Here is a 288,358-nt window from a genome sequence, read left to right on the forward strand (position 1 = left end):
AAGAGTAGAAGCATAGAGAGTAAAGTGTGAGCTTGCCAAGGCTGGAATGTTGAAAAGAATTCTGATTGTATTAGTCCTAAGTTTTATATTCTGCAGTCCAAGGCATTTTGACTACTAACTCCATTATTTCACTTTTCACATTATGTCACTAGCAGTACAGTCCTAACCTTGATAACTTGCAAGTAATTCCTATTTAAGTTTTATTCTACATAGGATTGAAGCATGTAGTAGTTATTCTCAGACATGTGCTGGTGTCACGTTGCCCAAAACAAACAAGTATTTAGAAGCAGAGCTTGATCCTTGCCTATAAAAGGAAAACTTTCAGATGGCAGTCGGCACAATAGTATTAGCATGTTGACTTAGCAGAGTAATAGAGCTACTTAGAAACCAATAGGTCAGTGTTAGGAAAGAGCTTTATGGTCTCCATTTACGGGATACATCCATGTGACTTGATTTGAAGTTCGTTCTTTTCCCCAAGAAGCCCTCTACGTGTTGAGTGAAATTTCTCAAGCCTCCCTTCCTCTGAAAGTAGTTTTAAGGTTGCACAATGAGCAGAAAAAAGTGGAAGAGCACTCCTTTTGTGACGTTTTGCTAAACACTCACTGAGTGGCCTCATTGTGGTAGTGCATTCCTAATTCCGGTCAGGATTATCAGAGCTGAAATGAAGTTTCAACGTGTGCGTGTGTGCTTCTTTTAATTCATACCTCTTCTATACACAGTCCAAGATGGCATTTGTTGTTGTTTAGTCATTTAGTTGTGTCCGACTCTTCGTGACCCCATGGACCAGAGCACGCCAGGCACTCCTGTCTCCCACTGCCTCCCGCAGTTTGGTCAAAATCATGCTGGTAGCTTCGAGAACACTATCCAGCCATCTCATCCTCCATCGTCCCCTTCTCCTTGTGCCCTCCATCTTTCCCAACATCAGGGTCTTTTCCAGGGAGTCTTCTCATGAGGTGGCCAAAGTATTGGAGTCTCAGCTTCAGGCCTGTTGTCTTTGCCCATGGAGTTTTCTTGGCAGGGATACTGGAGTAGCTTGCCGGTTCCTGCTCCAGGTGGATCACATTTGGTCAAAACTCTCCACTATGACCTGTCCATCTTGGGTGGCCCTGCACGGCATAGCTCATAGCTTCTCTGAGTTATTCAAGCCCCTTCGCCATGGCGAGGCAGTGATCCATGAAGGGGTAGATGACATTTAAACATTCGTAAATCTAGAAAATAAATGATCCGTGTAGTGTTTTGGACATGCAATAGTGTGGAATTAACACAACCAGCCAAATCATTCCAAATTCAAATATGGGTGGCAGAGGCAAAAGGAAGGAAAGAAGTGTCCCTTTTTCCTTAGGTGCAGTCGCAAGAAAAGCCCGCTGGATCAGGCCAGTGGCCCATCTGGTCCAGCATCTTGTTCTCACAATGGTCTGTGGGAAACCTGCAAGCAGGAACTGAGTGCAAGAGCTCTCTCCCTGCTTGTAGTTTCCAGCAACTGGTATTTAGAAGAATACAGCCTCCAACCACAGGAGTCCTTTTTACCCAGACATAACCTCATTAGGAATTGCAGAAGAGCACTTTAGTTTTCCAGCTACCCTAGGCTAAAGCAATTGAGACATTTTGGCTGCATCCACTGAGTGTGCCTCCACTGATATTAAGGCTCTTTGATGCAGCAGCGCCTTGTCAGTGGAATAGGTATTGAGGTGATATTCCTATATCATGTGTCATGCTGCTCTGAAGGGTTGGGCAGATTTATAAAGATGGCAAAATCATTTAAAACCACATTGATCTGTTCTGGTGATGCAAAACTTAACTGGATATTTATATTGCCTTTCAGGGCCATGAAACACCTTGAGGGGTGTCTGACATCACGGTAGGGCTGTGGTTCAGTTGCAGAGCACCTATTCCTGACATCTCCAGGTGGGGCTGGGAAAGACCTGTCTGAAATCCTGGAGAGGTGCTGCATATCATTAGAAAATACTGAGCTAGATTGATTTGTAAAAACCTGTTGCCTTTGTTCTATCTACTGGAGCACAGGGACAGATTTGGAAGCCTTTTAGCTATTCGTCCAAACACAGCTCCAACCTAGTTAAGAGGCAGAAGGAACACCAGTAAATATAAACTTTACAAAACTAGTAAGGGTCTTAGGTGGCGATTTTCAGATGGTGTTGCTTGCTTTTCTATCTATATGCCAGTATCAAGCACGTCTGCTCACTTTTTAAACTTTAAAAACAAGGTTTGATATTTAATTTTGATTCTCCCCTCTACTAAAAAAAGAACATTATTACCCCTATTTTCTGTTTCCTTGTTCCCTGAACACATTCTACTTCACTATTTCCTCTGATGTATGCATTCAATACTTTGTTGGTACAGTTCATTCTTTTATCTCCAGGAATTCCAGAAAACAAATGTATCTAAAATGTGCAAAAGGCAAAAGCACATTTCTTCATTTTATTTATTTACTTTAAAGTGAAATGTTACTGTGATAAAATCTTCCCCTCTCTGAGTATGTGTCACAGGAAAGATTTTTTTTTAAAAAAAGAAAGGCTTCTCTATAATACACACAGAACATGTTTCTGAGCACATCAAATATTTGATTCAATTGTATCATCACAGTATTGCATTAAAATAAATTTTTGCATGCGGTACTGCTGTTAGAAATAAACATTGTTGTCCTGATTTCCTAATAGCAGAACTTAAAATTTAAAAATATTCTCAAAAAATATGGCTACTTAATTTACATTAAATTTGAGTTTACTATAAAGTTTTAGAGAATTCTGTAAAAAAGAAAAATGGAGTACTCTTGCGTACTCTTTTGTCTTGCAATGTTTGAAAATGGGGTTGACACAAAATATCCTATAAATCCAGTGTAATCTAATTACTTAGCCCAATAAACTGACACTGGCACACCTAGAAATACAATATGCTATTTAGACTATAGTGTAAGCTGCACACTCTTATGGTGAAACTGAGACACAGTATTGCTGTTGGGGTGTGTCTAAGCAAGAGGATTTTGTATCTTCTGCTACAGGAAATCAGATAAGGAAGTGGCGTTCATTTGTACAAAAGCTTGTACCTCCTCAGTAAAACCCTTTGCACAATTGGACTGGACAGAAGTGTGTCTCTGCAGTTGTTTCTCTTTCATTCATTACACAAACCTTTTTTTAAAAATTGCTTAATTCAGAACATTATGCTAACACCAAACTAATTTCTTTTGTAGAAGCTAAACTTGGCTTTGCTATCTCAGAATCTACCTATTTGACAATTGTTTCTCAATATCCCATCTGTAGTTTTTCAGTGTACCATCATAAATATTTAGGATATGTTGCTGAAATTCTATTTTTTTAATAGAAGAAAAGTTAAAGCCCAAATTTGATGGATTGGTTCATATATGTGGGAACTGCTCATGCTGCAATGTGTATCTCTACAGTGCAGAACAAAGCTGGGATGCAACAAGAATATATATAATAAAGTGGAAATGACATTGAAAGGTTTACCGATGATAAAGTGTAGCTTCTTTCTTCCTGAATAAGGTAAGACCCATCCCAGAGCATCAATTCATTCACACACTCTTATTAACTTCTGTACAATCTTGCAGCTGGGACAACAGGAAATAGCTATTTTTCATTTAGTACACACCCTTCCCCAGCACTGCCCTATTGTTCATATTCTGCACTAATGAAATCAGGATACTTGTCATTGTTTGGTTCTGCAATAAAAGTAACATAATAGAGAAATCTAAAAACTAAATTTCTGCATGTGCAGAGGGAAAATCTATACTTGATATACTAATCTCCTAAAACTCACATCAAGTTAGAAAAGGCTCCTGTTCAAAATGAAAACCAGTCCGAAACCTTAGTTTTACACTAAAGGCATCACGTCTCCTCACGTGATGTTCTGGGCTGGACTCATTGCATAATATACATATTACTTTGCCCTATTGTATATTCCAGTGCTTATTTTCAAGAGATCCTGCACGGTAACCTGCCTGGTTGCCCTATGACCAGGTTGGCAGCAAGAGCCATGGGAGTAGCTGGAGGGTAAAGCTGCCCCTACATCAAATAAATAAAAATAAATAAAAATTGAAATAATATTTGAAATGAAAATGCTCATTGTGGTCACTTGTACCACAGAGCAGTCATTCTTGCAGAGTAAAGACCTGGCTACTGTTGAAGATGACTGGAGCATCTCAATCGGCTATGCTTACTGAGCGTGCACAGAAAAACTATGGCGGGGAAAGGAGGAATTTGAGAAGTGCTGAAAAGGTTTTCAGCAAATCCAAGAAAGCTTGTTTTAGTTTACAGATTTAAAAATAAAATGGAAAAAGGCATGTTCTTTGTAATTTTGCAAAATACACTCGTTAACCTCATGAAAGGTTCTCCCTGATGCAGTTTTTTTATTTAACTTCCTAGTTTGCAAACGACTGAAGATTTGGACAGATTTTCCTGAGCGCTTGGGGTCAAAAGAAAGTAATTGAAAAGAGCTGTTGTGGAGACATTTCATTCCAAATCTTGCTAGACAGAGCCAGACAGAGGAGGATGACAGGTGGATGTCCCAACATAAATCCCTGGATACGCCCATGACGTTAGCCCCCTTAAACAGCGTTGAGAGAAATGCACTCGGCACATGCTTAGAGACACTACCTGCGTGCGACTGCATTGTGCCCAGGGGTGCCAACTTGAATAATATATTCTGGGGGCGGGGGGAGGCCCAGGTAAGCCTGCATAATCGATCACATGATGGGGCGCACCCACAACATTTTAATAATAATAATAATAATAATAATATTTATACCCCGCCCATCCGGCTGAGTTTCCCCAGCCACTTTGGGCCGCAATGCCCATCAAACCTTTTTAGGGGAGGGGGCAGACCCCCTCAAATATTTTATTTTTTTGTAGCGGGGGGGGGGGCGAAGGGACCTCGACCCCCTAGGAGTTAGCTCCTATGCCTGTGCCTTAGCGTAGGCGTCAATATATATATATTCCAAAGCGGGGATGGCAGCATCTCTCCCGTCGACCAGGCCCTGCATATTCTGAGGCAGAAAGGCAGACCAGCCGGCCTGCTGCTTCCCTCACGGCCGGCCGGGCTACGAATCCGGGAGAGAGCCCTCGCGTCTGGAGAAGACCCGAGCCAGCCCTCCTCCCCGCCCGGCCTCCGCCCTCTCAGTCCGCCTGGCAACGGCTGGAACCGAGCCGGGCTTCGCGGCCGACGCAGAAGGGCGGAGCAGGCCGAGCCGAGCCGTGTGGGCCGCGGCTATGAGAGAGGGGCGTGCCTGAGGAGGTAGGCCTCGCCTGGGCGTGGCGGCCCGCGGAAGCGGCGCGTTGCTTTGGGGGGGAGGGGGGTTCAGCTGTGAGGGGAGAGGTGCTTGGGTGTGGGTGTCAAAGCAGAGGGCCCAGAGGACGACGCTTGAGGGAGGGAGGGGGCCTTTTAGCATGGGCATAGCCAGGATTTTTGTTAAGGAGGGGACAGGCTTTTGTTACGGGGGGCGGGGGGGGGGAGAACCTCATGTATTGATTTTGATTGATTTGGGGGGCAGCTGCCCCCTTGGCTACACCCAGGATGGAAGTGTCACAGTCAGGGCAGGGGGGTGGTGTATTGTACTGGGTCAGGGTTGCCAACTGCTCAGGCCCTCCCAAGAGTCCCCATTTCCCAGGGACAGACAGACACACACACACACACACACACACACACACACACACACACACAGAGAGAGAGATTCTCTCTATATTTTTAATGGGGGGGGGGAATCTCAAAGCAGTTTATAACCTATATTAAAACATCAAATAAAACAACCCAAACATTACAAAACCAAGTCAACTATAAAGCACACGCACTTAGCCGGAAACTGAAATATTAAATGCAGTCTCTTGAAAAGTTAGAGAATCACAGAATTGTTGAGTTGGAAGGGACCCCGAGGGTCATTTAGTCCAACCCCCTTTATTTTTTCAATAATTTTTTATTAGATTTTTCCACAATGATAACACAAACCACAAAGCAAAATGATACACAAAAACTGGCTACACCCAGGATGGAAGTGTCACAGTCAGGGCAGGGGGGGGGGGAGGGTGGAAGGAACAATAAACAGAGAAACAATAACAACAAACTTAATTCTTCACAAATCTAACCTTTTAAACATCTTGGTTGACTTGGTTAACATTCTAAATCCCATTTATTTAATTATAACTTAGTTTAATCCTAGGCCTATTGGTTTCTTTCAAGTAATTTCTAATTTTCTATATTACAATATTTATTCAAATAGTCCTTAAATTTCCTCTAGTCCTCTTGTGCAATGCAGGAATCTCAACAAAAAGCAGCATTGTTGAGGGCCCCATCTCTGCGGTCGGTCCACCGCTAACACATCTGCCCCCGCCTCCTGGCCCTATTCCTCCTCACTGTCACATCCTGCTCTCCTGTCCCCATTGAGCATACAAGAGAGAAGACAGAGCAGCTTCCTTCACCTGCCTTGTGCCTTCCCTCTGGGGCAGCAGTTCTCAACCTGTGGGTCCCCAGATGTTGTTGGACTACAACTCCCATCATCCCTGAGCTCTGGCCTTGCTAGCTAGGGGTGATGGGAGTTGTAGTCCAATGACATCTGGAGACCCACAGGTTGAGAAAGGCTGCTCTGGGGGAACAAGAGTGAGAAGTCAGCAGAGGGGTGAAGGAAGGAGGAGGTAAATTCACTCTGAAAAGGGACCCATTTGGTGCCTCTTGCCCAAGTAGCCCCTGAAGCTGGTCCTGTCATGTGTTTGTAAGTGTATAGCAATGACAGCTGATTTGCTCAGAATAAAATAGCAAGGGGTCTGGGTAACTGCACACTGTCAAATTTATATAGGCACAAAATTATATTTTATAGGATAGATGATGAAGAGGTTTGCTAAGCAGCTTCATTGTTCTGTCAGAACCTTCTTCAAAGAACTGTGGCTGGTCTATATAATTGTCTTCTTTTTGCTAACAGTAAAAATAAATAAATAAATACTTGGGGAAGGGTGATTGGGAATGACAGCCCATTATTTCTACTGTATTGAGCATGACGAGTAGTTACTGTTTTTAAGGTTATGTTCATATGATGACTTCTATGGCTTTTAATTGCCAAGATGTCCTGAGCTCTGATAGCAGGAAGGGCAAGGGAAACATGTATTAAATAAGCAAACAAACAATAAATTCTAGAAAATTGTTTCAGGAAACAAGCTCTGAAAAATTAGTTGAAGCTAGTGTGCCTTAAGAAGTGCTCCCATGACACCCAGTCTGGAACCCTTAGCTTTATGCATGCAAGGTGGCTTTTGGAATATGTGTGTAAAATAGCAGCTTTTCTTCCCCACCCAAGTCATGTAGCAATTTATTTTTGAAACTGAGAGAACTTTTGAAAGAAGTTTGGGATATGTTAAGATGTCAATGGTTTTTTCCTTCTTTTTTTCCTTTAAACTTCCACTGGGCAGGCCCAAGCTCTTGAACAGACCTAAAGTAATCTTTTGGTGTTTCCTGGAGTTTTTAATGGCACCTACAACAGACTCAGGTAAAATACAAATCAGAATAGAATTTATTATTTGTTGTGGCCATCCTGGTCATTTGGGATCATCATGGTCAAACCGTCACTACAAATAAATACAGTGGTACCTTGGTTTACGAACTTAATCAGTTCCGGAAGTCTGTTCTTAAACCAAAGCATTCTTAAACCAAGGCGTGCTTTCCCATAGCAGTGAGGGACTCAATTTACAAATAGAACACACTCAACAGGAAGCGAAACATGTTCTGCTTCCAAGGCAAAGTTCACAATCCAAAACACCTACTTCCAGGTTTGCAGCATTCTTAATCCAAGTGGTTCATAAACTAAGCTGTTCTTAAACCAAACCTGGGTACATGGGATGCGGGTGGCGCTGTGGTTTAAACTACAGAGCCTAGGGCTTGCTGATCAGAAGGTCGGCGGTTAGAATCCCCGTGACGGGGTGAGCTCCCATTGCTCGGTCCCTGCTCCTGCCAACCTAGCAGTTTGAAAGCAGGTCAAAGTGCAAGTAGGTACTGCTCCGGTGAGAAGGTAAATGGTGTTTCCGGGCGCTGCTCTAGTTCGCCAGAAGCAGCTTAGTCATGCTGGCCACATGACCCGGAAGCTGTCTGCAGACAAACGCCTGCTCCCTCGGCCTATAGAGCAAGATGAGCGCCGCAACCCCAGAGTCATCCGCGACTGGACCTAACAGTCAGGGGTACCTTTACCTTTTTTACCACTGTATACATCCTATCCATGCTATACGGTATGTGCCTAGATACACCATTAAAAGTCAGTATTAGCCAATTGATACATATACCTGTATATCTTAAAATCCAAACCAAAGCACACGTTTCCATATTTCAGATCTTTGCAGTCCACCATATTATCCTTGATGAACATTCTTCTTAGTTTTTGGGTAGCAACTGCAAATCTTGCCATGTTGTTTGTCACAAACTTATCAAGTCAGACAACAAATAAGTGATCTTCACTCAGTAGTCTGCTTCAGTCATCTTACATAACAATTCAAGAATATACTTAGCTCTCAGTTCAGAATACAAAGGACAATATAGTACATAATGGTATAGATCTTCAACTGCCACATATACAAAGCCGCTTTTCTACTGGGATTTTCCTATAGCATCCCTCTAAATATTCTGAGGGCATAGTCTGAAAACGCAGAGCCAGAAATGCCTACCTAAATGAGCAAATTGGTAAATCATACAGATAGTTCTCAAAGCCATGTGTGTCTTGCTGTTCTCATTAGGGAAGATTCAGGGTCTGGGACTTCTTCTCTAACTCCACCTCTCCCCTCCTCCTGCCCCAAACACTCGCATGTCAGAAGAGGAAGATAAGAACATACCACAACATCCTGTACTGATGGCACTGCTGATCATTAATATGTGATTTTAAAAGGCCATTCATGATAGAATGGGTTTCCTGTGCTGTTTAATGTTTCTCAGATGTTCAGAATGGGCTGTGGTTGAAGACAGAGTGACAAGTTTAATAAACCACTGCTTCGATTTCATTAGGACAGACGTCATGAATTGTAACTGGATTTAAGAACCACCTAGATCTTGTTACAATGTGGGTTTCAGACTGATGTAAATGTGGCTGGATTTTTTTTTGTGTGTGTGTGAAAGTTGGGATGTAGTGACCCAGTGAACATTGTATGGAACTAGGCTGACGACTGAGTTTGTAGCAAGCCTTTCACATGCTTGTCTTGTCCAAAAGCAGAAGCTGATTGTGAAATGATGGTTGGGTATGGAAATAGGACAGGAATGAGGAAGCTGAATGTTGCATATGTAGGATTTGATGGTTGCTGAGTAAGCAGCAAGCTGCAAAATATGGCTGGTGGGTGGCTAGTTACTAATCGTGAAAGGAATAATAGGAGCTTGTGAGGAGTGATGGAAGAAAGGGAACAGTTTAAAATAAAAAAAATGTGTGCATGTGAAATGCAGATGTTGTAACACTTTTCGTCTTTCTCTTTCATTAGATGAAGGTTATTAAACATTCTGAGGAGGTGCTGAAGGCAGCCCTGGTTTCCAAGGACACACAGCTTGCAAAACTTTATGAGAAGCTTAACCCTAAGGAGAAGTGTTTCCTAAATGAAGCATTTCGGCCAGGCAGTGTTCTTTTCAAGCCCATCACGCTTCATTCTGAGTCGGATTGGATCTCCTCACACCCAGAACCCACCCAGGATTTTGCACAGTTTTATCATGACCCTTGCAGAAAGACACCAACTCCCCAGAAAAATCGGATTTATGTTCAGCCCATTGGTAATGCTGCCTACAGAACCTTATGGCCAATAAAGCATGCTAACCAAGCTAGGCAGGTTCTTTAATGAGTCATTAAATAGGAACTAATTAAGCTGGGGTTTTTCAAGCTTTTCACCTTCAGGGAAGCCTTTTCACTTTGAACAGTCTGTGCCCATCTACCACAGAGCCCTTAGACATTGCAGCAGATATCACTCATATTTTGGGGTGCACTTGGTTGGCAAAGGACACCTGTGAAGCCTCACCATGTGCCTTATTGTATATCCAGTCCTTTGAAGTCTAGAAAGTGTTTCATGACACATAGGAATTGGTAGATTGGGATGAGGTACATGAGAAGCGTAGAAACCTAATTTTATATTGCATTTTATAAACCTTCACACACTTAGTTTTCATCAATACAATAGTCCTCTATCATTTACAGAACTTCTTGAAATCACACTAGCGTTATTTGCTCATCACATACACATTTCAGATAAAACAAAATAAAAGAAAAAAAATTCCTTCCAGTAGCACATTTCAGATAGTCTGAAAATTTTCCCCAGTCTTCAATGAACTTTTGATCTTGTATATATCTGATCTTTCCTGTTAGTTTGTCCAGTTCAGCATACTCCATCAATTTCATTCTCAATTCTTCGAGCGTCGGCAGTTGTTCCTGTTTCCATCTTTGGGCCAATAATATTCTCGCTGCTGTTACTGCATATTGGAAAAGTTTACAGTCCATTCTATTTATTTCATTTCCTACTATTCCTAAAAGAAAAGCCTCTGGTTTCTTAACAAACGTATATTTCAACATCTTTTTCATCTCATTATATATCATTTCCCAGAAGCCCTTCACCTTCTTACAATCCCACCACATATGATAAAATGTTCCTTCTTTTTCTTTACATTTCCAACTTATTACATGTTTTATACATTTTTGCCAGTTTCACAGGTGTGATGTACCATCTATAAATCATTTTCATAACATTTTCCTTTAACGCAGTACATGCCGTAAATTTTATATTTTCATTCCACAGTTTTATCCAATCATTAAACTGTATATTATAACCCAAATCTCTGGCCCAGTGTATCATAACCGATTTAACTTCCTCATATTTTGTATACCATTCTAGCAAGATTTTATACATCTTGGACAAAATTTTATCTTCATTGTTTATTATTTCTATTTGAAATTTTAAAAAAATAATAATTAGGAAATGCGTATTTAAAAATTTGAATAATGGATGATTGTCAGAGAGGTTGAAGGAAGTCTAAAAAAAAGAGAGAGAGAGAAGCATAGAAACCTGCTTTACATAGAGTCCTGGGGAACGTCTTGCTCAGAAGTGGGCAGAAAGTAGATCAGGATCTGCTGGTAGATCTCTGGGTGGTTTGCAAGTTATGCCTAGCTGGGGAGTCTGACTTTCAGTTGTCTAGCAGTAGCAACAACATAGCGGTTTCTTATACCTAAATTAGACTGCTGAAATAAAGAAAGCTAAACAGGAGTGGGCATTTGTGACGCGGGTGGGTGGCGCTATGGTCTAAACCACTGAGCCTGGGGTTTGCTGATTGGAAGGTTGGCGGTTCAAATCCCCGCGACGGGGTGAGCTCCCGTTGCTCGGTCCCAGCACCTGCCAACCTAGCAGTTCAAAAGCACGTCAAAGTGCAAGTAGATAAATAGGTACCGCTCCGGTGGGAAGGTAAACGGCGTTTCCGTGTGCTGCTCTGGTTTCACCAGAAGCGGCTTAGTCATACTGTCCACATGACCTGGAAAAACTGTCTGCAGACAAACGTCGGCTCCCTTGGCCAGTAAAGCAAGATGAGCGCTGCAACCCCAGAGTTGTTCGCGACTGGACTTAACTGTCAGGGGTCCTTTACCTTTTTAAACAGGAGTGGTCATTTGTGTGAAAGGACTGTGAGCAAAATTGAGTTCTAGAATTGAAAACAAATTCCTAAGCTCAGAGTTTGCTTATAGTCACCCTCATTTATTCAAACTAATGTATATATTTTGCACATGGCTTTGGTTCTTCATGTTCTAGTAAAAAACAAGGTGGGCCACAAGCCTAAAGTCTTCTGACCTCTAGTTTGCACTGAGTGGTAGCAGTTCCCCAAGATTTCAGAGAGGAGTATGTACTCTACTGCTGAGCAAAAGAACTTTAAAAAGGGTGTCCTAGTTATATAAGTGTAAACAAAAGTAAACTTTTGTTTACTTTGTTTAAAAGTCCCACTGATATCAACAGACTTAAGTGTACAGGTATATCCCATTGCAATAAATTGAATTTAAGCATGTCTGCTGTGTTCTTGCATCATATATACAACCATAATTTTAACCTTCGCTACTTTTTGAGTGCTTGCCTTTGTAGAGTTTTTTGCTTTTTGTATGCCATTAAAAAGGGAAAATCTAAATTTGACCCTCAGATAATGTTTCCTGGCTTTGATAGCCAGTTGTGACTGTGCTGGATAGTTTTGCCAACACACCCCTTTTCACTTTTATCTCAGCCCCCCACCCCGGCTTACTATTTGGAATGGCAGCCAAGACAATGTGGCTCTCCCTACCAAAATATGCAGGAGATAAATATTGTGCCCAGTGGAATATAAACAGACAGATAAAGTAAAGCCAAACCGTGTACATGTGTACTCAGAAGTAAGTAATTAAATTCAGTGGGGCTTGCTGCCCAATAAGTAAGTGTACATTTCTCTGCATTGTGAACCTTCTGCCCTATGACTTATTAAATGAGAGATAGCCAACATGGTGTCATCCAAATGTTAGACTACAACTTCCATTATCTCTGGCCTTTTGCCATACTTACTTGGGCTTATGGGAGTTGTAGTCCAACAAAATCTAGAGGGCACCATGTTGGCCATTCCTGCATTAGATGGTCTTTGGCAAATCATTATCTCTCTGCCTTTGTTCCTCATTTTTAAAACAAGACTAATGGTGCACATCTCAGAGTCTTATTCTAAAGCCAGACAAGATAAATACTACAAATCATGGGATGTATTCAACTAAATTAATGTAGTAACTGAAGCCAGCACAATGATTCTCGCTAGCACAACATGACTCTTCCCCCCCCCCCCGTGCCCTCCCCAAATCTGCTCAAAAGCGTTGCAGTAACTTCCAAGACAGCACATCGGGGAGGGAGGAGAGGGAAGATTGTTCTTTTGCAAGCCGAAATGTTTGTACTGATGGAATGATTTCTTTAGCACTATACTGAATGCAAACCCATATCTCATATTTTAAAACAGTACTATGTATACAATAGCTCTTCATGTAGTTTGAGATGGGAGGGGGGCAGAACTATACAACTGAAGCTAAAACATGCTGCTTTTCTTCACTGTTTTTTGGTAGGTTCTTTTGGAGATTCCAGAGTTAGCACAGATGTCTACATGAAATGGCTGAAGGATTACTGTGAAGCCTTTTACTACGGCTTGATTGTAAGAATCCTAGGACCAGTGCCAGTTTCACACACAGGTTGCCCTTTTCGGATCAATGAAAACACACACAATCTGCAGATTCATGCAGGTATGAGCAGTGCTTTTTTTTCTTTAAAAAACTGTTTAGGGGTACTCTCATATTCCTACTCATACTGAAATACTGCCCCTCAATGAGGCCAAACTTAGATTCACAAAATGTTTAGGGGTATGCGTACCCCTGCGTCCCTGCCCCCCAGGTAAAAAGGAATGGGTATGAGGAACAGATGGAACACTTTTGGATTGGGACTTTCTCATGGCGTTAAATCAATTTTGCCAGTTCTCATCCTGAAGCAAAGTTCTTAACCTGAAGCAATATTTCTGGGTTAGCGGAGTGTGTAACCTGAAGCGTATGTAACCTGAAGCGTATGTAACCCGAGGTACCACTGTACATGCATACTCAAGAATAAGCCATACTGAGTTAACTGACTTTATAGGTTTGCTGCCTTAAAGCAGGAAAACAACACTGGAGGTTGAGAGGGTTTAATACCCTCTCTCCAAGAGCCACCCCATCTTGCTGTAGCTGCTTTCAACTCGAAAAATAAAGCGTGGAAGATAAGCTGACAGGCCCCTCAGCACCTCTTCCAGCTTGGTCAACAGAATGCTTGTTTCAGTTAACCATAGCTAAGGCAAACCACAGTTTGTCTCAGTTCTGACATAACAGTAAACTCTACTTTGTTACAAGCAGAAGCAAAAACTTCCCAATATTCTCCATGCCACATAAGGAGATGAAATGAAGAAGGGTGCACAGTTCTGTGACTCTCCCTGGCTTATTCACATAACAACAAACCATTACTTATTGTTACAGGGACTGTATTTGGCTGGATCTTATTCACATTAACTATAACTGTCTTAAAATCTGTTGTGTAGACTCTTGATAGTAGGCAAGAGTTATGACGGCTAGATTCCTTTTCAACTGAAAATTATTTATATTTGGAGGGAAATTCTGGCTGTGTCCTTCCCCTGGCGCTATAGATAGAGGCCTGTGCGGAAACAAAATGGGAGAGTACAAAACTGCAGTTTCATTTGCTTAGTGGTAAACCAAGTAGTAGATTCGTTGGTTTTGCTGCTTTTCTCTGTGGAGAATGCTTAACTCAGTGGTAGGTAAAGGAGATAGGTATCTGATATTCCTTTTGTATAGCATGGCTTAGCATTAAGACCATCTAAAGCTGCTGGAAAATAGTGGGTTTGGGAACATCCCTCCCCTCCACCAAAAGCAGTCTGTGGGCAATGTGTGTACAGGGCAATGTGTAGGCACAGGCCTTTTGTAGTGGAAAGCAAGTGTGTAGGCATAAGCTCTCAGCTGGCTGGTGCTCGAAGTGGGTGGCTGAAAGGAAACCATGACACTCACTTCTTGCTTCCCTCCAGCCCAGCCCAAGCCCAAGGAGGAGGCAGGCTCATCCTGTTGCCCTTCAGCCCTGAACGTTTCATGGAGCCTGGGCTGGAACCCAAGACAAATTTGCACGATGACTTCAGCACTTCCAAAGGGATGAGCAGAATTTGCCTCCCCTGGGTCAGAAGCATTCTAAATGCGGTAGGCTCAGTGGTTAGAGCGTGGTGTTGCTAACACCAGGGTCGCAGGCTCCATCCCCATATGGGACAGCTGCCTATTCCTGCACTGCAGGGGGGTTGGACTAGATGATCCTCAGGTTCCCTTCCAACTCTACAGCCCTATGATTGTAAGCCATCACAGGGACTTGAGAGCTTTCAGATCCTGGGCCGTCTTCCATCAAGCCAAAAAAAAACTTCCAAAAGCGAGGAGACATACTGGAGGACACAATAAAGGAAATCTCTTTGCCCTGCTCTCTCCCATAGTTTCCCCCCGTATGTTGTTCTTGTTGTTGTTGTTGTTGTTGTTGTTGTTGTTGTTGTCGTCTAGTCATTTAGTCGTGTCCAACTCTTCATGACTCCATGGACCAGAGCATGCCAGGCACTCCTGTCTTCCACTGCCTCCCGCAGTTTGGTCAAACTCATGCTGGTAGCTTCGAGAACACTGTCCAACCATCTCGTCCTCTTTCATCCCCTTCTCCTTGTGCCCTCCATCTTTTCCAACATCAGGGTCTTTTCCAGGGAGTCTTCTCTTCTCATGAGGTGGCCAAAGTATTGGAGCCTCAGCTTCACGATCTGTCCTTCCAGTGAGCACTCAGGACTGATTTCCTTAAGAATGGAGAGGTTTGATCTTCTTGCAGTCCATGGAACTCTCAAGAGTCTCCTCCAACACCAAAATTTCAAAAGCATCAATTCTTTGGCGATCAGCCTTCTTTATGGTCCAGCTCTCACTTCCATACATCACTACTGGGAAAAACCATAGCTTTAACTGTACGGACCTTTGTTGGCAAGGTGATGTCATCTCTACTTATTATCATTGCAAATGTCACATTAATTTTAATAGAAATTGATAGCTCCAAAAGCCGTCTGGGTTATGCTATCACTGTGTTAGGGCATTTACAATCTCCTGTCCTTTTGCGTCTGCTGAGAGAGACCTACGTCTGTTGTTCATACAGGTCACCTCTTGAGTTACCTAAAGAAAAAAAAGCCAAAGGATGCTTTTTGTATTGTGGGAGTAACCATGATAGATCTTTACCCAAAGGACTCCTGGAATTTCGTCTTTGGCCAAGCCTCCTTGACTGAAGGTATATACATTGTTTATTGTTATATTAAGTCATCAAGACTATATATGACTTTAATTTGATAATGAGCTTCTTCTATCTTTGCACAAAACATCAATACAGTGGTACCTCGGGTTACAAACACTTCGGGTTACAGACTCCGCTAACCCAGAAGTGGTACCTTGGGTTAAAAACTTTACCTCAGGATGAGAATAGAAATTGTGCCGTGGCAGCAGGAGGCCCCATTAGCTAAAGTGGTACCTCAGATTAAGAACGGTTTCATGTTAAGAACAGACCTCCGGAACGAATTAAGTTCGTAACCAGAGGTACCACTGTAAGACTGAATACAAGCCAACTATTTTTTGAGCAGTGCACTTTTTATTTTGGTATATGTATTTATATATTAAAATACAACACACATTGAGGAGAAAGCATTTCTTATTTATCAGTGCACATGATGCGGAAGAAAGAAAGCTTTGAAAATTGAGGCTGCTTCTGAGGGAGCTGTGCTGCACATCCTGTTCCGCTGCCAACCCTGTGTAGTCAGTGTTAAACTTTGCCACAGATGGAATTCAGATTGGCATCTTTCCTTCTGGCAAGCTGAAGTCCAACTCTGAAGCTGCAGGCATCCCACTTGAGGACAGGGTGTGATGCATGACTGCATGGCCATGATAGCAGAGCTCAGCTTGTGAGAATGAAGCATGTCCTCCACACAGCACAGAGCCTTCTGGAATAGATTAATGGCATTATTTACTCACACAGGATCCTAGAAGCCTTTGTGCAGATCCAGCATGGCTCTGACTATGTAGATGAGGGGTCAGAAACCTGTGGCTCTCCAGCCATCATCCCTGACCATTGGCCTTCTTGGCTGGGGCTGTTGGGGGTTAAGTTTCTCCACTCCTGGTGTACATCGTTCCCTACCTTCCCAGCCTTTGAATGGCGGAGCCAGCATCTTCACATTTAAGGCACTGGCAGTAACTATAAGTAAGCTGAACAGAAACTTTTAAGGCCCCATGCTAGTATGAACCTGCAATGAATATGGCTGTGCAGATTGTTGTGAAATTCCTGCTGAGATGGAACATGGTTTGTGCCTGCACTAGAGCAACTGGGCTTTTCCTTCCTACCCCATCCGGACAGTGGATTTCAAACCGGAGATGATAGATGTTTCTGCAGAATTTCCAGCTTGGTGTTGTGAAAATGAATTATTCTTTTGAAAAGGTTCTGCTGGGTTCTTTCGATTCAATAAAGGTCCAATAAACAGGGCAGAGGGAGGGAGGATTTGCAAGAGGGTTGCAGTACACCTCTTGACCACAGAGGGGTGGCAATAGCACATACAAAACAGTTTTATAATGAAGTCTCCTGTGCTGTCTAGGACAGTAGGGCATTCTGGACCATGAGGATAAAACTAGACGAGATTGGGTCTCTTCTCATTTTTGCAAAAAGCAACTCGGGGGACAACAACACTCAGATATAGGTATAGATGTCAGGGATATCCATTTCCTCCTGTATCATTTTCATGATAAAACCTACCACCCCCTTCCTGAAACGCTGACCTTTGCAACACACCACCTTGAGGTGTGCTAACGAACAACAGTGCTTACCAAGTTCAGAGGAGGGCCATACAAATCTATGCAAAATACAAATTTCCTTTGAGTGCGATGAAGTAGTTTTAGTTTTGAGCAAGTCATTTCCCTAAGGTAAGAGGAGAGTGGCCAGATTCAGAAGAGGGCTGGACTCCTGCAACTTTATTAGTCACACATGAGAGACCATTTCAGTAGGAAATTCAGTAATGCAAGTACACTTGCTAAAACTCCCATCTCTACACAAACTATTAAAAGTGCAGGAGGCCTGTCCTCCCTTCACCTGACTCCCTTAACTCTTACAGGACAGTAATGAGCTCCTTAGAGGAAAGGTAGGGGTAGGATTCAAATGGGACGCGGGTGGCGCTGTGGGTAAAAGCCTCAGTGCCTAGGACTTGCCGATCGCATGGTCGGCAGTTCGAATCCCCGCGGTGGGGTGCGCTCCCGTCGTTCGGTCCCAGCGCCTGCCAACCTAGCAGTTCGAAAGCACCCTCGGGTGCAAGTAGATAAATAGGGACCGCTTACCAGTGGGAAGGTAAACGGCGTTCCGTCTGCTGCGCTGGCTCGCCAGATGCAGCTTGTCACACTGGCCACGTGACCTGGAAGTGTCTGCGGACAGCGCTGGCTCCCGGCCTATAGAGTGAGATGAGCGCACAACCCTAGAATCTGGCAAGACTGGCCCGTACGGGCAGGGGTACCTTTACCTTTATCTTTAGGATTCAAATGTAAAAATAAAATGAAAATGCTATCCATCAACTTGCTTGAAGCAAGTTGCAGCTAAAGGTGGGTGCTGCAGTGGGGCTGCAGTTCTGTGGTTACTCCCAGCCCCACCCATGCTTTCTCAGCCTGACATTAGTCGTACATGTTCCATTCCCACAGCAAACTTGGAATTCTTTTTAGAGATGACGGCTGTGAAGCCACAGCTGGCCCCAGGAGTTCTAGGGAGACCTTGGGACCTTATGAAGCTCATGTATCTGAGCAAGAACATTTTTGTAGCTGGACTGATCTCAACAGGGGCTTATGGGTAAGTTTCCCCCATGTCACTTCTAGGTGGAAGAGGGGAGGAAGCCTCATTTCCGACTTTCTAGAAGTATTGTATTTGCTTTTCCAGTAGTATGTTCAGCATTTTGGTGCTATTATCCTGTCACCACAGCCCTCTGCCCTTCGTGGGAACCTTAATTTGATTTCCTCTTTGCATTGTTAAGGAATGGGGATCTTCAGCTTTGCCAGGTATGACAGCAACTTTTACAGTGCAAACTACAAAGGCACACTGAAGACTACAAAGAAGCTTCCTCCATCTGACTATTCTGTGTTTGATGGCTACTATACCCCTGAGATCACAAGCAAGCTGCTTCTGAGGTCCTGCAAAGTGGGTGTGCTTTAGATTCCTAGCACTACATTTCCACATCTAAATGAAATTGTGTTTTAGTCACATTTCCTTTAATTCTTTAATTAATTTCCTTTAATACTTTAATTCCGTTAAAGTAAGTGGACTTAACACTGTTTATTTATTTTACTTCTTTAAGGCCATTTCTATACTCCATATATATATATATATATATATATATATATATATATATATATATATGGCATACGACCACAAAAAAAACCCCACAATACTTTGTTGCTGGCAGTAAACCAAAATGATGATATACAGTAATCCCAGTTTTGTCACGTCACTGTGGCTTGACGGCCTAGCCCTAGCAAGGGAGTATTTGGATCTAGAATAACAAACTGGATGTTTAGCAGAGCTCCAGAAAAATACATGATTTATTTATTTAGTCTTATTAGGAGTTCAACATTTTTGTCTTGTGTGTGGTGTTTGGGAGGCTCATGTTGCTTGGATGTGCTGCTTTACTTTGGCTACACGAAACCTCTCACAATAGGCCGCTCAATTCACCTCCCTCTTAAGGCAATGAGGCTCATCCACCCTGCTTTCCCTCAGGAAAACCCATTGTTTACCACTGAATTGGAACAAATGTCAATTGGACTTTTCCCCCTGCAGATTGGTGTTTGTTCCGATTCAGCAGTAAACTGTGGGTTTTCTCGGGGAAAGCGGTAGGGCAAATGAAGAACTGCTTGGACCCATGCCTAGAAATTGTGGGATAAGCAAAAGCACGGACGAACCTGTAGTCAGCTCACAGTTAACCGTTTTGGTTTAACTGGGAAGCAGATGTGGCTGGAGCTCTGCATAAGCAAGCCTTTCCTGTGGAAGCTACTGTGCACAGAATACATAAACAGCTAGTTTTTGTTGGGGAAGTGAAAATATCAAGTTTTGTTTTGGGAGGGTTTATTGCGTAATGCTCTGCGTAACAGCAAGTTCAAGTTCCCTGAAAGAGCAAGAATTTTATCACCGTGAAGTGTATACCTTGTCTTGGAAAAGAGCTAACAATACAGTACTTATTATTGATTGATTGATTGTGCCTCTCCCACCTGACTGGGTCGCCCCAGCCACTCTGGGCAGCTTCCAATATATATATAGAAACATCATACATTAAAAAGCTTCCCTATATGTAGTGCCATGGGGAATGTCAGGTCCTTAGAACACATGCTCCAATTGTTCTTTGTTTCATTTGGTCCTGCGTTTCAGACCCTGACTCACGAGATTGGGCACATCTTTGGGCTGCATCACTGCCAGTGGTTAGAATGCGTCATGCAAGGTTCCAACCATTTGGAGGAATCGGACCGACGCCCATTGGATCTTTGCCCCATTTGTCTGCGCAAGCTACAGTCCGCCCTTGGCTTCAACATTCTGGAAAGATACAAGGTACAAAAAAGATTGCCATTCAGGTTGGAGGCATCCATCCTTTTTGCCTCTTACTCTAAAACTAAACATGGACAAGTGTTACCCCAGCAGTGTAGGAACTACTGCAGGCTGCTTTCAATTTATGGGTTTTTTAGGAGGGTGCATTAATGTAGCTTTTGATTTTACGTCTCATTTTGTATTTAACAGATAAGAGTATTTTTTGCTTATTTATTGTACGCCACACAGAGAACTTTGTTATGGGACAGCATAACAATGTTGAAAATGAAATAACTTAAGAGACGAGTTATCACTTTCTCCTCTGTGACCTCCATCCCACATTGCCTCCTTGTACAAACAACCGTGTACACATTGTGAGATTAGATTGTTGAGGATTCTCAGTCCTCAGCCCAAATCCACCCTAGATTTTGAGAGGTGAATGTCAATAAGCCACTGAACTGCTTAAGAACTGGTTATATTTTAACACACTATTTTCTTTATGAGGAGATAAATCCACAGATCTGCCAGACACAGCCTGAAGAAATATTTATTTGTGTTTCTTCTGCTACGGTTTGTTTCTTTGCTTCTCTTTGTCTCCTTATCTTCAACAAATAAAGGCACAAATAAACTGAAAGGCCCTGGAGAAAGCTGTGGTCTAAAAAAATGCACAAAAGAAGTCATTGTTGGTGCATAATCATGGTTCCATGCCAAACCAATTGGTTTATCTTAACTGTTTATTTTATTTGACACGACCATTTTATATAAGACTTTGGATTTAGTGTTTGGATTTCTCCTAGGCACTGCAGAAGTGGATGGAGGAAGAAGCTACTGGAACAGAAGAAGGGCTTAGCAGTGAAGCAAGGCCAAGCTTGGAGAAACCTTTGGAAGCATTTAAAGAAAGCTATGACTGGATTTCCAAATGCCTAGAAGTTCTACAGAAGTAAAATCCTTTGGGGTGTAGGTAATGTTAAAGTGAACACTCTTATTTCAGTGGTGGGCAGCTGCTAAAATGTGAGATGATGATGAACGAATGAATGATTTGTTTAGTTCTTTCGTTAGAAACTAAACAACTTGTCCTTAAAAGTTTAGTGAGTTTATTTTGTGAGCAAGGTTTCCCCTTGCTACTTACTTTAATTCTTTGTTCTGAGCTATCAGAGAAAACTCTATAAAACATTTCAAAATACTTCAGCTACGTTGAAATCCAAAGAACACCAGAGATTCATACTTGTCCCCCTTTTGATTGGCAATCTTACCAATATCTACCTGCAGGACAGTTGTGTAACATTTACATACCTTGAAAACCTGGAATTCTAAAACAAGCAATGGCTCTTTGGCTCAGAGTGATGTACACAACTTTTTTTTAATTAGAGAACATTCATACAATATAGATGGATCAAGTAAACCTTAGCTTTTCATTGCCTCAATTCTGTGAGTTACCTATTATAAAGCTAAAAGTCAGTGAGGTTTCAGCAGCAATATCCATTGAAATCAGCATTTAGTTTCAAATGAATGTTTATGAGGATTGATGTGTCCTTTATCTGAAGGTAGTGGGAATTTTCCTTAAGATGAGCAGACTGAACAGACAACACTGCCTGTCTTGAATCCGTTAAACTAAAACATACAGGTACATAGTGTTTAGCTATGCAATCAGTTTAAATTCTCTAATAGTTGGAGTTGTTCAGAGAGTTAAGGATTATTTTTACTTATATGAAAGATTCATAGTCCACCCTTCATTGTTAATATTATTTATTTGTTTGTTTATTTGTTTATTTATTTTACCCCGCCCATCTGGCTGGGTTTCCACAGCTACTCTGGGTGGCTTCCAACAAAATATTAAAAATACATTAAAACATCAGTCATTAAAAACTTCCCTAAACAGGGCTGCCTTCAGATATCTTCTAAATGTCAGAGAGTTGTCTATTTCTTTGACATCTGATCAGAGGGCGTTCCACAGGGCGGGTGCCACTACAGACAAGGCCCTCTGCCTGGTTCCCTGTTTGATTTGTGCTCTATAATACAAACTCTATAAAAATTCTTTTTAAAAAAGCATTAAACCATTTCTATTAATTTTACAAATAGTATTCCATAATTAGATTGGGTCACAATTCAGGGAAAGCCTTCTTGAACAAAAAGATCCTCAACAGCTGCATAAGTATCAAGACACTGCATCTGTCTGATCTCAGCTGGTAACCAATTCCAAAGGGCTGGAGCAGCAACACTAAAAGCCCTACTTCTAGTACAAAGTAGCACACTTCTGGGGCATGTGGTGCTCTCTGCAGTGGCTTATCTGAGCAGCACCCAGCAGGGATATACAGTGGTACCTCGGGTTAAGAACTTAATTCATTCCGGAGGTCCGTTCTTAACATGAAACTGTTCTTAACCTGGGGTACCACTTTAGCTAATGGGGTCTCCTGCTGCCGCCGCGCGATTTCTGTTCTCATCCTGAAGCAAAGTTCTTAACCCAAGGTACTATTTCTGGGTTAGCGGAGTCTGTAACCTGAAGCGTCTGTAACCCGGGGTACCACTGTATGGGCAAGATAGGGTTCAGCTATAACAGATCAAAAAAGGGATGCGGGTGACGCTGTGGGTTAAACCACAGAGCCTAGGACTTGCCAATCAGAAGGTCAGCGGTTCGAATCCCCGCGATGGGGTGAGCTCGTTTTTCAGTCCCAGCTCATGTCAACCTAGCAGTTCGAAAGCACGTCAGAGTGCAAGTAGATAAATAGGTACCACTCTGGCGGGAAGGTAAACGGCGTTTCCGTGCGCTGCTCTGGTTCACCAGAAGCGGCTTAGTCATGCTGGCCACATGACCCGGAAGATGTACGCCGGCTCCCTCAGCCAATAAAGCAAGATGAGCGTCGCAACCCCAGAGTCGGCCACGACTGGACCTAATGGTCAGGGGTCCCTTTACCTTTATAACAGATCGAAGTGTCTCTGCCTGCACTACTTTGATCAATGATCAATAGAGTAAGTTGCACTTACGCTATCCTAGGACGCACTGGTTATTTGGTAACAGTGTACAGCCCAATCGTATGCATGCTTGTAGGGATGTAAACTCCTGTCAATGACTTACTCCTGGGTAAACGTGCACAGGATCGTGCCACAGTTTGCAAAACAAACAAGAGGCGCGCTGGAAGCAGGTGGTGCGTATTAAAGTGCGGGTGGGCGTGGCTGCCTTCTCTGCACTGCGCCGCAAGTGGCTGATCCAGGAAGTGCCCGCTGCACGTGCGCTGAGGCACTCGGATCTCGCCCCGGCTGCAGCCTGGCGCAGCAAATAGGTACGCGGACAGCCGGTCGAAGTGCCCCGCTCAGCTTTCGTGCCGGAAGCAAGATCCTGGAGCATGAGGGCAGCGGCGTTGCGCAGGCCGCGGCTTTAGGAGATCTCTCCTGCAAAGCTCCCACGACCACTTGCAACTCGCCTTGCCCAAAGGCGTTGCGTTACGCGGAGCGATGCGGATTTGCCGAGCTCGGGAGTTTAGAGGGAAGGTCCCCATTGGTCCAGGATCGGGGAAAGGGGCGGCGCAAAGCCCGCGCTCACACGGGCCGCGAACCGTGCAACGTGCGAGTGAGCGGCGCCAGCAGCAGCAGCGGTGGGGTAACTCAGCGACGCAGACCTGTGAGTGAATTGCCCCTTTGGGGCAGGCTGTCTTTGCTGGGGGTGCGAGCGGGGATTTGCAGATTTTGCAGGGGACAAGCCGGGTGATGGGTGGGACCGATCCTGAGTGGCACGAGCAATTTAGCAGCCGCCAGCCTTTTCCGAGGGAGAGGGCGGTTTTGGAAGTGACTCGCAAACAATCGGGGAGGGATGCAGAAGGAAGGGTCCGGTCACCGGATGCAAAAGAGGCCGGGGGCTCCCGCACCTTTGCTTGGGTGCAGGGGAAGGGAATTTCAGCTAGCGTTGCCGTGTGCTGCAGGCTACACCTGCTCCTATTCCCTCCTCTGCACGCAGCTGTTGAAGGAGTCGGTGCCCTGGCCTCTTTAGTATGGGGCCAGCCTGAGGAAGGGATGCATCGAGATATCTACCCCCAAACAAAGCTCTTGGGTTTTTGTGGCAATCCAGGGGATCATGATGTTCTGGGGATCATGATGTTCTGGTGGGGGGGTTCAATAGGATTGGGGTGGCAATGTGTAGCCAGATCTCCTGCTTACTCTTAAGCAAGCTTCGCCAACTCCAACTGGGGGGCGTGGAGGTTTCGTGTCCGCAATCGCTTCAAAATCGTCGCTGGGGATGGGAGCCAATGGAAGGCGGAGTGCGGCGCTTCCGGTGCAGGGCGGCGCACTGGAAATTTCCGCCGCTGCGCAGCCTGCCTGGGAAGCCATGCTTCTCTCTGCCCGCCCAGCTGGCCCCGATGCCCGGCGCGTGGAGGGCGGGGCGCAGCTCGTGGTACGTAGCGCGCTGGCGTAACAGGAGGGTTCCCTTACCGCCCCCTACTTTCCCCGCGTGGTTTTAGGGGGTGTTTCCTCTCCCGTCCGCCTCTGACAAGGAAAAACAGAAAACGTCACGTTGAAGCGTCCTGTTGTCGTGCTCAGGTTGGAGCAGAGTCAAGTCAGCCCCAAATATACTCTCTGCCGACTGATGCATTAAGCTGGTTTTCTTTCTTTTTACATACATAGATCTGGATACAGTGGTACCTCGGGTTAAGAACTTAATTCGTTTTGGAGGCCCGTTCTTAACCTGAAACTGTTCTTAACCTGAGGTACCACTTTAGCTAATGGGGCCTGCTGCACGATTTCTGTTCTCATCCTGAAGCAAAGTTCTTAACCTGAGGAACTGTTTCTAGGTTAGCGAAGTCTGTAACCTGAAGCGTCTGCAACCTGAAGCGTCTTTAACCTAAGGTACCACTGTAGATAGATATGGTAGGGCTGTGGGTCAGTTACAGAGCAACTGCTTTGCGAGCAGCAAGTCAAAGTTTTAGTCGTGTGGAAGCCACAATCTAGTGCCACTCGCCTTCCATTCTGCACCATAGCTGTGGCGCAGCGCCCCACAAGGATACACGCCCGGTGCGACCGAACCGGTTGCATTCCCCTAAATCTGCTCCTAGGAACAGGGCCGGCCCACCCACGATGCAAGGTGAAAGGACCACCTTGGATGGCGAGATCTACAAGGGCAGCAGACCCGGCCTCCAAGGAACACATCACCTGCTTCTGCAGCTGTGGGGCACACCGCTGCCACCTCCTCAACAACCCCCCCCCAAATGCCTCTACAGTGACCTCTTGGAGAACAGGAGATGCTGCTGGTGTCCTCCCACCTGAAACCTCACTCCCTAATATTCAGGTTCTGCGCTAGTATATATATATACACATGAACATACTAAAATGGTAAGGAACTATGGTGTAACTGATCTCTGTCTGAGATCAATATTTGGTAACTTCTTTTCTACATTGCAACCAGGAAGTGAAAAGTGACAGCTGACAGGGCCAGTTTAATTGGTTTGTACAAAGAAAGCATTCATCTGTATATTTAACTCAGCCCAGGGCTGTTTCGTTTGAGGGACCCGTGAAATTTAGGCTTTTCCTGCCTAATTCCTGGCATGAGCTAGTATGCACTGCTCGTTATGGCCTTCCACAATGTATTGTATTGTCATTATAGCCTACACTATGGACTAACGTGTTGCTGAATTGGATGAAGTGTTTCCCCCCAAAAACCTAGCTCTGTTTTTATTCAGCTGCAAATGCTTGCCAGGCTTGTTCCTGAAGAAAAGGTGAATTCAAGAGGAAAATGTTAAAACGAAGTATTGCTTGCCACAAAGGAAAAACAAAAGCAACATTGGATTTTATTGAGACCTGCCAATATGGCCAGATCCTGGGAAACCCCACGAAACTAACAAAAAAAGCAGGTTTTAAAGTAATCCAGCAGGGTTTGGGCTTCACTTCTGTCTTGGTGGGCTTGCTTGGCATTGGGGGAAGATTCTGTATCTCAGTAGCGGAGCACGTACGTTGCATGTAGATCAGTGGCATCTCTAGTTTAAAAGGACCAGGTAGTAGATGATATAAAAATACCCTTGCCAGAGCCCCTGGTGGTCTGGGCTCAGAGCTGGTTTTAGGGTAACGTGACTGGTACAGCTTGATTGCCGCACTGCAGGGGTGCCACAACAATGCAGTAGAATGGAGTGGGGGGGGGTTTACAAAATTTTAGCGTCGCTGCTGAAATTTGAGAGCCGAAGGTTTGCCACTACTGGCATAATGGGGCAAATAGCCTGGTCTGCTACAAGGCAGCATGTAATGTGAAGGTGTGTTATTGAACCCTCTGGTTGCGGAGTGTGGCTTTTTGAGGCCAGCCATAGCTCATGGGTCTACCGGTCTTGATCTGCTAGATGTGGGGAGGGATCTCTGGAGGGACCAGTGAAGTCAGTAAAACTTAGTTTGGAGTGAATTGGCAGCCAGTCCCCCAAGAAAAACTCTGAAAGCTTGATGGGATAGATGAACTTAGATGTGATAGTCAACCAAGTTTTATTCAGAGTAGACCTGTTTAAATTAATGGATCAAACTCTGAGTAAAAGTTAAATTCCACCAAGGGTGTGTATGTAACTTCTTACAGCCTAAAGAATATTCTTTGTATTTGTGGTGCCCGCAACATGTATTAATATAAGTAAATATTTTCTAGAACAGCACACTAGAGGGAACTCTCTAGCCTCTTTAAAGCAAAGCCTGCTCTCTCTAGCCTTACACCCTATGTGTATTTAATGAAAATTTCTGCAAAGCAAATACGTTTGAAAATCTTTTTGTAATTAATGTTCTTTTCCCCTTCCTTCCTAAAATTCACACCTGCATACTAAAATCTGCCGCACATTTAAAGTTTTAAAAAGAATGCTTCAAGTGAAATGAATATTTTGTTAAGGCTTTAAAGGAACAACCTTTTATGGAATCAAAGAATTGGACAGGATACATTTTTCTTGTTTTAGAGATGTGAATAAGCACTGAACGTTCCTTAAAGGTAAAGGTAAAGGTACCCCTGCCCGTACGGGCCAGTCTTGACAGACTCTGGGGTTGTGCACCCATCTCACTTAAGAGGCCAGGGGCCAGCGCTGTCCGGAGACACTTCCGGGTCACGTGGCCAGCGTGACATCGCTGCTCTGGCGAGCCAGAGCCGCACACGGAAACGCCGTTTACCTTCCCGCTGGTAAGCGGTCCCTATTTATCTACTTGCACCCGAGGGTGCTTTCGAACTGCTAGGTTGGCAGGCGCTGGGACCGAGCAGCGGGAGCGCACCCCGCCGCAGGGATTCGAACCGCCGACCTTTCGATCGGCAAGCCCTAGGCGCTGAGGCTTTAACCCACAGCGCCACCTGCGTCCCCTTACAGTTATGTAAATACAGCAATTTGGTTATGTAAATACAGCAATTTGGTCTTGGGATGGGAGCGCCACTAGACAGATAAAGCTACCCATCAACCAAGTTTGCACATCTGTTCCCCCTCCCCCATAATATAGATTTGTTCCCTCCTTTTTGAATGAATGAGAACATCCTCCAATCTGTGTGTATGTGAAAGCCCCTCAAAGCCTGGAAAAATGCTCCTCCTCATTTTCAGACCTCTACATCTCCATGATACCATTGAGCATATGGGGACTGTGAATTGGTCTGCTGTAACTAATAAGACGCAGGTGGCGCTGTGGGTAAAAGCCTCAGCGCCTAGGGCTTACCGATCGAAAGGTCGGCGGTTCGAATCCCTGCGGCGGGGTGCGCTCCCGTCGTTCGGTCCCAGCGCCTGCCAACCTAGCAGTTCGAAAGCACCCTCGGGTGCAAGTAGATAAATAGGGACCGCTTACTAGCGGGAAGGTAAACGGCGTTTCCGTGTGCGGCTCTGGCTCTGGCTCTGGCTCTGGCCAGAGCAGCGATGTCACGCTGGCCACGTGACCCGGAAGTGTCTCCGGACAGCGCTGGCCCCTGGCCTCTTAAGTGAGATGGGCGCACAACCCCAGAGTCTGTCAAGACTGGCCCGTACGGGCAGGGGTACCTTTACCTTTACCTTTAACTAATAAGAATGCAGACAGTTTAATAAGGACTTCTCTGTATTAATAAAGACCATCACACTTGATTATGTAGTGCTTCTAACATAGAAGCCATGGTGCAGTAATCCTCTTCATCATCACAATTCAGTGAAGCAGGTCCTTTGGAAGGAAGGGAAGGAAAGAAATATTACCAATAATGAAGATAGCAATCATTCTTACTATAAAGATAAGAAACTGAAGGTGGCAGCTTGTGACTTGCTGAAGATGAGCTAGCGAGGCCATCAAAAGCGGGTGCTTCAATCAAGTGGCTAGCAATAGGTGATCAACAAAAGGATGCTTGGAAAACAAATCTTTTCCCCCAAAGGATATTGAGGGTTGGGGGAGAAGCATTTTGTTTAGTGGCCAAACATTTGGCAGTCCCATGCATATGCTGTACACCTATTTTACTCCAACCAGAAAGTGCTTCTACTTTGTAATGCCGTTATTAGTGTTACAGCTTTATAGTATGGGGGAAAGAAGTTTGATGCTTGTACAACCAATCTAGAGTTTCATGTTGTTAACGGGCATGCAGCACTCATGCACAAGTGGATTTCCCCATTCACTTAAACTCTGCCTGTGCAGAGTTGTCCACTTAAGTGAAGTGAATGCGAGTGTCTTTGTGGGTGGGAGAGGGGTGTGCGTCTGCTAGAAGTTCTGTACTCTGGCGGGGCCATTGGATTCACTTTTGGCCAGAAAAAGTAGCCGAGCTGTTCCCCTGCTTGGAGTGACCCCTCCTGTGACAGGTGGTTGTGACAGCTGCGCCTGATAGCTGGCTGATACTTGGCGGAGACCAAGGTGTGGGATGGTGAGAATAGAAGTCGTCTCATTGTGGTAGAAACTTCAGCTTAACTTTGTTAGATGAGGCGGTTTTAGGCAACTTCCCCTGCCAACATACACATGTTGAAAGAATGTGTTTGTGGGGGGTTTCTCCAGCTGCACACCCTTTTGGAGTCAAGTCTAAGAACCACACTGCCTACATATTCATAGTGTGTCAGAGGCATGCGTTACAGTGTACATGGATCCTTTTCCATGTGAGGAAGGATCCCGAACCAATCCGTAACCTGCCTCATGTAGAGATGCTCTGCATGCGTATCTATTTCTTCCAGTACAATACTTTTTGACCGGATGATGCATGACAGATGGCCATCTAACCTTTGCTTAAAAACCTCCAAGGAAGAAGAGTCCACCAACTTTCATGGGAGTCTGTTCCACTGTTGAACAGTTCTTACTGTCAGAAAGTTCTTCCTGGTGTTTAGATGCAATCTCTTGTAACTTGAATCCATTCGTTTGGGTCCCAGCGTCTGGAGGAGAAAGCAAGATTGCTCCATCCTCCATGTGACAGCCCTTGTGATATTTGAAGATGGCTATCATATCTCCCCTCAGTCCCCTCTTATCCAGGCTAAACATACCCAACAGCCATGCCTTGTAAATCTTGGTTTCCACCATTTATCATCTTGGTCTCCCTCAGTTTAGATACTATGTTGTGTTCACGGCAGATCAGATTTCCAGAGCTACCAGAGCTCGGGCCATTTGTGTGTTTTAGTGTTTGTGAGATTGCCGTAGGTTTTTAATGAATAAAACTTGCTTGGCTGAAAGGCACATGGGAAGACGGAGGAGTAAAGAGGAATTATTAAACTGAAACATGAAGGTTGATTTCTTAAAAAAAAAAAGTTTATTGCAAAATTCAGTGTTTGGTAGCACTTCCAGAGTTCACTAATTACAGTACAGAACAAACCAGCAATCCATGTTATATTCTGATTTTGGATCTTTTGTGCACACAAATATGCTCTTAGTCATGCTAATATAGTATGTACTTGGAACAATAACTTACGATGTGGTCTGTTATACACATATTATTTAGTAATGGAAATCCTTGTATAAAGAAGAAGATACAGTAGAACCTTGTTAAACTGCAGGACCAGCTAGGTTTTCCCCACAAACACAGAATGTGCTCCTTAACTGTTTTATCTTCAGCAAAGTTGTAACAGCAAAAAGTACTGTACTGAGGTCTTTTATTACGGAGATGTCATTAATTCAGCCAATTAATTTAGTACAGTATGTTAACTTTTCTAGAGGTATAGTGACAAATAATTCATAAGGTAAGCTTGCTAAATAAATAAATAAATAACACATTTTTGCAAACATAAGTTTCATGTTTCATGTTCATTTACTTGCTAGTTCCAGAAAAGTGACCCACCTCCCCATTGGGGATGGTGCATGTCTCCCACTTGCGGCTGCAATTTATCAAGGTTCTGCTGTACATTATAAAGTGCTGAAGTTATTCAAAGCACACTAAACTGCAGTTGTTTTCATGCAGTTTTCATGCAGTGAGGGAGGAGGGTGGATTGCAAAAGCCACTTGTAATGATAGAGCACCCTTCCCCGTGTTTTTTTTTTTTTGGGGGGGTGGGGTGGGGAGCAGCTTAACATCCTGAATTGAAATGACTCAAGTGGAACATACTTCCAAATAAGTATGCTTAGGTTTCAGACTGGTACAGTGGTACCTCCGGTTGCAGATGGGATCTGTTCTGGAGGTCCGGTCGGATCCCAAGGTTTCCACAACCTGAGGACCCCTTCTGCGCATGCGGCGAAACCTGGTAAAATACTTCCGGGTTTGCCGCATGTGCATCCCGAAGTTTACGTAACCAGACGGTTACGTAAAGGGAGGTACGACTGTATTTCAATGTTAAGGACACTTAGTTTGCAAGTATGTTCCACTCTAAAGATCAACCAGCATCTTCGTAAATGGGTTTGAACCTTAAACACATTGAAAGTACAAGGACCTCAAAAAATGTATTCGGGTGCCAGTGGTTGCTCTCTTTTAAAATCGGATTGTCCCTCATTTCTATGGCTGACAATGCATAAGCATCTTAGCAGAGCAGTCAGCATACAATGCCACTTCTACTGAAATACTGAAACGCATTTGAATCTGTACTGTGTGTATCCAGGACCAAAAGAAACATTTTTATTTTCTCATTTTGTCCCCCTGAGTTGTCTCATTGACAAAAAAAATTGCGTAAAAGTGGGACAAGCAAGCTTGTGTTACCACTGATAGTTATCTATTGAGTGTAAGTGAATAGCTGACATGTTGCCTTGTTTAATCATTCCCTTTCTTTACACATAATTGACTGTTAATGGGAAGCAAACCCAACTCTGCAGCCAATTGAGCATCCAGGGTGGTGGCATAATCATTTTTAGGACCAGTTATTTGATGCCTGTGGCAGCTGTTGAGTACACTTGTTAATAAGAATTACACTGCAAGTTTCTTTTTGCTTTAGGTTCTCTCTAGTGATCCGTGTGCAGAATTTAGCTGTTGTGAACATTCACAAACACATGAGACGCCAAGGCCCAGCTCATAACGTTTGGCTCCACGTGATCCCCGGTTTGCCTGCTTAGGGGCTCATAGCCCAGTGTGAGTTGCATGATTGCCATGTGTGTGCTCATGACTGCTCAATACAGGGACAGCTTTCAGTCTCGCAAATGGCAGCACTTTGGCCTGTATGACACACACACACACAGTCAGTGCTTCCATGCAGTTCAAGGCCCCATACAAGGCAGTGTCTGTAGGCTTGAGCATGTCTTGCACCACCTGAGAATGTGAAACCTATATACTTTGGTGCAAGCCTGGCTCAAGCCTACAGGTGTAGGGAGACTCACTGTGAGAGCTGAAGGCCTGCTTCACAACATACAAAAGAAAAGGAAAGGAAAAACAACCAACATACAGTAAAAAGAAGGTATTGTCTTGAAAATTCTCTCACTAGATTCAGCAAATTGTTTAACCACTGGGTTCAGTTTTACTCAACAGCTGGAACTATGATTCCTGTTCAGGACTGAATTCAAGAACAGCATGTTTGCGTGCCTTGTGTTTTAAAATAGTTTGTCTCGAAAAGAACAGATAACACTGCTACCTACACCTTTAAAAAACCCATATCAATAAAGTTTTACAAAATATCAATGCATTTAAAATACCTGTGAAAAGTGTTAACCCCCTACCTCCCCACACTTGCCCATACAGACATTGTCTAATAGTCTTAAAATAAATAGGTAATTTTATTTTATATTTTTTAAAAATGCAATCAAGTTGGTTTATCTAACTACCAAAAGAGAACATGACTTCAGCAGTGCTCAGAGGGAATCCCCACTAAATTTCAATGAGATGGGAAATCTTAATGAGGGACCAGGAAGGGCTGGAGCAGTAGTCTTTTGCCCTGCCAGTTTGGGGGTAGAAGAAGAGGACCATGGAGTATGCAAACTCCAGAGGGGTCTAGCTCAAGTCCCTCTCTGCAAAACAGGCCAATTTAGAATCCAGTAGATCCATGTCTGGCCCAGTTCTACCCCATAGGGATCCTGTCCAAACTATAAATGAGCACAGGATTCCAGCCCTAAGGTTGCAGTTTGTATGCCCACTTATAAATATGCCCTATTGAAAGCACTGAAAAGTTCTGAATAAACATACATAGGGTTGGACTGTATCAGCGTTAAATCTGGAAAGATAATGGTCCCATGAAATATCCACAATAACTGGCCATAAAAATAGAATAGTAACCTCCAACTTCCCAACCTACATGAAGTTCAAACAAGTTTTAAAAACAAAACCCTGTTAATTCTCTTCGATATATCATTTAGCTCAACCCCCTTTACCCTCTCTGAAATTAGTATCTACTAATTAAAACAACTAAAAAGTTCAAAATAACTTGTTTTGTTACAAGACACATCCTTGCTCTTTGTCTAATGCAATAGTTGGTTTCTTCCCCGTGATTTTGGAATTGGGAATACGATAGCTTGAACCACAACTTCATGCTAGATAGGAGTGCGCTTAATGGAGGTCAATGGTGGGGGGCATCAGAATTTGTGGTGTTTATACAAAAAAACTATCTTAACAATAAATCTTTCTGAAAGGGTTGATAGCATCTGTTCACATTTATGATTTTGCATTCCCTTTAAAGTGTAGATTTGAGAAGGTGGATCAGGGCTGACGTGCTTTGCCCCCCCAATCTAAACTGTGTGTGTGTGTGTGTGTGTAAAAAAATATTCAGGCCACGCTATCACTGCTTCTTGAAGAATCCTCGTTTCTTCCAAGATCAGGCTCTATAAAGTCTTCTGGTACATCCTGCAAAGGCTTTGACACATTCTCTTCTACTGGGTCCTTCTTCCTTTGACGTACCTTCTTGCAAGGCCTCACCAAAGAAAGGAACACGGCAGCCAGCAGCATCCCAGCAGCACAAGAATAGAATGCAGAGCTATAGTTCTTTGTGGTATCCACTAACATACCTATAAGGGTGAGAGGGGAAAATATATATATTGCAACATCATGTCAAAAGCTGCGTTTTGTACAAGCCTATAAAAATCTCTTTGTACAAGTTCATTTTAAAATTTTGCAAAGTAGTCCAGAGCTGTAGCTATGGAATGCCCAAATGATGTTTGAGGATTTTATGCAAGAGCAATTTAACGGAAGATACTAGATATTATTATTTACTATACTAGATAATTTAAAGGAAGATACTAGAGGAAAACACTGAGGGAGAAGTGCCACTTGTGCATAAACATCTCCCTCCCCCCTTCCACATAGCATTAACAATAATGATAATAATAATAATAAATAAATGTACCCCGCCCATCTGACTCTGGGCAGCATCCAACATATCCAAAAGCATCTTAAAACTTTACACTTCCCTCATGCCATATCCCTTCATTTGCAGGGTTAGAGTTGCTGGGGGCGGTTCTGTGGGAGTAATTTCTGAAGCTACAAAAGATGTTTATTGCAGCCACTACCTTCCCCAAATTACTTAGAAGATGGGCTTGCAAAAATCATTGGAAAGAATGACCCTTTTGACTAAAGTACTTCCCAGTAAGTGTACTCTGGATTTCTGCCCATGATTTCCTATGACTTCATGCTTGTAAACAGTTTTCGGAATGTTGTTGCAGTTCCTGAACTGCAGTTCTCAAGCGAGCCTTTTGCGAGGAAGGTAATTAAAAGTCATTCTTAAAAAGAGTATTACCCCCCAGTGAGAGGCTTTCCATGCATGTTGTGGTAGCTATTAACAACCACATAGAATCACGGCTGTCTAGGATAGACAAGTTTTCTTAAGGAAGAAGAAACTACTAAAGGAAGAGGACCCCCCCCCCTTATTTAATGTCTACTTGGAATAAGTAAAACGACACATTGTTTATAGCATCTGTGTCTTTCAATCAAATGTGTTAGCTGATGCCCTTCTCATAAGCCTTGTGCATCATTTAGACCTTTCCCCTTCAAAGAGATTGAAGGGCCCCCCATGACCTATCCCCTCTTTGTTCTTTGCTTACTTGCACTTGAATTGAAAACAAGAATGGCCTTGGGCAGTCACCTTCTCACCTGATTGTCAATTCCCACCATAATTCTTCTGAGGAGTAACACACAATAGAGATTCTGAAGCACATTGTAAATTAAAAGTACTATACAATCATACCTCTTGTTACATTTGCTTCAGGTTACGTGTTTTCATGTTGCGTCCCGTGGCAACCCGGAAGTACCAGAAAGGGTTACTTCCAGGTTTTGCTGCATGCGCAGATGTGCAAAATGACGTCCCGCGCATACACAGAAGTGGTGAATTGCGACGCACGCGTGCGCGGGTTGTGTTCCTTTCATGATGCGAACGGGCCTCCGGAACGGATCCCGTTCGCAGCCAGAGGTACCACTGTACTAACAACAGTGCCAGCAGTCAAGTTGTCTTTTTGTCTATCCTTGGAGATGGCTGAAATGTGTTGCGGGGAAGGTTTTTCTTTTCGCTTAGGTGTGAGCTACTTAGTCTCCAGCGAAAGGTAACCTGGATGGCAGTAATCAGGCTAATTTATTTAAGGGTGCTGATGGTAACTTGGTTTTCTGGAAAATGTGCATGTGCTGTTGTGTAGTGTCTTCTTCCAGGATGCAGCCATTTCCAATTGCTAACCTGCTAGTCACTGTTTTCCATGAATGCTCCCACATCTTTCTATTGATCTCACCCTTAGCTCACCTCTAGTTGTTTGAAAGCATTTGTTCCCTTTCCCAGTTGTTACCTAGCTAGAACAGAAGTTAAGAACAGTTGGGTGCATCTCATTTTTACCTGCAAGGGGTGGTCCAGCCAACCCTGATAAACTTTGAATAAATACGTAAACTCCCGCAGCAGAGGACATCTTCTCTATGCCGACGACGTCATCTTCAGCCAACATAGGGATGTGTGTGCCTGCCACTGTCCCAAGCATGAACCCGAAGTAAATGCTACATATCATTAGTCCCCAAAAATTGTATGCAAAAGGGAAGGCAAAGAGGGCAATATCCAGCAGAATGACACAGATGAGTTCAATGTAAATTTTTCGGATAGGCTTTTTGTTGAGGACCCAGCCGGCGCTGATTCTGCCAAAGACCTCGGCAATTGCCATCGCTGAGAGTATGTATGCAGAGTGGTCCTTGTTTATTCCAAGGCTCCTGCTAAGTGGAATGATGTATAGGGAAGGAGCAAAGAATCCCAGAGTAGCAAATAAACCAAAAAGTGCATAACAAATAAAGCCATGGTCTTTCATCACAGAGAAGTCTAGGAGTTGAGGTTTTGGTTCCTTGGCAGGGATGCTACTAGCTTCTATGAGCACCTCTGTGATTTCCTTTGGTGGTCCCTCGCTTTTCAGTTCTGATTTGGCATCTCCAGGCGTGTTGCGAAGTGAGGTAGTTACTTCTACTCCTGAGTCAATGGAATCTATGGAGGTGCGTGTCTGTTCATTTTCAAGCATGTATTTTGTCTGACTCTGCTCTTCTGCTGCCGACACACTCACTTCTTCCTGCACTTTGATTATGATGGGCCGCAGCAAGAATCCACAGGCCACAATTCCAAGCTGCAGTAGGCCAACAAACAGGAGGCTATGCCTCCAGCCAATGTGCTCCTTCAAAGCAGTGATAGCTACAGATAAGAAAAAGTAAAACACATCTTTCACTGATGGAACAGGAAGCTCTGATTTACAAAGGTAACACTGAGGCTCAAGTTTTTAGGGTCAAGTTATGCCCAAACTTGTTCATAGTGTCTCCTACACACTTGACTCAAACATTTGGGACCAGCTTTGGCAGTATATGAAGCAGGATCTAAGATATAAGAAGATGTTAACAAGGAACGAGGTTTCATGCACCGCCTGGCCTCCATATAACAAGCCATTTCTCACATATGCTATGCAGGAAAGCAGGGATGGCAACAGTACATATCAGGTCAAACTAGGCACAGACATTGTCTGCTTGTTAGGGGGTAATCTAGTGCAGAGGTCTTACTTTCCCAGGTATGTTAACCTACACCCTCTGGAGAAAGAGATAGGGAAGGTATCTTTCTCAACCGCATCAAGACAGAAGGCAGGCTCTCCCTTATTCTACAACACAGCTGGAGATGACGCAGTTTAAAGGCAAAAGGGAGTTTTTAGAATGGCAAAAGGACTAGGAGAAAGCACAACTTATCTTAGCACGTTTGAGAAGGCTTGATGTAATCCAGCTTTTTGAGATCTCAGGTTTGGGATTTCTCAAGTGAGAAATCCTCTGGTTTCCATATCAAATAACGTTTCATATAGGCTCTGCGTTATTCCAATGTAGCTGGGGTTAGCGCTTAGCGCTAATTTTAGCTTGGAAAAAACTACTGGGAACCCACCAGATTGTATGTCATCGGGTTGCTATGCCCTTTAAAGTTTATAAAAATAGTGCTAGGCTGAGAGTGGGGGCATGGGTTTGCCAGTGGTGGTGGGGGGAATAGTCTGAATTCAAATCTAACAACCAGCAGGATAGAACATAATTACAAAGATGGGAACTTTGCATTTTCTCTTCTGCATGCTTTCAAGATATAAAGGTGTTGTGGTTATATTTATCCCCCATTCTCTGTTCCCAACAATGTATTTTTGCACCTCCACACCTGTGACTTTCCAACTGACTGTTCCTGGGAGTCCACATAAGAGTGGAAAGATGATTTGGCTCTAGCAAAGGACCATGCCTGACATATATCTTCTCTTGACCGATTTCCTCCCAAAGATGTAACAGTTCTTTAATGGAGGTACAAGGATATTAATGATCTGTGCTTTGGTGACTTGATATTCTGAGACTGACTGCAGAAGGCATTTTGGCTTCAGATAAGAGTTCTCTGGATTCCTGGCAAGGAGCAAAATGACCCACTGAACCATTATAATCTGAACTTTGGGGAGCCTCCACAACCAGCTCAGAATTTGTGTGCTGGAACTAGCTGAAGGGGTCCAATTTCCTCTACACCACCATGCCCAATCCCTGGATTAGATGGCCCTTAATCAAACATTTGGTGGGAGTAAGGTCACACCATTAAGCCAACTGAGCTGTTTTAACATGTATTTAAAATTCAAGTTAACATTGTGATCATGGGAAAATCTCAGAAGGGTATTTCAGTACCTGGTGCAAAAGAGAAGACAGCAAAGCATTCTCCTGTGGAAGCTACCGCTGTGACTAATGAACGCTTCTTGTCAAAGTACTGTGACAGAATGGTGACTGTAGGCAGAAAAGCAAGGCAGTATCCTAAGCCTATAAATAAAAGCCAAACAAATGCTATTAGTGCATGACAATAGCGGAATTGCAGACATTGGATGAAACCATTTCATTAGTGTGTGGTTTTTAAAAACCACTCACTCTAGACCAGGGGTCAGCAACCTAAGGCCTATGGGCCACAAGCAGCCCACAGGGGTCATTTAACCGGCCCACGAGCCACCCTGAACCAAGCTGCCTGGTCAGTGAGTCCCTGCGCTGTGCTAAACCGTGCAGGGACTCGCTTCCGCAGCGCCAGAAATAGTGTCTGTGAATGTGCAGACACCAAAAATCGCGTCTGCGCAGACGCAGACCCCAGAAATCGCATCTGCGCACACGTGATCTGGCCCATGGAGGTATCTCCGCTGGACTGAACCGGCCCAGGCGAGGTAAACCTTGCCAACCCCTGCTCTAGACATACCACCCACAATTAGTGATGTGGCTTGCTAAATATTTGCAAAGTTGGCCATTTCTTATTAACAGCAAGCGTAATTTTTCAAGCTATTTGAATGCATCATACCAGGCTTCTGAGTGAGGTTATCTGTTTAGTTCTACCCATCTATGAAGTTTCCATAAAGCCCAATAACTCCACAAACCCAAGACCCACCAAGAATTAGTATTAGGAGGTGGTTGTTTTTGCAAGATTTCTTGGCCATTATGAACCTGGAGGACTTCCAGCCCTGAATATAAAACATTTTTCTTGGGGGGGGGGGGAGAGATAACTGGCAATTTCACTAGACGATGGACCATGTTAACTTACCTGAGACTATGCCAATGGAGATGTACATTTCGACAACTGTGCGTGCAAAGCAGCCTGTGACCATCCCAGTACTGATCAGTAAACCTCCAATCACCACCACCAGGCGATGACCAAAACGATTAGTCAGTACTGTAGAAAGAGGAGCTGCAAAAGAGGGAAACAATTTTTTTCCAACATGTACCTCTTTCAAATTACAACAGCGACTCCCATCATATGCAATAATAAGCTTTGCTGGCTTTTTATTATATTACAAGTGGCACTGTAGTATTTATCTTGCATAAACCATGGGTTGGTGTTAATTTAAAAACAAAGGGCCTAGCTGCTATTTCCTTTGTAAAAAAAAATGCTTTAGTTTTAGGCAAATTCCAGGTTGGCAGAGCCCCAATTAACCCCCCGGCAGACCTTTGTATTAAGTATGAAATAGCTGACACCATGTAGGTCAATGTTCCAGTGATTCAATTTCAGTTCCATATTTGCTTTTCTTTGCTTTTCCAGAGGACCAGTAGACAAGGGGCTCAAGTGAAATTTGCCTTCTGTCAGTAAACTTGAATTAAACTACCATACAGAGCAGATGCTAACACACATAAATGGAAGGGAGACTGTTTCCCAGAAGGTTAACCAATGTGATTTAATTAACTCGAAAAAACAACTGTTAATGTCAGAAACAAGCCTTCATTGTTCTGGTCCCTTTTTTCAGACTTATCTTCCCCTAACCAAAGAACTGGTTTGATTGAGTTGCCTTCTTGGGATAAACACTAAGGAGCAGTGTCTGCTGGGAGGAGATTCCTCTGTTCTAGCCACACTGAAACCAGCTTTGTCCTTCACTTTAACTCTCCATGCATTACAATAGTGGAGGTGGAGCAAAAGTATATTGTGCCCAACTCTTAACACTACTTTCTACATCTTCTCTCAGATTATCTTGCCCTCTTGGTCCCTTCACTCTCTTTAACATTTCTTTCCTTTTCTGTTCTTACAGAAGGACTTCTAAATCCTTGGAAGTGTCACAACTGACCTTGAAAATTAAGCAAAGTTGTGTTCTTATGCATCAGCTTTAGTTGTTAAGCCAGCCCTATAAATGAGGGGAGTCTGAGAAACGGAGGTTTTTAAAAGTACTCTCAATCTGTGTGTGTAAACAGGGTGTCCAGTGAACCTCTGTGTGCATTTTGCTTGTCAGTGTCTGCCAACAATTAACATAGTACGTGGATACCATACATACAGTTTCTTGGTACTTATGTAGGACTGCGATATATGTGCAAAATTACAGCCCTACAACCACACGATCCTAAGAGCCCAGACTTCTACAGAGTGAAAAGGGATAGCTCAGTCGGTAGAGCATGAGATTCTTAATCTCAGGGTTGTGAGCCCCAGGTTGGGTGAAAGATTCCTGCATTGCAGGGGGTTGGAGTAGATAACCCTCATGGTCCCTTTTGCTCTACAATTCTGTGCTTCTATGAAATAATAGGTAGGCATGCTTCTCTTTGCATAGGGACCGGGCTCTCAGTTTAAACACAAGAGGTGCTGCATGCTCACCTGTAAATGTTAGTACAAAAACACATATTGAGATAATCCATGATATCCTACTGTTGCTTTCATCAAAACTTTCCATTAGGTCTATAAAGAAGACTCCAAAAGACTTGATAATGCCGTATGTCAGGGCTTCCACAAAGAAGAAAGCAAAAGCCACAATCCAGCCCCATCCTCCATCAGGCACTTTAGTATAAACATTGGGAGCAAGGCATGACATTCTTGTTGCTTTGACAGTCATTTTTAACCTGGAATGACAGGGAGAGACAGAAACAGAGCGAGATCAGCACATTTTCTAAGAACATCTCATATGTCTGCTTGGAAGTAGGCTTACTCAATTCAGTGGGGCTTACTTCCTCCTAAGCAGGCTTGGGATCACAGACCTTGTTACAAAAGGTAACTTGTCTTTTCCATCTCACACAGATTTTCTGCTGCTTCGGGACCGTATCCTAATGGAAGCATTTCCCTTTTAGGATAAGATCGAACTAGTTGAATCAAGAATCAGAAAAATATGTTTCATCGTAAGGACCAGCTGGTTCCATTTAAGAACAAGCAATTAAGAAGCAGTCATCTGACTTAAATACAGTGGAAAGGAGGTAATTTAGTGAAAAACCCATGACAGACCCAAAGGCCCTGTGAAATTTCACAAATGCTGTGAAAGGGTTCTCCCAAACTTGCAGTTTTGCATTGCATAAGCAGACAGATGGCAACCCCTAGAAGGGACTCTGCCTTCCTTCCATCCTTCCTTCCAGACTTGAGTTCTGTCGCAGCCCAAGCCTATCTATGATTCTAGTCAGCAGTTGCACATGCTAAGGTTTCTGGGTGATGTTGATAAAGGACCTACATTGAGCTGCTTGGTGTTGACTCCAAGACAACAAAATCAAGCCAACTTGTTTCTTGTGCAGCTGCTTTATATAACCCAGGTTTATTTGGATCCAGCTAGGGACTTCCTCATAGCCATTTAGGTTTTCTACATACTGCTAAAACTTTTGAGGTAACTTTTTTTAAAAAACCAAAAATAACTATGCCACTATTGTGCATCACATGCATCCACAAGCTAGGGAATTCAGACACACTTGGCAAATCTCCTTAGTTCATGTTAGAAACTCAGATATATGAGTAAATCTCCAAAGGGCACCTTAAACCTAGGTTGCGGTCGCCACAACAGAATGTCTAGGCTCCATTTTCCTCCAATGGTGTTCTTAATTATTAATAATAATTTCATTTCTATATGACTTTATATTTTAAAGAAATAATCTCAAAGCAGTTAAGAGAAGAATCTTAAGTGGCACTTTGCTTTCCCCCATATTTATTTACCTTCTTAATTTATATAGCTGCCCCATAGCAGAAGTACTCTAGGAAGCCAGTGTGCTATAGTGGTTAGAGTGTCCGACTAGGACCTGGGAGATCAGTTTTCAAATCCCCACTCAGTCATGAAGCTCAGTGGGTGATTCTGGGCCAGTTTTGTGATCATCTTGCTCCCAGGATACAATGCAACCAAATTTGTTTTCAGGGTAGTAAATAATTTTCAGAATGCTCTGCAGAGACACTCGCTATAGAACAAACAACCCTACAATTAACTTTCTGCATCTGACCAGGTAGTCATAATTGAAGGGGGGGGGGACTGGTTCACTGTTTTGGGATTCTTCAGTAATTTACCTTTCCTCTGAATGTCCTTAAGCCGTAGTTTCCTAGAGGTAAGGACTGGTTTGTGTTATGAAATATTGGGGAGGGTGGAAGATGTCCTTCGGCAAACCTTCATCTTGCCTCACCTCAACAGCTAGCATTTTTGTTCTTATCAGTTTTACTCATTTTAATTACTTAGAAAAGTCTGTACATGAGTTTTGAAAACAATATCCAAATGCTCCCATTGTGTGGCAAGTTCTGCTACACAATTATAACTGTTTCAAGTTTAACTGTATATAATATGTAATTGTTTATATATAATATATATTTTATCTTCTAGTTCGTCTAATTGTAATGTATGCAGAGTACGGTGTGTCTAAACCATTGAGAGTATCTTCAGTGGGTTTAGTTAGACATACCTTCATTTGCCTAGGATTGGGCTCTGTTGATTCTTTTAGTGGTAGTACTGAAATATCTAGTAGGTTATTTTCAGAATTGCTTATGGAGAGAATTTTAAATGCATTAAAACATGGTCAGCAACTATCTGAAAGGTTATTTTCTAATAACTTAAGAATGAATAATATTAGCCTTTAAATGAATCCCATTGCATTGTACTTCTTTCACCTGGAGACTATAACTGGGCTGTAGATTGGAGGCAGTTTTTGAACTTGAGTTTGCAAGAACCAAATTAAAGGAAGATTATCTTTTATCCATTCATCAAATCTGAATATATATCAATGCCACCCTGTAGTACATCATTAGATGCAAGGCCAGTAAATGTATAGAATGCTTAGTAATATGCAAAGAATTAACTAGCTAGGAACAGCAGTTGCTATCTCTAGTAATGCCTGCAGTGCGCAGGTGCTTATGAAATCACAGGACAGGACAGTCTATTCCCCAATGATCTCGTGTTTGAAGGAATCTGAAGCCTATTTTTTCAACCACTCTGTGTAAAATAAGAGCAAGAACTCTTTTCAAATTGCAGTCTTGATGCAAACTGGCTAAAAATATCAGTCCGATAAACCATATCAAGTCATGTTAGCATTGCAACAAATCCTCTGAAATACTGACTTGCAGATGAATTTTTCATCATGTGGGGCAGAAGGAAAAATACATTCATGGACTGCATTTTCGCTGTGACTGTGTAACGTGCTTGGCTATACAGAAGTTAAAGGCAATACACTCCGGTGCATCTGCAAGGCAGGTCTGGTTTTGAGAAAATACACTCTCTCATCTCTGCCGTGCAGGACAGGCTTAGATACCAGTTTGATCCGCTTCTGATGAGTACCGTACTGTGAGTCCCATTGAGGGCATTCCAGCCTCCTGCTGCTGCTCAAGCAAAGACCCGACTACAGCCTGGGTAACAGAACTTAAGCAGCATGCCAGGCTGAATCAGGATAGGATGATGCCTGCAGAATTTGCAGTCAGAGAGAGAAGCGAGGGAGACACTTTTGGCGCCCACATTGCGCCATGCGGTTATCCTTAATCCGGTTCAAAGCGCCTTGATACCTTGTTGGAATGCAGAGATGTCCAGGTCTATAGCGTCGCATAAACAACCCCAAGCTAAGTTTCTTTAAGGAGGGGTGGTCAATGACGAGAGACCATACTATTGTGTGCAAAGAGGTTCCTCTGGGAGTGGGGAAAATGCCTTCTTCTGAAGGGGAGAAAAAACCCCAGCCCCCTCCAACCTGAAGGGATATGGATGAGAAAAGAGCCCATCTACTTTACTTGTGATGCAGGAAGGCTAAGCCCTCCATATGTCTGCATCACTTTGCACATCACAATTTAGCCGGCTCCTCCAGAATGGGCCACTTAGTCCCCCCCCTTAAAAAAAAAGAGTATGTTCAGCAAATAACGTGTTTTTTTTTTAAAAAAAAAAAAGCTACAGCAGCAAGACAACCAAACTTCAGTGTCCAGAAGAAAAGCCACTTACCGAGTCGGTAGATGCTGCAGCTGCAACTTGGGCAGAGGAAACGGAGGAAGGAAAAAAAAAAACGATTCCTCCCCGAGCTGCAGAGAAGTGCAGCTTTGGCCTATGACCCGGTCAGTAACATGCTGAGGTGGCCTGGGAACACGCCTCAGCTTCGAGACCCCTTTTGGAGAGGGTGGAGCCTGTGCCTCAGACAGACCCCTTCGCTTCGGCGGGGAAGAGAGGAGCAGGTCGCTGCTCCCCCACCCCCCGTTACCCGACGCAAGGCTCTCTCCGCCGGTGCCAAGGCTGCCCCATGCCCAGCGGGGTGCACCGTGGGGCGCCGCTCCTCGCCTGCCTGCCTGCCTGCCTGCCTGCCAGCTAGCCAGGCGGGCTCCCTCTTCGCACCCCCACCTGACTCTCCTCCGCCCGGTCCCTCTCGCAACTGCGGCAGTGCTGCCGCTGTGCTCGAGCTCAAGCTTTTTATACCGGCTCGAGCCGGTCTCCGCCGGCAGACCCGGCGCGCGCGGCAGCAGCAGCAGCAGCAGCTCAGCAGCGCCATGTGCGCGCCGGGCCCGGCTTTGCAATTGCAGCGGAGGAGGGGCGGGCTGCTGCTCCCGCGTGCTCTGAGGGGAAGGCGGGGCGGCGCAGAGGCAGGGGCGCGCGCCGGGCGGCGGCATGGGGGTGAGGGCGAGAGGCGCTTCAGATAGCGCGCGGGCCTCTGCCACGTCCGCTTTCATGTCGCGCCGCTTTCCCTCAGCCCTTGCCGAATAATTTGCGCCGCGGGCGTTTGAGGCGCCTGTTCCAAGTAGCCCCTCTCCACGAAGCAATGCCGCTGCCTCTATTTCCCCTTCCCCCAAAAGTGGGGACATGATAGTCGACCGCCTCTTCGGCCGAGTTTGGGGCAACGGTTGGAGAGCTCGCCTAGCCAGAGTCCCTCACTAGAGCCACTGGGCATCCCTTCCACCCTGTGGGGAATGGACATCATGTGTCACCTCCTCTCTCGCCCATAATACGGACTAGCATTCGCCCCCTTTGCTGTGCCCTGTAAAGGATGCTTTCCTCTTAACGTTGGTTTTTCCTCCTTTCTTGGAGCCTTTGAGGGGGAAAGAGGGGAATCCGCTCCCTAACTTCGCCCTGCTGGGTCTCTGGAGTGAGGTGTCCAGTTCGAGTATTGCAGGGATCGGTGTGCTTAAGGCAGGAGGAGAGCCACTCCTTCAGCCAAGAGGAGCGCGCCCAGTTGGCCAAGTCTGCGCTGTAAGGTCCCTTAAGGTGAACTGCGCCGCAGGCACGCAAGGCAAGCAGCTTTCTGCTCGCTGCAAGCCGCCTGGAATCGTCTTCTTCCCCGTTATCTGCACGGATTTCTTGCTCTCTCTCCCCCCCCCCACCTTGTGTTCTGCATTTCCCTAAGAATGTGCGCGCGTGTACATCTTGTATCGGGACTTGGGAGCCGCTCCGTGCGCTCCTTATTGGCACTAGGGAGAGCAATGATGGGCTTCATGTTTATTCCTATGCTTCCCTATTGAGAGCAAGCCCTGGATGAGAGTTAGATCCGCCAAGCATCCTCGACGGATGCTGCCCGTGCCGGAGCCCCGACGTGAGCGCTTCCCTAAGGAATTAATGCGGAGTCGCTCGCTGCTTAAGTGACAACAAAACGCAGTTCTGATCCCCCGCAGTTTCAAATCTATGGGGAGAATTTCATAATGGGCTTTCTTGCAGCTCCGCAAGACGTTTCCGACTCCAGTGCCGAGCAAGTCCTGTATAAAGGAATTGCAAACCCACAGCTTCCTTGGGGTGGGGCTTCAAAGGAAACCAAGTGCTAGATTGCTACCCTAAGGGGCTCCAGGACTTATAATGAACTTTTTGTGTACGCGCGCCCCTCTTTCTCTCCCAGCAATTTTTTGTTTTTGTTTTTTTAAATTCTGCCCCCATCAATGACAATTGTATTACGCGCGGGACCCGGCGAGCGCCTCCTAGCGGCTGCATTGCCCGGCGGCGCTGTGTCGGGCGCGGGCGCCCTGCTTGGCGGCGGCGGCGGCGCGAGCGCGTTCCACTTTCCCAGGTTCGAGCTCGTGCCGCTGCAGCTGCTGCTGCTCGAGCCGATCCGGGCAGAACAGGTTTCTGCCAGTTTGGGTGTGTGTCTGGCTGTTGCTGTGTGTGCACACACTAGAGACTCGTAATCTCCCGGAAGCTGAGCTCTCCTTGTTGTATTGGGGGAATGCTGGTGACTCAGTTGGGCTGGCTGGCAGTGCTTTGCAAAGCGCTCTGGGCAATGCCGGGGGGGGGGGGCATCCTTGCATCCTTCCTGGCACAGTGTCCTTTGCTTGTGTGCGCCTACCCCCTTGGAGTCAGCAGTTTGCAGTCTTCACTTTGAACCTTCGGGTCTGCCAGCAAAGTCTTTTGAATGTAGGAAGGTTTTTGTTTTGTTTTTAATTCATTTTCTTTTATGGCTCTGGAACAAATAAAGCTTTAGCAGGGTTTTCAGAAATGTTTGCCATCTCTGCTCATGAATGACCCCTGTGAGGTTTTTGTGGGGTTTTTTAAATGAAGTTAAATTCCTAATACAAGCTCCTAACTTACTTGTCTTTACTGTGGAAGGGGTTAAGATGTAAGTCAAAACTAGACTAACGGCCCAGATTAATCACAGTATTGATTTTTCTTATTTTTGTAATGTAATGTATTTTTTTCTTAGTTTTGGATGTAGAACTGCAGCAGGAGAGGGTTAACTTTTCTTTAGCGTTATGTTAAATACAGTTGAAAATTAGCCCCTTTTTAAAAAGCAGTGTGCAGGTAAACCTGCCTTTGTTTAAAATAATTTCAGGGGTTTCTTTAGAGCAAAAAACATTCAAATGATTAGTGTGGTTTTTTTCAATGGCCCATAGATCTCAGCTCTATTTTTAAAAAGTGACATTTTTTCAGTGGATTTTAAAAAGATGATTGCTGGAGTGATTTTTGTTAAGGTTTTACCCCACCCCACCCCACCCTAGTTTGGTTTATACTGAATTAACTTTTTTACCCCAGTGTGTAAAATCTCATACAGAAAACAGCAATATTCATAATGACTTTCTGTTAGCTGCACGTTAAAAAACAAATGTAGCATAGTTCTATGAAATGAGCTCTGATATGTTTGTTCAAAGGGCCTTTGGAAGCAAATCCTTCTTATATCAAAGGGGCTTACTTGTAGTGAAAAACATAAGGCTAAAGGTCTGTGAAATATTCCATTGAAATCAATATTTACACTCTACCTATTGGGATGTTAAACAGCAAACCAGTATTTTCATTGCAATTCCTGCTGTAGCAAAACATAAGGCTGCAGTTATATTTCCAGACTGGAGTAACTCAGTAGGGCTTGCAATAGGATGTGAGTAGGGGTCATAGCTCTGGAGGATTAGCTTGTTTTCGGTGTTAAAACTATATTTCCAATTGTTACAAATGCCTTTTAACTATTCAGTAATTGAAAGGAATTAATACCATTCTGGACCATCCTTAGCTTAAAAAAGCAAGGTGGTCAACCAGAATATCTCTGCTCTGTTCTCGCACAGCTGAAAACCTTACCAATAACCAAAGCAAAACAAACTTAACAATAAATAGGCATTGCCCTTCCAGAGTTGCTTATAAATATGCTAAAAGAATACAACTATCAGTATAATATACAGTAAAAACACATCAGGGCAGCAGCAGTTACCATAAAAACAAAGTGATTAAAAATTATAAAATGCCCACAAACTTGGCTTCAGGCAAGCCTCCATGGGTGTGGGAGGTGTGTTTTTGTGTGTGTTTTTTAGTGGGTGTGCCACCATTACTAAAAAGGCTTTCTTTGGTCACTGCTTGCCTGTCTACTACTCAGATGTAGAGGACAATATAGAGTAGGGACCTCTGAAGACGATTAACTTAGACCTTGAGTCGATTAAATTGTTGCACTAGCGGGAGCCAACACATGTCCCACTAGTGCACAATTAATCAGTTAAATTGCACTCCTAATTAAAAATCCTGGTGGGGAAAAAATGTTTTGACCTGGCTCCTGAGAGATGCTGATATTGGTACTTGCCTACCTTGCCTGCAGCCTCACTGAGAAATAGTGTTGTGAGTAATCTGCGTCTGCAAGATGCACGCTTTTGAATGGCTGTGACCTGTCACAATGGAGACTCTGGCTGTACAGAAAATTGATTTCATTTCCTCAACTCCTGGCTCTCTCAGGGCTACATAAAAAAAAAATCCAAAGGCTGATTTCTGATGTTTATTCAGCCTCTGGAAGAGAACACCTTTTGGCCTGATAAGTTATTTACATTTCAAACAAAAAGGATGACGCTGTATGTGTTTTTTTGTTCCTGCATTCACTGAATTTCTTAATGTCCTTCTCTGAAACATGTGCAACTGGGCTGCTTGAAGAGCAAGCTCTGGTCAGGCTTGTTTTTATTTTACCAGTTTCTGCTCTCCCCTTACACAAACACACGCAAATGTACATGCTCATATGCGTGAACATAATCCCATTGCCATTTAAAGCACTGGATTTCTGAGCCCTGTAGTTTTTATCATTGCTGCTTTTTTGTATTTGAACTCTTGACTTCGTGCCCTCCTGTAGTAAGGGATAATAACTTCATTCATCCTTGAATGGTAAAATTAAACCCTATTGGTGGAAACTTGGTGGAAACTTGACACGCTGCCATGCTGATCAAACACATTGCAAAGCAAATTTTTGCTTTGCTTAATCAAGGGAGAACTTAAAAAATTTTTTTTTGTAAGGACGCCTTTGACGAGGAAACTTCTGCAGCCCAGAAAATTTCATTCTCACCAAGTTTGCTAAGAGCAGAATAAATTGTGCAAATATCACACAAGCAATACTGTGGACTAGATGATCCTCTTGGTCTCTTCTAACTCTACTAGTCTATGATTCTGCTATGTTACTTGAAGAACTGCCTGCATCCTTACTAATCTGTCTGTACTTTAAGATCTGTCCCTGAAGCCCTACTAAGGTGTAGGAATTATGATTTCACAGGACACGCCTACTACTAATTTCACCTTGCAAGAAACTCCATTTGACTTTGGTTGGTAGCCTGACCCAAGGGTCTGAGGTTCCCCACCCCAGCTATAGAGAACTTTAAGAGTTACATGGGCATCAGGGAGTACCCCAAAATGGCCCAAGTAATCCCTTCTCGTAGCAATGTAGGTGAGACTTCCTGGTTCATTTTGAAGCTGTATTTTGGTCTTACTTCATTTGTCTTTGGCCTCTACCTCTCAAATATTGGCACAGCAGTCTGTTGGGAAGGATAGCACTTCACTACTTATTTCAACTCTCAACAGGAAGGCTGGTGTAGGGAGCTTGGAGTGTTCCTCAGTCCTCAATCCCTTCCAACTCGGCTAAGTTTTGTTATTTGATCCAGCTGCTCACAGGGATTCCCAGCACCAAAGTTGAGAGAGGAGCGGGGAGGTAGAATGCAGCCATCCCTCTCTTACTTCCTCAGTTATCTCAGAATCTTGACGCACCAAACGTTATCACAATCCCAACTCCCATCAGCCCCCAGCCGACATGGCCAGCGGTCAGAGTTGAAGTTGAATCATATATGGAGGGCTTTAAAGGTCAGTACCAACACTTTGAAATGTGTTCGGAAATGTACTGGGAGCCAGTGAAGATCCTTTAGGACTGGTGTTATATGGTCTTTGCGGCTGCTCCCATTCACCAGTCTAGCTGCCACATTTTGGATTAGTTGTAGTTTCTGAGTCACCTTCAAAGGTAGCCCCACCTAGAGCGCATTGCAGTAATCCAAGTGGGAGATAACTAGAGCATGCACCACTCTGGCGAGACCAAAAGTGCATTGTTTGCCACTGAAATTTCCTCAAAGAAGAACTGGAACAACAGTTGAATTCTCCCAGTGCTATAACTCCCTTTTGTAGATACGAATCCTAAAATTGCCACCTTATCTCCATATATTTCTCTGTGCACAGATAGGTACCTGCTGTTGTTCTTCTAATGGAAGCTGAGCTTCTTGGGTCTCTTGTTTTAAAACAGATCCGACCAGAATCCAAGGAGCATCATGCAGAACTTCACTCTGGGAGACACGTCCTCCTTGAAATACTCTGTACAAACCAGATTTCTCCCTTGGCTTTAAAATGAAAAGCAAAATGAGAGTAGACTTACCCCGGTGCCAGTGTTGTAGAAACCGCTGTCCTCAGGGCTGGAGGACCAGCTAAATGCCTCTACAGAGACAGTGGATAGCTCTTCGGCTCCACAGTTTCAAGGAGGGTGATGAGGGGAGAACAAGGAAGATGCCTCTATACCCAACTCTTTTTAAGCAAATAAGCTTGGATATTTATAAGGGCTTAAACTCCTCCTCCAGAGGAACAACTTTGGAGAAGTTGCTCATCCCCCCTGCTAAGGTGCTGTCTTATATTTTTCCAGCATAAGCTAATAACTAACTTTACCAAGCTGCAGTATATAACCTTAGATTTCACCGGCCATTGAGGCTAAGTAGGGAAACGCTCTGGTTTCCAAAAAGATCCGGGCTGCTTCCTTCAAGCTATGTAAAAATGTCTTGGTGGAACAGCTGCTGCCCAAATTCTTGGAGGGGAAGCCCAGAAGCAGCTTGGCGGTTCATTGGGTGATACCCCTTGCATTCCTGGGGATATAATGTGGGGCCCTTGGTCTCTCATTGGCTGCCCACCCAGGGCATAGGCATAGTTGCAAAGTCCAGGATGAAAATAATATCAGAACCAGCAGGCGGAAGGAAGTATTCCAGGCAATTGTGAACGTTTAATGTGCCTTTGTTGTATAGTTCAGGGCAGGGTGAGAAACTGGGGGCAGCAGAAATTTTTGGTTTTCCTTGGGTGGCAAATCTTTCTCAATCTTGATCCCATGGAATAAAAATGTAGTGTAAAATACAATAATTGTACGGGATGAAAAGTACTGCTTAAGCATAGCGTGCCTTCTTTCTGATGATACACAGGGGGCAAATAATTAGGAAGTAATTGTAAAACAAGAAAAGCTGTTAGGCACATTTCCTTTGCTGTTCTTGTAATTAGGCCATTAACTATTTATATTTGAAAGGTTTTTTTTAAAAAAATGTAGTCTTATCCATATAATTATAATTTTTCTCTTGGCTATTATCTTTATATCTGCATCCAGAAAAGGAGGATCCAGACATAGACCTGCCTTATAGCCCAGGCAGAGGTTTTTTTTGGGGGGGGGGTTGGGTTTGGGGTCTCTTGGGCAAAAGAGTCATTTGGGGCCCCTTAAATGTATGGAAGCACATACAATTTCACTTAATTCTGTACATAAAGCTGCAATGAATGTGTGAATAAATGCATCATTGCTGTCAGTGTTTATTACAACTGGAGCAGAGAGTATTACTTAATACACATTATCAACGCCACACTGTAAATACATGAATACAGATCATAGCAGAAGGAAAAAAGGCATTGTCTTCATATGTGTTGCTCTTATGTAAATAGAAACAGAAAAGAAGAAACCCTCCTTAAAAAGCATATTGTATGACATATGGTAAATTGGTGACAGTCAGTTTACTGATGAATAACATTACAGTCAAGAGTCCATCCTATTCAATGAAATAAACTTTCTTCCTGGAAGTAAAGTCCTCAACCAAGTCACTGTAATTGAGGCTTCTCCCAATTTTATGTTCAGTTGAATTCGGTTCTAGTGCTGCCTTGGATATTTATAAGAGCATCAAAGATTTTAAATACCGTATTCTTTCTGTGTACAAGACAATGAATTCCCCCCATTTTTTTAGTCAAAGATTGGAGGTTGTCTTATACACAGATTTATATGGTAAGTATTGGGTGAGTTGGCAAGGCACTCAGGGCCGGGAGATGGCTGGCGAGGCAAGGCTGTGCTGAGACGTGGGGAATCGAGCAGGGGATTGCCACCATAAAGCTCAACAACAATAACAATTTCTAAATTTTGGGCTCCCAAAAGTAGGCGTCATACATGGGGACGTGTTATACGCAGAGAAATATGGTATCTCTGCAGCTGGCTGTCAACTTTCACAAGGCTGTTATCCTCCCCTATAAATAATAATGTTAAAAAAGCACAATTCTATAAAAAGCCATTTTATTGCCCTTCGTGTCTGTTTTCTAGTGTTCAGTTTGCCCTTGTAATGGATTAAAGGTTAGGAAATTGAATTTTAGTCTTTTGTTTTGTTTAACTAAAGATGTTCCCTGCTGGTTAATGTTCAGCAAGTCCATATATCACCACTTTCTTCCAGACAACAGGGCAGTTCCAACATTATCTCCTTGCAGTTCAGTTCTGCAGAAAGTGACAGCGTGCGTGATGTTGCAACATTTGCAATACAGTGGTACCTCGGGTTACAGACGCTTCAGGTTACAGACTCTGCTAACCCAGAAATAGTACCTTGGGTTAAGAACTTTACCTCATGATGAGAACAGAAATAGTGCCACGACAGCAGCGGGAGGCCCCATTAGCTAAAGTGGTATCTCAGGTTAAGAACAGTTTCAGGTTAAGATCGGACCTCGGGAACAAATTAAGTTCTTAATCTGAGGTACCACTGTACAGTGGACGCTCGGGTTGCGAATGTGATCCATGCGGGATCCACGTTGGCAATCCGCAGTGGCACGTCTGCGCACGCGCAGGTTGAGATTCAGTGCTTCTGTGCATGCACAAAGCGTGATTTAGCACTGCTGCGCATGCGCAACCCCTGAAACTGGAAGTAACCTGTTCCAGTATTTCCGGCTTTTGGCGGGTCCATAACCTGAAAAAACGCAATCTGAAGTGTCTGTAACCTGAGGTATGATTGTACGTAGTTGATTTACAATATAATTTCCAGTCTTCTGTGCTAGAATTTCCTAAGAAGTGGCACCGTGTAAGACTGGCCATTGATACAGTTGGCTAGGAATTAAAGTTTATGTGCAAGTCCTTGTGAGTTCTCCGTGAATTGCAGAGAACAAGTCTGGCAGTTGGCAGGTCTGTCTCTAGACCCTCCTCCAAAGATGACCTGAGGCACATTGTTCCTAAGCACTTCAGAGGGAGGGTGTGAGTGTCTGTAAGAGGCACAAATCAAGTGTATCAGAAGATAACGTAGCAGTGTTACATGTGTGTTTTAGTGTTGCGATTCCAAGAAATCCATACACGTAGCTATACCAAGCAAATTGGATTACATGATGACTCAGCGCTTACTCAGCAAGTTAAGGTTTGCATCCATGCCTGGGAACTAGTTTGGAAAAGAGAGAGTATCTGTCCCCTTCGTGAGTCATGAAAGTAGCTTTCACCCACGGAAGCTCATGGAAAAGAAGATGATAAACTTATCACCACCTCTACAGTGCTGAGCTAATTTCCATTCTTTACTGTTTATTTTCCTTGGGCAACTGATTCACAACTTCTTAATGAATCAACCCACCCATTCATACACTCTTAAGAGAGACACTTGCCAGTGCTGTGGACAGGACCATATATACTGCGTCAAGGCTGGAAAGCAAACTCCTACACAAAAGAAACACAAATCGCTCTGAATAGTGGAATTCTGTGACCTGTAAACACTCTGCTACTGTTCTCTGCTTCCGCTGAAGCCCTTTCCCTGATTACAGGAAACTGCTCATGCTCCTCGTTTCCCCCCAACTACTGAGCATTTGATATTTTACCAAGCATTTCCCACATACTCTTTAAGTCTTCGCTGCCTTTCTTTCCCTTTCATTAAAGGTAAAGGGACCCCTGACCATTAGGTCCAGTCGTGGTTGCGGCGCTCATCTCGCTTTATTGGCCAATGGAGCCGGCGTACAGCTTCTGGGTCATGTGGCCAGCATGACTAAGCAGCTTCTGGCGAACCAGAGCAGCACACGGAAACGCCGTTTACCTTCCCACCAGAGCGGTACCTATTTATCTACTTGCACTTTGACGTGCTTTCAGACTGCTAGGTTGGCAGGAGCAGGGACCGAGCAATGGGAGTTCACCCCATCTCGGGGATTCGAACCGCCGACCTTCTGATCGACAAGTCCCAGGCTCTGTGGTTTAACCCACAGCGCCACCCGTGATCCATTCCCTTTTATTACTTTATTTTATTTCAATATTCAAAGTTACACTATGCCACTCAGTGGTTATAATCCTATTCTACAATGCTAATGACTCACCCACACTCAATGTTTATAATCGCAGTTGTATTTTAAGAATTCCATCCTATCCGGTTTCATTCTTTTTAGCAGATTTCTTACTATGTTCCGCTATTTTTCTTCTTAGACTTCAAGCCCTGCTGTGAACTTAGCCTATGGAAAGTTACCAGAAGAGTTTTCCAGTCCTCCTTGAAAGATTCTAAACTTGTGTCTCTTATCAGTGCCGCCAGTTTTGCTATCTCTGCGTCTTCCATGATTTCCATCAGCCAGTCTTCCTTTGAAGGTAATGCCGTAAGCATACTTCTCTTAACACAGCAGTATTCTAATCCTTTTTATTTTTTTATTGGGTTTTATAAACAAGAGTAATGTTGTACAAATAAGTATACCACGTCTAATCCTGGTTATAACCAGGTATTGCTGTCGGTATTGAAGAGGTTGATTTAGGATGCCATATAGCCCACTAGGGGCAGCAATGTTGTTTAGTCGTGTCTGACTCTTCGTGACCCCATGGACCAGAGCACGCCAGGCACTCCTGTCTTCCACTGCCTCCTGCAGTTTGGTCAGACTCATGCTGGTAGCTTCTAGAACACTGTCCAACCATCTCGTCCTCTGTCATCCCCTTCTCCTTGTGCCCTCAATCTTTCCCAACATCAGGGTCTTTTCCAGGGAGTCTTCTCTTCTCATGAGGTGGCCAAAGTATTGGAGCCTCAGCTTTAGGATCTGTCCTTCCAGTGAGCACTCAGGGCTGATTTCCTTTGGTTTGATCTTCTTGCAGTCCATGGAACTCTCAAGAGTCTTCTCCAGCACCATAATTCAAAAGCATCAATTCTTAGGCAATCAGCCTTCTTTATGGTCCAGCTCTCACTTCCATACATCACTACTGGGGATCTGGGAATGAATTCATCATATGTTACCTGCACAGTGGATAACCCCTTAGAATAAGCACAGATTTGAGAAAGTGAAATGCAAGCAAGCACACTGTATTTCTCAATAAATGATTCTGAATGAGTACTGTAACATCTATAATCCTAAATGTTTTATTGTGGCAACAGTTTGCTTCCACTGGATACATCAGGTATCCTGGTAAGGTGGCCAGTACACATTAATATAGATTTAAAGCCTAATAAAACAGGATGTGAGATTACAGCATGTACCCCTGATTAAAATAACTCTCAGATTGAAAGATGGTGAAGAACGACGGATGTTCATGCAATTCGTGAATGGACACTGAGAAGATTCCAGTGAGCACCCATGGCTGATTCCCTTAAGAATGGATAGCTTTGATCCAGTGTCCTTCCAGTGAGCACTCAGGGCTGATTTCCTTCGGTTTGATCTTCTTGCAGTCCATGGGACTCTCAAGAGTCTCCTCCAGCACCATAATTCAAAAGCATCAATTCTTCGGCAATCAACCTTCTTTATGGTCCAGCTCTCACTTCCATACACCACTACTGGGAAAACCATAGCTTTAACTATACGGACCTTTGTTGGCAAGGTGATGTCTCTGCTTCTTTTTAAGATGCTGTCTAGGGCAGCAATGATTGGGATACAATTGTAGGCCGGACACTGGATCTTTTTTCCAACTAGAATTTGTAAATTGGTAAGACACAGCGTGGGTTTTTTTGTTTTTTTTTAAGCCAAAGACATGAAGGAAAATAGAAGAAGAGAAAGGATTGGTGAAAAGGAGGTCAAGCTGTTCAGTTGACAGGGGAATGTACTCCGTTGGAAGGTAGTGGTCTCTCCTTCACTGGAAATGTTTAAGCAAAGGTTGGGTGGCCATCTGTCATGGATGCTTTAGCTGAAACTTTCATTGCAGGGAGTTGGACTAGATCGGTCCCTTCTAACTCCACAATTCAATGATTCCTGGACAGGATGGGAGGAGAGGAAGACTTTTAAAGCATGGGTAGGCAAACTAAGGCCCGGTGGCCGGATTCGGCCCAATTGCCTTCTAACTTCGGTCCAGGAATCAGCGTGTTTTTACCTGAGTAGAATGTGTCCTTTTATTTAAAATGCATCTCTGGGTTATTTGTGGGGCCTAGGAATTCATTCTTCTTCTTTTTTTCAAAATATAGTCCAGCCCCCCACAAGGTCTGAGGGACAGTGGACCGGCCCCCTGCTGAAAAAGTTTGCCGACCCCTGCTTTAAAGTAATCATTTCTGACGCAGATAGGGCTCTCAGGCTACCTGTTCCAAGGTACTTCCAAAGACGTCACAACCTTTGTTTTAGTTTTCTCAAACATTAAACCAGAAGTTCAGGCCAGGCGTCTCTCTTGCCCTTTAAAATAGGTAGAGCACAGTGTCCCCTTCAAAAAGAGAGAGAAGTGTTTGCTGTTTTGCAAGCCACATGAGAAATGCTTGCTTTCTAAGAGTAAACAGAGCCCTTTGCCAGAAGTTCAGACTGACTTAGGCTCATCAGTCAAAGAGAGGAGAGCCTGCCAAGCAATCTGTTTCGGGGGCCTTTTGATAACGCTGAGGATGTGTCAGAAGGAAAATGAACTGACATTGCTTGATATATCTATATATGTGTGTGTAACTTGGTATTAATGTAGCGTTTTTATATGCAACTGTGTATTTTTGTAATATTTTGTTTAAGTTGTCTGTTGTTGCTTCAGTTTTCCATACACTGCTTGGAGATATGTTAACCATTATTAAATTGAATAACCAGTTATTGTGTTTTACTAAAATATTGAATGACAGGGGGGATCTCATGTACAGATGCCCTTTCTGTCTTTCATTTAACCACAGTTGTTATCTCCAATCGTTACACACACACATTCATTCATTAAGTTTGGCCTTTGACAGTGAACTTGAGTCTCTGAGGTTTGAGAACAGTCCGCCTCTGAATTCTTGGCTTGCAGCGGGTGCTTATTGGGTTTTCTTCCTTTCCCTCCCTTGCTATCACAGGGCTTTGTTTTGTTTTGTTTATTCAAGTATTTACTCATGCCCCTCATTTAACTAGGTCACTCTTTTTCTGCCCCCCCACCCCTTGGTCGCATGGAATGACCTACCAATTTTGTATCTTCAGCTGCACATTCTTTCCCCAAGGTCATTGATACACAACTGGAAACATCTGTCATAATACTGGTCTTAGCAGGACTCAACCAGCCCATTCCACCCACCTCTAGTGACTGCTTATACTGACAGTGTCTCGTACTCCTTGCTATTCAAGCTGGTTCTTTCTGCTTTTCAAGTGCCCTCCCCTGATAACATTCATTCTGCCATTTCAGATTAGTCTGGTGCTGATGACTGCGAACAACTAGCTTTTAGCCCTGGAAACTGAGTCAGTTTTGTCCAGTTTCTCAGAAGGTTGGCATCTTGTAAAATGTCAGCTCTGACTTTGTAGTCGTCAGCTTTTTCATGCCCGTGTGTATGCTCATTAGTTATAAAACTGGCTGATCTGCCGGTCCCAATATAATTTCCCACATTACAGAGGGTTGGACTGGATGACCTTTCAGGACCCTTCCAGCTCTACAATTCTATGAGTCTATGATTGCACCCTGGGGATACAATTTACTGTTCCATGGTTTCGATAGGGTGGCAGAACCCTTTTGTGACAAAAGCCAAAAGGTCCAGGGGTGCAAGTAACATACTTCTTGGCACAGGTAGGTAGCTGTGTTGGTCTGCCATAGTTAAAACAAACAAACAAACAAACAAACAAACAAACAAACAAATTCCTTCCAGTAGCACCTTAGAGACCAACTAAGTTTGTTATTGGTATGAGCTTTTGTGTGTATGCACACTTCATTTTTATTTTGTTTTGTTTATACTTCTTGGCAGTTCTAACTGTGGGTACTGTTTTTGATCTGTGTTATAAGAAAAACTACTCCTTTTCCCTTATGGGATATTCCAGAGCCTGTATAGAGTCCTATCGGTAGGAGAAAATAACAGAGGCCAACCAGAGTACAGTGATACCTCTGGAAGTGAACGGGATCCGTTCCAGAGCCCTGTTTGCATCCTGAAGCAAACGCAACCCGTGTCTGCGTGGGTTGCGATTTACCGCTTCCGCGCATGTGTGTGACGTCATTTTGAGCATCTGCGAGAGCGGCGAAACCTGGAAGTAACGTGCTCCGTTACTTCCAGATCACTGCGGAGCGTAACCTGAAAATGCTCAACCTGAAGCACATTTAACCCGAGGTATGACTGTAAATTGAGAAGCAAAGCGGCTCGTAAGCCTGATCTTTATTAAAGGAACTGTTGCAACAGGGTCCCCACTCACCACACTCAGGAGGGAGAACCCTAAACGATGGTGTGCAAGCCCTTTCATAGACTTTTGAAATTGCCCACCCTGTAGCCCAAGACCACCACCTCAAAACATACATACATACATCACAGAAGAAGGCAGTCTACAGCAGAAATCCTGCCTGCCAGGATACCTGACGGTGGTCACTGATTGCATTACCTGGGCAGTCTGGCCATTCTTTTGTAATGGTTAATACTTTAGTTCCTGAATCCAGGTCACGGGCTTGCCCTATTCATACACAAATACGCCCTTAAGACAGGTTTTGCAGCAAAAAGACAATGGGAAGGCTTTCCCCGTTTGCCTCCCTTACTGCAGAGGAATATTTGAGTTCATTGGGAGAGTCAAAATGGCTTCAGGATTGCTCTCCCGTACTATTTCAGACATGTGGTTCATATATTTAGATGTTTGTGCATTTATGAATATTTATTCTACACTTGAGACCTTAAAATTCTTAAAACAGTCTGCAAGCTCTTTTTCAGCTCATACTGCACAGAAGCTGCATTCAGATGCTCGGTTTATTAAACGAGTTTTACAGGTTACAATCGAAGCACTTCTGTCCCGATTTCTAACACTCTTTTTTTCACTGCAGTACACACACACACAAACACAAATACATATACATATACATATACATATGAAACAGACATTACAACAAATAAGGCACAGAGGAGAAAAAGAAAGACTGTCCATATCCAAAAAACATTCCCCGAGTTTCACAATACATTTATGTGACAAATGAAAGCTGAACATCATTTGCTGAGCTATCACAGGACAAGAGAAAAGAAGATCATGACAAAAAAATAATCATATTTTTTGTTCAAGTTAGCAAAATTAGAAGAAAGTAGCCTGAACAATGCTCACCAGCATAGAATTAGCATGAAATAGAAAGTCTTACATGGTGGGAAGGAGAGGATAGGTTAGGTTTTTGTTTATTAACACATACAGTAAAATCATACTGCTCCCCGATAAAGTAATCTTTTTTGAATGCGCTTGTGTGCCTTTCTTTTGTAGTTGACCTTCTCTGCAAAGGCCAGCTACCATACCTTATGGCACCAGTAATATACTGCAGCTCACTTCAGAGCCTGCCCAAATCGAGTGATGGTTAAGTTGGGACGCCATAAGCAAGCAGGAGCAAGCTACTCTTTGCAGCAAAGGCCCTTAATATGTCCTTGTACATTTAATACTCTTAAATCCTTGTGCTTGCCGCCTTCTGCACTTGTCTGCACAGAGAACCCTGACTCCTTTATGACCTGTCCTTTGCATGTCCTATCTTGATCATATGGCAGATCTAGACAAAATTGCTTTTCTGGTAACCTTCAAAACCTCGTAAGGCATGAATGTGTTTTTACAGTAAGGATTTCTACGTGTGGGTGGCAAATTAGGATTTTGTTTTTGTATTTTTTTCTCTTCTACAGCATCACCCACCCATATATGTGGGGGTTACCTTCTGAGGCACTGTGTGCATAGGTGAAATTGTGTATAATTGAAGCACCTATTGGAAAAGCCTGCAGACTAAAACCTCAAAACCTCTAAACCTCTGGGAACCCCAGAAAAAAAATACCCTTTTTAAAAACCAGGAACCCTAACAGGCGGGTAGGAATGGTGGCAATGGAGGCACTCAGTCTTCCTCCGTGCTGAAGGACAATTTGCAAACAATGGCAAGCAGGGTAGACCGGTACCCCCAAAGTGCTTGGCTGTGGGTGAGACTCGCTTGGTGGAGCTGATGGTGTCTTGAGGAGGAACATGATGGTGGGCAGCTGGTGCTTCTGTCTCTTCATTTGGCCGGGACATTTTTGGGCAGCCTTATGGTCCATGGATGCAGCTTCAACACAGGTGCCGATCTTCTTCAAATTGAAGCATTGTTTGAAGCAGATCAGCCAGCCAGAACCTACTCAGAACTCTTTCTCAGGCTGCTAGAAGGGCACATACAGCCTGAGAATCTTCTTGCGCAAGGTGCTGCCATCAACAGCGGTTCATGTCTTCTAGCCATTGGTTCAGTGCCTCACGTGCCTTCACCAGGGCCTCATCCTGCAAGTGGCTGGGTACCTTGGCAGTTGTGGGTGTACAGGCACTCGCTGCCTCCGATGCCCGGATTTTCATCTCATGTGCCTTAACGGCACGTATGCTGGACTCATTCCTGTCAGGATAATAATAATAATAATAATAATAATAATAATAGTAACATTTTTATTTATACCCCACCCTCCCCAGCCAAGACCGGGCTCAGGGCGGCTAACAACCAATAATAAAAACAAGTTGATTAAAATACAATTTAAAAAAGATTAAAATACAACATTAAAACATTAGGATGTAGCCTCTTCACCGGAGGAGAAAGGAAAAAGAAAGAGGGGGAGGGAATCAAATTGGCTCCAAGCCAAAGGCCAGGTGGAACAACTCTGTCTTACAGGCCCTGCAGAAAGAATTCAGATCCTGCAGGGCCCTGGTCTCATGAGGCAGAGCGTTCCACCAGGCTGGAGCCAATGTTGAGAAGGTCCTGGCTCTATTTGAGGCTAATCTGACTTCCTTAGGGCCTGGGACCTCTAGGGTGTTGCTATTTATGGACCTTAAGGTCCTCCGTGGGCATACCAGAAGAGGTGGTCCTGTAGGTACGAGGATACGCCGGGGGGGGGCATGCAGCCCCCGAGATGTGACTAAACCTCTCTGGGCGTCTTCCTGGTGTTGCACAGCTCTGGGGTATCCATAAATCAACAGTCCTGGGATGCTCCAGCGTCACATAGCAGATGCCTATGCGCGCGCACACTCAGCAGAGATCAGCAGAAACGAATTGGAGAATTGTGTGCTCATTCTAAGCTTTTATTCAGCAATATTTACAGGACAAACGATCATGGCGTCCTCTCACTTCAGCTTCGAGAGAGAACAGAAAGTAAAAAGTACAAAAACACAACAGAGCGGAAGAGATAAGGCTACCTTCCGTTCTTAGGCTTTTCCAAGCCTAGAAAGTAAACATGGGCGTGTGATGTAACCATCACACAAGCAGCAACGGAGGACTGATCTACCAACAATTCCTGCCAAACTTGTGTGCCATAGCACACACGCTCAAGCCATCCTGTCAGCAGTCTAGCACTTCCAATTCCTCCTCCAGCGTGGGTACCACTCGCTGCCTGTTGGGTTTGTCATCACTTGAGAAAGGTGAAGAGGCTGTGTATTTAGGTGCCATCTCAAAGAACGACTCAAAAAACACCTCCAAAACCTCCAAACTCCAGCACAATTCCTCTCTTTCAAACTCCTCCTTCAAACTCCAACTCTCCACAGGTCTCAATGGTTGGTGCAAGGGCTCTTGGGATTGCAATTGTGAAGGCCTGTGGGATTGCAAAGTTCTGTTTTTGCGCCTTTTCTGACAGCTTCACACCTCTTCTGGGGCTGTTTTAGCGATTCTTAATTCACTTCCAGGTTTGGCACGATGCATATATACACAGTTGCGTACATACTGAATGCATAAATGAGGGGTGTCTGTATACTGGAAATTAATAAAACTATTTTTATTTTTAAAAGATCTATGCATGGTGGTGGTTAGGAAGAACAGATGCTGCTCTTCTTGTGTTTTTGTTTCTGTGTGCAAGCATAGTGTTGTCTTCTTTTAACCTTGCCTTACATATGTGTGAAAACACTCATAAATTTAACTCAGCTGTGCATTTGAAAATGGCAATTCTGATTTCTGCCAAAGCAAAAATGCGTCCTCCACACCACACCCCCGCTACAATGAAATTTTTGTTTTTATTTATTTTTGTATTCTGGTATAGGCAAACTAGGTATGTCAGAAGTTCTCTCTTCTCCAGATCAAATTCAGAAGTCATCTAATGCGGGTTGAGATACACAGAAGAAGAAAAGCAGACATCAACTTAAGATACCAAGGTGAGAATTTTGTGGATTTAAAGCAGGCATAGGCAAACTCGGCCCTCCAGATGTTTTGGGGCTACAACTCCCATCATCCCTAGCTAACAGGACCAGTGGTCAGGGATGATGGGAATTGTAGTCTCAAAACATCTGGAGGGCAGAGTTTGCCTATGCCTGATTTCCTGATTTAAAGGGATATCACTGGAGGTTTGGAGTGACAGAAAGAATAACCATCAGGGTATTTATACTAAACCAGAAGTACCTGGGCTGAAGGACCCCATCGTGCCAGCGTCTCCCCACCACCACCACCTCCTTCAGAATTGACGACTGATGTAGCAAGCTGGGCTCCTTTTAAACAAGGAGGCTTAGCTCAAGGAAAGCCGAGCTAGCTACTCAGATGGAGATGCAACTTCTGGTTAAGGCTCAGTGTGAGGATGATTATGCCTGAAGCAAAATTTGAGATCTGCTCTTGTGGTGGAGGCCTGAACTCTGCATGAAGCTGTCAAGAGTGCCAATGATGCCCCTCGCCTCACCCAAACCTGAACCCTCATCTACATCGGGGGGGGGGGGGAATAAGTAGGTGAATAATGTTTTGGCAGCTGGGTCTGTTCTAGAGACAGTTGTACTTCAGTTGTGTGGAATCTAGGGACCTTCAGAGTGCTATCCTGAACACTTGCTTCTGAACATGCCCCTTGAACACAGAGACTTTTCTTCAAGGAAGTATTCATATAAGAAGTGAACTTGTTAGTTGTGTGACCAACCTACCCGTTGATTTCAATATGGCTTAAGTACTGTATTTTTCTGTGTAGAAGACGCCCCCATATATAAGACAACCCCTATTTTTGAGCCCCAAATTAAGAAATAAATATTTTAAACATTCCGTGTATAAGACGACCCCCTTACACTTTTCCCCTTGGGGGAAAGTATAGTTTTATACATGGAAAAATACAGCATGTCCTAACTTTTTTCTGGGGTTGGACTTCAGTGTCCAAAGACACTTCTCTCTACCTTGCAAAGATGGTTGAAGCAGGCTTGCTGTAGAATTGTCTGAAAACTGGAGTCTGTTAATGAATTTGGGATTCTGCTTCCCATAGATGTGGAGCTGGACTTTCCTGGAAGTTTAGCAAAATTCTGGTGGGTTCCAGCAACTTCCCCTCCATGTTGTCAGAGGTTTCCACCGTCATCAAGTCAGGCCATCACCTAGAGGCTTGGTATAGGCTGAGGCCCACTCCATATAAATATTATGTGTGCTGCTATTGCCTCTGGGTTTTCCTCCCTCTCATCTTTATTTATAATTTCCTATTTTTTTTTTGCAGATGGTGCATATGTTTCTAATGATGTGAATTCTTACATTGCCTGTGAAGAAAGCACGAAAGGAGTTATAAGAGCATATTTTTAGCTAACTTGCTAGCATCCATGAGATGTTTCCTAGTGGAACATTTCTGATACAATGGAGATTTTGCTTCTGAAGGGACTACTCTTGGTGCTGGCCAGCTGCTTCATAGGGCTCTTATGCTATCAACACCCACTTGTCTCTGTGAGTGGGAAAAGATCAGGCTACAAAAAACCCAATTTCATAGTAATTTTGGCAGATGATATTGGATGGGGAGATCTTGGGGCCAACTGGAACCTGAGAAAAGACACGCCTCACTTGGATAAGATAGCAATGGAAGGCATGAGGTAAGCTTCAAACCAACGCTTAGCGTCCACTATTGTTGCTGTTCGTAAAAAGGGTGGAAGCTACCCCAGGCACTGCACAAAGATTAAAAAGTCACGCAGACCCTGTCCTTTTAAAAATGTGCACTTTTAAAAATGTGATGGAAAAGGGATGGTGAGGGAAGAGGACAACAAGCCAATTCAGATATCAACACAATCAAATTACCACATTTTTCATGTATAAGATGCCACCATGTATAAGACAACCCCTATTTTTTTTAACCCAACATTAAGAAATCCGGCCAGAACCAAACCCGAGCCTGGGCTGCCCACACCAGAGCCCCAACCCCTGTGCATTCACCATCTGTGTATAAGATGACCCCCAATTTTCGACTTTTCTTTTCCAAAAAACACTGTGGATATATACGGTACATAAAGTAGAACGGAGCAACCAGTTTTGTTGGGGCAGGTTGTGCTATTCACTATTAACATTTCTGTTTATTTCCGTGAGGCCAGCCAGCATAATCACCATCATTTTCCAGTCCATCTGTACGGTGGATGACTTTCAACATTGTATTAGCTTCCCCAGCCCCCCAGAACCCTCCGTTATCAACGCTGTTGTCTATGTAAACTAGCAGTCTATATGGCATCGTGGTTTGAGTGTCAGACTAGGATTTGGGAGACCAGAGTTCAAATCCCCACTGAGCCATGAAGCTCAGCCAGTGACTTTGGGCCCAGTCACTGCCTCTCAGCCTAACGTACCTCACAGGGTTGTTGTGGGGATTAAATGACAAGGGGGAAGAACCATGTATACCACCTTGAGCTCCTTGGAGGAATGTCCTTGTGATATTAACGCTAATCGCAGAAAGCTTTCCAAAACCCAGAGAACCCACTTTTCATTTCTACCTTTCCCTGTCACATTTTCAAAATGTGCCTCTGTAACCTCAGGGCATGTAAAACAAAGATTAGTTCAAAGATTCTCCCTGATAATGAAAGGTTGCGTCTTCTTCCAGATGGGCAAAGTTCATAAAAACTTCCTCAACAGCACTTCCTCAGCACTGACTTATAAAACCTGCCCAGGCAAATTGTCAGTCCAGGGAGCTAAGATAACAAAAGTGATTAGAACCTCTGTTTGCTGTTCCGTTTTTATACCACGGCGTCCATCTTGGAGGTGATTGATTCATACCACTCTTGTTCTGTTTGGGTTTTTAAAACGCCACACCAGCTGATTAATTGTGAACACAACACAAAATTTTAAGGTGTTGCCAAAGACTTGCCTGCCCATGAGTTGATTCTAGCCTCCAGGAACATCAGGCCTATGTTTTGATCCTTTTAGACTCCTCAGGCCTCTAACTCTGTCAAATTCTTCAAAAGCTGGTATCAATTACCCCTTAGCTCAGGGGTAGGCAACCTAAGGCCTGTGAGCCGGATGAGGCCCAATTGCCTTCTCAATCTGGCTCGCGGACGGTCCAGGAATCAGCGTGTTTTTACATAAGTAGAATGTGTCCTTTTATTTAAAATGCATCTCTGGGTTATTTGTGGTGCTTAGGAATTCGTTCATTTTGCCCCCCACATGGTCTGAGGGACGGTGGACCGGCCCACGGCTGAAAAAGGTTGCTGACCCCTGCCTTAGCTGGATTAAAAGCCACATCTCCAATCCTAAACCCCCATGACATGTATGCTGGTTTTTGGACAGTACGCATCTCAGTCCATAGTTAAGAACATGATGTTCCGAAAGAAAAGCAACTACATTTTGATCCAGCCTGCTTAGGGAATGATGTTCCTGGGAGAGGTTAGATAACTCCAGCCTGGCTGGAGATGTCAGAGCGTTGGGACAATTTTATAGATCTCTTCTTTTGTGATAGCATCAGCATTCGTATCATCAACGAATTCTGTTTGCTCTCTAGTGTCCTCCCTGCCAAGTTAGTAGTTTTGCTAATTCTGTGGGCACAAATACTTTCATGCGTGTATAACAACTGCTGGACCTTTTCCTTACCCACCTATAGAGGACACCCAAGATGGGGTTCAGAGCTGAGCTTGTTGCTTCTAGGCAGTCAGAAATGCTTTATTTTCCCCACAATGTAACCATGGCAAAGGATGTGGGGATAAAGACCAGACTTCTAACAATGGACTTGGAGGTGCAGAGACCTGAACCTCTAACCAGAGTAGCCAGGGAGAGAGGCATTGCTTTCCACCAGAAAGAACACTTTTACTAGAATTTGCTGTGTCACCATTTGCTGTGTCACAAATGGATCTGAGAGTTCAAAGTGTTTTATAAAGAGGAAAGCGGACCAAGAAGGGGGTGGGGGACGCACAGAGATTAGGATTGCAGTGTCGTTGAGGCCACCATTAAGAAAACCTGCATTAAACTTGACTCGATCAGAGTGAATTCTTTCAAGAAAAAGGAAGCACAATAAATGGTAAATAATAGTTGGAACCTCTCTTCTTTTTTTGCCTCCTCTAGATTTATTGATTTCCATTCAGCGGCATCCACCTGTTCCCCATCACGAGCTTCTCTGCTTACAGGCCGCCTTGGCCTCCGCAATGGAGTGACCCACAATTTTGCTGTCACCTCGGTGGCCGGCCTCCCGTTGAACGAGACAACCTTGGGAGATGTTCTGAAGGAAGCTGGCTACCTCACTGCTGCGATAGGTAATTTAACCGACCTCCAATAGAAAATTAACCTGGTTTTGTATAAAGGGTTGTTGTTTTTATACGTATCTACATATCTGTGTATCTATACCTATATTTCTGCTAAATTATATTATAAATAGCACAACTCTGCATATTTCCCCATGCTTTTTGAGTGTTCATAGTCCTTCCCACAAAAAATCATGTAAAGAGATTAGCAGAAGTACATGTACAAAAATCATGTAAAGAGATTAGCAGAAGTACATCCATAATGTAGATGTGAGACCCAGGCAGAGAGAGAGAGAGAGAGTTGTCCAAAGCTACCTCTGAAGTTCATGGCAGCGGTGAGATGTGAACCAGGGATTTCCTTGCTCACAGTCTGTTGGCCACATCAATTCCACATTAGGCTGATACTAAACACCATTGGCGTAGTATCTTGCATTGTCAATAAAAGCAGCATTTCTGGTTACATTGTTAGGGTTCACCATGGGCGAAATTGTGATCTTCAGAGGCTGTTCTTTGGGTTCTCCCACCTTTTGCCAGAAAGAGGGCCTTTTCTGCCGGGACACCCAACCTATGGAACTATCTAAAAACGTTTGCTTGTTAAAAATGTTTGCCTGGTAAATCTCTATTGCCTTTTGAGCGTGTCAGCCAAACCCCATCTGTTCTCTATTTTAATGGGTATTTTAAAAGCCACATAATGGGTTTTATTTAAAGTAGCGTAAAGTAGTTTATTGTGTGGGTGGAACAACTTCGACTTGCACAATGGGACTCCCCACGCCCTAAATCTGGGCCCCCCCCAATCCTTCAGATTTTGGGGGTCGGCACACATGGTGGGAAAGACATGGGAAAGTCCTGTTGCCCATGTGCAAGACATTTGGCTCACACATTTATTTAGTTGAATACCCACACAGTGCTGTTTTTTTTTCTGCTTTTAATCTTTGTGTTTTATTGCTGGTTTGAGGGTTGTTTTTTTTTTACTTCTATTACGTTGCATTTGTTTTGATGATTGTGGTAAGCTGCGCTGAGGCCCTTTGCAAGAGAAGGTGAAATATAAACTCCACGAACAAATAATGGCATGTGAATTTCAGGCACCCCTTGCGTGAGACTGTAGCGGAGCATCTGGGATGCTGCTGCTGTCATATTAATCATGCATCACTGGTGGAAGAGAAACATACATTTTGCTTTCCACGCTGCCGTGAAAGGGAGGCATAATAATCACAGATCTGGGTCATACACTGGCAACTGAATGTGCAGGAAATTCCCCTCTACCTCTTTGGCATGCAAGAATGATGGCCGGAAATTTCCTGACTAGATCCTTCTGTCCTCTCCCTTGAGGGATGCTATCACTTGGCCAGAAAGAAATAACTTAACTTTTAAGAGCTTACTGTGTCCGCTAAGGATGGGTTGTTTTGCATCTTTTAAGATATTGATGTTCATAGAAGCTGCTACCTGAAGGCTTCTCGAGTTTGATGGCCTAATCCCACTGGTCACCTCTTTGCACAGCCCTGTTCACCACACCTCAGATAGAAAGCAATAAGTACTCTCCCCAGGGACTGGTACATATGATTTGCTAATATTGCTCTTCGGCAATTGCTTCCTTGCAGGAAAATGGCACTTGGGACACAACGGCCCTTATCATCCCAACTTTCGTGGTAAGAATACCATGCTATATTTCCCCCCCCCCCCATCTTGAAATCTGAACATCCACTGCAGATTTAGGCCTGGTTCTTGCTCAAGACTTGAAACTTTAGATGTGAGCTCACATGCTTGGGTGTTTCTTTGTACCAGTGCATGCCCTCAGTGTCAAGCCCTCCTAAATTATTAAATTTCATCCAGCCCAGACACTGAGGTCCAGCGCCAAGGGCCTTCTGGTGGCTTCCTCACTGCGAGAAGTGAGGTTACAGGGAACCAGGCAGAGGGCCTTCTCAGTAGTGGTGCCTGCCCTGTGGAACGCCCTCCGATCAGATGTCAAAGAAATAGACAACTCTCTGACATTTAGAAGACATCTGAAGGCAGCCCTGTTTAGGGAAGTTTTTAATGTCTGACACTGTATTGTTTTTAATATTCGGTTGGAAGCCGCCCAGAGTGGCTGGGGAAACCCAGCCAGATGGGCGGGGTATAAATAATAAACTATTCTTATTATTATATAACGTGTCAAGATGAAAACTCTCTTCTTGAAATGCTAGTTTTCTATGGCTAGGGCGAGGTTTTGTATAGAGAATCATTTGATTAGGTCAGCCCCTGCCCTTAAATCGTTACTCAGATTTACTGCCTCAGTAAGAACAAACCCTTGGAGTCTAATCTCCCAATCACAGTGAAGACATCAAGACTAGGTTACATGATCCCTTCCTGGAGCAAACTCCCTTCTCTGTACTGATGCTATCTGCAGTTAAGGCTTAATAGGTCCCTTCCTTCTTTTTAAATTCCTTTTTCTTTTCGCTCCAGAGCTTTCGCTGTGAAAACCTGCTCTTTAAAGCTCATTTGGAGCAAACGCCAATCCATGGAAAACTCGAATTGATATTTGTTCCGATTCGGCTTTAAAGAGTGGATTTTTGCAGAGAAAGTTCAGATATTTGCCTGCATGGATTGAATTGTCAGCAGCGGAACTTGGGACAGCTGTTCTGCCTGGTAGCAACGCTTCTTGTGTCTGCAGTTGTTGCAGGTGGACTTTATACAACCAACAGTATAAACCTGTTTCCTTAGAAACAACCCAAAATTGTTTTCTGGGCACAACAAGTGGCCTTGCATATTCTAATACTGTGACTTTAATTCCAGGTTTTGATTACTACCTGGGGATACCCTATAGCCATGATATGGGCTGCACTGACACACCGGGCTATAACCTCCCTCCTTGCCCAGCTTGCCCCCGGCACTCTGCAGCAATGAGGTATGATTCCTGGTGTCCTTGCAGACACGCTTCCGGAGCTCAGTAGGAGCCAGATTCTGCTGGAAAATTCACAACCAGGGCATGATAGAGAGAGCCATCCCCTCTTGTTTGTCCCCCATGTTAGGTAATCAGAGGTGCCTGCAACAAAATGTTGCAGTGTGTAGCGTTCTTGTTCATGGTTACAGCTGGCCAGGCATGCTTCCTTTCAGGATACTCCATTCCATCCCCCCACCCCAATTTTCTGTTCTCCTTCAGCAGACACTCAGCATTCCTCCTGCTCCTCCAAAGGCTCTTGTAAATCTGCCTTTTGTGTACGGACAGGGTCATTTTGGCCAAATCATGTCATGAAATTCTACTCAATATTGATCTGGAGCAGAACTCCAACGTATAGTTAGCAGAGTAAAAACTTATACACGTTGCGGGATTCCCAGAGGCAATTGTATTTCATCCAGCAGAGCTTTACTGCTGCTGAAGCAAAATGAGCATAATGGTCACAAATCCAATGCATTCAGGATTGGCCCTGTCCATAAGAAATCCAGTTGCAGCAGACTTAACTTAAACGTACAATAACTTATAATACTAAACTTTAACACTAAGCATGCAGAACACCACACCAAAACAAAGAGATAGAAAAAGAAAGTGAAAACCAGGCTCCTTCTGGACTATTATTATAGACTCAAAACATATACAATACCTTGTTACGCAGATGCAATAGTTACAACGTATAGAGCGCAACAGGCTGAATGGTAATGTTTGAAAGAAATTTCTTTACTGGTTACATCCTAACATGCGAATCAAGTCTAGGATGTACACCATATACGATCCTTAAGGTATATAACCTATTTAATTAAATCCAATGCAGATATATTTTTTCCTTCTTAATACATTCTTGTGTTACACAGTCCTCGAATGATTAAGGAAAGGTCCCCGGAATGTCATGTTGTAACTATTATTATAGGCAGCATGACCTTGACAGAAAGAGATAACAGAACCAGTTTAAAACCAGCTGTACTCAGCTTCTCTGAAGGAATAATCCAAACATCAGGAACCTTCTGCTTGTTTCTTTCACACAGAGAAGCTTCCAGAACCTTCTTGAATTAATTAGAATAGGAAATATCTCTAGATATCAGATCTAAGTACTAAGAAATGCAAACTGACATGTAAGAACCCACATTGGAAGAATGAGTTTGCTGTCGGATATGTAAGCAGCTTTCCCCAAGCTGGTGACCGCCACATTTTTTGATAGTCTACAACTCCCATCAACCCTGTCCATTTGCCATGATGGGTGGGGCTGATGGGAGTTGTAGTCCAACGACGTTTGCAGAGTACCCGCTAAGGCAGCAACCTTCACGACATCATGTGACAGTGATTTTCATATATTAATTATTTGCTGAGTGAACAAGAACTTCTATTTTCCTGCCCTGAATTTTCTGCCACTAAGCTTTGTTGAATGACCCTGAGTTCTAGTAGTATCTGTGGGTGGGTGAGAGAGAGAATTCTCTTTATTTACTCTTCATAATTTTATAAACTTCTGTTTCATAATAGATATCAATGAAAGAAAAACTAACTAGATTTTAAAAATAGATTCTCTTGTAGCCTATCGTTGCTTAGCCACACCTTTCCAAAAATAATAATAATAAAAAATCTTTCCCCACCCAGGAAACATCAGAAAGACTGTTATCCTGAAATAGCACTACCTCTTTTTGAAAACCTCACAATTGTCCAACAGCCCGTGGACCTAACCAGCCTGGCTGCAAAGTACAGAGAGAAGGCGATTCAGTTCATTCACTACGCAAGGTGAGGACATCTCAGTAGTCAATTATCTTATTTGGATGTAACACTAAACTATGACTTAGCTGCATTAGATGAACGGGCCTGCCTAACCCTAAGGCTTGCACACTTTCTTCTCCTCGTGCAGTACAGCAGTGAGGAGAGGATTGGGAGCTTTTGCTAACTGCAGTTTTGCATTATGCCTCATTATGACTGACTGAAACAAGCCTTCCAGCCACGGTTAATGCTGTCTAATTTCACTAACTTAACAACTCTGTAGTTTACAAAAAAAATCATTAACAGTAATGTATGACATTTCAACAATTTCTAATTCATGAAATTTTAATTAATATATATAATGCGAAAATAATAATGACATGTGCAACTCAAAGCCAAACAGCCCAAATATTCCTGAAATATGTCCATGAGAACAACTTTCTATTTGTGTACTTGTGCTGGTGCAATCCCAACAGAGCTCTGACAACAAGGTACACGGATTTCAGTCTCTGTTTTGTGAATCTTCTTCTGGTCTGCCCGAAAAGCAATTCAATGCTCCACTAAATAAATCAGCTCCAACCTTAGAATGACACATTGCTCTTTTTTTGAAAAGGCTAATCAGCTGACCTGAAGAAATTGCATCTCTCCAGCCATGCCCTGAAAAGGACATCTGTTGCTGGGGGAAATTCTCGTTGCTAAGCAGATGTTTTAGGCATGCCTCAAAGATGTGCTTCAAGACTTGTTCCAAGTTTATGTTGGCAATACACCAACATAGGGCGCTACTGAAATTTGAGGTGCCATGGTCCACCACTGCTTTGGTAGTACAGCCAGGTTTGTTCTAAGTAACGTTGCTCAGAGTTGAACATCTCAACAGCTCAGCGTTGTCATCTTGTGCAGTGGTACCTCAGGTTACAGACACTTTAGGTTACAGATGCTTCAGGTTACAGACTCTGCTAACCCAGAAATAGTACCTTGGGTTAAGAACTTTACCTCAGGAGGAGAATAGAAATCGTGTGGTGGCAGCGGGAGGCCCCATTAGATAAAGTGCTACCTCAGATTAAGAACACTTTCAGGTTAAGAACGGACCTCCAGAATGAATTAAGTTCTTAACCTGAGGTACCACTGTACTATAAAAATCTCTCTGAACTGAGACCTGCGAGTATAGGGCAGTATAGAAATTCAATAAATAGATGACTTTCTTTGTTCACAAGCTGACTGAGCAGCTGGAGACTTTTCAGGTGAGGTGTATTAAAACGAGGCAGCTAGAGGACATAAAAACATCGTCCTGTTCTTCCCATGGCTGACCAGATGCCTCTGGAAAGCCTGTAAGGGGAACCTGAATATAACAGGTTTCTCCTTATTTGTGATTCCCCAGCAACTGGTGTTCGGAAGGATACTACCTCTGAAACCATATAAAATCGCCATCATGGATAATAGTTATTGGCAGCCTTCTCCTCCTTAAAAATCCCATTCTTAAGCCATCCAAACTGGTGACCCTCACTACGCCCTGTGGGAACAAATTCTATAGTTTAATTCTGCACTTTGTGAAGGAGGACATCCTTTTTGTCTGTCCTGAACATTCACCTTCATTAGATGCAGCTTCCTTCTCTGATTTTAGAATGTTTTATCATTTTACTGTTGTTAGCCGCTCTGAGCCCGGCTTTGGCTGGGGAGGGCGGGATATAAATAAAAAAATATTATTATTATTATTATTATTATTATTGACTTTCTCCACCCCTTGCATTTTATATATTTATATATATATGTGTGTGTGTGAGAGAGAGAGAGAGAGAGAGAGAAATCATTTCCTTCTTCCTCTCTTGTTTATTTCTAAACCAAAAAGCCCCAAGTGTTGTGTAAAGAGAGTTCTGTTCTACTTTTCTGATGGTTCTTCATCTCTACAGTATCCTTTTTGCGGCAAGGTGGCTCAAACTGTTCATAGCATTTTGAGTGCAGGTGCACCGTAGCGTAACAGGAAACAAAAGGCATAGCAGGAAAGAAAAGCCTTCCTGCACCAAAGGGAAAGGATGATAATTGAAATGAAACGAGTCTTTAAATTAATCAGAGTCTGAAAATGTGTGGGTGGGTGGGTGGTTGGGGGGCAGGGAGAAGCTAATGGTTCTGTTGTGGTTCTGTGATTTTGTGGTATTATTTCAATAAAGTTATTTAGCTGTGTTTCTCAAGAAAAGAGAGCTTCAGCGTTTTGTTGGGGTTTTTTGTTGGTTTTTAAGGAAACCAGCACAGCTGTTTTATTTTTGACATTTCTATTCTTCCCCTCACTCAAGTCCTGTGGGCAGTTCAATGACTTTTTTTAAAAAAAACAACATTTTAAAAAACAATTCCTAATACTTAAGGTGCCCAGAAACACCCAGGAAGCTGTATCTATGTAGTAGTGTGCATGATACAATGGGGAACAACAAAATGGACCTGAATAATTTTATAAATCAAAGTAGCTTAGTAAATCGCAAATCCTCATGGGAAGAGAAAGTTAGAATGCTGGGATATAAGAAGAGCCTAGAAGTCTGTGGGCTCTTCCAGATCTCTGTATTGGGCATTCATCATGATTTCACAAAGTTTGTGTAATTGATCATGCATTATTATTTGTTTGCAAGGAGGTTCTGTAATGTTGTGTTACTGTCCCACAATATCTAATGCTTTTTCTGGATACTTTTCTTACTACAAAAATACTGGTCCTGCCCCACTCCACCACCAGCGTGTTGGTTGCACATGAGTGCCAAATCTACTTTAATTGTCGAACCTGAATTTGCCAGTAGATAATTGAATCCTGCCCACAAAGCAGTAAAAGTCTGGAAGTGTTTGTTCCTCCTCGTTTACTGTTGTGTTTTGAAGTGGACAGGATCTTAATTTTGGGAACACTGTATCTTTCTATCTTTAGTTCCTGAATAATAAATTTACCTTAAAAGAGATTCAGCAGTCTGTGAAGTCTGGGTCCTGCTTCCAGGAGGGTGATAATTAAGTTTTACTGAGAAGCACAAGGGTTTGCTTATTTTTTCCTGCAACAATTAGGATCAGGATGTTAATTATTCCTACCAGATCACATCTGAGATAGGAGCTTGTACCAGGGTCACAGATAATTCATAATATTTTATATTAACCTTACGGCAGCCGCAGTGATGCCATCATCCATAGAAATAAACCATGCAAGAAGTACAGATTAGCATCCAGCATTACAGGATATGTTCCACAATTAATTACAGTATGATAATGTGAGATAAGTCAAGAACAATATAGGGTATATATATTAGGCACTAATAGATGGGCTTTTTAAAGTTCATTGTTGACAAGAACAATAGAACAAAGCCCTTGTATCCACAAAGTATGGCCAAGCATTACACAATGATCTATAAGTACTAGGGAAAGGGAAAGGACCCCTGGACGTTAAGTCCAGTAAAAGGCGACTCTGGGGTTGTGGGGCTCATCTCGCTTTCAGGCCAAGGGAGCCGGCGTTTGGCCACAGATAGTTTTCCGGGTTATGTGGCCAGCATAACTAAACCGCTTCTGGTGCAATGGAACACTTTGATGGAAGCCAGAGCACACAGAAACGCTGTTTACCTTCCCACCGCAGTGGTACCTATTTATCTGCTCTCACTGGCATGCTTTCAAACTGCTAGGTTGGCAGGAGCTGGGACAGAGCAACGGGAACTCACCCTGTCGTGGGGATTCGAACCACCGACCTTTGTCTCTCTGTAAGCGCTAACTGATAATTCGCCAGTTGAATAATCAGCTGGGACAGTAAAGGAGGACTGATATAATTGCCTTAATGTGCATATTAAATGCTAGTTTCTGCTTATTTTTTCACTATTCCTTTAATTCTGTAGAATTAAGCACCTCTGATTGACTTCTGTTAATTATCACTTTGGGCAAATAGCCCAGTCCTTATCTCTTAATAGTGTCTTGTATATCACCTTCTTCAGATGCAAGCATAGCTCACCCACATTCTAATGTAATCCTTTATGATTTTGCGTTTGTGGAAAGAGTAGCATGAACAAAGTGAGGTCTCTTCCAGTTCCCTGGATGTACTATGTAAACAGAACCAATGAAGGCTGAACCAGTGTTGGTGGCATTGAGCCTTCCTATATCCATGCCATCAATTTCAAATCAGCAGATTTTGCCATTGACTTTACACTGTTACTTTGTAGAAATGAAGGCGTGTGATACTGGGGCAGGCAAATTATAAGGTTTAGCTGTAACCTTATGTAACTGGATCAGTTGCAAGTTTTATTTTTGCAAGCTGTAAAAGATTCACAGTGACTTCTGAAGGGGAAGCAATTGCTTTGATTTTGTCCTAAGCTTGATAAACGTTTAATTAGATTTTAAAAAAATAATGTATACTTGGTGCACTCTGTTGTCTTCTTTAGATGTTCCTCCCCTCATTGTATGGAATCAGATATTTTGATTTTTGGAATGTGAAATTCTGGGCTGTGAATATGCTTAAGACTCAGCTACCTGGGTACAAGTCCCACTGAGTTCATTTTGGTTTACTTCTGAGTAGGCACACAGATATTTCAAAGTAGCCTTGTAAAACTCTTACCTGCCTGGGGGCGGGGGCGGGGTTGTTGATGTGATTGACAAAGTTCTGCATCTGGATTGTCACAAGAAGCAAAAGCCAAGCCACACAAATAAACCTATGCTTGAACTGGATCTAACTAGTTTTTTTTTTATCATAACATTCTTACATGGTTTTGAGCACTGGGATAAATGTTTGTGACCTGAAGTGATATAGCTGATTTTACTGTTACTATTTCAGAACTACTTGTACCCAAGTTAGATCAAGGTACAAGCTACTGGGTGTTGGGTTAATGAAAAAGCTTTTTAACTAATTGCAGGGATTCTCTTTAATTGGGTATCAAGAACTGGATTGATCCGGTTAATCTCTTACATAAGTCAGTGAAGCTGATCCAGGAAACAGTTCTCTTGGGCCTTTTGCTGTCTTGATGAGTTAATAATAATTAATATTATTAAATATTAATTTTCAGCTTGCCTGATCTGGTTTTGTTCTTCAGACTCCCAAGTAAAAACTGGGTTAATTGACCCCGTGTGCTTTATAATTAAATAAGTTGATGACTACCTCATGATAAATAGCAAGTCTAATCCTCAGGAGAACGGACAGTTCTGGGACGGAGACAGCAAGAAGGTGAAGCCGGCTATCATGAGTGCCCCACGCTGGAATTATTTACTAAATCTTCAAAATTAATGGAATTGCCTGCCTCCTTTTTCCCTGTGTGCTGTTCCTTCAAGGAATCGGGAGGGCTCAGGGCTGGACGGAACTGAAACAAATCCTGTCAGGGTTTCACTCCACCTAGGAGAAACTTTGTCCTTACTGCATGGTAAATAAATGGGCCAAACCCTTATGACTGTCCTTTCACAAATATTCCAAACAAAGCTGCTGTTCGCTTGCTCTCATGTTCTGCTTGAGGGTTTCCAACAGGCATCTGGTTGGGCATTGTGAGAAAAAAAACGCTGCAGTAGATGGACCACTGCCCTGATTCAGCAAGCTCTTCTTAAGTTCTTACACTCTGAAGAAAATTTAAACCGAATTGATATGTCTAAAACTGCTTGCTGGTTCTTGAATGTCTCAGGAACCTCAGGTGCTAGCCCTGCTTAGTATAGAGCCATTTAAATTAATAGTCTTTAGTTGACCCTGGTCTTTAATTTCAGTGGGTTTACTTTGAGTAGGACTAGCGTTGCATACAGCCCTCGGGATACTTGGCAGTCACCGGGCTGCTAATCTTGCCCATGTTTGTGCATGAACTTGATGATTATAGTACAGTAACTGGTTTTCTGATCCAAGTTAGCTTATTGAGTAGATTCTGAGCCCAGCCCAGTGAAAAAAGAAGACACGAGTCTCCTGATGTCTAAATGCTGAAGACCTGCCCATAGCTACTCCATAGTTCAGTTTCTCTTCTTGCAGTGAGCCAATATGATCACAGGCCTCATTGTGCAGGGCTCTGTAATTGTTGCCCCAGTGAAGTCTCCTCCCAACCTATTGGCCTTCCAGATGTTTTTGGATTATAGCTCCCATTGGCCTTGAGTCTTGCTTGGGCTGATGGGAGGTGAAGTCCAATAACATCAGGAGCACAACTGTTTGGGGAAAGCGACCTTGGCTGTGTCAGAGACATTGTTCTGTGAACAGCTGATGTACACTTAAAGTGCTATGATGCCACTTCAAACTGTCATGGCTTTCCCTAAGGAATTCTGGGAGCTGTAGTTTGTTAAAAGGCGCTGAGAGCTATTGGGAGGCCTCACCGAGCTCTAAATTCCCAGAATTCCCCTTGAAGAGGGATTGATTGTTAAAAAAATCCAGGCTATAAATGGTCCAGCAATACGGGCAGGGACCAGTTTCTGCAGTTCCTAACAACAGGTGAGCCTGTTGATTTGTATGCCACACCAGGCAGCTGCTTAGTCTGTTTGTATAGGAGAGCCAACCTTGGTTTTTGTGATCATTGGCGCTGTGGTCTAAACCTAGGGCTTGCCCATCAGAAGGTTGGCGGTTCAGATCCCCACAACAGGGTGAGCTCCTGTAGTTCGGTCCCAGCTCCTGCCCACATAACAGTTCGAAAGCACATCAAAGTGCAAGTAGATAAATAGGTACCGCTCCGGTGGGAAGGTAAACGGCGTTTCTGTGCGCTGCTCTGGTTCACCAGAAGTGGTTTAGTCATGCTGGCCACATGACCCAGAAGCTGTCTGTGGACAAACGCCGGCTCCTTCGGCCTATAGAGCGAGATGAGTGCCGCAACCCCAGAGTCATCCGCAACTGAACCTAACGGTTGCGGTACCTTTACCTTTACCTATTTTGTTCGAAGTATTGCAAAGGATCCCTTTCTCCCTCTCTGTTGTAATTAGGCAGGAAAGAAGCAATCTGTTGTAGCAGTAGAATGAGTTAGAGTTAGTGTGTGGTAACCACAACAGTTTCCGTAGTTTGAAAATGTGTCTGTATCGCCTCAAAGTTTGGGAACTCATATAGTAAAATAGTCCAGCTTTCTTTCCCCCTTCCTTTTTCTTTCTTTTATTTTTAAAAAATTGTTTTATTCCAGTCCTACTAACAGTTTTAACTGTTAACAATAGTTTCTAAGGTAAATTATAAATTTTCCCCATTCCTTATTAAAATTCTGGTATTCCTGATTTCTGATTCTTCCGGTCATTGTACCCAATTCGGCATAATCCATCAACTTAATCTGCCATTCTTCTCTTGTAGGGACTTTATCTTCTTTCCATCTCTGGACCAGTAACATCCGCGCATCCGTGCTCGCATACATAAATAGTCTTTCCCCTTCATTTTTCAGGTCATTGTGATTGAAGAGAGGAACTTGCAGTTTGTTTATTCATTGTTCTTTTTAAAGTGGGGTCCCTTTGAATGAAAAATGAATTATTTTTTAAGGAAAGGGTAATAGGCTGTTTATGAACGTTGACTTTTCAGGGGTAATATTAGTGTTTCTTTTTAAGTTACACATTGGGGGAATATGGAAACAAAGCGAAGTCTGTGGATCTCTCATGGCTGGCAGCTTGTCTCCCTTGTTCATGAAATCAGGGAAATAATGTAGGTAGTGCTAGGAACAACTAGGTTTTGAATTTGTGTATAGGAAATGGAAGGAAATTCAGGCTACAGGGTGTAAACGACTCTGCTTGGAAATGGCCAATTTATTTATTTTTTAATTGTAATATGTGCCGTGACTTGTAAATATTCAAATATGTATTTGTCATATATGCGGTGGAAGACTTGATACAATTCAAGATGGAAATGATGGTAAAGATATATTTCATGCAGGGCACCGTGAGTCCGTTTGGGAACTGTGAGTTTGTTTGTTCCCAACATCCAAGAGTTTATACACACACAAATACGCAAATGCACACGCACTTGCTGTAATCTTGTTCCTTTTCACCATTTGTCATCCCGCCCTTTTCCCTTCAGAGGGTCCTGAGGAAGAGCAGGCCTTGTTAGAAGAGACAAATATAGCTGTAAACAAGAAAACAGGACATGTTCTCTGGCAATTTAAAAATAACCTAGCCTAGGTTATAATTGCCTAGGCTTCCCCCAAATTCTGCGTGGGAATGTTGAAGCCACCTGGCATTTGCAAAGCGATTTCCTTTTATGTAGTTAAAGCTGCAATCCTATACACACTTGCCTGGAAGTGCATGGCATGGAACGCCGTGGATCCAGCATCCATGCATACCCAGAATCGTCCCCCCCACAGCTCACCAAAGCGGGGTTTTGGGGTTTTTTTTGCAAAAACAAGTTTCAAATATCAACATATCAGATAGAATTTGTTGTTGTTGTTTAGTCGTTTAGTCGTGTCTGACTCTTCGTGACCCCATGGACCAGAGCACGCCAGGCACTCCAGTCTTCCACTGCCTCCCGCAGCTTGGTCAAACTCATGCTGGTAGCTTCGAGAACACTGTCCAACCATCTCGTCCTCTGTCGTCTCCTTCTCCTTGTGCCCTCCATCTTTCCCAACATCAGGGTCTTTTCCAGGGAGTCTTCTCTTCTCATGAGGTGGCCAAAGTATTGGAGCCTCAGCTTCATGATCTGTCCTTCCAATGAGCAGTGAGCAGATCCTTCATGGATCACTGCCTTGCCGTGGCGAAGGGGCTTGAATAACTCAGAGAAGCTATGAGCTATGCCGTGCAGGGTCACCCAAGATGGACAGGTCATAGTGGAGAGTTTTGACCAAACGTGATCCACCTGCCAAGAAAACTCCATGGACAAAGACAACAGGCATCAGATAGAATAATCAATACAAATTAAGATGACATAAAAAGAGTAAAAACGACTTCTCTCCACCCCTATGTGACTTTTCCTTTTAAATTTTACTTCTCTCGTTGTGTTCTTATACAGTGGTATTTTATTTTGAGTCCGGGATCCGTTCCGGAGCCCCGGACGCTTGAAAAAATGCTGCTTTGTGCATGTGCGTGAACTGTTTTGCGCTACTGTGCATGCGCCAAGTGTGATTTAGCGCTTTTGCGTGTGCGCAAGCGGCAAACGCAGAAGTAACCCATTCTGGTACTTCCGGGTTTGTTGTGGAAGTTCCACGAAATGGGCACTAAACAGGGCGTACTCAAAATGAGGTACTACTGTACCATCTTATACCACTGTTTCTGTCATGCCTGTCATTACTCTGTCGCTTGTCCCTCTGTCCTTGCGATATCTTAGACTTCATATCAATATTTCAATACCAAAACAATGTTTTTCCATATATTCCTTTACTCAACTCCATTATTTCTTTATTGTTTGGTTTGATTTTCCTCTTATAATTGCGGTCAATTTTGCCATATTTATAAATTCACAAAATTTGCTCTGCCAGTCCCTTATTGTTGGGGCTTGTTCCCCTTTCCAGTTTTTTTTGCAGTCAAGATCCTGGCAGCTGCTGTTGCGTAAAGGAATATATTTTTCATACTTTTGGGGATGATATCCTCACTGAAGCGGATTTTGAGGGAGCTTGGATGGTGCGGTTAGAAAGCAAAGTCCCATTATGCAAGCATAAGCCTGTTCCATTTGTGCAATGGTAACCCTGGGATGCAGCTCAGTAAGCGGGGCTTGCTTTTGAACAGACGCGTAGGATTGCATTCAAGTCCGTGCCATTTCCTTTCGGAGTGAATAACAGCTATTTGGGCTGCATTCTGGCAATGACAAGTATTAGAGAGCCAGTGTGGTGTAGTGGTTAAGAGCGGTAGTCTCCTAATCTGGGGAACCGGGTTCGCGTCTCCGCTCCTCCACATGCAGCTGCTGGGTGACCTTGGGCCAGTCACACTTCTTTGAAGTCTCTCAGCCCCACTCACCTCACAGAGTGTTTGTTGTGGGGGAGGAAGGGAAAGGAGAATGTTAGCCGCTTTGAGACTCCTTAAAGGGAGTGAAAGGCGGGATATCAAATCCAAACTCTTCTTCTTCTTCTATTAAGGCTGCTCTGCAGATGGTCGTGCAGTTGTCTCCATCAATGGTCAAATGCAAATGCAGGTGGGATTTCAGATCTCAGGCTTCACATGTCCAAGATCCCTGGTCCAGTCTCAGGTAGCAGACCTGGGAAAGTCTTGTAAGCTGCTGTCTGTTTGAGTGAGATAGCCTATAGTTTGATAGCCTATGGTCTCTCCCTTGGTAGAATGTGGGTTCTTGCCCCTCTGCAGCCAGGCTAACTTGTGTACAGAAGAGATCATAGAATTATGGAGTTGGAAAGGACCACAAAAATAATCTAGTCGAACCACCTGCAATGCAGGGATCTTCTGCCTAATGTGGGGCAGAAACCCTGAGGTTAAGAGTCTCATGCTCTACTAACTGAGCTTGATCTAGCCAGCAACAGGTGTTAACATTTTGTCTTGGCAGGGCTGCAGTTTTTAACCTTTCATCACAACTGAACTTACAAAGCACTTGCTTAGGAAAGTGTGCTATTACACGTGTGCAGAGTGCCATTATCTCCTCTTTATAAACAAACAAACAACCCACAGCAATGGACAGGGAAGGAGCTTCCATGTAAGAGGGCCCAATTGTGATTTCCAGACAGGGTGGATTTGATTTAAATCACTAGTCAGTAAGATTTAAATCACAATTTAAATCACTAGTCAGTAAGACTTGATTTGAATGACCAGTCAGTAAGACTTGATTTAATTTTTTTTTTTAACAGAAAGACTCATTCTTGCTGGTATTATCTTAATATTTACAACCAGAGGAATAATTTTGGAATAATAAATTTTCAGATTAGTTTTTACAGTTATATCAAAAATTACTGATTTGGTTGTACTATTAGAAATACATAGACAGATAATTATGAAATTATTGTGAGGTTTAATAAGTTTACTTATTTTTCTCCTTCCAATAAAGTACAGCAGAAAAGTTGTCCAAATACTGTTTATATTTGGACAACTTTTATGCTGTTCTTTGTTGGAAGGAGAAAAATAATCATTTCCTTAATAACAATTTAAACATTTTATTTAACTAAAGCAATAACATTATAGCATATGTATCCATGTTTGTTAACTGATGTGGTTAAACTTAAAAAAAACCCTTAGACTGAGTTTTAGCACATATGAAAAACTTAAAACAAATCCTTATTTCCTGATGAATAGCCTTTGGACTATAATGTAACTTAAATAGAAAACTATCTTTAGAAAGAATTTCCCTCCAAAAACATTTTATTTTAAAAATCTTATTTAAATAAAAAAAATCCGATTTAAATTTTTAAAAATCTGATTATTATTTTTTAAATTGATTTTTATCCACCCTGTTTCCAGACAAGATTGACTCCATACATCTTACTTAGGAGGGAAAAAAAGCCATACGACATGACATAAGTTTGAACTCATCTATTGTTTACACCTACACAATAATTGCCCCCCCCCCAAAAAAAACCCCACACTAAACACACTTCAGTTATTTGGAAGACCCAACATAACACTTTGGAAAAAGAGAGAGATTTGCACCTGCGAAGATGCATGTATGGGTTTAAAAATATCGACTATACTTTAAATGGCATGAACAGGTTTGTTGAGAAGTAATGTGCGAAGAAGTTCATTAGCAAAGCAGCGTTGGGGTCAAGGCCGTTTTGAGAAGGAAATTGCAACGGAAGGCGGATAGCGCCCAAGCTCTGCTTCATCCTGTTGCAACAAAACAGTTGGCGGTATCGAGAGAAGCCGTTGTCTGCATATCACTTCAGGGAAATAAAAAGCTAATACAATTAGGAACTAGGTTGTGGGAGAGGAAATGACTGCTGTCAGCTTTTTTTGAGCCAGTCATTCAGGGCGGAGCCTTGTGCTGTGCACATAGGCCTCAAATCTCCAAAGAGGCACTTAGCAACAGGGGAGAAAAAAGTAAACAGAAGAAACCTAGGACATGTCAACAGAAAATTTGATTATCTGCGCATAACAGGAAAGAGCAACGCCACTGCCAAAGCCTGGGGTTCTTCCCCCTACCCCAATTTTCTGCAGATTCTAGAATCGAAGTGCAGTGGTTGGGCTGGTCAGAGCCACCTTTTGAGTAAATTCACTGGCTGCTTTGCATCCCATATCTTAGTCTGCAAATGCAGAAGCCAACAATACATTTGTTGTGCTCTTCAGAAATTCATACTGAAATGGTGGGTGAGGCTGCTGCTTAAAGAAACTGGAGGTTTTGAGAATGGACAATTAGGTGAGAGATTGGGGTGGGAGTTGGTCACATTGATGTGGTGCTTGGGAATCACTGAGTTCAATTTTTTTCCCCTCATGTGACTGGCTTAGATCGAGACATTTTACTGCCCTCTCTCCGCCATCTCCATTACCCAAATACAGGCCATTTTAAACCATTAAGACTTCCTCGCAGGGTGTCGCCTGCACTAATAAGAGCAAGGTTCTGAAAGGACTGCTACACTGACGGCCTTTTGGTTCCAGCAGGAAGAAGGGCTAATGATCATTTTATATTTTTCTATCCTAAATTGATGCGTTGCAAAAATGGTTTGCAGCACAGAATGTGCAGGCCAGTTGTTTTCCTGGTTCACATCCAGGGTGCACCTGCCTTGTGGACTGCACTAATACGCCACAGAACCATTCTTAAGGTACTAAAGTGAAAGACAGCTTTGCTTCTACAGATAGCTCCAAAGGTCAGTACTTGAGGCAGGTACAGCGATTCTTCCAGAGATTACCTTGCCGTTAAGTACCTTTTCTTAGGAGCTGAGAGCTGGCGCACTTAGATTTTTGCTCCTTTGGACGCATCTACTGCTCACTGAGTCTCGATTTGGACTCTTTGAACCCTCTCTTTGAACCCATTGTACCTTATCCTTATCACATAGTTTCAACCGACTGGCATCTTTATTGATGTTTAAACTTGCTTGATTAGCTGCCCTGGGTGTGTTTATGAGGCTGTTGAACTAAGGGGATCAAACATCTCCTGTGATATATGAAACGTGCCTTAAAGAATGGCTCCTGGACCAGAGGGAAAGGGAGAAGCCAAGGATATGTAACCCTCTTCAGATGTTCCGTAAGTGTGTTAACTAAACATCCATGATCTGCTCTTTGTTCTCATCACCCTCTGTTAAGTTGGAGGGCGACTTTCTGAAATGGGGAGTCTTCTGAGCTCCTGGAGAACGATGAAGGCTGTGGAGCTAGAACCTTATCAGGGTTCTAGAGCTTTTGTCAAGGTTCTAAAATGCGCAGGGAGGCACATGAGTTTGGAGGCTCCCTACTTCTGACGGTCACCCTCCAACTTGCCAAGGGCGATAAGTGTGATGTATTTTATAGCATGCTTGCAGAACACCTGGAGAGGGCTTGCGTGTCATGCAACTCAAATTTTTGTTTGCCTGTTTAACCTGTGATACACCTCTCACCTTTCTACTCAGAAGTATACTCAAGGGAGCTACAGAAAGAAGTTGCTACCTTGCATGAGTAGGGCTGGGTGCTATCTGGTTTTCAACATTGTGATATATCACCAGCTAAACATCACATTATATCACAATGTCTGAAATTCATGGCCTAGGACCCTCCTACCTACAGGACCGTTTCTCCCGGTATGCCCCACGGAGGATCTTAAGGTACATAAATAGCAACACCCTAGAGGTCCCAGGCCCTAAGGAAGTCAGATTAGCCTTAACCAGAGCCAGGGCTTTTTCAACACTGGCTCCGGCCTGCTGGAACACTCATGAGACCAGGGCCCTGCAGGATCTGATTTCTTTCCACAGGGCCTGTAAGACAGAGTTGTTCCACCTGGCCTTTGGCTTGGAATCAATTTGATTCCCTCCCCCCTCTTTATTTTTCCTTTCCTCTCCTGTGATGGAACTCCTATTTGGGGACTTCCCTGGCTTTTTTATGGCCCATGTAGGACCAGTCTGGATAGTTAGCCTTGGTGAAGACTTGATGTTTTCATCCCCCAAAAAATTTTTGATTTGAGTTTCCATTGAAATGAGGCTGTATTTTAATGTTTTAATGTTGTATTTAAATCTTGTTTTTAAAGTTGTAGTTCAATCAATTTGTTTTTATATTGGTTGTTAGCCACCCAGAGCCTGATCTTGGCTGGGGAGGGCGGGGTATAAATAAAATTTATTATTTATTATTATTTATTAAATAAGCTATGTAGAGTCATCGGCTGGCTTCACTTTTGTTCCCACATTGTGATTTTTGCATAGCACACACACATCATGATTTGCAGTATATTACCAGGTCAGAAGCTATGAAACCGATATTGTATCATGATATGAACTTCAAACTGGTTTTGGACGATATATTGATATATCGTCCAGCCCTAGGCATGAGCCTTGGTTGCATCTGTGAAACACAGGGGAACCTCTTTTGCCTGTAGTATCTATGACTGTTCAGTGCAGTTTGGTTTCTTTGCAGCATGAAGGTTGGACCTGGGTTGGTCTGCAAAGAATCACTTTCCCATGTTCTCCTTTCACCCACAAAAGTAAGCATTTAAACCAAAGTTGCACGAAGTCAAGTCTTAATACAACGTGATTTGTCCTCTTATGGAATTACTATTCTTCTGCTCCAGGTTTACCCCTTGCACAATGATGCTTCCAGGCTAATTTTCTGGTTGCGGGGTGTGTCTTCTCTTCATCTCCCCCACTCCCAGGTCCATCAGTTTATTTCCGGTGGTGGAAGATAGCAGACTCCAGTTCCTGATGTAATTTCTCCTCCTTTCACCTTAATCTCCTTCCTCCTGTACTTCTTGCTAGGAATAACTACTATCCCTTCTTCCCTTGCTAAGGATATATGCCGTGCTGTGCTTGATAAAGGGGCAGTCAGCAACTGTTTCTGTGGGTGAAAACAGACATTGTTATTCTCAACCATGGAGCCATCTGCAACTGTCATTCCCAAACTGAGTACACTTGCCAGGGTATGGGTGGGTGGGGGAGAGAGAGAGAGAGAGAATCACCAGAGTGTCATGCAGAATTACCTAATAGAACAAAGGATCCCAAGAGGCTCTGGGAGTGCCTCCTTTCATTTAACCTCTGCTGCTAGGCAGTTCTGTTCCTTGGCACTGGGAGTGATTGACGGCATCGTACGTGATGCCTAAATGACCTGTCCTTAAAGGAGGTCGTCCATTGCATCCCTGCCTGAGTCCCTGCTCTGAGTGTGCCTACTTCCAGAGCTTTAATTTCATTGTACACAGGTTGTATAATGACAATAAAGGTGTTGTTGTTGTTAGAGAGTGAATTGTGCGTCCTGTTTTAATTTAAAGGGGAGGGGGTGGGTAGTTTTCTTCAGTGGCCAGGCTTTTTGGCAACACCAACCTATGCCAGTTTAAGGGAGCCCCAGTCTCTGGACGAACCCCTTCCCAGGGACTTTGCAGGCACTGGAGGTTCAATCCACCCAGTGCTTCTTTCACTGCATCCTACCCACTGAGAGTATAAGTTCTCCAACCCAGTGCCTGTGTCCACATGGTGCCAGGCCTGTAATTCTTCTTCTTTTAATGAAAAGGATGCCTGCATGATTTGCCTGAGAGCGCCATGTGTTGATGTCAGACCTGTCCTTGGGGCATCTTCCTGTTAAATCTGATTTAGCAAAATAAAAATAAAAATCTCCGTATGGGAAATAGGAAGGAAGGAATACTTTTCGTTTCCAGATTTGCAGCTGTATACTGAATGTACATCCAAGAATTCGCACTATATAGGTTGCAGTCGTCTTCATTATACAGTAGTACCTTGGTTTAAGAACAGCTTAGTTTATGAACAACTTGGATTAAGAACACTGCAAACCCGGAAGTAGGTGTTTTGGTTTGTGAACTTTGCCTTGGAAACAGAACATGTTCTGCTTCCTCTTGAATGTGTTCCATTTGTAATTTGAGTCCCTCGCTGCTATGGGAAAGCACACCTTGGTTTAAGAACATTTTGGTTTAAGAAAGGACTTCTGGAACGGATTAAGTTCGTAAACCAAGGTATCACTGTACTGACACCACCTGAATCAATGTTTGTGTTGTTACTGAAGCCGCGTTGTTGCATGAATCTCTGGTGTTTTGTGATTCCTGAATCAAGGGATACACTGCCCACTCCTCCCCTTCTATTGCCCGACAACAGTGCAGGCGTGGCCTAAATTGGTGATTTTCAAACTTGTGGTTTGGGTTCCTCAGAAGTATGCCTCGGTGAGAATATCAGTAGTGGCTGACAAGTTTTCCTGACCAGCACTTCCCTTGCAATGCACAGTTACAGATAAGGATTGGTTACATTCTGAACAGCACTCTTAGTTTACTTGGGGACAATGGTGAGGCTCAACAGGCCCAGCTAATGTTCTGCATGAACTGACAGTGGTTCTTAGAACGTGGCTTAGCTTCCTCTGCAACAAGCAGTCTGGGGACATCTATGGTGGACATGATGAGGTCCCCTGTTTGGTTTGAAAAACACAGACTTAAATAAGCAGAACCACTGCAATTTTGGAGAAAGAATCTCTTACAATTTCAGGCCAGCTGAGTGGAAAGATGTTATATTATCATGGCCGTAGTAATAGACTGTTGGGCAGCCGTGCAGCCTCCATTCTGACCAAATCATGCCTTCCTCCATTTAATTAACCAGTGTGCCTTTCTTTGTTTTCTCTCTAGCCGGAGTGGACACCCATTTTTCCTATATATCGCCCTGGCTCATATGCATGTGCCTTTGACGTTGGCTCAGCCAACATGGGACCTGCCTGGACAAGATCCATACGGAGCAAACCTGAGGGAGATGGATGCCCTGGTGGGACGAATAAAAGACAAAGTTGACAGCACCGCGAAGGAAAACACGCTCCTCTGGTTCACAGGTGAAGCAGTACAACCTCAGTCACTGTAACGAAGATAGCTTAGGCGGCTGGTTTTAGGGGGAATGTTATGAGGCTTTCTTTGGCTTCAGCTGCGCTAACACAAAGCAGCCTGAATAACTTAATAAATACGAATGTACAACACAGTGCCTTGTTCCAGCAGAATGTCAAATGGCTTAGTTGTGGCGTGTTGGCCTTGGATTCAAATCCTCCCTCAGCCATTAAGCTCAAAGGGGACCTTGAGCTAGTTATTATCCCTGAACCTTATTTACCTCACACAGTAGTCTTACGGAAAACTAGGGGGAGGGGAAAGAATCTGATAAAAAATAATAATAAAAAAGAAGAAAAAGAACATTTGGATAGGGCAGATTTCAGTAAGGGTGCCATGGCAGTTCTCGCAACCCAGGAAAAGAACTTCAGGGTCTCGTAAAAAGAGGGGCAAACTTTTAAATACAGTAGTACCTCAGGTTAAGTACTTCATTCGTTCCGGAGGTCCGTACTTAACCTGAAACTGTTCTTAACCTGAAGCACCACTTTAGCTAATGGGGCCTCCCGCTGCTGCCGCGTTGCCGCCGCACGATTTCTGTTCTCAACCTGAAGCAAAGTTCTTAACCTGAAGCACTATTTCTGGGTTAGCGGAGTCTGTAACCTGAAGTGTATGTAACCTGAAGCGTATGTAACCCGAGGTACCACTGTATTCGCCCCCTCCACCCTGCGACAAGTTCTACTGCACAGAGCTTCTGCCCAAATTGAAATCGGAGTGGATGAAGATTTGCTGTCTTCCCTGACTGGCAAAGGCTTGGCATTACCCTGAGTAAAGACTTTGTCAGCCAGGGATTTTGAAGGGTTTTTTTGGCAGCTGCAGACAATATTGTTTCTGTTGCCAAAACCCCCCACAAGCTTCTTTAAAATTGACCCAGAGCAACGTAAAGAAGCTACGTCACACACCGCTGTGTTGCATAGGCCTGGTTTCAAGAGGTGTGGGGGCAAAACTGGAGGCTGATTGGAAAATCTGTTCTTTCAGGAGGACCCTTTGTCCCCTTGCGCCCCCCCTCCATCCATCCATCCGCCAATGGCTGCCATTCATTTCTGTAGGGGAAGAAAAAGGATCCTTCAGTTGGTTTAAAAATAAATAACTACCTGACATCTTCAAATCTCTCTCCCTATCCCCTGCTAAGAACCTGGGTAATTTCCAAGTTGATCTGAGGGGAGCTTTGAAAAACTTGAATAAACAGTGTTCTCTTGTATGGTCTTTAGAAACTGTGTAATACGCCATCAGCGGCTGCCACTTTTTTGGGGCCCATAAGCCTATTTGTAAACCAGATTGAACCCTATAATCTGTTGCCTGTAATGGAATGCTTCTTTCAAGCCTAATTTCATCGGTGGGGTAAGGAGGGGACCTTTCAGGCAATAGGGAAGGCCCACTTTTCCTGCCTTGCAGGGCTTTGGACTACCTGACCCTTGGAGACCCTTCCAGCTCACATCAGGCTTGACCAACCTGGTACCCTCTAGATGTTTTGACCCACAACTCCAGTCAGCCCCAGCTAGCCTCAGGTTGCAGAGAAGGGACTGTCAGTGACTTTCAGTTTGATTAATTGGTCGGAATATCCTGCCTCTGCACATTACATTCTGTTCTTGAAAATATTTCTTCATGTGCTGTGTCTCATTCTTGTGTGAAGCTACCCATGGTCTCCCATGCAAGGATCTGGCCAGGTCTGCAGCTGCTTAGCTTCAGTAACGCTGGAGGAACACGTAGCTCTGCACACACTCTACTGCACCCTGCACATGACAGTCTTTTGAGGGAGCTTCCGCTTGCCCTCAAGCTGGACTGAACCCAAATCTATTTGTTTGACCCATAATGGGATGTGTGCCTCAAAGTGATCTATAGATTCATGCAGCTGAGAGCTTAGTGCACTGAAATCTGCTCTTCTCTGAGGCAGCTGAAAGCCTGTCACCCAAGCCCCTGTTTTCTTGAACTTGTGCAATAGCAGAGTTAACTCGACAGACCCTCCAAGTGTCCCTATTTTCCAGGGATGTCCCTGATTTAGAGAAGCTGTCCTGGTTTCTGATTTGATCCCAGAATGTCCCACTTTTCCTTTGTTGTTGTTGTTGTTGTTTAGTCATGTCCAACTCTTCGTGACCCCATGGACCAGAGCACTCCAGGCACTCCTGTCTTCCACTGCCTCCCGCAGTTTGGTCAAACTCAGGCTGGTAGCTTCGAGAACACTGTCCAACCATCTTGTCCTCTGTCGTCCCCTTCTCCTTGTGCCCTCCATCTTTCCCAATATCAGGGTCTTTTCTAGGGAGTCTTCTCTTCTCATGAGGTGGCCAGAGTATTGGAGCCTCAGCTTTTCCTTAGGATATTCCTATTTTCATTGGAGAAACGTTGGAGGGTAAGGTTGGATATTCCTATTTTCACTGAAGAAATGTTGAAGGGTATGGAGTTATCTGACCCCCCCCCCTCAAGCCATCTGAAGGCAATCTTGTATAGGGAAGTTTTTTTTAAAAAAAATGTGTAATGTTTTATTATGTTTTTATACATGTTGGAAACTGCCTAGAGTGGCTGGGGCAACCCAGTAAGATATGTGTGGGGTATAAATAGTAAAAAATATCATTATGGAATGGGACATCCCTGTTTTCATCAGAGAAACGTTGGAGGGTATGACTCGATATGCTTAGCCTCCGAGCTAAGACTCATTCCATCTCTCAGTGCTTCATTCAGGACTCTTTCTATTTCACATTCCCAGACTGTGAAACTTGGGAACACGTCCATTATTGTTGGGTTATCTTCATTTGACTCTGTCATTTCAGTCAAAAGGACGAACCTTGTCATCCACGTCTAAAAATTAAAGCACAAATCCCCACTTAATTGAAATGGAATTTCCAGTCCCTAAATCCATTTTTAATGAGATCACATTTGGCTCATTAAGATCCAAGCCTGATTCATTTCCTTTCCTTATGTTTGCAACCCATAGACTGGAAGGTTGGTTTTCTTCCTCAATAAATATATATATGGTACTCTTATGTCTTGAGTTTCTTCTGGTTCCTGGAGAGAGTAGTGACTCAGGTCGGATCCACAGCATACATTTAAAACACTCTTAACTACAGTGGTACCTCAGGTTACATATGCTTCAGGTTACATACGCTTCAGGTTACAGACTCCGCTAATCCAGAAATAGTACCTCGGGTTAAGAACTTTGCTTCAGGATGAGAACAGAAATCGTGCTGCGGCAGCAGCAGGAGGCCCTATTAGCTAAAGTGGTACCCCAGGTTAAAAACAGTTTCAGGTTAAGAACGGACCTCTGGAACGAATTAAGTACCACTGTACTTTAGCAATCATGCCCCCCCCCCCCGAATGCTGGGAACTGTAGTATGCTAAAGGTGACGGGAATTGTAGCTCTGTGGGTCGTAAACTACAGTTCCCAGCATTGTTTTGGGGAAGCTATGACTGCTAAAATGGTATAAATGTGCTTTATGTGTCTGATTGGGGTGTGATAGATGCCTTTGAGTGGCCTCACTGATGCTCAGACCTGGCTCTTTTGAAAAGCTTGACATGACTGAAGGAGCACTTGGTCCCTGTCCTACAACCAGGCATCTGGTTCCTGGACCATCCCCATCACAGGACTTGGCCACTACCTTCTACTCAGTTTCTCTCAGGCCGCAAGGCAGCTTAACTGATAGGGTGGCATTTGTGTCATTGAATTCATTAAAACAACAACAACCTATAATTAGTTATTCTAGGTAGCATATTTATCCCCTGCTTGTTAACTTCAATAGCACCCATCCATTCTAGCAAGCATCTTTCCTGGGTTTCTTCCACACTAACCCTTTTGTTCAAAATTGCCATCCTTTGTATCCCTTAATTTTTTTTAAAATATTTATATAATTTTCATTTATATACTTTACAACAATTATTTAACAAAGTTTTAACATTTTTGACTCCCTTCCGCCTCTTTCTGCGGTTCCTTGCATTTATTTTTGTCCTTTCCTGCATACTCTAAATTGCCTTAACTTATTCTTTTAATCGTCTATGCTCATATATATTTTTTAAAACTGCAGGTTTTTACAGTAATCCTGCCATTGTCTTGATTTGTTTACAGTTTGTAAATACTCAATAAACCACTTCCATTCCTTTCTAAAAAGTCTGTTGTCTTTCAAATAATTATCTTTATATAGATTTATATTCTTTGCTGTTAACCATATACCTAACCTTCTTTTCAATCTGTAGCCCTGATCTATTTTATAATTTATTTTTACTATCATCATTCATGTTCTTTACCAGGAGCTTGGTATTATCTTTATTAATTTTAAAACCTGCTATTTCTCCAGAAAAATTGATCTCTTCTAATGCTTTCGGAATTAACTCTGTTGGTTCTTCTACCGATATCACCACACCATATGCAAATGCTTTTAATTTGTATTGTCTCTTTCCCACCCTTATTCCTTTAATTTATTCTTATTCTTTGTGCCAAAACTTCTAAAACTAATATAAGGGTGACAGTGTACAACCTTGTCTAGTGCCTTTAGTTATCTTACAATTCTCAGTTGACAAGTTATTTACTATCAATTTTGCTGATTGTTCTGCATCCTTTGTAACCTTTTAATAAAGAATCCAGAGGCCCGCTGCCGCTACACGGGAGATGGATTAAAGAAAAGAAAATACAAAATTAGTCCTACCCTGTAGCTTGACCAGTGGCAGCTAGGAACAGCTAGGAGCTAGGTGGAGTCATTGATCTCAAAAAAACGTAGACTCGTACAAGCAGGCCAGCTTCTGTTTTGACTTAAATGTTTGTTTTGGACTCCTTGGAAGTATGTAAAGGCATGGAGTGCGGGGGACGACACCGGCCCACAATGGTACCCGCCTGAGAGGTGCCGTAAAGTGCTCTGACTGAAAAAAAAGGACAGGGTACCAGCCCATTTAGAAGCAAACAAACAAGCCATTTGCCTGCAAATAAAGCCTCCCTTGAACTCTGGTGTTTCCTGAATGTTCTTGTGACTCTTGCTTTTTAAATTATTTTTTAGCTCGGTATAAGCCATTATATTGGTAACAATATTAAAAGGAAGCTTTTTGTACTGCCCATAATCATTCTTTGGAAGTACAGTGGTACCTCTGGTTAAGTACTTAATTTGTTCTGGAGGTCCGTTCTTAACCTGAAACTGTTCTTAACCTGAAGCACCACTTTAGCTAATGGGGCCTCCTGCTGCTGCCGCGCCGCCAGAGCACAATTTCTGTTCTCATCCTGAAGCAAAGTTCTAAACCTGAAGCACTATATCTGGGTTAGCGGAGTCTGTAACCTGAAGCGTATGTAACCTGAGGTACCACTGTAGCTTTCTTAACGTATTAAGGTTCATTTGAAGGGGTTTGATGGGGAACAGAAGCATGCTCTATTAACTTTCTTGCTAGTTCTCCTTGTTTTGGATTAAAAGGACTTTCCCATTCTGTTTTCAACAAGGAGTTTTCTTTCCCTCCTAGGAGATAACGGGCCTTGGGCTGAGAAGTGTGACTATGCGGGCAGTGTTGGTCCCTACACGGGGAGATGGCAAACAAGAAGAGGTAACTGCTGGCACTCATTCGTTTCTAAGGCTTGTTCGGCTCTTTCGCAGCACGTGTGCAGAAATCAGGATCTTGTTTTCTATAAGCTCCCTTATCAAAATTCAGGCAAAAAGCTGGAAGGGAAGTTAGGATGTATCCTTTGTTTCAATCCAATAGCACTGACCTCTTCCTCCTTCACTGGTTGTAGCACCCTTGCCATGGAAGGCCCAACATTTTGGGGTTGGGGCATTTTTGGGTTGGAAAAATAAAGTACCCATTTCACAGAATACAAACTGGTGCATGCCCTCCGACATTTATCTGATGAAAATACAGACGTCCTACCTGCCAACCTAGCAGTTCGAAAGCTTGCCAAAGTGCAAGTAGATAAATAGGTACCGCTCCGATGGGAAAGTAAACGCCGTTTCCGTGTGCTGCTCTGGTTCGCCAGAAGCAGCTTAGTCATGCTGGCCACATGACCCGGAAGCTGTACGCCAGCTCCCTCAGCCAATAAAGAGAGATGAGCACCGCAACGCCTGAGTCGGTCATGACTGGACCTAATGGTCAGGGGTCCCATTACCTTTACCTTACTCAATAGTAGTAGTAGTGATGATGGTGATGGTGATGGTGATGGTGATATTATCATCTGGCTGGGTTGCCCCAGCCACTCTGGGAGGCTTCCGACATATATGAAAACATAATAAAACATTATACATTTATAAACTTCCCTTTACAGGACTGCCTTCAGATGTCTTCTAAAGGGTGTATAGTTATTTATCTCCTTGACCCGGGGTCAGCAAAGTTTTTCAGCCATGGGCCGGTCCCTCAAACCTTGTGGGGGGCTGGACTATATTTTGAAAAAAATAATAATGAATGAATTCCTATGCCCCACAAATAATCCAGAGATGCATTTTAAATAAAAGGACACATTCTCCTCATGTAAAAACACTCTGATTCCTGGACCATCCGCAGGCCGGATTTAGAAGGCGATTGGGCAGGATCTGGCCCCTGGGCCTTAGTTTGCCTACCCATATCCTTGGCTCTAGGGTCGCATAACTCCATACCCTCCAACATTTCCCCGATGAAAATAGAGATGTCCTAAGGAAAAGCAGGACATTGTGGGATCAAATCAGAAACTGGGATGGCATCTGTAAATTCAGGACTGTCTCTGGAAAATAGGGACACTTGGAGGGTCTGCTGATGATGCTCAAATAGCAAAATGTACACACCCAAAGCCAAACAAAACGAAGAGCTCCTCCACCCTAAACAACCAACTGGAACATCAGAAAGTGTCTTATGCTTATATGCGTGTTTTAGCTGTCTTGGACTTTCAGATTTGCTCATACAACATTGAACACAGTTTTTCAAGTGCTTTCAAGTTTTTCAAGGAAATTTTCTTGTATTCTCACTGTCGCTGTGGTTACTGGGGGTAGTTCCCACTTGAGAGGGAGTCCTTGGACTCGATAATAATTTCAGTGTTCCCAGTTTAAACTTTGATGTACTAGCCAAAGTTCAAATTTTGATGGGCAGTGCCCTCTTAGCGGGGATTATCTTAAAAATAGCACCACATGTTTACAGAGAGATAATACCCAAAGAGAGATACTGACAGACTGTCTCTCATTCCCCGCAAAGTGCTGGAGTTGTGATCTGGATTATTTTGAAGTGGCCTGATTTTTCTCATGAGCTCAAAGTTTGTTAATGCATTGTGGAGCTTGGTTTCCTTCCTTCTTTCCTTACCCCTTTGATGCTGTGTAGTGAGCAGATATTGGGACCTCCTTGTTATATGTAAGAAACGCTGATGAAAAGCGATCTCCTGCCATCGTTTTGATTTCATCAGGAGAATAGGATCCAAGTCTTGCTTTGCCCTGAAATGATGCAGTGCCATGGCCTTTTCTGCCGGGGAGGAGATTTCAATGAGTCAGTCCTGAATGAGGCACATACAAGATACCTCTGTACTGTGTCACCCATATTGGAAACATCTGGGAATCAGTGTAGGCATCTTGTTCCTATTCTGGAAATTATGAGACCGGTTGGAAGAGGAGAGCACACACAAATTGGATTTCTACAAATTGGAATTCAGTGTCGCGCTGAGCAGATCACTCCGTCAGCATAAGCATTTCTGCTTGTCTACTGGAGTGATGGGACGCGGGTGACGCTGTGGGTTAAACCACAGAGCCTAGGGCTTGCCAATCAGAAAGTCGGCAGTTCGAATCCCCGCGACAGGGTGAGCTCCCGTTGCTCGGTCCCTGCTCCTGCCAACCTAGCAGTTCGAAACCATGTCAAAGTGCAAGTAGATAAATAGGCACCGCTCCAGTGGGAAGGTAAACAGAGTTTCCGTGTGCTGCTCTGGTTCGCCAGAAGCGGCTTAGTCATGCTATCCACATGACCCGGAAACTGTACGCCGGCTCCCTCAGCCAGTAAAGCGAGATGAGCGTCACAACCCCAGAGTCATCCACGACTGGACCTAATGGTCAGAGGTCCCTTTACCTTTACTGGAGTGATGTCCCCTCTCCTTTCCCCATATACTGTTCTGGTGTTTCTCTCGCCCTTCCCAAAACGATTAGAGAGGGATGCAGAGTGCACAGGCATGGGGATGAGAGGAGGATGAAAGCCTTGTTGTCCTAGCAGGTTTTATTGTGCTGGCTCTCGCAAGTGCAACAACTTAGTTGAATCTGGCCCTTCTTTATTTGTTTAAAAGCTTTTTTATGTGTTGCTTAATAGGCCAAAAATCTCTCTTAAGAAGTTGCTAATCTCTAATTAGTAACAGTAGTGATTTCCCTCCGACAGCAGCTTTGGGAAACCGGGATTTTTACTGGGATCATTGCAACTGTGCTGTAAGCTCATCAAAAATGCCCCAAAACAAACTAGCAGCTGCAGTGCTGACCGAGTCCGAGTGGTGGAATTTATGCTCTCTGACAGAATACAGAGACTCCAAGGTGTTCACTTTGGCATAATTCTGCCTGTTAGTTCCATTTATCGGTATTTGGTTTCACTGAAATGTTAGTTTTTTTCTAAGAGGTGCCAAGTTACCCAAGAGGCTCCCTTTGTTTTTCATGCCTTTGAAAACATCTCTCTCATTGTAAAGATAACTCTGCATCTGTGTGTCTCTTTTGCATTGGTGGGATTATTTATGTTGAGGTAGGCAAGAGGCCACACTGTGAAGTATTTGATTCCTGCTTCTAGTACACACACTCTCTCTCTCTCTCTCTCTCTCTCTCTCTCTCTCTCTCTGTGTGTGTGTGTTTGTGTAAAGTCATATTTCCCCAGTTGCTCTTTGAGAGCAGAAGCAGCAGCTATTTCCACATATGTTTCCTGTCCGTTTCCAAATATAGAAAGGAATGGTCTGACATTTATAATAAAAAGCTGCCGCAGAACTTACAGTCCCAGGGCTTTGCTGTCTTCATTTAAAATCCCTTCCCCGCTTCTAAAACTTCCTCTCTGGCCATATGACTTAACTTCTCATTTATTTCTGGAAATTAGTTAACCAGTTCACATCTCTAAGAGCCATATTTCAACCCAGCATCTCACTATATCACAAGGGTAAAGAACCTGTGGTCCTCTGCATGTTATTGGATCCCAGTTCCCATCAGCCCCACCCCATGCTGTACAGTGGCCAAGGAATGATGGGAGTTGTAGTCCGGCAACATTAGTTATTCCTTGTTTACACAGTATAAAACAAATCACATCTTCAAATTAGGCATGTGCTGCCACAAGATGTGACAGCCAAGAGCTCAGAGGCCTTTGAAGTCGATTAAATTTACAGCGGATTATGCTTTTAATGGTTGTTAGTCATAATGGCTAGATGGAAGCTCCAGATTCAAAGGAAGCATACTACTGAAAGCCTGATGTTGGAAGTCTGGAACCAACAACGAGATGTCTGTAGTCTTCCTGTCCTGCTTCCCAGAACCATGGGAAGGACTATAGCTGAGTGGTAGAACACTTGCTTGCCATGCTCAAGGTTCAATCCCTAACACCTCCAGGTAAAATTGGGAAAAGCTGAAATTCTGGGGAGTGGAGGAAAGGTGTTTTGGGCTGCAAATCCCATTAGCCCCAGCCAGTGTGGCAAATGGCCAGGGATGGTGGGAGTTATAATCACCTGCCTTTCCTTCGGAAGCAGAGGAGAAAATATCTGAGGACAGCCATGGTGATTAGCTAAGGGCGAAGATGGTCAGCTAGTATTCTGGTGCCGAAGTGGTGAACCAGCCACTTTGACTTGATCTTGGAAACAGATTGGGAGACAGTGTTTTCAACACCAGCAGTATAAATATAATCCCAACGCTTGGTCTTCTGCACCTGTGTCACCACCTGCATTTTGAACTAACCACAGACTTCAAAGGAAGCAGCATGTACTACATGTGGCAGTGGTCTAATCTGAAGGCTACCAGAATATAAGAGACATAGCCAGGTGATCTTTATCCATAAGTGGCCACAGCAGGTGCACTAAGCTCTGCTCCAAACCACCAGGGCCCCTTCCCTAGCCTGTGAACCTCATTCTTCAGAAGTAGTGCAGCCCTGTTCGGAATTGGTTGAAAACCACCCCTCTAAAACGGCAAACTTGCCAACAGCAGGACTGAACTTGAGCTTTGGGGGTGAGTCTTACAATGTTAGGGACGCAGGTGGCGCTGTGGGTTAAAGCCTCAGCGCCTAGGACTTGCCGATCGAAAGGTCGGCGGTTCGAATCCCTGCGGCGGGGTGCGCTCCCGCTGCTCGGTCCCAGCGCCTGCCAACCTAGCAGTTCGAAAGCACCTCCGGGTGCAAGTAGATAAATAGGGACCGCTTACCAGCGGGAAGGTAAACGGCGTTTCCGTGTGCGGCTCTGGCTCGCCAGAGCAGCGATGTCACGCTGGCCACGTGACCCGGAAGTGTCTCCGGACAGCGCTGGCCCCTGGCCTCTTAAGTGAGATGGGCGCACAACCCCAGAGTCTGTCAAGACTGGCCCGTACGGGCAGGGGTACCTTTACCTTTACCTTTTACCTTACAATGTTTGCATGAGCTATAGACAAGCCCTAAAGTCCTCCAGAAAGCATCTCAATATGTTCCCTGGCAAAAAGTTATGCGTGCAATAAATCAAGTGACATCCCATGCTCTGGTAATTTTCCATTTGGGGCCTTTCCAGGGGGTGTATTTGGGTTTGTCCATCCCCACCCCCTCTTCCTTACAAGGAAACATTCAGTTTTCTCTCCTCCGTCAGATTTCCCCCAGAAGCCTTGGCCTTTGTAATTTAATGCAACAGGATGCTTGCATAACATTTGATTATTGAAATAAATGCCACAGGCCTGTGTTATTTTGCGTGGATGGGCACTTCAGCACAGAGTTGGTCCAGAAAAAGCACCTTATTAGGGCCGGTGCGATTTGTACCCTTTGTGTTTACGGACACTGTGCTTTGGGGAAGAAGGGAGGTGAATGAGCACTCATCGTTTTTGATTTTGGAATGGGCGGGGGAGGAAGTCACTTGAATTGAGTTTGTTTCATTTAGCCTATTTGCAAAGCAGAGCCTTTCCATTAAAAAAACAACAATTAGCCAATGCAGCTACAACAGAAAGCAGCAAACATCTCTTTTATCTTTCTTCAGCTTGAATGTGAGGAGTGTTCCCAGGATTTTAGGCAGCCGTATCCAAACCTAGGCCGATGTTGTAAACAAAAAATTGCCCTTTTCCCTTATGGGGTATCCAAGAGCCCATATAGAGTCCTTACATAGGTTCCCTATTGGTAGGAGAAAATAACAGAGGCCAACCAGAGAATATTGAGAAGCAAAGCAGCTAGTAAGCTTGATCTTTATTGATCTGTTGCAACAGGGTGCTCCCCTCACACGCAGGAAAGGAGGAGGACCCCGAAAAATAGTGTGCAAGGCCTTATAAAGACTTTTGAAATTGCCACCCTGTAGATCAAGACCACCCCCAGAAACATCATACACACATCACAGAAGGGGTGTAACCTAAGACCACCCCTCAGATACATCATACCTACCGTATTTTTTGCTCCATAAGACTCACTTTTTCCCTCCTAAAAAGTAAGGGGAAATGTGTGCGCGTCTTATGGAGCAAACGCAGGCTGCGCAGCTATCCCAGAAGCCAGAACAGCAAGAGGGATTGCTGCTTTCACTGCGCAGCGATCCCTCTTGTTGTTCTGGTTTCTGAGATTCAGCATTTTTTCTTCTTCTTTTCCTCCTCCAAAAACTAGGGGCGTCTTATGGTCTGGTGCGTCTTATGGAGCGAAAAATACGGTATATCACAGAAAAGGCAGTCTAAACAGAAATTTAAATGTTGTTTTTCTCTTGTCCTTGTTTATCTCCTGTCTGTCAGGTTACTTAATTGGATTGCCTGGGGAGCTTGGCCATTCTTTTGTAGTGATAAATACTTAGTTCCTGGGCCATGTCACAGGCTCATACCCTATTCAAACACAGACATACCCTTAAGACAAGATTTGTGAAGAAAAAGACAATGGGGAGGCTTTTCCACTTTGACCTTGCAGAGAAAACATTTGCTCAGTTTAGGAATCAAAATGGCTTCAGGTCGGTCTTCCTGTGCTGATCTATGTATGTGCTTGGTTGGTACACTTATGAACATTACCATATATCTAAGGCCATAAAATTCCTATCATACGGGAAGGTGTAGTTTTCCAGCTTGTACATAGAGGCTGGGTATTGCCAGTCTTTCCCAAATTTGAGTCGCCTGCTGTTTCTGGACTACAATTCCCATGAACCCTCACCACTGGTCCTGCTAGCCAGGGATGATGGGAGTTGTAGTTCAACAACTGGAGACCCAAGCTTGGAAAACACTGTGTTTAGATGGTGGGGCCAGGGGAAAAATTGAGTTCAAAGTGCTCTAATCCTATTTGACCTACTCCCTCCCTTCCCCAGAGCTTATCAGTTTTGTGAGGTGGAGATCAGGGCCTCAACCATGATGGCATTTGGGGCAGCTCTACCTACTTCCACCATTCATTCCCACCCCCCATGTATTTTTTATTAACGATTTCTTGGTTTACAGAAGTATGGGCAATGTCTCTTTTTTCAAGTTGCATTTTCTACAGATCAGTTTCATTTGTTGAGACATTAGTGTTACATCAGAAAGAAAAGGGGGAAAGAGGTGGAGGGGGCCATGGTGAGTGGGCGTGGGGTCCGGTGGCAATGTTTCTATTTTACTTAATGTATGTGGGGGGTTTTGTGCCAGCGTCGCTTGTGCAGGTTCTCTTTACTATTCGCTTGTGTTCCTTTGGTGGTGAGCGAGATTGGGGTTGGCCTAGGGCAGGCCTCTTCAACCTCAGCCCTTCAGATGTTTTTGGCCTACAACTCCCGTGATCCCTAGCTAGCAGGACTAGTGGTCAGAGGTGATGGGAACTGTAGTCTCAAAACATCTGGAGGGCCAAGGTTGAGGAAGCCTGGCCTAGGGTGTGGTTGTTTGTTTGGGGTTGGCTGTGATGAACTTCGTTTTCATGTGTGAGTGGGGTGGGTGAGTGTTTTTTGAATCAGGTTAGCCATATTGATTTGTATGCTGTTGGTGGATACTTGTTATTGTCTTGTTGGGCTGTGTATGTGATAAAGGGGAGCCATAACGGGGTGGAGGCGTCATCTTGCATTTGTCCCCCTGTCAGTTTCAGTTTATTGGTTAGTTTTTCTAATATGACTGGTTCCCATACTGTACTCCCACCATTCATGCATTGAGTGGCACATCTGTAGAGTGGAGCCTATCATGTGACAATCAGGGTTCCACATCGGAGTAAGGAGAGCCTTCATTGCTCAAGCAGCCTACATAACCCAAACAAAGTCAGAGGTCTGTGATGCAGAAGCCGCAGTTAATTCAGAATGCTGCAGCACGGTTGCTGACAGGAGTGAGTGATTGTCTGCATGTAATACCTCTGCTTCGAGAATGGCACCGGTTACCCGCTTGTTACCAGGCCAAATTCAAGGTGTCACAGTTGGTACCTGAAGCCCTTTTGTGCCCATTCCACTATTCTGATCTGCGGAACTGGCACCATTACAGGGACCGCATAATTCCTCTTCCGCAATTAATCATCATAATAAATTTAATTATACTCTGCCCATCTGGCTGGGTTTCCCCATCCACTCTGGGCGGCTCCCAGCAGAATATTTAAAATACAGTAAAAGATCAAACATTGAAAACTTCCCTAAACAGGGCTGCTTTCAGATGTTGCTTACAATTTTAAGAAATCAGTCTTTTAGTATGGCAGCACCTGCCTGTTGACATGAGACAGACACCTTCCCTGTACTGTTTTCATGGTCTGCTTAGAACATTTTTGTGCAAATGTGTAGGGGCTAATGTGTCCTAAAATAATTGTTTTTCAATATTTAAAACTGTACAGGTAATTTTGAAACTTCTTGTAAAGTGTTTCAGAGATTTTTGCTGCAATCAAGCAACTTATATATTTTGTTAAATAAAAACAATTTGCCATCAGCAGCAGGAGGATGAGTAGGAGAGATCATTTTTAAACAAAGCAGCACGGTCTGACATGGTTATATAAATGTTTATGCAGTCTGGATGTAACAGCTCTACGTACCAAACATTTCCAAATCTTGTTGGGCAAACAAAGCACAGACAAGCCCATCTCTGTCTAGCCCCTGAGCACTAGATGTACAAGCAGAACTGAATCGGAATCAATTAAAGTGTTTCCTGTATGCCTCCTATCTGACTTAGGCAATGAGAAAAAATGTGGATGTTCCAGTGGTTGAAAACAGCTGTGCGACTTTTGAAACTATTTATAAGAAGTACAATGGAAGGCGAAGGTGTTCTTCCTAAATCTTGAAAGTGGAATAAAAAGTTTTTAAAGCGGAGCACCTGCTCTCATGAGTTCTTTTTTGTTGTCAGCGGAGAACCTTTGCATCTCCTGGATCAGAGGTCAGCCTTTCCACCCACCTCTCTTCATCCTGACCCTTTGTCAGGTGCACTGTCTCTGAAGCCATGTTTTCACTGCTGCTGCAAGTGTACGCGTTAGAGGCCATAGCTCAGTGTTAGTGCATCTTCCTTGCATGCAGAAAGTCCCAGATGCAGCCCCCGTCGTCTCCAAGTAGGACTGGGAGAAACTTCTCTCTGAAATCTTGGGGAAGCCACTGAAATGCCAAGGTGGACAATGCAAAACCAGGTGAACTTTTGACTTGATCTAAGGCAGCTTCCTGTGTTCCTTTGTGTTAAGGCAGAGCGGTCCAAGCCCACTCCCCGACAAGCCTGTCCTCGCTTCCTCCTCTCAGCCACAGCTGTCATTCCCTCCCTGCTCTGCCCCTCGTCCTGGCAGTGACTTCAGACTCCACAGCAGGATTTGCACTTGATTCTCTACCCCCCATCTATCAGTTGTTCCTTGGTTTTTGAACAGCTTTGTTCTCAAACGTTTTGGTTCCTGAACGCCACAAACCCGGAAGTGAGTGTTCCAGTTTGCAAACTATTTTTGGAAGCCGAACATCCGACAGGGCTTCCACAGCTTCTGATTGGCTGCAGGAGCTTCCTGCAGCCAATCAGAAGCTGCGCTTTGGGTTCTGAACGTTTTAGAAGTCAGAATGGACTTCCGGAACAGATTCCGTTCGACTTCCAAGGTACAACTGTACTGGGCTTTTATGTAGATGATTTGACATCGCACTTTTTGTCCATGCCAAGTCTTTGCCTTGTGCGCATTCACAGCTAGTCCTGAAGGAAGGTTAATGTGGCTGCGAGATCATGATGACTTAACCCAAATTCGGCCAATCCAGCTGGGATGGAGCTCAAGCTTAGCATGCTATGTGCTGCACCAGTACTTTGTAAACATTTATAATCTTCAGGAGTGTCTCCCCTGTCCCCACTCTGTGCATGTTGAAAAAGCTAAAAATATCCCAGATTCAACCTTGAATAGGCCTTGCATTCTGCTGTTGCCAGTGCTGAATAAACTGAAGCATCGTAGAGGAAGGAATTGATAGAGATCATTAGGATTGCTGTATCATTTATGTTATGCACTGTTTTGGGCTAGCACAATTTCACATCCCCGTTATTGGATTGTTTGTCTCATTTTTTAAAAGGAGAGAACTTGTCCCCCTGTCTCTTAACTATTTAGCTTTTGTTTTGCGATCTTGGCTCTTTGGGAACTCTCCTGGCAGACAGGCCTCCACAAATACATTTTCTCTGTTTAAATTTTGCAGGCGGGAGCTCAGCAAAGCAAACAACCTGGGAAGGGGGTCACCGGGTTCCCACGCTTGCCTACTGGGCAGGGAAGATCCCGGCAAATGCCACGAGTCCTGTGATGTTGAGGTAAGAGAACGTAACAGTGCCTGCTGTTCTTCTGGGATCATTTTCAAGATCCGCCTGGAGAGGGGCGTTGATGGCCAAACCCCAAACTGTCACAGGCTTCATGTGGGGAACAGCTGAACTGCTCTGGCGTGAACCGGAACTGCTGAGAACATACATTCCTGGGAAGTGGAGGAACCTGCCATTTCCAGAGGGATAAACAGAACAACGAAAATGGAGGTGTTGTCCTGAGTTAACTAGTAATAAACTCTGTTAACCCCCACAGATTTATGCAACTCTCTGCACCCTTTAGCTCCTTTCTCAGACCTGTGTGGCAGTGTCAGCAAATAAGGATTAAGAAGAAGGCTTTTTGGGGGGGAGGGGACAAAAAAAAAACATGTGGCTGTTCAGGGTGAAGGGGTTCAGAGATGCTGGCCACTGAGTCAACAGCTGAGTTCTTCCAAGGGGGTTGTTTTCCTCCTGGAGAACGCTGGGTTTGAAAGTGGCCAAAAGTTAACTTTTGAGATGTTTACTCAGATAAAGATTTCAAAATCCCCATCTCATGAGAACGGGAGTAAAAATTATTCCCCACTAATAACCTTACGTAACTTCATTTCCTTCTGACCTCATTGCTTCCAACTCTCTAGTACTTCATGCTTCTGGTCAACTTGACTGGTTCCTGAAAGCTTGTGCCATAATAAATGTGTTTGTCCCTAAGGCAGCCTTTCTCAAACTTGGGTCCTCAGATGCTACTGAACTACAACTCCTATCATCCTTGTCCACTGGCCATGCTGGCTAGGAATGATGGGAATTGTAGTCCAACAACATCTAGGGACTCAAGGCAGAGAACGGCTGCTGTAAGGTGATGCAATGCTTTTTGTTGTGATTGGTAACTGCATTGGTATCATGAATCAAAACCTGCTTACCGCACACAGACAAAAACCTATAGAGAGCGCCCACATTAATCCAGATGGCCTGCTGGGGACACTGCTTTTAAGGAGTCAAGGATACTTGCTTCTGTATTGTTACTCTGCATGGTATTTTGTGGATGAGCTTTTTGTTGTCTTGGCCAAAATGTGTTAACAAGCTGTGAGTGGGAAGCTGACCGTTCAGATCTCACCTCTGTCATTAACTTTGCTTTTGGCAAACTGCTGCCTCTCATCCTCAGCTTCCCCCATACATAAGATAGGATTCTTAATGTGGGGTCTGTCTTACAGTACTGTTGTCAGGACTGCTGAGATGGTCCTGGAAGATAGTACCCGCACCCTGAGATCATCTCTTCTGAGGCCCTTCTTCGTGTGCCCCACTCCCTCTACGAGAGGTGCGGAGGGTGGGAACACGAGAACAGGCCTTCTCTGCAGTGGCTCCCCTTCTGTGGAATGCTCTCCTCAAGGAATTTTGCCTGGCGCCTTCATTATACATCTTTAGGCGCCAGGCAAAAACGTTCCTCTTTATCCAGGCCTTTGACTGATTAACATCTAACAACAACAACAACACTTTATTATTTATACCCTGCCCATCTGTCTGGGTTTCCCCAGCCACTCTGGGTGGCTTCCAACAAAAAATTAAAAATACATGAAATAATCCAATGTCTTTAAAATGTGTTGGGAGGGGGTGATTGGGTTGCTTTTGCTTTTGTTTTTATTTTGTGTTTTTATATTGCGATTTTGTCTGGAGACCTGCAGGTATAGGATAGTATATGGATGTCAGGGGCTCAGGAGCAGAGGCACAGGGGAGAGAGGAAATGAAGAGGCTCATGGAATCTCTCGGGCCACTGTCATACTCCCCTACGCTGCCCTCAGATTCTTCCCCTTCGCTCTCCGTTTCCTCTCTCCCCTGTGCCTCTGCTCCTGAGCCCCTGACAATAAATTTCAACAACAACATTATTATTGTTGCTATTGTTATTGTTGTTGTTGTTATTAATTAATATTATTGTTGTTGTTGAAATTTATATACCACCCTATATTCACAGGTCTCACAAGATAAAATAACAATATAAAAACACAAAATACAGTGGTGCCTCACAAGACGAAAAGAATCCGTTCCGCGAGTCTCTTCGTCTAGCGGTTTTTTCGTCTTGCGAAGCAAGCCCATTGACGGCTTAGCGGATTAGCGCTATTAGCGCTTTTAGCGGCTTATCGGCTTAACGGATAAGCAGCTTAGCGGCTTAGAAAAAGGGGGAAAAAACGGGGAAAAAGTCAGAAAAACTCGCAAGACATTTTGTCTTGTGAAGCAAGCCCATAGGGAAATTCGTTTTGCGAAGCGCCTCCAAAACGGAAAACCCTTTCGTCTAGCGGGTTTTTCATCTTGTGAGGCATTTGTCTTGCGGGGCACCACTGTACATTATTATTATTATAATTATTACCATCACTGATGTTGTTGTTGCTGTTGTTGTTATTTACACCATCACTGAGTGCGTTTGCCTGGCTGGAATAGTCTGATAACGCCCCAGAAGGCTGTGTGTGAGTGTAAAACTATCTCACTGTACAGAGGTAGAAATGCAGTCTATTGCTCCTCCTCCTTTTGCCTCCAACCCACAGCCTGGCATGTGGTCCTCAGCACTGAAAACTGTGGTTACTGGGTCTTAAGTGTAGATGTGGAGAGTGCAGGCATGCCCTCTTGTTTTCCTAAAGTGGTACAGAGCTTTGCTTTCATAGGCAAACATCTAAGCAGTCACAAATGGCGACAGGAGCTGTGGGATCTATTTTGCTTCCTGCTGTTGGTGGCGACGCTTTGCAAAGTGCCTTCAAGAGAGAGGAATAGGAGATGGGGCAAATGGGGCACTGCGCTTGGCAGCAAAGGAGGGGAGGGTACAGGTTCGGGTTGCCACTTTTGTTTCGGCAAAATACGGGACAGGTCAGGCAAAAAAGAGGGGAATTTGTGGGTGTAAAATTTACTTTTACCTGGTGCAGAAATGAGTTCAAAGCAATCCACTGCAATGACCAAATGAATCTGTCAGTCACTGCAAGCCACCCAAGAACAATATGGAAAGGAAATCTTTCCCACCTGCTGGATTTCTGCCTGCCAGAAAGATGAGAAATGTAGAAACCCAGCCAAAAGAGGAACGAGGGGGAGAGATAATGACAAATTCTTAGCTTTGAAGGGGCTGAGGCTGCTGCTCCGGGGAACGTTTTGCTCTTCCCTCTTAGAGCCATCGACAAGAGCTCAGCCCAATCCATAAGAGCCTGCTGCAGGCTGCTGAGCTCTATTGGCTAACCTGGAGCATCAATCATCTGGCATAACTTCTGAGGTGCCTAGCAAGCTAGGCTGCACAAGACAAGCATGTTGGGGTGAGTACACAAAGGAGGAAACTTTTAATGCCCATTTTATATTTTCCATGACTGAAAATGGGGCAAAAGGCATCCCAAACAGCACAGGGGACGCTGCTGTTCAAAACGGGGCAACCCTGTTTTTCAAAGGGACGGGGGGCAACCCTAGCACAGGTGCATCTTGTGAGGTGTTCAAAAGGGATCGTGGCCACTATCCCTTCCCCTAAACAGCCCCTGGTGGTTGCTCTCCTCCAAGTCACCAGTAGCCAGGAGCACATAGTTCTGCATCTCCCATGAGGAGGGGAAAGCAACCCAGGGAGCAATCAAAGCTGTCACTGTCTATGCTTGGGAACCAGGTGCTTCCAAGGCCAGATAGCAACAGTGTAAGATGCTCCCTGGGGTGTCATCTCCTTGGCACCACTCCTGGGAGAGAAGATCTCAGGAAGCTACGGCACAGCTAACACTTGCTTGAGAACCAAAAGATAAAGCACAGCCTGAAGTAGGTGTGAGTGTTTAAAAACCGTTCTGCTTGTGTCATAGGTTCCAGCAGGTGACAGTCAGGGGTTGCCTTGCCCCAACGTTGCCTTCTCCGACAGCACCAGTGATTTCTTTTGAAAAAAATCAGGCATGCAAGGGCAAAAAGAGGTGTATTGTGTCAGGGCCTTTTCAACACTGGCTCCGGCCTGGTGGAACGCTCTGCCTCATGAGACCAGGGCCCTGCAGGATCTGATTTCTTGCCGCAGGGCCTGTAAGACAGAGTTGTTCTGCCTGGCCTTTGGCTTGGAATCAACTTGATCCCCTCCCCTTCTTTCCTTTTTCCTTTCTCCTCCTGTGATGGAACTCCTATTTGGGGACTTCCTTGGCTTTTTTTCTGGGCCACGTAGGACCAGTCTGGATAGTTGGCCTTGGTGAAGATTTGACGTTTTCATCCCCAAAAAGTTTTTGATTTGAGTTTCTACTGAAATGAGACTGCATTTTAATCTTGTTTTTAAGCTGTATTTTAATCAATTGTTTTATACCTGGTGTTAGCTGCCCTGAGCCCTGTCTTGGCTGGAGAGGGTGGGGTATAAATAAATTTTATTGTTATTATTATATAACCCCAGGATCTTTGCTTTGGGATTGTAATCTGGCCTCGACCTGCTGGTAGAAACATGCTCACATCAATTCTTGTTATTTATGCTCTTTCCCTGGCTTATCTCGCGGGCTCAGGACAGAATCCTAAAAACAACTCTGTGAACTGAGACCATTATTTGCCCAAGGCCAACTGGTGTGTATTTCCTGGCTGTGTAGGGATTTGAACCCAGGAGCCTAGGGCAGTGTTTCCCAACCTTGTGCCTCCAGCTGTTTTTGGACTACAATTCCCATCATCCCTTGCCACTGGTCTTGCTAGTCAGGGATGATGGGAGTTGTAGTTCAAAAACAGCTGGAGGCACAAGGTTGGGAAACACTGGCCTAGGGAACCAATACGATTTCACCACCTTCTGCTCTGGATATTAAGTCATCCGGGCAGGAGCAAGCTGCTGCTGACCTCTTTATGTTGCATGCATCTTATCTACTTCCCTGCTCTTGGCTCCTGTCTGCACATCACCTTTGCTTACCATCCACTGTGTACCTGGCTTAGATGATGCTCTTGATGCTCTTGATGGTGCCTCTGGCTATTGCCATTGGGAGTGGGCTTTTCCGATTTTAGGACCTTCTATCTCTGATCCCTGCTGACAAAGGTCCGTATAGTTAAAACTATGGTTTCCCCAGTAGTGATGTATGGAAGTGAGAGCTGGACCATAAAGAAGGCTGATCGCCAAAGAATTGATGCCTTTGAATTATGATGCTGGAGAAGACTCTTGAGAAGTCCCCATGGACTGCAAGAAGATCAAACCTATCCATTCTGAAGGAAATCAGCCTTGAGTTCTCACTGGAAGCACAGATCCTGAAGCTGAGGCTCCAATATTTGGCCACCTCATGAGAAGAGAAGACTCCCTGGAAAAGACCCTGATGTTGGGAAAGATGGAGGGTACAAGGAGAAGGGGACGACAGAGGACAAAATGGTTGGACAGTGTTCTCGAAGCTACGAACATGAGTTTGACCAAACTGCGGGAGGCGGTGGAAGACAGGAGTGCCTGGCGTGCTCTGGTCCATGGGGTCTCGAAGAGTCAGACACGACTAAATGACAACATCCCTGATCCCAGCTTTTTGGACCCCAAGTCCCCAAATAATAACAATACTTAGAGTAAATAAGGACCACTAGATCCTTCTTGTTGTTGCTTTCAACAGTGGACATAAATCTCTTTGGGATTGCAAGGGTAAATCCACTGGAATAATAGCAGTGATAATTGGGCTTTTATTAGTAGTTGTAAATGAGTTCCTTGGGTGTGATTTCCTTATTAATTGGCATTATGTAAGCCCCTTTGGCCACGGAAATGTCTTTCCGTGCACCACAAAAGTTATTACTAATGCCATTAATTGCTGTGACATTTCAGTCTTCTGCAGGCTGTTTCTAAGGAGTTAGCCCAGAACGCTGTCACAATCTGACCACTTATGTGAAGCCTTGAGGCTAAATGCTTTCATTCTCCGCTGCCTCCTTATGCTGAAGTTTAGAAAAGGTGCATCAGTGCTGGTGTGTCACGGATACTGTATGGTGTTTGTAAGCTATATATTTTGGAGTTATTATTCAACGGAAAGATTGGCAGTTGTTGTTGCTTACTTAGCCTCAATAAAACAGATGATAATGAGTGACATGTTATGATCTAGTGATCGTAACAGGTCTTTGATAGCTAGGAAGATAGCTATTGAGAGGTAGAGCAAAAATGTAAAATGGCAACCAAAGTATTTGTGTGTCAAAAGCTCATGCCTAGTGTTTCACTGGAACAAAACATTCTTGAGTATTTTTTGCATCAACAAGTATGCAGACAAGAGCATGGTGCTCTGAGAATTTGTTCCGGTGAACTATCTAGTGGAATTGGGTGCCTTTCCCCAGAAATGAAATGCCTTCCTCTCTAAGAGTTTGGTGCAATTCTAGGATGCGTTTTAAGTCTTACTGTGAAACTCAGAGATTGTCTGTGTCGAATTGGGGTTGCTGAAATCCTAGTACATACAGTGTGTTAGAAACTTGGGGCCAAGTTACATGTGACGTTTGCCTCTAATGTGGGGGCAAGTCCTGTGGTATTTTCTTTCTGCTCAGAAATGTTTATTTATATCTACTTTGTTTCTGAGAAATACTTGTTATTTGTGGATTTTGGAGCACTCCTGTAGTTTGAGGGACTAATGGATGGACAACAAAAGTAGGTTTTCTGTGATTGTTTACGGTCGCTAAGAGTCTAAAAAAAAGTGGCACAGTAATAAAACTGCTAGCACATTTGCAGAGCTAAGAAGGGTCCGGAATGGTTTCAAACATGTTGAGATTCCTACATTACAGAGGTTTGTACAAGGTGACCCTTGGTTGGACGGCCAAACCGCTACTTCAAACTTGAGTAGTTTGAAGTTCTCTTTGCCAATTCTACATTTGAACACACAGCATAGAATAATCAGTTTCATTTAGATACCTGTTTGGACTGCGTATATTAATTTATATGTTTAAGTAGGATTGATGGAATAATCTTATTGCGGGTAATGGGTTTTGTTTGTTTTTGAATTACTTTTGCTTTATTGCTATTTTTATTAATATTTATTAATTTATCTCCCCTTTTTTCCTGTTATGTTTATTAATTAAAACTTAAACAAACAGGCAGAGACTCACCTCCAAGTCCTCTGTTGTGAGCTACCCAGAGTGGCTGGGGAAACCCAGCCAGATGGACAGGATATATTATTATTATTATTATTATTATTATTAGGTACATTAAACTTCGGTTAGCAGCAACTGCCTCCCTCCCACCAAACCCAATGGTTTTCCTGATCCATATTCCATGCAAGATGAATATTTCTTCACTGCACTGAGGTGATGCTAAATTTCAGTACTGTGTGTAGCAGCTCTTGGTTACATATATGATTATCCCAGTGCGAAGATATAGGAGGATTTATGGGGGTGGTGGGTGGGAGAGATTCTTTCTATCTTTTGCTCCCATCATCTCGGCTGACAGCATGTACCTCCCACATGAAGCTAATTGCCCTGGGGAAAGGAGGAGAACCCAGCTGGCTGTATTGTGAAAAGGGTGGCATTGCTGGCTGGGCTCCAGCATTTTCATGGAACAGTCGCTAAGCATCTGTTGGGAAAGACTTTATCCCAACTGTGCATATTTAACACTACGAGACCAATTATTTCTTTGGAATCGTGGGCAATTGGTGCTTTTAAAGACCAGCAACAACTGCAGGGTTGGGTAGGGTGGACAGGAAGGAGAGGTGAATCCTTGGGCTCCCCAGCGGCTAGCAAAATCATTGTGGCACGAACGCCTGTGGGCGGGAGCCTCCTTCAGTGCACCTGGATGTCTGAGAAAGGAAGGAAGGAAGCATATTGATAAATGATGAACTGCCGTGCGTGAATAGTTGACGTCAGAGGTTTTGCATGCACGGCCTTTGAGAATATGGGACCCACTAGAAGTGGTGAGTAATGAATAGGCGGAAATCAGGATATATGGAGTTAGCTGAGAAGCCGCTCTGTGAACAAAGGTTGCCCCCACAACTGAGGGTTCAAAGCCGCTTTCAGGATCACGTATTGAGGGTTAAGTTGCAGAGGACTGTTCCTTTGGAATCCCTTCCCTACCCAAGGAGGCTTACCTGGTGCTTTTAGCTGTCCATTTGTTGTCTCTTGTATTTTCTAAGGCACTTTCGATTTCCTAACTGGTGTTTTCTTTCTGTTTGTCTCTACAAGTGCAGAGTCATAGAGAAAGCAGCTGATGTTCCCAGCATTCGCTGCTATGCTTTTCCTTCTCTGTGTCACTGCAAATCTTAAAACTCATCCTTCTTTTTCTGTCTGCATTTACACACCTGGGTTCTCAACCTGTGCAGAGCCAACTCTTTTTCCTAGACCTCTAGCTAGGGAGCAGGCGCTCATTTTCTCTTCCATTGAGTGGAAAATGCTTATCAATTTCCCATGCCTCAAGGGGTGGAGCTGGTGCCTTTCCACCAAAATCTGTCGTGCCAAACTGCTTCGCTTAACGGCATTTGATGACGAGTGCCCGCAATGACTTTGATTTTCCTGCTCATTAAAAAGTAGGTCAGTAAAGTAGGTCGCCCAAATGAATAAGGAAGAAATTGTGCCATCGTTTTGCAGCAAAGTGCTTTGGCAGAGCTCTATAGATTGAGCATTGGCTGTTTTTTGTGTGTGTAGGTGCCGTTATCTAAGAGTTCTGGTTCGCTGCATGTGACTTTTTGGGAAGGTGCATCATCAGGTTATGTAGCTAGAAGGGAAACAGAAAGCAGGCTTTAACTATCATGGCATCATCAAAGATACTTGCTTTCACTTGTCCTTTCACTTGGTTGATTGTGCAAAAAATGCATTAATTTAACTAAGGTAAGGTGTCACCGATGCATAGCTGTCAACTTACAGATTTGAAAATAAGGGACCAGCAGCCTCGAAAATAAGGGATCAGCAGCCAAAATAAGGGATTTTGCGAGCACAGGTATGTTCAACTTCTGAGCCCCTCCGAGCCAAAGGCAGAAAGCCCAACCAGCAGCCAAACAAAGCCTCAAGCTTTGGTTCCCACAATGCAGCAACCCAGCAAAGCGGATGCAGCAAGGAAAACCACCGTCACCTCTCCGCTGGGAAGCGCTGAGCAAAGGCGAGTCCCCAGGCAACGCGGCCGATTTGATCGGCACAAGGCATGCAAGCTCCACCCCCTAGTTGTTCTTAGACTCCTTTTTGGGTGAGCAACACAGTTGGAGCCTCCCTCGTCCCTGGCCTGCAGGGAGGGAGGGAGAGGAGCTGCTTCCTTTGAAACCTGGGAAATTTAAGGGACAGCAGCGGGACATGCGCTGGGATAAGGGACTTTCCCGCCAAATAAGCGACGGTTGACAGCTATGCACTGATGCATCAGTTTAATTAAGAACTTCCTTGCTAACGTTGAAGCTGTTTTGAAGGGTGCTGTTCCTCTCTATACAACCTCCCAAGCTGAATCTCAAATAACAGACCCTGGTCTGTCTCCCACACCATTTCTAATCCCATAGTTTGAAAAAAACCAAAACAAACAAAAACCCCTCAACAAATAGGTTATTAATTAGTGAAACTGTTCTCTTTTTTCCTGGTAAGCTTGCTGGAGGCACATACTTACAAACACTTTCAGACTTTTGTGAATTCATGGCATTTTCTCCAGTGTGCTAGAAAAGCTTTGTATTTGGACCCCATGCAACCATTTTTTTCTGTACCTCTGCATCATTGCGACAATGTTTTCTCTGCTAATTGGCTTGACATTCTCAAAAAGGCCTCTTATAACCTGCATATTCATGCTTCCCACAGCAAAATCTGGGTGTTCCAGGAAGGGAATGGAGTGGCAATATCCGAGAAGTTAGGTGTGCTGTGCCAAGTTTTCCAAGCTTGAAAATTGCTTTTGAAAATGGGTCTGCTAGTTTGCGCAGCACAGGCAGCAAAGCGGAAGTGCCTGGAACCTCAAGATTCCATATTCACTCTGCAAATTAGACTATGATTCCTAATAATGGACATTAGCTGCCTTTTAGAGGAACTCTCCCAAACTGTGTTCCATCAAAACAATGTTAACTAACATTCAGAGATTTTAAAAATGCATTACATTGCAGCAGAAGAACACAAACTGCTCTGAAGATGGTTCCATACACGTCTGGGTTGTTGCTTGGGTCTCTTCTGGAACTCATGAGCATCAAGTGGTTCAGAGACTATGCGCCATCACAACTGAGCCCACCTTTCTGTGTTTTCTGAAGGAGTTGCTAACTCCCTCTGGCCTTACTGAGCTGCCCTCTGGCACTCCAATGGCATAGGGACAGCAGGAAAGGAAGGCCCAGTGGTAAGGGGGAAGCAGGTGCATATATAAGGGACGTGTCTACTTTTTCTGGGCACCTGGCTTTGGAAAGAGAGGAGTGGAGCCAGCAGAACAAGGATGTCACTCATCATCAAACACCTGGGCCCAGTTCTTCCCCAGATACAACCCCGCTGGGCATCTGTCTGACGCAGCATAAGGAAGTCTCGTTCATTATATGCTAGCATCCCTCCCATCATATTTACCTCAGAACAAACCTCAGTGAGGCCACTGTCTTCATGATCAAGAGCTGGAGACGATAAGTGGAAATGACAACATAATGCTGCTCCATAATTTGGGAACCCATTCTGCACTTGAGGCATTAGAAATTTTCCACATGGTATTTGTGTCCACTAGGCATTCATTAATTTTCCATCAAGAACTACAGGCACTGGACCACCCTTCTCTTGGGTGACTCAGCGATATAGCCAGCTTCCTCCTAGCAAATTAACATTTGTAAAAGGGGGTGCTCACTCATTAAAATGTGCTAATTAATATGGATGTAAATAATTTCAGTCTAATGCGAGGCTTTGGCTCAAGTTCCTCGGAGCATATTACTTGGCAGATTAGCATTTGAGAAGTTGGGTTTGAGTGTCCTGTACAAAGATCCTTTTTCTGTACAATTGCTGCCCTCAATCTCAAATCAATATATCTATTTTCTCCCCACCATTTTTGTGACCTTTCCCCACCCCTACATCCTTCCCCAAATCTAATCCTTGAGGAAATGTCCTGACAATGAATCCAACCCTTAAGGTAAAATAGTCAGTATGTGCAAATGCTATATTTTGTAGTTGGATTTGTGTTTGGGTATTGAATTTCTTGGTTTCTTAAAACACACACGTACCAACCTGAAAAAGAGGAGGCCCAGTCTGGTCGATATAGGGTTGTTGCTTTTTTGCGTAAGTAAGGTACTCATCTGAATTCTGTACTTTTGGTGTAGAATGTGTTATGACCGGCGTGGGGGTGTGTGCTAATTTTATTTGCTCCAAAGCTCTCCTTCATGGTGAAGTAGCTCTTGCTTCTTGAACACTGTTCCTGTCCTGTGTTCTTCTGATCACAGTCTCTTCTCTCCTGCAGCACTTTAGATATATTCCCTACCTTGGTGTCTCTGGCAAACGCAAGCCTCCCTCCCAACAGACAGTTTGATGGTATGGATGTGTCTGAGGTCCTCTTCGGGCGGTCAAATAAAGGACACCAGGTATGGAATTAACCTTAATAGTTAGCTGAATTTTTGTGTGGAAATAGTGTGGCCTTTATTACAGTGGTACGGTGTGTTTCTTTTTGCCGTCGGTGGCAACAACAGGATGCAGTCCATAGTCCAAATCAGCTTTTTGCATCCTAATTTATCAACATTCCAGATGGAAAGGCCTGAGATTTTTCGTTGCCTGAAGTGAAAAATCTAAGCAGCACTCTCCATGGTGTTATTATTTAAAGTGTTCCTTTAATTGAGGGTGTGGTGGGTGGGGCACATAATTTTTTGCTTGCTTACCTTGGGTTTCCTGAGCAGGAGGGGCACAGTCCTTGGTTATATAATTTCATGAGACTGTGTTGAGGAAGAAGTGAGGACTTCTGAACTCTCGTGGTGAACTCTGAAGTTTTCCTAATTTGGCCCTTGGAGATTGCAACTAGCCTCAAACTCAAAGGAGTATTGAAAAATACTTCCTTTTTTCATGAACAAGATGCTGTTTTGCTGAGGGAAATCTCCAAAACCTGAGCAAGGCATCATGTTTGGCTTCTCAGAACTTATCACATGCACCAAGTGAATTTTACAATTTATGTTCTTAGTATTTCCAAGATTTAGAACTTGCTCTACGTGCATGCTAAATTTTGAGAAGCCATATGTAATATTAGCCACTTGCGACGGCAACTGCATAAGACCTAGTGAGGAGTGGGAGAGCATTCAGGGAATTCAGGCTGTCCTATGCATGTAGGGAATTCTTTACTGTATACAACCAGAGCTGTAAATTAGAGAAATTAGAATGCCATCTAATTCATGATATTATTATTATTATTATTATTATTATTATTATTATTATTATTAAAGGTTGCAGCACTGACTTAATATATTCTTCTTCAAAGATTTAGTAGAAAAGGTTGTATAATTCCAGAAATATTTGGAGCTATGTATGGTGTTATTCTTTCACTACTAGTGAAATAACACACCCATAGAGTGTGGAGCATATGTGCATCCAAAATATGTAATGGACCAATAATATTATTACAGTGGTACCTCGGAAGTCGAGTGGGATCTGTTCCGGAAGTCCATTCAACTTCCCAAACATTCAGAAATCAAGGCATGGCTTCCGATCGGCTGCAGGAAGCTCCTGCAGCCAATTGGAAGCCGCATCAGATGTTCGGGTTCCAAAGAATGTTTGCAAACTGGAACATTCACTTCCGGGTTTGCGGCGTTCAGGAGCCAAAACGTTTGACTCCCAAGGCATTCGGCTTCCAAGGTACGACTGTACTAAAATTGGTGTGCATAGGAGGTCTTTGCCTCAAGTCTTGCTGGAGCCGGTAGGCTGATACAATCTCCTTTCCCCACTTCAGCTTTGCTTGCCTCCTGTCATTTTCTTTCTCTCTCGTTGATGGCCAGATGACTCCCATTTCCTTTGCTTTTCAAGGCAAACCCGGGTTTTGTTCCCTCACATCACAACAGATTTCTTTTCTTAATTGCTTTGGATTCTGAAACCAAACAAGAGAAACAACAAAAATGGGTCCCAGGGTGCTTGGTGCTAGTCTTTGCCTGAACAAACAGGGACATCATTAAGTTCTCATTCAGCCTGGAGTCCTGGCTCTGGCAACTGTGTCCATTATCAATTTGTAAGTGGGGCAAACCCCCACCCCCAACCCGTCTACACTCTGTCATTTTCTGTTCACATGATAATGCGAGAGCTGCAAGCGTAAGCATGAGAACAACAGTTTGCAGGGCAGTTATCAGAGGGCACATTTTCTAAACGCTGCCCTCTTGCTTGCCTCTCCCAGCCACAAACTGGAAACCTAAAGATGAAATCCTGTATGTTGTTTTGAAAGCCTGCCCCTACTGCAAGCTCCTGCACACTAGCTCTCACTGGGCATTTCAGATTTCACTGTGGTTTTTGTGTATTCAATTTAGTAAAAAAATTGTGGGTGCTGTAGCTTAACCCTGGGGGCAAGCAGTTAAGAAGGAGAAGCATCTCCATAAGACAGAATGTTCTCTTTTGCAATGGTCCAATTATGATGGTAAAGACAGGGCATGACATGAAGGGTTCATGGTGAAATGATTGGATTGGCAAAGGTTGTGCCGTATGTAGGCAGCAAGACTCAGATGAACCGTTTTAAGAGACATCTTCATGGCATTGAATGAATGTTTTGAGACAAGTTCAAAGAGAAGGTAAAAAATTGCCTTGATGAGGGCGTGTGCAAGGTCTTGGTTCTCCCAATAGGAGTGCTGAGCCCTGATGGAAAGCTGGGGTGTCTTTGGCAGTAATTGGCTCAGATGCATCCACATTTTCTGATTTTGTCTCCTAATCACTGTTGGGGTGTTGTTGGGTGTAGCGCCTCCGAAGTTCAGCCACGGAAAACAGCCATTTAGGAGAGTTGTCTTTACTAGACCAGCAACAACAAATACCACTGTGCATGCACACACTATTTACAGGGGTTACAATTAGTCTTCTCTCTCTTTGAGCCCTGAGAGGGTCCTTTGCTTCAAAGTGCTTGCTGTGTTTAAGTCTGCAGCCAAGTCTTTAGTTCACTTGCTTGCAAAGTCCTACAAATGATAGGGTCCTCCAATTCAGCAGTATACAGCGGGTTTTCCCTGTTGATACTGCCGCTGTTATATGCTCGCTGCTGAATAGTAGTAGTAGTAGTAGTAGTAATTTTATTTATTTATTTATTTATTTATTCATTCATTCATTCATACCCCATCGGTCTGGCTGGGTTTCCCTAGCCACCCTGGGCGGCCCCCAACAGAATATCAAAAACAGAACAAAACATCAAACATTAAAAAAATTCCCTAAACAGGGCTGCTTTCAGATGTCTTCTAAAAGTCAGGTGTTTATTTCCTTGACATCTGATGGGAGGGCGTTCCACAGGGCGGGCGCCACTACCGAGAAGGCCCTCTGCCTGTTTCCCTGCAACCTAACTTCCCGCAGGGAGGGAACCGCCAGAATACCCTCAGAGGTGGACCTCAGTGTCCCTCCGGGCTGAATGATGGGTTGGGGGCGCTCCTTCATGTATACTGGGCTGAGGCCATTTAGGGCTTTGAAGGTCAGTATGAACACTTTGAATTGTGCCCGGAAACGTGCTGGGAGCCAATGTGGGTCTTTCAGGACCGGTGTTATATGGTCTTGGCAGCCACTCCCAGTCACCATTCTAGCTGCCACTGAAGTTTTTCATCAGTGGTTTGTTTATCTGTTCTGCTGCTTAACTTGGGTTAAAGCCATTGTAATGTCACCCTGGGTCTAATTTTTAGTCAACATTTTGGGTAGAAATGAATAAGTTAAATGATCTCTGCTGTGGTTGTCAAAATCCCTTTTTGTAAAGAACTTCACCTTGTGTGTTGGTAATGTAAAGAAGAGGCGTTTTAGTGAGATCTGCCAACGTGGTGACGGATTAGCACGTGGTCATAACATAGTACAAGAGACCAAGATGATACATTGAGTCAATCAATTCATAATTCTACTTGTGAAGTTTGTTTTTATGGTTAGCTTTATTGCCACTAGTGTCTTTCCACCTCTGCTATGATGAACATCCTTTGGTTGCTATGTGTCTCTGTGCTTTTTCTGTTATTCAAGCTGTTGCATAAAATAAGTTATGAAACGCTCCGTGTTGAATGACAAGGGACATCATGTTCTTATGGCACATGGTGTGTGTTTTTTTTACAAAATTGTACGTCCAGTGGCTGAAAGGGGAATATGGAACAAGCATCGGTTCATAGGGCGGGTTGTAGTTTAATTCACTTAGAAATAGAATTCTTCATAAGCAGCATGTCATGACTCATTATTGTAGCAGCGTCAACAAGATGAAGTGCATCAGTGCCAAAGTTCTGTTAACAATCTTTCTTGAAGACTTGCGCAGTGTTGTTTTTGAACATCGAGAGCACATGCTGTCCTTGAGATTAGGCCTTGAGGTGAGGAATGGCCACAGCTAGTTTCCCTTTGAGATGCATAGAGTTTGATTGCTCATTGTGACCCTGACGCAGTGAGCTGCACAGATTTTGCCAAGGCGAGCCAACTTGAAAACAGGTGCATTATTGTAATCTTTCCCCTATTTGTGTTCTGTAAATATGGCACAAATTGAACAAAGGCAACACCACCTAATGAACTATCACTGTGTTTCTTTCCTTTCCTTTTTCTTTTTGAAAGTAGGGTTAGTTTGGAGTCGGCATTACAGCAGGAATTTTTAAGGCATTTGGGATCATTATGTGCATTTTATTAACTGAAATAATTTTAAACCACCCCTCATCCCTATGGATACCAGTGGGCACGACTAAACCAATTGTATCAATATGAAATACAATCACATTGTAAAAAAATAATCAGGTTTGGACCAGTTTAATAAAACCAGAGCAGACTAACAGCATAACCATTATAACATTATGCTTCAGCAATTTTTTAAAAGCATTTTTTAAAACATATTTAGCAATTTTAACCTTTTATTAGCATAACCTGATGCCCAATGCCAGCCACACCTCCAATGGCCACACTGTGTATATTGGTGCAAATGATAGTGGCAATTAGAGTTGAATTCAATGGGACTTACTTCTGAGAAAACATACATAGGATTGTGCTGTAATTCACTTGTGATTACGGTTTAATGTGAACTTTTGTGTCCCTCTACTCCAGGGGTAACCAAAGGTGTATCTTCCACATATTGCCTAACTACAACTCCAATCATCCCTCAGCATTGGCCATATTGGCTGGGGAAAGAGTCCAAGAACATCTGAAGGGTGCCATTTTCACTAAGTCGACAGTCTCCACTGTTGAAATTTCATTTTCTCTTGATGCTTAACATCAGTGCCTTTGTCAGTTTCCCCTTTCCATTTCTGTCACAGATAAGACAGGGAATACCTTCTTGTTCATTTGCAGTAGAGACGATTGTTTTTCTAGTTTTAATGCAGCGGGCAGAACATTTTGGTTGCCCTAACAGGTGGCGCTGTGGGTTAAACCCCACAGAGCCTAGGACTTGCCAATCAGAAGGTTGGTGGTTCGAATCCCCAAGACGGGGTGAGTTCCCGTTGCTCGGTCCCTGCTCCTGCCAACGTAGCAGTTCGAAAGCACAAAGTGCAAGTAGATAAATAGGTCCAGCAGGAAGGTAAACGGCGTTTCCGTGCACTGCTCTGGTTCGCCAGAAGCGGCTTAGTCATGCTGGCCTCATGACCCGGAAGCTGTACACCGGCTCCCACGGCCAGTAAAGCGAGATGAGCACCGCAACCCCAGAGTCGTCTGCGACTGGACCTAATGGTCAGGGGCCCCTTTACCTTTACCTTTACCTGGTCCGTTGCACAATCAGTGATCTCTTTTGTTCACCATAGATGCTATGATTATTTGAAAATGTGACCTGTTTATTGAAACCAGTCCTATTGTAGTACAATCCTCTGCATGGGTCCTCAAAAGGAAGTGATTGATTAAGTCCCATTGAGATTTCCAATGGCACGCCCCCGCCTTCTCATGCCCCCACGTCCCCCACCAAATCGGCTCTGGGAGGTCTGGTGAACCCCCCAGAACCTTGCACAGAGAGAGGTGCATTCCCTTGGGCAAGCTGACGGAACAATTGGAAGAGCGCAACACTGAATTCCTCCATATGCAACTGAAGCTGCCATTCCATGCAATGATTAGAGTTGAAGGTCCTCTATAATCCAGTCCCCCAACACAAGCAAAACATCTGTTATTTTAACTCAGGCTTCCTCAACCTCGGCCCTCCAGATGTTTTTGGCCTGCAACTCCCATGATCCCTAGCTAGCAGGACCGGTGGTCAGGGATGATGGGAATTGTAGTCTCAAAACATCTGGAGGGCTGAGGTTGAGGAAGCCTGTCTTAACTAAACAAGTGAGAGAATGGGCAGGATGGAGACTCATGTTGCGCTAGTGCCAGCATATTGTTGCACATGGAGGTGGCATAATGTGCAGCAGCAGCACAGTGCATTCCAGATTTGGAGCTACACCTCTTACCACCAATGTATTCTGTTCCAATCCATCTCGTTCTTTTCGGTAGTGCTCTCTTGATGCACCCGTTCCGTAGAGATGGTGGCATGCTGTGGTGTTCCATCAGGCTGGTCACTTAGTGAAGTGGGCCTGGCGCTCCCTTTCTGTATTGCATTTGAGAGCTGGCGATGGCAATTCTCCACCTGATGATGCAGGATACTGTGTGAAACACAAGTGATTCTCCTCTTCTAAGGCTGCTTTCCTGAACACATTTGCTAGGGAACAAGCCCCACAGAACACAGAGACTTGTTGCCACTACGGCTGGGCGATATCTGATTTTTCAATATTATCACCAGCTAAATATCACGATATATCATTATATATATATATAGTGACAGAGGGCCTTGTCAGGCCTCCCTGTGGTGGCAGAGGGTCCTGCCGTACCTCCCCACAGCGGCAGAGGTGGTGGGAGTACAGAAGAGGATTACAGGTTTTTAGGAAAACAAGACAACTTAGATGGAAAACAAGATGTTTATTTCAGTGAACCTCCTTTCCTTGAGGAACAGCATCTGACTTGGAGCCTTTCTTGCAAATTAGATTATTCATTACTTTTTCATTGCAGGATAAAATATACATATATATTTTTTTAAAGCCAGACTCTGTTAAAAGCTGCATTGATTTTATTTTAAATTCCACCTTTGCCCTCCTATCCCTTCCCTTCCCCAGAACTCTTATTTTCCAGACAAGTTGTGGCCTGTTAAAAGACCCAGGACAAATTTGCATTCCAAGATCTGAATCCTAAAATGCTCTTGGCAACAACATTCCCAGGGGGTGATTAGCACAAGTGGAGGGAGCCCAGTTCCAGGCCCCTATGAATGTAAGCATCTGTCAGAATTTGTTCCAAGTATTTTTACTTGAAAAGATTTCTGGAGGGTTCCTTCCCAGGCTGGAGACCACAATGGCATCAGCCAGAGCAGGAGAGGGAAGTAAATAGGCCATGTAAACACTGGATCTTGAGGCTGCTTGGACAATATGAATATCTGAGAGAAAATGCTTGCTTTTATTTTCAGATTATTATTGTTATTGTCTTACATCAAAATGGCAGAACATCCCTTCACTGCATTGTCATGATGATACTAAGCTGTTCATTGGAGCTTTTCAGATTTACCATATTTTTCACCCCATAGGACGCACCTAATTTTTTTTTGGGGGGGGGAAGAGGAAATAAAGAAAAAAAAATATTTCCCCCCCAGGCACGGAGGAAGCCCGAGCTTCCTCCGACCCCAGCCCCCAGAACAGCCTGCTATCCGCAAGCCTAGGGAGCCGTGCCGGTCTCCCCAGGCTTGCGGAGAGCTGCACGAAGCCCGGGCGCGCTCTTCAGTGCGCACCAGGCTTCGGAATGCAGGCAGCTCTGCGCAACCTTCGGGAGCCCGGCGCAGCTTCACGCCGGTCTCCCAAGGGTTGCGCAGAGCTTCCGACCCCTCTCGCTCTCCAGGCTTCAGTGAAAGCCTGCATTCGCCCCATAGGACGCACACACACATTTCCCCTTCATTTTTGGAGGGGAAAAAGTGCGTCCTATAGGGCAAAAAATACGGTACTTTCACTTGGATTATAATATCAGTGTTTGCCCCCCCCCCCAAGGATATTTTCAGCTAGACATAAATTCTGGATAATTATCCCAAGTGCAATGTGTCCAGTTTGGGGACATTATTAATTACAATGGTTTCACATTTGGGCAGTCAGTGACCACTTGAGAGACCAGAACTTGAAAGCATTGGTCTGCTTTTGTTTTAACCCAACAATTCAGATATTCCTGCCTCCAGTAGCTATCCAGGGATAGAATGAGATGGCAGAGGTTCAAGAGTGAACACTTCAATGGCAAAAATGATGCAACCATCCATTATTATAGTGGTATATCAAACTCAGTGGTTTCCTGCTACATCTGAACTGGACCTCTGGGAAAAACTCACAATGACTTCTCTTTTGTTGTTGCACATACCGTATTTTCCCGTGTTTAAGATGCCCCTGTGTATAAGACGCCCCCTATTTTGGGGGACTCCAAGTTAAGAAAATGGGGGGAAGCTATAACTGTGTATAAGATGACCCCCAATTTTAAACATTATTTTCCAATAAGAAACCTAGTCTTATACACGGAAAAGTACAGTATGTATCCTCCTTAACAACATGAATATGAAGCCTTTTGAGCAACTGGGGGAAGATGGTATTCTTCATCTTCCTTTTACGCTGTTGCCCTGGGGCTGCTGTTGCCCTGGGGCTGCTCAGGCAGGGGTTGAATATCCGTTCCTCTTCCTATCTAGTGCTTCAGTAGCTTTTTGTTGCTATGCGAGGAGACTACAGAAAGACAGCTGTTTGCATTGTTGTTGAAGATGGTCATGATGTTCGATATCCCTTGATGCTCATTGAGAGTAACAGATGTGCAGTCCCCACACTCAGTAAGAAATATTCAGCATCTTGTACCCATCAGGTCTCTGGCTAAGAAGAGAGAAGCCAATGGATGACCTGATGAAACGAAGGAAGCTTTCCACTTAGATTCTGTGCTGGGCAGAAAAACCTGCTTGTTAGCTTTGGTGTCTCCAAATTCCAGGGCACTTTCCCTAACTTCCCACAGTTACAAGGAGGCATTTGTTTTTTAGCTACATGTGCCAACTGGGGATTTGGAGCAGCAGTTTCACAGCAGACCTGAAAACAAGCAGTTCTCTGAAGCTTCTTGAAGACTGCTATGAAACCCCGAACCTTCAAAACCGAAGGCCAATAAAATATCGGTTAATTCCGGAACAATTTAGGATAGCTGACAGTTTCTCGCAAGGGAGTCTCCCACTGATGGATGATTTGAGTTTAGCTGTACTTCTACATGGCTGGGCGGGAGGAAAATAATTGTGATTTCCCCCCCTTCCGTACAGTACAATGGTACCTCTGGTTAAGAACTTAATTTGTTCTGGAGGTCCGTTCTTAACCTGAAACTGTTCTTAACCTGAGGTACCACTTTAGCTAATGGGGCTGCTGTGCCACCGCCACGCAATTTCTGTTCTCATCCCGAAGCAAAGTTCTTAACCCAAGGTACTATTTCTGGGTTAGCGGAGTCTGTAACCTGAAGCATCTGTAACCCGAGGTACCACTGTATTAGATGCAGACCAGTATTTCACAAAACCAAATCTAGCTTTGTTTCTTGTTGCCCTTTTCCTTGACATGTTTCAGGTGTTAAATATAGCCTAAGAGCCTCCTGTCATGTCGGAAGGGTGCTTCCTTCAAAACTGCTACCCACAGAGAATTGCAGAACTCTGGATGCCCCAAACAAAGACCAGCTTGGGGGAAGGAGTGTTCTTAAGTTCAGCCTGTCTATTTGCTTATCCAGGCACAGAACCCTTTTGGGGAAAGTCAGTTGCCAGCAGCCAAGGCAGGCTTCTTAAAAGCATGCATGCAAAACAATGTTCTTAGAAAGAACTCTTGTTAAGTATACTTACTTCCTCTCTATGATAAATAACATTTTAGAATAGCAAAATGTGCCGTGATGTAGGCGGCTACCTTTCTTTATCGCTCAGCTTGGTTGATGGCCCCGAGCAGCGTGCGAGACGTGCTTACCTGTTTGGAACAGAGGCCATTTCAAAGAATCCGAGGTGGAGCCTAGCCCCAAACTTCTAGGCTGCTTCTGACTTGGTGCTGCAACACTAGCTAAGCCACTGTGTCTTTAGCCCTAAGCATGTCTGATGCTGGATGAGCACAAAAAGGGAAAGCCAGAAGTCCCAGCTCATTTCTCTAAACCCTAAACCAACATACCTTGGTAACAATTTCCTGCCTCCAGTTCCGTGGCCAGTTAAAGCTGGGTAAGGAATGAATAATGACAGCTGTTGGGCAACAAACTCATTTACATTGTGAAAAGCTGCTCTGAGCGGGTAGCAGGCATGATGAAACAAAGGAAATACAGCACAACACACAGCAGTTCCAGTAAGGCTGTGTACACATTGCCGACTTGAAACACAGCTCGGTCATCCCTTTTCTCTATTTGGAGAATAGCTGGTTTGGGAGAAAACATGGTATTTTGTAAGAAACATCAGGATAGGAAAAGTATGGATTGTGGCCAACGTGTACACACCGCTTCCCAGACCAGTGCTGAGAGCCTACTGGATGCAGATTTAAGCAGGAGTGTGTGTTGTGTGTTTTCAACACCTTCATTATGCTTATATTTATATTTCACAAAAAGTAGAGAAATTGGGTGGGACTCACCTAATAGAAGGGACGCGGGTGGCGCTGTGGGTTAAACCACAGAGCCTAGGACTTGCCAATCAGAAAGTTGGCAGTTCGAATCCCTGCGACAAGGTGAGCTCCCGTTGCTCGGTCCCTGCTCCTGCCAACCTAGCAGTTCAAAAGCACGTCAAAGTGCAAGTAGATAAATAGGTACCGCTCTGGTGGGAAGGTAAACAGCATTTCCGTGTGCTGCTCTGGTTCGCCAGAAGCAGCTTAGTCATGCTGGCTACATGAACCAGAAGCTGTACGCTGGCTCCCTCGGTCAATAAAGCGAGATGAGCGCCGCAACCCCAGAGTCAGCCACGACTGGACCTAATGGTCAGGGGTCCCTTTACCTTTACACCTAATAGAGCACCACCTGCGGAAGCCTGCACAATGACTTCTGCCGTTGCAATGGGGCATGTCTCCCCCCACAATTGACTCTGAGGGGTAAGGTCAGCAAAACACCTGGAATAGCACAGGGGAGATCGGCCTGTTCCATCAGGAAGCAGAGGTGCTTGCAAAGGTGGTGTGATGTGCAATGTGTTGAATTCCTCCCATCAGTGCACCTGAGAAGGGGGAGAGGGCTCATCTATTCCACCGCACCCCCGCCCTATGCCTCTGCTTCCTGTTTGAACTGGTATTTCCAAAGTTTCCACATTACTCTTTATGGAGAACTGGAGAATCAATTGGTAGAAAATACCTTGGCACCACTTTAAACAGACAACAGCCTTTTGGAGGTTAAAGGTGTGACCAGCTACTTCTAGTTCGGCTGTCAGTGGCTGCTGGGATACCTGCAAAGTTGTCATATTGCTGATCAGCTGGAAGGAGCAGCCTTGCTACATCTGGCGTGACTTCTGCACCGCCGCCGCCCCCCCCCCCCCGCCCAGTGTTTCAGCAGCACTGTGGAACCAGTCTCTTTCGGAAGTGGTTTGCTGAGCTCAAACCACACAGGTTTCTGCCACATTTGTGCACCAGGGATTGTTCGGCTGACAGGCGCTCCTCCTCAGGTGCTGCGTCTGGCAGAAGCAGCTGACATGGAGGGGCTTTGCTGCTCTCCTGGGACTCTGACATCACTGCCACTTACAAGGATAGGGCAGTGGTGAGGGTGGGGCTGTGCGGGCACACTTGGGAGTGCCGTGTGGCTGCCCACGCACCCCAAGCTTGCTCCTACCCTGCCCCACCCCTCCCTTGGTAGGCAGGGCCAGGAGAGTGGCTCCACAACACTGCCCCAGCCCACCGGACAGTCCTGGCGCAAAAGTAGCACAAGGTATGGGGGGGGGGGGCTTGAGGATGTTGGGCACCCATTTGGACACCCATGCCAGGAGGTGGCAGTGCTCTGATGCATCTCAGAGATGAATAAATCACAGTACCCTCTGAGAAGCCTGGATAACTGGAACTCACGGTAAATTTCCTTTTTACCTTACCCCTGTGGTGAGATTGCTGTTCCAAATGGATACAGCGGTACCTCTTGTTAAGAACTTAATTGTTCTGGAGGTCCGTTCTTAACCTGAAACTGTTCTTAACCTGAGGTACCACTTTAGCTAATGGGGCCTCCCACTGCCGCCGCCATGCAATTTCTGTTCTCATCCTGAAGCAGTTTTTAACCCGAGGTACTATTTCTGGGTTAGCGGAATCTGTAACCTGAAGTGTCTGTAACCTGAAGCGCCTATAACCCGAGGTACCACTGTATTTGACAATGAGCCTTTATATTTTCTTTTTACCTGGAGAGAAGCATCTCTTGTGTGTAGCCAGGAAACTGAGAAGCTTGGATTTCTTACTACATGAGCTGCCGACTCTCTGCTCCCATCCCTTGTTGCTGTAATTTGGGAATATGGGAATCCCAGCTCCAGAGAGGAAGCTGAATGTGCCACACTGAGTCAGCAGAGGAGAGCTGCGCTGCTGTTCCGGGAAGCAGAGCAGAAAGCCAGTTTATGCTTCACAGGCACAGCCATTGTGCAAGCCCCTCTGCTTCGGCAGCTGACCCAGCCTAGGCTCTCTGATGTTGGCGCCTCTAGACAGAGCGGCGTTGCGGCAGGAGGGGACAGCTTGTCTTGTTGTCATCCTCGTGGTACCGCAGGACACAGACGGGACAAATTAGGGAGTGCAGGGTAAAGCATTAACCACATCCCTCATTTAAAATGACCCTCTTCCCCCTGTTCACAGATGTGAGCAGAGCTTCTACATCATCTGCATCAGCAGTGCTGCTTTTCTGGGGGGGTAAGTGCCTCTCTTGTTCTTTCATAATGGCCATGGCGACCACCTGAGAGGTGCCGGAAATGAGTTCCGGTGAGTTCCAACTGAAAAAAAAGCCCTGTGCATTCATGCTGTTGGATTATGGTCACGTATCATTTAGGGTGCAATCCTAAGGCTGAGGTTGGAGCACCAATCTTGCCCTCCTCTGGCCATTTTACTATTTTTTAAACTGTTTCCCTCCCATCTGAAACCTTGGGAGGGAAAGATGCAAGATCATAGAATCATGGAATTGTAGAGTTGAAAGGGACCCTGAGGATCATCTAGTCCAGCCCCTTGCAATGCAGCTGTCCCATACAGGGATCAAACCGGCGACCTTGGCCTTGTCAGCACCACACTCCAACCAACTGAGCTATCCAGCATGCCAGCATAAATCTGTCCCTGATTTAGAGGCATGTTGGGGCACCAGGATGGTTTGGGATGCTTCAGATCCAAGTTGTTTCTGTTATATTTTGTTTACAACAATTTCCCAGCCCACCCTGGCTCCTGCACCCCCTTTCTGGCCCTGAGGATTTTGACCCTGGTTGGGCCAGGGCTGTAGAAATTGCTGTGGTGGGGTGAGGAATGGGGCATCTGACATCAGATCTTCCTTTCTGATTTGGAGCACTACTCTATCCTGTGTTTGCTGCGGTAACACTCAGGAGACACACAATTGCATCCTTAGTGATGTATCAATGGTGTGAGGCTGAGTGTATAATACTCGCTGTATAGTGGTACCTTGGGTTAAAAACTTAATTCGTTCTGGAGGTCCGTTCTTAACCTGAAGCACCACTTTAGCTAATGGAGCTTCCTGCTGCTGCTGCACTGCCAGAGCACTATTTCTGTTCTCATCCTGAAGCAAAGTTCTTAATCCGAGGTAATATTTCTGGGTTAGTGGAGTCTGTAACCTGAAGCGTCTGTAACCCGAGGTACAACTGTAAATGAATTTCAGGGGTATTACACCTGTCTTCCTGGTTTGCAGCTTTCCTCTGTTGTGTTTGGGTTTAGTCTCCATATAATATATGCAGCTCTCCCAGCCTTATGAAATGAGAAGACAAACAAAATCCAGGAGAAAGAAACAACAGGGTATTTTTTTTTTGAAGGCACCTTCCCCCAACAACCCCCCTCCAACCTCTGTGTTTTCTGTGACAATATACATATTGTATATCTATGTATATAGTGTTATGAATCAGGGGGTGCAAGAAACCCTAAATTCCAGATCAAGTTAGTGCCAGAATTTAAATAAGGCTTGGGTGTTGGAACCGGGAAATCAGGGTGGTCCAACTTATCATAACTGTGCCACAAGGGTACTTTGACACAGAACCCGTGGGCCACACACTGCCCTGTTGCATGGGGGGCAGAGAGCTTGAGGCTACAATTTGATGGCTCCCAGCCCTCACGCCCCTTTCCCAAAGCCCATCACCTCACTTGCCTAGCTCGCAAGGGCTGTTGTGGGGGGCTTCAAGCACCTGTGACCCCCAGGCTGTGTGTTGAAACGCCCTGAGCTAGACTCACCTGTGTATTCAAACCAGTGTCAGTGTTTGTTTAAGCCTCTGCCAGACTTTGTTTATCCTCTAATTAAGACAAGTGTAAAAGCTGATGAACTCAAATAATTTCCTTGAGAGGCATTAGGATGAGCCATTTGGGCAACAACAAAGGGATGAAAAGGGCAACTCTCATTTTCAAAGGGGTGGGTTTCCTCCCACCTTCCTCAGGCAATGCCAATGCTTTGAGGGCAGAGTTTAGAATAGCACTTAGGTGTTAAGAAGCAATGTGGGCTGCAGTTCAGAGTTTTAGGATGACCATGGGAAGTAGGCTGGCTGGGACAAAACAACTGTACTAGAGAGAGATGCTGATGTCTCTTATTGCAAGCAGCTTGGAATATTGATGTGCTGAACTTCCTCCATAGGAGGCTTCAGGATGTGGAAACCATAGATCATAAAGACACCACAGTCTCTGCCATGCCGAATTGTCCAAAGTGAAACACAAGGTTACAAAGCATGCCTTGGGAATCTCACGCTGCCTGGAGACAGGGGTGTCATGTAACAATACATACATACATACTTTTATTGTATGCTGCCTTTCCATTGTTCAAACCATGCTAAAGGTGGCTTACAACATGACAAAAAATAATAATACATAATTGCAAACTTATTCCCAACCTGTGTTCGGTAAGGAGAACCATGGACTTAGACATATGGATAAATTTGTTCCTGCAGTTCTTACTTATTGCCCAAGATTCCCCCCTCCGCACTTTGAATGTAGCACATGGCTCCCATTCATTCGTGTATGAAACGACCATGTGAATGTATTTATTTTCCATACTAAAGTCTTGTGGAGCACTAGGAATGCTGTTACGGTCATTGTACATGTGGGAAATTGAGACCCAGAGGGATTAAGTGCCCAGGAGGGATTAAAAGTTAAAAGAGAAATTTGCGTTAAGCATAGTCACCAAACTGGTTTTCGCATGGGAGGAGAAATGTATGAATGACTTGGGTCACCCCTCTGCGAAAGGGAAAAGGAGACCCTTTTTGCTGTTGTTGTTCATTAGGTCATTGAGAATCAAGGATTTGTATTCTGCAGAGACAGATTCATAGCTGTCTTGTATTGACACATGCATGTGGGCATTACAAAGCTGTCGCTCAAATAAGATAGATGCTAAGAACCGGAGGAGTAAATCTGCCTGATTTCTGTAAGTGGCACTTCAAGGTTTGCTGACACTGAGACCAACAGTAATACTTAACAGCATGATCCTTAGACACAGCCACCCAGAACTAATTCCTGTGTGGTGCGTGCACCTTCTCTGATAGACGAGTACAGGAAAACAACTTAAGAGAGCTGGATATATTTGACAGACGCATGGCTTCCCATCCTCTCACTACTGCTCTGGCGAAACAAGGTTTGGCAGGTTTTATTTAAACACAATGCACTTACCTACGAAACCTGATTACCAGAGTGTAGATGAAAAGCAACTATCCCTCTTTCAGAGCACCTTTTCAGTTATGCCCACCTGCTCAGCAGATGCTATTCACACTTTAAAAAAAGTTAAATGCAAATACGCATTTAAACAGCACATCTAGTTTCGTTATGAGGGGATACAGAAGGGTGCTCTATGCATGGCTGCTATTTTGAGCAACAAATGCGTCTATTTTTCATGCTCTTGAATTCATGCATTTCCTCCCTAAGCTTTACCAAGTGAAAAGAGCTGACTTTCTTTTTCTTTTCTCCTTTTTTATAATTTTTATTAAATTTTCTGTTTTACAATTTAGAATACTCATTTATGCAACCTTAAAATATCAATGACTTCCCCTCTTCTCTTTCCATGGTTCATTTTGCATAACATAAATCCCTGCATATTTTATATACAGTGGTACCTCTGGTTACGTACTTAATTCGTTTCGGAGGTCCGTTCTTAACCTGAAACTGTTCTTAACCTGAAGCACTACTTTAGCTAATGGGGCCTGCCGTGCTGCCGCCACCCAATTTCTGTTCTCATCCTGAAGCAAAGTTCTTAACCTGAGGTACTATTTCTCGGTTAGCGGAGTCTGTAACCTGAAGCATATGTAACCTGAGGTACCACTGTAAACCAAACCATTCAGTATTCCATTAAAAAGGGCTGACTTTCTAAGCTTCTGGCACTTTCTTTCCCCTAGACGTTGTTCCATCCCAACAGTGGGGCAGCTGGAAAATATGGAGAGATACAAGCTCTTCGGGTGGACCAGTACAAGGCATTTTATCTCACAGGTATGTTGCTTACTTGGACTTGTTAGGTGCTTTAAAAAACAACAACCCTGTGGGATGTTCCCTCTCCCCTTCTGACACATTTCTGAATAAAACCTGTCATCTTCCCCCAGAACCAAATCCAGTATTTAGCTGTATCTCTAAGACAGTTATCCATCCCCCTTCACCAAAAACAAAACCCACCCCAAGCAGAATATTGTTTTTAATTTTTAATCATTCTGTTTTGTTAGGGTTCCCAAATCTGAAAGTCTGTTCAGCTTTTGGGGGGAAGATCTCCCCCCAAAAAATCAGTTATAGGGCTTTTTCTTCATTTTGAGGGGGATTTTAAAAAATAAAATTACCCCCCCCCCCCCCGTGCCATACGTCTAGGTTTTCCTGGACATTTTGCTGATTTGGGGAAAATCCGCCTGGACGCCAGAATGCTGCCCGATTCCCGGGCATGTCTGGGAAAATCCAGACATATGGCAGCCCTAGTTTTGTAAGACAGACACCCCCACAGAGAATGAGAATTTAGGCCCGCAGGTGGAACAATCCTCTGCCAAATGAGCAGAGATGTCTTGGCAGATGTGTGTTTCGTGGTCTGCTGTGGTACTGCGTGACACTTGAATAGAATCTGGCTGGGAGAACAGAATAGCCACCCACCCAAAATCCACTCAGATCTTCTAGAGTGGCTGTTGTATCCCCTAGGTTTGTTTAGAGGAACACCAGGAGATCCAAGCAGATTTTGAAGGGGGTTAAGAACCCCTGCAGTTGGCTGAGTCCCCAGACTCTGTTTATTTTTCCAGGCTGGTGCTTCTCTGCATCTGACTAGCAGAACAAAGCTTTTTGGGTGTGCTGGGCACATGCCTGTAGTTTGCGGCAGCGACTAAAAATGCTGCCCAAACTTAAAAATTATTTAGCGGCAGCAGCTACACACCCTGCCCATCATTTCTCGGCCCTTCCAAGGATGTGGAATTAGGGAGGAAGGAAAAGGAGGAGGCAGAGAGCAGATTGTGGTAGTAGCAGATTGTGGTAGTAGCAGCAGGACCAGTGGAAGGAAGCAGTAGGCACAGAGGAGGCCACCATCTTGCATCCACCACCTGAGGCAGTTGCCTCAGTTTCCCACTTTGCCAAAATACATTTGCGCAGATATGGCTAAGAGGGAGAACTTTTTTTAAAAAAGGAAAGGAAACTCAGCTAGAGACCAAATCTTAGCCCACCTGCATTCTGCTATACAGTGGTACCTCGGGTTACAGACGCTTCAGGTCACAGACTCTGCTAACCCAGAAATAGTACCTCGGGTTAAGAACTTTGCTTCAGGATAAGAACAGAAATCATGCGGGAGGCCCCATTTGCTAAAGTGGTACCTCAGGTTAAGAACAGTTTCAGGTTAAGAACAGACCTCCAGAACGAATTAAGTTCTTAACCTGAGGTACCACTGTACCAGAATGCACTTCTGTCTGCAGTGTGGATGAAGCCACTGGGCAGTTTTGTGGGGTACCCATTCCCCACACTTCTTCCCCCCTCTCCCCAGCCTTGACTTTAGTAGTTTACAGACCAGTCTTGCTGCTTTCAAAAGCCTTCTCACTTCCATTCTTTCTCCCCACAAGTAGCGGAGAGAAAGGCCCAGCGTTAAGGCACTTCTTTCTCCCTTTCCTAATTAGAAAAGTGCTCCTGTCAGCAGCAAGATGCTGGCACCCTCAAGATGCTGGCACCTGTTAGCATTCCTCTTCAAGATCTACCTTTTCAGCTTTCATGCCACACCGTGCGACCTCGCAGCTATTTTTATATCTGCACGTTCTTCTTTTTCTAGCAAAATGAAAATAGACACTGGTGATGGCTTGCTCACCCATCCTGGGCCTTCAAGCCGGCATTCTGGAATGGGGTCAAGCATGGGCCAGACCTACAGAAACCTGCAGAGGCAGCTGCCACTCAGGCTTCTTGAGCTATAATTACCAAAGGGCTGCTTTCTTATCATCTCTGCTAAGCAGAATGGGCTGTCACTGCACGTAATGTGTGTCCCTCTCTTCGCTTCCTCCGTTGTCGTTCTCCCCAGAGACTCCTTGCCTGATTTAGTCCTCCTGCAAGTTTTTATACACACACACAATCTTAGCTTCCACTGATGCAATTGCTCATATACAGCACTTCCAGCTGTGAAGGACTGGAAGAGCCCTTTTATCAGATCAGTAGTTAGTTATTCCCTTCTTTCTCCACCCTGCCTTCCTGTTAAAATCTGGGTCCATTTTATCCTCATCCCCCAAATAGGGCTGAGCAATATATTGATACATCATTCAAAACAGGTTTTGAAGTCCATATCATGCTATCCATTTTATTCTTTTTGACCTGGCAATTATATTGCAAATTGTGATGTGTGTTAGGGCTGGGCGATATATTCTCCAAAACACATTTGAAGTTCATGTCATGATACCGATTTCATAATTTTGTGACCTAGCAATATATTGCATGTCATGATATTGGGGGTGCGCTATGCAAAAATCATGAGGCGGGGAAAACTGAAGCCAGCCAATGCCTCTACATAGCGCCATCCTTATTTCAGACATCGTGATATATCAGTATATCATGAAGTTTAGCTGTTGATTTATCGTGATGTTGAAAACCAGATTATCGCCCAGCCCTACCCTCCATTAAAACAATGTAATCAAGGTCTATAATGCATGGTTTGAATCACTTAGGAAGCTGCTTTTATGCTTGGTCAGACCAACGTGTCCACCTAGCTCAGTACTGCTGATCTCTCCACCTCACATCTTGCCCTACCTCAAGTCACCTGGAAGTGTGCATGCAAAGTGTTTGCTCTTCCCCTGAGCTAGAGCCATCCTCAAGGCACATGCTGCCACACTGAGCTAGTCACTACTAGGTTGCACTCACAATGTCCTTTCCAAGTAACAGATCTTGAACACATTCCCAAAATCGGGTTTCCTGAGGGAAGAGGTTACCTAAGAACGAAAGGTGAGGGACGTTGAGGCTGAGGCTAGAGGAGGAAGGGTAAAAGTAAAGGATCCCTGGCAGTTAAGTTCAGTCACAAACAACTCTGGGGTTGCGGCGCTCATCTTGCTTTACTGGCCGAGGGAGCCGACGTTTGTCCGCAGACAGTTTTTTCCGGGTCATGTGGCCAGCATGACTAAGCCGCGAAACCAGAGCAGTGCACAGAAACATCGTTTACCTTCCCCCCAGATCGGTACCTATTTATCTACTTGCACTTTGACGTGCTTTCAAACTGCTAGGTGGGCAGGAGCTGGGACCGAGCAATGGGAGCTCACCCTGTCATGGGGATTCGAACCGCCAACTTTCTGACTGGCAAGCCCAAGGCTCAGCGCCACCCACGTCCCTTTGGAGGAGGAAGGGGTTCCTGAAACAATAGGCGGGCGTGCTGAACCATCGGAGGTATATGATGCTACAAGTTTCCCGCCATAGGATGGACAGGGCAGTTTTAGGGAGCAAAGGAAAGGGGTTGTGATCTGGTCTGAAGAGGCCTCCCAAGTCCAGGCTACACTTGGCCTTGAGTGCCAAGTGCAAAACAGCAGAGTGCAGAATCGTGGTGCAGGGAACCTGTCCTTAAGGGATGTAAACAACTGTTAAATTAGTTTGCTGGATCATTAGGAGGATGCTTTTGCTCTGTCGCCAGGGCTAATTATTACCAGGCAAATAGACGTGCATGCTTGTGTGGGCAGAACATTTTCTGCTCCTGCTCCTCCTGGGTAGCAAGGTCAGGTTTGCCTCCTGTTAATAAGGACAGTCCGTGTACCTGAAGGTTTGCTTCCTCTGTGGTGTGGGCAGGAGCCCAACCCCTCACACGGTGAAGCGAAAGCAGCCAAGGAGTTAATTGTTTTCAACAGGCGCACCTTCTTAAGGGTTGCACCAACCATCTCCTTCTACTCGATGGCTTTAATATGGTTCATTGGTGTTGCCATCTGCATTTTTGTATGGGGAAGTTTTGGTCTGTATAGCTGTGGTTAATGAGGATGTTTCAGATGAGGTGTCCTTGTACCTAGGTATTTTTAAATTGTCTTTTTATTTTGGCGGCTCGAGGATCTGGCACTGGTGACACCCAAATATATAAATAACAGGCATTGCCTCCAGTGCTAGCCAGAGCAGGGAGCTGGAGAACAAGTGGTACAGCCCAGATGTAGGATTACCACAATGATGGTGTTCTACCTCCATTGTTAAGAGACCTTTATCCCTTTAAAATACCAGTTGCAAGGAGTCTGTAGTGGCTCTCAGGTTCTGCTTGTGGAATTCCTGTATGCATCCAGCTGGCCACTGTGAGATAGATGATGCGGAATAGATGGGCATTTTCTTTGGTCCAGCAAGGCTTTCCTTGTGTGATCTGTTGGTTGTGAGACAGCCAGTGAAGTAAACAAGTCCTTGCCAAAGGGTTAAACATTGGAGCCCACTCTTGCCCGCCTTGGCTATTCCTCTGTTTGATGCTCCTGTTTTTCATTGATGGCTGTAGTATTTTGTGTAACAGCAGAATTCCATTTTTCTCATGGCATTTCACAAACTTTTAAAGTGGGAAACCAATGTCGCCATCATGCGATGCTGGTATCAGGTCCTCCTGAACCTATCTTGCATTATTTCCAAGGAATGTCTTCCATACTTCCAAGTTTTGTATTTAAACAATAAACAGAGAAGCAACCAACTGCAAACATTTTACAGATACCTATTTCAGACATTGGACCACCCATTGCTCCTGCAACCGGTCCATTCTTGTAATGGGCCTGTGCTTAGTTCCCCTCCACAAAATCAATGGGTAAAAGTGTTTACCGTTGGCTAGATTGTATCATGCTTAAGCTACACTAATGAGCTCTGGGTGTTTTTCCTTTTAACTGCATGACTTCTGCAACAGGAATACCTGTTAAAAGATGGCAGCCCTAACATCTTGCATGCCTCATTGTTTCCAGGTGGTGCCAAGGCCTGTGATGGGAGCATTGGGAAGGAACGGCGCCATCAGCCACCTCTCATTTTTAACTTACAGCATGACATCCAGGAGGCGGCACCACTGGACATTGAGACTGCAGAGTACCGTGCTGTCCTGCCAGTGGCGAACAAGGCTCTCCTGGACATTCTGTGGAATATTGCAACAGACAATGTCTCTACAGCAGACTACTCTCATGACCCAGCTGTGACACCCTGCTGCAACCCACAGCATTTGGTCTGCCGGTGCCAGCTGGCTTATTCCAACTCATCCCAGAGATGCTGAGCTGATACGGAAAGTGAAGCCTACAAGACTCAAGGTTAGAATAGCAGGGGAAACTTTGTTACATCCTAAACCATTCTAATTTTGGGTTGAAAGGTGGTATGTAAATATTTTGAATCAGTGCCATTTGGGGCAGCTTCCATCAGCTGTTTCTTTTATAATCAGACTAGATTTCTAACATGGCTCTAAGTCTTTATGCACACAAGCCAGGCTTGGATCTGCTTTTTACAACTTTGGCACTACAGTCATACCTCGGGTTACAGACGCTTCAAGCTGCGCGTTTTCGGGTTATGGACGCGCCGAAACTTGGAATTACCCGAATGGGTTACTTCCAGGTTTTGGTGCTCGCACATGTGCAGAAGCACTAAGCGCCAAATTGCAACCTGCGTATGCTCAGATGCAGCGCTGTGGGTTGCGAATGCTGCGGGTTGCAAACGTGCCACACGGATCACATTTGCAACCCGAGCACCCACTGTATTGTTAGCCCTTGTTTATACTTTTGCTTTGTTCTGTTGCACGTTTGTATGTATGTATGTATGTATGTATTTGTTCTTATTATTGTAAGGAAACAATCAAGTAAATAACTGTATTTTGTTTAAACCAGAGCAATCCTATTGTTGGTGGAGTAGGTGGGACACAGAAGCATTCATGGTAGAGAACTATTGCCACATCCTCAGCCCTGCTGATTTAATGCATAATACTTGAGGGACGCGGGTGGCGCTGTGGGTTGAACCACAGAGACTAGGGCTTGCTGATCAGAAGGTCGGCGGTTCAAATCCCTGCAATGGGGTGAGCGCCTGTTGCTCGGTCCCAGCTCCTGCCAACCTAGCAGTTTGAAAGCACGTCAAAGTGCAAGTAGATAAAATAGGTAGCGCTCCAGCAGGAAGGTAAATGGCATTTCAATGCACTGCTCTGGTTCGCCAGAAGCGGCTTAGTCATGCTGGCCACATGACCACATGTACGCTGGCTCCCTCGGCCAATAAAGCGAGATGAGCGCCGCAACCCCAGAGTCGGCCACGACTGGACCTAATGGTCAGGGGTCCCTTTACCTTTACTACTTGAGGGAAAATGAACTATATGCCACCCTAAAGACTGGTGTAGTTCTTAGTGCTTTGGAGAAAAAAAGGAGCTTCTGGATCCAAGGCCCACCCCAACATGCGTCTCTCCCTGCAAAAAAAAAGCTTTCTGCAGGTGTACTTGGAGCTCCTCTGAGGATGCACATGCTATCCTGTTAGAAGAGCAGTGTATATGCAACTTTCTAGGGGACCCTCCCACCTATAAGACTGTAGACTTACCGCTTCTTCTTTTTTTTTTGTAAATGGGGACATTTCATCTCAGCATCGGTGGCATTTAACTCCTTAAGCAATTACTGCTCTCTGCAAAAGTCACCTCAGTCCAGTACTGGAAGCAGTCACACTTGAGTGACGGCCACCCAAAATGGCAACATGTCTGGTTTGCCCCCCTCCATCATGTCTGGCATCACTTACCTGTGACCTGATTATGCATTTCCCTGTCTCCATCTCTCTGCATCACGGACTGGCAGGGCTTGCTGCATCTTGACATCAGGATGAGACGAGTTAGTTGCGTAAGGTGTTACAAACAGGGACACGAGAACCAGACAGACGGTTGCCATTTTTATTTTAAGTAGGAGCCATGGCCCAAGACATTTGAGGGGGTCTTTAAAGTAGGTCTTAGGCATATGGAGTCACTGCAAGATCGGGTAGAGCCAATTACAAGGATCTGAAAATCTAAAGAATTATTATTTAAATAATAATAGTGACTCGGGTCCTTACTATGCTATAGACATAATTACCGTATTTTTTTGTGTGTAAGACGCCCCCATGTATAAGACAACCTCTATTTTTTGAGCCCAAAATTAAATAATTCCAACATTCCATGTATAAGACTACCCCCAATTTTAAACTTTAAAAATTTGGGGGGAAATATTGTCTTATACACAGAAAAATACAGTATCTCTCTTTCTTTGCAGGCAGGATGGTCCACAACATACGAAGGAAAATAAGGGAAGCAATTCTCATTGTGGATCTCCTGACACGATTCTCTGAAAATAGCAACTGAGGCATGGTGTACAGTAGAAAGAAAAAGGGATTCTATTTGCAAGCAGATGCAGCAGTTCCACTGGTAAAACTTAATCAAGGCTGACATCTTTAGGGCTCCGTTCAAAACAAGACAGAACGCAAGGCGACAGCTGCTGCTGCTGACATTATGGTGACTTTATTAACAGGTATTTAAACAGAGTGCCAACACAGTAAGTTGGAGTTCTCTTTTTTCCCCCTGTCTCCCTAATAGGTCACTGCAAAAATATTCTGCCTGGGTAAAATATTATGTATATATACTGTACAAAGGACATAGATCAATAGACTTCTGTTAAGTACATTTATACACAACATAAATTAGAAAAGGGCAGGCATGTGTATAAAATTCAGGTTCTTTTGGGGGGGGTTACATTTACACTCGAGTATAGAGCAATGTGCATATACAGTACATTGATACCAAACCCACGCAGCACTTTTAAGAGAATACACACAAAGGGCCAGAAAGGGTTGGGCTAAGAAGAAACATACTGAGTTAAAAGCACTGGAGCACCTCTGGCTTCCCCCCTCACTTGTGGGATCTTCCACTTTCCCATTTTTTGTTTCTCCAAACTACCTCCCATCCGTCGCTCCGTGCTCTGCTGTTTGCCACTCCTCATGACCTCTTGTTCGTCTGGCTTCCACGGCACAAGTTTATCTACCAAAATCAAAACAGAAGGGCCTTACTTTTCCCAGCAGCGTGCCGTTGAGCAGGGAGTGTGCTGTAGCCGGACTTTGCGAACATGCAGAGGAAGCAGCAGGGAGGCAGCTTGCCATGCAACTGTTTTGCTTTTCCGCAAAATCTGTGGGTCACTTAGTTTTTTTGCGTGTCCTTAATTCAAAAGAATCATCTGGGCAACCCCAATGCCCATCTTAGGAGGAACTGAAGACTGAGAATTGTGTTTTCTGCTTTAAACAATGAACCCTTGTCTTGGTTGTAAATACCGCATGTGCTGGGTCAACTGATACATCGTGGTTCCCCAGCCACCACCAGCACAGCGCACCTCCTGTCTCCCCTGTGCTGTGCAAGCGGCAACCAGGGAGCCGCAGTGAATCAGCAGCTCAAATTGTCTGCAAAAGGCAAAGGCGTCTGGGCGGGCTGCGTCTTTCCTCGTGGGGTCCTTGGTCGCTCCGGGAGGAAAGAGTCAGGCTGCCCAACTGGACGAAGGCAAAGGCAGACAGATTCACAGAACCTGAACATGCTTCTCAGGCTCTGTGTGCTTGGTTGCTGCCTGCCTTCACCCAGGAAGGTGGGCTGTGTCTTTCATCCCAGAGTGACCAACCACCCCAAGAGGAAAGACGCAGCTTGCCCACTTGGGCAAAGCAGGCCGGCGCCTTTGAGCTTGCTCATGTGAGCTGGAAGGGAAGGGTTTGATCAGCTGCAGGGTGGGTGGGAAGCTGCCCACCCCATAGCTGATCAAACCCTCCTACTGCTCTTGCTTGCAGAAGCAGTATGCGGTTGGGTGATGTATCTCTACTGCTTCTTCCTCCCCACTTAGGGGAGAAAGCAGCAGCTGATATACATTTCAGCCATTGTGATATATCAATGTATCGCCCAACCCTAACAATAGCTGGAGTTCCTTGTGCTCCTGTATGGAAATTGCTCTTCCAAGAGCATAAGTGATGCAGCTGGCGCACGGCAATCATGTTTTTAGTGGCACTTGATCCCAAGCTGCTTGGAGTCCACAGGCATACCCATCCACAGCTTCACATACAATGATGCTTTCCACATGAAGAGCATCTTAAAGTAGGAGAAAGTATGCACACCATCGTCACCTGCAACGCATGCAGAACGCTCATTTCACATTGTGGCAGTTACATTTTTACGCTTGCCTGGACAAGAGAGCTTGTAGTCTTGGTGCTGTAAATTAGATATCCTAGCTTTCCCCTCCTAACTCTCCCCTCTACCTCCTGTAAGTAATATGGAGGAATGGTTGTGGAATGCCCAATTTAGCGATGTGAAGGTTGCAATACGACCCAGACATCGGAAAAAACTTCTAGCACTTGGGTCTGGTGTGGCTAGTCCACTTTGTCCAAATTGGAACGGGGCTAATTTAGCAGTTTCTGATGTGTGCAGATACTTCCTCCTGTGCAGAAGACAGTGTAGACATACCCTTTGAAAAACCTCTTTTTATGCCAGTATATTAGCAATTCAAGGTACCATCCTTGCCAAGGAGGGCCACCCTTACAAGCCATGGACTAGAATGGACCTACCCTCTATGTCAGACATAGAGCTTCAAAATCAGAAAGGGAGGTCCAGTGTTGGAGCTTCCCTTCCCAACTCTGCTAGCTCCAAAAAGGGCCGGTCCAACTGACCTTAAAAGTACTGTCAGAAGGGCTAGAAAAGAAGAGGGTATGCTGGGAAGTGGCTTGGACATCCCCCGTACTAGAGAATTATTCAGTCAAGCTCCTGAAACAGAGATCACTAAATCTCTACCTCCCCTCCCATTGTTTCTAATGGGATGATAAAACAGATGGATATGTATGTCCATTATACACAGACCCCCTGGAAAAATGACATTCTGCCCTGCCAGCTTGAGCCCAGCAGTCAAACTGCCCCCATCCCCGCCCGCACTGTTAAGAAACCAAATGCTTGCTACAATATCCATGGAGAGGCAATTTCCCTATGAATAAGGCACATCATCACACCAAGAGTTTCACAGAGCACTGAGGAAGATTTCTAAAGTAATATGGCAAGTGGAAACCCCCATAACAACCTGGGAGGTTGGTACAAAGGAGAGAAAAATAATCCCAAGTTTCTGATCCTAGAGAGATGACGAAATACTAAGAGATCGCCATCCACCCTCCTCTATTAAGGCAGCCGAAGGTAAAAAGAAACAACTCTTAAGTGCAGTAGCTTCTCAAACAGGATGCTGAGCGCAGCGCACAGCCGAGTTGTGACCAAACCCCAGAAGGTCAATAATCGTACATATGCATGCACGACTAACACAACCATTAATCCAAATTGCCAACACTTTACACTTTTAAAATAGAACACTAGTCTTTGTGGGTTGGGTACTGCCTAAGTGTTCATGGCCATATGCGGAGGGAACAGTTTAATTATCGCAAAAACAAACAAACCCCAAAGCTCCTACGGTGGCCTAGCAAGCAGGGAACATTGTGATTGCTCAGCCCTGGCTTTTTCACCAGCCCACACAACTAGTAGCAAATGCCAAAACTAAGCCCGTTACATCAGAGGTGCAATGTGCCACTTGCCTGGCTGTCTATGGCAAGTAATACCCCCAGCTCCATCCTGTCTCTCACACCCACCATGGCATTCCTCCCCCCTCAGACACAAAGAGAAGATGAGGCAGCCTTGAAGGTTAGGGGAGAGCGAGCTTGCAGGTGCCATACATAACAGGTGGCTGATGTGTGACTCTTCCAGTGTTGCTGGACTCCCATCAGCCCCAGGCAACATGGTCAGAAGTCGGGGATTGTGGGAGTTGTAGTTCCACAACATCTGGAAGGCTTCCCTAGCCCTAGACCAAGTTAGTCGTCTTCCAGCTTCTAAACAACAGCATAAGGCTATCTGGGATGGTTCCTCTCACCTTTAACAGCCCAGGGCAAGAGTTTTGGCAGCGGCAGGTAAGGGGAAGCAGAAGGCGTGAGAAGCGGCAACAGGAGCAAGGCAGACAAGCGGTTGGGCAGGTAGATGCTTAGCTCTGCAATAATGCTTGGATCACTTGATGCTGTTAAGACACAGCATGGAAGTCACTTCCGCATGACTTCAATACAAGACCATGCAAGAGGGATGGGACCCTTTAGAAGGAACATAATACATCGCTTGTTACTTCTTAGAAAATAAATAGCATTGATTAAAGAGACACTGGGAGGTAGTAGACTTCTATTACAGAGAGGGGAGAAAGATAGCGGGAACACAAATAAATGTCCTTAGGTTTTCCAGTTTCCAACCTTCCTTGCTAAAGACAGGTTTGGTCTGTGTATGCAGCAGTAAGTAGGCTTGGGCTGCTGATCACTCTCTCTTTTTTCTCTCCTGCCACAGGCTGGTCCTACCTCGAGAGCCCAGCGATGGAAGAGCAGCTCCATCACTACTAGCACAACTGCTGCCCAGCCAGCACTTGCTTACTGCACCTGCCCATTTCCCCTTAGGTAATGCTTCTATCTGCACCACCATTTTATACTGATGCCTGCCCTGCAGGTCTTTCCCTCCCCCCAGCCCCACATGCAAATAGCAAAGCTGGTGGGCTGAGCATCTTGCTGGTATGGCAAAGCTACCAGCAATAGGATTGAGTTGGGAAGGAATGGGGGCATGGGCTGCAATTGCCCAGAACCCACAAAAAGCCAAAGCCAACGAGCCACCAGTCAGTTTTATCATTGTTTTGGTCACTTAATCCAAACACACATTCAAAGGACCAAACGGGTGCCCTTAAACATGCCTCTTTCTGACATTTGAAGGATTCCTCCCACCATTTCCATCTCAGATGCTTTCTGCAGAAATCCAGACTTGAACTCTGAGTGTGCCCTCCTCTTGGGAAGACGAGGGTTTGGGTGGGAATCAATTAAATGGTCTGGAAGCATCTGCAGCTGTAGCACTGCTGAACCTCCGCAGGAATGGACCTGCTCAGTCAGTTCCCTGGGCCTGGGACACCAATGCAACAGTAGGATATCAGGATTATAAATAAAATTTTTGTTCCCAAGCCCCTCTCCCAGCACAGTGGGAGATTATCTACCCATTTATAAGAGCATAACTGATTTAGTTGCCGCGGGCTACAGAAAGGAGAGGAAAGGACAGCCCTTCTGGAAGAAGAGGTTAAACGCTTTCTTCGCAGCATGAGGCCCATAGTGCTCTCTTAAGTACTCCTAATGCTCACAGGTGGAAACTCATTTTCATCATCCAGACACACTGGCCCAGTGGCGAATTCGTGCTCCGGTATAACCTCTCCTCGAAGGGCTCCTCCATCTTCTGAGTAACCTATTTAAGAAGGAACAAAATACTGGAAATAAGTACAGCTGAAAAGCCCAAAGGCTGGGCAGACAGGGGCAGCATTTGGTGACTTTTTACTGAGTGCTTTCCCCCTCCTTCTGCAAGGTTTGGCAAAACACAGAGAAGTGAAGGGACTTGTGAGAGCTGCACCAATACTGCAATTGCCAGACTGTGGTGGGGAGAAGTTTCCATTCTAATGAAAGCCTCAGGCTTTCCACTGTGAATCAGACATGCCGAGTTTTGATTCATGTGGGATCTTCAATAAGCATTAGTGGCGCCCAAGGCTTTTCATAAAGGACGGACAGAAACACATTCTAACTTGTTTGCACAGACAGGATAGAGGAAAGAGTCTTACTTAGGGGAGAGGAGAGTAGTCAAGCAAGTTGGTTCAGATTTCTAGTGGCTTTGCTTGGGATGACATGAGCAAAGCGCATCACCAACATGCAAGCAAGGGAGTCTGCGTTGTCTATTAGACAGCACAATGGGTATGTTTCCTATAATTACATTTACTTTGCAGTTATAAGCAACACAGAGCAAAACAAGATGTCCAGAAGACATTTGTTGCTGTTTCTCTGTATTACAAAAATAAAGAGGTAAAGATTTGCATCAGGGTGATCTATTCTTTTTTTTTGCTTTATGGTTGCTGAGATTCTTGGGAAGTTGAATTCTGTGCGCATTATCAGACTTCTACATAATGCACCCAGCCTTGATGGTTTTATATCATACAACACGTGTGGCTTGGCCTGGCAACGCTGGCCACGTAGATTTATGTTGTGACAAAGAGCAAAGGGTGCTGAGCTGCTTCAGTTTCTTTTGTTTGGTTCTGAGGCAATGTGAAATTAAAAGCGTGAGGAAACACCTGGCCTTCTGCCTATGGCCAGACCCCTTCTCCCAGGTACAGGGCATCTGAAGAGGTGACAGATAAGAAAAAGAACCTTGTTTCCCTAAGAACATCAAGGGGGATGTATAGATACGTCATTATCTGGGGATACTTAGCCATGAACAGTTCTGGTCTGGCTAAACCAAGAGCCTGAAGATCTTGAATGACAACCTGACACTCACCTGGCACCATCGAAGGTGAAGGCACCGAACTCTGCCGAGCTACCGTTGCAGCATAAGTCTGAGGTACTGGGGGGCGGAGATCATTTTCTTTGTTCTCTTCTGCCTTTCCCAGGTCAAGCAAGCTGATTGTATGTTGAGGCAGGGAAAAAAAGAGAATAAAATTAGTTACTACCTCCCAAGCTACCCAGTAACATCAACAATGCATGTCCATATTTCACTGTGATGGGTAGCAAAGTATAAGCTGGACGGCTGGTGCATGTGGGTCTTGTGCCGTGGTCTCATCCATCTCTGACCCATATGTTGCATTGGTTTCCCAACACAAATGCACAACGGCAAAACCTCTCTATGCAGATGTAGACAGCACAACCTCTCCAAAAAGGACTACGTTGGCATTTGGAAGAAAGGGAGGAGAGTGCTGGGACGCAGGTGTAATGTTGCTGTGGAGGTGGGGAAAGGGACCTCGCACCACACCAGATCCTTCAGACCCCTTTTCTTCAGTAGCGCAGCAGGTAAGGGAAATAGTCTCCCGTGCACTGTTATCCTAATCTTGCACCACCGCCCTTTCAACTATCGGTCTCCTTTTCCCCATCTTTGCTCAAGCTACTTATCCAAATTTGTAGACATACATATGCATACCCATATGCATGCAACACAATGTTACGCAGGACCTCAAAGCAAGCCCAATTGCCTTTCCATCACCACCGAGCAACCACAGTGTCGTCCCACACTTCTCCCTTACAGAGAAGACGGCAGGGCTCTCATTTAACAAGCAGCCCACCTAGTCCAGCCTGTGCTCTCACAGTGGCCAACAAGCAGGATCTGAGCGCAGTTTCCAGCAACTGGCATTCAGAAGTATAGTATCTCTGACAGTTCTTTAGACATTAAGCGATACCCCTATTTAAACAACAACAACTGTCATATTAAAGTGTATCCCTTATGGCAGTAATCGTACTTCACCACAGAAGTTCATGGCGGCCCTCTGCTACTGGGTTCACCCGCTCATTGCAGATTTTCATTCACAGAATAGACCAGTTGCAAGCAAGCCCCCCACCCCACCACCAGCTGCTTGTGGGCACCTCCTGCAAGTCCCTGGTGCCACCCAGTCCTCTTGCCCTTGCCAGCCCAAAGGGCTGGGCAGTAGCACGCACAGACATTACACTCCACCAGGCTACATACAAGTGCTCACTTCTCTCTTTGCAAAGAGACGGGCAGTCATTCTGCTTGTTACGCTAGACAGCAAGGACGGGCTTGTAGAGAAATTCCACTGCAGCTGTCCAAATGAGGAGGAGGACACAGCCATGATTCTGAGCCACAGGCAACACCCAAGAAAAAAACCCTCACTTGAGGTGACCTAAGTTTTATGGGTGACCAGAACACACACAGGCTCCAGGCCAAGACACAAGAGTGCTGGCGATGCCTGAATGAGATGGGCGGCCCAGGGTAGCGGGCCTTTTAGTCACAGCCTCTGCATCTGAAGCATGCTGGTGTGTGAGCTGAATAGCACTTCAAAAGCTGACAGCCAAATTAATACCTAGGTGGGTGTTGAGATCCAACTACAAAGGCCTGGCATTATCTACACCCTGACGAGGGAAACACCTTCGCTGTCACTTTTAGCTATTTCCAGTGCAAATATAAGCACCTCAAACTAGGAATAAAACCTACATGTTTCCCTTGTGGCTCAGTGACTCGGGCTGCGTTACTTGCCCTCCAAATCTTATCTTTCCGGAATATCTATAAACTGCATAACATCAAGTACCACAGTAATGTACAAAAACAACCCACAACACCTGAAACAGTTCTCTAAAAAGCAATCAGAGGCTGCTCATGCATCACCTCGTCCTTCTGGGAAAACCATATGGCAGAGGCAGCCAATGCGTTCATCCTCAAATGCTGTTGGACTACAACTCCCATTATCCAAGCAGGCTGGTGGGGCTGATGGGAGCTGAAGTCCAACAGCATCCGGAGGGCACCAGGTTGGCTACCACTGCCATAAGGACTTCCATCTCTTTGCCACAGAGCAAACCTCCCTCCAGTTATGTGTCTGCTTGCCTCCAAGAACCTTTGAAGTGTTGCATTATGACTCTTCCCTTCCAACAAGGGAGCTTAGTTCTTCTCACATATCTGTTTTGCTACATCAATTCCACATGTGACATGCATCCTTGTTGAGTTCCCTGGATTCATCCTACTCCCCAGGTCTGCACAATCTGGTTGGGGCTTTCGTGTGCAGACAATTCTGTCTTTCTGAGATAAAATGGCCTTCAGATTTTGTGCTTCAGGCCAAACCGTCTGATGGTTTTCACCCAAGAGGTCCTTGTCCATCTGGTGTAATTTTGTGAGATGCTCCCCTTGGTGGCGGAAGTGGGGGGAGAAGACGCCTACCTACAGAAAACTAATATAGACAGCCAGAGTGTGGGTGCCTGCCCTGATTCATCAATCAGGAGACATTTGCGATTTCTGCTAGAAGGTGGGGCAGCTTTGGAATACCTCACATAGTTCAGGAAGTCATGCACATAATTTTAACCACCAACGAATTAAAGCACTACAGGGCATGATTTTATTATAGCCTGTGGCTTCCCTTTGTATACGCTAAACCACCTCCAGACATTTCCCCTTGCAGTGCTCAAACAGCTCAGCTGTATCATTTACCTGTGTTTCTTGATTAGAACACACTCTCCTCCATCTTGAGGGTCCAGGTTGTAGAGGTAAAGGTGTCCGTCAGACGTCGTAACCAAGAGCCGAGGCAACTTCTGGATTCTAACAAGAAATGTGCAAGGGGAGAGTTGAAAGGAACTCACAAAAGGTCTCTCCATCCATTTGCCTGCCCTAGGCTGGCCAGGACATCAGGTGGTATTTAGCTGTGAATTTTACCTGTTCCTGGATGAGTAAGTTCTCCTCTTGTGCAATTACTCTATTTTCTCATTAAGCAGAGGAAAAATGGATACACACACCACACCTTGATGGTACAAATGTACAGATGCCTTGTTCTGCTTAACACATCAGTGGAGATACCTTCTCCTACACGAGACCTTCCCAAATTCAGTCACTATGCGCACCACCACCACTACTGTGAGCCTTCACAACTTGGAAAAGGGCAAAAAATAATAATTCCTTCCATCAATCCGATTCCTGCCAAGCAGAGGTAGTGATGCTCTACAAGTCCAATCAGCCCCAGCCAGCATGGCCAACAGTCAGGACTAATGGGAGTTGTAGTCCACAGAACATCACATTTACTACTCCTGGGCCAAAGACATCCTCAGCCTATCTTCTGGTAGGCAGAAAGCCCCTAAAGAGACCATTGCAATCTACTCCCTTTCAGACCTGGGGCACAAAACAGATTAAAATTCTGAACTGCCTGTATTGTGCACCCAGCAGCTTTCCTGGAGCAGATGCAGATGGCAGTGGTCCAGTGCAGAAGAAGCAAGATACAGAACATTTCCACACGTCGCATCTTGCCACGCAGTCAATACATTTCTAACTAACTTCCAGCTTGCCTCAACTCAGGGTGTGTGTGTGCGCGCGCATATATATATATGCTGCTCTGAGAGATGCCTATGTATATATACACAGAAGGAGCTGCTGCTCGGTTGCTATAGCCACAGTTTACGTACGTGGAGAGCACACAGATGTTCCTTTGTCCAGAGAAGTTCAAGCGCACGGTGGCAAAGGCCCGGTCCTGGCTCATCATGCCTGACACTTGAGAAGGGAGGTAGTTGGTGGCGGCCATGAACATCTTGCCCATGTAGCCGCTCCAGGACGGAGGTTCTTCCGGCCGGCTAAGAGAAACAAAGCAGCAGGCACTGAGATTCTTAGTCTAGTATCTAGACCAGGCAGCATCAATGCAATAGTGTGGTCCTAAACCCCTCAAGGCTACATACATGCAACTTCCCTGGCTCCTATTCATCCTTTGCTAATTCTTCTTTTCCCCCTTGGGAGTTTCCTTCAGTGTCAGCATTTTAGGAGTATAAGAACCTCGGGGCATACACGAATCTACAACTTATTAAAGTGCAACGTGGCACGATATAATTGCAAATAAAGTCAAACCTGAAATCTACATGCAAGTTAAAATTGTATCAGCTGTCCAACTTCGTGTGAAGTTTCGTCATATATAATGCTGGCACAGCTGTGCTTGCTTGAGCTAACTTGTCTGCTCCAACAAGAACGAGTATATTTAGGCAACAATGCTATAAGCCACTGTGTGTCCCAATGATAACTGGGCAAAACACTCCTATGCTGGGAAGTGAATGCAGTGATCTGTTAAGATACAGCCTGTACAATTAAACCCCATTTCACAGAAAGCCATTATGAATGTACCTTCTTACCCAAAGACTAATGAATAGCTAAAAACAAGTCTGTGCTAAGCAAAGGGTTGTGTTCCAACTTTAAATCTACCACGGGAAGCAGTTATCAGTGACAGCCGATCATTTCTCAGGGCTTCTGCGTACATTATCTATTTTCAACATTTATCCTGGATAATGTGCATTATGTTAAAGAGGCTCAGTTCCACCCAAGCCAATTCCAGTTTTTCTCCCTAGTAATCTTTGGCCTAGCCTCCCCCAACCTAGCGCCCTCTGATGACCTTGCACTCCATTCCCATCAGCCTCAGTCAGCATGGCCAATGGTCAGGAATTATGGGAGCTGTAGTTCAGAATGGGTGGAGGACACCAGCGCTGTGGATGGCTACTCTAATAGTCATTGCTTCAAAACAGACTTGAAGTTATCCAGAGACAAAGATGGCAGCTATCTTTTTCACAGATACCAAAACTGCACCCAGGCCACCATTGGGTGATGCACAATGTCCATATACAGCCAAAGATAGCTGCCCCTGCTACAAACAGCAATTCTTGAACTGAAGTTACTGGTTTTGCAAACAGACACTTGGTCCAGAAACAACTGAAGGCAGAAACAGGCGCAAGCCCATTGCAGACATGTGCTGGTCACAGTGCTGCAACGACATTGCCTCTCTCCAACAAATGTCTGGAATAAATATTGTGGCCTGGAAGCTGGCCTTGGGCTGGATGCTTGAGCCGTTTCCTAGGTCTAGCACACCCCAGATCCACCTTCACCCTCAATTCTGGTCCCAGGCTCCTTCAGTTCTGCTCTTCCTGGCTCCTGGAGTGCTGCCACAACAATCAAAGCATGCTCCTGATTCCTGTCTCCTGTCCTAACAATCCCATTTCTCAGCCACAGGTTCATCCCACTGTGTGGCATCACAACTTTGTCTAAACAACATGGGCCCATTTAAAAAAAGAAAGACAACAACCAGTAACTTGATGGAAATGACAAGTATGTGCTGAAATCGCATACCCTGGGGCCAACTGACAGTGATGGCTTGGATATGTATGAGCCACGTTTTCCCATGCTTCCCATAGCTTTGCTGGGCCAGGGCTGAATCTCACTGCAGCTAAGACTCCCCACAGCCCATGCGGCACTGTTTGGATACCCACCTGTCTGTGAGATGTTCCAGCTTAAAGATGTGAACGGTCTCGGTGTTGCTTGACGCACACAAGAATTGCGAGTCCATACTGAACACCAGGGAGCTGATGTTCACGTACCTAAGCCCAAGGGAAGGAAAGAGGATTGCTGCAGCTGACACAAAAACAAAAAGGAGGTCAGGCCGTGCTAGGCCGTGGCCAAAATAAGCAGATCTGAGAGATCTACAGGGTGGACGTAGTGGTGGAAATGAACGTGATATGATCAAATCATATCCTGCTGCTGGTCTGTGTGTCCTACAGCTAGGGATCCAACAATGAGTGAATGTGGTGTAGCACTGGAAAAGAGAATGGGCTGTAGCCCTCACTTCAAAATCTCAGCTCAGCCATTAATTCATTTACTGTAAGCCACAATGCCTCAGCCCCTGCAAACCTGTTACATGGGGATAATACTGCATATTATTCTGGCTCCCGTACTAGGTTTTCAAATAGCCTCTGAGCATCGGCACACCTTGCAAGAATGGACCGGTGTTTTAAAAAGCACAGTGGGGAAAAAAGATCCCTAAAGTACTTCACCCTATTTGATACCTCTCCTGTACTTGCGTCCCTAAGCAGCGATTTCCCCACAGTTACGCCCAATGAAGGCACTCGCTGTGTACCAGTGAAAACCTCAATGATACTGGACCAGCCAGGCGTGATACCAGAAACTCCCACACCAATCATACTGTTTCTCAAATGTGTTGCGTTCAATGGCTGTGAAAGCAAGGAAAGGCAGCAGGCTCTCCCATGTGTATTGGAGAGTGTTCCCGAAACATTTCCTAGGTAAGGACCCTCCTAGGTAGCAGGGCGTGCATTTCATATGGGGTCAAAAAAGAAGAAGAAAAAGAGCCATTGATGAGTGTAGCACTGACCTCTTCATTCCTCTTCTGAATTCATAGACCTTTTGCCCCTCAGGGATGGAAAACACCCGAATGACAGTCCCCTGAAGGAAAACAGGTAAGGCATGAAAGTCACAAAGCCATCAGGTTGCAAGGACCAGCTGCCTTCACAGAAGAGATGCTACAATTATTCCGGCATGGACATTCAGTACATGTACACACACACACACACACACACAAGAATAAATTAAGTATTTCCTAGCACTCACAAACGAGGGACGCGGGTGGCGCTGTGGGTTAAACCACAGAGCATAGGACTTCTGATCAGAAGGTCGGCGGTTTGAATCCCCGCGATGGGGTTAGCTCCCGTTGCTCGGTCCCTGCTCCTGCCAACCTAGCAGTTCAAAAGCACGTCAAAGTGCAAGTAGATAAATAGGTACCGCTCCGGCGGGAAGGTAAACGGCATTTCTGTGCGCTGCTCTGGTTCACCAGAAGTGGCTTAGTCATGCTGGCCACATGACCCGGAAGCTGTACGCCGGCTCCCTCGGCCAATAAAGCGAGATGAGCGGCGCAACCCCAGAGTCGGTCACGACTGGACCTAATGGTCAGGGATCCCTTTACTTTTACCTAGCACTCACAAACAGTATTAGGATAGGTACTGTGATCCTAAGACTACATAGAAGCCACTGCTTTCATTGGAACTTACAACTAAGGCTAAAGTTCTAAGCACAAATGACTTGGCAGCAAGCGCCACTGACCTCAGCAGGATTTACATCCAAGTAAACATACTTTGGATTAATTTACAAGTTTGCTTAAATTTGGGGGCTTACACCTCAATTATGACCTAGAAGCAAGCCCCACTGATTTCAGTGGAACTTACTTGAAAGCAAGCAGGCTTAGTCTGCAGCAGTTTCTAGGAACAGTACTCAATGCCAGTTCTTCTGGTACATGTAGCCACATGCAAGATGGTTACTCCTTTGCCAGCTTTCTCTTTAAATTAGTATGTTAACACCAATGGCTCCTCCTCAAAACGGACATGCAAACTTTTGAATACATTTCTCTGTGCTGACGACAAGGCAAGCGGGCATAAGCTTAAAATGGAAGAGGAAAAAAAACCCTAAGTGAAATACCAGAAACTTTTGCCTAGGGTGAGTAACTAATTTGCCAAAGGATTCAAAAGGTAAACACAACACTCGTTTTTGCTCCTCAGGGAAAACACAAGTGCCAATTGTAATTCTCTCCAGTGGTAGACATTTTGCTCACTTACCTTTTCAGAAGCACTTGCTAGTTTTGACCCTGTGGAGTTGAAGGCCAGGGCAGCGAGGGGCCCATCGTGGGCGGAAATTGAACAGACGTCTCTCTGTTATTGGGAAGGTAAACAGTTTAAGTGTGAGCCAAAAAAAAAAAAAAGGCCTGGGAGAAGGGTAGGATTTCCAGTTTTTCTTCAAAAATGTGTAGACAGATTGTTGTAAGCAAAAGTATTTTATTAATTGCATTAATTGCATAATTTATTGCATTTATACCCCCATCTTCCCTCCCAAGGAGCTCAATGTTGCATGCTTGGTTCTCCCCCTCCTCAATTCATCCCTACAACAGCCCTGTGAGGTAGGCTAGCCTAAGAGCCGGTGATTGACGGAAGGTTACCCAATGAGCATCAGCTCCATGCTCCTTCCTTAGCTATGGCAAAATTAAGGCTTCATCGGCTAAGGGCGCAGAATGCCCCCAATGACAGCACTTGAATAGTCAAGGCACAGAGAATCAGGGTGCTCCCTGACAAGCTGCTTGTTGAGCTTTCATCCGTGTTTGCATGGAGGTCAGATGGCGTTGCATCAAAGCAAGCGTCACATCTATCTCCCCATCACTTTCCTTACTGCAAAAAGTCCAGACTTTGGTGGAAGTGGGTTTGTTGCACAAGAACTCCCAGTCGACTACAGCTGTGTGACCTGGATTTGCTGGGATGAGACTCAACCCCACCTGAGAATAGCATCAGTCTGGCAGCGCCCTCCGAGACGTCAGTCTCCCTTGTTTTATTTTTACTTCAGTTATGCACATACATGCAGCTCTGATGAGCTCAGTTCCAGAACATCTACTCTGCATGCAGAAGGTTGCAGGTTCAACCATGGGCATTGTTCGACCACTAGAATCACCAAGAAAAGCTGGCCAAGAGCCCCATCTGAAATGCTACAAAGGCACTGCCTTGGAACCAGTCAGACGTTTGTACATGAAAAACAGTGGGCAATTATTGATTGATAACTAAGGATTTATGAGGGCTGACAAAGTGAAGAGTAACTCTTATTTGGGAGTATACTGTAGTTAAGTAAAGGTCTAGCAGGAAGTGAAAAAGAGCAGCCATGGGGGAATGAAGAGGAGGGGGTAAATGCTACAATATGTTAGATTTTTTAAATGGAGGGAGGGAAGGATACCAAAGAAGAGGGAATGGCATACAAAATTGATGGAATATGTAGAAACGGCAAGCCTAACCAGCAGAAGAAGAGATCAGGAAGAAAGAGAATTTAAGGAAGACTGGAAATTGTTTGTAGAATATTTGAAGAATCACTGTAAACAAATTAAAACGTTAGCAGGATTAGAGTAAATCTAGCAGTATAAATTAAGCTGAGATAAAATGGGAAAGAAATAATACGGAGTAACTAGAAGACGCAGCAGCAGAGGATAACTAGAACAAACCATGAAAAGGGGGAGGGGAAGTCAATGATTAATGCAGTTTTTTTGGTGAATTTGAAAAATTTGTAAAAGTGAAAATTACAAATGAATTTCAAAATAAAAACATATGGTTTTTTAAAATGCAACTTGGAAATACTTGTAACGTTGAGCGGCAAATATGGGTGGGACAGGAAGTCAACTTTTAAATCTGAATTAATTTGATTTAATTTAAACTGAAAAGGGAAAAAAATGGCAAAAAAGGGAAGACACTGCCAGCTATTGCAGACAAGCCTGAGCTACACAAACCCTTGGTCTGACTTGGTATAAGGTAGGTTTCCCATGCTCCAGGAGCCTGATTTAAAAGAATATTTAGGGCCTGTTGAAGTGAAACAGTTCCAGAGAACATGGGCCCCCAGAGCTCAGATTGCGAGATTCCTTTCTACCTACCAAATTATTTCCGTCGTACAGCACAATCTCGCCGACGGTCGTGCTGCCGGGGTATGCCAAGTAGGAATTGGAATGGTTAATAGAAAGTGCACACAAACCTAGAGGTGGAGGGAAACAAATTGCATTGTCAGGCAGAGATGCTGAGCTCACGGTATGGGCAGGGTGTTTTATGGACAGCGGCAGAAGGAGAGAGCTTCCTGCTGGGGAAAATGCAACGGGTCCCATTGCTGGCACTTCTAGATCAGGGGTCAGCAAACTTTTTCAGCAGGGGGCCTGTCTACTGTCCCTCAGACCTTGTGGGGGGGGCGGATTATATTTTGAAGAAGAAAAAAACGAACAAATTCCTATGCCCCACAAATAACCCAGAGATGCATTTTAAATAAAAGGACACATTCTACTCATGTAAAAACATGCTGGTTACTGGACCATCCGCAGGCCGGATTTAGAAGGCGATTGGGACGGATCTGGCCCCTGGGCCTTAGTTTGCCTACCCATGGCCTAGAACATGGGTAGGCAAACTAAGGCCCAAGAGCCGGATCCGGCCCGCAGACGGTCTGGGAATCAGCGTGTTTTTAGATGAGTAAAATGTGTGCTTTTATTTAAAATGCATCTCTGGGTTATTTGTGGGGCGTAGGAATTCGTTCACATATTTTTTTTCAAAATATAGTCTGGCCCCCACAAGGTCTGAGGGACAGTGGACTGGCCCCCTGCTGAAAAAGTTTGCTGACCCCTGTTCTAGATGTAGGCTGAGGTGACTCCTCACCTGCAACAGGAAATCTCTCTGACTCTGGCGACACCTGCAGGCAAGTGAGGGCACAGCTCCATGCACAATACAAAAAGACTATTTTGTCAATAAAACACCTCATTCTCAATCGCTCCCCGTCTCCTTTATTTTTTTTACACAAACCAGCCCCTTGCTTCATATTATGCCCTTAAAAACAGCGCAGCCTTTCTGTTTTGGAGATCACCAGAGAGATAGCCCCGGAATCCTTCAGAAAGCTGTTGGCAAGGGCGATTTTCATGGTGTGGTGTGCAAAATGGGAAAACAATGAGTTCCTTTGGATGTGGAGGACAGGGAGAGCATTTGTTGCTGTGCAGGGAAGACGCAAGTGGTTTTCCTTTGACTCTTGCAGGTGGAAACAGATAACCAAGACCCCTAAGGCAGCCGCTTCTAAGAATCTTGCATGCACCTGGAATGACATGGAGAACTTGCCACTAACACACAGTGAGAACAGCCTTGCCATTATTGCCCCTGCCTCCACAGATTTCTGAATGGAGGCTAGCAATGCTAAACCTCCCCCATCATTAGAGATGACAGGCAGACACTTCTCTATACAGTGGTACCTCGGGTTACAGACGCTTCAGGTTACAGACTCCGCTAACCCAGAAATAGTACCTCAGGTTAAGAACTTTGCTTCAGGATGAGAACAGAAATCGTGCGCCAGTGGTGTGGCGGCAGTGGGATGCCCCATTAGCTAAAGTAGTGCTTCAGGTTAAGAACAGTTTCAGGTTAAGAACGGACCTCCAGAACGAATTAAGTACTTAACCCGAGGTCCCACTGTACAGCCCTGGCCATCCCCCAGCAAGCTTTTCCAAGGGGCTGCCATTTTCTTGTAAAGAAGAAGAGAAAATGTCTTTCCCTATCATCATTGCATCTTCACTACATTTTTTAATCTGCCTAGTCATTTTTTATTTTTGGAAAAGGTTGCAAACAAACAAACTGGCTCTCTTCGGCCCAAAATGGGTTCAGATTAGGGATGACACAATGCAAGTCCCTTTTCAAAAGGTCCCCCGGGGGTTTCCCTCCCTGAAAAACCAGAGGGGGAGACAAACTGACCACTAATGGCCAGCTGGAGACATTATACTTCAGTGGCTGACAAATGTGCCTTCATAAATTGGTTGATCAACTGTTGTGGCCATCACACACACACACACACACACACACACACCTATTCAACAGATTGCAATAGAATGCTTCTTTTAGTAGGGGGAGGTGACTGTGGGTACCAGGAAATGCATCCTCTGCAGACACATGCATGTGCACTGGCGACCCTGATTTTCTTTCATCCAAACCACTTTATGCTGGTAGAGGAAAACCAACAGCACAGAGTTGCAGTCTTAAATGCCTGTACGGAATGGGAAGGGATCCCAAACCAGAGACACACACACACACACACACACACACACACACACACACACACCATGACGGTGCCAGGGATTCCACTTTGGGAAAGCATGGGTTCAGAGAAGGGCAGAAAGAAGCATACGCAGCATAAAACATTTCCTCTACAATGATGAGAGAAAAAGCCCACAGACACTGCTTCCCGGAGTCCTCGAGTGAACTCAACATGTAAAGCTGGAAGTCAGGAAAGCGACCCCTTGGAATACTGGCCTCCTTTCTTGTGGCACAGCCCGCTTCCTCCCCTTGTCAGGCACCGCGTCACGATATTCGGAAAGGGCAGCCCCTCAGAAAGGGCAAGTGACAAAAGACCGGGCTCTCATTCAAGTGAATAAGCCCACATCTGGAATGCATGTCCCACTTCAAACTGTGTTGTGTGTGTGTGTCACAGGATAGAAAGATCTATCACAGAAAATAATTTCCCAGCAGACAGATCTAACTAACTGGGGTGTCTGGGAGGAGTGCTTCAGGCTGGCTATTCTTAGGAGTCTCTTTTCCTCCCCACAGAGAGCAGATAAACAACCATTTGACTTTCAGAAGGCATCTGAAAGCAGCCCTGTTCAGGGAAGTTTCTAAAGGTTGATGCTTTCTTGTGTTTTTAATATTTTGCTGAGAGCCTCCCAGAGTGGCTGGGGCAACCCAGTCAGATGGGTGGCCTATAAATAAAATGGTTGTTGTCATTATTATTGTTATTAAACAGTTCATCTTGCAGTCAATGGTACAGGCCACGTGCAATTTAACAGCTCAGTGAGAACAAGGCCCAAATGACATTATGTACTGCTTGTTCCATCACAGAGATTTCAAAGTGCTCTAAAAACTTCGGGAATTTCAAAGAACAATACTCTTCATTTCAAAGAACAATACTCCTTTTTTAATATCTATTAATTCAAAACAGCTCAATGCCAAAATAGGATTCTATGTGGTAACAAAAACACTGAGAATCACTGGGTCCAAGAAGCCCCTTATTAAGCCTACTGCAGCCACTGTTGACATAGCACAGCAACAAGAAGAGACGATCTGTAAGCAGGTACATACAAGAAACGCCAGGAACCCCCTTTGATGGCCTTTTCAGAGTTATTAAAAAGGCTGAAGGCATCCCAAAGAGATGGTGTGTACAACTCTTGGACAGGAAATAGGACCATGTGTGTTTTTCAGACAAACACTGGTGCCAGGCTATGCTTCCTTGGCAAGACCCCAAGAGCAGCAAAGCCTCTGCTCGGCACAGCTATTGTCTGACATCATGACCGACAGCTCTGGCAGCATCAACCTAACAGCGATATTTATCTGGCCCTTGTCATCCACCAGCCACCTGATTCTCTTCTGCTGCAAAAATAGAAAGGAAAAGAATGCAAGGCAGAAAAGAAATGGCGAAGGAGGAAACCACAAATTCCAACTGTCTTGAAGAGGGACTGGGAACCCGGGGCCTTTCAGACTCCAACTCCCATCATGCCCCAGGCTGCATGGCCAATGATCAGGAATGATGGAAGCTGTGGTCCGAAAACATCTGGAGGGCCAAAGGTTAACCTGCCCTGATTTTGAGTTTCGTCAGAGTGGGGAATGGAGGCATCATTGAGCAGCTGAGCTGCTACCTGACATTTATAATGACTCAGAGTTGCCATGTTTTCCCCAGAGAAATAGCAAGCAGAAGGGTAACAGCTGAATCGGACATATATTTATGATTTATTATGGGTGGTATTCATCTAACCAGCCCTGTCAGAGGGAGGCCTGCGCAAGGACTTCCACTTGTATAATGGAGCTTTCTCTCACCCCCACCCCCAATCTCTTCCCGCTGAAACTGGCTCAGACGAAGCCCCAGAACAGTACACAGAGAAGGAGAGGCATTCTCCTTAAGTCTGGTAAGCTAGAATACGTGTGCGGATTAAACTGGAAGAACACAACGCTGAATTTCACCCTGTTTACCTGCAGCATTTTACACCAAGTTATCTCAAAGCAGCATTAAATGCAAGAAGAGAAATGAGAAACATTAAAACCAAACAGAGGAACAAGAGTACAGTGGTACCTCGGGTTAAGTACTTAATTCGTTCCGGAGGTCCGTTCTTAACCTGAAACTGTTCTTAACCTGAGGTACCACTTTAGCTAATGGGGCCTCCCACTGCTGCCACACCACCGGAGCACGATTTCTGTTCTCATCCTGAAGCAAAGTTCTTAACCCGAGGTACTATTTCTGGGTTAGCGGAGTCTGTAACCTGAAGAGTCTGTAACCTGAAGCGTCTGTAACCCGAGATACCGCTGTAAAAGAAGAACCTGAAACACTTGTCCATAAATATGGATGAAAAAATACAAATCCACACCCCCCCCACACACACTAAAACGGGGAGCACAAACACAAAAAGCTCAAAACTCACCTAATTACTCTCCCAAAAAAGTTTTTGTCTGGCACTTAAAAGCAGACAATGCCAGGTGTGTCTCCTGGGGGACAGTGTTTTGCAAGTGGGCAGCCACCATGCAAAAGGCCTGGTCTCAAACCGCCACCCTCCACTCCTCCCTTGCAGGGGCACATGGAGAAGAGCCTCCGATGACAAATGCAGGGTCTGGGTTGGTTCACGTAGAAAGAGACAGGTATTGGGGTCCTGAGCCATGATAGGCTTCCTAGGTTCCAAAGCAGCACTTTAAATTTACAGTGGTACCTCTGGTTGCGAATGGGATCCATTCTGGAGGCCCGTTCGCAACATGAAAAGCCCGCAACCTGAAGCACCGTATCTGCGCAGGTGTGCCGCGTGATTTGGTGTTACTGCGCATGCGCAAAGTGCAATTTAGCGCTACTGCGCATGCGCGAGAAGCAAAACCCAGAAGTAACCCTTTCCGGTACTTCCGGGTCGCCGCGGGAAGCAACCTGAAAAAACGTAACATGAAGCAAACGTAACATGAGGTATGACTGCATCCCAGTAACTAACTGGTAGCCAGTGCAGCTGTACCGAAATTGGTGCTATATGCAACAGTGTAGTGTGGGAATTCTGCATGGGTTGCATTTTCCAAACAAGTTTTCAAGGGCAGCCCCACATACAACACACTGCAGTAATCCAATCTAGAGGTTTCCAGGGAGTAGATAACACTAGGTACGCTATCCCTCTCCAGCTATACTACTGCAGCAGCTTAAGGAGTCATGGATGCATCGATCGGTATATATGACTAAGATCACGAAGAACAATTCCAACACCAAACAAGGAACATCTGAGATAAGTGCCACATTTGCAAGGCTTGCATTTAAAGGGAGCTGGATGCGCCACATCACAAAGAAACTGGCTTATGTAGCATGCAAGCCAGACAACTGCCAGGAAAAATCTTGAAAAGGAAGTCTCTGGGCTTGTGGTCTGTAGAAAGAACATTCAGCAGAGCCTATTTCCTGAAGCCCTTTGGAGATGACTGAGGATCGAGAGAATTCCGAAGTTAAACAAACTCAGTCAGCAGCGCTGTGAGTCAGCAGGCCCAGCTAGAGGTTTTGTTCGGGACAGCCGAGCAGGAAAACAAGCTGTGAAGGGCCTGGGAAAGTGCTCAGGTCTACAGAGTTGACTTCGTGAAGGCACTAAGTGCAAGGCTGCAAAAAAGAAAGCTGAATGGCTGCCCTCTTTATTATTCCTAGGATGTCCTAAGAACTAGTTTCCACAAGAGGCACAAACAAAATACTTCAGACTTTCCTTGCAAAATATTTCAAAGGTGCAGAATAAGTACAGGAGAGACGAGTTCATTTGAGCATCCTTCTCCCAAACCACGGCTAAGCCAGATGTTCTGTTCTAGAGAGGGAGCATCAACTGCATGTGCAGCCCTAAAGAGGCCATGAGCTTGCACCCCAAACGCTAAAGGAAGTATGCCTCCCCCAACCTGCCCATCTCCTCCACCTGGCCAGGCCATGAGCACCTGAAAGGCCAACAAACCCCGAACATGAATTCTGTATCTGTGCATCCCTAACCTAAATTAACTTGAAAGTTTGAGGGTCATAGTCAGTTGCCTCCCTCTGCCTATTCTGGTGTCATCTCTGCACACTAGCCGCTAATGGGGGGTGGCGGGATTTTGCACCAGGCAAAACAAGCCCAGTTTAAGACAAAGGACCTGCTGTACATGAGATCTCAGAGGAGGGGCTGTACTTTGTGTAGACAAAAGCAGGGGGATTAATAGAACACAGGAACATAGGAAACTGCCTTGTATCATGTCACACAGTATTGTCTATACGGACTGGCAGAAGCTTTCCGGGGTTTCAGACAGGAACTTTTCCCCGGTCCTATCTGGAGACACTGAGGATTGAACCCGGAAATTCCTGCATGCAAAGCAGATATACTACCATTGAACCATGGTCCTTCCTCACTAAAGACACTGTCTTAAAACTACTCTGGGGGGCTTTCCAAATGGATCTGTTTAGTCCAGCACTGCACAATTTCTCCACTAAAAAAAAAGAGAACACAATTCTTTACCTTCCTGGAACAGAGCTTCAGGTCTACTGGCAAACCTACCCTCGCCAATGTTTATAAATGTCACAGTGGTCCTGTCCCCATGTGTGAGTGGTAAGGATGTACTTGGACAAATACAGAATGTTCTCCCCTCTATAAGCAGCAGCCAAACATGTAACAGCAGGATATCAGAAGATACTGAATGCAATTCTGCCCCCAAAGTCTGGGAGATACAGGCTTCAGGACTGAACCCAGTTGACCTAGGAGCAGCAAACTGGAAAAGGGCATTAGTGGGAGGCTTGAAAGCAAATTATTTGTCATATGGAGCCTTGTACAGAACAAGAAAGAGTAGCTACACTGCCAGAGGGTGCTCTTATAAGGTGCGCAGTTAGAGGAAACTAAAGAAGTCCTAACAACAAGGCATGGAGATTCTTCCAGGTGGTCATTATTTAGGGGTGGAATTCAATCACATCTCCACAGATTCAGGCTGCACCATGTAAGCTGATTTAGAGCTCTGGCAAAAACAAATACGCTTCCCCCAAAACATCGGACTTTTTCTGAAAAGGGAAGTGATGAGAAAATGCACTGATAAGACTGGGGTAACACTTGCTTGACGCAACCTTGGCTAATCTCTCTGCAAACAAATCAGGCTGAATGCTCATTAAGCAGGTCATCCGTACTCCAAAAAACAGACCCGCTGGAAGAGCCTTCTTTGCAAGAGCAGAGTTGGCTTGCTAGTGTGTCAACAGGGCACAAGCAGAACAGAATCAAACACTCAACTTTACCACCATTAAAGTTACTCACAGGATGAGTTGGGAAACTTAGAATTTATCATTTTTTTGCTCCAGAGCAAAGACAACAAATGTGAACCTCCACGTATCTCAAAACCTCCAGCTTGGCTCTCAAAAAAACAAGTTAGAGGTCCTGTAAACAAATTTCCTCATTGTGTTTCTAAAACTCATATAGAGGTCTGGTTTGCAAGAAACACAAAGTCAAACCAAGGACTGGCATGAACAAGCCAACATGTGGGCTCCTGGAGAAACCGCAGCCACTTTGCTATTTATGCCCCAATCCTTTTGATGCTGTGCTATGCTGAGCAAAAGTGCGGTTATGCTTAGTGTGTAATCAAAACCCAGGCTTGTGGTTTAGCTTTCTCCAAACAAACCATAAACTAGAACCAAGGTTTGTCCTACGGTTTACAGCTTGTGATTTGTCTAGAGGGAGTCAAGTAATAAAATAATAAATAATAAAATTATTATTAAATTATTGTTAAAATTATTTAACCACAAGGCTAGGTTTGGAAGAGATCCTAAAGCAAACCACAGCTTAGGTTAGTGCAGCAACAGAACACCAGGGTGTAGCAAAGCAGCCATGATCTCGTCTCTGGGAGCCCACGCTTTTGCTCTTTCAATTCTTCCACCCATGTGAATTAACTTCACCACTCTTCCATATCTATATAACACTTAAAAAAAACCCACCACAATGCCAGCCCATGGGTTTAATGTCACAACGCTATCAGTGATAAAAGGAATAGAGTTGTCTCCCTGTCTGCAGAGCCTTTCAGCAGCAACTAATACAGAGGTATTTGGGAGTAAGGCCTATAGATTTTAGTTAGAGACTTCAGTAAAAGAAAAAAAGCAATGAAAACAAACATGATCATGCTGGAGCCTCTTTGGCAAAGCATAATTAACTTCTTTCAATAATTTTGAACCTTAAATGAACTGCTGTCTTGTTTCAAAGCCCCAGGCCAGTGGATGTTTATGCCTTTGGGAGCTGTAGCAGAGGATTTTAAAAATATAATCACATCCAAAGCTTTCAATGGGTTTAATCTCCATGAGAGGCCATCTGTTAAGAGCCAGAATGAGGTCAATCTGGAGTCCAAGAGTGACTTCCCAAGGAACCAACCAGGCATTTATTGGCTACATGTGAACTGCATCATTGGTTGCTTCCTAAGGACCTGTTCACAGCAACATCAGTTATTCACTGAACATTCATTCCCCTTTGATTGCAGGGAAGTTATACGACACTCCATCAAGAAACTGTTATCCCACAATTCCCCATCATCTCCAGAAGTCCAATCTGTCTGGAGACACAGGCTTGCTGTGCAAGAGCACCAAATCGAAATTCATTATGCAACCTGAATTTGCCAGTTTGCAACTGAATCCCACCCTAAAATAGTGGGGAAACCCACTGAGTCAAGGCTGGAAGCATTGGGGAAGGCACCACTTTATCTAGCTCGTCTCAGATGCCCAACAAAATGACCTTGTCTGGCTGTCCTTGCAGGGCCCTAAAAACACACACCATCTTCATGCTGGGTTACCCAGAACGTGATCTTCCTCTACTAATGTTGCCCAATGGGGAAGCACACTCCCTCCTCGCGTGTTTCTTCAGTAGGACTTCAAATCCCCTCTCAGCCATGATGTTCCCCTGAGTGACCTTGGACCCATCTCTATTCCTCAGCCTAATCAACTTCAGTGCTTTATAACGTGTTCATAAATGATGTGGAGTTTAGGGGTGAGCAGTGAGTTGGTCAACTTTGCTGATGACACATTTAGGGGAGCAAAAACAAAACAAAAAAAAGGAACAGCAAAGAGCTCAAAAAGGATTCCTCCAAGCTGGGGAAATTGACATTAAAATGGAAGATGGGGTTAATAGGAAGCAAATGCAAATGGATCTATTCTGGGACACAAAATCCCAACCTCACCTGCACACTGATGGGGTAAGAGTTGGCAGGGACAGCCTAGGAAAGGGGTCTCCGGGTTTGGTTTGATCTAGCAGGGCTGTTCTCACTTTTTAACTTCATTCTGAGGGGGGCAGAAGAGAACCACCTATTCTCCATGGAATTTCTTTGGAGCGGGGAGAGGAAAGATACAAAAAAAAAAAAAAAATAGTTTACTGGCACATGATGCAGGGGCATAGCCCATCTTCTATTCTAGTTCCCAGGAGAGTCTTCTTTTGTTCTTTAAGTGTGCTGTGTACATGGAAGGTGTCAAACAGATTGTCGTTTGCTGGGATCAAGTGCCAAACTTGCCCGAGAGCTGCTTCCTGCCAAAAGCAAAGCAGATGAGCAGGAACAAAAAGGCACGGTGGCAGGTCGAGGGGAGGAGACGGTGCTGTTGCCATTTCCTCTCCCTTGCGGCTTTTTGTCAAAGTCAGCTGCAGCTCAAATTGTGGTCAGTCCTCTCCAGAAATGTTCTGGCTAAGGCTGCTGCTTAAAGCGATGAAGCAAAAGGGCAGATTTCCTAACTCTAAGGCTTTGCAGCAATTTGAGGGCTGCAAAGCCTTGGAAGGCCCAGGAGCTTGTTGATGACTACAACCATCGCAACAGAATACAGAATGGCCAGCAGTGATTGTGATAGCCTTCAGTTATACTGCCGCTATCTCCTGCAAAGTCAGCTTCCCGTGGTCTGGTTCACACACACACAGCCAGGTAGCTGAAAATACAGTGTACATGCTGGAAAAGCAGGTAAACATCACCCACCCAACCACCATAGGTGTGAGACAATACGCAGTGTGGCACTACACACAGTGTCCAATTCATACAGGATTTCACAAACGGTGAAGTGAAACAGCACAAATTAGGAATGTACCATATGGCTGTACAGTGGTACCTCGGGTTACAGACGCTTCAGGTTACAGATGCTTCAGGTTACAGACTCCGCTAAACCAGAAAAAGTGCTTCAGGTTAAGAACTTTGCTTCAGGATGAGAACAGAAATCGTGCTCCGGCAGTGCAGCAGCAGCGGGAGGCCTCATTAGCTAAAGTGGTACCTCAGGTTAAGAACAGTTTCAGGTTAAGAACGGACCTCAAGAACGAATTAAGTTCTTAACCTGAGGTACCACTGTATATGCACTGTGTAGGCATTACACATTGCCTCAGGGGAGGGGGCTTTTCTGAATGGAGTCTCACGTAGTCTATGGCTAGGCAAGTGTGTGAACCAGCATTATGTCCCCCAAATTAAGTATTCAACGTTTCTTGCTCTGTTACCCAGTGCAAAGAGAGTGAGGAAAGGGTATGGGGAAACACGCCGAGTGAGGAATGTTTAATGAAATCTCAGCAACTACACAGGAATTGGTGGCATTAAGAGGAACCAACAGCAAGACTTCCACTGGTTAGAAGTTAGTTTCAATGTCCCCAAGAGCTCTTTGCTTCCACACTTATCAGATGATGGGAAAGACATCTGCCCGAGACCACAGGGCTGCCAGTCAGAGTAGACAATACTGGTCTTGTGGGACAATTAGCCTGACCTGGTATCAGGCAATTTCTTCTCTACCTCTGGTTACTTTTCCCTTGCTCCAACAGTCCTCTGTTTTCGCACGTCTTCTCCACAGCTCCCCCCCCCCCTTGCTAAACACACAATTCAAGTTCTTTGAAAAGTTTCATATTGAAAGTGGAACAAGATACTCCAAGGTAAGCAAAGGCATGCCATGCAAATTGTTTTTCATTTATTCCAATTGCAGTAGCTGGATTTTCTTCACAGGAAATTAACATATGGGGGGGGGGGAATTGGATTTTAATTTTTGGCACAGTGTATGTACAACCTCTGCCACTTCTTTTTAACAGTCACATGCCTCTATAACAAGACGCCCAAGTAGATGAGTAAGAAAAATCCCATTAACCTCATCCACCGGAGGTACTTCACTCTTCTTATCATTGCGTGGACTAAACCAAACTAAACATTTTGTTTGCTTAAACCCATTCCAGCTCCCTTTCCTGACGTTTTTAGATCAATGTAAATCTAACTAATGCCTCCAACTGAGAACCGAACACTGTCAAGATATTCCTTTCCCAAGGTCAACCAAGCAGCCTGATGCACAGCAACTCTGTAAACAAGAGTCTCCTTCAGATGCTGCAACAAAATCACAGCCCAGGTCTGGACTACAACTCCAGCACCGACGGGAACTGCAGTCTAAATCAACTGGCAGGCACCAGTCTGGACCCAGGGCTGTTTTAGTCCAATTGAGCATTCACTTACAACCTTCCGACATAATCCCTGAGGAGTGAAGGAAGTGTCACTCTCCATTTGGCTGCTTAAAGAAGGGCATATTCACTTGGAAGGATAATTTCACGATTGCCCAGAAATGTGTACTTGGTTTTTTTATTAGCCCTGCAACCATCACAGCACAAGGAAAACCACAGGTCCTTTTGCCCCAATTTAAACTGGTTATCAGTTACTACTGCTGAATGAAGCAACAAAGCTACCCCCAAGAAGCAGAGAGCCACAAAAGCACTTTCCTTAGGATGTTAGAAAGGTGAGAGAAAGCCTTTCCATTGAATGAATGCACCCCATGGGGCTTTTTGACACAGCATAGCAGTGGCATAGGGATACAGTGGTGCCCCGCAAGACGAACGCCTCGCAAGACGGAAAACCCGCTAGACAAAAGGGTTTTCCGTTTTGGAGGTGCTTTGCAAAACGAATTTCCCTATGGGCTTGCTTCGCAAGACGAAATGTCTTGCGAGTTCCTGCAGGTTTCCCCCCCTTTCCCCCCCCCCTTTTCCTAAGCCGCTAAACCGCTTATCAGCTGATCCGCTGATAAGCCGCTTATCAGCTGATCCACTAAAAGCCGCTAAACCGCTAATAGCGCTAATCCGCTAAGCTGTCAATGGTCTTGCTTCGCAAGACAAAAAAACCGCTATACGAAGAGCCTCACGGAACGGATTAATTTCGTCTTGCGAGGCACCACTGTACTTGCAATGAACTTCCAGGCTCTCTGCGCTAAGTCCACCCCCATTTCTTACACAGAAAGCCAGGCTTATTCCCTTACCTGTTGTGTTTGGAGGGGTGTCCAAGATCGTTTTCAGAAGCTTCATGTCCTTAATGTTATGGATATAAATAGATTCCTCCAAGCAAACAATTAGTCTCTGCAAATACAAAAAAAAAAAAAAAGCACAAGTTGTTGCTTAGGAATAAGATAGGCCTCAAAACATTCCATCAGCACATGCCAGTTGCACTGGGAAGGTTCACAGACTGGCTCGGACTATCTACTTGGGAGAAAAGGCATCAGGTGTTCACAACAAACAGAAAGAGATATGATCTCTGCTGAACTTGGTTTGGTCAAGAAAAATTATCTTAATCACTAAGATAAACTACTGTTTGCACTATAGGAAGATATAGAAGTGAAGTGGTAGAGGGAGATCTGTCAGCTTAAAACAGACTACATTTCACCTCTTTTTTTTCAAATCTTCCAGCACTAAAACAGTAGCGTATTCCAGAAGTTAAGGTACAACTCTATATTACATCTGCCTGAATAGCCCTCTACCTGGAATAAATACCATTCCCCTAAAAGCATATCCACTCAAAAGGTGGAATTAGAAAAAACTTCAGTAAGGGTACCAGAGCTTATTTAAACGTTACATTTTTAGTGTGTGTCCTACAAGCTGAAAGATAGCATTTGGTATTTCAAAACATGAGCTTGAGATAACCCAGATACAGCACCTAGCATTTATCCATGATGATGATGATTCAGGCTGCAATCCTATGCTCACTTACCGGAGAGTAAGTCAATGGGGCTTTCTTCTGTAGAGACACAAAGTGCTTTAACTGTCATATTCTTCCAGGTGTCAAGACAATGTGCACAGCATTAACTGGCTGGAAAGTTATGCTCCCATCTGACTGCATCTGACTGGTTGGAAAGTTATGCTCCCATCCACACCTCTTGCAGCGGTGACCACCAACACTAAGTTTGAAATCCTACACTTACTTGGGGATTCAATGGCAGCTACATCTGATGGGCCATGCATAAGATTGCAGCGCACAGCCACTGAACAGGAGAGAAGAATCCAATGATAACATATTCCCAAAGTGCAAACGAAAAGGTCTTGTTTCTTTGAGGAAACAGCCTTGGACCTTGGAAGCAGCAGCAAGACCTCATCTCTGACAAGTTGCTCCTGTATCTGGCATCAACCAAGATTAAAGATGGAATCTAGACTGTTGTTGGCCAATCAGCTTTTGCCAATGAAAACTGTGCCTGTGCTCTGAAGGGGTTATTTATGTAGCAGGTATTTCAAAAACAGGGGGAAATTGAGCACCCAAAATAATGCCAGTGTATGACCAGAAGCTCCGAGGCCTCAGGCCCTGAAAGAGTGATCTTTCTAATAAGAACTTAATCACAGGTGCTGATCATTTATCTGAAACCAGGATTTTAGAATTAAAAACTTAACTTGATTTCTTTCTTTTTTTAATTTGAGGAATAGCCTTTGCTACTTGAAGCCAAGGCTTCTCTGATTTTTGAGAATATAGAATCTGCTCTGCTCTTTCTAGCTACAGAATCCCAAGCATAGCATTGCCAAGTGGTCACACTGAGTCATTTTGGTAATGCCTTCCAGACACCTCATACTTAATGCTAGGAAAACCGAAAAGTTTGCATCATGCCTATAGTTGAAGATATTCCCTGGCAACCGTAAGATGAGCCCTGCAGGCTCAAGCCCATCTGGTCCAGCACTCTGTTCTCACAGTGACCAACCAAATACTCATGGAAAGCTCGCAAACGGAAGCTGAGCACAACTGCTATTTAGAGGCGCATACTGTTACTGACCATGGAAGCTGAAAACCTGGTGGCAACTTTCATGAACTGTGGCATACATGGTAGCCGAGCTTCTAGCATTGAGTTTTTAAACCACTCCTAAGTGTTTTGAAGAAATTTGACTCCTGACTTTCCCTTTCAGCTTCCTCTGCACCAACTCCTTCATTTTTGGAAAGTTTCCTCTTCTGCAGTCCAACGTGACATCTTTAATGATAGCTGCCAGCTTTGAATTTTCTAACTTAGAATTATAATTACATAGCTTTCACAACTGCCTATAAAAGCAAAGTCCTCAACTACCTGTTTTGTCTTTTAAAGCCTGCTGTTAACTCCTAAAAACAAATCTTTATCTTACATTCATTTCCTCTTCAGGATGAGCACTTTAACCTTTCTTTTTGTCTCTGCCATGAACCCTTCACACACCTGTTGCAATTGCAGTGTACCTATCTTTAAAGGGGGCGGGGGCTGAGCAAATATGTACACACAAGTGTACATAGCACAGAGTGTGCAGTGACCACCGGAGGGCTGTGAACAGCACAAAGAGTGCAAAACAAATCTCTTGTGTTGACACTCAGCCCAGGATCTATTTTACTGGTGACACAACACCACTGATGTGGAAGGAGGCCCTGATCCCCGGTGCTCTTACACCTGCAAGCTAATTAACAGGTTCAAGTAAGGCTCTGATTCAAATTCACAAGAAACCAGCCATTACTTCAGAACTGTGACCTGCACATACATATGCATGTTTAAGTAAGGATGTTTGTTTTGGACAATAGGAATCAACGGAGTGGAGTACCTCTCCCGTTAGGAAATGCTAATAAATTTGAGACTTTTCAATTTAGGGCCGACAGGGTGGGTGAGAAGACAACCGAGGGAGCAAGGCATAATATTCATAAAATTCAATGTAGCGTGGAGGGAGTGAATAGAGACATTTTCCTCTTACAGTCACAGAGTGAGCATCTTTGGCAGGAGATTCAGACAGAAGGAAGTACATGCAACATATTATTAACCGATTTGGTGATGGCTACAAGCTAGATTTAGAAAGGATAAAGCTCACTGAAGCTGGATCCATCAATAGCATGATTGATAAATGGAACCTCCATGTTCAAAGTATACCTGAGGTTACCAGATGTTCAGGACAAACAGTGAAAGACCACCATCTTTACGCCCTGCTTGCGAACTTCCTAGAGGCTTCTGGTTAGCCACTGTTTGAAACACTGGTTTTAAGTAGGCCTTCAGTCCCTTACAGCAAGACAGTTCCTTGATGTTCTACAGCACAACCACCACTGAATGCAATGTCAGCACATACGGGTATAAGCTGAATCACTCTGCACTTCTAGCCAGGGCAATAGAGAAGCCTCAGAGACACTTTGTCAAAAGCCAGGAGCTACACTGCTGACAACCAGTGGCCAAGATGCAACCCAACAAGGATTAGTAGCAGAACCTCTGCTCCAAAGGAATCTGCTATATTCACATTTCAGGGGTGGGGAGTGGTTAGTTCTTCCCACCAGTTGAAACCTCTCACCACTTGGAAACCAAAGCATAGTTTTGCCAACATGTGCAACTAATAACTGTGCTGGAACCCAGCAGCTCCATTGAAAACGATTCTTCCATTTTCAAAACTAAGGTTTTCCACTAAGGAGTCCAATCAAGAAAAATAACAGCACACGCACAGAGAAACAAACTTTGCTCTTATGAAGGTTTTGTAAAGTAAGAACCAGAGCCAGGCTGGGCTAAGGCAGTTCCTGCTTCCTAAATCATGAAATGATGCTGCAATGTACAGAAGATGGGTAGACTGCAAATGGCAAGGGATGGTGAGGCTTGGAGTCCAGCAATGTTCCCTGACCCTGAGCTAAAAGGAGTACTTGGGGGCGGGGGCAGAGATGGATAACTACTTGCAATCCAAGGGGAATAGTTCTTCTGAAATGGTTGTAGCAAGACTAAGCCACAAACAGTATGAACAAGAAAATTCAGATCACACATCTTTATGACTTGGGAGTGAGGAAAGTCCCTACCCTCTTACCTGCCGATTGAGCCGGACAGAGAGGATATTGCTAGAGTAACTGTAGTTACAGATTTCGGTCCCTTTCTTGAAATGGTAGACGTTCATCTGCCGAGGCTTCGTGCGACTCACGACCACCACCAGGCTGCTGGAGAAGAGGCGCTCTACGATGTAAACATCTGGGATTTCATCTGTGGGGCGAAACGAAAAGAGATGGAAAAGCTCTTGCTAAGGGGAGGAGAATCATATATGCAAAAGGGCAAAATGCTGAGCCATCAGCTGTTTCCCAAAGATTAGCCTTCGCTCTCGGAACTTCGCATAGGTCACATTCAGGGAACAGGGAAGTCAGAGGCAAATGGCTCATCTCCAGAAGGAATTTAAAATCAGCTTCTTTTACAGTATCTGTATGATGCTAACTTGAGAAGCCAGTTCTCCTACTATGAGAGGGGTGTGTGGTATAATAAGCTCTTATAATACTTTTTTTTTCTTCCTCCTAGCTTAGGGGACATGCACCCCAACAAAAAGGGGAATGGTGAATTGCCCAAGGCAAGCTGATAAAATAAGACAACCTCCCTGGAGATAGAAGGCTCTGTCAAGTGGGAGGAAACAAAATGGGTTTCCAGATGGAAGGGACAAGATGTACATAATCTCATCCCTTACTTACTTGACAGCCACAGTTGGAAGGGATGACCCGTCCTTCCTGAAGGCTGAAACTAGAGAAAAGGGGGAAATTTCTAGGCCAGTGGACACAGTATTAGATTATAAAGTTCTCTTCCTGGCCCCAGTCCCAAAGTCAACCTGCACCCAAGCTATCTTTGCTAACAGCTGCTTAGTCGCATGAGCCAAACAAGCAGGGTTTTTTTGTTTTTTTTACAATCTTACACAGACTATGTGAGTTCAAATGTCTGCTTCCCAGCTAATGCAACAGAAATGTTGCGGGACACCATAAAAGAATTTCAGAATGCAAAAAGTACATCTTCACACAACTTGTAGCCTCTTTGTTCAGGCTTTGGGGGAAGGGGGAGGTACTTTGAATTGGATTTTTATTGCTGCTGCTCTATTTGTGTGAAATTTATGTTGTCCTTTTACAATCTTCTTTTTACTTTATTTTTTTGTATTGTATTAAGGCCTGGGTGGCCTTAAAAGGAGATTTAGATATTTCTGTAGTTCTCCCTGCCTACCCTTCAACTGGAATAACAACAGGCTGCTTTGGACATAGTGCTAAACCATGGTTTAGCATTACAAAAATGAATTGCAGTGAGCCTCAGGTGCATGCGCTTCCTTCTCCTTCTCCACCAAGGTCACAACCCTTTTGCTTCCATTTTAGATTAACTGCAGCTTGCTACGTGGTCCAAACCTACACATGAACACATTAACCTTAACTATTGTTAATGGAAACAAGTCAACTTCAAACCATAGTTTATGAAGCTGGCTTGATTCCGCTAGCAGTAATCAAGTTTAACCAGTCAAATAACAGACAACACATTTCACTGAAGTAAATCTAAAATGGGAGTTTCCCATCTCCTCTTTACAGTCACAACAGAGAAGGGGAGGGTGTTTGTACATGAGCCCAAGAGTCACACAGGCTTTTTCTCAAAACATTAAACCATGGTTTACTTTGGCATCCAATGGCAGCTATTATGGAGACATATAATATATGCATGCAATCTATACCCATTTAATTATCTAAATAATGTAATTGAGAGTAGGATCCGCTGAACACAGTGAGATTTACATCTGCGTAAGTATGCATAAGGGTGCGGGTGGCGCTGTGGGTTAAACCACAGAGCCTAGGCCTTGCCAATCAGAAGGTCGGCGGTTCAAATCCCCGTGATGGAGTGAGCTCCTGTTATTCGGTCCCAGCTCCTGCCCACCAAGCAGTTTGAAAGTACGTCAAAGTGCAAGTAGATAAATAGGTACCGCTCTGGCGGGAAGATAAACGGCGTTTCCGTGCGCTGCTCTGATTCGCCAGAAGCAACTTAGTCATGCTGGCCACATGACCCGGAAGCTGTCTGCGGACAAACACCAGCTCCCTCGGCCTATAGAGCGAGATGAGCGCCGCAACCCCAGAGTCGTCCGTGACTGGACCTAATGGTCAGGGGTCCCTTTACCTTTAAGTATGCAAAGGGTCAGGCTATAACTGAAAGTGGTAGAAATATGGATCTTCCTACATGCAAAGTTTTTTTAAAAAAACAGCTGAAGAGAAAAATTATCATCAACCGTATTTGTGACTGCAGGAAAGGACAGGAGAGGTGGGATTTCAGCAGTGTTGTGGAAGGAGCAGCTGAATGATTTACTTGTGGCTCAAAAAAACACACAAAAAACTAGCAGGTCAGGTTGCCCTGAAGTACATTGTCACAATCTGGTCACAGAGCGCTACCCAAGGACACAGTTCAGCATAGTTTTAAACTGACCTGTAATAAATGGGCAGACCTTGGCTGACAAATGTATATCTTTGTGTTGCTAAGTTGCATTAGATCATGCAGCCAAATGGAAGCCTTTTTTAAAAGAGGTATTTAAAGTGAAACGCTAATGACAGCAACCACAGCGCAGGATGTGTATTTCATTTAAATGGAAAGCTGATCTTTGCCCCTTTGTTTCGAATTTCTAATCTTGTTTAAGCACTTCTAAGTACGCTTTATAAAATCATTTCCCCACCGCGTTTGCAACCTGAACCATGCCCGTGACTACGAGCTCTTCAAAAAGAATGTGGTTCTGTGGCATACAAAGCAAAGGCCACTTTAGGCTGTTAATGGAAACATAATATTCCAAGTGCCTGAAAACACAGCTTTCTACGATGACCTCATGGAAATACTGAACCATGAGCAAAGGAGGCTTGAAGGTTGCGGGGGGGGGGGGGCAGGGGTGTGTGGCAGCGAGATTAAGCAAAAATGTGTGGGCAATTTTGAAATATCTGAAGGAAAACACCTGACCCAGCCAAGGGTAAACATTTTTAAGTCATTCATTTCAGCACTTATATAATAATTTCCATTGATATTAAAGTGATAAAGCCACTTGATCATGCCTACCACCAGCAATAGGGGAACCAGCCATACACCAAAGGAAAGCAGAAAAGGCAATGGGTTTGAACTACAGAATGATAGGCTTGGGTTAAAAAGAAGGAAACTGTCCCATCTATATCACTCAACATTGGGTGGGAGGAGGCAGAGTTGAGGTGACAACAAGAGTCTCTTATTTGAAGGCTTTCAAGAAGAGGATGCTTTACAAAAGGCTGGTCTTGAGCTTCAAAGGCATGTTTTGCAGCCAGTTCTCTGCTGTCGCCTATGATGATCCAAACAGGGTGAAGGGGCAGGTCAATCCTGAATATCCTGACCATGGCACTCTACTTGTGGGGCGGCAGCAGGGGAGATTCCATGTGGGATATCCCAGTGATTGATCCCTGTGCTTTTTGATCGGGTCACTGAAATATTAGTTCAAATCACACATTTTAAAAAAAGCAGCTCAACAGCATCACTTATGGAAGAGCTCCCACATGGCTAGGGAAGCATTTCAAGGGACCCACTAAGATCACATTCTGGATCTGCATGTAACATAGAATCATAGAATTGTAGAGTTGGAAGGGACCCTGAGGATCATCTGTTCTAACCCCCTGCAATAGCAAGAATATGCAGCTGTCCCATATGGTGATATGGTGACCAAACTCACAACCTTGGCATTATCAGCACAATGGTCTAACCAACTTAGCTATCCGGACTTCACATAGGTTACTGCAGGCCAGCTGGGCTGCCTTTACGAATAAAAAGGTCATTGTTTCACATCGAAGCTTCCCCCCCTAAATTCTCAGACTCTCTACTGCAACGCACAACTGCGTTTTCCCAGTAGTGATCACGCCTATTTACTGTGGAGATACAGCTCTGGATATTTGAAAACGTTGGCTCGATTCCCACAAGTCAGTGAAGATTGCACAGCTGTGCATTTAATTTGCTCCAACTCACAGCGGAATGATTGGGACTGAACTACTAATGCAAATAGGCTCAAGACTGCTTTAGATTCATACTGGTGTCCAAAACAAGGAAGAATCTCCACTACTGTTTTATGCTGTCTTTGTGGGCAACTGTCCCTTTAACGCAGCTGCATCTAGTGCAGTTTGAACATAAGCAAGGCTGCAGCCAAGATATGCCATCTGTTTTCTAGCAGGAATGATAAAATGGAATTGATCCATTGAGGCAGATTAAAGTGCCGTAATGCAGGATAATGCCTGTCATCAGCCAATATTTTGTTGTATCAAAACAGAATGGACTTACTGCTTTCATGGACCTGATCCAGCTGCTCCACAGAACTCAAGGAAAAAAGCCTGTACCCAGTTCTGGTTCCAATAGCCAGGGAACTGCAAAAGATAATATAAGCACTGATTACGCCAAAGCTTGGCACATTCTGAACCAGAAGGATTGTTTGGCAATAGGAAAATTGGATCTGATGGGTTTGACGGCAAGATTAGGGAAGAGACCTATGGGTTAAGGAACTCATTCAGAAAGGTGCCTACGGTTACAAGTCTAAAAATCTTACCTCTCAGCTAAAAAGTTACAAGCTACTCACAAAAACCAAGGAGGACTTAGAGAAAGGAACAACACTGCCCAAGCCCTAAGAAGCCAACAGGGACGCAGATGTGGAAGTACTGAGAACAGGGAGGGGGGGGTACTATGATGAGAGACTAACCCATGAGCATGCAGAACCAACTGGAAGGGTGAAAATTAAGAAACTTTAGAAGTTTACCTGGGATAATAAGGCCTTGTATTAGGGAGAGGAAGCAGCAGCACATTTGTACTTAAGATGATACAGGGTAGCAAGCAGATGTGCAAATATTACACACATCACAGCCATTATTATTTGTATAGATTTGTAAGTCATCTATACATAATTTAAAGAGCAGTAAAAGAGTGGAGTGACAAGTCCCTGCTCCAAGGAGCATACAATCTAAATTAAAACTGCAGGTGGGTAGCTGGAAGAGACAATGATAATGAGACTGAATGCAACCAGATGCAGCAAACGGTACTTAAGACTTTGCTTCAGCTGTGGATTGAAAACCTGAAGCACAGCTGTGGCACCTGTAGGGTTATAGGTCCCGTAAGTTCCAGACAGCATGGCCAATCATCAGTAATGTAGTGCAGCATCAACTGGAGGACCACAGGTGGTGAGCCCCTGTGCCTGTTCTACACCGAGAGAAGAAGGCTAGTTTGCTCAACATATACGTATTTATTACATTTATATCCTACCTTTCTTCCACAGAGCTCAAGGCAGTGTACACAGAGCTCTCAAGTATATTAAGTTCATAGGCAGCATCCCATCCAGAAATTGAAAAGGCAGTGGCAGAAAATTTGCAGAATTGTGTGCTATCAGACCATAATAACCCTGTGCCTGCACGTTATGTATTTACGTGACCAATGAAACTATCAGATGACAGTTCTGCAACAGTTGGCTTGCCCTGCCAAATGTACACACAGCAGGTACAAAGCATTACATTCAACTGCTGTCATGCTGACTTGCTTGATCTAAGCAGTTGTACCTGTCAATGTTTCATTTGTGATTACCTTAAAATATCCTAAAATGAAGACGACACATTTGCGTATAACATACAAGTGTCCCTATCAGTTTTTCTTTGTTCAAATGCTCAACAAGCAAATTTTCACACATATACACACACTTGCTAACTAACACGCTTTCTACTTTGCCTCCCACACCTGTCAGATATATTGACATATGCAAGCTAATCTTCCTACCTTTCCTGACTAGTGGCTGAAGTTGTGAATGAGTAGGCAATTAGGAGACTGAAGAAGAAAGGTATAATAAAATGCATAAGAAGGTGCAATCCTAAACCCAAATGAATACAGTCGGATTTACTTCCAACTAAACATGCATAGGATTACACTGTTAATCTGTCAACAGAGAGTTTATGACTGCAATCCTAAGCACGCCTAACTAGGAGTAAGCTCCACTGAACTCAATAGGACCTACTTTAAAGTAGACATGGTTACAATCCGAACAAGATTTTCCCCATCCCTGGGCTGAAGATGTCATACACAGTAGTGATAGCAATGGGATCCAATGAACAGAGAAATCCTACCTTACATCGACTAAGGTGAAAGGAGAAGATCTGCTGGCAGAGTAACTGCCACATCCTCTTCCCTCACCTCACCGTGGGCAGGGAATTAACTACCCTAGCACCTTAGTTCCAGAGGTATATCAAGGGAACAAAGAGGCTTAGGATGTGACATCTCTGTTCCCACCTCAGATGCATACTGTTTCTCCCTGCTCCACCATTGGGAACTCTTATTCCAGCAGAGCTTTCCACATGTGGACCAGAGGACATCTAGTGGGATGTTGACCTGCTAGCCTACTTCCATCTCTGCTGGCAGAGCAGGACTTAGCTTCCTGAGGCCCTTCAGCTGGCTAGCCAGTGTGAGTCAGATTTCTCCCTTAACTGATAGAGATACTTACTGGAATAAGGCGAGATTTGGGCTTCAGAGTCAACCCAACCAGGTAAGTAATGAAAGCAAAATAGGCAAAATGTGATTCTCTAATGTTTGGCAGCTCGCTTCCTTGTTACTTCCCCTAACCCAAACTATAAGACACAGGCATTACATTTATATATTAGTTAAGAGACATCTTCCTATCTCTTTCCAAATAATCCACATTTAACTTCCAATATAATTTATCTGATACTTCTTCATCTACCAGGCTTTACATTTCTAAACACAGAGATTTTGTGTGTGTGCATATAAAGTGACACGCAGGTACTGCTGATCTTTTCCATAATCCTCATTTCCCCACTTGGCCATAGAGACTTGCCACTGACCTATGCTAGTCCTCAGCCTTTTTACACTCACAATAGGGTGAAAGGTAGGCACAAAAATAAATGCAACTTCGCTTCTCAGAATAAATGTGCACTGGATCTTTAGCACACCAGCAACCCAAACCTCAGACAAACAATTCCATTGGGATCTGAATGGCACCATTATACAGCAATTTGCAACCTGGCAGGCATGAATCAGATATAAATAAGAGAAGCAAACCTGTAAAGCAGGAAATGTGACACAAGAGAGAATTAAAACACTGCAATGGCCTTTTAAGTAGTTCTAGAGAAACACAGTTCTAGAATGGCATAACAAGGGAGGCTGCCAGATACTGATGACATTGGGTATATTGTGAAAGCTGTCACTCAGAATTATCTGAGCAGGAAGAGAAGGGGTGTTGCTCCACCATTCTGTTTCCCAGAAAGGCAGAGCATATTCTGAGTTCAGGTCTTTATCAGCCCCATTCTATTATTTAGCATTTGTTAGGGCAAAGAGTACTAAGATTAGACACAACCTATTAAAAACCTAATTTCATACAACCATTCCACCATGCAGGTAGAGAGGGCTGTTTTTCTGAATGTTTCCCGAATATCCAAGAAAAGCTACACATGGAAACCCAGCTGCCAGGGGAAAACCTTCTGACCCCAAAGCTACCCCCTCAAAATACTACTGCCCTTAAGTGCAGGAAATTTTATGTTAGGGACCATTCAAACACACAGCCTTTGTCTTGCAGTCTAAAATGGCACAGCCCAGGATGCTTATTCCTATCTTATGCAAATTTCCTCTGAAACGTCGGCTCACATGAAGGGCTGCAGAGGTAGCTTTACTTCTATTATTAGAAGCTGTAGATCTTAGGTACTGCACAGAATGCAATCAGTAACAGAAGGATCCTTAGCTTTAAAAAGTTATGTGGGAGATAGGGACTAGCTATGTCTCACGTTCATTTACTGACGCTCCAAATATGGGAGCAGGACCATCAACGTTTAGACAAGAGCAAAGTTCATCTGCTACTGATGACACTCCCTCTCTCATTTTCCAACTTCTTACCTTCTGCCCTGGTATTTCATGCCTGGAACAATTTCTTCACATTTTTTGAAGCACTTGCTTCTTTTCTTTTAACTTCCTCCTCACAATCCACTTCTTCAGCAAAGCCTTTTTTTGACTCGCTTCTAGGCTTACCTCACATGCACTTTTTCAGTTACCGGATTCTCCTTTCCCACCCACATCTAAAATGTAAACTGCCCTGACCTCTTCTTCCTATACTTCTATCTTCTCCATCCAATGTAGACTCTAAAGCTTTTGGTTAGGGGTTGTGTTGCTCCCCTGCCCCAATACTATACGGATGCCTGATTATCGTCTTCCAAAGCAACTACAGTGGTACCTCAGGTTAAGTACTTAATTTGTTCTGGAGGTCCGTAGTTAACCTGAAACTGTTCTTAACCTGAAGCACCACTTTAGCTAATGGGGCCTCCTGCTGCTGCCGCGCCGCCGGAGCCCGATTTCTGTTCTCATCCTGAAGCAAAGTTCTTAACCTGAAGCACTATTTCTGGGCTAGCGGAGTCTTTAACCTGAAGCGTCTGTAACCTGAAGCACATGTAGCCTGGGGTACCACTGTATTCTATTCCGAACTTAAAAATGAAAAGCGTTATGCTGGTGGTCAACAAAAGCGGTTTAAAGACTCTCTCAAGGCAAATCTTAAAAAATGTAGTATAAACACCGACAACTGGGAAACACTGGCCTGCGAGCGCTCCAATTGGAGAACAGACTTTACCAAAAGTGCCATGGGCTTTGAAGACACTCAAACCCAGGAACGTGCTAAGAGGAAGGCACATTTGGCAAACCCTCGCTATGATCAACTCCCGCCCGGAAACCTATGTCCCCTTTGTGGAAGGGCGTGTGGATCCAGAATTGGTCTCCACAATCACTTACGCACTCACTGTTAAAACCGTGTTTATGGAAGATAATCTTACTCAGCTAGGAGTGATCGCCAAAGAAGACGATGACAACTACTATACAGCACCTAGCACTCAGCAGATGCAAAGTAAGAGTCAAATAGCAGTAGTAACATTGATGCTGTGGCATAGCTTTGGAGTGTGTTATGTCTAGATTCTAAGTCTCCCATTTGCTATGGCTTTACTGGGTGGTTTTGGTCAAGTCAGAGTCAGTTCTCCATCTGTAAAATGGGAATGAAAGTGAGCCAGGTTATATTACTGCTGAGACAGCAAGCACTATGGAAATCAAGATGGGATTTATACTACACACATGCACACAAATTCCCACATCTATGATGAAGGACTAAGGCTGTCTCTTCTAATAGTGAGCCCAGAAAACTGAATCAAAAGGAAGATAAAGGTTGGTCATGCCTGGATATCACACTAAGCTTTCAATCATAGCTCAGGATATGCACAGTGTAAACCTGAATGCAGCCCCTCTCCTGCTGCTTTGCAAAACATGTCAGGATTCGACTCTTACCCATAGTTAGTTGATTTGTCCAGACTGGGAGCTATGGTTGAGCGCTTCCATACAAGCCAGGATTAAAAGCAAGATTTAAACTAGGGCTTTGAAATTGGCTCATTTGGAAGCTCTTAATCATAAGTTCCAGGTTTAGACTGAACAATAACCTATTATTATGTTCGGAATCCTGGTGGGGTTTTTTTGCTACTCGCACAAAGGGGAAGAGTAAAGTGGCAAAAAGGGGCTGCATGCAGGTGAAAGCCACTTGCACATATTCCGACTCATGAAGGACTGAAAACTTAGCATGATGCCCAAATGTGGCAGATGTCGCACAGGGATGTTCCAATGATGAGCGTACTCATGCAGAAGCCCAGCCTAGTTTATTGGGCTCTAATTCACCTTGGAACCTTAATTTGTCCTGAAGCAGGCACATCTGGAAGCCAGATGGGCAGATACAAGAGACTTTTAATTTGTGGTGCCCCTATGCCAAAGAGAAGGAGTCTTTCCCATTCAGAAGACAGTGCTTCCACTAAGATTTTACACATTTTGCCCGAAAATTATTTAACCTACGATTTGTTTGTAGAAAGGGTTTACATACCATGTCACATGACTGGCTTTTCTGACCCTCCGTGACCACAGGAAATAAACTTCTAATTACCAAATGCCTGGAGACAAACAGGGGTTAGCTAGCTTTTCTATGACATAGTTTGAACTTCCAGAGACACTGATCTAGACAGTATTGGAGACAGACTGCTGAATTAATGGACCTTTAATCTGATCCAACAAGGCAATGCCTTTTCTTAGAGTTCCCTTCCTCAGCTTAATAATCTAATCCATCAGTGCTCCCTTTAATTTGCCCACAGTTTATACTCTTTTCAGTATGGTTTTAATATCAAAACAAAATAACTGCAACAGCAGCTCACACTAATAGTCAATCCATCTCTAGCATTGTATGGAACGATCCCTCCACTGGTGTTCACTTCCAGATCCCCAAAACAGCAGGAAACACCCCCAATCCACCTAACATCTGAAACTAGAATGTGTCACATCATGTGTTAAACTAATTTGACTTTCATTCCCTGTGCCCTATGGCAAAGTGTTTCATAGACCAATTAGGCAGCAACCAGTATGAAAGCCTTCTGCCTTTTGTTTGTTTGAAACATGCTCCCTGATGACTTCCTTCAATGTCCTTTGTTTCTTGCATTTTGGCTCAGAGCAAAGATATTTCCTGTTCACAGTAATATATTTCTGGCTCAGAGGTTGCTCCCCCCCCCCCAATTATAAAGTGATAAGATGTCAGACCTCAAGTTCACCTTTCTCCACATCCTGTTTAAGGCAATGACCAGTTCCTCAGGATTTATTGCACAGCACTAACCACCACAATGGAAGCACAGTGAAGACAGGAGACTCATCCTGCACCTTAATTGCACATGATTAATGTGACCGGAAAAATCACATTGTAACTTGTTTAATGCAAGACGGCAGTTGCTGGAGCGTGTTCCAACAACTTCCATAGTTGGAAACTGCTACAACCCTTGAAAGACCCTGGAGAGAGAGAGAATTTGCAGAAGAATTGATGCTTTTGAATTATGGTGCTGGAGGAGACTCTTGAGAGTCCCATGGACTGCAAGAAGATCAAACGTATCCATTCTTAAGGAAATCAGCCCTGAGTGCTCACTGGAAGGACAGATCGTGAAGCTGAGGCTCCAATACTTTGGCCACCTCATGAGAAGAGAAGACTCCCTGGAAAAGACCCTGAGGTTGGGAAAGATGGAGGGCACAAGAAGAAGGGGACGACAGAGGACGAGATAGTTGGACAGTGTTCTCGAAGCTACCAGCATGAGTTTGACCAAACTGCGAGAGACAGTGGAAGACAGGAGTGCCTGGCGTGCTCTGGTCCATGGGGTCACGAAGAGTCGGACACGACTAAACGACTAAACAACAGATAGATGGATGGGTTGGATTTGGTGTGGGAATGAGAAAGAGGATATTTTGTTCTCATTCGTTTGCATTCTTGAGCACTATTTGACATCCAAGAATCAAACTTCTCTCTGCAACCATGAAGACCAGAAACTTGTTTTCATAGAACCACAGGGGTTGTTGGGACCACAAGGGGAATACCCAGTAGTGGAGGGGGTCCATGGGCAGCACTAGGGCTGTGGGGCGCCCTCCAGTGGGATGCAGGATGAGATATGTGTGGTGCACGGCTTGCAGGGGCGCCCCAGCTGCCACCTCTCTCCCGGCCGCAGCCACCCTCCAGCAGAGGCGAGGTGACTGGCACCTGCCCCAGCTCGCCTCACCCAATGGGTGGCTTGCCCCACCCCCATGGGCAGCTAGCCCTGTCCTGGGTGCACAGCCCCGGGTGCCCGAGCAGCTAGCTACGCTGCTACGAGTACCATGCCACCCTGCATCAGAGGAATGTATAAAAACAAACGCCAATCTGTGCCAATTCCCGTTTCAACAACACCAAGAACTGCTTCGTATATTACAGTAGATGCAGGCATACCTTAGTACTTTGGGGTGTACCACTTTCTATCCTGAAAACATACAAATGTAGCTACATTTCTTTTACACTGCATGCACACTTCAGAAATCTGGGCCAACCATGGCTCCCTACATCTCGTTTCCAAAGCATACAAGCAGTAAAAAGATGGACAAGTGCCTCACACATTCTAGAGTAAAAAGAAATATATACTAAATGTTTAATGTGTAGTGCATTGCATTATGTGGTCCTACAGGATTATATACCCCAATAGTAACAGGCACAAGAGTTTACGCCCTGCCAAATGGATCATAGTTTTCCTTTAAAACTGGGAGGGGGGGGAACGACACCTGTGGCTCTCTATATCAGGGGTCAGCAAACTTTTTCAGCACTGTCCCTCAGACCTTGTGGGGGGCCAGACTATATTCTTTTGGGGGGAATGAACAAATTCCTATACCCCACAAATAACCCAGAGATGTGTTTTAAATAAAAGGGCACATTCTACTCATGTAAAAACACGCTGATTCCCGGACCTACCGCGGGCCGGATTTAGATGGCAATTGGGCCGAACAGCCCCACAATGGTAGTTTTGGTTCAGGAAGTTATGGGAGGGCCACAGCTTCCCCATCTCCAGTTTAAAGCATCCTTCATCAAGGAGGAGTCCGTTACTGTCATCTGTGCACATCATTTACATTAGATTTTTAAGAAGTGGGACAACTGAAACCATACTTGGGATTTAAACTGTGAACACGCCATTGTGGCATTTCCTGTTGCCCTTCCTGCTAAACAAGATTGCCTTTCCTTTTCATTTGGTCCACAGGATAAGCTACAAAAGGCAAGTACAGGACAGAAGAGGAAAAAATGAAAAGGCATCATCACAGCCACTGCACAAAGAGCTGGAGAGTGATAAAAGGAGAAAGCCAGGCTTTGGGGCTTGGCTTCAGTTCTTTTGGAATTACTAACCTATTCTTGAGCTGGTGGAAAGCTAGCTTATATAGATTCACAAGGCTGAGCAACCCAAAGTCTAACCACATTCAACTTCATACCCCAGAGCAGTGTTTCCTAACCTGTAGACTATGATCTGCAAGCGGGTCACAAAGCTTGTGCAAGTGGATTTAAACCTAAACTCAATATAATTATTGCTTTTAATCCTGTAAACTGGTATGATGATACCTATTACAACTTTTTCTTTTGTTGGCATATTATAATGGTGTTTACGTTTCTAACCAAATGTCAGAAAGGCTCAATCCATACATTTTAGAACTTGGTAACCACTCTCTGGTAGCAAATTCAGTGACAGTTTGCCAAGAGCTGCTTATATAGGGAGTTATTCTGAGTGTTACAGCTCAGTTCTGATGCACAGGCACTTGTGGAGAGCTGTCACTGAATCCGTCACGAGACTTAATCTTTTAGCCAAGGATAACTAAGTTTGCTTAATTAAACTTTTTCCACTACTTTTCTGCTGAAGAAACACAAAAGTTTGAGTGGGTGTGGAACCCATTTGCAGCTGATATCACAAAGTCGTCATTGAATGATCATGCAATAGGAACCTCAAAAGAAAAATATTTGGAAGTGAGGATTTTTGGATTCATGCTACCAAAAATACTCTGTTATTACCAAGTATCCTGAGCTTGCTGGTGAAGCAATACAAGTGCTGATGCCATTTGATGGTACATAATTTTGCGAGACAGGCTTTTCAGCAATTATGCCTATGAAGATGAAAACCGCAGTATCAGATCAATAGTGACCTGAGACCATATCTGACAGCCATCAAACTCCACAATGACCTGCAAGCTCAGCCATCCCACTGATACTCTATATTGATACACTATAACATGAACAAAACGATTCAAGCAATTCACAGTTGATTATATCTAAACACTGCTTGTGTAACCCTATGTTCTTAGAATAATTTGCAATAGCTTATGAAGCAATATCCTGCAATCAGATGATTGGTGTTCTTACGTTTCCATTTTAAAAAAACAACCTTAATAACTTTGTAAATAATAGATAATGTGGGGTATATATACATATATATATATATATATATATGTATAAACACACACACATATATATATGTATGTATATGTATGTATTATGTGTGTATGTGTGTGTCTGTGTATCTCTCACACACACAAATTCCACATTAATATTTGCTTGATGCCTCAAGTCATGGTTGGACTTTAGGTCTTCAGCACCCATCATTTTCATACATGTATGATGGGTGCTGAAGACCTAAAGTCCAAAATTTACGCAGTAATAAATCAACTGGTCACTATGCGCAGTAAATTTCGACTTGTTGGGACTTTTTAGAAAAGGTCGGGATCCACACAGCTCGTGGGGAAGTGTGGCGATAGGAAAAAGCTTATCCATCACACACCAGACTTAACTTTTTGCCCACGATACCCTAATTTTAGCGCACGGGAATAATCCAAAGATGCTGTTAACAAGATCTCCAAACTAAACCGGGTATCCATTAATTCTGTAGGCACCGTTTCCACGACCCCGCCCCTTCTTCCCTTCCTTTCTTCTGTTGCTGTTGTTGTTATTATTATTATTATCCGCGTCCCCGCATTCCCCAAAGGCCGCCGTCCCTTCCCTGCCTTGGGCAGCCTGGAGGAGAGGATGGCTTCGCTCCCTGGGCTGGGCTCCCTCTTTCCCCGGGGTGGAAGCGAGGGAACGGGCAGGGAAGGGGAGCCTGACCCGCTCTGCCCTCTCCCCCCTCACGTACGTGCAGTCCTGGTTGTAGGAGAAGCAGCTGAGCGCCTCCGGCTCCCCTTCTCCGCCGGCGGCCTCCATGGACGGAGGTCGCGCCGAAGCCCCGGCCTCGATTTCTGCCCCTCGCCGGGGTTCGGCTCTATCTCCCCCGCCGGACTTAAGTCTTCCCGCCCCCCACTCCGCAGTCACAGCTCCACGGCAGAAGCGACAGCAGCAACAACAAGCCTCGCAGTGACCGCCGGCCTGAGGGCGGCGCCATCTTCCCGGCCGAGCTTTCCTATTGGGCGGCGAAGGTTCGGAAGGGCCGCCTTTAGCTCCGCCCCCCGCGTCGGACGGGTCGCAAGCCGGGGCTCCGGAGCTCTCAGGCCCCGCCCATGACGCCAACAGGGCCGGCAGCGATTGGCCGGCGAGGTGGAAACAGCTGACGGTAGCCACGTGGTTGTGTTGTGGTGGTTGCATCAGCCTGGAAGGGTGTCAGAAGTGGGCGGCAGGTGAGCCGCCGAGCGATGAGCTGGCGGCAGCTGCAGCTGCAGCTGCAGGCTCCCCGGGGCGCCGCCCTTTTCCCGGGGCACGCTGCGTTCTTTTGTTTCTGCTTTAAACGGATTATTTCTAATTACGGCTCTGGGTTTTTATAAACGGGCAGCCCGTTACCTCCTTAATTTGGGCGGAATGACTGCTGTAGAATAAACCAGTTAACCATTACAACCTAACGACGCTTTATGCTTTAGTTTCTCTACTTTTTTCTCTCTCTTCGTTATGTTTTCTATGTTTCTCCTCCCTCTCCGTTTCGTTTGCACATTTATGATTAATAAAAATAATTTATTATTTATATGCCAACCCTCTAACTGGGTTAATCCGGTCGCTCTGGGCGGCTTCCAAGTCAAAACACAGTGAGACAACGAACTTTTAAAACTTTTGTTGTTGTCATCAATAAACCAATTAAAACAATTAATTGCAACCAAAGGCTATAATCCAGTACATTCTTACCTAGGAGTGCATCCAGTTCAACTCGGTGTTCCTTACAGTAGTGGTGCTGTGGTCTAAGCCCCTGAGCCTCTTGGGCTTTTGCTGATCCGAAGGTTGGCAGTTTGAATCTGCATGACAGGGTGAGCTCCTGTTGCTTTGTCCCAGCTTCTGCCAACCTAGCAGTTCGAAAGCATACCAGTGCAAGCTGTACCGCTGCAACTGAAAGGTAAATGGTGTTTCTGTATGCTCTGGCACTCGTCACAGTGTTCCGTTGCGCCAGAAGTGGTTTAGTCATGCTGGCCACATGACCCGGAAGGCTGTCTGTGGACAAATGCAGGCTCCCTTGGCCTGAAAAGCAAGATGAGCGCCACACTTCATAGTCTCCTTTGACTGGACTTAACTGTCCAGGGGTCATTTACCTTTTACTTTTACTTACTTATACCACTGTTGTTGGCATAAATAAAACCACTATAGATAAATTACAGAATGGTGCTAGCATTAATAGTCTGTTATGGTGAGTCCTGTGGCTCCTTAGATACATCAACAGTGGCATAAGCTTTCATTGATATGAAGATGCACAAATTGTAATCTTCCTGAATCTCGACTCTGGATTCGAACTGCTGGCCTTCTGATCAGCAAGCCTAAGAGGCTCAGTGGTTTAGACCACAGTGCCACCCACGTCAGACTTACATATAGTGACTCCTCCAAGCCTTCCTGCACATTTGCTACTCCAGCTGGAGTGCACTGGCACAGCTATTGTTAAGACTGCAGCCTTGATCTGGGGATAAGGTTATGTACTATGTAGCAATACGAAAAAGGGCATTCATTTTACTGTCTACAGAAACAACAGTCATTGTTCAGCAGGTGCCAAAATAGGTGGGAACACTGCTTCACAGCACACATCGATGAATTTAATAATAATAATAAAATTTTATTTATATCCCGCCCTCCCCAGCCGAAGCCGGGCTCAGAGCGGCTATTTAGTAACAGTGACCAGAGATTCAAGTGGACTGGCCCACTCATGGAATGAACATGGATTCCAAGTACACACACACAGAACTGCATTGTTAACCTTCACAAAAAGTGAGTCTGTGTTCGTCCAATGAGCAGTCATAGGGCAAATGTGCATAGGATGGGATTACTTCCAGGTAATGTGAACAGGGTTGCAGCTGCAAATTTGTGTGCATTTATCTAGGAGCAACGGGACGCGGGTGGCGCTGTGGGTAAAACCTCAGTGCCTAGGACTTGCCGATCGTATGGTCGGCGGTTCAAATCCCCGCGGCGGGGTGAGCTCCCATCTTTCGGTCCCAGCTCCTGCCCACCTAGCAGTTAGAAAGCACCCCTAAGTGCAAGTAGTTAAATAGGTGCCGCTTTATAGCGGGAAGGTAAACGGCGTTTCCGTGTGCTGCGCTGGTGCTGGCTCGCCAGAGCAGCTTCGTCACGCTGGCCACGTGACCCGGAGGTGTCTTCGGACAGCGCTGGCCCCCGGCCTCTTAAGTGAGATGAGCGCACAACCCTAGAGTCGGACACGACTGGCCCGTACGGGCAGGGGTACCTTTACCTTTTTATCTAGGAGCAACTGAACTTGGCGGAACTTACTTCTAAGCCAGCATGCATCAATTTAGACTGCACACTACCTAAACATAGTAAATGAGAATTAAAGCAGAAGTTGAAAGGCTGGCTTTGGCAACAGGGATTTCCCACCCCCCATGATTTATGTTTATGAGTTAAGTGATTCACAGTGAATCCTGTCTGGGGCTGAAGGAAGATGGACTTCAACAACAACTGGAGGACCACAGATCCATCTAGCTATCATAATCAGGCCACATCAGAGCTAGAAGCATGTAAAGACAAAGAAATGTGAACTACCAAACTGCTGTTTAAATAATTCTGAATAAATTCTGCAAACTGGCATAATATTTAATGTGTTTACTATGCCTTAACTACAAAAATTTGCAGAGTGAAGGTGTGGGGAAGACGAAGAGGAAGGAAAATTTGAAATCCATTTCCTAATTGTTCTTTGGCCATAAACTTGGCAAAGACCAAGGGTAGATGGGGGCCAAGTTCTGAAAAGCAGCCGATGAGATGGTAAATTTGTGCCTGGACTTTACCATCTCAGGCGGCAAGCAGCTATTCATATGTTATTCCATTAAAAAAAATATCCCTGCACACAGAAAACTAGTATCAAGGAGAAGGATTGTTGCCCAGCCTTCTTCCCAACGTGCTAATTTTCAATGTGTGTGGGAATCTTTTTTTCATATCCTATAACTCAATGAACCGGTCACCTGGCTCCATATAAGGCAACTTCCTATGTCCTCATTTGTAGACTAGAGTGGCACAAACGACAGGTTTCATCACTTCTCTGCTGCCTGTGATAACTTGGTGTTAGATTCAGGAGGCAATGGGTTGCAAAGGAGCCATGCAAACTGAACCTGCAGAAATCCCATCTTCTACACAGTAGTGTAGTTTGTGCCAACCTCTGGGGCCATGCTACATATGATGTGCAGTTTCAAGGTCAGTGCCAGTGCATAGCATCCTTGGGCACCTGCTAAGGCCAACCTGCTCACCCCCCCCCCCGGGCTCTGGGCTCTGCTCCTCCACCTTGCGGTTGAAAATTGTTCATTTGCCATCTCTGAGCTGGCAAGTAGTGACATAGAGGAGATCGTCTTGTGCTCACCCCATGGGCAATTGTGGCTTTCCTCCCCATATACAGTGGTACTTCGGGTTACAAACACTTCGGGTTACAAACACTTTGGGGAACAAACACCTCGGGGTACAGACTCTGCTAACCCAAAAGTAGTACCTTGGGTTAAGAACTTTACTTCAGGATGAGAACAGAAATCGTGCGGTGGCGGCAGCGGGAGGCCCCATTAGCTAAAGTGGTACCTCAGGTTAAGAACGGTTTCAGGTTAAGAATGGACCTCCAGAACGAATTAAGTTCGTAACCAGAGATACATACATACATATATACATATATACATATATAAAAAGGTAAAGGTACCCCTGCCCGTACGGGCCAGTCTTGACAGACTCTGGGGTTGTGCGCCCATCTCACTCAAGAGGCCGGGGGCCAGCGCTGTCCGCAGACACTTCTGGGTCACGTGGCCAGCGTGACAAACTGCATCAGGCGAGCCAGCGCAGCACACGGAAACGCCGTTTACCTTCCCGCCAATAAGCGGTCCCTATTTATCTACTTGCACCCGGGGGTGCTTTCGAACTGCTAGGTGGGCAGGCACTGGGACCGAGCAACGGGAGCGCACTCCGCCGCGGGGACTCGAACTGCCGACCTTTTGATCGGCAAGCCCTAGGCGCTGAGGCTTTTACCCACAGCGCCACCCGCGTCCCTATATACATATATACATATATATGTGTGTGTGGTTTACAAATTTAATACACAAAATATGTATTTTTCCAATTATGATTTGACTTCCACCCCCCATGGTTTCCCCATATTTTCTAGTATTGCTGCATATTATAAGTATACCATATCTATTCCGCTTGTTCCCAGATACATGCTTTGCTGCTGTTACTCATTCAAATCCTACTTGCATTTTTACATGTTTTACAATAACTCTTTAGATATATTCTACAAAAGATTTCCAATCCTGCTTAAAAACCGCCTCTCCTTGACCTCTAATTTTCATGGTTAAGACTGCCAATTCGTTATACTGTATTCCATCACTCCTCCATATATTTTAAATTTAACCAAAAGCAGCAGGTAGGGCTGAAATCAGGAGCAGAGAACAGGCAAAGAGAAGGGGCTGCTCTTAACCCCTTTGCTCCCAGCTTTTTGTGCAATGAAAACAGCTCCTGGTCTCAGCTTCTGCAGTGGGGGAGCAGTTTAGGAGGCTGGGTTTTAAGGGCAGGTTGTTGTTTTTTAACACACCTTGACCACCCCCCTGCTCTCCTGCTCCGGATTTTAGCTTCCTGCAGCATGAATTTTTAAAATAAACAGGAGTTGTTGGGTTTTTAAATTTTTTATTCGCTCAGCTTCCACACGGGGGTGTAGTATAGTCCTGAACAGACATTAGAAATGTCAAGCCTCATTCTTGTTGCAACCAGGTTTGAGGGGCTACTGCGGAGTGACCCCAGATTCACACAACTACCCACTGTTGAAACAAGATTCTGGATTCCCAAATGAAGTATCTTTGTGTTTAATTTATGGAACCTCTGACCAAAGATCCAGCACAACGTCCATTCTGTGATATGATCCTCTGGTACATTATAGGTGGCATTCAACTAAGTTTGACTCGGAATAGATAGACCTACCAAAGTGAATGGCCTTGGTTTAGTCATGTTATTGGATTGAAATGGGTCTACGCTGAGTAAACCTTGGTTGACTACCACCCAAAATGCCAGGAAATCCAGATTTTCCACCAATCATACACTTCTTAGAGAGCTACAACCAGTCCCGACGCTAGCAAATACACCAGTGGTTTTCAGCTAGTGTGCCATGGCACCCTGGGGTCCCTTGAATGATAGTCCAGGGTGCAACACTGGGCTCTTTCCTTCTTTCTTTCCCTCCCTTCCTCTGATGTCCTCTCCCATCTCTGCCTCCCAAAGGCTTGCATGGCTGTTTGTTGCAGCAGCCCTGGCTACAAGCTCCCCAGGTGAATGGTGGCTCTGGGGCTGGCCAGGGGGTGCTTCCCAGGCCCTTGTGGGGCAGTGTGAGGAGGCACCTCTCTGTGGGGCAGAGTGGGCAACTCAGAGACCGGGGTGGCAGCAGTGGCTGCCTGGAGGACTTCCAAGGAAAGGAGAGGAGACCGAGGAACACTCCACAAGGGAGGGTGTTCAAAAAAGGGTGAGAGGCTGCCAGCTCTGCAGGCAAGGGGTGACGTAACTGAGCCCCACAGGGGTGCCGCAGAAAGAATGTAGTTGGTCAAGGGAGCCGTGGACCCAAAAAGGTTGAAAATCTCTGCTCTACACATTTGTAACATTCTCACTTCATATTTTTCATTGTATACTTAAAAATCTTAGGGGTAAACCTAAAGACGTGTAATGTGGAAAGTTTCATCTGAGTTTGCATCATAAATTGTCAGTGGATCCATCAAAAAGAGCTGTCCCTACATTAAAAATAAGTAATTAATGCTGCCATCTAGTGACAACGTGGCCTCACAACCGTCGTCTCTGAAAATGAAGATCACGCACGTTCAAACCACGTGGCTTCTCCCAAAGAATCTTGGGAACTGCAGTTTATTAAGGGTGTTGAGAATTACAGTGGTACCTCGGGTTAAGTACTTAATTCGTTCCGGAGGTCTGTACTTAACCTGAAACTATTCTTAACCTGAAGTACTTTAGCTAATGGGGCCTCCTGCTGCCCCTGTGCTGCCGGAGCCCGATTTCTGTTCTCATCCTGAAGCAAAGTTCTTAACCTGAAGCAATATTTCTGGGTTAGCGGAGTCTGTAACCTGAGGCGTATGTAACCTGAAGTGTATGTAACCTGAGGTACCACTGTACTATATAGCTCTGTCACAGAGAAACTTCAGCTCTCATGATTGTTTGGGGAAGACGCATGCCTGTAAGTGTGCAATGTATGTCCTTTAAATGTATGGTATGGATCTGCCCTTTCCCTCTGTTTGTAGCAGCCACAGCAACAGCCAGTCAGTGCAGGAGTTATGTATAGGCTAAGTAGGCTGAAGCCTAGGGCCTCTAAATCTAGGGGGCCTCGCCAGCCCACCCGCTCCCCAGTGGGCAGTCTCCCCTCTCCCAAAATTGCAAACCCAAGACTTCATGTGAGGACAGGGCAACTTGGACCCCTAAGTCTATGGGGCCTCACCTCACCAGCCTGCCCTCTCCCCAGGGTCAATCTTGTTGTCCCCCCCCCCTTTTTTTTTTTTTTGCTGCTGCATCACCCCATTGACAGATAGGTAGCCGTGTTGGTCTGCCATAGTCAAAACAAAATAGAAAAATTCCTTCCAGTAGCACCTTAAAGACCAACTAAGTTAGTTCTTGGAATGAGCTTTCGTGTGCATGCACACTTCTTCAGAAGTGTATGAGCTTTCGTGTGCATGCACACTTCTTCAGAAGTGTGCATGCACACGAAAGCTCATACCAAGAACTAACTTAGTTGGTCTTTAAGGTGCTACTGGAAGGAATTTTTTTATTTTGTTGTCACCCCATTGATTCATGTTAAGCTTATGGTCCACCACAATTGTATTATTTATACCCAGCCACTCTTGGCACCTTCCAACATATTAAAAAATATAATTAAACATTAAAAAAAACACTTTCCTAGACAGGGCTGCCTTCAGATGTCTTATCTCCTTGGCTCAGGGGCCGCATAACTCCATACCCTCCAACATTTCTCTGATGAAAATAGGGACATCCTAAGGAAATGCATGACATACTGGGATGGCTTCTATTGATCCAGGACCATCCCTGGAAGATAGGAACACTTGAAGGGTCTGGAGGTAGAGGTGGAAGGTATAGCTCTCCCCATTTATTTAATTGCAGTGTTTAGCATTTAAACTGGAATCACAATTATTCTGGGTTAATTACTGCAGAATAGACACACCCACAAAAAGTGGAGGGGGTTCATTTTTGTAGCCTGCTGCTACAGGACAACAGAAGAGTTTTGTGTGTCTCGTCAGATGTTTGAAGCCTCACCCAGAGGTGGTGGAAACAGGCACAGAAGACTTCCTGTGTACATGTGTGGTTTTTTTTAAAAAATACTCAGTTCGTGTGTTAGCAGTAAACACAATAAAAAAGAAATTAAAAAAAGCCAGACTAATTCCCCACATATGCTTACTTACATTCACTAACTTGGGTGGAATGTTATATAGACAGTGCTGACATCCTACAAAGCAATAACTGAATATAAGTATAAGACTCCAGCAAGCAAAATATAAACCTTGTTCCACTAACCCACACATTCGTATTCACACAGGGTTAGTGTTTAAGACTGAGGAGCCAAGATCTCACCCTACCCATCAACCACCAGTTCCCAGCTCCTGCTTGTGAAGTGGTCAGACTCCCAACATGGGACGAGTGTTTCCTCCAGGCCCCAGGAATTGCTGCTACCAGGTATGCCTTCAGGAACAGGCCACATAGATTTTTGTAAGTGCAGTCATGCAATATTTGTTCAGGTAAGGCAGTGCAGGGGTGGGGAACCTGTGGCCCTCCAGAAGCTGCTGAGCTACAACTCCCACCAGCCCCAGCAAGCATGATCAATGGCTAGGGTTGATGGGAGTTATAGTTCAGCAACTGCTGGCAGGCCACAAGTTCCCCTCACCTGCAATGACTAGACATTGAAAGAAGGGCTGTCTACACCTTTCTAAAGCCTTTATTTGTGGATGGAAGACTAAACTATGGATAGTGTTGGTAATCAATTTTGAAGAGTAACTGTGCATTTGCAGACATGAACTGCACAGAAGTGATGCATGGTAACTTTGGGATGAGGAGAGAAGCAAGCATTAATACAGAATTTACGACTATTGCTGTGTAAGCCTCTAAGCAATGACTTGTACCTCTCTGTTTTGTGTTTCTTTTTATGTTGTTTCCATTACTTCATGATACTGAAAAAAGTAAAAGAAAACTATAAAAAGTGGCATGTTAAAACTGTTTTGGATCGTGCTTTAAGTAGAAAGCGTGGGAACTGTGAGGAAAATACCACAGTGATTCCCAGGAGGGATAGCTAGGAGGTATTTAAAGAACTCAGGATCTTTACATCCTTCTTACTTCCACCGTGCCTATCTTTGCTGCTGAAACATCCAACATAGCAGTTGATTATACCAAGAACAAACTTAGTTGGTCTCTAAGGTGCTACTGGGCAATTTTTTATATATATTTCGACTGTGTCAGACCAACACGGCTACCTACCGGAATCTAGAACCATAGCAGTTGATTGTTTGTCTCCACAAAGCCCATCTTTTCTGTGAAGCCTTAAGCTCTTACCTAGATGCAGAATCAGCCCAATACATTTTGGCACCTAAGGTCAATCCCCAATTATGACCCCTCTCCCTGCCAGGGAAGAAGGGATGAGTGAAGATCCACATCAGGAACAGGGGAGAAAGAAAGATCAACATCATGATCTGCTGCCTCTGGGGATCCTAACCGAACAACATGACTGGGCTGGCCCTGCCTAGGCTGATCCTAAGCATGTTTACTGCATTCTTAGGCCTTTCAGCAACTATCAGTTCTAAGAACACTTCAATATACATGTTTAGGATTGCAGTGCAAATATCTTTCAAACAAATGTTTTATCTCAAATATACAATATCTCTCAGACGTACTTAAACAGATAATGTACAGTGGTGCCCCACAAGACGAATGCTTCGCAAGACGAAAAACCCGCTAGACGAAAGGGTTTTCCGTTTTGGAGGCGCTTCGCAAAACGAATTTCCCTATGGGCTTGCTTCGCAAGACCAAATGTCTTGCGAGTTTTTCCGACTTTTTTTCCCTCCCCCCCTTTTTCTAAGCCGCTTATCTGCTTATCCGCTAAGCTGATAAGCCACTAAAAGCCACTAAACCGCTAATAGCGCTAATCCGTCAATGGGCTTGCTTCGCAAGACGAAAAAACCGCTAGACGAAGAGAATCGCGGAACGGATTCTTTTCGTCTTGCGAGGCACCACTGTAATAGGGCACAGTTTCACAGCACCCCATGGAATGGCTTTCTCATTTCATTTGCCCAGTACAAAATGACTGAAACAAACAACAACAACTATAAAGGGCTGTGGTAACCTTATGTATGGATCATTTCCCTAGTATGTCTCATATGATTTGAGTGAATATTTTGAATCCCACCCTCTCTATATAGCTTTGATCTTATATTAGTGCATTTTAAACATTGTCATTCCTTACTAGCTTAGGCAATAGGTTCCCAAATGGTGGTCTACGGCCATTAGTGCCTCACAAACACAATTCAGGTAGTCAGCATAAAGGTTATGGAACAGTTGACAATAATGCACTTGACCCTCCACTTATTATTTCTGACAAATATGAGACTATTTTGACAAGGGACAGATTTATCCACAAATACCCATGAATCTTGGGGGACGCAGGTGGCGCTGTGGGTTAAAGCCTCAGCGCCTAGGGCTTGCCGATCGAAAGGTCGGCGGTTCGAATCCCTGCGGCGGGGTGCGCTCCCGCTGCTCGGTCCCAGCGCCTGCCAACCTAGCAGTTCGAAAGCACCTCCGGGTGCAAGTAGATAAATAGGGACCGCTTACCAGCGGGAAGGTAAACGGCGTTTCCGTGTGCGGCTCTGGCTCTGGCTCTGGCTCTGGCCAGAGCAGCGATGTCACGTTGGCCACGTGACCCGGAAGTGTCTCCGGACAGCGCTGGCCCCTGGCCTCTTAAGTGAGATGGGCGCACAACCCCAGAGTCTGTCAAGACTGGCCCGTACGGGCAGGGGTACCTTTACCTTTACCTTACCCATGAATCTCAAGTTTCTGGACTTGCAGCAAAACACATACACTCACACACACATATAAACATACCTGCTGTTTTGTGCAAATCTGGTAGATTGAGAAACTTGTATTAAAAAAGCCCAGAAGATGCAATCTAGATGGATTTTATTTATAAGATTTTGCAGACTGTGGCTGTGAACTGGGGCCATACACACACAGACACACACACACACAGACACACAGACACACACAGACACACATCAAGTTGCGCCCCATTGCTTCAAATTGGGCCCACTGGCTAGGCCTGAGTCTCATAGTTGCTGGGCCTGAGTTGCCCTGCTCTCGCATGAAGTCTTGGGTTTCCTATTTTGGGAGAGGGGAGACTGCGGCCCAATATTGTTTTTGTACAATCTTGTTTGTCCTCAGTAACCAAAATTAAATTATCAACATATACAAGCAGAAAATTTGTTTTCTTTCATTTGCAAGGAATCATATAAAACAACGTGGCACTAATAAAGGAAAGTTCCAGGGTGGCAACAGAAAGCAAACTAAAAATGCTTTTGCAGTTCATCAAAACTATCCAGCAATATGAAGTTATAGGAAAACTGGTGCTATTAACAGTAATCCTTCTAGTTGATTAATTGGTTCGGCCACTTCCATGCACATGACATGCGATGCTAATTATTTCCCCCAAGAGTTAAATGATAACTAATCCGAGGCAGCTATAGTTGCAAATGGCAACAAAGTATTTATGAAAGGAAGAGGAGCAGGTTTGCTCAAGTGTATTGCAGGTAGAAATACTGTTTGTAATGAAGAGAGGGCAGTAGTTTACTTGCTCGAATTAACAAATAAGAAAGTTTTGAGAATTTAAATTCTAGATTAAAATTGATTACTTAATTGAGAAGGGGGATAGTTACAAAAACACTGGGGCCTAATTTGAATAGTAGAGTGCCTGGTATCTGGTGAGTAGACCAAAGCACTGGTCAGGAGAGCTATGAGATTCAGGTGAGGGTCAGATGCCTTGTAAATCCCAGCAGGTATATAAGAGGACGACCTGGCCTATGGCCTACATCTGGAACAAAACATCTGGAAAAACTTTCTGATAGTAACAGACTCCCATGAGGGGCGGTGGGCTCTCCCTTCCTTGGAGGTTTTTAAGCATAGGTTGAATGGCCCTCTTTCATATATGCTTTATAGTGGTACCTCAGGTTACATACGCTTCAGGTTACAGACTCCTGTAGTTGAGATTCCTGCATTGCAGGGGCTTCCAACTCTAGAAGATTCTGTGGTGATGATGATGATTATGGAATAGGATGTCCCGATTTTCATGGGGGAAACATTGGAGGCTATGCACCTCTACCTCTCCTTCCTCCTCCTCTTTCTCCGTTTCATCTATTACACTCTCTCCCTCCCTCCGACTTCGCGCATAGGAGAGAGAGGGGGGGGTTGGGGGGGAGGAGGAGGGAAGAGGGCACGTCTCCCTCTCAACGAGCGCCCTGACGTCAGCGGACGTTTTAAGTAGAGGGAAGGCTCCGTATTGGCGCGCGCCTGCTCTTCTTCCCCCCTCCCCCTCCCTCCTTGTCTTCTCCCTCACGCACGCGCGCGCGCGCGTTCTCTCCCCTCGGAGGCGAGGGCGTCGACGGGAAAGCAAGCGCGTCGTCCCCTTTAAGGTTGCCCGGGTGACCGCTCGGCGAGTGAGAGCGAGGCTCATTGACGTCACGCCGGGCGGCGATTGGCGGAGGGAGTTGGGTTTCCGGTGGGAGCGATCGCTGAGGCGAAAGAGGAGGAGGAGAAGGGAGGTGGAGGAGGCCGCCGCCACCACCACTCGGGACAGCGGGAGGAGGCGGAGGAGGGGGGCCCGCCCGCGAGGAGAGGCCCAGGCAGGGAGGAGGAGGAGGAGGACCCTGAGGTAAGTCGGAGCCGGTGGGCCTAAGGCGCTCGCTGGCGGGGGGGGGGGGCGAGAGCGGGAGCTGCTGCGGCGGCGGCGGAGTGACGCGGGGGCGGAGAGGCGGGAGAGCGAGGGGCGGCGCGCTTACCTGAGGCGCGCTGCGGGAGGCGGCGGCGGCGGCAGAGGCCTCTTCCTTCTCCTCAGGTGAGACGGAGGATGGGGAGGAGGAGGATAAACCTCCGCCGAGTTGTGAGGGCTGCCCTGCCGAGAAGAGCCTTAGCCCGGCGGGAGAGACGGGTTGCCCGAAGGGGGCCTTGGACGGGGCCCACGGGCACAGCTTGGGGGGCAAAGCACATGCGTGGTTGCTTTATTTTATTTTTTTCAGGAAGGGGGCGCTTACTCTCCAAGGTTTATTTCCTTGGGGGGGGGGGCAGAAGAGGGTCCAGGGGTCCAGACGCAAGTAGAGGGGCTCAGATTAGGAGGAAAGTGCACCGTGGAAGATGACGCCATGTAGACACAGAGAAGGAGCGTAGAATAAAGCCGCCTTTGTTTTTTTTAATTATTATTTAAGGAGAAGCCCATGAGGAAAGTGTTTTTTTCTTTTTCTGGGGTTACTTCTGGAAGGCGATTTAAGACAGAGGCCTGTAGGTTTTTGGAGAGAGGATCCTTTTACAAAGAAACCAGATTTGTGATCTTGGGGGGAGAACTTTTAGACCTGGGGGGAGGTTAGGATTAAAGGGGGAATAATAGGTCTGGGGTGTCCGATCTTCATCTGTTTTAAAGAAGTGGAAAGGTTACTGCTGAAACCTGCCTAAGCCAGAGTTTATTTAGCTGGGTCTGCTTATCTTACAAGCAGTTTCTTAGGGCCCTCCAGAATGTTTCACGGTATGTATGGAGGGGAGGGAAGAAAGGGACCCATGTCATTCTCTTGGCTTTGTAGTCATTACAGTGTAGTGAATAACCTTTTGCAGGATAGGGAGGATGTCATTTTCCCCATAGTCAAGGAGCGAAACAAGCAAGTGCTGCCTTTGAAGTAGCCCATAATTGCTGTGTACAGTACTTGAGTTTCTGGGTATTCCTATCCTGGGGAAATGAGCTCCCAATGAACTGTGCTCCCTTCTCACAGGAAGGAAGCATCTTAGGGCTTTCCTGTTGCTTTTATTTATGGAAGCCACAGGGAGATAACTTGAAAGATGATCAGGGTAAGTTATTCGAGGCTGCTATAAATTACAAATGCCCTTTTGTGATAGAGAGGCTCTTCTTTGTGATTAGAAAATGTGTGCTATCAATTGCACCTGATATTTCAATAAATTGTGAGGACCCCTACCCCCATTTAGAATTTTGACAAGGTGTTTTGATGTCCTGGGTTACCATCTTCAGGTTGCTCTTTTCCATTATTCACTGTTTAAAGATGACTGTTAAATAGTTATGAGGAATTCCAAACATTCTGAGTTTTCTCTGCCAGAAAAGGAGCCCCTGAAAATTCCTGCAGTGATCTTAAAATTCCAAGCATTTTACCTGGAAGCTACTTGAAGCTACTACATATCTACTTTGCAAATACCTATAGAAAATAAAAGTCCTTTATCAGCTGTTAATTGCCAGTTGGTGAAAGTATCTAGCTACAGAAATAGTTTGGCCTTGTTTCTATTAAAACAAATGCTCTTCAAAGCTCTGTATGATGAAGACTTTAACATGCTTCAGACAATTAAGAATATTTATTTGAAATGGAAGCTTCTTGTCTGCTACTTCTTTTGCAGTTGTGTTTGAGCACTGGTGTCTGATGCTGTCTATCAGCGGTGTGAATGCTTTTTCCACAGACTTATTTGCAGGCTGTCACAGAGCCATGGCATTAACTCTTGGACAGTTAATTAAGGCATTTATTACTGACCTTTATTATGTAAGTTGTCAAAACAAAAGAAGTAACTGTAGAACTTCAAGGCAGCTTAATGTAAATGCCAGATATGTATGTGTATGTTTTTTGAAATGGAACAGGTGTATTGTAATCTTTAGATTCTTTACAAGCGTTGCAGATGACAAGGGTGCCATGTGTTTGTAGTGTGGGCATTTCACAACATTATATTTTGTTGTCATTCCTCTGTTTCCTGTTGGGAAGGGTTATATATGCTTATCTCAAGTATATTGCCATCTGTGTCATGTATCTAAATATCTCACCTAGAAAAGTATGTATTAATAGAACAGTAACACTTGGGAGTTATTCACTTTCTTCTTCCTTCCTTTTTGAAAGGCTATACTGGGATCAGCACCCCTTCCTGTAAATTCTGTGCATACCTGTAGTGGTTGGAGCTAGCTGCATCTCAAGTAAGTGTTGGGCAGTTGGGAAATAATGTATTTTATTTCCATAAAACTTTATTTTTACATGCTATTACAGACAGTTATGTTTGTTTGCCAGTTGTGGAAATCTTGCATCCAGTAAGATTTTGCTAGGGAGCTGGCATTAATTGCAGTATTTTATTTTTACTTTATTGGGAGCAACTTAGCTTGACATAACTCCTGAGGTAGCATAGACCTCTGCTTATTTCTGTTAATGTTCTGTTCATCCAGAATGCAGACAAATACACTGAGCACCATTTCAGTTTGGAAGCATATAATGTTTTGATTTCTGCTAATTAGCTATCTCTGCAATTAAGAGTGCCTGGCAGCTGTGATAATTGAATATCATTAATATAATATGGTGATAGCAGGGCATCTATCTCTTGGGGTTTTTAAAATATGTTTTAATTTCAGATAGCAGCAATGGCCACTGGCAGCACTAACAGTGAAGAGGAGCGCAGTCTCCGTGAATGTGAACACTATGTCCAAAAACACAATATCCAACAACTCCTGAAGGATTGCATCGTCCAGCTATGTACAGTGCGACCTGAGAGACCCATGGCATTCCTCCGGGAATATTTTGAAAGACTGGAGAAGGTAAAAATAAGCTTCAGGAATGGTGCGAGTAGGAAAACCATTTGCAACTTCTCTAGAATATTGGCCGAGAGTACATCAACAGTTTAAATGTTCCAAGGGGAAAGTGCAGCAGTGTTTTTGAGTTTATTTCCATGTGATTGCTAGAAAAGCATCTGTGCAATGTTTTCATAAAATTAATTGAAAAATAAATAGGTCTCATGAGGGGTACAAGGTTAGATTGTGTTACTTTGTGAGATACTGGACTCGACTCATTCATGGCCAAATTTTGCCCTTGTGCATCTTTGAGAGGTTTTACATATAATCAAAGTAGAATTTCATATCAATAAAATGGGCCAACCCTCTGATAAACAATGCTACTGTTATGCAAATTGGGCCTCAAAAATTCTCTGGTCTAAGTGGAAGCAGCAGCAAATCCAGAAGCTAGACAGAGACACCTGGTAATTCTGCTTTTAGGAAGGAAAAAAAGGGTTTTAGAGTAGAACATATTGTGCAAGAAATAAACTCTTGGGCATTCTTATGAAACTTGACCATTTAAATATGGTGGTCTTTTTAGCTGGATTCAACCCGTAGCATCCCATATAAGTAACTGCACAAGCAGAAGAACTTCCAGTCACATGGTGAACAGGTCTTCTCCATCTCCTCTCCCTCACTAACCCCAGATTTACTCAGGAGGGTTAAGAGATGGCAGGGAAAGGTGGCTCTGTTGTGTGAGCAGAACTCGCTCTGCTTTTGCAGTGACTGGCAGAGCAGTGCAACCTGCCTTTACACTAGACCATGGCTGGGAGTGGAGGTTGATGGAGCAATTATGTCCCTCCACTTTGCTAGCTGGGCTGCTGCCAGTGGGGTAACATAGGTGTCACTTGTTGGTGGGTAGATGGCCCACTGGTAGGCTCCCCAGTGGTGGAGTCCAGCAGAAAGAGGTGAAACTGTGTTCTGAGGGAAGTGATGGGACTGGATCCCGAGTCAGATTCCTAATTGCTGCCAGCTGCCATCAGACCTGATCTGGATCTGAATGCTGCGCCAGCCTGGAGCTGACACAGGGCACAGGACTCTCCTGATTTGAGCTGCAGTGGCAGAAGGTTTGGATTGTGCCCTTAGTTGGATCATCCCAGATCTGATTTTGCTTTCAGTACACTTTGTATAAAACTCTTATTAATCTAATCACAAACCAGTCCTTAGCTGAGTAGCCTGCTAATTGTCTTGCACTTTTTACAAGCTATGTGACTACCCAGTAAATTTAGATGGCTGTGCAGCAAAGCTACCAAACAATTTTCCCCTCTTGTTCTTTGACTGCTGTGTCACTAACAGCTTCTCCCATCACTGTGTCAACATTCTGTGGAAAGAGAGAAGGTCAGTAGCATTCATCCCATAGCAGCTGACGACTTAAAGGCAAATCATAAGACCAATATTTAGTGATTCCTTCAGTCACTGCTAATTGTTACAAATTAATTCATACATTTTCCCTAAGGCACATTGTCGGGATAATAACATACTTTGTTTTGTATAGAAGAGTCATTTTGTTCAACTCCCCAGTTTTTGTATATTATGCACTAGTACTTTTAATTCATAAGAATGCATAGAGATTCAAGTGTTCTGTTCAACTTGCATTTTGGCTTGATCTAAATGCCAAGTTATGCAGATCCCTAAAACTAGGCAAGTGATTTTTCTGAGTTTATACGTTATTGGCTTGGATCCAAAAGTGTGTTTCACCAGCAGAAAAGAAGCTTCCATGTATTCTGACAATTCCACTGTTCTGCTGCAATTCCCCATGCCCAGTCCCACACCATTTAGAGGGTCCCTTGACACTTAGGGGTGGTTTTTTTGGGGAGGGAAGGTGTAGGGAACTGCAGTGGGAAGAGGAGCAAGGAAAGCTGGATCTAAGCCACTGCACTTTTAGATGGAATTCTACAGTTTTAGTCTTGTTTTGTTTTAGTTGACCAGTGCAGGTCTATTGAATAATAGAAGCAGAAAGGTTAGGGTCATGCATGGTAACTTTTAAGACTATTTTGGTCATCTTTTATTGAGTATGTATATTAAATATGGTTTCCTTTGAATAATGAGTGGTAGCTTTTAGTGATTTAATTGAAAGTCGGCTCACAAAGCTTAAGAGCTTTATTTAAGATAATTTATATTGCACACTTTCACTGTAACTTCAGTGCTCTGTGGAGCTCACAGTACTTTAAAACTGTAAGGTAAACTGTACGAAGGAATAAAAAAGACAAAACAATGTTCTGCTGTGTTAATCTGGAAAAAAATATAATTGGCTTGTATGCAGTGTAGTGTTAAGGTGAACGTTCTGTTAGTGCAAGGGTTTATCCTTGCTCACTGGAATGTACTCCCCATACTCTCTAAATCTGTTCTGGCAGTTCCCCCAACCATTAGAACAGATCTGGGATAGCAGAGGGCATGGGCAGGAAGGAAAGGGGCAGGATCCATACTGTCTTTTGTTTTTAGACTGCTGAAAATAGTTCACATTTTTCTTCTGGATATAGTTTTATTAACTGTTTTGTGTCTGCATTCTGGGATATGAAAAAAAGACTCCAATGTTTACAAACCAGGTTTTTGACAAAATGTGTTTTATAGAGCCAGCTCAGCCCAGCGGTTCCATCAACCAACACATAGCTTAGATCCTGCAATTGCCCACAGCAGTTTGAAACCCGTGGGGGCTGCCTGGCTTTCAAAAAAAAAAGAAGTGTTTTATGTTTTATTTTGTTACCTTGACAAAATGATGTGTTGTAGAAATGCGGGCAAAAAGTGTGTATAGTTTAAAATATTAAAATATAATTTAAGGATGTTCATGCCTTTTATTAATGAATGAAATACAAGGACATTATGAGTAAAGGAACTCACTGTTTTTTAATTTGGTTTATGGAAAAGGGCTTGGAAGTTCATTGGAGCAGGCAAAATTGGCAAGTACAATGCTGTGTTTATGCCTACTTGGAAATTTAGAAATGTGCCATGAAAAACCATTTTTCCGGCAAGGAGTGTCCTATGTGGCACTGAGCAAGGGGCCCTTTTGGTTAAGCAACATTAAGCTGATAAATACAGGAATTAAAATGTAGTTTTTAGAGGAGTTCATATTAATCTTTTCCAAGAGGAAGTGTGTGGGTAATCAGGCTATCAGATGAATAATAAGTTGGACTTTGTGTTAATGTTCAATGTGTTTCCCTTCACATCATTTTATTGAAAATTGTAAATAATTGGATTAAGTGTGCTCATTTATCAACAGATCTCACCCATGTCTGAGACAGACATATTAGGATTGTTAAACAAGAATCTCTCAATTATGACAGTTTAATTAAAGTCAGATTTTGTGTAACATTGTTTCAGGAATACTTAGAGACCTGTTGGTTTCTGTTGGTATCCTTCGGAAATTCAAGAAAATAGAATCAGTTGATTTTAAATACATTATGCATTTGGAATAATTCATTTAAATAATGAAGCTTTCTGTGGATTCTGTTGCTGTGATAAAGGAACTGTATGATCTTCGAAGAGCAGCTGTAATGTCATTATCTATGTAAACAGTATCTGAGCTGTATTACAAAGATGAACTATTAAATTCAAAAGTTGACAAGGTAAAGAACACACACTCTCTATATATACATATATATGAGAGAAAGTAGAGGTATAGGATCCTTTTTTGAGTTTCACTGAAGACTCAAATTTTATAAACGTCTTCATTATAACAGACCATGCTGCAGAGCAATATGCCAGAGCAACATCTGAATCACCAAAAATATATTGCATATGTTGCATGCCTGGTGCATTTCTTTGAATGCAATAATTTAACATTCAAAATATCCAGCAACTGGCCTCAATTTCATGTATTGGACTCAACAATAGTATGATACATGACAGCTAAAGCATCAGAAGCATTTAGAAACTTCATCCAGATTTTGTACTAGCTGTTAAAAATGTGCCAATTTAAAAAATATATTTTGTTAAATACAAATGTTTGAAATACGTCAAATTCCTCTTCCCCAACACAAGGCCAGCCAGATAGGATTAAAATTAGTGAAATGTTAAAGCATAAATCCTATATTTTCTGCCTTCTTGCGTATAACTCTTTAGGACAGGGATGGGGAATCCCTGGTCTGTGAGCCAGATGCCCACATGCAGATTTCATCTAGCTCCCTGGGTCCCCTCACATCCATCAGCTGTTCAGTGAGGAGCAGGTGAGGGAGAAAGGGGTTCTGTTGTGCAAAGTGTATAATTGCAGCTCTTTTCTCTGCAACACCACAGCAGAGGTGAAAATCTCTTAGTGAAGAGGGAGACTTGTGTTCCTTGCAAAATCCATGCATTTTTGCAATTGTATACATGGAATTCCCATTGTATTTTGAAGTTTAGAACTATGCAAAGCTTTAAGGCAGGATTTGCCATTCAGTTCTGTATTGACATTATTTGCATTCTTCTGGGATTACTGAGTTCTCTTTGCTTTCTGCACAGTCAGGACAGATAAAGGGTGTTTGAGACCTTTAGCTTGAGTGGAGTTGCTAAGAATTAAAGATACTGATCTGTTGCTGTGGAAAACAGCTTTGTGTGGTGGTCTGGCCCCTCCCATTTCTGAAATTTGCTCAAAAGCCATTGGAACCTTAGCCCGAAAGAGGTCTCCTAATAAACACCTTTCAGGCTTCTGCTTGTACAGTGGGGCTTTCTCCCCTTTCCTTACCCCTGTGTTACCTTTCACAAGCTTATGGAGGGCACAAACATTTTAGCATGGAAGTTATAATCTGAAATTGCACAGTGCAACTTGAGGGCCAGTGTTTAAATGAGGATAGCTGCAAGGGAGGAAACAAGTTCTCCCAGGAGCATATGCATGGATGTGAACTTTCTACCCTTGTGGATTATTAACATAGAACTGTTTCATTTTACTGCAGGAAGAAACAAAACAGATAATGTGCCAGCAGAAAGCCAGCTCCCGTGCAGACTCGCGTGAAGATGAGATTTCTCCCCCTCCACCCATGAATCCGGTGGTAAAGGGCCGCAGAAGGCGTGGTGCCATCAGTGCAGAGGTTTACACAGAAGAGGATGCTGCCTCTTATGTCAGAAAGGTGCTGCATCCAGTTCTGACTTCCTGCAAGGCATATTTTATGTCTTGTATGCACAATTTCCTTCTTTGCCTATCCCAAATAAGGTTGTATCAGGCCTTTCCCTAGATAAGTTGTGCTAATGCCTTCCTAACTTGCCTTTATATTTCTCTCACATAAACCTAGATTTCTGCTGGGTGGGTTGACATAAGTTGAGTTGACAGATATGGAGGAAATAATTATTAGAAAAATCTTGGCTGGAGGAAACAAACCATTTCTCCCTGACTCTGCAATGTCTGTTCAATTAATATTGATTATAACTTTCCCAGAGGAGCAACCAGGTCTCCTAGGACATTCTTGTGATCCTTGTGACTTCTATGTAGTTTCCAGGAAGCCTGATACTAGGGAGTTGACCCTTGGGGAACCTATAAGCACAATTACAGCTCCTCAGAGGTGTGATGTTAGTAAGAGGGAAGTATCCTTGGATGGTAGTTATTCAAGATTCCTAATCATTGTGTAAGAGCACCATTAGGTTATGTGACTCCTAAAACCTGCATCAGTTTCAAGTAAGATTATTTTGAGTTCTGAATTTGAGGTACTGGTGTGTCTAGCAATTTGGTCTATAGACTTATCAGAGGCAGTGGACAAATAATTTTCTACATATTGAGGCTCCTGATAGTTGTGTCTTGTCTAAAAAGATACTTGTAGATTGGTCATTGAATCAGAACTTACCCAGGAAAGATACATCTCATTCTGGACACTTTCCCTTTTCTGGGCATCTAGAATGTAGGCATAATTTCATGAACATGCTTCTTAAAGAAGTGTTGAGAAGCTTTCCTTACCACTTGAATGACTTCTTCACATAGGAGAAAACTCCTGAACAGAGCTCCCTTCCAAGAAAGGAACTCATCTCAAATATTGTTGGTAATGGTTTTGCTTAAAGAACATTTGCCTCTTAGGTCTTTAATTGGTATTGTTTGGGTGTTTCCATTCCATAGGTTATTCCAAAAGATTACAAGACTATGGCTGCTTTGGCAAAGGCCATAGAGAAGAATGTGCTTTTTGCTCATCTTGATGACAATGAAAGAAGGTAGGAAATCTGTTAACCTGCATAGTTAAATAAACAGAATTGAGCAACATGTAGAAAGAATAAATAGGCTGACTGTGGTCCAAGTTTTGGAACCATGCATAATGTTAACTATAAATACAATACCCCAAGGACCACATCTCCCCATATGAACTGCACCAGATCCTCCACTTGCCATCTGAAGCCCTTCTTTTTGTGCCCCCTCCACGGGAGGTCCGTTTCAGTGTTGGCTCCCTGCTTCTGCAATGCTCTCCCCAGGAGGTTTGCCTGGTGTCATCACTACATATCTTTAGACACAAGGCAAAGCTATTCTTTTTTTGTTTCCGGTCAGACCTTTGGCTTTTAAATTCCTATGTCCTTTTTGCAAAGAAGGGTTGTTTTAATCTTGTTTTTTTTTTTTTTTTAAAAAAAGGATTGTCTTTTGGATTTTTTTAAAAAATACTGGTTTTAGTGTGTTTGTGTGTGTATTTGCTTAAAATATTGTAAATTGCTTTGAACTGTGGCAAAAAAACACCTAGCTAGTAATGCAGTATAAGTTGCCTAGCCTGTTCCCTAGCCAGGCCAGTTAAGTTGTACTGAATGGTTTTTGGGCCCCCACTTCAGACATTGTTGTGGCTTAGATTGCCAAAATGCCATATAATGGGCTCTACATTCATACAATTATTTGGATTAGTTTGGGGCAAGGAGAAGAGGGGAATGTTCATGCTGATGTCGCCTATTTATGTTGCCCCTGTGTCTGTCAATATGGGAAGAGATAAGAATAACCTGAAGTTTAATTCACCAAGCCTAATGTTTATGCTGTGAACCGCCCTGAGATCAGTGGGTATAGGGTGGTATACTAACTAACTAACTAACTAACTAAAGCTTGTGTGAGCACTGCTGTTTTGTCCCCTCTCCAGAACACATCGAGCAACTCTAGTCTAGACTTTTGAGAGATGCAGCCTCCCTAATAACTGCATGCTAAGCTTGTCTGTATTAGCACACACATGCAATAAGATCTTTTGTTGAGTAATTCTGAAATCTTTTTCAGTGATATATTTGATGCCATGTTCCCTGTCACCTATATTGCTGGCGAGACTGTGATACAGCAAGGCAAGTGATAGATTGTGATGTTGATGGAAAAATTACTTAGCCTTTGAAGCATTGAAGATGTACAATTGCTTTCTATTCATCTCATACACAAGGTTTACTAAAAAAATCCCAAGTATAGAATTCCAGCTAGTTTTTCAGAGGTGGATGGGCAAACACTTTTTGGTCACTTACCTTTTAGAAGGGACCGAGGCTTAACGGTAGGGCATGTGTTTTCAATTCTCCCTAGAGCTGGAAGTGTCCCCTGAAACACTTGAGAGCTGGTGCCAGTCAGTGCCAACAGTACTGAACTAGATGCACCAATGGTCCAACTCGTTACCAGGCAGCTTCCTATGTTCTGGCCCCAGTGGTAGCTGTTTGGGGTTGCATTCCAGTGGTGGGCTGGGCCAGATGTGCACACAGTCACACACTTCTTAACACAGGCATGCACCTATTCTTCACTTTCTCAACTCCCCATCTCTCATGATCCATGTAGATCAGCTGAGAAAGGGGCATTTTCATTCCCACTGTAGCATGCACTGTGGGGAGGATTAAACATCTCTATGGGATGTTAGGAGAGGGGTAGTACCTCTGCTGGGGGACATGTTATGCTCGTTCTGGGGCAGTTTGTCCACCTTTGGTCCCCACCCTGCACTCAACTCTCACCTGTGGCTCCTAGAAGCCGTCAGCATGCAACAGCAGCCACACTCCAGGAAACGACTTTTACTCGCCGACAAAACCAGGTGAGGGCAACCAATGGGTCAAAACCCTCAGTGAGTTAGGGTCTTCCTCTGTATGCAAATACAGGCTCCTGCAGATTGATATATTGATACTTAATATCAGCAAGACAAAGGAGGTGGTGTTGGACTTTCACAGGAAGGATGGGGTGTTGGACTTTCAGAGGAAGAGAGAACCAGCCCCACTGTACATTGGGGAGGGCTGTGTGGAGAGAGTCTCTTCCTTTAAATTCCTAGGAGTTTATCTCAGTGAAGACCTTACTTGGAAGATCAATACAACACAGGTGTTTAAGAAAGCCCAGCAGAGACTCCATCTCCTCAGAGTATTGCGAAAGAACGATGTCAATCAACATTTGATGATCTTCTTCTACCGGTCCACAATAGAAAGTGTCCTTTTATACTGCATCACGGTGTGGTACACTGGCTTGACATCAACTGATAGGAAGTCCCTACAGAGGGTGGTGAATATGATATTATAGGCTGTCCTGTGAATCCACTGGATGACATTGCGGAAGAACGTTGCCTGAGGAGAGTGAAGAAAATTCTCAGGGATGATTCACACCCTGGCCAGCACTTTCTTGATCTCCTGCCCTCGGGCAGAAGATATAGAAGCATGATTAGTCGCACCAACAGGGTAAAGAACAGCTTCTATCTGTGGGCTGTTAGGCTGCTGAATGAAAAGATAACAACAGGGCAACTGACTTTTGGGCTTGGTGTGTGTGTGTCAGTAAACAAGGGGAATTAATACTAAGAGCTGAGTGGGTGGTGCTTGTGTATACAAGTTGTACAAGTGACAATAAAGTATTTCCATTTCAATTGAGCGGATGAGACCAATAGTGTGTTAAATGGTCTAGAAGGTGGTTTCTGCGCATGCTGTTGAGGGAATGGAGGGACAGATGGGGCTTGTCAACCTGGGAAGGTAGTCCATCTACGAGAAGGAAAACTGATCCTACACCTCTGCTGCCTTGCGGGATATCTTCAGGAGAAGAAAAAGCTAAGAAGTAAACCCTTAGAAATCCAGAATGGCACTTGGATGACGTCTTGTACACCTCCTTTTGGCAACTCTGGCTGACAGCCAAGCTGGACCCCACCAGCAAGGCCATGAGAGGAGTGGGGGGGGGGTGTTATCGTCTGGGCATCCCAGGAGCTCCATACACACTGCCCAGGCTTGCATCCTAGGAAGGTCACTTCAGTGCTGCTAACGGAGCAGTTTGACTTCGCCCCCCAGGCACGCATTCCATTGTCTCTCAAGACAGACGGATGCCAACAAAGCAAGAACAACCCTGCACACTGTAATGGGGATGAAAACTGCACCCTCCCAACAAATCAGTTGAGAAGCCAGGAAGGGCCCAGTTTTCATCCCCATCACAGTGTTGGGTGGTGATGTTAAAATCTCCCCACCCAGGTTAATAAGGGAAAGACATGTGAGGTGGGGGCATAGCCTGAGGAGGGTCAGCAGGCAAGGAGGTTCCCCATCACTGAGCTTAGACTTGTTTTCCCCACATTGTAACCATTTCAGTGTTCTATTTGAGTTTTGTGGTAAGTGAAAATCCTCTGCCAGCAATGGCTTTTGCAGTAGGGCTTTGATCAAAGAGCACTTTACCTAGACTAGTTACTAGTCTTATCTACCCTGTCATACTGATAGCTGGGTAAATAGCTTCCTTCATTTTAATTACATGTAGGGGTGAAGTGGGAATTATAAATGTAATGAATATATTTGACTATGAAGCCTAAAGGAAAGCATGGCTGTTCCAAATGCAAAAAAAACGTGAGCTTTTGTATGGATGTCATTTTGTGCTAGATGGTTCTAGAATGGAAGAGGTTGATAACTGCCTCTTCTAAACATATAATTGTTTCTCAAACTTGTATTTCAATTTTTGTAGGTGATGAAGGGGATAACTTCTATGTTGTTGATCAAGGAGAAATGGATGTAAGTCTTTTCTAAACTATATTACTGCAGTGCTCCAGAATATTTTAAGCACATACAATGCATCACATGGGCAATAATGGGAACATTGTCTGTGTCCGTGCTTTTGCATTTCAGACAAATAAATATCAGGGACCTCCCATTTTTCCCTTACCACAGTTTCCCTTTCCTCTAGCCTTGTCCAAAGCTTATTTCTTACTACCGTTTCCGTGGTCAGCTATAGGTGGGCATGGCAACTCATGACAGACCAGCAGGCAGACCAGCAGGCAAGCAGCATGGATGGCAGGCAGCCCAGGCAAGCTATTTAAAGGAGGCAGAGAGGTGCTTTCTGAAGCGCCTCCCCAATTAAATACCACCAGAGGGGCATTTAAAGGAGCAGGTGGAGGCACTTCAGAGAGCAGCTTGGTTAGGTGTAACGGGAGGAGGGGTTGGTGAGCAGGAGTGGCAGCCCATCATATGTCATATATTTCTGTTCTGCCTTTCAAAACTTTAGTCTTCCCAAGATGGCTCATATTAAAAACAGATATACAATTTTGTTAAAACAAACAGAAAAAAACATACAGTATAAATCATAATGCAACAGCCATTTTAAAACAAGTCAATTACAATAACATTCAATAACAAAAATGTACCAGTGATCAGGTTAAACTGAGACTCTGAAATGTAATGTCTTAGAACAGGCATTCCCAACCTTCGGACCTCCAGATTTCTTGGACTACAATTCCCATCATCTCTGACCACTGGTCCTGTTAGCTAGGGATCATGGGAGTTGTAGGCCAAAACATCTGGAGGGCCACAGGTTAGGGATGCCTGTCTTAGAACTACTAAACTGAAAAGCCCTTGTTTTTAGGTTGCATTTTTATTTAGTTTTTAACCTGGTTTTCTAATTCTCAAAGTGGTGGAGAAGCAATTAAAAACATTGTAAGTCTATACATGTTTATTCAGAGTTCAGTCAAGCTTAAAAAGGTAAGGGTACCCCTGACCGTTAGGTCCAGTTGCAGATGACTCTGGGGTTGCGGCTCTCATCTCACTCTATAGGCTGAGGAAGCCAGCGTTTGTCCGCAGACAGCTTCCGGGTCATTTGGCCAGCATGACTAAGCCGCTTCTGGCAAACCAGAGCAGCGCATGGAAACGCTATTTACCTTCCCACCAGAGTGGCACCTATTTATCTACTTGCACTTTGACATGCTTTCAAACTGCTAGGTGGGCAGTAGCTGGGACTGAACAACGGGAGCTCACCCCGTTGCGGGGATTCGAACCGCCAACCTGATCGGCAAGCCCTAGGCTCTGTGGTTTAGACCACAGCGCCACCCGCGTCCCTTCAGTCAAGCTTACTCCCAGGTAAATGGGTATAAAATTTATGCTACTTGATATCAAATCAAGCTGTAAGTAGCTTGAACATTAGGTAGTACATCCTGTTAAATAAATCACTTATTTACAATTTACTTTTCAACAATGTAATAACAATACAATAAATTTTCCCCACCCTGGAACAGAAGATTAATGTATAAAATTTTGCCATAAGTTCATGTGCAAGGTTGGTGGATGCCAATCATCAGGGTATTCATTTGAGTAGTTTGCAAATGGGTACCAAAATAGTCTGCATCAATACATGAACCCTTTGGGCTAGTTTTTCAGATAGGGCAGTAGTCCATGCATTCTGTCTCCATCGTATGCAAATGTACAAGCCCTTTCCAATTCGGTGCCATAAGTAAATAATCACAGCATTAACAAGACACTACTAAGATCCTTATATAATAAAGCACGTTGATCTACCATAAAAATTGTTAATAAACCCAAACTTGGATTACACAGTACATTGTGATTTGTAATATTACTTATTTCAGCTAATACTCCTTCCCAGAATGAAATCACTTATTATTTGATTATTATGCAAGGGCCGAACAAGTGGTGCCCAGTGATAAGCTTTTTTCAAAACAAAAACAGAAAACCTCTTGGCACGTGTATTTTGTGGAATATTACTGTGAAAAGGAATTAGAATATTATCCAAATTGGAACATTTAACCAGTTTTGAAATGTTCCGTATCATAGTTTTTGAACCATATTGTTTCAGGGGATACATTTCCAGCAAAATTCCTGCCCTCCTTCAACTTTGTGTGTTGCATCCTTAGGTATATGTTAACAATGAATGGGCCACCAGTGTTGGAGAAGGGGGCAGCTTTGGTGAACTCGCACTGATCTATGGAACACCCCGAGCAGCAACTGTCAAAGCAAAAACTAATGTGAAACTGTGGGGCATTGATAGAGACAGCTATAGAAGAATCCTTATGGTAAGTATGTTTTTAAATACCGGTAAATGAATTTGAAAGAGAGTGTGGCTTTTTTGGTGTTGAGGTGTTCTGACTTGAATTTGTATAATTCAACATGAGCATATAGGAAAGTTGTATGGCAGCGATGGAGAACTCCTGAATACAGCTCAGTCAGTAGAGCATGAGACTTTTAGTAATTTCAGGGTCGGGGGTTCGATCCCATCTCTACAATTCTGTGATTTTAGGTGCAGCCACTCATCTGATCTGCTGGGTGGGAGGGGCTTTTCATGCAAAGTGTATAGTTGTATTTCCGTCCTCTGCTTTGATCGTCATGCAGAGGAGAGGATGTCTCAGCAGATTTGTGTTTGCAATTAAGCAAGAAGTAGTTATGCATTTTGCAATTACATTCATGCAATTTTCAGGATGCAATTGCATTGTGAAGCTTGAGACTTTCAGTAGCAGGAAGGCTGGGCTTTCAGCTGAGCTTATTTGCATTCTTTTTTTAAACACACACACACACACACGTGTGCTGTTTTTCCAGACAAAGCCAGTCTTCTGCTGGAATCACTAAGAGGTTTTTACACACTCAGGACAGAGAAAGGGTGCTAGAATTTAAAATTAGCGCAAGAGAACTATATTTATATCCAAGGCTTAGATTCCTGAAGACTACTGCCGCAGAGTGTGTATTGAGTATTAAATATGGGAAGGTGAGACACACATTTTTTCCACACACTGATAATGGGACCTGTGGGTTTCTAGTTTACTATATCCCAGCCAAGCTTTTCTTTTCTACTAAATAACTTTTAATGGACAAAAGGTCTTGCCTATTAAGTTGAGCAAATGGACACTTCAGTAAGAGTGAATATTCCTGCTTACTCTGTTGTAAAGGCCAAAAGAGACCTCAGTGGGATTTATGGACTGTCTGAGATACTGGGACAGCATAGAAGCTGCTACCATGAAAGGAATGTGAAATCCCATTGCTTGAGCCCAAGTTCATTCTCTTTGTGCAGGCATATGCATACACGTCCCTGCAGATGTTTTGGAACTGCAGTTCCCATCATCCCTAGCTAACAGGACCAGTGGTCAGAGATTATGGGAATTGTAGTCCCAAAACATCTGGAGGGCTGAGTTTGCCTGTGCCTGTCTTTGTGCATTGACAGTATTGGATACAGTCCACCATTTGACTATTTACAGTGCAAGCCTATAGGTCAATTCTTTGAACTAAGTTCAGTGACTTCAGAAGAGGCTTACTCCCAGATAAGTGAGTGTATGACAAAAATAATTTATACCCTGCCCATCTGACTGGGTTGCTCCAGCCACCCAGCCTTAGCATAAATTTTAAGGGGGTATGCTGTTCATGATCATTAGCTAATTATGATGGAAAACTGGGCTTACAGGCAGCTTAGGGCTTATATTAGAATGGTGTACACAAGACTTGAACCATTTAAGTTTGCCGTCCTATATTCATTGGTTTTCAACCAGTGTGCTGTGGCAGCCTGGGGTGCCTTGAATGATAGTCAGGAATGCCACGGGCAACACTGGCCTTTGTCCCTCTTTCTTTCTTTCCCTCCCTCCCTCCCTCCCTCTGATGCCTTCTTGCATCTCTGAGGCTTGCATTGCTGTTTGTTGCAGCAGCCCTGGCTATAATCTCCCCAGGCAAATGGTGCCTCTAGGGCTGGCCAGGGGGTGTTTCCCAGACACCTGTGGGGCAGTGTGAGGAGGCACCTCTGTTTGGGGTAGGAAGGGGTCAGCTCAGAGATCAGGGGCAGCAGCAGCCGCTGCCCAGAGGACTCTCAAGGAGAGGAGGCTGAGGGAACACTCCACAAGGGATGGTTTTCAAAAAGGGAGTGACATAAACTGGGCTTCTGAGCACCGCAGAATGAATGTAGTTGGTCATGGGAGCCGTAGACTCAAAAAGGTTGAAAACCTCTCTTATGTGCACTTATCTGGGAGTAAGTTTCGTTTAACTGAGGAGGACTTACTTATAAGTAGAAATGAATAGGATTGCATTGTAAACATTTCTATGACCTGTTCAATTTTTCCTGGTATTCTAAATAGTTAAACAGAAGAGTAATTTTCAGATCCATTTGTGTGTGTTTCTCTCCTCCAGGGTAGCACATTGAGAAAGAGAAAGATGTATGAAGAATTTCTTAGTAAAGTGTCAATACTGGGTGAGTGTGAAGAATTTCTTAGCATCGCTAATAGAATATTTGAGTCTTGCCCTACTGTGAACATCACAGAAGGAGCATATAATGTTGAGGTGCTGTGTTTGAAGCTACAGCTGCTAAATCACAAATTGTGAATGGATGATTAATTTGTTTATGGCAGTGGGATGAAATGTGGTAGAAGGGTTTGCTGTAGGAAAACTGGAAGAGCGTATCCTTATGTGAGATGAACAGGATCTAATTCTAAATCTTTGGGATACAGCCAAATAAACCAACTTGTTTTATTTTTATTTAGAATCCCTTGACAAATGGGAGCGTCTCACAGTAGCTGATGCTTTAGAGCCAGTACAATTTGAGGATGGACAAAAGATTGTGGTGCAGGGAGAACCAGGAGACGAGTTCTTCATTATTTTGGAGGTGAGTATTTATAACAATGTTGTTTTGGAATTAGCTACTAGCAGCTGTATTTGTCTCATACATTTCAGTTACTTGGGTTATATTAACCTTCCGCAACCGGGTGCTTTCCAGATGTTTTGAGTGACAGCTCTTAGCATATCTGACCTTTGGCTATGCTGGCTAGGGTTGTGGTTTAACATCTGGAGGGCACGTGTTTGGGGAATACTTCTGGATATAATGAAAGGTGGTTCTGTGTTTTTAAAAAGTCATTTGCAGACTGCTTGCATCAATACTGGTTCTCTGGACATAAAACGTATTCGCAAATTATTTTCCGTGATAACAGATTTGATCATAGATGACAATAAATCCGTTTAACAAATCCTGTGGTGGCAGAATTATACATGTAGGAATGCTTAGTTCAATTGTGAAATGTGCTTCTGAATGGTATTTTATACTCTCCCCTTTTGAGGATATTAGGATTAAATGGGATAGGTTAAGACAAGTAATTTAATGGGGATGTTTCTGCTTTAAGTCATGAAGTTGTTGCTTTTTGCATAGGATTACTAAAACAAATCTGGTCATTAACTCTTTAATTTATTTAAAGGGTACAGCTGCTGTGTTACAGCGCAGGTCAGAGCATGAAGAATTTGTTGAAGTGGGCAGGCTTGCGCCATCTGATTATTTTGGTGAGTATTCTTGCTGTTTTAAGTTGACAATGTCGTTTAAATACTTAAGGCATAAGACCAATGCAAATGACATAATGGTATATATTTTTAAAGCAGCCCCCTTCCGGGTCCCCTGAGACTTGGCTTCTCTCCTCCCCTTTGCTCCTTTCCATCTCATGAGGCTCACAAAAACACATAGACTCCTATAATACTACCCTTCCTGGAATGGAGAATAAGCCACGAGATCATATTGTAAAGTAAGAAAACATTGAAATCAGATTGATATGATTTTAACCCATGGGAAGCTACAGAAAAAAAAAAAAGTTTGTAATTTAGTAACAAGTAAAGCAAACTTCAGGGAAATTTTTCAAGTTGGAGGCTGGCTTCTGCAGTTGCTTAATTGTTTTTTAGACATAGACTGTACTTGCACGATCAGATTCTGGCTTAATAAGCCAGGATATATATGAACTTCATACTTCATACACCCACAGTTCATACACCCATCCTTTGTTCCTCCCTTCATGAGACCAGAGAAACAAGTTGCAAATACCATAGGTTCCCATGTCATACAATCTGAGAACAACTGTTAATTGCTTCCAGACCAATGGGTTAGGGATCAGAAGCTGTTTTTAAACCACGGTTGGCATCTGCATCCTAGCTTGTTTGGAGATGTTGAACTATAGCTCCTGGTTCGTATGTACCAGAAGCTATGGTTTATGACTGCTTCCTGGTTTGTTTCCCTATTTACATGAAGAGAGGCTGCACGTGGGTATATTAAGCTCATGCAAAACTTGTCTCATCAGTCCAGAATATGATCATATGAATTGGGCCATTTAGTAGTTTAGTTGTACTTTAACACGCTTCTAAAACTTTGGATTCAACTTCTGCAATGGAAAACTTGAGTTCGGGACGATAGAAACATTATTGCAGATTATTAATTAAATAAGCTGGGGATTTATTTTTATTACTTGCTGTAAGATTAAGTATAGTACTACTCTGAACAGAAAAGACTACCAAAGACCTGAAATAGGAACCTTGAACCTTGTCATGAATCTTACATCAAATTATGGAGATACTTTTAAGTGTAACTTTTATGGAAATGTTACTTCCTTCTTGAAGATCATGTAGTACATGAGGGATAACAGCATATAGAATTGTACTTTTTTTAAATATTAAAAGTATAAATTCCTGAGTATTATTTAAACAATAATTGCAAGGATACCTAGTGTTAGAACTGGAATCCGATTGCACAGCCAATCCCTGCAGAAAACAGCTTTTCCAAGCATAGGGTGGCAAAAGCCCCTTGCGCAGTAATTTTCAAGTGTCTTGACAACCAGCTGGCTACTGATTGCTTGGGAAGCACTGTGCAAATGACTTTGACACTTCCCTTTCCTCTGCTCTTTCCAAGCACACTCCACACTTTAAAGCTCTGTGTCCAGGCACCCCTCCTTTTTTTATTTCAGAGTTTCCCCACGAGAACCGCTTTTTAGCACTCATTCGAAGCAAACAACAATCCACAGAAACCCCGAATTGATGTTTGCTCCAATTGAGCACTGAAGAGCAGGTTTTCGCAGGGAAAGCCCCAGGGCAAAAAAACAAAACCACACTCAGATACGAAGCTTTAAAGGGCAGACCTGTGCCTGGAAAGAGCAGGACAAAGTGTAAGTGTGGATAAGCCCTCTAAGCACGCTTCTCCCACAATCTTTCTGGCCCTCCACATCTCTGTCTATAATTCTTAACACTCTTACACTATGCAATATTTTGGGATAATTTTAGAGCAGTCCTCTATTTTGGGAAAGTCTGTTGATCTGTTTCAAATCACCTCCCCACCCTTACCCTGTTCTCTTTGAAATGAATATTTTGTTTTTTAGGTGAAATAGCCCTGTTGATGAACCGTCCTCGTGCTGCCACGGTTGTTGCTCGTGGCCCATTGAAATGTGTAAAGCTCGACCGGCCCCGATTTGAGCGTGTCTTGGGTCCATGCTCAGATATTCTCAAGCGGAACATCCAGCAGTACAACAGCTTTGTGTCTCTGTCTGTCTGAAGTCTCCCTTCTTCTTCAAATACATGCTTCACAAATGCAGACTGCTTCATTACTCTTGTGCAGAGCCACATGGCCACTGGCTATTGCAGCTTCCTGTCTGTCTGAGGGAGGGGAAAAGAAAACAAAAGAAAAAAGAAAAAAGAAATCAGTTGCTTTTCATGGCACCATTTTAAATTTTAGAGCATTTATTTTGGTGCTCCCAATACAATTTAAAATAAATAAGAAAATTATATGGAGTCTTTTTGCTGTTACTGCTTTTCTCTGTGCAATGTACAGTGTCCAACTCGGGCAGTGACTGCCATTCCTTTCGCTGGGAAAATTTCCTAGTACCAAGGTTATTGCCATAGAGTTAAGGATGTAACAGTGGAAAATTATTAAGAGGCACACATTTCTCAACTGGTGAGTTCCTACATTTATTTCAGGGCGTGGTCACTTTCTGCTGTAAGTACTTCTCTTAGCAGAGGAACTTACTCTCTAAGCTCAACTTCTTGGCATAAATGTTCTGGATATGGTTATCTTTGGTTTGGTTTACTGAGATGAGCTCCTTAGTAAAACCACAGTTAGAAGTTTGATAGTTTGATGCATCAGTATCCATTTCAGTTGGTTCACGACGGGGCTTGGTTATCGTTTGTCAGGTTTTTGTGTACAAGCTTTTGTTCTGGCACCTGCTGCCAGTGTTGCTGATATTCTTGCCACAGTTACCCTTCCCCTTTGCCTGTTCTCAGTTGTGAATATTCATATTTGCCCCTTCTATTTCCCCCCCTGTGCAACTTCTCAATACCCATCCAATGGATTAGACACCTATATATTGGTGGTGGTGTTGGCAAAATAATTGCACTGCTCCTTAGCTAGTGCCAAATAGTATACCCCACATGCAGTGTATGTAGACCAGGAAACTGAAGGGTGCATCCTGTGCGTTCAGTCTTCTGTCTGACCCTTTCAAGCTTTGCCTTCCCTGTTAACTTCAGCACCAGATATTGAATGGTTCTGTTGGCATTCAGTGCAGGACCGGACTACACACTCCTTGTTAGATGACAAGAATCTGGCTCATGTGGAAGACTGGAAACAGAAAATCAGTGTCCTGTAAACTCTTGTTACTGAATCTCTTTTGTCCAATCAGAAGTTTTAGTAACTTCTAACCTTTCTCAGATATTCAGTCTGAGCAGATGTTCAGTCTCGAGTCTTGTTCTCTTTGGTTTGTCCCAGATTCTCATACCGATCTGACAGAATAGCTTTTGGGAAAGTTGACCCTGTTGTCAAGTCTGAAATGTGTTTCAGTATTTACCAGGTTTGTGTTACAATATTTTGTGTGCACCCTGTGCTGCCTACTATATGGAATGTTGCAGGTGGATAATGTAGGCAATTTGGTTTCCTTATAACATGTAAATTATCTAAAACTAGTCTAGGGTTTTATTTGGGAGTGACAGCAAGTTTTTTGCATTAGTTGTGCAACTATTTCTTACCAGTCCAGCTCCCTGCCATTCCCTCCTTACTTTCCCCCCAGAAACTGGACCTGGTATGTACCATTCTGACTTGTTGGCTGCTGGAAAGAATGCTTAATTGAATATGATTAGCAATGTCTGGGGAATAGGAGCCTTAGTATATATATATAAAAAGGGGGAGGGGGGTATTGACATATCCTCATTTCTAGATGCATAGAAAATGTAAAATCTACATTGTGAATTCCTTCTGTCCGTGCTGAAGACTTTGATGAGGATATGCCTATGGGAATTTCCACCTGTGCTCTCTTTGGGAGTCCATTAATGCTATTTTCCTCCAAAACTTCATTCAGTTTGAATCTATCCAGGGATTCCTCCCCCCAATACCTTTCTTACTTTTGAAGCTTGATTTGATCCTTGTTAAAGCACCAAAAAGATTTTAAATCTTATGTAAGCTAGTTAGAGCGCCACAAAAATGCACATTTTTTTTATATAAGGCTTTCTAATCAAGTTTCACTACTGCGTCTTTTTAGCTTGCTGTTTACTCCCTTTTGTAGTTTTACCAACAAGATTTTAAGATGAACCAGCTACGTCTGAGTTAAATATTAATCACAGTTAAAGCTTTACCTTTGTGTGCAATTTAAACATGTTTGAATCCACAGTTGGTATAGTTTGCCTTAGCTAACATTCAGGGCTTTAGAGGTAATCTTTTTTGCTAGGACACCTTAGCAAATAAAAAAATCAAAAAAATCTACTGCCCTAGAGTGCTATAGTCAACCAGAGGACCATTTTTGTATCGTTACCTGACTATAAGTCTGACTTACTGTATGTGCTAATATATTCCTTTTGTTATAGATTGTCCTAATGGCAGGTAAAGCAATAAAATGATTTAAATTCTTAAATGTAATCAGCGTTTTTATTATACTGGTCTGCAGTTTCTAAGCTGGTGCGGACTAGGCAGGGACGGGCTGCATAATAGCGCTAGGCCTTTCTTTGGCAGAAAGTGAGTTTCATAGACTGCTTCCTACATGAGATGCCTTCCTTTCATGTGAATGACTTGTGGGTTAAATAGATGTGATATGGGATGCAGTCTTCTTAATGGGTGGCTGCAGGTGTGAGCTATTTTCCGAAGTGCCAGACTTGTGGGTGTTTATGTAGAATTGTTTGCTGTGGCTCTGTGAGCAGCATCAACTCTTATGTCATGTTTTCTACTTTTCTATTTAACTAGCCAGCGTTGGCAGGTATCTCAATGTGCACATGACAAAAGAGAAATGCAGCAATTTACTCTGAATAGTTCTGCAGTTTATTCCAGATTTTCCATGTACTTGACATCTTTCCAACTTGTTCAGCTATCAGTGGACTTTAGTCCCAGGTGAAATTGATCTGGGAGTGCTTGATGTCACAGTGTTACTGAGGCTCAGCCCACGCTTATCTGGCTCGTGAGTTAAAAGAGCCCAATGTAAGGGCAGGTTATAAGATAAATAATAATAGTGTCGCCGCCTGTTGTAAGTGGCAGCCATGTCAACATAGAATCCATGTTAGTTGAATTTCTAATTGTAAGTGCGTGTTGCAGTTTCTCTTATTGTATGAAAAATATACACACATCTTGCTGACCAACTGGTAAGCAGTCATTAAATCTGGGCTTTGTTAGGACGGCTGACCAAATGCCAGCCTAGTTAAGATATAGAGACTACATCACGGACATTGATTAAACTAGTCTTTTCTACTGTCTGAGCCACAAAGTGACTGCATTAGTGCCCTCTTCCTTGGATCCTCAGGAATGGGAAAATCTTTGCCTTAAACTGTTAATACATGGAAGCTATCAGCAGAGGGAGCTCGACAACAAGATTTTCAAAGTAAGTAACAAAATATGACCCATTTAATACCACTTCATAGTCCGTGTAAGAGAAAAGGCATTCCAATTCTAAAGGTCAAATGGAAATGGAAAATAAGATCACATGTTTAATGGAAAACACTGACCAGGCAAAATTCAAATGAAAGATTAACAATTGTGTTGGGCTGTTTTCCAGGGTGGCTGATAAAAGGTCTTCGTGCAACTTGGCCAAAGCAGCTGATAGGGCTGAATTGTGCCCTTTCACCCAGGTGTAAACACTTAAGACAGGCACCATTACAGGCTACAAGTGTTGCCCTGTAACTTTGGGAGTTACATAATGCACAGATAAGGTTTACTTCAATGTATTAGCATTCATGGTGTTGGAAATCAGTTAGCAGCTGAACTTTGGAAATCCTAAATGTCGAAGCTATTGGGTTGTATCCAGTGAAGCTGTCCTCATAGTACAAGGGTTTCCACCTGTGCAACGGGTCGTCCTCTCCCTACATGCACCTTCATTCTGCCCTGAAATCTCTGGAGGTGGGGTGGGCAAGGGATTTTTTTTTTTAAAAAAAACTTTAATAGCCCAATGAGAACTGAGCATGATGATTGGATTGGGGAGCGAGGCAACAGAGAAGGGTGGGGAGACTGGCCAGCCAGGTATTTGCTGGACTACAACTCCCATTATCCATGACCATGCTGACTGAGGCTGATGGGAATTGGAGCCCATCAACACGGGGAACACCACACAATTCCCCCAGTGGCTAGTAAGAATTCCGGTTGCAGGTCTCACTTGTGCTATTTGTATTTCAAATTGCTGTAGGTTGAGTTCACTGCATCTCGGCTATCTTTATACTTGTTTTGGAAGCCACTATTGTTTTATAGCTGCTTAGAAGTCTCCCACTGTAAAATATAGGTACTTTCCCTGCTCTGATGCAGTTGGGGTGTGTGGAGAAGTTAGCATGGCTAGGGGTTGATACTTTTCAATATATCTGCTCAGTTCTTAGACTGTACCTGCCCAGACTGGATGGCAGAATTTATATGCATACTCATGTAGTGGCTCCTTCATGTCGCTGCTGTAATGTGCATTTTGCCCTTATATCTTGCATGTCAGTACTGCCACTGTCCTGCATGCTGTGATCTTGAGGCTTATCTGAAGCCCTGTGGCCGGATTCGACTAAGCTGTTGCTCAAGCACAGGGGTCAGCAACCTTTTTCAGCCATGGGCTGGTCCAACGTCCCTCAGACCATGTGGTGGGCCGGACTATATTTTGAAAAAAATATATGAATGAATTCCTATGCCCCACAAATAACCCAGAGATGCGTTTTAAATAAAAGCGTGCATTCTACTTACGTAAAAACACCAGGCAGGCCCCACAAATAACCCAGAGATGCATTTTAAATAAAAGGACACATTCTACTCATGTAAAAACATGCTGATTCCCAGACCGTCCGCGGGCCGGATTGAGAAGGCGATTGAGCCACATCCGGCCCCCAGGCCTTGGGTTGCCTACCCCTGCTCTAGCAGAAGGCAATGCTACAAAGTCCCACTAGCACAACAGGACTTCCTCCCCTCCATTCTCTCCCCTGTGCCCTCCCCAAATCTGGGAGGACCCCTAGAGCAGTGTGTGAGGGGAGGTTGTTCTTTATGGCAAGGATAAATGCTTATGCTGATAGAACAGTTGCCTTAGCACAGGCATGGCCAAACTTGGCCCTTCAGATGTTTTGGGACTACAATTCCCATCATCTCTAGCTAACAGGACCAGTTGTCAGGGATGATGGGAATTGTAGTCCCAAAACATCTGGAGGGCCAAGTTTGGCCATGCTTGCCTTAGCATAACATTGAATTCCACCCTTGCATCACAATGTATGAATTACTTTGTAGATGGCAAGGAGAACTTTCTATTTAGCTGCCTAGATACATGTTAGGTTGTAGTTTGTTTGTTTTAAAAAAACAGTATTTTTGTGGGTAAAGGGCATGCCTTCCAATACTATTCCCTGTAAGTTGCCACATTTATAACCAGGAGAAGTATCAGTTCCACAACTTCACCATGCCGGCATTTTCCCCTTCGCCTTTTGTCCAGGGTTGCTGGTCTTTCTGTTGTGGTTATCCACTTGTTGAATGTCCCTGAGTGCTAACTTGGTGTCATAGCCTTAAATTGTGATGTGGGTATACACAGATACGTTTTTAGGCACGCTTCCCTTTCATCGCCCCCCCCCCCATTTATTTTGGACCCCAGTCTCTCCCCCGCCCCAAAAAATCACAACAACCTGAAGTAACAGGGGCATGGGCAGATCCCGTGAAACCACATCATCACCCAAAATATGTCTGGTTTGCAGCTACAGAGTGCCCCATTTATTCAGGTCTCCTGGAGAAGATGAACAAAGGTCACTGGTGGTGATAATGGGATAAGATTTCTGGTTATGCATATGCAAAGGAGACTCAGACCCATGGTGCAGTCTTTAATCACCTGCCCAGCAGCATGTTTAGATTTCAGTGTGACAGAGACCATCCCTCTTGTCAATCACAGTTGTCCAGGGGTAGAGGCAAACAGTCACCAATTAAAAAGTTCAGGTTCTGGTTTATCCCCTAGGTCTCTAGCTTGGCTGTGTCATTCTGTCAAAGGCATCTGTCTCCAGGGGCTTAGCATCAATCACAACATTGTATTCTCTGTTAGCCTCTATGCATTCCTCCACCGCCTTCAGGATGATCTGTAGCCTCCTGTCCAGTGCCAAAAGGTGGGGTTCTGTAAGTACAGGTGCTAGGCGGTCCTCAAGTAAGGATTCCCGCATGATGTCGCTGAGTTTGTAGGCTGGTTGCGCCAAGAGCTGTAGCCGTAATAACGTAGTCTTCTTTATTCTGAAGGAGGACGGGGGAAAACAAGGTTCATTATTCAAAAGCAAAATTCTACCTCCCTCCCTCAGATACTCCTGAAAGTTGGATGGACTTAAATATGCATTGCTGCGACCTGTGTTCAGTTATAAATAATAGCAACACGGTGGCTTAAGCTTTCTGGGAAGTCTTTCCTCCCATCTCCAGATGTTTGGAAGCTGGTTGTGGATACTCAGCAGTGAAGTTGCAAGGGTAAAATGTGCTTTGGGGACATAGGGAAGGGCTGTGGCTCTGTTGTGAAGCACATGCTTTTATTATTACTGTTCATTTCATATACCACTTAATGCCAAAATAGGCTTCTAAGCAGTTTACATAGTATGAATGTCAAGTTACACATGCAGAGGTGCCTGGACTGGAGAAAGTTTCCGATTCACTTCCTCACATCCTCCACGATGTCAAGTAGTAGGGCTGCAAAAGATAACCCAGCTGTCCATCACGCGGCTGCCACAATCTCTTGTACTTGGGAACTACAGCACAAGGGGCATTGCCAGCTCAGTGCTCAGCGCTTTGGGAAGTGCCGAGCATAGAACTGGCAAAGCGCTACTTTCTCCTGCCCGTCAGCTGATGGCAAGGGGTGGAGGGATATAAGCCAACTTCTTGCAAGTATGCACTGCAAAAAGAAGTCCCCCATTCAGCTGGTGCTTGCAACCCCCCCCCCCCCCCCGGCATCTTCCTATCCTGTTTTAGCTGCAGTTTCAAAGGGAACACTTCAGCAAGGCCATGAGCTGGTGAGGGAGCTCACATTATGTACCCTGCCCCATTCCTGACATAACGTGGTTTGGGAGAAACAGTCACACAATTGGGACACCTGATGGGACTGCAGATGAGATGTTTTCCAACCTTGTTTTTAGTAGATTCTGCATGTACATTTGCCAAACCTTACAGCCAGAAATCTAGAAACCAGACTTTGGATATAGATAGCTGTCATTTGGGATTCAACTAAGCTGTAATGTGTGCAGAATGAGGTCCATTTGTGCAATGGGGCTGTTCCCTACCCCCTCCTGTGTACCCCTGTATCCCTAAATCTGCACTGGAGGCTTTGAGAAAACTCCATAAAAGTTTTGGGGGCATGTCAGAGAGAATAATAAATAATAATAAATGTTTATTTATAGCCCGCCCTTCCTGGTTCAAAAACCAGGCTCAGCGCGCCTAACAAATTTAAAACACTTTAAAACACTTAATTATAAAAGCAGCATAAAATACGGTATAAAAACATGAATAACAATAAAATTCAAAAATCAATCAGATAATCCCCAGGGCTTGCTGGCTGAATTGGTCCTACTTGGGCCAGCGAGGAGGCCAGGGGAGAATTTGCTGTGGGGTGTTCTTCATAAAAAGGGGAGGGGAAGGGAAGAGAAGGGAAATAAAAGATCAGGCTGAATTCAAATTGAAGGCCAGGCGGAATAGCTCTGTCTTACAGGCCCAACGGAAGGAGGTTAAATCCTGAAGGGCCCTAGTCTCATGGGACAGAGCATTCCACCAGGTCGGAGCCATCACTGAAAAAGCCCTGGCCCTGGTGGAGGATAGTCTGACTTCCTTAGGGCCCGGGACCTCTTGTTGTCTTGTTGTACAAGTGGACCTGGTTCCCTACATGCATTAATCCATTTACAGCACTGCATTGGGTTCCACCCTTTGAGTGAGCCCAGTGGAGCCATAAACTACTGTATTTTTCGTCCCATAGGACGCACCTAGTTTTTTTGGGGGGAAATAAAGGGAAAAAAAATTCCCTTTATTCCCCCCCCCCCAAAAAAAACCAGGTCGGGAACAGCGGCATGGCGGCGCTCCCCCTCCCCGCTGTCCCCCGAGCTTGTGGGGCTGGCGCTGGGGAGAAGCGCCCTTCTCCCCAGCGCCAGCCTCCAAACCAGGTCGAGGAACAGCGGGATGGCGGCGCTGCGCCTCCCCACTGTCCCCTGAGCTTGTGGGGCGGGCTGATGTCTGCCCGGCTCGCGGGGCGCTCTGCTTCAGGGCGCCCCGCGCGCCGGGTGGCAGGCTGAGGGAACTCCCGCGGGCTCCCCAGGCTTGCTGATAGCTTCCTGAAGCCTGGAGAACGAGAGGGGTCGGTGCGCACCGACCCCTCTCGCTCTCCAAGCTTCAGCGAAAGCCTGTATTCGCCCCATAGGACGCACACAGATTTCCCCTTCATTTTTGGAGGGGAAAAAGTGCGTCCTATAGGGCGGAAAATACGGTACTTTTTTTTTTTTTTTTTTTTTTTTGGGCCATACCACCTTATTTAAAGAATCAAACTTAGGCGCAAGCACTTCTTTTGGTTTATAGCAGAAGCTGGTTGTCCATGGTGCTAGTTGGTTGGTCTGTATGGGAATCACAAGCCGCTCTTCTTCAATCTGAATTGACATGAGTTTTTTCAAAAAAAGTTTTTTTTAAGAAAAGAGGAACTGAACAAATGTTTAAGGTAAAGGGACCCCTGACTACTAGGTCCAGTCGTGGCCAACTCTGGGGTTGCGGCGCTCATCTCGCTTTATTGGCCAAGGGAGCCGGCGTACAGCTTCCGGGTCATGTGGCCAGCATGACTAAGCCGCTTCTGGCGAAGCAGAGCAGAGCACGGAAACGCTGTTTACCTTCCTGTTGGAGTGATACCTATTTATCTACTTGCACTTGACATGCGTTCAAACTGCTAGGTGGGCAGGAGCAGGGACTGAGCAACGGAAGCTCACCCCGTCACGGGGATTCGAACTGCCGACTTTGTGATCGGCAAGACCTAGGCTCTGTGGTTTAACCCACAGCGCCACCTGCGTCCCGAACAAATGTTTAAAAATAGCTAAATGAGACAAGTGCCTTTAAAAACCAACCATCATCACTTGCCCACTGGTTGAGGAAAGAAGGTTTCTGTTCTGAACTGATAGCTAGAAGAAGGTGAGTAGTTCTAACCCTGCAATAGCCATACCTGCAACTAACTTTTGCAGGTCAGTGCATCTGTGCACACCTGGGGGTGGGAGTGTTCTTTGGCAATGCAAAAACTGTGGTAGGCAAAAACCCTTCCATATCAGTGAAATTTGCATTGCTGATTCTCTATTCTGTTCAAACAGGGATAAAATAAATGGCTGGATGCTATACCAGTGCTTGATGTTGCTGCAGGCTGCTTGCATTTAAAAGTCAGAAGTTTGTGGCTGAGAGGACGAGATTAGTTCAGGAAAGGTGTGTGAGCAGGAGCCAATTTAAATCACACAGACTTGGAGTTCAGTGCAAGGATTTATTGGCAACCCTATAATTATAAGCCAGGAGGCTTGTAAGGTGTGAATAATGGCTTTTGAAAGTCAACCTGGAGGCTCAATATAACCGTACAGGATGATGCCACTGACATCCGGGCGCACAGAAATACACAGGGGGGAGTATGGTGAAAATAGTTAAGATGTGGTAGGGCAAAGGAACACGGGAGGATGAATAACCCTTGACACAGCTTTTTAAATGCCTAGCTTTTGATTTATATGAATTCATAAAGCAGTAGCCTGAAGAGGATTCAGGCAGTAAAATTTATGATCAGCCCCCTAATGGCTGGAGGGGGACACAAATGTAATTGATGGCGTTCGGGTTCTTTCAGTCCCTTTAGAAGACAATAAAATCTGAGTGTTCTTGGCAGGGATCAAAAGAAATGTCTCAATTTCCTTCAGCTATGACAAATGGCATGTTTGATGGGGAAATGGGTGGGCACCCCATTACACATCCAAATGCTGAAGTCTGCATGCAACTGGGACTTCATTCTGAGTGATGGACAGACTCGGCCTAGTGTGCTTTAGAAATAATTCAGGGGAAGTGAATTATGTTGTCAAATGTTGGGCGGCGGGGAATGACCTGAACTCCAAAACCAGCAGGAGATGGGGTGATCGCCCAGCCCCACAGGGGCTCCTGGGAGACTTTTCAGCTAGTCCTCCCCATTTTCTCAAGTTTCTATGGCACAGGGCAATGTGGAGATGCTGGGAAATGCTATGGCAGTGCTGTGGGTCCTAGCTATATGAGCGTTGTTTGTGAAAGTGCCCAGGGACACTGGGAGCCATGGGAAAGCACCCTTCCCATGACTTCCATCATTCCCATTTCCAGTTCCCAAGAGTACTGTACACCATTCTTTCCTAACTTGCAATTTGAAGGAGCTTTTGCAGACCGACACAGAAATGGACCTGTGAGAAGTGGTGCAGTGATGTCTCTCACTCCATTGCCATCAGGTGAAAGAAGTGTTCACCTGCTTGTTATGGCCCAGGGAGCTGCAACTGAGCCTCTCACTTTCATCCAAAATAACTTGGGAATGACACTTACATGCAACACTGTTCGAGTGGAGCCAGGATGGAGATCTCATCATGGGAATGCTTCCCAAAACTATGGAAACAAACAAAATGTAAAAGGTGTGGCCCAAACCACCCGAGACTTCAGAGACTGGAATGCTCCAAGTACAGTGATTAGTGACACGAGGCAGAAAATTTCCCAGGGCTCTTATTTTTCCATGGAGAAAAATCCACAAGTTGTAACATGGAATGGATGCCAATTGCAAATGCTGCAGAATTAGGCAAATTTAGCAGTTGCAATGCGTTTAATGTTGTCTACTAAATATAAGAAAAATAAACATGCTAAATTAAATCACACACCAAGGCATCTGAAAAATTTCCAATTTAACCTGAGCTTTTTGATGCAAATCAAGTTGATGGGATATAGCAATGGGAAGGGGAGGGGGGTTAATAGTGTCAATTTGGGGGTTTTTTTGTACCTGTTTTCAAAAGAAATTCAATGATGATGATGATGATGATGATGTATTATTTATATGCCACCCATCTGACTGGGTTGCCCCAGCTCCCAACAAAAAAAGCCATAAAAACACCACACCACAGGCACTAAAAATGTCCCTGAACAAGGTTGCCTTCAGATGTCATATGAAATGGGAAATCATACTATAAATCTTAAATTGAAAGCACAGGAGGCCAAAGGTTACTTATATATGGATATATTTACCTGAATCTTCTTCATTTATGGGAAAATCCGTAACTGAGGATTTACCACACGACTTGTGACATTACCTGTTGCATTAGGCCACAAGCCAATGCAAATATTTGCATTTCAAATGCCTTAGGAATATAAACAGCACAGTATTTATTTTCAAATTAGTTTATTTGCTTCCAGGGCTAAATAAATAAATGTTTGTAGCAGCCGGTCAGTTTTGTGGTTTCTGACCCTCTCAGATTTTCATGTATTGTGGGTTAGATGCACTATGAGAACATTTGCTGTAGAGTATTAATGGCTACTCTGCAGAAGATTTTTTGTTGGATGAAAAACTCTCATGCTCTCCAGCCAGCATAGCTACTTATGGGAGATGATGGGAGTTGTAGTCCCATCTTCATCTGGAGGGCACCAGATTGGGGGAAGCTGGTGGTCCACAGATAAATGTGCCCCTTGTGCTGTTTATTTATTGCTATTTGTATATTTTAACTATCCCAAAATACAGACGTGCCTTCACACAGGCCAGATTGGATGTGATGCCCTCTGCCGTACTTGAGCGCAGATACCAAAAGATTCCAATTGAGAAATGACTCTGCCCATGTGGAGATGGCAATCTGGAAACAGTGGCTGATGTTCTCCTGTCCTGTCCCCTTTATAAAGATCTGAGGAATGAGATCATCACCCCACTCTAACTTACCATCCCAGGCCGCCCATCTGCGGCCACATTGTTCTTTCTTTTATCAGATCAAAATGATCAGACAACAGCAAAGGTTGCTAGGTTTATCAAGGGTGCAGTGAGATTAAGGGCCACTATCTGAACAATAATCTTGGTCAACTGATTGTTCTTTTTACCCATTGTTGTCTTTTTAATTGCATATATTGCTTGTTTTATGTTGCTATGGCCATTGGCTAATGCGAATAAAGTTTATCTATCTTGCTATTTGTGTGTTTTGTCAAGGTTATATAATGACAATGGCACAAAAGTGTGCCCAGGTAGTCCTCATGTGCCATTGTTCTGTATACCTTCATGAATGAGGTAGAATTCCTGCTGGGGATTCAGTAAGAACCTGCCATGATTGTTCAACAGAATTCACTGAGCATCTGCAGAATCTTCCAATACAAGTCTCTTGCTCACCCTCCTCCTACAATTCCCAGAATCCTGAGATGGTGGCGACGACTGTTACATCAGTGTTTAAGCCAACACAGGCCTTAGTTCAAGACTCTGCCTGGTCACATGGTTTCCAAGAGGGGTTCCACAGAATTTATATCCCAAGACTCGCAGAGTAACTTATTGAGTCTTGTTCCTGAGACCCAGGACGGACTATTCCTCCCCACAGAACCAGCTCTTTCCCCCTTTAGGTCCCAGATGCAATTTGTGGGGTTCCTTACCCTCTTGCATTGTCCAAATGGAGCAAAAAGCCATCATCTCCAAACTTTGTGAACATCTCATAATGATGACGGTCCATGTTGCCTTTCAAAACAGAGAAGGAAAAGCATTTGGTACTTCCAGAGTACTAACCCAATCCAACTGCTTGAGATCTCATGCAAGACACATTATCTGAGGTATAATATCAATGTATTAATAGCAGCTTTGAAACTAAACAGGAAACATCGAGCAAGACACAAAAATGGCTTTTATCTGGATCAAATGGCTGCTTATAAGTTTGTGATATCTACTTGTTCCAAAGTTCTGCAAGGATGCATGATGGGATACGGCAGGAAAATAACCCCACTGAGTTACTTTTGAAGGAGTGGGATGCCCTGATAGGAGCAGACAGACATAAATAACATGGTTTGGAAATGCCTACACCATGTCAGATGGCGGGATAGTAATGAATGACAGTGTAACTGCATTGGCTAAGGGAGGAGAGGAAATACTTCATGTTAGTTATGAACACTTAGACACGCTTAGAGTTTCCCCCATTTTAGACTTGTTTCCTTCTAACAGATCCATCACCATTCTATTTTATTAGGACTGACCTAGAACTCTCAGAGGGCAGGCTTGATGCATCCAGCTGTTAAGCACTTTAAAACCCTGTTGATCAATGGATGAGCGTTCGGCATGCGCTTCAACTCTCCCACTGAAATCAATGGAGCTTAGGAGTGCTGCTTACTTTTGGTTGCATTGAGCCAGACATCTGCAGAGAGACAGGCCACTTTGAAGGGGAATGCTATAGGGAAAGTATTTGTCGCAGCAATTCAAAAGCGAGGGGAGCTTACTCGTGTCATCCCTTTAGGAGCTAAGCCTGAAAAATAGTGGCTTGCCATGGCTTTCCACTGGGACCATTGCACTAGGAGCTAAACCAGGAGGGCTTTAACCTCTTGCTTCTGCCATGGCCCCAAACTGGAACAGGAGGGATTCAAGCCTGATACTGTCATTGCAAAGAAGATTCCTATTTGTTTGGTTCCTGCAGCTAAAGGAAAGATCGGGCCAAGGTGAAGGAGGCCGCAGCAGTAGAAAAAGGATGTGATGTGTCATTTTGGACTCACAGCTGTCCATGGAGGCACAGATCAATTCTGTGTCCAGGGCAGCTGTTTACCAGCTCCATCTGGTACGCAGGCTGAGACCCTACCTGCCACCTGGTGGGACTGTCTCACCAGAGTGGTGCATGCTCTAGTTATCTCCCGCTTGGACTATTGCAATGCGCTATACATGGGGCTACCTTTGAAGGTGGCCCGGAAACTACAACTAATCCAGAATGCGACAGCTAGACAGGTGACTGGAAGTGGCCACCGAGACCATATAACACTGGTCCTGAACCAGTACATTTCCGAGCACAATTCAAAGTGTTGGTGCTGGCCTTTAAAGCCCTAAGCAGTATACCTGAAAGAGTCTCTCCATCCCCATCGTTCAGCCTGGACACTGAGGTCCAGCTCCAAGGGCTTTCTGGTGGTTCCCTCACTGAGAGAAGTGAGGTTACAAGGAACCAGACAGAGGGCCTTCTTGGTGGTGGCGCCAGCCCTGTGGAACGCCCTCCCATCAGATGTCAAGGAAATAAACAACTATCTGACTTTTAGAAGACATCTGAAGGCAACTCTGTATCAGGATTTTTTATATATCTAACGTTTTACAATTTTTTATGTGTTGTAAGCTGCCCACAGTAGCTGGGGAAACCCAGCCAGATGGGTGGGGTATAAATATATTCATTATTATTATTATTATTATTATTATTATTATTATTATTCCATTTCTGCTTTATAAGCCTTTAGCAAACTAGATGTATACAGTGAGGAGATTTCACCCCTCCCATTGCAAGAATCTGCTCATTTTCCAGAGGAGGGGGCGGATTGTGCTTGCTACTTATTCCGCTCCAGCCTCACTTCAAAGGGGGAGACTGAGTGTTATCTCTGTGTAGATAAGGTCACTGCAGAAAGCAGCTGTAACACTCAGTGCAGTCCAGCGTCTCCATTTGTGTATAGTTTGTATAGTACAGTAAAGGTAAAGGTAAAGGTACCCCTGCCCGTACGGGCCAGTCTTGACAGACTCTGGGGTTGTGCGCCCATCTCACTTAAGAGGCCAGGGGCCAGCGCTGTCCAGAGACACTTCCGGGTCACGTGGCCAGCGTGACATCGCTGCTCTGGCGAGCCAGAGCCGCACACGGAAACACCGTTTACCTTCCCGCTGGTAAGCGGTCCCTATTTATCTACTTGCACCCGGAGGTGCTTTCGAACTGCTAGGTTGGCAGGCGCTGGGACCGAGCAGCGGGAGCGCACCCCGCCGCAGGGATTCGAACTGCCGACCTTTCGATCGGCAAGCCCTAGGCGCTGAGGCTTTAACCCACAGCGCCACCTGCGTCCCGGGATAGTACAGTAGCTGTAGTGAATAAAAGAAGATATTCTTCAGCGCTGTCGTCCGAGTGATTTATGCTCTGCTATACTCTGCTGTGCGGGACGCAGGTGGCGCTGTGGGTTAAAGCCTCAGCGCCTAGGGCTTGCCGATCGAAAGGTCGGCGGTTCGAATCCCTGCGGCGGGGTGCGCTCCCGCTGCTCGGTCCCAGCGCCTGCCAACCTAGCAGTTCGAAAGCACCTCCGGGTGCAAGTAGATAAATAGGGACCGCTTACCAGCGGGAAGGTAAACGGCGTTTCCGTGTGCGGCTCTGGCTCTGGCTCTGGCCAGAGCATCAATGTCACGCTGGCCACGTGACCCGGAAGTGTCTCCGGACAGCGCTGGCCCCTGGCCTCTTAAGTGAGATGGGCGCACAACCCCAGAGTCTGTCAAGACTGGCCCGTACGGGCAGGGGTACCTTTACCTTACCTTTATACTCTGCTGTGCACTGCTGTCTTCTGGAAGTGAGTTCGGTGCTCACAGCTCCGAGTCGTGAGTCCACAGCACTTAGACCTGTTCCTGCAGAAAAGGGTCTCTGGAAGTGCTACCCCAGCTCGCCTGGCCCAGTCGGGGCTGAAGTGGTTGAGCCCAGTTGGTGGCACTGGCTCAAAGGCGAAGCTGACATACAGGTCACTGGTGTTTTAAAGCTTTTGCATAACGGCTAGAAACAAGCTGATCTCAGAGCAGAAAACATGCTACCAGTGCTGCCAAACTATTTACAAGCCTTCTGGTTTCAACATAGCAAGCGACATTTGCAACATCTGCGACAGTGTGTCAGATCCATGAGATTAATTATTACTTTGCTGTTTCCCACTTACCTATTAAGAAGTCAAATATTGCCATGTCGATGATATTGAGTAGCCGAGTGCCGCTGCTGTAAGGATAAATCTCCTTCACTGTGTTGCAGTAGAGTGGATTCACTTCCCATCTGCGAGAAACGCCAAAGGAAGGGGTTGAATGCTAGCACAACTATTCTGGAAGTTCCTCCCTATTTTCTGAAATAGTCCTGCATTTATTACACTGGCTCTTTAGTAAGGATATACAACACCAGGTTTCCCCAATCTGGTGTCCTCCAGATGTTGCGGTGTAACAATTTCTGGAGGGCACCAAGTTGGGGCTGATGGGAGTTGTGGCCAAACACCATCCGTTGGGGAAACCTGGTCTGTGCTGCTTTTGAGCAGGTAGCTACTTTTCTAGAAGGGTTGTCAATCTCTTCTGTGTGGGAATGAGTTTGCCAATGATACTTCTGGTGGCATCAGATCTCGGCCTGTTTTGTTCTGGCAGTGGTAGGTAAAAGGAACAACATACCCATGCTTTTCTGAAATGATATTAACAAACCAAAGTTAGGGATATGGGTGGGGCCCAAGTGCTCTATCGATGGAAAAAAGCTTATGCTTCTTGCACCAAAGAACACTGGTGATTCTCAACCGGGCACTTGTTCTGAGATAGAACAGGTCTTCTGTGCCTCTTCTCTAAACATTCAGTAAAGTCATTGTCAGGCATGTTCTAGAGTGAAAGGTAAAGGTCCTGACCATTAGGTCCAGTCGCAGATGACTCTGGGGTTGCAGCGCCCATCTCGCTTTATTGGCCAAGGGAGCTGGTGTACATGTGGCCAGCATGACTAAGCCGCTTCTGGCAAACCAGAGCAGCACACGGAAACGCCATTTACCTTCCCTACTTATCTAATTGCACTTTGACATGCTTTCGAAATGCTAGGTTGGCAGGAGCAGGGACCGAGCAACGGGAGCTCACCCCGTCGCGGGGATTCGAACCGCCGACCTTCTGATTGGCAAGCCCTAGGCTCAGTAGTTTAGACCACAGCACCACCGGCGTCTTGAGTGAAACAGCAATACAATAGTTTGGTGAAGCAAGCTGAACATGCTTAGGACGACACCCTTAGTTTAACCTTCGTAAAATAGAAATACTTCCGACGTCTGAAGGACTGCTAAGCCCAACAAATACTGCAAAATATGCAGTCAGTTTCAAGTGCTATATAAATAAGAATACGAGTTAAGGGCAGGCCAAGAGAGAGATTCATTTACCCACTTACTCCTCTTTTCCAGCAAAGGTGTAGGATCGTATCCATGGGTTTGGGATGGAGATTCTTGGTGCCAGGTTGAGAGATGGTAGGAAAACAGAGAGGGATCCTTCCAGCAGGTGAGGATTCCCACACACGGCATATTCTGTCTTGCACATATAAGGGCATTTGGCAAAGAAACAGACATTGCTGGCTGCAGAGAGAGCAGAATCTGTGAGTGAGAGGGCTAATGCAGCGCTGCACAGTTTTAAGAATCTGGGGGACCTTGGTGAAAACATGAGATCAGTTATTTTCTCATATTAAAGCGATATGTCATTAAGATCACAGGGGAAATAACATCTTAAGTTACATATGAGGCATCATTTTGAACCCACCTTTATTTATACACTTCATAAATCACAATGGTTTGTGGAGTGGTTTGTGATTTTTTGAACATTTGGGATAGGCAGTAGCAGCATGGTCCCCTATCACTGACAAGGCTAGATGCCAGGAAGCAGAGCAAAACAGAGCAAACATTTCTCTTCAAATCGTATAAATCATTTGCCTTTTATTAAGGAAGCAGAGCAAGCATCGCTAGGCCACACTCTTCCTGATGGAGGAGTACAATGGCCACTTCAAATGTGACAAATGTCCTGGGCAAAAACTAGTCTTTAAAAGAAAAATTGCTTTTATCACAAATGCTGATCTTGTTTGTACTGTTTGTGCTGCACGTACGCACTCTGGAAAGCTATGGCCAGCTCATCCATTTTTTCCAAACAAACAAATATGCCAGAGCTTCCTAGCACATGGTATCCACAGCATGAGATGCAAGGGCAATCATCATGTCACACACACTGTGTGGTTTGCACCGTGCATGTTTTTTCCTACGTAGAAGAGATATCTGTGTCATGTTTGAAGCAGCTCTTAAAACCACAGCTTCTGGAAAGCTCTTCTGCAGATAGCGCAGGTGAAACTTACCTGGCGAAACAAAAAAGACACTTTGCAGGATTTCATTTTTGGTGACCTCTAAGATTTCCTTTGTAACGTTAATCATTCTCCCAACCACTGGAGGGACGCGGCGGAAATCCAGGATTCTGCAGTGGGGAGAAGTGAGGCAACAGCTAGGAAAGTACAGTCGTACCTTGGAAGTCGAACGGAATCCGTTCCAGAAGTCCAAAACATTCAGAAACCAAAGTACGGCTTCTGATTGGCTGCAAGAAGCTCCCGCAGCCAATCGGAAGCTGTGGAAGCCCCGTTGGATGTTCGGCTTCCAAAAATAGTTCGCAAACCAGAACAGTCACTTCCGGGCTTGCGGCGTTTGGGAGCTAAAATGTTCAATAACTAAGCTGTTCGAAAACCAAGGTACGACTGTATTTCTTAGAGTAAACAGAAGTAGCAGACCCTTCCCATTAATCCATAGCAGGGGGAGTTGTTCATCCCATTGTAAAACTGAGCACACTTCCCCAGACCAGATCTGGCCAGCTGATCCAATATATTTAGTACGATCTTGAGTAGGAATCCAGCCAAATGGGTCTGCCTGCTACGATGGCATTATCTGTAGTTTACTGTGTGTGAAGAAGAATGTGCCAATTCTGTTTCCTGCAGAGCATTCTTTTAAAGTTCCCTGCATTCCTCAACGTGGTTTATATATTACATTACTTTTATTGCATTTAGTGAAGCACTGGCTATTCTCCCAACTAGATTATTTTGAATAATGACAGCCAGCTGAGAATTGTGAAACTAGATTTTACATTGTGGGCTTACATTGCATTGTCCATTAAGTCCAGGCAAGATTAAATTGTGTGCTAAGTGCCCCACATAACAGAACCTCAGCAAAGCTGGAATGTGATCTGGTTTAATGATTGAAGGGATTGACTGAGGAAAAGGCTGCGCCCGCTTTGCGCCCAACACCCGGTTTCTAAAATTTTCCTGCCAATAAAGAAAAGGACAACTCTTTCCTTTTTACAAGATAAGGGAACAATTTTAAGCCTCAGGACAATTTAGAATAATCATAGTAAATAAATGACAGATGGTGCAAGGCCAAAACACTCATTTCACTGCCAAGATTTCAGGGTGAAAAAGAAAAAGGAAGCTTTGCCCTCCTTTGTAGGGAGGCACTCAGCTGACTGATAAAAATGTATGATTCATAGGTTCAGTTCTTCTTAAGTCAGACCTCAACTTTCATCCCTTTTGTATGATGAATTTCTGCAACAGAGGTTGGGGGCAGAAATGTGACTTGAGGTGAAATATCCCCAAATAAGCCATTTCCTTTGCAGCTCATGGTTTTTATTTGTAGCTTGATGGCAGAGAGCATGCCTTGCGGGCAGAAGATCTCCCACTTTAATTCCAGAGCAGAGATTGGAAGTGTTATGTACTGAAGTTCTCACCCTGGGCCAGCAGGGGGATACTGTAGATAGTTATGCAAATAAGGGATCGAAAGTGACGTTCAGTGATTGGATAGTTACAGAAAATGGCTACTGTTGCGTTCTAGTGGAGCTCTATATAAGCAGGCTGGCTGAAGCCTTCAGTTCAGTTCTGTCCCGGCCTGTGAATAAACAAGAGCTGTTTGAAGAATCGCTGTGTCGTCTGATATGTTCACCCACAACCTAACAGGAAGGAGACCCTTTTGAAACCTTGGAGAGCTACTGTCCTTCAGTGTAGAGCCTGTAGACAAGGCTGATTTGGATGGATCAGTCGTCTGGCTTGGCATAAAAACACTTCCTGCGTTCCAAGTATCCAGAGAATAGGTGCAACATGACTGGGACAACCAGTGGCTCAGGAGAGGGAAGACCCCTCTGCCTTTAATAGTTGAATAAATGAGGGGTGGTTTCCCCCCTCCTGCTGAAATTCTACATACCTATTGAAAGAAGAACAGTCATGTCTTCCTTTGCATCAGATTACTTAAAAAAAAAAAAATAAGGGGGGGGGTGTTCCCAAATACTTAGTAAAACAAAGCTTTGATAATGCAGCTCAAAGAGCAAACAACTGCAAAGCATCAAGTCCTGTGCTGCCCATTGGTCAGTGGTAGAGCATCTGCTCTGAATGTAGAAAGCCCCAGGTTCAAACTACAGCATCGTCAGGTAGGGCTGAGGAAAAATAGCCCTTCCTGAAACATTGGAGAGCCTCTGCCAGTCAGAGTAGACAATCCTGAGCTAGAGGAACCAATGGGCTGACTTAGTACAGGGGCAGTGCTTCCCAAAGTTGGGTCTTCAGCTGTTTTTGGACTACAATTCTCATCATCTTTGATGGGATGCTAGCTAGGGATGATGGGAGTTGTCCACTAACGGGGACTGAAGAATGAAGAAAATCTTCATGGAGCTGCTTACGTTGACTGGCTACACACACAAACACACACCAGTGACTCTCAAAATATAATGTGCAATTTGGAGGCATAGGAAATTGCCTTATACCAGTGTTTCCCAAACTTGGGTCTCCAGCTGTTTTTGGACTACAATTCTCATCATCTTTGATGGGATGCTAGCTAGGGATGATGGGAGTTGTAGTCCAAAAACAGCTGGAGACCCAAGTTTGGGAAACACTGGTATAAGGCAATTTCCTATGCCTCCAAATTGCACATTATATTTTGAGAGTCACTGGTGTGTGTTTGTGTGTGTAGCCAGTCAACGTAAGCAGCTCCATGAAGATTTTCTTCATTCTTCAGTCCCCGTTAGTGGCCCATCATCCAAAAACATGTCCTCTCTCTGTGTCTCGGCACATCTCCCACATGCTCATGCTCAACTGTGTATCATCTACAAATATGCAGACCAGCTGCAGCCTCACTTGTTGTGGCACCATTTTGCTATGGTTGCCGTTGGTGCAGAGGCAATTCAGAAAGGCTCTTGACTGATGCTCTGTATGTGCCGTGCATGCGAGAGCTTTGCACAACCTGCAAACTCTTGGAAGACCCTTCCAAGTGGGGCATATATTTCTACTGCCTAGGCTGATTCAAACCACCAAAAATTGCAAATGGTGCTGTGTGGGCTTAGTGGTATTTGCTCAGCAGAGCAAAACATTATTGGCTGGTGAGTCAGTAACCACCAGGCAGACTGACTAATACTGGCACAGAAGCCACTTAAAAATGCCCCCAAGTTGGCTGGAACTCGCTTTTTAGCCTGTTGCTTGCTCAACACAAAAACAAAACAAAAGCTTGGCTTGGGTCTGACTGAGGACTTGGTGAGACACACCGAGCCAAATGCAGCCATATTTTTGCAGCCCACCAGAGTCTTGACAGGCAACTAAACCAGGAGATGGATTGAGCCCATAATAGGCTGCCACATACATACATAAGCTGGTGTTTAACATGTGGTGCAAAAACATGTTGTGCAAGCCTGATCTAGCTTTTGGGATGGCCCAGTTACATTTCCTATTAGGAAATGGAAAAGATTCACACTTCAGGAGTGTAAAACCAGGGATGTACGTAATGTCCTGTGGAGCTGGAACGGTTTGGAGTAGTGAGCGATATTTGAAAATAAGGAACATATTGTGACAAGTGCTGGAAAATTCAGACAATTTGCTTCATGCTCCCAGTCTGTGCTGGTGGCAGCTCCTCTGGCCTGCGTGTGTTTTCAGAACATAAGATCAGACCAAATACCTATCTAGTCCAGCATTCTGTTCTCCTAGGTGGGATCCAACTAACTTGTTCCACCAGCTCAAGGATTCTGGCTTGAGCAACACTTTGAGCAACACTTATCTATACAAACTGGCAGCTCTCCAGAGTTTCAGACAGGGGTGTGTGTGTGTGTGTGTGTGTGTGTGTGTTTTCCTCGGCCCTACCTGATTATGGTGGCGATTAAACCTGGCACCTTCAGAATGCAATGCAGATGTTCCACCACTGAGCTGCCATAGCCTTTCCTGATGATCCCAGATGCCCATATTTATCCCTGTGGCCACTGAAATGGTTTGCTCCCAAAACAAGAACGCATATACCAGGAAAGGCATACTATGGGCAGCTTGAAACAGACGTCATATACAGTAGTACCTCGGGTTAAGAACTTAATTCGTTCTGGAGGTCTGTTCTTAACCTGAAACTGTTCTTAACCTGAAGCACCACTTTAGCTAATGAGGCCTCCTGCTGCCACTGCACAATTTCTGTTCTTATCCTGAAGCAAAGTTCTTAACCCGAGGTAATATTTCTGGATTAAAGGTAAAGGTAAAGGTACCCCTGCCCGAAGGCGCCAGTCGTGTCCGACTCTAGGGTTGTGCGCCCATCTCACTTAAGAGGCCAGGGGCCAGCGCTGTCCGGAGACACTTCCGGGTCACGTGGCCAGCGTGACATCGCTGCTCTGGCCAGAGCCAGAGCCAGAGCCAGAGCCGCACACGGAAACGCCGTTTACCTTCCCGCTGGTAAGCGCGGAGTCTATAACCTGAAGCGTATGTAACCTGAAGCGTATGTAACCCGAGGTACCACTGTATTGTTGAAATCTGAATGCATATCCCTAAATCCCCTCTCCTGGGGACGCGGGTGGCGCTGTGGGTAAATCCTCAGCGCCTAGGGCTTGCCGATTGTATGGTCGGCGGTTTGAATCCCCACGGCGGGGTGAGCTCCCGTCTACGGTCCCAGCTCCTGCCCACCTAGCAGTTCGAAAGCACCCCTAAAAGTGCAAGTAGATAAATAGGTACCGCTTTATAGCGGGAAGGTAACGGCGTTTCCGTGCGCTGCGCTGGTGCCGGCTCGCCAGAGCAGCTTCGTCACGCTGGCCACGTGACCCGGAAGTGTCTCCGAACAGCGCTGGCCCCTGGCCTCTTAAGTGAGATGGGCGCACAACCCTAGAGTCGGACACGACTGGCGCCTTCGGGCAGGGGTACCTTTACCTTTACCTTTAAGGAATCTCTTCTTATGACAACACTACCATTCCTTGGGCTTTTGAGCACTGCAGCTCTTGTTTTCTCCTCCCTGAAGTAAGGTTAGGCCCCAAATATATGTCCAAAGAAGGGGTGAGCAAGAGCATCAAATTACCTGTCGAGGTGGAAGGCAGCTATTTCTGCATTGTGCCTTTGAAAATCAACAAAATAGAAAAAGTCTTCTGGAGTCTCCTCATCTCGTTTCTGTCTGAAAGGAAGATAGGGGTCACTAAGAGAAAGGAGATTCCTTCGGCATAACTGTTGACATCCTCCTGAGTGCAAGGAGAGTATTTATGGTACAACTAGAGAAGCAGGACAAATGACTGTCAGAACAGACGACTGTGAAATCATCTCTGTGTTAACGTGTGCTTAGAGTTCTAAAATACAGAAAAATTGTACCTATTACCCCCTTTTTTAAAGGTGAGGCAAATCTGCACAAGAGGGCTGCAAAAATAATAAGGCCTCCTTCAACCTTAGCTTAACTTTAATTGTGTTCAATTAATGTTAGTGTGCTGTTGGTGTTTTTTGTTTTAATTTTCTAACTAGTAATCTCTGCTGACTGATTCATCAGGAGCACCTCTATGATAGAATTGACAATTAATATATATATATATATATATATATATATATATATATATATATATAACACCAGAATATTATTTGCCAAGCAAGTGCTTACAAAACCTGTGGGTGGGTAGCAGGTGCCATCTTAGAAGTCATTTTGTACTCTCTCACACGAAGGGAATGCTTCTTCTAAGATGGCTCCTGCTGTGACATAAAGCTGCATCATCTAAAAATGAGAAGCATTTTTTTCAGGGGGAAAATCCAATTGATTTTTTTAAAAAATAAAACAAAATAAAAACCTCATACAAGTAATCAGTTAAGATTTAGTTGCTCAGGTGGCAGCTCTCGTTTTTATTTCAATTAAGTAAACATACCTCATTCTCACACTTCCTGTGTGCTTTTCCTCCCTCTTTCTCTCTTTGTTGAGTAAGGCCTTCCAGATGTTATTGGACTCCAACTCCCATCAGCCTCCCCCCAAGGATGGCCAATGGCCAGTGAGGAGGGGAGCTGTGGTCCAGGAACATCTTCCTCACCCTTGTTGTGGAAGAACTGATTCCAGTTACCAACTCGTGCCAGAATGGAAAGGGAAAGCTAATGTCCTGTTCCCTCGAAGCAAGAATGCTCCAATACACTTCACGCCTTTCTTTCTTTTTGCATTTAATTCCCTGCCCACAACCTTATTCCTTAACTTTGTGCCTTATTAAGAATGGTTGACATCTACTGGTGAAGGTCCTCTGACAGAAGACAGTCTGTTAGCAGAACGAGGAGGGAGGCAGGCAATTTTAGCACTCCCCCTTGCAGCACTTTGTACTGCCCCACCAATCTGTTCTAGATTGAAGCATATTTAAAGGGGGTGTAGGGTACTGCTGGGGGCAGTGGAGAAAATCGGTGAAAGTGGCAGTGTGGTGTAGTGGTTAAGAGCAGTGGACTCGTAATCTGGTGAACCAGGTTCGATTCCCTGCTACTCCACATGCAGCTGCTGGGTGACCTTGGGCTAGTCACATTTCTCTGAAGTCTCTCAGCCCCACTCACCTCACAGAGTGTTTGTTGTGGGGGAGGAAGGGAAAAGGAGATTGTGAGCCACTTTGAGACTCCTCAGGGTAGTGATAAAGCAGGATATCAAATCCAAACTCTTCTTCAAACTCTTCTCCCGTCCCACTACGGGGTTCCCTTCTGTAAACAGTCACCACTGAATACCACCCAGGATTTACCATTGCACTTTCCCCTCTGTTCATGGTGGTGTCATCATGATGAAAATGCACACCATACAAAACAAGATAAATAACAGCAATGGCTAGGCAAATGTTTTCAGGTGAACTCAGCTTACCTCATGGGTTTGAACATGGCTTTGCCAAAGTCCTGGAACCGTAGAACAAGTTTCAGGTGCACACCGCTAGGCTTGACAACTGGAAAGTGAAACCGAGATGCTCAGCTCATTGTTCAAACGGACTTTTGAGAAAACGGAAACTCTTTAGTGTTAACCTGGCAAGTTATTCAGGTGGGATTCAACTAAGTTGTTGCCTGGAATGAGCTCCACTCATGCAATGGGGCTTTTCTCCCCTCACTCCTCGCCCCACACCCCCTAAATCTGCCCTAAAACATGCTGAGGGTACATGCAGAGGTAGGGTGTACTGAATTCTTCAACTTTCAAATTCCAAAAATCAGAGTTGTTCAAAAGTTGTTACGTGGACTTGGGAATTCAAATTATATTTTGGTTAAATTAATATAATTTAGCTTTGCTTGGTAAGCAAAATGTGTGTAAAATTGCATAGAAATCCTTAAAAAATGCTTGCCAAATACTTTTAGTGTTTGTTAGACACACACACTTAACAACAACAACAACAACAACATTATTATTATTATTATGATTATGATCTTTTAGCATTTTAAGAAGGTAAAATTAAAATCCTTTGGTTTTCCAAATGCAGTTTATATGTTTCTTCATCGAATGTAGACTTATGAAGCTAAAAGCAGATTTGAATTCCTCAAATGAATTTCCTAAAATGACACCCCTAATGTGGGGGGCACAGAGAGGAGGGGGAAAAGTCCCTTTGCACGAGCAGACCTTGTTCTGCAATGCCTAACCCACTTAGTGCTGTGTTGAATTCAGGAGAACAGCAGTCTGTATAACAGGGGGATTTGCTACATATCCAAGACTGAGGTTCCAACTAGTTCCTAGTTAACTAGGAGGGGACTACCCCCCCCCCAAGGTTGGGAAATGAGTTTCTTCTTACAGGCTATGCCTGCTTCTTAAAGAGACAAGCCACATACACTATAGGTATGAGTGGGGGTGAGAGGGACTGAAACCAGCGGCTCATTTTGCTCTGTGTTTCTGTTCCAACCCGTTATTAGCATCTAGACTTCGCCTACTACTCCACTAGGAAATGAGGGATGCCTTGCCAGAGCAGGCTGCTGTTCTATGAATATGAAAATTTCAATTTAGGGGCATAACTTTGATTGAAGTGTTCTGGGTCAAAGGCTCTCCATCCAATTTAAGTGGCTCGTTTCCATGTACGCCAAGCTGATTAAAAGAATTCTGGATTCCTGACCCAGCTCGGTTTTTGTAATATTCACAACGTAATTAAGATATATTTGCATATAGAGGTGGTTGCCTACAGAGCGTAAGAAAATGCAAAACAAAACCTATGATATCTATGGAATAAGGGAAGGAAGGAAGGAAGGAAGCAGCAGCAGCAACAGCAGATCAAAGTTAATTTTAGGGTGGCACAAAACACAAACTAATAATCAATGTAATGGCTTTGTTAATGGCCATGTTAATAGAGAACGCTGTTATTAAAATTTCTCCAATTTTCCTCTCCTCATCCTCATTGGAAATTTTAAAAACAAAGTTGGATGACCAGCTGTCAGGGAATCTTTAGATGAAATTCCTGCATTGTAGAGGGTTGGACTAAATGACCCTTTGGGTCCCAACTCTAAGATTCTATGGTTTTATTATTCCTGTGATTCGTAGAAACTGAGGCACTTGACTTACTTTGTGTGCAGTCACAGGCACCCAGCAATGCTTTCTCGTCCTGGCTGTAATCTGGAATGAAAACGAAAAGCCATGAGCTTCAGGCTCACCCAATAGGAATGCTTTTTTTAGGAGATGCGGTGTGTGATAGAACTCATGTAATTGTCCTAGCAGGGGGTATTAAGGTCTTCTAACACTCTGCACGATGATGATTTTTTGGGGGGAGGGGGAGCATATTTTGGGTCTCCTTTAGTCATGACAAGAGCACTACAGTGGTACCTCGGGTTACAGACGCTTCAGGTTACAGATGCTTCAGATTACAGACTCCGTTAACTCAGAAATAGTACCTCAGGTTAAGAACTTTTCTTCAGGATGAGAACAGAAATTGTGTGGCGGCGGCACAGAGGCAGCAGGAGGCCCCATTAGCTAAAGTGGTACCTCAGGTTAAGAACAGTTTCAGGTTAAGAACGGACCTTAAGAACGAATTAAGTTCTTAATCTGAGGTACCACTGTATGGGAAATTTTGGCATGGAGAGGGTGGGGAGTTTTCAGTGGTGGGGAGAGGGTAAAATCCACAGCCAGGTTTAGAGGCCCACTCTTGGATGCATTCAAGGCTAAAACACCAGAGCAGCCCACTATGTCATGTGGCGGAAACTGCTTTTGTAATCAAGAGAGCTTTCGAAAGCAGCCCTTCATATGTGTTTTCTTCTAATGACCTTTGCCTCTATTTTATAGCAAAATGATATTATTAGCTACCAAAAAAATGGAGACCGAAACAATAATAATGGGAGGAAACCAGTAATCTAAGTGCTTCCCTTTCATGGGGACAGTAATGCACATTGTGATAATTAAAGGAAGCTTTTCCAAGGGCAATTAACAAACTACCCCTTTGTTGTCTCTCTATACTTGTGCTCATCGGAAAGCAATAAAATGGACTGAATGTGCAAACGGGAAGTGTTTAATTAAAGACAAAGGGAGCCCCTTAAAGCCCAGGATTTCCCTATCCACATTAGTGGGTAGCTGGCTGCAGTAGCATTTCATTAAGAAAAAAGTAACCCGGCCACTAATCAGGCATGCATTCACCCAAGCTTGCTCTGCGCTTGTAGTTCATGATCTGGTGGAGGTGGCAGTTCAGAAAGGAAGCTTTACCTTTTATTGGGTTTTTTTAAACATATCATTTTCAACAATCATTTAACGTAACTTCTTTTCTTATACAATATTTTAGACTTCCGTCAACAACTTCTGAAGATTTTCCGTTCTCTATCGCTTGTTCTGCATTTCTTAATTTCTCTATTACTTTTAAATGTCCTTAACTAATAATTCTCATCATAGTCTTTCTTGCAATGTTTCAAATAATCCTCCTTACAGAACTTCTTGCAATCCTACTAGCGTAATCTGTTTATTACAGTTTCTTTCAAATAGTTCAAATATTTACTCCAGTCTTCCAAGAATCTCTGATCCCGCAGGTTTCAAATCCTTCCTATTAATTTATCTAATTCTGCATAGTCCATTAATTTCATTTGCCATTCTTCTTTTGTCGATAATTCTTCTTGCTTCTATTTTTGTGCCAATAATAGTCTTGCTGCCACCACTGCATATAAAAACCACTTACAATCCTGTCTATTAATATTATTCCCTACAATGCCAAGTAAAAATGCTTCTGGTTTTTAAATAAACGTATATTTCAACATCTTTTTCATCTCATTATATATCATTTCCCAGAAGTCTTTCACTTTTTTACATTCCCACCACATATGATAGAAAGTTCCTTCCTTTTCTTTACATTTCCAACATTTATTACTTGTTTTATACATTCTAGCAAATTTTATAGGGGTAATATACAGTACCACCTATACATCATTTTCATCACACTTTCTTTCAAAGCATTACATGCTGTAAATTTTAATCCTTCTCAGAAAGGAAGCTTTACCAGCGCTGATGGTTCCAAAGTTTTGCGTGTCCCGGAGGAGCTGGTCAATCGGAGGGCTAGACCGTGGGTACAAGGCATAGCGGTTGATTCCCAGGTGGAATTGGAGCCAGCTTGCCTCTTGCCTGAGCTGCGTTATTGAGTCCGAGGTGAGGTTGCGCTCCTCTCTGTAAATCTTGTGTCTCCTGATGCACACATGGAAAAGAAGGTGCACACAAAATCAGCCCCTCAGATAAATCACATTCCCACATTCAGGGTTGTATACAATGAAGCCCATAGCCTCCGGTATTTCTCTGATGAAAGCAAGGACGTCCTATTTAATTACAGTGGTACCTCGGGTTACAGACGCTTCAGGTTACAGACTCCGCTAACCCAGAAATAGTACCTCGGGTTAAGAACTTTGCTTCAGGATGAGAACGGAAATCGTGCCGTGGCGGCACGGCGGCAGCAGAAGGCCCCATTAGCTAAAGTGGTACCTCAGGTTAAGAACAGTTTCAAGTTAAGAACGGACCTCCAGAACGAATTAAGTTCTTAACCTGAGGTACCACTGTACAGTGGTACCTCGGTTTTCGAAAGTAATCCATTCTGGAAGACCATTTCAGTTCCAAAATGACTGAAAACCGAAAACTTGGTATGGAAGCCTCAAAGAGGAAAACTCAGTACGGAAGCTGCGTGGTATGTTTGACTTCTGAGGAAAGTTTGAAAACCGAAGCATTTACTTCTGGGTTTACGGCTTTCGAAAACCAAAATGTTCGAAAACGGAGATGTTCAGAAACCAAGGTGTTGTTGTTGTTGTTGCTGTTATTACCCCACCCATCTGACTGGGTTGCCCCAGCCACTCTGGGAGGCTTACACCATATATGAAAACATAATAAAACATTCCCTATATAGGCCTGCCTACTTATAAAGGTTGTATAGTTACTTATCTCCTTGGCTTGGGGGTTGCATAACTCCATACCCTCCAGCATTTCTCCAATGAAAACAGGGACGTCCTAAGGAAAAGTGGAAAATTCTGGGATCAAATCAGAAACCGGGATGGCTTCTGTAAATCTGGGAATGTCCCTGGAATATAGGGACACTTGGAGGGTCTGGAAGCCATTGCAGGAACAGAACAACTTCCACCCATGTGATGGTACATTCCTCTCCCTCACTGCACTCTCAAGTCTTATCTGGGGTTTTCCACACTGCTCTGGAGCAGATTTGGGGCAGAGGAGGCAGTTAGGAAGAAGAGAGGGAGGGGAAGTTCTGTTCCACTTGCTTAATGACTGAGTGATTCAAACTTCCATCGGTACAGCGGCCATCATTTGGAAAGCAAGGTGTTGACAAAACTGTTCAAATGAAGGCTGTTGGTGGGGGAGCAGGATTGTGCTGGGTGGTGGGATCTCAGCCTATGTCTTGGGTCTGTAGCAAGCTGGAATAGTTAAAAAACTGCACTGGCCATAGACTGGGCTGCTGCTGCTGCTGCTATTCAGAAGAACCCTCATTGGCTGCCTGGCCCAAGATAGGGTTTTCTACATTTGGGATGCAATTTTAATTGTGATTGATAATTGCTGGCACCATTAACAGCTCCCAGAAGCTTGCACCACCATGGTGAAGGAGATCAAGATCAACAGAGCGAAACTGTACTAATCTCCAAAATATCCCACATTTGCTGTCCCTGCCTGCCTCTCTCTTTGGCCCTTGTAGAAAAATGAACATTCCATATGCTTGCTAGCATTTTTCTTTTGCCAGACCATAAAACCAACAGGATGAGGAAATCTGACATTTGCTAGATATACAAATGCTGGGCGAAATTCCACGAGGAAAATCCGGAAACTACTTTGTGTGGCAAAGCAGATGCTCTCAAGTCTCTCAAGATCAGAGGCTGTCTTCAACCTCTTCATAAGTTATGCTGCAAGGAGACATTGTGGTTTCAAAGACCACTGAGAAATCATGGGCCACTGGGGTTTTTCCAAACCATAATGACTTGTCAACCTCTTACAGATATATATATCTAGTAACTTCATACTCATGTCCATCTGTGTTAGTACACACACCATTTTTTTAAAAAAATAAGAACACCGTGTTAATTGTGTTCTCTTCAGATGTGGTGTGAGGAATGCCTGCTTCAATAATAAATTATAGAATAGCATAAAACTATTGTTATGTCTCCATTCGGATGCGAGTGGCACTGAGGGTTAAACCACAGAGCCTGGGGCTTGCCGAACAGAAGGTCGGCGGTTTGAATCCCTGTGATGGGGTGAGCTCCCGTTGCTCGGTCCCAGCTCCTGCCAACCTAGCAGTTCAAGAGCATGTCAGTGCAAGTAGATAAATAGGTACTGCTCTGGCGGGAAGGTAAACGGTGTTTCCATGCGCTGCTCTGGTTTGCCAGAAGCGGTTAGTCATGCTGGCCACATGACCCGGAAGCTGTATGCTGGTTCCCTCGGCCAATAAAGCGAGATGAGCGCTGCAACCCCAGAGTCGTCCGCGACTGGACCTAATGGTCAGGTGTCCCTTTACCTATGTCTCTATTATTTCAGAGCTACAGGTTATTGAGGTGTTAGAGGCACTCTCTCTACAATGAAAACAATCAGAGAGGTGGCCCGTGCTTTAGTGCAGAGATAGGGAACCTGGGGCACTCAAATGGGACGTACAACTTCCATCTGTTCTGGCCGTTGCAGTCCAGCAACATCTTGAGAGCCCCAGGTTCTCCATCCTAGTTAATTCATCCCTACTCATATGACTGCATCAATAGGAGTATAGCATCTAGATCAAGGGAAGTAATAGTGCCACTGTATTCTGCTCTGGTCAGACCTCACCTGGAGTACTGTGTCCAGTTCTGGGCACCACAGTTCAAGAAGGACACTGACAAACTGGAACGTGTCCAGAGGAGGGCAACCAAAATGGTCAAAGGCCTGGAAACGATGCCTTATGAGGAACGGCTAAGGGAGCTGGGCATGTTTAGCCTGGAGAAGAGGAGGTTAAGGGGTGATATGATAGCCATGTTCAAATATATAAAAGGATGTCACATAGAGGAGGGAGAAAGGTTGTTTTCTGCTGCTCCAGAGAAGCGGACACGGAGCAATGGTTCCAAACTACAAGAAAAAAGATTCCACCTAAACATTAGGAAGAACTTCCTGACAGTAAGAGCTGTTCGACAGTGGAATTTGCTGCCAAGGAGTGTGGTGGAGTCTCCTTCTTTGGAGGTCCTTAAGCAGAGGCTTGACAACCATATGTCAGGAGTGCTCTGATGGTGTTTCCTGCTTGGCAGGGGGTTGGACTCGATGGCCCTTGTGGTCTCTTCCAACTCTATGATTCTATGATTCTATGACTCTGATTAGCGGTCCCCACTCTTTCTATTGGTAGGGATGCTGAATTTGGTTTAAAAAAAAATAAAAATTCAGTTTTCTACATTTCCACAATTTTACACTCATTTTAACATTTCAAAACTTGACTTCCTTCCCCCTCTTTCTGCGGTTCTTTAAATTTATTTTTAATATTTTCTGCATATCCAGATTAACTTAATTTGCTCATTTATTCATCCACTTTAAATATGTGCTCGTATAAAACTGCAGGTCATTGCAAATGTTCTTATCTTTTTACAGTTTGTTTGTAAATATTTCATAAACCATTTCCATTCTTTTATTTTTTTAAAAATTGTTATCTTGATTTCATATTTTTCTGGTAAGTTTTGCCATTTCTGCATATTCCATAAGTATTTGTATCTATTCTTCTTTTGCTGGGACTTATTCTTCTTTCCATTTTTGGGCAAGTAACATTCTCGCTGCTGTAGTCACATACATGAATAAATTTCTATACGGTTTGGGTGGTTCTGTCCCTGTAATTCCCAAAAGCAAAGCTTCTGGTTTTAGGGATGCTGAGTTTGTACATACCTGAGCTCAGTTTGTACAAGTCTCTCCGTTTGCACAGGAAACAGGGCTCCATTGTCAAAATGAGAAGGATGGTCTCTTTGCTGGGAAAGCAAAAGGGCCGGGGGCTAAAACTGAAATTCTAGCCTCTAATATGTGTGTGAGCTGGTTGTGGGGTCACTAAGAAGCGAGAGAAAGACACTTTGCACACAGTCAAAAGGACTCGGGTATATTATTATTTTGAAATTTTCAGGATTCATTCCAAGAATGGGGAGTAGATTCTGGGCCAAGCTCTGTTGTGCTCTAGCTCAAATTAAGCTGCGCAGTACTGACAATGGGGAAGAGACATGTGCCACCTTTCTCTCACTCTTCATTATTGGAGATCTAAGTCCTTTTCCCGACAATAGCTATTGATACTTTGATGTCTGTTGTTCTAAGCAACAGACATCAAAGTTCTAAGCACGGCACATTGTTAGCAATCCAACAGAGACGCATGGTTTATTTTTACATTGTGGATTTGGCGTGATTATTCTTTAGCTGTCAGAGCCTCGGAAGCGTAATGGCCATACATTGTCAAAGCGCTAACGCAGGGCCTTGTTTGCCAAACAGGCAGTTACGGTATCGACAAACTAAAACAGCCTAAATTACATGGTCCCTTTTCGTTTGCTTTAACCACCAGACCAACGGTACAATTTTTCACGTCAATCTCATTTACAGTCTTCTGAGCCTTGCCAGGCAAAATTAGTAAGGCACGGTGATCAGCCATCCACTTGAAAACAGAAAACTAGTCTGGGTTCCAATGGACAGCTTTCAATGAACTTATATATATCATTACCTGAAATTCTCCCAACCAAGCAAGATTACTATTATTATTATTATTATTATTATTATTATTATTATTATTACCCCGCCCATCTGGCTGGGTTTCCCCAGTCACTATGGGCGGCTTCCAACAAAGATTAAAAATACATTAAAATGTCACACATTAAAAGCTTCCCTGAAGATGTCTTCTAAATGTCAGGTAGTTGTTTATCTCTTTGACATCTGATGGGAGGGCATTCCACAGGGCGGGCGCCACTACCGAGAAGGCCCTCTGCCTCGTTCCCTGTAGCTTTGCTTCTCGCAATGAGGGAACTGCCAGAAGGCCCTCAGCACTGGACCTCAGCAACCTGGGGTTGTGGTGCTCATCTCGCTCTATAGGGCGAGGGAGCCGGCGTTTGTCCGCAGACAGCTTCCGGGTCATGTGGCCAGCATGACTAAGCCACTTCTGGAAAACCAGAGCAGCGCAGGGAAACGCCGTTTACCTTCCCACCAGAGCGGTACCTATTTATCTACTTGCACTTTGTTTTCAAACTGCTAGGTTGGCAGGAGCAGGGACCGAGCAACGGGAGCTCACCCCGTCACAGGGATTCGAACCACCAACTTTCTGATCGATAAGCCCTAGGCTCTTTGGTTTAACCCACAGCGCCACCCGCATCCCACATAACAATTATTATTTATTCATTAACACCCCTGCCCACCCTACCCCCATTTTGCCACTGCTATTAACTTCTTCAGCAGATTTTCACATCCTGCAATCAGTGCCAAACTCCCTAACTGAAGTGCCATGCTGAACGGATGTGATGAATGACGCTGAGCACATCACAAATGCCAGCCACAGGGCTTGCAATGAGGGCTGCCCGATGTGGTTCAGGCACTGTTATCTGCACAGGCTGAATGATGGTTTGTCTCAGACAACGGGGACCCTGGCTTATCAGTCCGATGCTGCGTTCTAAAGAGAGCTCTCCCACTTCATCTGAGAGAGGGATCCACTCTCTTGGTACACTTCTGTACAATGTATCCAAAATGCTCTTAACAAAATATTATGTTCTTGATCTCAGCATCCTCTATAGAAAATAGTCCGATCCCTCTGCCCCAATAAGTGGACGTTTCCACTGATTGAATAACAGGGTTGTCTGGGAAGCGAAAACCCAATTAGTGTGAATAATGGAACAGTCTGTAGGAGCACAGCTCAAAATTCCACTGAACTTTTCCTGCTAATAAATGGAGGTGGATGGAAGTCTTGTACCACTGACTGTAGCATGAGCTTCCACAGCCAAGGGACAGATCAATCCATTAATTTGGGCTTCTCTCAGTTTCTCATTTTGTCATAACTGAAGTTAAGTTTGCCACATTTCCACATCACTTAAAAAAAAAGAGGCCTCAAAAAATTCGCCAGCATTTCAGTGTGCATTTCTCCTAACATTTTACCCAAAAAAGGAAAGTCACTAATTTGTGCATTTTCACAAACATATTCCCTCTTATACTGTATATGCATTTTTATTTTGATTATTACCTTTTTAAAAAAACACCAATATCTGCATTTTTATATGCATTTTCCTCTAATGCATGCATTTATTTTTTGTTAGAGAACACCATAACAAAATTTGGAGAAGTGTGAATTGTTTTTGATGTGCACAAATCAGGTAGGAACAAAACCAAATTCCTGACCATTCCCTGCAAGAAGTTACTTTATCAGCAGGGATTCAAATGTGCTTTAAAGACATATAGTGTGTACACAGCCCTAGTCACAGTTCAATGCAATGCAAGTTTTATTTAAGAGTAAACATGCATCAAATCGGCACTGTCCATTTTAAGAGCTTATGCACATGATCTTGCAAAGAGTGTCCTGATCTGTTTATTCCTCCGTGAGGTATTTCCACAGCCTCTTCACCTGTGACAATTGCACTACATCTAGTCACTGGAGGTTGCAGTTGTGGGAAGGACAGTGGGGGGAAAAAACCCTTGCTGCAGAGGCTACAGTCTTCAGGGAAGAGAGCAGCCAGCAAAGTGCCCTTATGAATTCATCTTTTAAAAATCCTTCCCTCTTCTCCAAATCAGGTCCTCCCTTAAAAGGGCACGTATTGTGGTGAGACCTGGAAAACTGACACCCCTGTGTTGTGGGTGGGTACGATTGGTCAGCCACAACACCCGATTGGTGGGTCCCTCAAAGCTGGGTGCAATCTGGCCAATAGGACGCAGTCCAAACGGTTTGAGGGACCTATTTATTCCCATGCACGTGACCCAGAGCTTCCTCTTTCAGCATGTGCATTCGGAACACCTGCCCACCTCTCCCTACTTTTAGGGTTTGTGCTTGACCTTGCTATGCCGTCGTGTGTCGTTGGGACAGGGGCACTGCAGAAATTTTCCCCACTTGGCTGATTGGCTGTTGCCATTTGGGTTTCACCTGCCACGTAGCAAATCGTCACAACTTGTAAGGTTCCGGTAGGCTCTGGTTCAGGTGATAGGGATGGGAGAACGCTCTCACCATCCCTATGTAAAGGGTATTCCGTTAAAGGAATCCAGGGACTCAGTGGTTTGGTCAACCCCTGAGTTCAGGGGGGACATTTGGGTGGCGGAGATAGCCTGTTCCCAGCTTTCCGCTTATCCAGGTGTTCACCCTTGGCTGACCTATGCTGGAACCCTGGGTCAGCGCTACTTGCATGGTAGGGAGCTAGTCAAACCAGAGCCTATGCAACCATTCACTTTCTGTAATCAGTAAAGTTGTGGCCTAAATTCTGCCAAAAACCAAACCAAAATTTTGAGTCAAGTGTGAATTTATTTAAGGGGAAGGTTTAAAGGTCTGAACACGCAAAGGGCAAGAGGTGCACTCTAGTAGCTGAGTGGCAGAAACAAACCACTCATTTCTTTCCCAAAAGCGCTTCTCTCAGCACTGTGATTAAGCTTTGTCAATTTCACTTCTGAGATCAAAAGCCAGACCGTGAAACTGACAAGACTTCTTCATGGCATGAAGCAAAATTAGGAAAGTACATTTAAGGTCAGCTGCAGAAATGATCTTCGGCCATTTTCAGTTGTGAAGCTTACATCGGCTTTGTTTCAAGTCATCTTCTGACATGAATATACGAACTCACACTGTCCAGGATGTGCTTTTGATTGCTTTGCCGGGCAAATCGTTCAGAACAGATCTCAGCCTCACAAATTGGTGCAGGTCTGGCAGGCCAGCGTGAGAAGGATGCAATAGCTGTGTGCCCTTTGATCCCAGACTTGCATTCGCTTTGCAAGGCTGAGATCGAAGGGCACATGGCCGTTGTGTCTTTCTCATGCCACCCTGCCAGCACGGAGCTGCTCTGTGAGGTAGGGTTGCCATATTTCAAACAATGAAAATCTGGACAGAAAAGCTGTTGAGCTTTTTTTCCCTTCCCACAATCACAAAAAATGCTGTTTTTGAGCTATTTTTACGCAAAATTGGCCCAAACAGCACTGCTGGCATGGGCTTCCATACACCTGGATTTTCCCAGACATTTTCCTGATTTCTGTCCAGACACTGCTGCCAACTGCAGTATTCTGAATATGTCCAGGAAAACCCAGATGTATGGCAACCCTATTGTGAGGCTGGGATGATCCGAGGGCCCAGACAAACTCCTGCCTGCATGGACGGGCAAGCAGCGCAGTGCGGCTCCGCTTGGCTCCAGTGGTGGTGGTGGTCGCTCCGGTGGCATTGGCGGCGAGGGCTGGGCTCCGTTAACCCTCCGCACCCTGTCCCCCCAGAGCCTGCCTGATCCCGGGCACCTGCAAACCACGCTACGCCACTGCATTGGCATTCAGCAACTTGTCCCCAACACTCACCAATAACCAAGGAGCCACTACACTGGAGAGCCATCTACAATCTCCTCTGACCCACTGGTGAGGCCTGGTATCACAGGAACATGAGAAGAACCTGCTGGATCAGGCCAATGGCCCACCTAGTCCAGCTTCCTGTTCCCTGCCTTATCCCTGTCCAAGTACTGCATTTTTCACTCTATAAGATGCACAAGAACATAAGATGCACCTAGTTTTTGAAGGAGGAAAACAAGAAAAAAAATATTGTGAATCCCAGAAGCCAGAACATCAAGAGGGATCTGGCTTCTGGGATAGCCGCGCGAAGCCTCTTCAGGGCAGCGGGATGAAGGCTCCCCCTGCCCTCAAGAGGCTTCGCACGGTGAACCTAGAAGCCAAACAGCAAGAGGGATTGCTGCACAGCAATGCCTCTTGCAGTCCTGGCTTATGGGATAGCCGCGCGCAGCCTCTCCCAGGCAGCGAGATGAAGGCTCCCCCAAGAGCCACGCTCCCTTTAAAGAGCGTGCGGAGCCTCTCCTCCCTCCTCGGGGAAAAACCCCCAAGAGCCGCACACACACTCCATGGGGCTCTTTAAAGGGAGCGCTGAGCAGAGCCTCCCGCCTGCATTAGCTCCATAAGACCCACACACATTTCCCCTTACTTTTTAGGAGGAGAAAAGTGCGTCTTATAGAGCGAAAAATACAGTAAGTTGCAGCGAGACTGATGTCAAGAGAGGGTGCCTCTTTGCTACCAAACTGGCCGCTACTGCATCTAACTCACTGTTGCTTGCACTGAACCGGCAGCAGCTCTGCAGAATTCTTTCCCCATTCTTCCTGGGGATTTCAGGCATCGAACCTGGAACCATCAGCATGCGAAGCAGATATTCTCACACTGAGCTATGGCGCTTTCATTAGGCAACACCCCAAGTTCTGGCTCATCCTTTGACTTTCTACCTGTCTCGTGGATTTACAGGACCTAGCGTGCCATCTTAGTCGCCCTACTGAATCATTAAGCGAAGAGGATTTAACACACAAAGAATTCTCCGTTCGGAAAAATGTCCTTGCTCCCCTCTGTTTCATTTGCATTTGGGCACTAAGGGAGAGACAAATTTAGTGTTAGCACAGTCTGAGAAGATGCTCAGAATGGTCCCTGTGTTTATGAGGCCATATATTGCGTTCCAAAGTGGCTGGAGAATAATCAATACCCTCTCCCCAAAAGAATGAGAGGAAACGCTAAGTCACGCAAGGGCAAACGGCTTGCCCAGACAGCACAGGAACGATTCAGGCAGTAAATAAGCAAAGTAACGAAATAAAAAGCGAGTCGAAAAGTGACCGATAAGCCGGAACAGAGAGGAAAAGAGATGGAGAATGGCCACACAAAAAACCCCACAAGGTTCTGTTTCCCAGGATGGATGGAATGAGAGACACTGTGGGTGGAATTCAATGCTTCCCATCGTTTTGCCTGCACAAGGATTCTGACTTGTCAGACAGAATGATTCCCCTAGCTCAGTTCCTCCACCTTCCTGCACACTGTTTTAGGGGTCCTTCCAACTCCACAGAGTCCATTTCGGGGGACACGCAGGAGGAGGAAAGCCCCACTGTGAAATCAAAAGCCCTTGCACAGGGCTTGAGCTGACAGAACTTGCTAGGCAAATCTTACTCCAAGGGTGATATTCAACTAAGTTTTACTTAGCCATGTTAATTGATTTCAGTGGGTCTGCTTTGAGGCTTGTGCCCTGGGGAGGTCACTTCGGTGCTGCTAATACAGTAGTTTGACTTTACCCCTGGAGGCACACTCCATTGTCTCTTGAGACAGATAGATGTTGTGGAGATCACACAGGGTCCCCGGACATTTAACGGTCTATTGATCCCTGTGCCACCACTGTGCTCGCTTTCCCCTGGCACCAACCCGTTACTCTCGGGTAAAACACTGAGTCCAGACAGTTGTTAAAAGTGAACCAAATAAACAAGTTTATTTTATAAACATTAACAAGTTTATGGTTTCTCAGATAATATTCCTGTCAGTATCTTAACTTTAGTTTCTTTACCGGCCTATACCTTCCTAATACCTTCTGACTGATTATCTCAACTGTTTGACTGACTCCTCTTAACAGAGTCTCTCACTCTCCCACATCATACTAGCCCAACCCACAGGCTTATCCTCTCTGTCTCTTCTAACTCCAGACTGTCTTCTCAACAACTCTAACTCTAACTCCTAACTCCTCCCCTTGGGTTCCCATTGGTTAGTCATTTTACAATTAGTCAACCCTTTTCTTATGAACCCAGTATGATGTCACACACCTAGGAGGGCAAATGCCACATATGTCAACAACAAAGTTTCATTGCACATCTAAGAACTAGCTTTGTTAAAAGTGTTCTCTCTCTCTCTCTCTCTCTCTTTCTCTCTCTCTCTGTCTGTCTCTTGGCTGTAGGATGCTATTACATGTGATTCCATTCCACTGAAGGGACCCTCCGTGCAACTTGTTTTAGCAACTTCTGCTTCCGTTTTGGAATTTCCACGTGTGCCCCAGATGTTGCCCAATTTCCAAAACTGTAAACTCTGATTGCCAAGCAGTGCATTTTGAAGAACCGGAACAGCAAAACATTACTGTCAGAGAACTACTGTCTGGAACTCAGACAACTCTAGCATCACCTAACTCATGAGCATCTCTTGTAGTATCGCTGGTGTCTGCCACAGTTCACCACACAATGGCTGAGCCTGGAGCTTCTACTTTTGGGGAGGAGACACAAGCCTTGGGTTCCTATGTGCCCCAATTACCACTGCACAGACCAGATCAGGTGTTCACCTAAAGCCTAGTGTATACATCAATTGTGGGAGCGCATGCTACGAAAGTAATCCACCTGCCTTTCCAAAAAATGTGTGGATGCAGTCTCCTATACATGTGTAGGAGTTGGATTGTGCAATAGTCAGAGGTACACACAAGCTAGATATTAATTCCTGCACCTCTCACTGTGTATATTGACTCCTGAACACACCTGAAGCCTTGAGAGCTGGCTCACTGACTTCGCTGTTTGTTATGCTGCTGTCAATTTGGTTTTGGTCTTCTCTTTATGCTAGTGGTTACCCTGTGAAGATATGACTTTGCCTAGTAGCAACCTCCACGAGCTCAGTGCATAATGCATGGGCTTGGTAACAGCAGAGGAGGAAATGTGGAGTGATGGGAACATACAGTCATATGTGGTGGAATTGTCCATTAGATAATGAATTTTGGAGACAGATTGGTATAGAAATATCGGAAATTGTGGGTAGGAAGGTGGAAATTTCTAAATTAATGGTTCTTATTAGCCTGAGTAGGGACGCAGGTGGCGCTGTGGGTTAAAGCCTCAGCGCCTAGGGCTTGCCGATCGAAAGGTTGGCGGTTCGAATCCCTGCGGCGGGGTGCGCTCCCGCTGCTCGGTCCCAGCGCCTGCCAACCTAGCAGTTCGAAAGCACCTCCGGGTGCAAGTAGATAAATAGGGACCGCTTACCAGCGGGAAGGTAAACGGCGTTTCCGTGTGCGGCTCTGGCTCGCCAGAGCAGCAATGTCACGCTGGCCACGTGACCCGGAAGTGTCTCCGGACAGCGCTGGCCCCTGGCCTCTTAAGTGAGATGGGCGCACAACCCCAGAGTCTGTCAAGACTGGCCCGTACGGGCAGGGGTACCTTTACCTTTACCTATTAGCCTGAGTAGCACCGAGTTAAAAACAAAAGATGAATGTAAATGGGTAAAACTGATGGGAACTGCAGCCAGACAGGTTATAAAAAATGCAGAAGAGCTAGGGGTGAACCAATGGAGGAAATAATTGAATAATATTATAATTTTAGAATATCTAACTGGGAAGATACACAGAATGAAAGAGTTTAAGGTCAGTGAGAAAGAGGAGGATTGGTTTGAGAAGATTTTGAATTATTTGGGTAGGTTTGAACAATTTGGGGCAATTAAAACGTTAAAAGTTAAATCTGGTGGAGGGAGGAGTGTTAATGTATATAGAATTGTCCATGGTTGATTTGAATATGTTATTATTGATTATGTATACTCAGTGTATCAGCCGCCTGGGGGGTTTCACTGTTTGGGTTTTGGTTGTTGGTAAAAAATAAAGAAAAATATTTTTTTTAAAAAAAAAAAAAATCAAGGCCCTTTGGGAAGAACAAAGGCCTATTCGCCTCCGGGAAGAGGCCAAAACTCAGTGGCAGAGCTCACACTTTGCATCGAGAAGGTCCAGGGGTTCAGTCCCTGTCATCTTAGCAGAAGCAGATGAAGCAGGAGGAAAGGGAAGAAGGGATTGGAAAGATTTTTGTCAGAGCCCCTAGTTAGCAGATATTGGGTTAAAAACAAATAGTCTGACTCGCTACAAAGCAGCCGATTAAGAAACACAGGGAAGGATTCAATGAATGAGTCCCGTCAGCTGTGCAAGAGCTTCCAGTTGTTCAGCAGGGCTTCTCCCTATGCACCTCCCATCCAATGACTCTTGGGGTGCCTGGGCAGCACAGGAAGGGAGGAGAGAGGGGGGTCGCTCCATCTGCAATGCTTGTGCTGATGGAAAGCTCACCATTGTACATATCACATTTGTACAAAAAATATGCATTTAAAACCCAAGAACACCACGATTCACAGATGTTCCAGGCCACATACTACCTGAACGTGCCACTTGATCTCATCTGATCTCGGAAGCTAAGCAGGGTCAGGTCTGGTTAGTACTTGGAAGGGAGGCTGCCTGGAAATACTGGGGTGCCGTAGCCTTTTGCCTCATTTGGTTGGAGCACGGTGCTGATAACACCAAGGTGGCAGGTTCGATACCCATATGGGACAACTGCATATTCCTGCATTGCAGGGGTTGGACTAGATGATCCTCAGAGTCCCTTCCAGCTCTACAGTTCTATGATTCTATATACAATTTACACACAGCTCTCTATTAATTCTGACCCTTGCACATTCAGAGACCTGTTAGCCTGACCTACTAGCCTCTGCAGCTATCATTGGTACGGCCATTTAATAGCATAACATCTTGGCTTACATTAGTTCTTCTGCAAATTCTAAATCAATATCCATTTGCAGGCACTCCAGCATAACCTCACGCTGCTTAAACACTTGCTACTTAGCCGGCCTCGAATATTTCACTGGCTCTTACTGTGATTAAGTGCAGCATATTGTCCGTGCTTTCAGCACCTTGCCCGATGAACCATGTGCAAACTCCAAAATGACATGAAAATGAAAACACTTCTGCTGGTATAGGCTATTAGTTTCATTTATTTTAGGGCAATTTGATCATTTGACATTTGCTTCCGCATCATCAAGGAAAAGCCGCTCTGCATTTTAGGACAAAATATTGAATTTGCAGTATTTGGAATTATCGGATTGCCAAGGGAGAAGAAGGGCAAGGCTTCTCTCTCTTTAATAATGGTCCAGCGGGGAGAATTTTAGCCAGCACAATTTCTCTCAGCCTCACCTGACAAGCTGCATCAGCCAAAAATCCCTCCAAGACATGACAGGGCTGCTGCTGTATCAAAGGCTCCTTTCCCCAACTATGCTTCTGCTCCACGCAGACTGAAAAGATACCAAAGCCTTGCAAATCAAAGACAATGGTACCGTAAGTACTGGAGATAGTTTGAACCTCAGAACATTTGTACCATTACAAAAGTTGGGTGCCACTCCTACTCTCTGCTGAGCAATAGCAAGATCCCAGGGAATTCCAGACACTCACCCAGGGTTGAGACACAGTGGAGACCACCATAGTACTATATTAAGAAATACGGTTTATTCGCCCATTTTGCACCTTCATGGTGGGAGTCCAGAGCTTACAGCACAGTCATTTCAATAGGGGCTTGTCCCCCACAGCAATGCAGCCATGGAGTCCAAGGCATCTCCCGTAGCCTGCCTTCAGCCATCCTGCCCAACATGGACCCCACTCTTTTTTCTTCCTTCTTCTTCCCAGAACGCCCTGCCAAAACCTCTCTTTTCCTGTCACCCCACACCCAGTTACCCTGACAACCTCCCAAACTCCCAGTCTTAGGCAAGGGGGGAACGACAGTTCTCTTGCATTGCCAATGGCTTTCAATGGCCCTGAATTGTTTCTTAATGGTCCTAGCTTTGCCAGGAATTCCTCTGCAGCTTGAATACATCTCCCAAATAATCAAAACCCACCATTTATTAATTACTAGAGTTTAGGGGGACCCCCCCACAAATCTACAACAGTATGTTAGATATGGAGCCAATTCCACACCCACCTACGGGACGGGCTCTCCTGGTATGCCCCATGGAGGACCTTAAGGTCCATAAACTGGCTCCGGCCTGGTGGAACACTCTGTCTCATGAGACCAGGGCCCTGCAGGATCTGATTTCTTTCCGCAGGGCCTGTAAGACAGAGTTGTTCCACCTGGCCTTTGGCTTAGAATCAATTTGATTCCCTCCCCCTCTTTCTTTTTCCTTTCTCCTCCTGTGAAGAGGCTGCATCCTAATGTTTTAATGTTGTATTTTAATCTTGTTTTTTAAATTGTATTTTAATCAACTTGTTTTTATTATTGGTTGTTAGCCACCCTGAGCCCAGTCTTGGCTGGGGAGGGCGGGGTATAAATAAAAATTATTATTATTATTATTATACTTTGCATTTTGGAATTCTTGAAATTTCCCTTATTCCTTTATTTAGTTCAGGGATAGGGAACCTTTAGTCTGCCAGGTACTGCTGGGCGCATCCTCCCTGACCATCGGCCAGAGAACTGGAGTCCAACAATATCCGTAGGGGCGGAAACCTCTGTGCATTTAACTGTTATGTGACAGGCAGAAATTCTATAGACAGATGCCTATGTAACTGCACGGAAGTCTGCACCTAAGTGAACATCTGCCTGTCACACAGATATTAAAGGCACAAAGCGTCTGTTGAGGAAGAGCGAGGAGGAAGGTGGCAATCCTAAAACAGCCTGCGTTTAATGTGTCTCTGAAGTCAGGCCAACCATTGCCGAAGGAGGATGTTTGGCTTTTGACCGCATACGAGCTAAGTATAAAACAGACACTCTCTAGAAATGAACACATTTCAACACCTGGTGAAGAAATCAGGATTCTAGAAATCATCCCGGGTCCAATTCAGACCTAAGCAGCCAAGAGGCTTCCATTAGCCTAAAAACACAGCACTGTTTTGTGAGTGTTTTCCCTGGCACGAAAAACCGTCTTCCAGTGTACCAGCTTTTATATTATGGACGGCTGTCCATGAGTTTAGAGGCTTAAGGCTGCTGCCCCCTTTTTTCTTCGTTGCAAAACAGTGTGAGCTCCTCCATGCTCCAGTTAACACTGGTTCGCTCGGAAAGAACAAGATGTCAGTAACTTTCTGACACGGGGACAAGCAATCCATCAACGGCGAGCAATTCCTGCTCACCGCCAGCCAGAGGAGTTTCCACGACACCAACCTAATTGGCTAATTGTGTGTGTGTTTGGGGGGGGGGTAGTTCTTTGGGACATTCTTTCCTCCTGCATTCATTTCTTTCCCATGCTCTCCCTTCAGTTTTGCCTCACCTCTCCCAGCTTGCAACCTCCCCTTTGCTTCTCCCGCAAAACCTCTCAGAGCTGCTCCAGGCTTCAGCTAGCCCAAACCCTTGCCAATGGGACCCCCCTCATGGCGTTTGCCCTCCTAGGTTTGTGACATCATGCAGGGTTCAGAAGGAAAGGGTTAACTAATTGTAAAATGACTAACCAAAGGGAATAGAAGGGGAGGAGTTAGTGTTAGAGTTAGGGTGGTTCAGAAGTCAGTCTGGAGCAGTGGCGTAGCGTAGGGGGTGCAGGGGGGGCCGGCCGCACCGGGCGCAACATCTGGGGGTTAGGGTTAGGGGGCGCAAATCCACGGGTTGGGGGTGCAAATTACTTGCCTTGCCCCGGGTGCTGACAACCCACGCTACGCCACTGGTCTGGAGTTAGAGAAGAGACAGAGAGGATGTCTGTGGGTTGGGCTAGTCTGATGTGAGAGAGTGAAAGAATCTGTTAAGAGGAGTCAGTCAAACAGCTGAGATAATCAGTCAGAACTAAAGTTAAGAACCTGACAGGAATATTATCTGAGAAACCATAAACTTGTTAATGCTTATAAAATAAACTTGTTTATTTGGTTCACTTTTAACAACTGTCTGGACTCAGTGTTTTACCCGAGAGTAACGGGTTGGTGGCAGCGGGGAAGCGAGCACAGTGGTGGCACGGGGATCAATAGACCATCAAGTGTCCGGGGACCCTGTGTGTTCGCCACACCCCTGTTCCTTTGTGAAGCCATAGCTTTCGAAAACCTGCCCAGAGGCATTTGTAAAAAAGGTAAAGGTAAAGGTACCCCTGACCGTTAGGTCAGTCGCAGACGACTCTGGAGTTGTGGTGCTCATCTTGCTCTATAGGCCAAGGGAGCCGGCGTTTTGTCCACAGACAGCTTCCGGGTCATGTGGCCAGCATGACTAAGCCGCTTCTGGTGAACCAGAGCAGTGCACGGAAACGCCGTTTACCTTCCCACCGGAGCGGTACCTATTTATCTACTTGCGCTTTGATGTGCTTTCAAACTGCTAGGTGGGCAGGAGCAGGGACCGAACAACGGACAGCTCACCCCGTCGCGGGGATTCGAACCGCCGACCTTCTGATTGGCAAGCTCTAGGTTCTGTGGTTTAGACCACAGCGCCACATTTGTATTTGCAATTGTAGCAGGAGTCTTTTAAGGCTTTTCTTTCTTGCTGGTGGCATCAAGAAAGTAGGCAAAGGGGAGCCAGTGTACTTCACAAGGTCTCCATAGAGCAGGGTAGGGAATTTTAGGCTCAGGGGTTGAATGCCAACCGAGAGGGGTATGTGGATGGGTGCAGAAAGTAGCTTGCCGCACAAAGCTAAAGTTATGATGATGATTAAATCAATTAAATAATCTTAAATAAATTTTCAAGTCAACAACTAGCTAAATTAATCACTGTTGATTTATTAATTACCTGCCCCTGCCTTTTTTTAAGGAATTCTAGGTGCCGAAACCCCAAGGGAGCAGAAAAGACTATTTATGTATGTGACCACAGCTGCGTGGATGTTACTGGCCCAGAGATGGAAAGAAGATAAAGTCCCTACCAGAGAAGAATGGCAGATTAAGTTGATGGATTATGCCGAAATGCTTACAATGGCCAGAAGAATCAGAAATCAGGAAGACCAAAATTTTAATAATGAGTGGGGAACAATTGTAATTTATCTAAAAAACCATTGCAAACAGCTAAAATGGTTCGTAGGATTGGAATAAGGCTTGTAGCTTCAAGGTGAATTTTGAACATAATGGAGATGTAAAAGGTTTGGATTATGTAAAAGATGTAAAAAGTTAGGATAGACTGATTTCACAAAGTTAAGTTAAGTTAAGCTAAGCAGATATATAAGATTGAATGTTTAATTATTAAGATACAAAATTACAATCTCAATAATAAAGTTACAAAATAATAACAAGGAAGTCACGTACAGGTGGAGGGAAGACACAGGGCAAGAAATAAGAAATGGGTAAATGTTGGTACATAATGAAATGTGAAAATGTGAATTTACGAACGTAATGTATATGTATCAATATGTAAAGACTTCATATATGTATTGCAACATTAATAATAAATAAATTAAGGGGGGGAGGAAGGTTTGGATTATCATAAAAGATGCAGGAGGAAATGATTAACAAGCGGACCCACAAAGGGGAGGAGATTATTTGGAATCTTGTTTTTATGTTGTATGTTAGATACGTGATTGTAAAACTTTAATTTGAAAAATAAATATATTAGAATAATAATAAAATATTTATAAATATAAATAAAATAATAATAAAACATATTAATTACTTGGCCCTTCACCCTAAGATGTTAAACAGTACAGGGGACAAGATGCAGGACATCCCAAGACAACTCCCATGGTGCTAAGCGGCAGCCACCCATAACTACTTTCCAGAAATGGCCCCAGAAGTAGGAGCAGATTCACGGTCAGAGAGTGCCTTCAATTCCCCACCTGCCTGAGACTCCCCAGAAGGATACCATGGGCAACAGTACCAAAAGCCACTGAGAGACCAAGGAGAACAAATGAAGTCATACTTTCTCCCACCCCCAACATCAACCTCCCAACAAATGCCATCAACCAGACTGGGTAAGGCAGTTTCAGTGCATAGGTGCCAATTTTGTGGGGCCCTGATTTCTTCAGCTCCCCCCTAAAATATTTAGGGGATCCACCCACCCCCAATATTTTCTGCAAGTTGGTTTCTCCCTCTTTCCCTCCCTAAGCAGCTCTTTCTCCCCCAGCTGGGCACTGTCCTCTTTCCCCAGCTTGCCTCCTGGCTTTCAATGCCATTTCCAGTGGGGCAGGTGGCTGGCCTGCCTGCTGGTAGGAGAAACGTCTTGCACACAGGTGGCAAGAAGCATTCCTGATGGCATCCCAGCACGGAAGTGACTGAGCACAGAGGACAGCAAGTGCTTGAGAATTCTCAGGACAGTAGTACAAACAGAGAAGAACAGGTGCATGCATGCATTGAGAATAGTGTTGCTAACTGGCTGGGGCAATATTGAATTATTTTTTACTCAGGGAAGACCCACTAAGTGACTAAGTCAGGTTCATTCATTGCAATGGGTCTACTCTGAGTAAAACCTACTTGAACTGGTCAGGACACAAGGGAGAAACGTGCTGAGAGGAAGGCATGCTTGGCAAATCCACACCGTGATCAACTCCCGCCTGGAAACCAATATCCCCACTGTGGAAGGATGTGTGGATCCAGAATTGGCCTCCACAGTCACTTACGGACTCACTGTTCAAACCGTGTTTATGGAAGACAAACTTACTCGGCTACGAGGGATCGCCAAAGAAGAAGAAGAAGAAGAAGAAGAAGAAGAAGAAGAAGAAGAAGAAGAAGACTGTCTTCGCCCCCATTCTCCACATTAAAATCTCTCACATACCCCCAAGCTGCTATTTGCACCATTAGGAAAAAACATATTGCTCTCCCACCATCACCACCACTGTTATTTGCAAAAGTTTCAAGAGACCAAAGAGCTGTGCTTGCATCATGCTTGCTTTTGATCTAAGGTGACAGGCTTATTTATCTCTATAGTCACGTCTCAGTGGTTCAAAGAGAAGTACAGTTGTCCCACTGAACCAAAGCAAGGTCACACACTCTTATTATGCTCCTTCGAGCTCAAACCAGTTCTTGTTCTTACATTATTATTTTGTTTTCCTTTTCTGGTGACACGTAAGCTGCACCGATTAGGGACTAAGCACAAAATAGACACGGTGGCAGGTTTGTGATAAAGATTTTTGGCTCCGGCGCCAAGGCTTTCAGCTCGACTTTTTGCTGCAGGATAGAAGTGACCCTGTTATAAGTTTAAAGACTAAACAAACTCAATCACAGCATTTAGAAAGGGCACGGTTGCTCAATGCACTCCCCAATTATTTTTTTGTACAGTGTGCATTTTAAAAGACTAAGGCTGCAGTTTTCAGCAGCTTTACCTTTCTGTACGTGCCAGAGCAATCAGCATGCCTTACTTCCCAGTAACAGTGAAAAAGACTGAGATGTAAAAAACCCCAAAAAACTGTTTCTCCCCCTTAGTTTATGAACCGTGATCAAATACTGCATGAAATCTGGGTAAGGGAAGAATTCATGGGAAGCATGGAGAGAGAATGGATAGGGAAAAGTTATTCTCCCTGTCGCATAACACTAGAACTCAAAGATATCTAATGAAGTTGAATGTGGAAAGATAAAAGGAAGGAATTACACGGCACACAGTTAAATTATGGAATTTGCAGTGATTGCCATCAACTTGGATGGCTTTAAAAGTGGACTGGAGAAATTCCCGGAGGGGATGGCTACCAATGGCTACAAGGCACAGGGGTTAAACTCTGCCTCCACCTTCGGAGCTTGTAATGCTTCTGAAAATCAGTTGCAAAAATGCAGGAAGAGAGAGTTCTGTCATGTTCAGGTCCGGCTTGCGCGTTTCCCCACAGGTTTCTGGTTGGCCACTGTGGGAATAGGATGCTGGGGCCTAAATAGGCCAGGGGCCTGATCCTATGAGCTCCAAATAGGTTCTGACATTTAGTTTATGAACTGTGATCTCCTGGTCTGTGGTGGAGCTTCATGCTCCGGCATTGGGGGGGTGGGGAGCAGGTGGAGAGCAGGCTGGTGCGTGTCCTGGGGGCGTGGCACACCGCCTGTGGGGGCGTGGCACCCAGCGCTGGCGGGGTGGGGGGAGCCGTGATGGCACCCCACTGGGATTGCGCTGCCGGGGGCGGTGCGCTCCCCCCGCACTCCTCTTCCTCCGCCAGTGCTCCTGGTCAAGTACTGCATGAAATACAGTGGTACCTCGGGTTAAGTACTTAATTTGTTCCGGAGGTCCGTTCTTAACCTGAAACCTTTTGCATTTTCCATTTTGCATAAACAAATGAATTAAATACATAAACATATAATCTCTTCTGACTTCCCTCCCCCCTCCCAATTGTGGATCTCAATGTAACAATTTCCCCCTCTGTATCTCTATCACAGCTCTATTTTTATAAATCCTTCATCAATCCATAGTTCAGATTTTTTACTACAAGTTTTCTGTCAATCCTACCAATGTATGTAGTTGTTTAACACGTTGGCTCTGTCACAACCTCTTGCAAGGAGTTAAAGGAGCACAGAAATTGTCACATTTTAAAAGATCATGTTACCAAACTTGCTCTACGCCGGAGAACAGATGTTCTGCTTAGAATCATGGAACATTCTGTGCTGTCCAGTTTTAAAAGCAGCTTTCTCCTCTTGCAATTCTGATCACCCCGAAATATTCCAGCAAGTGGGGCCTTGGTCCCGAGCTACTGGTTTTGATCTACTTCAGTAGTGACTAAGATCCTCATCGCAACCCAGACAAACCTCTTAACCTCAGGAACCGAGCTTTGCTTAACTTACGGAGGGGCCTTGCCTGTTTGGTGAACATACTCAGTGCCACATATTATTTATTCCAGCAGCCAGGGAGAAGGATAAGCAACCTCCCAACTGATGGGCGAGAATCACAATGTGCAGTCCTCTTGCACATATCTGCTCAGAAAGTCGCAGTTGCTGTTCAGTGGGGCTTACTTCAGTAAGTAGCAAGTTGCAGTCTCATCCCACCAAGAGCATGAGATACAAGAATGTCCAGCTGTAAGGTCAGGGAACCCTGGCATCTGCATTGAGCCCTAGGCTGTGTACACGCCATACATTTAAAACATATCCTTCAATAATTCTCGGGAACTGTAGTTTGCCCCCAAACTATCATTCTCAGCACCCTTCACAAACTACAGCTCCCAGGATTCTTTGGTGAGAGTGGTGGGAAATACACTTTAAATGTATGGTGTTTAACACAGCCTAGATGAGCGCCGCAACCCCAGAGTCAGTCACGACTGGACCTAATGGTCAGGGGTCCCTTTACCTTTACCTTTAGGTTGGATTCAGGAGAGCAAATCTTAGCATTCTTTCTCTGTCTTTTTTTTTTTTAGTGTGGTGGTAAGGTTGGCAACTGATGAGAAAAAGGCCAATCTGTCTTGTCCCTATATCTTTAGCAGCAACACAGACTGCAGAAATCAGCAGGTGAAGCATTGCACAGCCTGGAGATAAGGAGGATCAGCTGAAAAGGTTATCTGCCTTCAAGACTGACATAGTGGACCTTTATGCCTGAAACTTTTCTTTTTCTTTTCTTTTCTTTAAAAAAGCAGGGTTGGGCTATGCAGGCCAATAAAGCAACTTCAGCCAGAATAAAGAGGCGAAGGGCTAAAGCGGAAGGATGGAAACATACAAACTTGGATCCAATGCATGCCTTCACTGAGTTCAGTGGGATTTAGAAGACACAGAAGGAGTGGTGAAGCAGCAACTCTTCTTGCCCATTGGGGTTTCTGGTCTGCGCTCAAGAAGGCCACTTCTTTGTAGCCAAAAGTTGCACATTTTACTCTCAAACAGTAGAACCAAGTTAAAAAACACCCATAAAAATCCAATCTTCCGGAACTGACATTGCAACGAACTCTTATTCCCCTCACCCACCCCCGGCTGAGAGAAGGGCCTTTCCATTTCCCCTTTGAACAACACCAGCAAGTTTCTAGTCCTTATCGTCGAAACTAACACGCACTGCTTAGGAGTTCCGGGCACTGGTGGGAAAAGAAAGGCGATGATAACGGGGGGAGGATCCGCGGCGGCGGGGTCTCCCCGCCCGGGGAAGCCGGCGAAGCCCCCCCACCCCCACCTCCCGGCTCTCCCCCCGGAGGTCTGCTCCCCGTCCAGCCCGGCTTACGCACCTGTTCCAGCGAGCCACTTTGCGACGGTAGTAGCGCAGCGCCTCCTGCCCGCTGAGCAGCTTCTCGGCTGGCCCCTCGGGGGCGCTGTAGAGCGGGTGCGAGAAGAGCCTCCGCAGCTTGGAGCCGGCCGTCTGGGTGGTGCGCTGCTCCGGCAGCCGCGTCCAGGGCTCGGTACTAGGGGGCCAGGCGGCGGCGGCTTCTTCGGCGGGGCAGGAGCAGCCCGGCCCGTGCGCTCCGGCGCGGGCCAGGAGACGGCGCACTTGGGGCCAGAGGTGGAAGTAGAGATCGGCGCTCAGCAGCGCCCCCAGCAGCAGCAGGATGAGCAGCCGGTCTCGCCGGAGCCCCAGCATGGCCAGCCCTGCGGGGGATCGCTGCGCCCTGGAGACGTGGGTGGTGGCACCTTCTTGGCGCCTCTCCGGGTGCGCCGAGGGGCTTCCTGGAGACGAGTCCCGAGGGGCGTGTGTGTGTGTGTGTGTGTGTGTGGCCTCAGGGGACGCCAAGAGCCTGGATCCGGAGCCAGACCTCTGCCCCGCGACAGCTGCAGGCGCAGGTGAGGCGGTGGGGAGAGCGCAAGGGTCCCTCTTCTCCAGGAAAGCGGCGAGGCTGCGCCTTCGCCAAAGCGCCTCTCCAGTTCTGCCCTGCCCAGGCAGGCAGGCAGGCAGCGCAGCGCAGCCTCGGGGAGGATGGATCTTGCTCGGGGAGGGGAAGGAGAGGGAGAGGGAGAGGGAGGGGAGCAGGCACCACTAACCTGACCTACCCCTCTTCTTCTTCCTCCTCCTCCTCCTCCTGCCCAGGGAGAGGTTAGCTCAGAAGCAGAAGCAGCTGCTCCGGAGAGACCAGCAGATCCCCTTCCAGACGCAGCCTTGCGCTGCTGCCTCCCTGCATTCTTCGCCAGCCCCGAAGCGCCGCCGAAATGTCCTGGGCAAGCCTGAGACAGTTTCTGGGCACGGAGCAGAAGTGGCGCGCACGGCATCCATCGGGGGGAAGGAAAGCTCTCGGCTCCTGAAGCAGCAGCAGCGCTCAGCCCCTCGGCGGAGAGAGAGGCTTATCCACCTTCCGAGAAGGGAGCCACACGCGAGGACATTCCTGCGGGGTGGCCAGAAATGATCTAGCGTCGTCGACGGCTGGCGGAAGGTGTAGTCCTGCCTCCGCACCCACCTCCTCACGCTCGCACGTTTGGCGATGCCCAATAGCTCTTCCCCAAAAAGCAAGCGAGCTTCTAGTCCTCATGATGGTACACAATATTTTTCTCCCACGTGCACATCGCTCTTGGAAGTTCGCGTCAGCTATTGCCAGTGGCTTTGTAAGCCTTTCCATTGGCATGGGATGGGCAACGGCATACTCTTATCAATAACTTAGCTGACAGTGCAGCCTAGTGGGTAGAGTGTGAAACTAGGACCTGGGAGGTTCAAATCCTCACTTGGCCCTGAAGCTGACTGTCAGCCTAACCTTCTTCATAGGGTTGTTGTGAGGAAAATATGGAAAGGGAGAGAAGCATGTATGCCATGTTGAATTTCCTGGAGGAAATCTGGGTTATAAAGGCAAGTGGTCCACCCATCAGCTGAATTGCTTCACAGCTTCAGGAAAGTTAAGATGGTGCCGCCAGAGAGAAGCACTTTCTTAACAAGTGGTTCAGGTTAAGTTTTTGCAACTGCCTAAAACAACACCAAAATGGTGTTGAGGGCTGGCTGACCGTACAGTGAAATAGGGCTGAAGAACCCATTGTTTTCACCAGCATTTTTCCTTGCATACTCCCTCTTACATGTAAACAAATATTTGTAAGTTTAAGCCAGAGGTCAGCAAACTTTTTCAGCAGGGGGCCGGTCCACTGTCCCTCAGACCTTGTGGGGGGCTGGATTATATTTTGAAAATAAAAATAAAAATGAACGAATTCCTATGCCCCACAAATAACCCAGAGATGCATTTTAAATAAAAGGGCACATTCTACTCATGTAAAAACACGCTGATTCCCGGACCATCTGTGGGCCGGATTTTTAAGGCGATTGGGCTGGATCCGGCCCCTGGGCCTTAGTTTGCCTAACCCATGGTTTAAGCACTTATTTGGGGAGGCTTGATGGTCCAGTCTCCAGCATCTCCACTTTCTCTGTCTCTCCAAATAGCGCAAGGGCTGCCAACAGGGTGCCCATGGGCAGAACGGTGCCCTTGAGGTTTTCCTCTGGTGCCCACAAAGCTTCTGAGCCCGCTCACTCCCTGTCCTCTTGGTCACGAGGCGGTGAAGAGAACAGCGCATAAAACTGAAGGAGGAAGTTGAATGAGTAATACTTGGTTCTATGTGCTTTTCAAGGCTCAAGATAACACTTCTGGATAGGATATATAATAATAATTATTATCAATAATAATAATTTATTAATTATACCCTGCCCATCTGGCTGGGTTTCCCCAGCCACTCTGGGCGGCTTCCAACAAAACACTAAAATACAATAACCTATTAAACATTAAAAGCTGCCCTAAACAGGGCTGCCTTCAGATGTCTTCTAAAAGTTTGGTAGTTATTTTTCTCTTTGACATCTGGTGGGAGGGCATTCCACAGGGCGGGCGCCACTACCGAGAAGGCCCTCTGCCTGGTTCCCTGTAACTTGGCTTCTCTCAGCGAGAGAACCACCAGAAGGCCCTCGGCACTGGACCTCAGTGTCCGGGCAGATCGATGGAGGTGGAGACGCTCCTTCAGGTATATTGGACTGAGGCTGTTTACTGCTCAAATCCCTTCAAAAACCGACGTGTGTGCACACACCCTTTTCATTCTGCCTCTTGAGGGAGGAGGGATGCTAGCCACCTAGACACTTCCGCAAAGAATGCATCTTTTATTAAATAAAATAAATGGGCAGGGGGGGGGGAGGGGGGAGAGAAGTGGCAAGACGAGATGACGCCCACACCACTCACTCAGAAATCCAAATGTGCCACATTGTAGTACACGATGACAACATTTTCCTGAGACCCTGACAGCCAGAGGAGACTGCACTAGCTCGTCCACCATGGTACAAGGCACCTGCCTATATTCTGCCTCCAGATTCTGGAATTTTATTTTTATTTTTTTGTCCTGCAAAAAGCAGCACTTGCACAAGCCACTTTAAAATTCATTTCCTGTCTTCATTCCTCAGGAGGACTGTTTCACACATCCTTCCCCTTCTCGGAGCTATTTCCATTTTCTTAGGTAACCTAACAGAAGCTACATGTGGGCGTCGTCAGGTATATATAACCATGTTACTAACAATGGGCAAAGCATATTTGCTCCTCCCCATCTCCTAACCCAGAGTAAAGTAAGCTAGAGTTGAGTGGTAGAACAAAATTGTACTCTGCCTTACTATTTAAAACTTTTGCATGTTTTAAAAGTATGGTTGTGAATTTTTCTCAGTTTTATTGTTTTATGTGGGTTTTTTTTTTAAATGGAGAGATTTCAGGAGTTAGATCAGAACAGAGGAAGACAAAGGATTGGTGGAGAGACTACATTTAAAGTGCAAGCAAAAATATTTTTTTGAGTAAAAAAACAAACAAGCCAACCTCCTGTCAGTTCTTTGCCTCTGAAGAAATAATTCAAAGAGGGCTTGGAAAGGCTGCCATTTAAACAAACAAATAAAAAAAAAATATCCTTACTAGCTGAAATATGTTCAGTTTAACATAATCATCACCACTGTCTTCTTTAACATTGTTCACCCTCCATCGTATATGATTCTAGGGTAGAATTACATAACATATGACAGTGAAATAATTGCATACAAAAAATGAAAACATCAACTAAAAATTAACACGAATACTAATCAGCCATGATTAGTAATCAGCAACAAAACCACTGAATCTTAACTATATTCTTGTTTAAATCTTTGCTTATTTTGTGGTGGAGGGGGGCAGGGTTAGGACTGTAAGGCTGAGATGATTTGGCCAGAGCCTTTATTTCAGCAAACAAATAATTTTTGATATTTGTTTCCAAGCATCCAAGAATTTCAAGATGCCCCATTTGAAACAGGGAAGGGGAAAAAAGATTACCATAGAGGTGGGTTTCGCTGTTCATTCTATCACAACGTATTGTCATTCTTGTCAGTCACATTTGTCACAGTAGGTCTCAGGAGGGGATGATCGATGGAAGCAGTCTGAAGAGAGATATTTCAAAATTCCATTAAAATATGTATTACAGACTTTAAAAAAATATGTAAATTAGAGAATGTTAAATATAATCCTAGTCTTTGGGGCATTTTGAAAAGTTCGAACATTATATACATTCACAGTAAGCTCTTCTGTGCCTCCTGCAGTTTTGTGGGCCCACCCCAAAGAGATTTTGATTGAAATGTTATTTGGGGCATGATCCCCCCAAATGCGTTAGATTGTCCAAACTTAGATCTCAATGTTTTCTTCTAAATAATAAAAAAACGACCAGCTTAACTGCAGCGAAATGTCATTAGAGCACAGTGGGAACAGATTACCATTATTTCAATTTATTCACTTGAGGCATTATATATTAATGAAACGTCGAAACAATCAATCGAGAAACAGTACATCATTGGAAAAAGAAAATTGGGGCTTAAGAGGGAGCATGTCAGGCATCAATAAGACTGTAATGGGAATTAAACAGTGATGAGTTTCATTACAACCAATTTATGAAAAGTAGTTCAGGCTATGGAATTAAATTACTTTTGCTGGTAGCTAGCTACCATAGCTTAAGTGCTAACAATATTAATTGCATTAATCCATTAGGAAAAAATACTCTTACATTAATAACTTTAATAATTAATATTAAATAATTAAATAATAATTAATATTTAATTAAATAATAATTAAATAATAATTAATACATTAATAATTACATTATTAATGATCATCCTGAAAACTCTGCATAAACAAATACCTATAGGCATACTAAATCAGCCACAAACTAGAATTTGGGCATGCTTGAAATTACCAGCAGAAGGTGTGGCATGACCCTCCCTTTCCTTCTTCTCCTGCTAGTTGCCAGGAACATGTTCAGCTTCTGGCATTTCTAAGCAACCTGGCTGTAACAGAATATTTTAGCAGTTCAGCCAAGAGCAGCAGTATCAGATGAGTGGGAATGCCTGCCTGGAGTTTGTTGTTTACAGCCTTACTTTGGCTGCTTTTGGGGATATGCTGGGATCAGCATCTTAAAGTAATCTTAAACTTTTGGCTGCAATCGTAAACATACTGACTAGGGAACAAGCCCTATTGAAAACATCGGGTCTGCTTGGGACTCTTCCAAACGTATAGGAAGCTGTTCCTTTCATGAATTTTCACAGCTTACTTGGCTGAAGAAAATTCCTAACCCAAGTCAACGGTTTTGTCTGACCCATCTAAAAGCAGCAACAAGAAGTTTTAATGTTTACAATTTTCAACCGGAGGTATGCTTCAAAGTAATAATAAAAGTGGTTCCAATTCCTCTTAGGAAGATGTGGCGAAATTAAAGCTGTAGTTAAACTTCTCAAAGGTAGTTGGTGGAATTAACCTATGATGTAGTTAAGGCAAGAGGAGAAAGAATGGATATCAAATTAAAATGGGATGTTGGAATAGAATCTGGAATCAAAGTCTTTCGTGAAAGAGGAAAGCGCAAAATAGGGACTGAAGCTCAACATCAAGAAAACTAAGATCATGGCCACTAGTCCCATCACCTCCTGGCAAATAGAAGGAGAAGAAATGGAGGCAGTGAGAGATTTTACTTTCCTGGGTTCCATGATCACTGCAGATGGTGACAGCAGTCATGAAATTAAAAGACGCCTGCTTCTTGGGAGAAAAGCAATGACAAACCTAGACAGCATCTTAAAAAGCAGAGACATCACCTTGCCAACAGAGGTCCGTACAGTTAAAGCTATGGTTTTCCCAGTAGTGATGTATGGAAATGAGAGCTGGACCATAAAGAAGGCTGATCGCCGAAAAATTGATGCTTTTGAATGATGGTGCTGGAAGAGACTCTTGAGAGTCTCGTGGACTGCAAGAAGATCAAACCTCTCAGAAGATCAAACCTCTCCATTCTTAAGGAAATCAGCCCTGAGTGCTCACTGGAAGGACAGATCGTGAAGCTGAGGCTCCAGTACTTTGGCCACCTCATGAGAAGAGAAGACTCCCTGGAAAAGACCCTGATGTTGGGAAAGATGGAGGGCACAAGGAGAAGGGGATGACAGAGGACGAGATGGTTGGACAGTGTTCTCGAAGCTACCAGCATGAGTTTGACCAAACTGCGGGAGGCAGTGGAAGACAGGAGTGCCTGGCGTGCTCTGGTCCATGGAGTCACGAAGAGTCGGACACGACTAAACGACTAAACAACAACAACAGCTTTGATCTGAATTGAGAAAAAGAACAACCTAGCTGCATTTTAACCTGCCAGTGTGTACACAGCTTAGGAGAGGAATATATTAATTCGTAATCTAAAAGTTGACCTAGGAATTCAGAGCGGCCGAGGGGGCGGGAAGCTTTCATCTAGATTACGAATGCTCTGGCTACTAATTCTGATGACCAGACGCCACTCCTCTGTTGAAACCAAACCAAATCAAATCAAATCTGGAAGAAGACTGACGGACACGAGCTCTGCATTTAGAATGGCTGAGGCGATGGCATGGGTCTATAAAATGAAGCAAAGCTCTTTTTTTACTTGGCTTAGCCATTGGAGAGCACCGTGTAGAATGTTAAGAAGTATTTTGTACCACAAGCAAAAGGAAGGGTCTGATTTAAGGGCTTGGACCGAGAATGAAGCAGCCACAAAATCAAAAAGTCAGCAGAAGGATGCAATGTGCTTGTAGGCATTCAAATGTTCTGAATCTCATGGTACTGTTAGTATTTTCCCTCTGTGGCATTCTAACCAAACAGAGGATTTGGCCCAATAATTGAAATCCACAAGGATAAGAATCTTGGTAGTTCTGAGAGCTGAGCTCATAAGGTAAAGGTAAAAAGGTAAAGGACCCCTGGATGGTTAAGTCCAGTCAAAGGCGACTATGGGGTTGCGGCGCTCATCTCGCTTTCAGGCTGAGGGAGCTGGTGTTTGTCTGCAGACAGCTTTCCGGTCATGTGGCCAGAATGAGTAAACCACTTCTGGCACAACGGAACACCGTGACGGAAACCAGAGCACATGGAAACACTGTTTACCTTCCCGCCACAGCGGTAAGGTAAAGGGACCCCTGACCATTAGGTCCGGTCACAAATGACTCTGGGGTTGCGGCGCTCATCTCACTTTATTGGCTGAGGGAGCCGGCATACAGCTTCCGGTTCATGTGGCCAGCATGACTAAGCTGCTTCTGGTGAACCAGAGCAGTGCACGGAAACACGGTTTACCTTCCCGCCGGAATGGTACCTATTTATCTACTTGCACTTTGACATGCTTTCGAACGGCTAGGTTGGCAGGAGCAGGGACCAAGCAACGGGAGCTCACCCCGTCACGGGGATTTGAACCGCCAACCTTCTGATCGGCAAGCCCTAGGCTCTGTGGTTTAGACCACAGTGCCACCACATCCCTGCCACAGTGGTACCTATTTATCTACTTACACTGGCAAGCTTTCAAATTGCTAGGTTGGCAGGAGCTGGGACAGAGCAACGGGAGCTCACCCCATCACGGGGATTCGAACCGCCAACCTTATGATCGACAAGCCCAAGAGGCTCAGTGGTTTAGACCACAGCGCCACCTGCGTCCCATCATACAGTCAGCCGGCTAGCATAGTGGGCATCATACTGGAGTGTACTACTTCAGACAGCTGTCATGGGATTGACTTGTTTGCATGCTCCCCTGTGTAAAATTGTCCTGAGGAAAGATTGCTAGCATGCTAAGGAGAAATTTCAAGCCTTCTCTCCAATTTTGAATGTGCAGGAAGTTTTTGTTTCATGTGGTGGTGGGGAGCATGCAAACATTGTCCACCCACCGCAACCAAGCTGCTGAACAGGGGCTTCAGCTGTGAAGCTGGAGAGGCTACTATATTTCATTTACCCAGAAGCTGGAAATGTTGCTACTGTCCCCACATCTGCTTAGTGGTGACCTCAAGGAATGTTCAACGTGCCTGGATTGATCCCCTTTCCTTCACTGGGATAATTCTGGTAAAACCACAGGAAGAAACACAATCTGGAATTTTTATCCTCAATTTACTGATTAATCCAGATTTGGAACGTGTAATTGGACCTCACCCTTTTAGTCCTAAGCATGTCACCCAGTGGATCTGGTCTCTTTTCAGTTATCATCCTTTACATGCATTTTGCAATGGAAAACTGGTTGCAGTTGCCTAGGATTCAGGCACAATGAGATGCTTTCAAAAAGAGAATTAGCCAGCAGGTTTTAGCAAGTTATCATAGGATAGCTGAGAGACTATCGTGGAAGCCCAGTAAAATGAGTCAATAGCAGGAAACCACAGCATTAGGATCGAAGGCATTTATTATCTCATTGTCAGCAAATGAGAGACTTTACAAAAAAGCTCTCCACCCAAAGGGTGAGGTTAGCTCTGTATTAAATTGTCATTTTCTCTGATTCCCATTCCGTGGTTAGGACTACTCTTGAGCCTTTTCTTTGCACAGTACTGTCTTCTTTTTTAACTCCATGGGGAAATATCCAGGCTTTTATTATTCATAAATCCTCAGCATTAAAGATTGAATGGTTGATAGACTGCTGGCCTCCAGCATCTGCCACCTGAGGAACCTGCCTCCTTCTGCCTAATGGTAGGGCTGGCCCTGAGTACTGGACACACTCGACTGGGAACGTCTCCTGGGCACGGCCCATTGAACTGAATGTGAGCTACACAAAAACATGGTACTCCTATGCCAATTTCGTTCATTTTAATGGGGCTTGTACTGGGAAGTGCCCCATTGAATTGTGTTCCTTGTCGTGTAATAAAACAACAGCAGCAACAACAACAACAATTTATTATTTATACCCCGCCCATCTGGCTGGGCTTCCCCAGCCACTCTGGGCAGCTTCCAACCAAATATTAAAATACAGTAATACATCAAACATTAAAAGCTTCCCTAAACAGGGCTGCCTTCAGATGTCTTCTAAAAGTTTGGTAGTTGTTGTTCTCTTTGACATCTGATGGGAGGGCGTTCCACAGGGCAGGCGCCACTACCGAGAAGGCCTTCTGCCTGGTTCCCTGTAACTTGGCTTCTCGCAGTGAGGGAATCGCCAGAACGCCCTCGGCACTGGACCTCAGTGTCCAGGTAGAATGGATGGGGGTGGAAATGCCCCTTACAAACAAGAATGTGTAATATTATTTTTATTTATTTTGTTGCCCAGAAATCTCTGCAGGTATGCCTGTAATATATGTCAAAGGTCTAGCTAAATATACAAATACATTTTCACCAGTATGGTTTTCCCTGTTAAGGTGAAAGACTAGCCCCATTCCATGTGCCAATCAGTATTCATTTCTCTGGCTAATGTGAGGAAATGCCAACACTACAGATGGTATCAGATTATACATCTCATAAGGTATCCACTGTGATCATGTCACAAGGTGCTGGAGGGATGTTTAGTGTGCTTAGAGAAAGACAAGCCTAAAACCCTTTGATTATTCCTCAATATACACTTTGCAGACTACATGGGGAGCAGATTACATTCCAACAATGTGTTTTGCCTGTGAATAACGAGAAAGGAATGTAAATTATATTGTACAATCTGCACTAGGTAAGAACACATGCAGATGTATACTGTCAGGCAGTTGAATAATTCACTATAGAAAAACCGAATTTTCACCCAGTCCTAAATCCTACAAAATTGGCAGGAGGAGGGGCTTATGATGGGATATGCAAAACATAATTCTATGCTTGTGTACCACTTCATGGATCACTGCCTTGCCGTGGCGAAGGGACTTGAAGAACTCAGAGAAGCTATGAACTATGCCGAGCAGGGCACCCAAGATGAACAGGTCATAGTGGAGAGTTTTGACCAAACGTGATCCACCTGGAGGAGGAACCGGCAAGCCACTCCAGTATCCCTGCCAAGAAAACTCCATGGACAAAGACAACAGACATATAAAAGTTATGACGCTGGAAGATGAGCCCCTCAGGTCGGAAGGTGTCCAACATGCTACTGGGGAAGAGAGGAGGACAAGTACAAGTTAGATCCAGAGCTGATGAAGCGCCTGGGCTAAAGCGAAAGGACGCTCAGTTGCGGATATGCCTAGAAGTGAAAGGAAAGTCCAATGCTGTAAAGAAAAATATTGCATAGGAACCTGGAATGTAAGAACCATGAACCTGGGTAAGTTGGATGTGGTCAAAAATGAGATGGCAAGAATAAATATTGACATCCTGGGCATCAGTGAACTAAAATGGACAGGAATGGGCGAATTCAGTACGGATGATCATCATATCTACTACTGTGGGCAAGAAACCCACAAAAGAAATGGAGTGACCCTCATAGTCAACAAAAGAGTGGCAAAAGCTGTACTGGGATGCAATCTCAAAAATGATAGAATGATCTCGATACGAATCCAAGGCAGACCTTTTAACATAACAGTAATCCAAGTTTATGCACCAACTACTGGTGCTGAAGAAACTGAAATTGACCAATTCTATGAAGACTTACAACACCTTATAGAAGTGACACCAAAGAAGGATGTTCTTCTCATTATAGGGGATTGGAATGCTAAAGTAGGGAATCAAGAGATAAAAGGAACAACTGGCAAGTTTGGCCTTGGAGAGCAAAACGAAGCAGGGCAAAGGCTAATAGAGTTCTGTCAAGAGAACAAGCTGGTCATCACAAACACGCTTTTCCAACAACACAAGAGACGACTCTACACGTGGACATCACCAGATGGGCAGCATCGAAATCAGATTGATTATATTCTCTGCAGCCAAAGATGGAGAAGCTCTATACAGTCAGCAAAAACAAGACCTGGAGCGGACTGTGGCTCAGATCATCAGCTTCTTATAGCAAAATTCAAGCTTAAACTGAAGAAAGTAGGAAAAACCACTGGGCCGGTAAGATACAATCTAAATCAAATCCCTTATGAATACACAGTGGAAGTGAGGAACAGGTTTAAGGATTTAGATTTGCTGGACAGAGTGCCTGAAGAACTATGGATGGAGGCTCGTAACATTATACAGGAGGCAGCAACGAAAACCATCCCAATGAAAAGGAAATGCAAGAAAGCAAAGTGGCTGTCCAATGAGGCCTTACAAATAGCGGGGGAGAGAAGGCAAGCAAAATGCAAGGGAGATAGTGAAAGATACAGGAAATTGAATGCAGATTTCCAAAAAATAGCAAGGAGAGACAAGAAGGCCTTCTTAAACGAGCAATGCAAAGAAATAGAGGAAAACAACAGAATGGGAAGAACCAGAGATCTGTTCAAGAAAATTGGAGATATGAAAGGAAAATTTTGTTCAAAGTTTACTATAATAAAGGACAAAAGTGGTAAGGACCTAACAGAAGCAGAAGACATCAAGAAGAGGTGGCAAGAATACACAGAGGAATTATACCAGAAAGATATGGATTTCTCATACACCCCAGGTAGTGTGGTTGCTGACCTTGAGCCAGACATCCTGGAGAGTGAAGTCAAATGGGCCTTAGAAAGCACTGCATATAACAAGGCCAGTGGAAGTGATGGTATTCCAGCTGAACTATTTAAAATTTTAAAAGATGATGCTGTTAAGGTGCTACACTCAATATGCCAGCAAATTTGGAAAACTCAGCAGTGGCCAGAGGATTGGAGAAGATCAGTCTACATCCCAATCCCAAAGAAGGGCAGTGCTAAAGAATGCTCCAACTACCACACAATTGCACTCATTTCACACGCTAGCAAGGTTATGCTTAAAATTCTACAAGGAAGGCTCAAGCAGTACGTGGACCGAGAACTCCCAGAAGTGCAAGCTGGATTTAGAAGAGGCAGAGGAATCAGAGACCAAATTGCAAACATGCGCTGGATTATGCAGAAAGCTAGAGAGTTCCAGAAAGACATCTACTTCTGTTTCATTGACTATGCAAAAGCCTTTGACTGTGTCAACCACAGCAAACTATGGCAAGTTCTTAAAGAAATGGGAGTGCCTGATCACCTCATCTGTCTCCTGAGAAATCTCTATGTGGGACAAGAAGCTACAGTTAGAACTGGATATGGAACAACTGATTGGTTCAAAATTGGGAAAGGAGTACAACAAGGCTGTATTTTGTCTCCCTGCTTATTTAACTTATATGCAAAATTTATCAAGCGAAAGGCTGGGCTGGATGAATCCCTAGCCAGAATTAAGATTGCTGGAAGAAATATCAACAACCTCAGATATGCAGATGACACAACTTTGATGGCAGAAAGTGAGGAGGAATTAAAGAACCTTTTATTTAGTGTGAAAGAGGAGAGCGCAAAATATCGTCTGAAGCTCAACATCAAAAAAACGAAGATCATGGCCACTGGTCCCATCACCTCCTGGCAAATAGAAGGGGAAGAAATGGAGGCAGTGAGAGATTTTACTTTCTTGGGCTCCATGATCACTGCAGATGGTGACAGCAATCATGAAATTAAAAGACGCCTGCTTCTTGGGAGAAAAGTGATGACAAACCTAGACAGCATCTTAAAAAGCAGAGACATCACCTTGCCAACAGAGGTCCGTATAGTAAAAGCTATGGTTTTCCCAGTAGTGATGTATGGAAGTGAGAGCTGGACCATAAAGAAGGCAGATCACCGAAGAATTGATGCTTTTGAATGATGGTGCTGGAGGAGACTCTTGAGAGTCCCATGGACTGCAAGAAGATCAAACCTCTCCATTCTTAAGGAAATCAGCCCTGAGTGCTCACTGGAAGGACAGATTGTGAAGCTGAGGCTCCAATACTTTGGCCACCTCATGAGAAGAGAAGACTCCCTGGAAAAGCCCCTGATGCTGGGAAAGATGGAGGGCACAAGGAGAAGGGGATGACAGAGGATGAGATGGTTGGATAGTGTCTTTGAAGCTACCAGCATGAGTTTGACCAAACTGCGGGAGGCAGTGGAAGACAGAAGTGCCTGGCGTGCTCTGGTCCATGGGGTAACGAAGAGTCGGACACGACTAAACGACTAAACAACAACAACAACAACAACAACAACAACAACAACAATGTTTGTGTACCAAGACGATTAGAACCTTTAGGACTGAGGTGCCAGAATATCACAGGTCATTTTTAAAAGTTGTCTGTGTACCAGAGATTGGCTTTAATTAGTTACTGATGAATGCGTTCTGGTCTAACAGGGGAATCCTACACATGTTAATTTAGAAGAAAACCCCAGTAAGTGCAGTGGAGCTTACTCCCAGTCCAAGGTAAGTGTGTACAGGTAAGTGTGTACTTTTAGGTGACAGATTGATGCCTGATCTTGAATACCTACCTGCCTGGCACGTTCATGGGTGAGAGTAAAACCAAGGCTGAATTGGAGCCAGACCTCATCAGGTTTTAGAAAGAGGCCAGAATTAACACTCTGCCTGTTGTTCACTTATGAGTGATTGTCAGTGAAACCCACACTGAAAGGGGCTGAACGCCTAATGTTGTCAGCTTCGGGGCTATGTATAGGTGTGAAATTATTTTACTTTGGTGACCTTTATGCTCACTTAAATTTCGATGTATGTAAAATAAACTGCTAATTGTGTGTGTGTGTGTGTGTGTTGTAGTGAAATTATATTTTTTTATTATGTATTATTGTATTTAGACTGGGTTGTCTCCAATGCTGCCATTTTGTTAGTGCAACAGTCTTCCACTTGTGCAGCAGAACTTTCCCCTCCTTTTTTCTGTAGCCCCCCAGCCACCCTCAAAATTTGCTCAAGAAGAAGAGGAAGTTAATTATTGGCTAGCTAGTAGCTGGGCTTGCCTGGCAAGGATGCAGAAGGTGAATTTTGGTAGGTAGAGTAGCTGACAACAGGTAGCCAATAAAAAGCATGGAGCGCTGGCACAAGAACCTCAGCATAGTTGCACTGCATGGGCTTCTGGTAGCAAGACCAGTTAGTTGAATTGATTATGACTAACTTTGGATATCACTCAAAATGCAGGAAGCAGTCCGTGTTCTCAGGGAATCCTGTCAGACATGCTTCCATGCCAAGCCATTGTTAGTCTGCTGTATGGCTGGGAGAATAACTTCTGGGAAAGCTAGAATCTGTGGCTGCACAAATATGCAAGCCACTCCATCTCTGAACATCTCCTACATCACAAAACATACTGCTGTGTCCTTGTGAGTTGAGTACAGAAAGAGGAAGTGCCTCTGGTGTTGAACGGCTGAACAGTGGCTTTGGTTTAGGCAGAAAGATGCTTAAAACCTGCTGCCGAGGAATCAAGACCCTGTGCAGCTTCATATTTGAGTGAAGTGTCTTGTGGCAGCCTGTACCCCCTTATTGGTGAGCTCTAGCTGGCTTACCCAGCAGCAGAGCTTTGAACACTATTGGGTGGCTGCCATTTTATTTTCCCACAATCCCTTGATGTTGGGTTGTTCCAGAACACTGTGAGAAACTCAGATAGTAACCCTGGGATGTAGTTAGTTAGTTAGTTAGTTAGTTAGTTAGTTAGTTAGTTAGTTAGTTGTCAAGGCATTAGTGAAGGATTCACACCCAATGATTGACACCAGCATGGTGTAATTATGACAATGGCAGCGCAGCATGACAGCCTTCTAACAGTGACCATCCCACTTGTTATCCTGATCCATGGAACTGCTGACCCTGATATTTTGATAGCCGTTTGCTTCTCATCCTGGGGAGAAGTGGATGTTGTTGGTAGCTTTGTACTGGGCTGTGAAAGTGAGTACATTTTCGCAGGCATTCCTGAGATGCAACTGAATGTTTTTAAATCACTGAACTATTTTTCTGAGTCTGGGATGCAGAGTTTTTGGCTGCTCGTTTCATTGCTTTTCTCATTCAGATGCATGTGCAGCCAAGGTTTAATACACTGTCATAATATTTCCTACCACTCCCTTCGTATTCCCAACATGCCTTCAGAGAGTCTGGCTGAAATTCTGCACCCTTGAAGAACTCCCCTCTTTGGTCTGGGACTGGAGAGACAATCTTTCAGGTTTCACGGTGCCCTAATTCATCCCTGGCATTATGTTAAGACTCCTCTGCCATCCTTCCTTCTGGGTGACCTTTAAAAAGTATGTAATTAGAATTCAGGAAACAAAACCTCTGGCTCAGGCTCCAGATGTGACGTTAGAAGGGAAAAACAACTGCATCTATAACCAAGGTGCTTAGCAACTGAGGAAGAAATCAGATTTAGTACAGATGTGACACCCGTTCCTCTTGATTGTGTTGTGGATAATTCCCCCTCCCCAATCCCTTGCATGAAGCTTCTAGCTTGCAATATTCAGAACTGGAAATTCCCTTTGTCTCAGAGAAATCACGGCCGCTGCCAGACTGTTGCTATTTCGTGGGTGGCATTGAATCACAAAACAGGCAAATTCAGCTTGCACAATTATAGTGGATTTGGTGCTCTTGTTTGATTTTACTTCCCAAAAAACCCCCAAACGTTTTGCAGTAAGGAAAGTAATAGGAAGATGTGCTGGGAAGTGTGGGATATGACAGTTGCTTGGCATCCTGCCATTTGATGTCCTCACCAACAAATCATAATGGACTCTTGATCGACCATGGATGTCACATAAACACCTGCAAACTTTGTGCGAACACATTTTAGATGGGTTCCCAAAGCAATATAAATCTGCAGAGGAAGATGCATCAAAACTTGGAGCACAGTAGCTTCTCATGTACTTGGCTTACCACTTTAATGGTAAAATAAAAGAATTGGCTTTGGAACAACAGACATATTTGTGTGTAAATGTGTCCTTGGCACTTCCTGTGACAAGTTTGGCCTTGTAAGCTGCCTAAACGGGTGATTGCCTAGGAAACATGCAAGCCACTTTGAGCTCTTCATGCATATTACAAGTAAAGGGATCATACTTTTTAATGCAGACTGCCACACTGATCTTGCCCAGTGTGTTGGATATGTACCTCCAAACACACGGTCCAGTATACCTGAAGGAGCATCTCCACCCCCATCGTTCTGCCCGGACACTGAGGTCCAGTGCCGAGGGCCTTCTGGTGGTTCCCTCGCTGCAAGAAGCCAAGTTACAGGGAACCAGGCAGAAGACCTTCTCGGTAGTGGCACCCGCCCTGTGGAACACCCCCCCCCACCAGATGTCAAAGAGAAAAACAACTACCAGAAGACATCTGAAGGCAGCCCTGTTTAGGGAAGCTTTTAATGTTTAATAGACTATTGTATTTTAGTGTTTTGTTGGAAGCCGCCCAGAGTGGCTGGGGAAACCCAGCCAGATGGGCGAGGTATAAATAAATTATTATTATTATTATTATTATTATTATTATTATTATTATTATTATTTTGACCCCTTCCAAAACTACCATGTGGATGCATTAATATGCTGTGATCCTATGCACCTTGATGTTCGAGTCAGCCCCCTGAATTCTGTTTACTACTCAGGAAACCTATATAGGGCTGTTCTGTGTGTTCCTCTTGAGGGCTTTCCTGCTGCTAGGATGCCAAAGAAGGAAATAAGGGAGAGGAAGTCAGTGCAGATATTCTTGGAGGGACAAATCAGCAGCCGGGAGGGCAATGAATGAAAGCCCTCTCTGCTTCCACCATCCCTTTGCTTTTTCTAAAAAGCACCCCACATTTAGATCCAGGAAGGTCCGGGAGCTGGAGTAGCAGAGGTGGATATGTGACTTGGATTCAAGTGCTACTTTTGTCATCATGAGTTACTGTGATGAAGTCATTTTGTCTCTCCACTTCTGTTTGCCATCTGTAAAATGAAAGACGATAGTGACCCATTCGCAGAAGGTTGTTGTGAGGGCAAGCAGAAAGTGCTCTAGAAATGATGCCCAGTTGTAGCATTCAGAGAAGATGGAAAGAATTGCATGTGAAAAGGAACAGATGTCAAGAATAGACCGCAAGTTATTTTTGCACCACAGTGCTGAGAAAACGTAAGAAAGGATTTGTTTTGCTTAGTGTACCAAACAGGAACAGTTATTGGCATAATTACTAGATGATTTATTGCTCGAATGCTGTGATGGCCTCATGAGTCAGAGTCTGGATTTAAGGCTGCTGGAAACTGTGGTGTTACTTTCGCAAAACAGTGGTTAGCAAAGCATCACAGACTAATGGTCTAATCCCATGCGCCGAGCCTCCCCTGTCTTCCGCTTGACAGTCCAAGTACCTGCTTGGCTCTCTGGTGAAAGATAGCAGCTTTAAGTTTGATTGTACCCTACGGTGTTTGGGATTGGGAATCACCATATTCCTGTGGCAAGGAAAAAGCTTACCCCCACATAGGGTGACTAGATTGAAAGATCAACAAGGATCCTAAAGTCAATGCCAGTGAGTGGGTTTTGCCACACGGGGTAAGAATGACTGTGCCTGCTGGGATTCCCTTTTCTGCACATCTCATAAAGGTACGGTCTTGCTTTGCATATCTGACACCTGTCCCGTCTTATCTGGGATGTTCTTGGATTCATTTGGTGCCGGTTGTGCAGAAGAGGCTATACTGAACCACTTTAACAGCTCTCATTTCATTAAAGTTGCAGCAAAGCGTTCCATGAAAACAAGTGTCCTGTTGCCTTATCAAATCTCTGCTGACAGCTGAGGAGCGCTTTCACCACAATTAGGAATACACAGGGGTGTGTGGATGCGAATTAGCAAGTTTCTGGGTCAATAATAATTTCAATAGTAAAGGATGACTGACAGACACTACTATGATCGATATTCTTATGGCAGCAGCCTCCTGAGTCTTTCAGCAGGTACCACCAGGAATCGCCTTGATTCAGTAGTATTCAGATTTCAGTGTGTGCAGGTCAGCCAGGTCCCTTGGAAATGGGACAGAGATTGTTATTTTCTTTATAAATAGCCATTTCGACGTGCTGTTAGATTTTGTTTCCCTTTGAAGTTTAAGCTTCATTAGAGTTTACAGCTTGTTGCAGAACAGCTAGAGTCTAGTTGGTGGATACCTTTTGCTGCAGATGTATCATTATGGAGAGAGAATGAATATTATAATGCAATGGACCCAGCATTGCTCATAGGTGCCAACTCCCTGGGGCCCTGGGTGCCTGAGCACCCACAAGATTCCCCATGAAGGGGCTGGACACCCACAAATTTTGGTGCTAGGGCTATGCACACTGCATGGCACCCACGGCCCCAGACACCCATGGTCACGGGGCCAAGTTGGCACTTCTGGCATTGCTTAAGTTAATTTGATGGAAAGCAAGCAAGCAAGCAAGCAAGCAAGAAAGAAAGAAAGAACAGAAGGAAGGAAGGAAGGAAGGAAGGAAGGAAGGAAGGAAGGAAGGAAGGAAGGAACAAAGAATAGTGGCATCAGTATCCACTAGCAGGGAGAGTAGGGAATTAATTTACTACCACATTTTACAATTTAAAGCCAATAAATAATGAAATAACTTACATATAATAAAATTAAAATGAATGGAAGCTTTCTGTCTGGGCTCAATAGAAGCTTTTTGGGTGGGGAGATGTTCACTGAGACTTTGGCAGAGGAGAAAGGGTTAAAAAAACCCTCTCCCATTGGTGGTGCAGTCTTGATCAGTTTCCCACTGCATCCCCACAACTGCTTTTAACATTTTAAACAACAGATTTGTGAAATGCATTCAAACATTTTATGTATTGATTTTGTCCTCTGAGTGAGCCTTGCTTCTCAGCAAACATCTTAACAATATCTCTGATGATAACTAGAGAATCTGATTTTGTTTTGTTTTGTTTGTATAAAGCTAATAGAAGGCCCTATTTTCTGAGCATTGCCAGTGCTGGTTTGGTTCAGCCCTCAGCATTTCTCTCTCTCTCTCTCTCTCAACAGATTTAGGTATTTTTAGGATCCGTTGCTGCAAACCTTTTGCATTTATTTCCTCTTCTGTTTTATGTCATCTGAACAAACAGCTGAAATCCTCAGGAGATCTATAAAAGTAGTACACATCCTGAATTACTTAAAAAACAAACAAACCCCTAACTTCTGTTCTTACTGATAAAAAAATACACCTTCTTCTGCTATAGATTGTTTTCAGTACAGAAAGCTTAAGTTACTAAAGAGTTTGGAAACTTATTCTGCAGAATCTGCTTAGCAATAAGACTTTCCCTCCAGACTCTGCTACCAACCCCTCCCCCCCCCCGGTGATCCATTCAGGAAATGTGGAGGAGGGAAGGGGTGAGGTAGGGACAAAGTATCTGTTTACAATGCAGTGCCAGTTTGTCATGACCTCAAGACAATGCCAACAGCGTCCCTTTTATTCAGAAAACCAGATGCTTAGAGTAAGCATTCTTCCGAGAGATTCTCTGTGGCAATGCTCAGTTGTGGGCATGGCCCAGTTCAGAGAAACAGCAACCCATTAGTTGCCAGCCCAGTCGTGATCATGATTAGGTTATGAGACAATTTAATTGCAGGGAAAGGCTAGTCACTTTCCCACTCGTTTGTCCCCATGAGAGCAGATCACAAGTTGCGTGTTTTTGCCTACTGCTTGGTTCAAAAAGAGCTGTTCTCCCTGGGTGCTTCTTAAAAGTACAACTAACCCTTGGGGCATTAGGGGAAATACTTTGATCTCTCTGAATCAATGCCATGCAGTTCAACAACCACTTTGTGGCTTGCATTGGGTCATGCAAAATATTAATAGTGACCACCAGACGGCATTGATAATGACAATTCCATCTTCCCCCATAGCCACATTGAGTGGCAAGATGTTCTGCCTACTAAACTGGGAAGAAGCGATATTTGACGGCGTGTCTGTCCTCCCAGCACTTACTTGGTGTGTCTTTAACTCCTCTTGGTCTGAGCTTCAATTTCTGGAAATTGGGACTGTGACGTAAATTATTGTATTCATAAGAAATGAAATAAAGTGGCAAGATCCATGAGATTATGAGCAGCCAAGATCTGCTGCTCACAAGGACACGGCCCCTACTAGTTTTATGAATGCTCTGCTCAACATAGCTGCTGTTTAGGAGAGCTCTGCCCAACCTGCCAATTAGACACACAGAGGGATTGTACTAATGGGATAGAATGAAGTGCCTTGATACCACCACCCAATTCTTTGGTTGGGCTTCTCTCAGGGTCTCTCTCCAGAGGACTTGGCAGACCATACAATCCCCAACTCAAGAGTGCTTCCACCATTGCACAAAATCAGTGAGTCAGAGGTAGCTGTCAAGTTGGAACCGGGAATCATGCCAGAGGCCTGAGCCAGGAGATAAAGCCAGGAATCAGCAGAAGGCAGAGACAGGGAAGACAACTAGTACTTGGACTTCTTCCCTGCCCATGGAGATGCTGCAGCCTGTAGACCTGGTGGCTCATCACCAAGCTGGCAGCTCCTGCCAGTCATCGGCTACAGCAGGCAAGCCAAGGACATTATGACATTTATAGGGGTAGTGGAAAAATTTGATCTGGTCCACATTTCAAGGTGAACTTAACATAATTTGCACTTTCTGAAACAAGGTATGAACTAAAACACAGCCGTCCTTCAAAATTCATCCTTCAGAATTTGCAGGGCCATTCTCCAGCCAACTCACATGTACAAAAATGCACGTACTAGGACAAAGTGTTGATATAAATGCATATATTTCTGAAACTAACATAAAGAAATGCATTATATTAGGGGAAATTGCAAAAATGTGTATATTAATTAAAATCACATGCAAAATGTGTATATGAAGAGAAATTCACACTAAAATGCTGATAAAATGCAGACTTTTTTTTTTAATCGCTTGCTGCTGTGGAAATGTGGAGAACAGAATTTAAGATTGGATAAACAAGATACTGAGAGAAACTGAAATTGGCATGCTCACCCATTCCTAGCCATAAGTACAGCAGCAGTTTCATGCAGTGAGAAATGGCGGTAAAGTTAAAAGTTCCAGAATTATGCGAAACATGAGCTGTGCTTACCATCCTGGCTGCAACCCAGAGCTGTTTTTCGTTGCAGCCCAAGGGGTTCACTGAAACAATCTGCCATAGCACCATCTTTTGTGTAAAGCAAGGGATGGCCAGAGTAGGCTTTAGTAAACCTTTTAACCACAGAAAGCCAGTTGGAGGAATTGCAGTAAATGTTTATCCTACCCAGGGATATGGAGGCTACAAAATGGCTGCCTCTGGAGGAGCAATAGGTGCTATAACTGCAACAACTGTATTTGCAATACCAAGAACAGCCTTTAATTCCACAAGTCCCATCTTTTGCAATATTATGAAGCTCTTGGTAGAGGTTAAATATAGCTCATCAAAACACTGCCTACGGAAAGA

General features: G+C 44.5%; 6 protein-coding genes and 1 long non-coding RNA gene across 19 annotated transcripts; 3 read left to right on the forward strand and 4 right to left on the reverse strand.

Moving 5' to 3' along the window:
• The first annotated feature begins 4,256 nt into the window (after window positions 1-4,256).
• AMZ2 (archaelysin family metallopeptidase 2) lies at window positions 4,257-21,072 on the forward strand. 3 transcript variants are annotated; one of them, XM_079965593.1, is made up of 7 exons: window positions 4,262-4,699; window positions 9,462-9,744; window positions 13,067-13,240; window positions 15,693-15,821; window positions 18,583-18,746; window positions 19,968-20,144; window positions 20,918-21,072. In XM_079965593.1, exons 1-7 carry the CDS (start codon window positions 4,535-4,537, stop codon window positions 21,062-21,064), a joined length of 1,239 nt encoding a protein of 412 aa, XP_079821719.1. In that variant the 5' UTR covers window positions 4,262-4,534; the 3' UTR covers window positions 21,065-21,072. The 3 variants fall into 3 exon arrangements, with proteins under 3 accessions (XP_079821720.1, XP_079821719.1, XP_079821721.1); XM_079965595.1 differs by lacking the exon at window positions 4,262-4,699 and adding an exon at window positions 4,914-5,265; XM_079965594.1 differs by lacking the exon at window positions 15,693-15,821 and having other exon boundaries at window positions 4,257-4,699.
• Window positions 21,073-23,520: 2,448 nt separating this feature from the next.
• Window positions 23,521-143,342, forward strand: ARSG (arylsulfatase G). 8 transcript variants are annotated; one of them, XM_079965473.1, is made up of 15 exons: window positions 23,521-23,736; window positions 53,646-53,801; window positions 61,516-61,627; window positions 62,926-63,289; window positions 65,730-65,917; window positions 67,504-67,551; window positions 68,675-68,786; window positions 70,446-70,583; window positions 87,058-87,254; window positions 92,725-92,805; window positions 102,899-103,007; window positions 114,247-114,367; window positions 130,417-130,507; window positions 135,403-135,735; window positions 137,689-143,342. In XM_079965473.1, the coding sequence occupies exons 4-14, from the start codon at window positions 63,060-63,062 to the stop codon at window positions 135,699-135,701; spliced, it is 1,614 nt and encodes a 537-aa protein (XP_079821599.1). In that variant the 5' UTR covers window positions 23,521-23,736; window positions 53,646-53,801; window positions 61,516-61,627; window positions 62,926-63,059; the 3' UTR covers window positions 135,702-135,735; window positions 137,689-143,342. The 8 variants fall into 8 exon arrangements, 7 of the variants coding, with proteins under 7 accessions (XP_079821599.1, XP_079821601.1, XP_079821600.1 ...); XM_079965474.1 differs by lacking the exon at window positions 23,521-23,736 and adding an exon at window positions 40,386-40,508; XM_079965475.1 differs by lacking the exon at window positions 53,646-53,801.
• SLC16A6 (solute carrier family 16 member 6) lies at window positions 29,768-43,954 on the reverse strand. Its single transcript, XM_079965507.1, has 6 exons — window positions 43,472-43,954; window positions 39,919-40,160; window positions 38,389-38,532; window positions 37,500-37,628; window positions 35,185-36,012; window positions 29,768-33,376 (listed from the first exon to the last, which is right to left on the reverse strand). The coding sequence occupies exons 2-6, from the start codon at window positions 40,151-40,153 to the stop codon at window positions 33,138-33,140; spliced, it is 1,575 nt and encodes a 524-aa protein (XP_079821633.1). The 5' UTR covers window positions 40,154-40,160; window positions 43,472-43,954; the 3' UTR covers window positions 29,768-33,137.
• On the reverse strand, window positions 137,909-184,078 carry WIPI1 (WD repeat domain, phosphoinositide interacting 1). 3 transcript variants are annotated; one of them, XR_013835827.1, is made up of 13 exons: window positions 183,797-184,077; window positions 173,583-173,665; window positions 169,339-169,508; window positions 165,561-165,657; window positions 153,214-153,311; window positions 151,373-151,465; window positions 150,139-150,209; window positions 149,243-149,350; window positions 147,407-147,571; window positions 146,445-146,552; window positions 143,799-143,920; window positions 141,340-142,724; window positions 137,909-138,449 (listed from the first exon to the last, which is right to left on the reverse strand). XR_013835827.1 is itself a non-coding variant. In XM_079965566.1 (13 exons), the coding sequence occupies exons 1-13, from the start codon at window positions 183,862-183,864 to the stop codon at window positions 138,408-138,410; spliced, it is 1,326 nt and encodes a 441-aa protein (XP_079821692.1). In that variant the 5' UTR covers window positions 183,865-184,077; the 3' UTR covers window positions 137,909-138,407. The 3 variants fall into 3 exon arrangements, 2 of the variants coding, with proteins under 2 accessions (XP_079821692.1, XP_079821693.1); XM_079965566.1 differs by having other exon boundaries at window positions 142,624-142,724; XM_079965567.1 differs by lacking the exon at window positions 173,583-173,665 and having other exon boundaries at window positions 142,624-142,724; window positions 183,797-184,078.
• An 11,774-nt stretch (window positions 184,079-195,852) lies between these two features.
• Window positions 195,853-218,637, forward strand: PRKAR1A (protein kinase cAMP-dependent type I regulatory subunit alpha). Of its 2 annotated transcripts, none has more exons than XM_079965605.1 (12): window positions 195,853-196,003; window positions 198,228-198,301; window positions 198,728-198,910; window positions 203,788-203,961; window positions 204,936-205,027; window positions 206,055-206,116; window positions 208,713-208,759; window positions 210,889-211,047; window positions 213,137-213,197; window positions 213,487-213,608; window positions 214,192-214,273; window positions 216,124-218,637. In XM_079965605.1, the coding sequence occupies exons 3-12, from the start codon at window positions 198,737-198,739 to the stop codon at window positions 216,294-216,296; spliced, it is 1,146 nt and encodes a 381-aa protein (XP_079821731.1). In that variant the 5' UTR covers window positions 195,853-196,003; window positions 198,228-198,301; window positions 198,728-198,736; the 3' UTR covers window positions 216,297-218,637. The 2 variants fall into 2 exon arrangements, with proteins under 2 accessions (XP_079821731.1, XP_079821732.1); XM_079965606.1 differs by lacking the exon at window positions 195,853-196,003 and adding an exon at window positions 196,152-196,186.
• A 3,378-nt stretch (window positions 218,638-222,015) lies between these two features.
• FAM20A (FAM20A golgi associated secretory pathway pseudokinase) lies at window positions 222,016-267,706 on the reverse strand. Its single transcript, XM_079965511.1, has 11 exons — window positions 267,219-267,706; window positions 244,546-244,727; window positions 242,637-242,687; window positions 240,972-241,050; window positions 239,196-239,288; window positions 234,218-234,333; window positions 233,273-233,453; window positions 232,041-232,150; window positions 228,786-228,867; window positions 226,725-226,784; window positions 222,016-222,425 (listed from the first exon to the last, which is right to left on the reverse strand). Exons 1-11 carry the CDS (start codon window positions 267,566-267,568, stop codon window positions 222,164-222,166), a joined length of 1,566 nt encoding a protein of 521 aa, XP_079821637.1. The 5' UTR covers window positions 267,569-267,706; the 3' UTR covers window positions 222,016-222,163.
• Window positions 267,707-274,726: 7,020 nt separating this feature from the next.
• LOC307210160 lies at window positions 274,727-286,695 on the reverse strand. The gene is made up of 3 exons (XR_013835888.1): window positions 285,533-286,695; window positions 283,846-283,885; window positions 274,727-275,437 (listed from the first exon to the last, which is right to left on the reverse strand). It is a non-coding gene; the product is annotated as an uncharacterized lncRNA (long non-coding RNA).
• Window positions 286,696-288,358: the final 1,663 nt, after the last annotated feature.

This window comes from Podarcis cretensis (assembly GCF_951804945.1).
Source record: "Podarcis cretensis genome assembly, chromosome: 2".
Classification (NCBI taxonomy): Eukaryota; Metazoa; Chordata; class Lepidosauria; order Squamata; family Lacertidae; genus Podarcis; species Podarcis cretensis.

Bases quoted from the DNA above. Each gene is read 5' to 3' on its own strand.
- AMZ2 (XM_079965593.1), top strand. From the start codon at position 4,535: ATGTCCCAACATAAATCCCTGGATACGCCCATGACGTTAGCCCCCTTA. The intron at 4,700-9,461 runs GTAAGCCTGCAT...CTCTTTCATTAG, and splicing joins GGGGGCGGGGGGAGGCCCAG to ATGAAGGTTATTAAACATTC. The intron at 15,822-18,582 runs GTATATACATTG...TGCATTGTTAAG, and splicing joins CCAAGCCTCCTTGACTGAAG to GAATGGGGATCTTCAGCTTT.
- SLC16A6 (XM_079965507.1), bottom strand. From the start codon at position 40,153: ATGACTGTCAAAGCAACAAGAATGTCATGCCTTGCTCCCAATGTTTAT. The intron at 37,629-38,388 runs GTAAGTTAACAT...TTTTATTTATAG, and splicing joins CTCCATTGGCATAGTCTCAG to GCTTAGGATACTGCCTTGCT. The intron at 33,377-35,184 runs GTAAAAATGAGA...TCACCCTTATAG, and splicing joins GGCTGGACCACCCCTTGCAG to GTATGTTAGTGGATACCACA.
- ARSG (XM_079965472.1), top strand. From the start codon at position 64,072: ATGTATACCACCTTGAGCTCCTTGGAGGAATGTCCTTGTGATATTAAC. The intron at 68,787-70,445 runs GTATGATTCCTG...TTCCCCACCCAG, and splicing joins CGGCACTCTGCAGCAATGAG to GAAACATCAGAAAGACTGTT. The intron at 87,255-92,724 runs GTGAAGCAGTAC...TTTCCCTCCTAG, and splicing joins CACGCTCCTCTGGTTCACAG to GAGATAACGGGCCTTGGGCT.
- WIPI1 (XM_079965566.1), bottom strand. From the start codon at position 183,864: ATGGAGGCCGCCGGCGGAGAAGGGGAGCCGGAGGCGCTCAGCTGCTTC. The intron at 153,312-165,560 runs GTAAGGGAATAA...CTCCACCTCTAG, and splicing joins CACCCCTCCAAACACAACAG to GTTTGTGTGCACTTTCTATT. The intron at 146,553-147,406 runs GTACGTAAACTG...ATTTCTTGTTAG, and splicing joins AACATCTGTGTGCTCTCCAC to AATCCAGAAGTTGCCTCGGC.
- PRKAR1A (XM_079965605.1), top strand. From the start codon at position 198,737: ATGGCCACTGGCAGCACTAACAGTGAAGAGGAGCGCAGTCTCCGTGAA. The intron at 208,760-210,888 runs GTAAGTCTTTTC...TTGCATCCTTAG, and splicing joins TTGATCAAGGAGAAATGGAT to GTATATGTTAACAATGAATG. The intron at 213,198-213,486 runs GTGAGTGTGAAG...ATTTTTATTTAG, and splicing joins TAGTAAAGTGTCAATACTGG to AATCCCTTGACAAATGGGAG.
- FAM20A (XM_079965511.1), bottom strand. From the start codon at position 267,568: ATGCTGGGGCTCCGGCGAGACCGGCTGCTCATCCTGCTGCTGCTGGGG. The intron at 241,051-242,636 runs GTAAGTCAAGTG...TTCACTTTCCAG, and splicing joins TGCCTGTGACTGCACACAAA to TTGTCAAGCCTAGCGGTGTG. The intron at 239,289-240,971 runs GTAAGCTGAGTT...TCTTCCTTTCAG, and splicing joins GCCATGTTCAAACCCATGAG to ACAGAAACGAGATGAGGAGA.